The following is a 288,358-nucleotide window of genomic DNA, read 5'->3' on the forward strand; positions in this document are numbered from 1 at the left end:
GCAAAGAATGAGCTGCACAGTTCAAACTTAAGGTAAATCTCACTTCTCTTCACTGAAGAAAGTCAAATGGCAAATTTAGGAGAATATCTACAACGTGAGATCCTAAATGAATTATGGTTTAGACATATCTAAAAAAAGGATTGTAGGATGCATATAGTATGCTCCCTTTTTTGTAAAAAACAAAACAAAAAATTAAAAGCCTATATATCAGGCTTCTCTGGTGGTACAGTAGTTGGGAATCCGCCTGCCAAGGCAGGGGACACAGGTTTGAGCCCTGGTCTGGGACGATCCCACATGCCGCGGAGCAACTAAGCCCGTGCACCACAGCTACTGAGCCTGTGCTCTAGAGCCTGCGAGCCACAACTACTGAGCCCACGTGCCACAACTACTGAGCCCATGTGCCACAACTACTGAAGCCCACACACCTAGAGGCCGTGCTCCACAACAAGAGAAGCCACCACAGTGAGAAGCCTGCATACCACAAGGAAGACCCAACACAGCCAAAAATAAATAAATTTATTTTTAAAAAAGCCTACATATCTATGTGTATAAGCACATATATGCTTTGAAAAGGTTTATAAGGATATATGCCAAATTATTAACAGTTATTACCCCTGAGGAACAGAATGAAAAAGTGGAAAACTAACTTTTTCCTTTTATATTTCTGTATCATTTGATATTTTAAATGCTACTTTTGTAATTAAAAACAATGTGTAAAAAAAAAAGTCATAATTTTCAAACTTTTTGTGGTCATAGAAAAAGTCTTCAAATATTTTTCTATAAGGAGATTTTAACTTCAACTTCAAGGCAGTTTTGACAAACATGTGGCTTCCCATCTGTTTAGGTGGTTAAATACAGTCTTACCTGGATACGGGCATAGACCTCATAATTCTTCAAGGCCACTTCAATCTCTGGATTTCCTATAAAGTGTAGGTAAGCAATTAATCAGAAAAGCAGGGCTTTTTCCTGATACAGCAGGCTGATGGTGATGTTGGATAAATTCCCCCAAATGAGGTGGCCAGCCCCTTAGAAAATGGCTTCCTAGTACTCCTTGACTATTGTTTTCTTTACTGAAAGACACACACACACACACACACACACACACACACACACTTTTTCTCTCTTTCTTTCTCAATCTGTGCAGCCAACCTGAACCCTGGCAGCTCATCTTCAGCCAAAGAGCTAGGGGAAGCCCTGAGGCAGCTAAGTGTTCTGCACCACTGCCACTTACAGCCTGGGCTTCAGCCTTGAGAGAACAAATGCTGGGGAAGAAAAAGCTCTGCTGTTATTAAATCATAGAGGCTGGGGTGGGTGTGGCGCTCTGGCACCAGCACCGCCTGCTACAAGCAGGAACCCCGTTACATTGTGATATCCACTACTCCTGTGAAGGGACAGGCAGTGGAAGACAGGGGTGTGGACAGAACCTTTGGTTGCCTGGGTGAGCTGTTGGCAGCTGTGGGTTTTCTGAACTGGTAGGCTCTCCTTCAGAAAGTCACCATTCCCTCTCCTACAGACCTCTTCCCAAGAGGAACCGCTGCATCTGCTCATCCTGGCTTTTACATTTCATTTGGTTCTGAAGGTAAGCAGGGGACAAATGACTTAGGAATTGGACACCCTCATTTAAGCCCCGAACAAGCTGTTCGAGTGACTTCTACCCCATGAGGCCCAAAGAAAAAGAGGTAATGAAATGAAGTCACTTCCTGCTGTGAGACAAACGTGGGACCGTTTATGCAGTTGTTTTTATTTATTCAACTCTAAAGATTGACAGAGGCAATTTTTTGATGGTTAACACCTTAGATTAACACAAATTATATTGCTATAAATTTGGTTCAGGGTCAGAATAGGAATCAGGAAAGAGGGAGAACAACAACAAAAATCTTCAAACACTGAAACGAAGAAAGACTTTTTTTTTCCTTTAATTAAATGCTACTTTCCCATAGACTTCCCTAGACTGGTTTGCAGTCTAAGGTAATAGGAAACAAGGCTGGGGCATTTGGAAGAAACTGCAGGCTAAGCTATGGTGCCAAGCAAGAGGCTGAAACCCCGATCTGAGTGTCAATCTCAGGCACGTTCTGGGAGCACAGGCAGATTCTCAAATGTTTCCTAGTGTTCTTTCCTTTTCACCAGTTCAGTTTCCCCTTCTCTGGCTAATCCAGGACAGTACACAACCCCCTCATTGCCTCCCTTGGTCACGTTGTTGTTTACAGGGAACCTGACTGGCAAGTGTGGCTTCTGCTTAGACTGGAAAGGCAGCAAGACCAGCTGCCTGACCCATCTCCTCCTGAAAGGCTGGACAGTAGGGGTTGCTGAGGAAGGCCTCTTCAGGCCCCTGAAAGGCCTGCGGTACTGGGAAGAACACTGCGTACCCTTGGGAAACCTGGCAACAGGTGCCGGTGATTCCTGGGGGAGATGAACAGTCAGAATCAATCCATATCAGTGGGAAAGGTCAAGGGAAAAAACAGCTTCCCTTCCAAAAAAAAATGGTAAAGCGGAAATGAGGAGAGAAGAACCAAAATATTTAGAATGGCATCAAAAGTGAAGGCGCAAACTTCTTTCTGTCATTAAATCTAACTACAAGTTTCCTAAAGTCCAGTTACCAAGTTGAATTGTGTGGGATAGAAGAGACAGGCCAGCTGGAATCTCCCTCAAGAGTTCACGGCCTCAGGCTGAGAGGTCCTGGGTTTGCGCTGGGGGAGCCCCTTTTTGAATGCGGGCTTGGGTGGGCCGGGCTCCATGCTGGCTCCAATTCCATTGGTCCCTGCAGAGTGAGGCTGGCCCCGTTCACTAGTGTTTCCTGGCGCCTGGGATGGAGCGCTCTGGTACCTGGAACCAGATGAATACCACGAGCTGTTTCTGTAACGACCCCCACTGTCATGTCGTCCTTGGTTCGTGGGGTCATTGGACTTTGGGCCTTGTGGCCTGTAGCCTTGTCCTCCGCGTCTGTTCCCCGGCAATACCTAAGGATAAAAGAAGACAATGTTCAGAGCACTGTGGCGTTAGGGCACCCCGTTTGCTCCAGTTCAGTTTATTGAGGAGTATTCTGAAAGCCTAATAGCGGTATCCCAGGCTTGGGACTCAGTTCTCTCTGAGTTTGATCAGCCAATCCAATCTAGACACTAATCAGAATTAATAAATCATTCACTATTTTACCCCCTGCCTTTCAGCCCTATGCTCTTCTCCACTGAAGAGCTTTTCTTTAGCTGGGCAGAAAAGGAGGAAAGAGCATCCTCTGAGGTTGTTACAAGCCCTCAGTTGGGCAAGTATCTTATCACACGTCTGAATTTTGTAGATCATAAGCCATTTGTAAAGATAATGAACATCTGGAATAATAAAATAAACATCACTATGATCTACTCTGCTATATATCGTGAACCACAGATTAAATCACGCTGCTGTGACATTTAACATACCTTTCACATTACAACCCAGAAAGCTTATGGCATAGCATTTTATTTTTGTCCTCCAATTCCAATGTAATACCAGTCTGAAGAATTACGGACAGCACTGCCTTGGACTGCTCTTACGTATCTCCTTCAAACCAAGGAAAAGGGGCTTCCCGGGTGGCGCAGTGGTTTAGAGTCTGCCTGCCGATGCAGGGGACGCGGGTTCGTGCCCCGGTCCGGGAAGATCCCACATGCCGCGGAGCAGCTGGGCCCGTGAGCCATGGCCGCTGAGCCTGCATGTCTGGAGCCTGTGCTCCGCGACGGGAGAGGCCACAACAGTGAGAGGCCTGCGTAACGCAAAAAAACACAAAAAACAAAAAACAACCCAAGGAAAAGAAACTATGGATTATACTTCAACTTTCTAGTGGTGCTTTTCTACCTCAAGATGGGTACATGACTCCCAGTGTGCCCAATTACCAGGCAATATACTACTACCTACAAAGCTAGGATCACTGCCAACATCAGAAAGTCAGCAGTCTCGGCGACAGGAAATCTAAACTGGCTGGTGATTTGGAACATACATACCAAATGCTTTCTCTGGAAATAACTGAGGCTGGAGGGATTCAAAATAGGTGTGGAATGGGCATAAAGAGAGGAAGGTAATGTACTGGGCTGTCAGTGTTGAAGCTGTGACAACCTGGCAGCATTTCTTCGTAAGTTGCTCAGTGTGGAAGCTAGGTTACCTCTCGATGAGGCTGGTAGGGCCGGCCACTGGAGTTTGCCGTGGTTGCAAGAGTCTCCCCCGGTGCCGAGTTTTTCTTGTTAGCACTTGTATGGCTGGGAGCAGAGGCACAGGTGGAAGAGGAAGCAGCAGAGGCATCACACGGGCTACTCAAAGACACAGATGTCACCGAGCTACATCGAGATCTGGTTGAATAGCTGTTCTTTGGATGGGACACTGAGACAGAAATGTGAGCGATATGTGGTCAGACGATAGAAGAGCATGGTGGGTAACGTATTCCCTATTTCTCCATCTCACAATGAGCAATTTAGGATAAAGGACTGTCTATCTGAGTATTTGTAAAGATAAGCTTAGAAATAGGTAACGGGAAGGAAAATCTCCCTTCTGCCCTCTTCCTCCACTCCTGCCAAATCCCCACCGCTTTGTAAGTGGTCCATCCCCCCACCAACTAATGACTTCTTGGCGTTTCCTACCACCTAAACTCCTGGCTTTGGCTCCAGCGGCTGACTAAGCCTAGGAACAATAGTACGGGCCATATGTTCGCTTTCCTATGCAAAGAACATTCTAAAGTACAGACTTCAAAAAGAAAGAAAAAGTTAAATAAAAAGCCAAATTCCTTTTTAAAAATTTGAATGAGGCAAGATGAGTTACATAGGAACAGAACTAGTCTTTACAACAAATATCTATCTTCCCAAGGCTCTTTCTGCAAAAATAACTCCAAATTCAAAATATCAATCTAGCTGAAAAATACTAATATTTTCAATTCAAGTTTTGTCAGAATTCAACGGTCTAAAAGTACCCCATAGATGTTTTTCCTTGGCTTTAAGCCTGGGCTAATGTTGAACTCACAATCACTGCCCTAGGTCCAACATTTATTTCACTTTCACACCGAGACAGAAAGAACGTAGGAGCCAAGCTCGGGGTCTGGGTTTGACTGATGTGTCGCTACAGGCTCTCACCACAGAGGCACCACCGTGCCCCGCCTCCACACACACCTATTATGCGCTAGGCAAAGCAGGTACTGCTATCTCCACCGAGGAGTAAAATGAGCGGCCCAGTGTAGAGTGCAGAGGCAAGGATTCAAACTTGGTCTGACTCCAGGGCCACGTGCTCTTTATACTATATACCAAACACCTCTCAGCTCAGCAGGAAATGATGAAAAAATATGACTGCAAATCTAGGGAGCTGGAAAATGCCTATCCTCAGAGCTCAAAGCATCTGTGTCCACTGACTTATTAAGTATCTCAGAGTTCCTTTTCATAAAAACAAGAAAACAAACCAAAACCCAAGAGGCGGGCTTCCCTGGTGGTGCAGTGGTTGAGAGTCCGCCTGCCGATGCAGGGGACGCGGGTTCGTGCCCCGGTCCGGGAAGATCCCACATGCCGCGGAGCGGCTGGGCCCGTGAGCCATGGCCGCTGAGCCTGCGCGTCCGGAGCCTGTGCTCCGCAACAGGAGAGGCCACAACAGTGAGAGGCCTGCGTACCGCAAAAAAAAAAAAAAAAAAAAAAAAAAAACCCAAGAGGGACTGAGGAAGAATCAGGGGAGAAGCCAATCGGCACTTCAGTTTCTAGTTAGTAGAGGGTGGTCTTCTCATCACCATCTCCGGCGCCCTGAATCTCTCAGCACCTCACCTTGTCCAAATGAATCTATGTTCTTCTTTAGGGTCTCTACATCACAGGTGAATCGGGCCACTCGTCCCAGATCCTCGTCATATTTACGTTCACTAACAAAGTGCTGGAGAAAAGACAAAGAAAAGCCTCCAGGTGAGACAAACAACATATGTGGGATTTATAGCTTGCTATAAACAGACGAAACAATTACTTTCAATTGTTTTCTTTCTGTGCTTCAAAGTTCATTACATACATGGCCATAGTATTACCAATGCTGGGTGATGGACAAAATTCAGTCATTTTCCTTAAGGGCCCGAAGGTAAGTCCATTTGGGAGCTTTATGAAATGCTAATGGTCATTAGGTGTAAATCAAGAGAAACTCTGGAGGAAGAAGGAACTCATGATGGAGGACCACCTTTCTCTCCACTGTTAGCTACTCTCCCCATTGTTCCATTTTATACACAGGCAGAGGCGGCGGAAATGCTCATAAGTTACAACAATGATTCCTTAATTTAAATAGATGATTTGGTGTTCTCTAATATAAACTTCCTTAGTAAACCCACTTCACCACTTTATACAGTAGGATTTTTTAGTCCTGGTAATAGGAACAATTTCTTGAGATGGAAAATCATTCATGTGAAAAGTCAGCTTTGCAAATGAGAAGAGTTTGTGCTGCAAGTAATTTAATCCTTTTAAGCAGACTGAGCTGAGAAGTAACCATCCCCTTGGGTCAAAAACTAACTATACTATAGAAATAGCGGGGCTAGAAACATGTCAGGAATAAAGTGCTTCTGGGGGTCTATTTCAATAAACAATTTCTAAGGTAGTCTGGAATCATTTTTTCAGACGTACAAGAGAGTAAGAAAGAAAAGTTAAAGGCCTAGATATAATTTAGAAGAACTGAACTCAGAGCAGTCCTCTAACCAGGGGTGGCCTAATTCCACTTTGGATTTTCAAGGGGTGGAATCAAGTGCATCAGAATCCTCGGGCTGCACCGAGAAGCAATAAACGGGAGAGGAGAAATGAAAATTACCTCTGGGACTTGAAGTCCTAAAGCTGCAGAGTATACTGTGACTTAGGAAAGCACAAGAATCTCTATAACAAAGCCTTCAGACATGTAATATCAGTCTGAGATTAATTCTGAAACACATTCTAGGGTTTCCTGAGCCAAAGACATAACAGGAATGACGGAAATAAAATGATCTGGAAATAAGACATTTAAATTGCACAGCACCCACTTCAGTACACTGAAAACGTGGAGAGAAACAGATCCTTAGTCAGCCTGCAGAAATATTTCTAGCAGCTCTTCAACCACGTGGGAAGGGGAACAGATGAAGCCTGTGAGAGCCAGAATTCTTATCTAATTCCAAAGGGGTTTCTGGCTTCTCCCAGATAGTTGAATGAGACTGACTGGCATCAGTGCGAGGAAGACTTTCTATAAAATTTAGCAATATAGTCTTAGTTAATCAGAAAACGGTAATTTAAAACTTGCATTGTTGATTTCATTATTTCTCCCCAATATAGACTAAGGGGAAGGAGTGAGAGAATAATAACGCGACATAGGTTTGTGTGAAAGACTGGGTCAGGATGGTAACAGGGATGCCTGTAAGGTCTCAGATGATCTTCCATCTATGCTTTTATTTTACAAAGGCTGTTATATAGCCTCCCCAGCATGTATTCCTCTTAAATATGGCAATAAATCTCACACGTTCAGAAAGAGCAGAGTTAGGGCACAGGAGCAGAGAAGGCCATACAGTTCACGGTTTAGAAACAATTAATTAGAATGTCAGTGTCCACAACTACCCATGAATAACCCAGCCTCTCTCACGTTCCCATCTTAGTCTCAGAAACACTGTTCTTTATATAAGAATTTAAGACATCTGAGTGTGGAATCCAAGTAATCTTTATAAACAGTTTACAATATAATCAACACCTCAAACTGCTCATTTTTCTCTTATAAAATCAGAACTGACCAACCAACTATTTAACTATCTACTGAACACCTACTGTGTGCCAAGGCATTGTGCCAGGGCACTGGAGACACAGCAGTTCCTGTCACTGTAAAGTTCACTATCGAGTGGGAAAGGCAGATTAATCAAATGCACATACAATTATAAGTGTGCTAGGAAGGCACAAACAGGGGGGACACGTCAGGAAAGTCAGGAAGGATGAGGTCAGGAGTGACATGTGTGCTGGGAGTGGCAGGGGGAGGGAAAAGAATGTTCTGGACAGATGGAAAAGCATGTGCAGCAGCCCTCACAGGAGGGAACAGGGTATGCCTGTGGAAAGGAGAGCGAATATGGCTGGAGCAGAGGGGACAAGGGGGATGCTGTGCAAAGCACGGCAGAAGGGCCAGACCATACAGAGCCCTACAGGCCGTTAAGGGTTATAGCCTATCCTGAAAGCAACGGGAAGTTTGAAGTAGGTTCTGTAATGCGAGGGACAGATATGAAGGGTTGGGGAGGCCAGGGCAGTGGCAAAGAGGAGGAGTGGAATCGGTTAGGAGGCTACCACAAAGTGCAAGCAAGAGATCACTGTAGCTTGGTCATGATGGTGGTGGTGGAGACAAAGGGCAAAGGTCAGATCCGAGATTGCGCTGAAGGTCAAAGGGACAGGGTCTGCTGATAGACTGAACTGTGGGAAAAGGAGAGATTCCCTAAGGTTTCCAGCTTGGACACTGGATAGATGACAGTACCATTTACAGAGAAAGGGAAAGGGCCAGGAAAAGGGCCAGGTTTGGGAAGAGGAGATCATGAGTTAAATATATTAGATACAGCCATGAATTATGGAGATTTGCTACTTTAGTCCCTGAGGGTAAGAAGAAAGGCAGAAAGGAGAAGGAGGTTCTACCTTGATATCAGCTCTGAGCTCAACCAGCTGCTCCTCTGACATCCGAACAGCCACATCAGTCATCTTCTTTAGAAGTTCGGCTTTCTTCTGACGGCTGAGCAAAATTTCCACTGTAGAGGAAAGGGAGCATGACTCTTACGGTCTGCTAAATAGGACAAAGAAGAACTAGAAGTATAGGCCTTGCAGTATGTACTTGGACAGCCAAAGGCTTAGCTGCCCACCCATCCAGAAAGTGAAAATACCAAAGGTCCAGTTTCCACCTTCTTGAGGGACTCTGAAGGCAGTTTACATGGTAAATGCTTTTTATGAATCATAAAGACTCATACATCACTTGTCATTTCTCTTTCTCCTCTTCCCACTTAAAAAAATTTTATCAAGACGCATACAAATTAAAACAAAAATATGCACAAGGTAAAGAATACATCTAGAATAAATGGGTATAAAATGAAAAATAAAACCGTCCCTCCTACTTCTGACTTCCAGAGGAAACCACTGGTAACAATTTCTTATATATACTTTCCATTATACTCTCTGCATATACAATCTCTCTCTCTCTTTTTTCCCCTCACAATGGTCCCTCCTTTACCTTCGCTAGTTTTACTTACTATGTCTTGAAGTTCATTCCTTAGTAATACATTCGATTCCCCTCACTCTGTTTAATAGCCACCTAGTATTCTACTATGTGGATATACAACAATTATTTACCAAGTTCCCTAATGATGGACATTAGATTATTTACAGCCTTTCAAGAAGCATCTTCTCTGGCTTGCTCCCAGATGTGTAACTCAGGTATGGCCATGAAGAATGACAGACAATAAACATTCTCTCAGAGGAGGAAGCCAGGGGTTACAGAGGACAAAGGGCAAAAGAAATTCTCTCAGGAAGCAGATCTAGGGGCTGCCAAATGAACCAAGGAACTTTCTCTACCACTGGGGCAGGGACTCTACTATTCCTGTCCAGTAAGCTTTGATCATTGCATGTCCAAGTGGGAATTTTTACTATAATTATCCTCTTCTCTCCCTATCTATGTAATAATGTTTCTTTCAGTTTATGGGATGCCAGACCACAATATACCATAACCAGAGCTGTTGGAAGATCTGAAACTACCCAGAAGCCCTGGACTTTCAGCTGAATACGTGAACTAGAGGAGACTGTGGAGGTGTTGCCATCAAGAAGGAGGTGAGTGTGTTCTCATTTTGGAAAAAAGAGGACTGCAGGGTAGCTGAGGGGTAGACTGTAGCAAAGACTGTTAGTGACTGAATATCCATTCTCCTCTATCAGAAGTCTAATGTTGTTGGGTACCAATGTGCTTAGGTAAAAAAAAATCTACATTTCCTGGCTTTGCTACACATAACTGTATCATGTGGTATAGTTTGGCCGTTGAGATCTAAGCAGAATTCAGAGGCGAGGCTTACTAGAAAGCTCTCTAAAGGAGTCTTAGCCTGCATGTAACATTTTGCCCTTCCCTGACTAGAGCCGTAGGATGTATATTTTGACCATAAGCACAATGTAAGGATGGCTGGGGAGAAGGATAGAGAAGCCTGGGTCCCTCATATCATTTTTTTTTTTTTTTTTTTTGCGGTACGCGGGCCTCTCACTGTTGCGGCCTCTCCCGTTGCGGAGCACAGGCTCCGGACGTGCAGGCTCAGCGGCCATGGCTCACGGGCCCAGCTGCTCCGCGGCATGTGGGATCTTCCCGGACTGGGGCACGAACCCGTGTCCCCTGCATCGGCAGGCGGACTCTCAACCACTGAGCCACCAGGGAAGCCCAGGACTTGGTTTTTATTCTGATTTAACTTTAGTAGCTGTAATTGCACGAAACCTAGTTCTTATTTATTTAAATAGTAGTATCAAGGATATCTAGACACCACTGTGCGTTTAAATGCCATTTTTCGTTTTGTAGACTTAACTGATAATTGGCCTTATTTGTGTGTTTCATCTGAAAACTCAAGAGTTTTCCCTGAGTTCTTATATTTTGAAAGCATTAAAAGGTTTACACTAACAGAGATGGATAAATGCTAATATTTAATCTAAGGAAGGTTAAAATTTGCTTTGTTACCCAGAGCATTTTTTTTTTTTGAAGGAGGAATTTTCATTTGTTTATTTATTTTATTTTTTTGGCTGCGTTGGGTCTTTGTTTCTGTGTGCGGGCTTTCTCTAGTTGCGGTGAGCGGGAGCTACTCTTCGTTGCAGTGCGTGGGCTTCTCATTGTGGTAGCTTCTCTTGTTGCAGAGCATGGGCTCTAGGTGCTCGGGCTTCAGGAATTGTGGCTCGCGGGCTCTGGACCACAGGCTCAGTAGTTGTGGCGCGTGGGCTTAGTTGCTCCGCGGCATGTGGGATCTTCCCAGACCAGGGCTCGAACCCATGTCCCCTGCATCGGCAGGCGGACTCTCAACCACTGTGCCACCAGGGAAGTCCCCTCATATCATTTTGGAGATGCCCTACAGCCCTGGACTGCTTACCTCTGGACCTTTCATTTCATGAGACAAAAAGAAGCTCACATTTCTTTAGGCCATTCTGTGGCATGCAGTCAAACTCAATTCCTAACTTATACACAGAATCCTGTAACCTACTGAGAAACTAGCCAAATTTACGTGAGAAAAAAATAGAATTTTTAAAGAGCTACATCAGGTGTAGAGCTGAATGTGTTTAGCAAGTTTACTTAGTCCAATTTGCCACATATATGCCACCCATGGGCTGCTCATGCCCATGTCTGGTTAACCGATAAGGGCACACTTTCCCAATAAGTTAGGAACACGCATACAAAAGTTTCTCAATACAAAGGCCCAACAAATACAAATGATCTGTTGGTCTGGCTCCCAAGATAAAACCTATTTGCCATTTGTATCAAATTCACTTTCTCTCAGCTCCAGCATCCTAGGATTCTAAGATAAAATTACAGATCTCAAGATGTGTCAAGTAAAGATTTCTACACATATCATATAACTCAGAGGGCCTAATTATATGACCTTGGACAACTCACATTTTTCCAAGGAACTTGTTTCTTCGTTTATGAAATGAAAAAAATAAAACAAAATAAAATCCAAAAACCTAACTCTCCCATAAGGTTGATATTAACATAACATATGAATGAGTGTGAAAAAATTCTCAACTGTGAAGTACTATGAACATATAATTAATAAACTATAATGTGTAAAGAAAAGAAACATCTTTTTGATATTATTGGTAAATGAGTAATTACATTAGTGTCATTGAGAACTAGGATTTTTAGCATGAGAGGGGTGGACTGTATTTGATAATTGATTGACCATGAATTGATAACTGGTTGAGGCTGGGTGCTGGGGGTTAATTATATTAGCCTCTCTATTTGAAATATGTTCAAAATTTTCTATAAAAGATGTATTTTAAAAAGCACCTTCAGACTTCCCTGATGGTGCAGTGGTTAAGAATCCGCCTGCCAGTGCAGGGGACATGGGTTCAAGCCCTGGTCCGGGAAGATCTCACATGCTGTGGAGCAACTAAGCCCGTGCGCTACAACTACTGAGCCTGCCCTCTAGAGCCTGCGAGCCACAACAACTGAGCCCACGCGCCCTGGAGCCCAAGCACCGCAACTAATGAGCCCACGCACTCTAGGGTCCACCTGCTGCAACTACTGAAGCCCGTGCGCCTAGAGCCCGTGCTCCGCAACAAGAGAAGCCACCGCAATGAGAAGCCCGCACACGGCAATGAAAAGTAGCCCCTGCTCACCACAACTAGAGAAAGCCCGCGCTCAGCAACAAAGACCCAATGTAGCAAAAAAAAAAAAAAAAAAAGCACCTTCTTCTCAACAGTAAGGACTATGTCTTTTTTTTTTTTTTTAGGGGCTATGTCTTCTTACTAATTTTATTTTCTCTGAAACTTCAATTTCAAAAAGAGAACACACAGGTACAAGAATGGACTGAAACTGTCACCGGAAATTTCAGGATATACCACTCAATTTAAATGAAATCTCACCTCTGAAAAACAATGGATAGCATCTCTGTTATACACTTAAAATTTCATTAAAATGGATCAAAACTGAACTCAGCTCAGTGCTTCAAAGCTGCCTCCTCTGGCCCATGACCACAGACACAAATGATTTAATTGTGAGTCATCATCTCAACCTATTTCCATTCTCACCAGTTTGAGAGTCGGTTAAAAGAAACAACCTTCCTAATTACAAATCTGGCATTCAATGCACGAAGGAAAAACTGTTGAAAAGTCCCAAATCAATGCCATTGTACAAGGTGCAGTTGGCATTCCTTTCTTTTCATATAACTGTGTATCTTTAACCTAACCCTTAATAGAAATGACAGAAAACAGATATCTCGTTCTTCTGTATAAAACCCCACAAATTATCCAAGTTAGACTATTCCTCCAGACTCCATTTTAGTAAGCTTTCAAAGAACCCTCGTCATGGGTATCCTGAACCTTCAATTAATTGACTTTTTCCCTACCCAATGATAACAGACACTGAGTGAGGTTTCTACACCCTGAGAAAACAAAGGAAGTTCTGAGAGAGGTAACAACAGGAATGTATACACTAACTGTAGGCAACCTGGTGACGTCTCCTCTGATTATGCCAAAGGTTTTTTTCCAAGTAGAAAAAAATCCAATGGAATTGTTCAATCACTGGAGGAAAAAACAAAGTAAAACCCAGGCACCTGCAAGATACTTTATTTTCCTTAATTCCCTTAATTGGTGCTGTGGTGGCAGACACCATGAAGTAGTCTCTGAACTCTGTATTCAAAATATTAAAATTTGGCAATATTGAAAAACAGGCTCTTGTCAAGCTGTTTCACCTGAAAGGATTCCTATGCCAGCATGGTACAACTGCTCAAGACTGTTTAACCAAATATATAAACTCTTATTGTGGCATCTATATTGAGCTTTCGTTATGGGGGTTGAGAGGCAGGTAACAGCTTTAATAAAGATCAGTCTTACTTGCTTCAGCTTTCACTTTGTCCATTTCAGCAAGCAATGCCACTTCTCGATCCATTAAACTAGGAAGGGATGACAAAGGGAAAAAAGGTTTGATCAGAAACTCAAACAGGAACACAGCACATTGTTAATAGTGGAGAAAGACTTATGAGTTTGTTCCCTAAAAGCATACTACAAAATAAACACTGTATATACCACATGAAAATCCTATCTCACCCTCAGCAAAGACTGTTTGAAAGATTCCAATAAAGAAACCTAATTCCCTTTTATTTCTCTATATTACAGTAAACCAGTAGCTACTCATCTAAGAGTTGAGAACCAGTAGATGGCAGTAGCAAGCTACAAAACATTTCTTGGTAAGTTGTGCTAAAGCGGAAGTCCTCATGGAAATTACATATTTCTACATATGTGCATACTTTTTATTTTATATTTTGGTCTATAAAATTGGACAGCTTTGCTTCTAATGAATTTTTACCAGGCAATACTCCTGCTAGGGCAGGATAAATTTACCCACGATTAGGATTTATAGATCTTCAACATTTTAGCACAGTTGCACCAAATCCACTGGTGCTTTAGTCTTAAGAATGCAGAGTAGTTAAAAGACATACATATACTGTGCCGGTTTCAGGTAAACGTTTAATAGTAATCCAGAAAAGACGGAATCAAAGGTTTCTGGAAGGCTTTTTACAGAAAAAGAACATTAAACGGTCAATTAGAATTTTCTCCACTGCAAATGTAAATGGTTTGTATGGGAAAGCTTTTCTATGTTCTTAGGTAAGAGCCCACCACCTTCAGCGAACATATAAAGAAATAATAGGCTGCCCTAGGATTAAACCTCTGGATGAAAATAATTTTCCTTACCATATCAGTTTTGCTTAGCGGTGGCAAACCAACAAAACCCCAAAAACAAAAACACCAAACTAAAACTTTAATACCTGCACACACAGGAAATGTTCCAAATCTCTTCATATTTGAAATTCATTCTAATTTCTCCTTTTGATGGGAATATAACTACAGCATTAATAAAAGTTCTCCTCTTGTTTCTGGTTGTAAAACTAATCACACACATATGCATATATATATATATATACACACACACACACACACACACATATAGACACACACAGTCTAATTCAATTTAGCTCAATATGTTGTTATGCTGGCACAAAGTAGTTAATATGGAGACTATAGTGAGATATACAAAAAAGTATAAGGCAGGGACATTTCCTCAAGGAGCAAAATCTGTTACAGTGAAGTGCTGGAGAACACAGGTTTGATAATCATTATGCATGATGTTAATACACAGACTTGTAAAGAAACAAATTTGGTTGGCATTATTAATCCCAAAGCACCAGACTAGAGAGAAGATACAACTATTGTGATAGGGTAGCAATACTTTTGCTAAGAAAGCATTCCCCAAACCTTGGCAAATATTTTGCTCCAAGAACTCTAGCAGCATTTGGAATACCTAAAAGGCAAAACAGAAGCACATCTGAGACAGGAGCTACCAGGCTTCGAGTCTATCATTACCTCTTCTGTCGTTGAATCACCTTAAGATGCACACACTGTGTCCATCAGATGACAAATTTGTCTCTGACAAAGCTTGTAAAATGTTTATTAAAAGAGCTCAGCAAACAAGTAAGACTTTTGCAGCTTAACAACCCTTATTATGAAAAAGTAGAATGTCACATGATACGTTTTCAGCAAGGAAAAAAGTTCTGCACTGTCACAATAAGACTTTTTTGTGTCAGTATGAGCTACTACATCGCGATGGTACTTTTTTTTCCCTGCAAGAATGATTAGCACCATTTACATAACCTTTGTCTCTTGAATAACTCATTTCTTAAGAAATTCACAGGGCAGTGTGTGAGCAACCATATGACCACATCAATTAAAAACGAAACAAAAGCTTACCCTTTCATGCCAAAAAAAAACACTGAAAAGCAGTAAGCACTTCTATTTCTTTTTGTTTGTCATGTTACCATCTATTGATAACACCTACTGAAAGGTCCTGTGATGTCAGCCAAGCTGTAAACAGAGGAATCTATTGGCTAACTGTTGGGATATTTTCTCAGAGAAAAGCCTGATGAATCTTGGCAATTTTTCATTAAATTTTTTACAAGTCTTTAAAATGGAAAAATGAATAAATGTTAAATCATATGTAGTGTAAGTGCCCGACGATTAGCTTTTTTGGTTATAATGTAAGTGCCCAACATTAAGCTTTCGGTTGCCGACATTCATAAAGAGCCAGGCTACCCCACCTATGAGGTTCCCCGTTTAGAAGGCCCTGGGAGACCCAGATAACTGACCCACTGGAGTGATCCTACTTTTCCTTCCCATGCTTTCTTGCTCTTATGTTTTAAATTTACTAATAAAGAACCCGCAAAACCCTAGGCACCCCACCCTCAACCCCAATAAAGGCATGACCCCAGGTCTGTACTCTCCTTAGGCACACTTTGCTGTGTGGTTCCAGGCATGCCATGTAGCCTCCACGACTTGTGAGTAATAAACCTTGTTTTTTTCTTTAAAATGCCCTGAGAGTTGTTGCTGAGGTGCATGTGGCAATCGTAAGAACCACAAGGGTCAGTCCGCCACAACACTGGCTCATAGGGGCCCAGGTGAGTGCCCCCAGGCATTCCTAGCTGAGAGCGTCACTAAAGATAGGCTGACACCAACACAAAACACTATTAAGAACTTTCTTAAAAGTACATCACATAATGTATTACAGTTGTGTAGAAGAGTAACTGTATTTTAGGTAATTAATGCTAAAGCATTTAGGGATGGCCATGTTATGTCTGCAACTTCCAAATGGTTCCACCAAAACACACACACACACACACACACACACACACACACACACACACACACACACAGCAAATACACCGATCACTGTACTATCCCTTCAACTTTTCTGTATATTGAAAGTTTACGTGCGGAAACATGCACATCACAAAATAAACAGAGAAGGTGAGAAGAGTGCAAAGGTGGAAAGTAGGCTAAGCATAAGATAAATAGCAGAGGCATTTTTCACAATTAAAAATAGTAATTTACTGTAATACAACTTTCTGACAATGAGGAAACTTAAGCTAAAGTTTCCACCTGTTCTAAGCTGTATGGCGGTCCCAGTATGGATCTGTGGCCAAGAGATTCAAAAGTACCTGTGGTTTGAGGTAACAGTTTTCAGATGCCATAGCTACAAGCAATGAGTCCTCTCAGAGAGTGATGAAAGGCTCATTCAGACTGCCAGACTTTCTGTTACCTTTCTTACTCAGTACTTGAGGGTACTAAGCTTGCAACTGTTCTGTCAAGGCTTTCCTGAATGGAAATACATGATGATGAGCATCTGAGAACACTGGACTCAGAAACTGATAATGAAAATCCACTAAATATTGCTGGGACTCTGTTTAGAAAGACACTAGGTCTTATTAAGCCTGGGCCTCATACAGCATAGAGAATTTCCATATCCTTTCTTTGACCATGAAAGATGGTTTTGGATGTCTTGTCACTGTTAAGGAAAAAGACTGGTAAATGTCTGAATGTTCTCTATTTCCTTCTCTCCTTACCAAGACTTTTTACCATCTTCACATTTCCTCAACTTACTCTAAAGCTTTTGCGTAATTTAGTTGGTCAGAGTAGTTGTTCCCGTAGCATCACCATTAATATCTCTAAGATACATTATATATCCATCATTTGAAACAAGCCCTTTAATTAATATACTTAACATGTAGCTTATTGATTAAAGCTATTGTCTTCAGTAATTCCTTGGTACCAAAAAACTGTGAACTGCCATTTGTTTATGGTTGTTGCATTAGAAAACAATGTTATAATAGAAACGACTCCGGCAATTCCTGAGCCAACTAATTATTTCAAGCGTTTATACTCCAAACCACTCAATAATGTTCTTACAAAACATTTGAACTTGATTTTATTTGCTGAAAACCTAAAACCTATTTATTCTAATTCCACTAAAGCAGAAATCCAAGCAAAGCCAAGCCAATGCAAACACCTTTATTTCTCTGAAGACACTTCTCCCTTCTCAGATAAAACCACCAAAAAAGAGAATTTTCAGTAGTTTTTGTGAGCAGAGAATTAATGATGCTTCAAGTGTTTCATAAAACGCCGTATTCCCAGCACTGGTTTTATGAGTATGGTACACACATCTGGGCTCAAAATAGAAACAAAAAACACCAGTTAGGCAGCCAGGTCATTTTGTTGAGCTGAACAATTGGGGTAAAATGAATGGAAAGAATCAGCTTATTAAATCAAATTTGAATCTTATGAAAACTCGGTTCCTCTTTGTTAGGAGGCCTTTACAAAGCATGTAATGTAATTTTCATATTTCAAGAATCTCAAGTAGCTTTTAAGACGTTAGAATGTGGATATAAGCTGTTCTTTTGGGACAGGCCCTTAATGGAAAACCTTTCTTTCTGTTCTTCTCCAGTGGTCAAAGCATCTCGATTCTACAGTAATACTAGAGACCATATGATTTGATGATATTTTACAATATGTTTTGGGAAAAAGAAACAGTAGCAATCTAGATTACCAAGGAGCTCATTGTTCAAGTTTCTAGTTGGTAAGGAAAAATAGTTGGAGTGTTAAGACACATAACGAGTGGCTGACTTGATCCTAAACCAGGACTTGTTTTTTTGAACCTTCTCTCTGGATATGATAGCAACGTCTAAAGGGAGACATATATGGACTAGGAAGGCAAAGACTGAAAAAATAAAGGCAAACAGAGATACCTGGTAAGACACAAAAAAGGAAGCATGATATAGTGGAAAAGTATCACTTAATAACAAGTATGACTTTTGGCAAATTATTTTTTTTCTGTGCCCATTTTTTCATCTATAAAATGAGTATAATATTACAAATGATATTGTTATATATAGATATTGTGCATAAAAGTTTCTGACATACAATAATACCTCAATAAATGGCAATAGCAATTATTCTTATTTCTGTACTCATGTTGATTTCTCAGTTTCAGCAGAATATGTTTAGTAAAATGCCCTCATATTACTCTGGTAAATCATTATACGTTCCAGATCCACTGTCTAGAAATTCTTTTTTTTTGCCACGCCTCACAGCATGCAGGATGCTAGTTCTTGGACCAGGGATTGAACCTGTGCCCCCTGCAGTGGAAGCGCAGAGTCCTAACTACTGGACCGCCAGGGAAGTCCCTTTTTTTCTTCTTTTTTTTTTTCCAATGTGGACCATTTTTAAAGTCTTTATTGAATTTGTTCTTCTGTTTTATGTCTTGGCGTTTTGGCCGTGAGGCACGTGGGATCTTAGCTCCCTGCCAGGGATCGAACCTGCACCCCCTGCATTGGAAGGTGAAGCCTTAACCACTGGACCACCGGGGAAGTCCCTAGAAATTCTTAAATAAACACATACACATACTAACACAGTGCAGGCAGTTATAAAGAGGTGAATCAAAGATAATTTAAGTGAAAAGAATACACTACAAAACTACAATCTCACTATGATTATATCTATTAAGATTACGCATGCTTATAGATAAGGGAACACAAAAAATAAAAAATTAATTATGTGTTAAGGTGGTAGAGTTATATGACTTCTATTTTTTAAAAACAATTGTTATAATTATGGGAAATATAGTAAAAATAAGAGGGAATAAAGGAAACTTTAAAAAAAAGAAAAACAAAATTCAGATTCCTTCATCAAACGCTCTCCTTCTACTTTAGCCTCTGACTTATCTCTCACTACTTTCAACTATTGCCCCTTAGCTCTAGCTACACTGTGAAGTCCTTACATGTCCCTTCTATGCCTTCGCTTATATCATATCTCTTAAAGGATCCCCGCCCTTTCTGCCAGTGTAAATTCCATGCGTTTTCAAGGCTTGATAATGATTCATTTCCTCCCAGAAATCTTTTCTAATTGACCCCCTCCACAGTAACCTTTCTCTTAAAATCTTCATGCCTTTCCCACAACTAAGATCTGACCTGAAGAATAACTGAATTGCAAGTCACTCCAAATTGTGACTTAAGAAGAGTGATTTAGGCCCTTATGAATTACAACATAAAAAGAACATTAAATATTTTGGATGGAATGGTCCTTCTTATAGTTTTGTTTTATTGAACTAAAAAAATCCTTTAAAGATGTTCATAGGCTCAGTCAAAATCCTGGTCCTCTTCATTCTAACCCTATTCTATAACAACTGAATTCCTTAGTCCCTAAATTCCCTGCAGTGGGGTGTCTCTGTTACACAGCCTTTAAGCTGAGGAGGAGATAACATATGAGATATGCACCAAGAGTCTCTAGCCTTCTTCTCAAGCTTTAGTGGGGAAGTGAGCCATCAGTGATGGGTGGGATGAAGAGCATAGGTTACTGGGAGTCAGAACACACAGATTCAAATACTGAGTCTGCAACTTACGATGTCATGTTAGGCAAATAGCTTAACCTAAGACTCAAATTCCTTTTAATAGTAGTAGTAAAATATAAAGTTCCCTCTGCACAGGACAGAAATCTGGATGAATAAATCAGATAGTATGATTGAACATGTTTGGTACTGTCAAGTAATCTTCGTATGTTATTTAGTTATTTTCACAGATGGTTAAAAGGGTTAGAATTTTAAATCAAAGAACATTGAGAACCATGGAGGCAACTAGTAGAAATAAGATATCAATGTACTAAACATGTGAAAACTGAAGAATAATTTAAAACTAAAGAGTGCTAGGTACCTTTCTGATAACACATTATAACAGTAGCCCATTCCTTTATTTCTATGGTTTTTAGACATTTTTGAAAGTGCTTTCATTCATAAAATTATTTTCTAAATTTTCAGCATCTCTATAGATGGGCTTTACATTTAAGGATCTAAAAGCCTTTGTTAAGTTTATTATAAGAAGAAAAGAGAAGCTCAAATAAAAGGAAATAACTTTTCTAAGGTGAATGAGGAATCAGCCAGGAAAAACTTCAGTCTTAAGCACAGGCGTACATTGACTTTATGTGCTGTAGAATCCCAAATTTATTACCCATTTTCTCCTTTTAGTAAGTACCTTTTGACTTTCAATAAAACAGAAATTTTATTTAAAAGGCAGGCTGAGTGTGTATTTTGTTGGCACCTTTCACCGACACATATTATGACAACTGTCCGAAGTAGTTTACACACTCCAGCCTCATGTTCTACTTCATACCCTACTCCTTAACAGCCTTAAACTTGTCAGCTAGGAGCTCCAATGTGTCAGACAAATTTTATTAATTAACAAGAAAAGTAAACCTGGGTCTAGAGATGATTATTACTGGATCACCAGTAAGAACAGATCTGACGTTTTACATCCTGGGACGCCTCTGCTTTTACCTTCCCACAGGTAAATGTCAGCTTTCATTTGGCCTCGATGTGAAAGCAGTTATCGGCATAATTCCCCTAATGCCCCGTCAGGTGTAATGTAATCTTACCGTTGCAAATTTGTTAGAACGCTTTTCTTTTCTTTTATACTGTAACCAACGCAAAAAATGGCTTCTTAAGTGACATTAACTCCAAGCTCTGGTTCAGTGCCAAAGGGAGTTAGCTCACCTGCCAATTATATCTTGACGTAGAAATTACAGGGGCATTGAAATAAGCCAGTTTAAAAACCCAATCATCCAGAGAGAAGGCTTTACACCAGCAGGAAAGGGCAGGTAATGTCTTTCCTCAAGTTAAATTGACCTGGTTTCTACGCCTGCTAATCAATCCTAAATACACAGTTTCTAGGCAGGAAACCATTTCATTTGTCATTTATTAAAGGAGGCTCCCCCTGACTGGGTTCCAAGTCAACAAGGACTCACAAATCTCTCTCCCGGAACTGTACTTCCTGGTTCAGGCTGGTTCTGAATGGAATCAGATCCTGTGGCTAAGTAATCAGTACACTAAATAATCATGGAGACCGGAGGTTTGTCAAGGCAAAGTTGTGATGCTCTACTCTTAGCTCTTTATTCTTTTCTTGAGCCAACAATATTTGATACGATAATAATCCAGAGCAAAGGGCACGGGGCTTTCTCCCAGAGGGTCAGGAAGAGGAGAAATCAGCTACCTAGAAAAATTTCCAGGGGAAGTTAGTTTATTAAAGGTGAATTTTGGAGAATTGGTTGGATTTAGATAAGCAGAAAATATAGGAGAGCATTATTAGGCTGGAAAAATGGCCTTAACTAGTATATGGAAGAGGAAATGTGTACGTTAAGTTTTGAGACGAGTAATCTGGCTAGAGCAAAAATGTATAGAAGAAAAACTGAAGATATGACATTGAATTTCTAGCTATAAAACCTGAAAGGGGAAACTTGGGATTCAGGACAAAGCATGGGTAGACTAGCAGATGAATTATCTATCCTAAAAGTACTTTTTGGTTCGTGGACCACTCTACACTTTGCAAATGATAAAAGCAGTGGTCAGCAACTTTCTGGAGGCTTTATTCTACATCTTTGTTAATTCACTCCCTTCTTCAATTCCACAAAACAGGAGGACTGAGGCTACCCACACTCCCTCTATCTTTTGTCTGCTGTGGCATGAAGTGACCAGACTAAGTTTGTGAACAGAGACATGGCTGAATATGACCTCAGGAAACAGCCCATAGACAGGCAAGAAAACGGATGGATGGTTGGGAGGAAGAGTGGTGCAGGTCCTCCCTATTCATGAAAACTTCCTCTCACATTTCAGGTCCACGCAAGTTTTACAAGTAAGCAGGATGGACAGTCTTAAATCCCCAAATATCAACCTAGCTGCTTGTCTTCCTATCATTTTACTTAATTTGGTCCTTAGGTCTTTTCCATTTTCAAAGAAGTCCCTTATAAAATGCAAATACCCCCCCAAAAGGAGTTATGGTTTAAAAATTAGTTACCACTTTACTATCTAATAGTTAAAACAGCTTCAGTGTTCTAGAAAAAAATTAGAATATATTTCTCCTCCCAAAGATTCTCTAATCTATAATCAAATATATTCGATAAATAGCTCCCTCTTGTAAATTCACAATGCAGATTAGCACTGAAAAGGCATTAAGAAGTCCAGTAGTAAAAAAAAATTTAAGTATTTTCAAACCTCTTTAACTACTAAACCCTATTTCCCCTACAGAACACATATATTTTAAGATAGAATTTTTAAAAACAAGCTTAAAAAACATAAAATTAAAATAAATCAATGATTAATAATAGGGCACAGAAGAGACCATTAGGGTGGGATGCATTAGGAAAACAAAGACATCTTTTCTACTTTATAACTTTGTTCAAAAACATCATGTCATTGGTTACAGATTCCTCGTTTAAAAGACAGACCCTAATGTAAGGATGCATGACCTACTCTTTAATTATCTGTCCCTTTCCGAACAATGTTAATATTAATTTAGGCCCATTCCTAAAGCATTATGTGTTCTCTCCACCACTCATTCCCACACTGTGACCACAAGTAGAATGAAGCAGAAAGCTAAACATAGCATAGGATTTTTAAGTCTTTCTCCACTATGTAGAGTAGTTAAGAGTTTGGAATTAAAGAATTTGGTGAATGACTAACCATCTTTTTTAAACGATCATTTTTGTGCTACTGATATCAAAAGCAACTTAACTTACCAGCTCTGCAATTCAGCAAAAGCTTGTTTCATTTTCTTAATGGAAGCATCCATCTCTTCTTTAACTACAACTCGATATCGTGCAAGAGACACTGTGCAGCGCTGGAGGTCTTTCACAGATTTTTCAATATTAGAACCTTGAAAAAACCCCAATAAAAAAAGGAGCACAGGTGACTTGAAAGCTGGATCTGAACACCTAAGCATGTAACGTAACAAATGTCACATGGACTAAGAATACTTCCTAAATGGCCACACTCCTCAACAAAAAACTAATGTTTTCATAGATTTTTTTTTTAAGTAAGTATTGTAGACAAGATGGAGTAATAGGAATCGGATTTACCCTCCTGTCTTAAAAAACTTCAGACACACACAAAATATATGAAACTGGTTTTCAGACAATGAACAATAGGCAGAGTACTTCTCACCCACTACCCCCCACCCCCCTGCGAAGAAAACAGACACAAAAGAAGTGAGGACTGTGACTGCCCCAACTTACTGCCATAAGAGAGTTTCCAGGCTGCAATGCAAGGAGGAGAAATCCGAAACTGAGCCTGGAAGTCTCCCTGAATTGAGGGGACAGAGTTGAGAATTCAGTGAGGCCAAGGTGGCTAGAATTCTCAGGGCAGAATACTGGAGAGGAGAAAGCTACACAAAAATGAAAAAATTGTACAAAGACCTACAGAGGATTCTGAGTGCATGGGTGTGCAGAAACTACCCGATGTTTCGGGTAAAAGAACCACTGGAAAGCAGCAGGGGGAATAATCCTCAGAGCTTACCCAGACCAGGAATAGTTCATGTTCATACCAGCCAGAGTGGGGTACCAGGTAGAGTACTTAGAAGGGTACTGCCTCAGTAATTAGCTCTAGACTAAAGGTTACTCTATTTCCATCTAACAAAGCTTAAAAAAGCAAGCTTCAGATTGTTTCCAAGTAACAGTCCCAGAATAAATCACAAGAATATTTAAAGAAATACAAAAATATCTAGCAATCAACAAAGAGAAATTCACAATGTCTGGCATGCAATAAAAAATTACTAGAGGCAGAAAAATATGACTGATCCATAATGAAGAGAAAAATCAATGAATAGAAGCAGGTGCAGAAATGACACAGATGTAGAATCAAGTAGGTAAGGACATCAAAAGAGCTAATATAATCAGATACCATGTGTTCAAGAAGGTAGAGGAAAAGCATAAGCACGTTAAGGAGAGACATGGAAGATATTTAAAAAGACCCCAACTGAACCTCTAGAGATGAAAAAAAAAACCAAAACACACAATGTCTGAGATGAAAACTACACTGGATTGGATTAATAGCAGATTAAAAACTATTAAAGAAAAAAAGATTAATAAATTTGAAGACGTCAATTTTAGAAACTATCCAAAATGAAATGAAACACAGAGAGAAAAAAACTAAAAGAAAACCTATGTCAGTAGGTACCAAATTTTCAAAACTCTCTAAATAACAGGATTTAGTGGAATACAATTCACCACGTAGACATTACAAAATTGATAAAGTTCTTTCTCGGTAGTACAGTTTGAAGCATTGTATGTGGGTAAGCCAACACTGGAGATAAAGATGAAATACATTTACCTGCCCAACACATTTTAACCAGTTTCTGAGAGTTCTGTTAACCTTTTTATATTCACCAATGTCAAAATTATTACAACTGGTAGTTGGAATAACTGATCTAACAAATGTATAATGTGCCAAGATACAGATTTTCAATTTTTTATTTAAATCCTTCCTCATCTCAACTTGATTTCTTTAACATCTACCTAAAAGCTTTCAAGCCCTGTGCCTTCAGTTTTGCTTGACTAAACAGTCTCAGACTTGCCTTTCTGCACCAAGTTGAGGACTATATTAGAAAGATGAAAAAGGAGAGCCTCGCTAATTAAGTTTGGCTCATGTGGAATAAATAATTCAATAAAGAGCTACAGGTTACAAGTGTCTTTTACATTTCTCTGTTTCATTTGTTCAGGTGAGTGGACTGCCATGCTTAGATGTATGGCAGAAGGGCTATTATCTCAATCTGTTTAATTATTGGCTGATTATTTAAATAACTATTATAGTTTAAAAGAAAAGCAAATGGCTACCATCAGTCAATGCTAAGTAAATGCTTAAGAGAAAATGACCTTGTTTAAAGCTATAGTCTTACAGGTATCAGTAAGAGCATGAAGTTGTGAAGAGAAATTAAAATATTTCTTCAAAGTGTCATTTCAGAGATGGCAGAGCTTTCTACTGTTGAGTCAACCAGGACATAAAAGTGAAGGAAATAGCACAGAAATGTTGCAGTAAAGCAAATGAAACAAACAGGTTAATGTTAGCAGAAAAGTCATCCTGGCATCCTTGACTTTCGCTCACAAAAACGATCCCCATTATTGTAGCAAGACTGTACAGCATCTAAACTACTATCAGACTCCAACTGTGTACACAAAACGGGGAAAGGGTGGGTAGACACTGCCTGGAAAACAGAAAAAGTATTACCTGCTGCCCATTCTGAAACCTTACCTATGAGAACAAAGATAATTTGCCCTCTTGAGCTAAAAACACAGATTTTCTTGTTTTCTCTCAAAGGAAGGCCTCTGACTTACCTAGCTTTTTGTTGGTGGAAGAGAGTGGAACACCTTCCATTCCTAGATTTGAAAGCTGAGGTCCTGTGGCAGGTCTTGAGAGAGATTTGGCAGCATTTCTATTCTGTTGAGAATTCTGAGCAGAGTGCACAGTCAAAGACCTGGACTCAAAATCAGAGACACCATTCTCCAGCATGGATCCTGTCAAAGGAAGCGGCCAGTATATTAGAGCACAATTTAGGGGTCAATCAAGCAGTCTAAAATATACACAAAGAAAAAAGGTAAAAATGCGCCAAAACGATGCCTCTTTAAAGGCTGTGAACAGAATCAACTGACAAAATAGAACAAAGAGCAGAGTCAGTGAGGCTATGAGTATTATCTGGCTTAGCCCTAAAAGGCATCCTAACTGAAGAGGAGGGTGCTTTGTGAACCCATCTCCAGACAGGCTAGCTCATTCCCTGTGCCTTGGTAACTTCCTTGTAGTTCTGGGCACAAGGAAGTGAAGAGAGTCAATATCACCACCTTCTGACAAGCTTCTGTAAGTTATGTCAAGGAAAAGATTTTTACACTGTCCCAGGGAAAGGAGAGTTTTAAAAGCTTTAGGGAATAGAAAGGGCAAAGCGTTAGGAAATGAGAGGAAAGCTAGTTCAGAAAAAAATGAAAGCCATTGACTACCTTTGGTTTGTTTGAGGTGCTATGTTTTTCTCTAAGTCTTTGTGTGTGTGTGTGTGCATGTGAACTAATCAATAAAAGAACATCTGAAAAGTACAGCATAATTTTAAAATTGGCATTACATTTATAAAGCCAGCAGCAACAGAGCAAGTAGAACTGGATTAACAAACAAGTAATTAAAAAGCCTATCTTAAAAAATATATTCCCAATATCTTCCCAGCACTCATCAAAATGGTTAATGAAACAAAATGTACAAGATATCTGAATTTACAAATAAAACTAACCTTAATTCTTTACTAAAAAACAAATGTGGGACTAAAAAAACCAACAGTCTACTTCTAATGAAAGCCATGGGATTACAGTTATGCTTATATATTCCTCATTGCGTTGGGTTTTAGAATAATGATATCAACATCAACTCATCATCATCATTTTCCTTAATAAGTGTGAAATTAAAAAAACACCTTAAGGTCATGTTCTGTAATCTCTAAGTACTACAGGACTATTAAATTAGAAGATTTCCATAAGGCTGATTTAGACTAAAATTAAAATATGAGACAATGGAAGAACTATATTTTTCTAGGCCTTTGATAATTACAAAATGTGACTTTCACATGAGAGGTAACAAAACTAAAAAGTAAAAGACTAACTAGATTTAATTTATTGATTGGTTTCTCAACCAGGAAGCCCCTGTATTTTTCAATAGAATGGAACTTTTCAAAGACCTGTTGTTAATATACTCACCTGTTCTATCCAGCATATCTTGTGTGGCAGACTCAGGATCCTCCAATTCTCTGGCATCTATTGAAAGTGCCTCCATACCTTCACTGAGTGAGTCCACAGATTCAGTATCATTGATGGCACCGTTGACATGGTAACCATTAATACCACCTTTCTCTGAGGAAGGCGCAGACTGTTCCTCTTGAATGGAAACCAGTTTATTGGAATCTGGGATACTGTTACTTGCTTCGGCTGCAGGTTTTGGTTTGCTTTTCTTCTTTTTATTCTAATGGTTATTAAAGATTTGAAAAAAAGAAAAGAAAAAGAACATCCCCCACAATCCAGAGAGGTAACTCCAGCTACCCAAAGGCAACCAATGTTACCAACTTCTCATTTGCTCTTCCAGAAACTGAACACATTTTTGTATATGTTCAAGTACTGACTAACATAACTATGTAAGATACTTTGGATAAACTCAGACACATAAAAATAAAATATTAAAGCATGGCAAAACCCACCATAAGAAAGATCAAAAGATAAATTAAAAAATGTGGAAAAAAATGTGTAATATATACAAAGAGCTAAATATAAAGAGAGAGCTCTAACAAAAAACAAACAAAACAATAACCCGACAGAAAAAGTGGTGTAGGATATAAACATGTGGAATGAAGGGAAACTTCAGTCTAAAAAAGACAAATTAAATCTGCACTGCAGAGGATGCTGCCTCAGAAATCTGTCTCCCCACCTAGACAACAATTACACTGGCAGAATCTGTCTAACTATTTTGGAACTCTGGAGTCTATTGAAGGCTTATAATTTCCAGGAGAAGACTTGGATGGTAAATTGTGGTTAATTTCAGGCAATTTCAGTTCTGAGCTCAGTAGCAGATACTCACCCTCCCACCCCCAGCTAGGGAACAGGCAGCTGTGTATCTGTTCTTGGAACAGCTGGCATGTAGCTTGCTGAAGCGAGGGTAGTCAAAAAGGAACCTGTCCTTCAAATATCTGGATCTGTGTTGTGATCACTGACTGCTGCTTTTGATTACAAAGGTAGAGACAAAGAGGTAGGCAACCACTGTTGTTGTACCTCCTCCCACTGTTGCAAGCCCCTCCCCCTCTGGCTGAAGTGACCTTCAGGGGAATTAAAGGGGTGGTCCCCTTCCTCCCCACTTCATTTTTCTTTATTCCCTTTTGGGAGCCGGGCATCAAAGACTAGGACGTTCAAAAACAACTTCATATATAGAAAAAATTTCAAAGTAACCAATGCATGCCCAGGGAAAGGCTTAGAAAAGACCTGAGAAGACCTTAAGTTTACACCTTAGGCTGACCCTTGGTTCAGAGACAGCTTACAACAATTTAAAAATATAATAATAACAAAACCCAGCAAATCTGGAGAAAGGGGGAGAATCTGATTTCCAGAGTGATCAAATTATTAGATTCAAACGTCTAGTTTTCAACAAAAAAATCACAAGGCACACAAAGAAACAAGCAAGTGTGGCCAATACAAAGGAAAAAAATAAATCAACAGGGCTTCCCTGGTGGCGCAGTGGTTAAGAGTCTGCCTGCCGATGCAGGGGACAGGGGTTCGTGCCCCAGTCTGGGAAGATCCCACATGCCGCAGAGCGGCTGGGCCCGTGAGCCATGACCGCTGAGCCTGCGCATCTGGAGCCTGTGCTCCGCAACGGGAGACGCCACAACAGTGAGAGGCCCCTGTACCGCAAAAAAAATAAATAAATAAAATTAAAAAATAAATCAACAGAAACTTGCTTTAAAAAAGACCTGTTGGGAGATATATTAAAGAATTTATTTATTTTTTCATCCAAAGATTCACTTTAATTATGTAAACTTGGATTCATAATATGTTCCTAAGCTAGCAGTTTCTGTAATGAGAATTTTTTTTCCTCAAATGCCTAGCGCATTTTTTGTTTTGTTTTTGTTTTTAAAGACTTTAAAACAACAATCTTAAAGATGCTCAGAGAAATAAAGGAAGATGTGGGAAAAGTCAAGAAAACAAAGTATGAACAAAATGGAAATATCAGAAAACCTAAAAAGAAATCAAAAGAGAAATTCTGGAGCTGAAGAGTATGATAACTTCAATTTTTAAAAAATCACTAAAGGGATTATTCAAAGGCAGAAGAAAGAATCAGGGAATTTGAAGATAGCACAATTGAAATTATTGAGTCTGAGGATGAGAAAGAAAAGACTGAAGAAAAGTGAACAGAGCCTAAGGGACCTGTGGGGCTCTATCAAGCAAACCAACATAGCATCGTGTAAACTGGAGAAGGGGAGGAGGGAAAGGGAAGAATGTTTGAAGAAATAATGGCTGAAAACTTCCCATATCTGGTGAAAGACATGACTGTAAACATCCAAGAAGCTTAATGAACTCCAAGAGACAGTGAGACACATTGTAATCAAACTTTCAAAAGACAGAGAATCTTGGGCTTCCCTGGTGGCGCAGTGGTTGGGAGTCCGCCCGCCGATGCAGGGGACGCGGGTTCGTGCCCCGGTCTGGGAGGATCCCGCATGCCGCGGAGCGGCTGGGCCCGTGGGCCGTGGCCGCTGGGCCTGCGTGTCCGGAGCCTGTGCTCCGCGACGGGAAAGGCCGCAGCGGTGGGGGGCCCACGTACCGCAAAAAAAAAAAAAAAAAAAGATAGAGAATCTTGAAAGCAATAGAGAAGCTACTTGTCACACACAAGAGATCATCAGTGAGATTATGAGCAGATTTCTCATCAGAAACTTTGGAGGCAAGAAGGCAGATATAAGCAAAGCACTAAAAAAAAAAAAAAAACACCTGTCAACCCAGAATCCTATATGTGGCAAAACCGTCTTTCAAAACTGAGGGGTAAATTAAGACATTCCCAGATAAACAAAAGCTGAGGGAGTTCATAACCACCAGACCTGCCCTGCTGGAAATGCTCAAGGGAGTCCTGTAACATGAAATGAAAGAACACTAGATGGTAATTTGAAGGCATATGGAGAAATAAAGAACTTGATAAAGGTAAAATACATGAGCAATTACAAAAGCTAGTATTATTGTAACAATGTTTTGTAACTGTACTTTTTGTTTTCTACATGATTTAAAAGACTAGTACATTAAAAAAAAAACAACCAACTATCAGTTTAAAACCTAATATTACTGCAACTTTGGTTTGTAACTCCAGATCTTGTTCTCTACATAATTTAAGAGACTAATGCATTTAAAAGAATTATTAGTTTATATTTTTGGGCACACAATGTATAAAGATGTAATTTTGTGACATCAACAACCAAAAAGGGTGGGGATGGAGCTGTAAAGGAGCAAAAATTTTGTATGTTATTGAAGTTAAGTTGGTATAAATTCAATTAGAGTGTTATAACTTTAGGATGTTAAATGGAGTCCCCATGGTAACCATAAAGAAAATAGCTACAGCTTATACACAAAAGGAAACGAGACAGGAATTTAACCATTTCCCTACAAAAAATTGATTAAACACACAAAAATACAGTAATGTAGAAAATGAGGGACAAAAAATCTAAAGTCATTGAAATCAAATAGCACAATGAAAGAAGTCCCTCCTTATCAGTCATTACTTTAAATGCAAATGGATTAAACTCTATAATTGAAAGACTGAGAATGGCAGAATGGATAAAAACACACTATCTAACTATAGGCTGCCTACAAGAGACTCACTTTATATTCAAAATCACAAATAGATTGAAAGTGAAAGAATGGAAAAATATATTCCATGCAAATAGCAACCAAAAGAGAGCAGGGATGGCTGGACTAATATCAGACAAAAACAGACTTTAAATAAAAAAAGCTTACAAGAGACAAAGAAGGACATTACACATTAATAAAAAGTTCAATACAGAAAGAAGATTTAATAATTAGAAACATTTATGCACCTGACAGACCCAGACCATCAAAATATATGGAGCAGGGACTTCCCTGGTGGTCCAGAATCTGCCTTGCAATGCAGGGGACGCGGGTTCAATCCCTGGTCAGAGAACCAAGATCCCACATGCCAGGGGGCCACTAAGCCCATAAGCCACAAATACTGAGCCTGTGCACCTCAACTAGAGAGCCTGCATGCTGCAAACTACAGAACCCATGTGCTCTGGAACCCGCATGCCACAACTACAGAGCCCACCCACCCAGCCTGCATGCCACAACTAGAGAAGAGAAAACCCGCACGCCACAACTAGAGAGAAGCCTGCGCGCCATAATGAAAGACCCTGCATGCCTCAACAAAGATCCCACGTGCCGCAACTAAGACCTGATGCAGCCAAAAATAAGTAAGCAAATAAATAAATAAATAATAAATCTTAAAAAAATTATATATATGGAGCAAAAACTGACAGAATTGAAGGAAGAAATAGACAGTTCTACAATAATACTTGGAGACTTCAATACCCTACTCACAGTAATGGACAGAATAACTAGACAGAAGATAAGTAAAGAAATAAAGGATTTAAAGAGTGCAACAGACCCAATAGATCTAACAGACATACACAGAACACTCTACCTAACAACAATAGAATACATATTCTTCGCAAGTGCACATGTGACATCTTCCAGGATAGATGATATGCTGGGGCACAAATGAAGTCTCAACAAATTTTAAAAGATAGGTATCATACAAAGTGTCTTCTCTGACCACAATGAGATAAATTTAGAAATCAATAACAGAAGGAAAACTTGAAAATCTACGATATAGTGAAAATTAAACAACACATTTTAAAACAATGACTGGATCAAAGAAGAAATAACAAGGGCAATTAGAAAATACTTAGAGATAAGTGAAAATGAAAATACAATATACCAAAACTTACAAGCGGTGCTAAGGAAGAAATTTACAAATGCTTACATTAAAAACTAAGATCTCAAAAAAATAATAATAATAAAAATAAACAACAACAACAAAAAACTAAGATCTCAAATTAACAACCTAGCTTTACAACTTAAGGAACAAGGAAAAAAATAAATAAAAAGAACAAAGTAAACCCAAAGTAGCAGAAGGAAGAAAATAATAAAGATTAGAGCAGAGATAAATGAAATAGAGAACAGAAAAGTAGAGAAAATCAATAAAAGCAAAAGCTGGTTCTTCGAAAAGATCAACAAAATTGACAAACATTTAGCTAGATGGACTAAGAAAAAAAGAGGAAGATTCAAATTATTAAAATAAGAAATGGAAGTGGGTACATTACTACCAATTCTATAGAAATAAAAAGGATTACAAGAAAATACTATGAACAACTGTACACCAACAAATTGTGTAACCTAGATGAAATGTTTAAATTCCTAGAAACACAAAACCTACCAATACTAAATAATGAAGAAATAGAAAATCTAACTAGTAAGGAGATTGAATCAGTAATCAAAAATTTCCTGACAAAGAAAAGCGCTGGACCCAATGGCTTCACTAGTGAATTCTACCAAACACTTACGCCTGTCAAACTTTAAAACACAAAAACAAAACAAAACAAAAAACGGTTGAAGAGAAGGGAACATTATCTAGCTCTTTCTATGAGGCCAGCATTACCCTGAGACTTAGCCAGACAAAGACACTACAAAGCCTGGGCTTCCCTGGTGGCGCCGTGGTTGAGAGTCCGCCTGCCGATGTAGGGCACACGGGTTCGTGCCCCGGTCCGGGAAGATCCCACATGCCGCGGAGCAGCTAGGCCCGTGAGCCATGGCCGCTGAGCCTGCACGTCTGGAGCCTGTGCTCCGCAACGGGAGAGGCCACAACAGTGAGAGGCCTGCGTACCGCAAAAAAAAAAAAAAAAAAAAGCAATATCCCTTATGAACATTGATGCAAAAATTCTCAACAAAACAGTACCAAACCAAATTCAGCAGCATACTAAAAGGATTATACACCATGACCAAGTAGGATTTATTCCTTGAACACAAGAATGGTTCAACTTAAGGAAATCGATCAATGTAATACACCATATTAACAGAATAAAGGGAAAAAAACCCCACATGATCATCTTAATTGATACAGAAAAAATATGTGACAAAATTCAATACCTTCTCATGATAAAAACACTAAAAAATGGAGATTAGAAGAAAACTACTTCAACATAATAAAAGCCATATATGAAAACCCACAGTGAACAATGGTCCAAGACTAGAGCTTTTCCTCAAAGATCAGGAACAAGGTAAGAATGCCCACTTTTGCCACTTCTATTCCACACAGTACTGAAAGTTATAGCCAGGGCAATTAGGAAAGAAAAAGAAATAAAAGACATCTAAGAGGGAAAGGAAAAAGTAAAATATGTTTGCAGATGATATGATCTTATACGCAGAAAACGCTAAAGATTACACACACACACACAGACACACCTACACAGTTAGAACAAATAGATAAATTCAGCAAAGCAGCAGGATACAAAGTCAACACACAAAAATCAGTTGTACTTCTGGGGACTTCCCTCATGGTCCAGTGGTTAAGAATCTGCCTTCCAATGCAGGGGACGTGGGTTCAACCCCTGGTCAAGAAACTAAGATCCTACATGCTGTGAGGCAACTAAGCCTGCGCACTGCAAGTACTGAGCCCACGTGCTCTGGAGCCCATGCACCACAACTAGAGAGAAGCCCGCACACCACAACGAAGAGCCTGCGCTCCGCGGTGAAAGATCCCATGTGCTGCAACGAAGATCCCGCATGCCACAACTAAGACCCAATGCAGCCTAATAAATAAATGAATAAATAAATAAATAAATATTTAAAAATTAAAAAATTTAAAAAATAAAAATAAGAAGTGGGGGCGGGACCAAAGAATAAAAAAAAAAATGAGTTGTACTTTGATACATGAACTAACAATCTAAAAAGTAAATTACAAAATAAATCAATTTACAATAGCATCAAAATGAATAAAATACTTAGGAATTAAGTTAACCCAAGGAAGTGAAAGACTTGTACAATGAAAACTATAAAACACTGCGGACAGAAATTAAAGAAGACATAAATAAATGGAAACACATTACATGTTCATGAACTGGAAGACTTAATATTAAAATGTCAATACTACCCAAAGTGATCTACAGATTCAGTGCAATCCATATCAAAATCCCAATGATATTTTTTGTAGAAATAGAAAAACCCATCTTAAAACTCATATGGAATCTCAAGGGACCAAAACAATCTTGAAAAAGAGGACCTAGAGATTATCATACTAAGTGAAGTCAGACAGAGAAGGACAAATATCATATGATATTTCTTATATGTGGAATCTAAAATAATGATACAAATGAACTTATTTACGAAACAGAAACAGACTCACAGACATAGAAAATAAACTTATGGTCACCAAAGGGGAAAGGTGTGGGGAGCAGGGAGGGATAAATCAGAAGTTTGGGCTTAAAATATATACATGACTATATATAAAATAGATAACCACCAAGGACAGTAAACTACACTCAATATCTTGTAATAACCTACAATTGAAAAGAATCTAAAAAAGTATATGTGTGTGTGTGTATAACTGAATCACTTTGCTATATGCCTGAAATTAACACAACACTGTAAATCAACTACATTTCAATAAAAATTTTTAAGAAAAGAAAAAGAGGAACAAAACAGGAAGACTTACACAACTTGATTTCAAAACTTACTACAAAGCTACAATAATCAAAACAGTGTAGTACTGGCATAAAGACAGACATATAGGGACTTCCCTGGAGGTCCAGTGGTTAAGACTCTGCCCTTTCACTGCAGGGGGAGCGAGTTCGATCCCTGGTCAGAGAACTAAGATGCCACATGCCGCACAGCGTGGCCAAAAAACTTAAAAAAAGAAAAAAAAAAAAAGACAAACATATAGACCAACGGAATAGAATAGACAGTCCAGAAATAAACTCTCACATATATGCCTAAATGATTTTTGACAAGGGTGCCAAAACCACTCAATGGGAAAATGACAGTCTTTTCAACAAATAATGCTGGGAAAACTGGAACGTCCACGTGTAAAAGAACAAAGTTGGACCTTTACCTAAAACATTACACAAAAATTAACTCAAAATGGATCAAACATTTAAATGTAAGACCTAAAACAATAAAACTGTTAGAAGAAAATGATGTAGGACAAAAGCTTCACAATACTGCATTTGGCAATGATTTCTTGGATATGACATCAAAGGCACAGTTAACAAAAGAAAAAAACAGACAAATTGGACTTCATGAGAAAAAAGGCAACATACAGAATGTGAGAAAATATTTGCAAATCATATATCTAAGGGATTAATATCCAGAATATATAGAGAACTCTTAAAACTCAACAACCACAACAACAAAAACCACCTGATTAAAAAATAGGCAAAGGACTTGAATAGACATTTCTCCAAAGAAGATATACAAATGGTCAAACTCATGAAAATGCTCAATGTCACTCATCATAAGGGAAATGAAAATCAAAACTACAATGAGATATCTCCTCATACTCATTAGAATGGCTATTATCAGAAAAACAGAAAACAAGTGTTAGGCTGTTGATAAACTGGGACTCTTGTGTGCAGCTGGTAGGTATATAAAATGGTACAGCTGCTGTGGTTCCTCAAAAAATTAGAATTATCATATGATCCAACAATTCTGTTTTGGGCTATATACCCAAAAGACCTGAAAACAGGGTCTCGAAGACATATTTGTACATCCATTTATTCACAACAGCTAAAACATGGAAGCAACCCAAGTGTCCATTGATGGTTGAATGGATAAACAAAATATGATACATACATACATACAATGGAATATTATTCAGTCTTTAAAAGGAAGGAAATTCTCTAATATGCTACAACATGGATGAAACTTGAGAACATTATGCTAACTGAATAAGCTAGGCACAAAAAGACAATTACTGTATGATTTCACTTATATGAGTTATCTAAAGTAGTCAAAATTATAGAGACAGAAAGTAGAGTGGTGGTTGCTAGGGGCAGAAGGGAGGTGGGAATGAGAGTTACTTTTTAATAAGTATAGAGTTTCAGTTTTATAAAATGAAAGGAGTTCTGGAGATGAATATTTGAAAGATGCTAAGAGTAGATCTTAAGAGTTCTCATCATGACAAAAAAAACCTTTTTGATACCATTATGGTGCTGAATGTTAACTAGACTTATTGTGGTGATCATTTCACAATACATATAAATAGTGAATCATTATACTGTACACCTCAAACTAATATAATGTTATGTGTCAATTATATCTCGCTTTTTTTTTTTTTTTTTTTTTTTGCGGTACGCGGGCCTCTCACTGTTGCGGCCTCTCCTGTTGCGGAGCACAGGCTCCAGATGCGCAGGCTCAGTAGCCATGGCTCACAGGTCCAGCCTCTCTGTGGCATGTGCGGTCTTCCCGGACCGGGGCACGAACCCGTGTGCCCTACATCGGCAGGCGGACTCTCAACCACTGCGCCACCAGGGAAGTCCCCTCAATTTTTCTTAAATTAATTTTTATTGGAGTATAGTTGATTTACAAAGTTGTGTTCGTTTCTGCTGTACAGCAAAGTTAATCAGTTATACATATACATATATCCACTCATTTTTAGATTCTATTGCCATATAGGTCATTACAGAGTATTGAGTAGAGTTCCCTGTGCTATACAGTAGGTTCTTACTAGTTATCTATTTTATATATAGTAGTGTGTATATGTCAATCCGGTATGTTACCTCAATTTTTTTAAAAAAAGAAGTAAAATATAAACCCATCGTTGGCATATTAGTCCAGATATTAACTTAGAATAAAAGCCAAATACAAAAAAGAAAAGGAGAGAGAGAGATCTGGAATGGTTAAGATGGTAAATTTTATGTGTATTTTACCACAGTAAAAAAACATTTGGAAAAAAACTGCACTATAATATCATTTTTCAGCTACTGGATTAGCAAAGTTCAAAATGTTTCATAACACTGTAGGGTTAAGGGAATAAAGAAAGGCATTTTCATATATCACTTGTGGGAGTGCAAAGTGGTACTCTCTCTATAGCAATCTGGTAATACTTATCAAACTTACAAATACATATACACTTTGACCCAGCAATTCCACTTCTAGGAGTTTATCCTAGGTGATACTAACACATGCAGAATGATATATGTACAAGGTTATTCACTGAAGTATTGTTAATAATAGCAAAGGGTTGCAAACAACCCGAATGTTGATCAATAAAGGAACGGTTAAGTAAGTTATGGTACATCTAAACAGTAGGATGAGTATACATTCATAAAAAAACCACGAAAGCTCTTTATATATTGACATGGAATAAGCTCCAAGATATATTACATGAAAAAGGAGCAAGCAAAGAGGAGAATATATATTCATATTTGCTTATATATATGTATAAAATATCCCATAAGATACATAAGAAATTGATAATACAGTTTGCCTCTGGTGTGTGGAACCAAATGGCTGGGAACTATCCCCAGGGATAAAGATGTTTCAGTATTTTCACTTTTATAGCTTTGAATTTTGAGCCACATGAATATATTACCTATGCAAATACTAAAATTAAAACAAAAATCCTTTACCTTTTATTTTGTCAAACCACAGCTCTACTAGAAATACTTAATTCTATTTCTAAGGCTAGACTGACATGACTGAATTAATTTTACCCTAAACTCCTTTCATGGCCCTAACAGGAATACTAATGTAACGCTAGATATAATTTTTTCCTCTCCACAGCTCTCATCTCTCTTTCTCTTAAATACTTTCTCCCATGTGAACTGGCTAAGTTTTCATATCACTGTCCTATATATATAATACCTGTCCCAGTAACTGTTCATGGTCACATCCTATTGAACTAATCCCAGCAGTTAACTGAACTAGATTTGGGCGTTCGGGACTGCCAAACTGAGCCATTTTTCTTTCTCCAAATTTTAAGAAATTTATGTCTCCAACACATACTTTTCCAGCTTCATGCATATCTCACATCACTAATAATCTATTATCCTGGGCCAATAAATTAATAAGCTGCTGTTCTCCAGAACACACACTCACGTTAGGTGAAAGCAATGGGAAGAAGTTAAGCAAATACTCAAAGCTACAGGTATGGAGAGCTTCAGGGGAATCTGTAGTAGTATTAAGTTCTTCTTAGAAAAAATTCTCAAGGGTCATTGGGGTCAGGCCTGGTTTAATCAATACTTAACAGAACTCCTAATGAAGTGATGTGGAGTCATCAAGAAAGTATTCCAGTACTCCAGCACTAACCTAATATAGACCCTAAAGAGATTTCATAGAGATACTTGATTGAAATTCACACTTCAAGCACTTCCTAAAGGAACCAGATTTAGAGTAAAGAGCTACGGGAAGCATTCTGAGGCCAGCTAGTATCCTTTGGGGAAAGCACTTTGGTTTTAAGTAGATAAGGAGAACTAATATGTTAGACACTGTATTAAGTACTTGCATTTGTTCATATTATGTTCCTATTTTAGAGATAAGCAAAATAAGGCACACTAAGGTTAAACAATATTCCCAGGAAATAAAGCCAGTAAGTAGTGAAAAAGGATATAAATCCAGTTTTGACTGACTCCACGGCCCAAGTGCCTTCTACCTCCCTGAATTGGACCATCAGACCCCTCTGCATAGCTAATAGTAGCAAAGCCCCTCTTTAAGCTTTAAGCCAAAGCTCATTAGTATCAGAGATCACAACACAAGTGGTCTGACCTAAGAATCTGAACTATTTTAACTGACCTGTGATATGAATTATGTTGAAAACCGCTGGACTAGATCACTTTCTCTAGAGGACCTCTGCTTTCCTTGACATGCTCTCTAGTTTCACCCCTGCCTAATATTAATAATATTAATACCCTCCGCAATTGCACCATGGCAGAGTCATTCTGCTTCCTGCCCAAAATCACGTGGAGGAGATTGTGTGGTATTCTATGTACATAGCTGTGTTTCAGTGTCATAGAAGAAAACTTTTCTTAACCAGGTAAGCTGAAGATGTATATGTAAATCTTCCAAATATTTTGGCAGAGTTTAATTTTTTTATAATACGAATATTGATATCACACTTCTAAATTTAATTCATTTTTACCTTTTTCTTGCCTGTTACTGTCCATTCTTTGAGTACTTCACTGGCACTACCTGTAAGAGAAATCAATTACATATTTTTTCTCCTACCACATGCATGCTCAAGCAGGAATTAGTGTCCCCGAATTTTGTAACTGCTGGAAAATCTCCAAAGTTCCCAATAGGAAAAGTTAAGGTTCAAGTCTCTAAGCTAATGTAATGAGATAAACATATCATGCTTACCTTTTAGAATACCTGCCCATTTAGATTCCCCTTCTCCATTCAATTTCCTCAGTAAGTTCTTCCAAGAAGAGACTAATGTAGCCTGACCATTTTAAAGATTCTTTTATTTATATATCTTTGACCGAATACAAAGATGACTGGTTTCAGCCCAAGTACGGTATCCTCTCTCCTCCAGAAGATTACACACCACCTTAGCTACACTGTTTCAGAGAGAACTGTATACTACCCTAGACCCAAATACTAACATTATAAAGAAAACAGATGAAGACGAAGAAAAACCTTACAGTATTTGGACATGTTTATTCTATACTGGTAAATTCAGAAAAAGAGAAACAGGGAGACCTATTCTGATGTCGCTGTCACTGTTCCATGATGCGATAGCTTTAGGCAGTTTTTCCCAAACAAGTTATGTGGAAAGAATTTTGTAAAACACTCCTCAACTCTATAAATCAGAAGGCTTGGCTAAGCCTACCATTTTTTGTATGGTAGATAAGGATACTCAAACCCATATATTTGAATCACTTGCCAGAGCCAGACTAAATGGTACTGGAGCCTGAAAAAGAATGTTGAGTCCCTGAATCTGCCATCTGTGGCTGAGCTACTGGACCACTACTTTGTCATTGTTTCTTAAATTCTTATTACACCCAACTCCAATCAAGTCCCTTATACCGCTGGCCACCTAATTTCTTCTTAACTACCATTAGAGAACGTTCTGAATAAAATGATGGAGTCTTCTCAGCTTGTCTCTTATTCCAGGTATTATATAGCTTATGAACGAATTACTTCTAGGGCTGAAATAGGGAGCTTTAAGAGATATCTTTAAAAATGGCATGGTATGTTATGTTATCATGGCGTCTGCTATATCATCTATGAAACACCAGATTGCCGAATGAATGTTATAGAATGCTGAAGCAACTTCTATTTTAACAAATACAAACATAAAAATATTGAGCTAGGATTACCTTCCATGAATGCTTGTACTGTTTTGTCCACACAATTATCAAAGTGCTGCAAAACCAGGATAATTTCATTGTTACTCTTATTGGGAACTATTGCACGTACTGCATTTATCTGGAAAAGAAGACAAGTTCATTTAATTCTAATATCAGTAGGTCAGTTGGAAACTGAGATCTCATACAGAGAATAACAGAAAGGGTACCATTTCATTTTTAACAAGATATATCACTCTTTAGTGTCAGTGTGAGTACATACAACCAACTCACTGGGAATGATTAATAGATGAGTGATAACAGTACATAAAAATTAATTTCAAAACTTAGAAAAGCAGAACATTTCTAGAAACAGATTTGTGCCAGGGGATTTCACTGGTGGCACAGTGGTTAAGACACCACGCTCCCAATGCAGGGGGCACAGGTTCGATCCCTGGTCAGGGAACTAGATCCCACATGCTTGCTGCAACTAAGAGAGACCGCATGCCGCAACTAAGACCCAGTGCAACCTAATTAATTAATTAAAAAAGATTTGTGCCAGATTTTGTTTCAAGAAAGGGTGGTTTAAGTTAGGTATCAGGTATTAATTTAGCATCAACATTTCCTCATTTTTAGCAAACTACAGAGAAAGGTGGGAAGTTTAACGAACCACCAACAATAACAGATTTTTTAATTAATTAATTAATTTATTTATTTATTTTTTTGTGGTACGCGGGCCTCTCACTGTTGTGGCCTCTCCCGTTGCGGAGCACAGGCTCCGGACGCGCAGGCTCAGCGGCCATGGCTCACGGGCCCAGCTGCTCCGCGGCATGTGGGATCCTCCCGGACCGGGGCACGAACCCGTGTCCCCTGCATAGGCAGGCGGACTCTCAACCACTGCGCCATCAGGGAAGCCCAACAATAACAGATTTTTGTATAGCATTTTTCAAAACGTTTACTTCATATCATTTAATTGTATAATAATGCTTAAAGATAATTTAAATTATTATAAACTGTTTCAGGTAAATAAAACATAATGAACACTCACTATATGACAGCCACTTTAATAAAATAAAATATATGCAACTGAAGTGCCCATGAAGTCTCTCCTAAACCCCATTTCCCTCCTCTCCACAGAGATCTCTACCTTGAACTTGGTGTTATTTTGATACATGTTTTTGTACTTTTATGATGTATGTATGTGGCCACAGGTAATCCATATTACTGTTTTGCATTACATAAATATTATCATATCGTACATGTCTATATTCAATTTGCTTTTTCATGTAACAATTTTTTTAGATTTATTTTTCATGTTGATAAATGCATCTTATTCATTTATTTTAACTGCTACATAGCATTTCCATTGTATGAATATAGCCAATTTATTCATTCTCCTGTTGATGGACATTTACGTTCTTTCCAGTGTTTGGTTACTATGAAAAATGTTATAATAAATATTCCTATGCTTATGCTTACTTGCTGAATACTCAGCGCCTATGACAATGTTTAGCAAATTGTTAGTTAAAAAAAACAAAAGGGTCTTCTGTGAACAGTGAGAGGATGCCTCTATTGTATATAACCACTAGTAGAATTCCTGAACAGTAGGGCATCTACAATTTCATTAGAAATGCCAAATTTCCCTTTAAAACAGGGAATTCCAATTTTGTCAGTTATTCCTAAGGTATTTTAAGGTATTTTATATCTTTTGAGATTAAAAATACTTTATAATAATTGCATATTCTGTTTTCATTTTTGTATATCCATTTTATATCCAGCTATTTTGATGACTTCATTATTCCTAATAATTTGTTGCTTTCTTGGTTCTTCTATGTAGACAACAGTATTGTCTATAAATAACGGCAGTTTTTTTTTCTTCCTTTCTAATCCTTATAATTTTCATGTTTTGTCTTACTGCACAATGTGAAATTGGTTATTTTTTCAAGAAGACCTGATTCTTTTTGGTAGAAAGTGGTAGTTAGAAACCAAGATCTAAGAGCTAGGTGTGTTTATTGCTACCAGGGAGTCATTATTTCTAGGTCCTTTCAGTGGATAGAGCTAGGAAATTTTGTTTCTTACAACATAAGTTCATATATAATAATAAAAGTTCAAATATAGTATTAAAAGGTTTGGGTTTTTTTGTTTTTTTTTGCGTGCCATGTGGCTTGCAGGATCTTAGTTCCCTGACCAGGGATCAAACCCAGGGCCTCTGCAATGAAAGCGCAGAGTCCTAACCACTGGACCGCCAGGGAATTCCCCATCTATGCATTTAAAATGATGTATGTTATTTTTCATTCTGTATTTGTAAGCACTGTATATTAGAAATGTTTTCAGGGTATCTAGTCAGCCATACTGCTTGAAAAGGAAGTCCTTTTATAGACGAAGAGAAGTAAAGTATCTTGTTCAAGTAATTAGCAGAATCTGTATTAGAACCTAAGTCTTTCTTAGTACACTTGAATATCATTCTATACACTTTCATATCATTCTATACTTTTTTTGTTTCAGGCTTAATTGAACAATGATAAGGTTTAAAACCTTAAAACCTATATTAAAATCTATAATACGAAGAGGGCAAATTTGTAATATACATTTTTGAAATGAGCAAAAAACTTAGCACTGATCACTAGAAAATGGGCTTCAGGCAAAAATAACAGATTAATGATAAAGGTAAAATTCTGATAACTTAAAATGTGAAAGTGTTTATATTACTGAACCAATATATATCTATGACTCCATAATCAACAATATACTTTTTAAATAAGACAGAGAACACACATAAAGCTTTTTTTTAAAATGTTTTTCTCAGTATAGCTCATTAAGGGTTATATTACTAAAAACAACCTTTTCTTCCAAAGGTATATTACTTAGAAAATTTCTCTTCTTGCTCTAAAGTCTCCTGGACTTAAAAATCCTCTTCAAGTGAAAGGGTAGATCCTGGGACTTCCCTGGTGGTCCAGTGGTTAAGACACCATGCTCCCAATGCGGGCGGCCCGGGTTCGATCCCTGGGCAGGGAACTAGATCCCACATGCATGCCACAACTAAGAGTCTGCATCCCACAACTAAGAGTCCGCATGCTGCAACTAAAAGACCCCACGTGCCGCAACGAAGATCCCATGTGCTGCAACTAAGACCCGGCATGGCCAAATAAATAAAAATCAAAAAATAAAAATTGGGTTGTCTTAAAAAAAAAAAAGGGAAGATCCTACTCAGATTGTTCTTTAAAGAATGTTGCTAGGGTTTCTCTGGTGGTGCAGTGGTTGAGAGTCCGCCCGCCGATGCAGGGGACACGGGTTCGTGCCCCGGTCTGGGAAGATCCCACATGCCGCAGAGCGGCTGGGCCCGTGAGCCATGGCCGCTGAGCCTGCGCGTCTGGAGCCTGTGAGTCCGGAGCCTGTGCTCCGCAACGGGAGAGGCCACAACAGTGAGAGGCCCGCGTACCGCAAAAAAAAAAAAAAGAATGTTGCTAAATGAGATACACACTTAGCCATATAAATATTGTTATAATATTAATTAATTAATATTAAGATGTCTTCAAGAGAATTTAGAATAAATATATGTATATGTATACATGCAAAGCAAAACCTTCATGGTGGTTACTCTCTGATATACAGTGGCATTCATACAGTTTTGTTCTTAAAATTTCACTTTCTTAATGAGTTTGTATAGCCATTGATTTTATTAGTATCTAAATTTTAACAAAACATTCAAGTTTCTTATCCACAGTAACTAGTCATACCTTCTCTTTCATGTTCTCAAAAACTCCTCCCTGGGCCAGTACAGTATTGGACTGCAAATCAAAAATGAATCCTGATGAATCTGAAACAATGAGAAGGAAAAAATATATTCAACATGGTCCAAAGCTAACATATAGTCCATCCCGTAAAATGGAAGGGCCAATACTAGCTGCTTTTCTCCCATAGACAGCTAACAAGAAGTTAGTTGTTATTTTGCAAATTCTATTATATAGATAACTGATAACTACATTTGCATTAAAATTATAAAATTAATTTTATTTTAATAGAAACTGTCACAGCTTGAGAAAAACACAAAGTACATCACCTATATTAGACTGTCCAGTAATCCTTGGTATCTTTGTTAACTATCTTATGTTAATTTAAAAGACCCTCTAAAGTAAAGTAGCTAGTAAAGTAAATAGCTCCTCAAGGTAAAGTTTAATACTAACAAATATGAAAATGTGAGAATGAGAGCTTCTGTGGCATTAATAACAACACATAAAAGTACTTTCCATCTTCCAGACTGCAACACACACACACCATATTCTTAGACTATGAACTCCATGAACACATTTGTTTGTGTTCCCAATATAATACTTGATAAAGCAATGTACTTGAGTTTACATTACCAGCACAAATGGGAAAACTTAGTTCAATGTAAGTAATTACAGAAAAGAGTTTGGCTTCCCTGCACTTATAAAGAAAAGGCTATCTATGAATTTAATCAGTTTCTTTACCCGTGACTATATGATCAACAAATTACCTCAGCTTTAACACTTGACAACTTTGTTTTAATCTAATGAGATGCGATCCTAGGACATGGTTAGAGTGCTTCTCAAATTCTGATGTGTATATTTAACATCTGGGGAAATCTCCAGTTAAAATGCAGGTTCTGATTCAGGAGTCTGGCGTGTGGCCTGAGGTTTTTACTCCCAAGCGGTATCAACATTGCAGATCCATGCACCATACTTGGGAGTAGCCTGGGGGTTAGAATTTCAACAAAGCAAGTAAAAGGGGAAATTTTGAGAAAAGGGGTTGCTGTGGTCTGAATGTTTGTGTTCTCCCCTCCAAATTCATATATGAAATCCTACAGTGATGGTATTAGTAGGTGAGGCCTTTGGAGAGTGGAGTCCTCGTGAATGGGATTAGTGCTCTTTTTTTTTTTTTAAATTTTATTTACTTATGTGGCTGCGGTGGGCTCTTCCTTGCGGAGTGCGGGCTCCAGAGTGTGAGGGCTCAGTAGTTGTGGCGCGTGGGCTTAGCTGCCCCACGGCATGTGGGATCTTACTTCTCTGACCAGGGTTTGAACCCGTGTCCCCTGCATTGGAAAGCGGATTCTTAACCACTGGACTACCAGGGAAGTCCCAGGATAAGTGCTCTTATAAAAAAGATTCTACAGAGTTCTCTAGCCCCTGCCGCCATGTGAGGACACAATGAGAAGTCTGAAACCCAGAAGAAGGCACTCACCAGACCATGGTGGCACTCTAATCTCAGATTTCCAGCCCCTTGAACTGTGAGAAGTAAATTTCTGTTGTTTATAAGCTACCCAGTCTGTGGTACTTTGTTACAGCAGTCTGAACGGAATAAGATGGGGGTATAAAAAATACAGTAATATACTAGTGCGCTTTCCAAATTCTTTTACTATTATTTCAGATTTTTAAAAAAATTTTTTTAACATCTTTATTGGAGTATAATTGCTTTACAATGGTGTATTAGTTTCTGCTTTATAACAAAGTGAATCATCTATACATATACATATATCCCCATATCCCTTCCCTCTTATGTCTCCCTCCCTCCCTCCCTATCCCACCCCTCTAGGTGTTCAGAAAGCACCGAGCTGATCTCCCTGTGCAGTGGGGCTGCTTCCCACTAGCTATTGGTTCTACATTTGGTAGTGTATATAGGTACATGCCACTCTCTCACTTTGTCCCAGTTAATTAAAGCCTCTTTTACAGCTCAATTGTTATCCTGTGTTTTAAAATACCTCCTAGTTGCTGTGGAAGGCTGATAATTATAAGTTAGAATGATAACAGTATTTTGGTACTAAAAGTGGAAAAGAGGATATGAATAGAGCCAATGTCATTCAAAGAGAAACTATGTTTGCCAATTACCATTGAACTGTGAATTAAGTTAGATTTAACCTCTGTAATATTGGCAGTATCATGATTGTTCCCTGAATGAAAAATCAGGTCACATTTACACAAACTCAGTATTTAAAGCCTGAGTTTTCCAGATGACGACATAATATGGTTAACTCCCAATTATTTTTATTAATTGAAAAGAGACACAGTACAGATAAAAATCTTATATAGCCAAAATACTACTACCCAGCAACCTTCTCAGAATTGCTTTAGGTTATCCAGATGATGTAACCTGACAGTTGTAAGTACAGATGGCCCTTGAACAACATGGGTTTGAACCGCCTGGGGCTACTTATACAGATTTTTTTTCAACAGTAAATACTACAGTACTACACAATCTGCGGCTGGTTGGATCCATAGATGCAGAACTGTGGACACTGAGGCCCAATTGTAAGGATTTTCCACTGCACTCGTGGGTCAGCACCCCTAACCCCCATGTTGTTCAAGGGTCAACTGTACTCTCTCCCAAAGACACATTAATGAGCACTGAGATGATACAAAGGACATCAGTAATCTTACTAAGCAATCAAACCACCAATCTCTTTTAGGGAAAAGAGGGGATACTTAAGGTAAAATAGCATTTTGGAATCTATATTTAAATGAACTATTCGTATTTCTAATTTCTACATCATCTAACACTTTTTATTTTTTTTTCCTTTAACAACATGCTAGATGAAACCAAGTGCAAGGAAAACAAAGGGTAGTTCTGCAAACACCTTCAGTTACTGCCCCCTCAAATTAGCATAAGTATTATTAGGGTTTATTTGGCATACCAGTTAGGATAATGATTAAAAATACATAAAGCATAAGAACCTAGGGGCAGGACAGGAAAAAAGACACAGACGTAGAGAATGGACTTGAGGACATGGGGAGGGGGAATGGTAAGCTGGGGCGAAGTGAGAGTGGCATGGACATATATACGCGACCAAATGTAAAACAGATAGCTAGTGGGAAGCAGCCACATAGCACAGGGAGATCAGCTCGGTGCTTTGTGACCACCTAGAGGGGTAGGATAGGGAGGGAGGGAGGGAGACGCAAGAGGGAGGAGATATGGGGATATATATATATATATATATATATATGTATAGCTGATTCACTTTGTTATAAAGCAGAAACTAACACATCATTGTAAAGCAATTATACTCCAATTAAAGATGTTAAAAAAAAATACATAAAGCAGCTGTTTCAGTCAGGATCCCAGCAGGAAACAAACAGCACACTTAGACTGGGAAATCTGAAGAGAGTTTAATGAAGGGACTATTTTCGAAGGTGCTGGTAGGGAGTAGGGAAACCACAAGATAGAGCACAGTACTCCTTGGCTAATAATAGCAACGTATATTGCTACTGGAAGTTTTAAAGAAGGTAAGGAGGGAGCAATTACTGGAACCCAGAGAGAGCAGGCTCTTTCATCTTTGTTTCATCTGGTGTGGAGACAGCCACAGAATAATAGTCCTTTAGTCAAAGGACACAGTAAGCCCACAGTGACCCCTCAGGGAAAGATTGGGGGAACAGATACTCCTACCTCACTTTGCTCCTTGCCTCTGGTCTCCTGTCTATGCTGCCCAATAGCCAAACTCAACCAGAAGCCCAAGGGCAAGAAACCTGTAGTCTGACCTGTAGTCTGTACAAGTCAGCCTCCCAGGGCACAAATGCCCATTTTGTATTTATATTCTAAATCATGAGTTCGCCAAAAAGGGCAGCAATAATTTAACATCTTAACTTGTCTATTCACCAGCTAATATTGCCTCTTTTTACTTAAACCAACAACTCAAGTAGATTCAAAACCCTGCTTCAATGAACTGGAGCTTAAGTGCCTCTCAACATGACAGGGTAAGTCATTTTCAATTCCCACCAACAACATTTAGTGATTTAACAATTCTCTTATTTTTTCGTGCAAAGAAAGCCTAAGATTTACTTAATTCCATTGGTAGGAAATAAGGCAGGGTCTCATCCTTTTATAACTACTCTATGATAGAAGGTCATGTATATTCTATCAGAAATAAATTTTTAAAGAAAAAAAAATGAAGTTAGGGCTCCCCTGGTGGCGCTGGTTGAGAGTCCGCCTGCCGATGCAGGGGAGACGGGTTCGTGCCCCGGTCCAGGAAGATCCCACACGCCGCGGAGCGCCTAGGCCCGTGAGGTATGGCCGCTGAGCCTGCGCGTCCAGAGCCTGTGCTCCGCAACGGGAGAGGCCCCAGCAGTGAGAGGCCCACGTACAGCAAAAAAAAAAAAAAAAAAAAAATGAAGTTAAATACTATACTCTGGCAAGATTCATAAAGGATATGAGGAACCCTTGACACTGAGCTTTCTTATTATCATTTATCTCATTCTATCAGGAACCATCTCACAGGTTTCTTGGAATTATTTCAAATAGCACAGATTTAGGAACATTTTGGGAAAAGTATGCTATTTATAGGATCACTGACGTAATTTGTAAATATTGCAGGCTTTGTTATTGTTTTCACTGGCTTCAAAAATCAGGCAAAAGTTATGTCAATGAGGATAACATAGAAATATCTGACTATCACATATATCAAACCAGACTTGAGCAAGTTTTTTTTTAAATTGAGGTATAATTGACATATATGTAACTTTATATTATGTAGTTTCAGGTGTATAGCATAATGATTTGATATTTGTATATATTGTGAAATGATCACCACAATAAGTCTAGTTAACATCCATCACCATACATAGTTAGAATTTTTTTCTTATGGTAAGAACTTTTAAGATACACTCTCTCAGCAACTTTCAAACAAGCAATACGGTATTATTAACTATAGTCACCATGCTGTACGTTACAGTCCCAGGACTTATTTATTTTATAACTGGAAGTTTGTACCTTTTGACCCCCTTTACCCATTTGGTCCTCCCCCCACCCCCCATCTTTGGTAACCACCAATCTGTTCTCTGTATCTATGAGCTCTTTTATTTTCAAATTTTAGATCCCACATTTATGTGAGATCATACGGTTTGTCTTTCACTGACTTATTTCACTTAGCATAATGTCCTCAAGGTCCATCCATGTTGTCACAAATGGCAAGATTTTCTTTTTTATGGCTGAATAATATTCCACTGTAATATATACACCACATTTTCTTTATCCATTCATCCATCAATAGACACTTAGGTTGTTTCCATATCTCAACTACTGTAAATCATGCCACAATGAACATGGGGGTACATGTGTCTTTTCGAGTTAATGTTTTTGCTTTCTTTGGATAAATATCCAGAAGTGGAATTGCTGGATCATATGGTAGTTCTATATTTAACATTTTGAGGAACCTCCATACTGTTTTCCATAGTGGCTGCACCAATTTACATTCCCACCAACAGTGCACAGAGTTCCCTTTTCTCCACATCCTGGCCAACACTTGTTATTTCTTGTCTTTTTGATAATAACCATTCTAACAGGTGGGAGGTGATATCACATTATGGTTCTGATTGCATTTTCCTGATTAGTGATGTTAAGCACCTTTTCATGTACCTGTTGGCCATCTATCTGTATGTCTTCTTTGTAATTGAACACATATCTCAACAAACTTTGAAACATAGTCTAATTCTGTTTTTAATTTATAATTTAACCTGAAGACCATATTGTATTCAATGTTTCATAATTAATTTGGTTAAAACGTCTGATTATTCACAACTCTCAGGATGGAAGGAAGAAAGGCAGGCAGGCAGGCAGGCAGGAAGGAAGGGAAGGAGGGAGGAAAGGAACAAAGGAAGAGAGAAAACAGTATTCGTGAGCATGTGGAGAAACTGGAACCGTCATACCTTGCTGGTGGGAATGTAAGATGGTATAGCTGCTGTGGAAAGCTATATGGTGACTCCTTAAATGCATAATTAAAGATAGAATTATCATATGATACAGCAATTCCACGTCTGGGTATACACACAGAAAACTGAAAGCAGCAACTTGAACAAATATTGGGTTGGCCAAAAAGTTCATTCGGCTAGTGAATACATTGTTCAATAAAATTCTTGGTGAAGACGAAAAATGTGTCTTTTAGTTTTACTTAAAACCGAACAAACTTTTTGGCCAACCCAATATTTGTATACCCATGTTCATACGAGCATTATTCACAACAGCCAAAAGGTAGAAGAAACAAAATGTCCATCATCAGATGAATGGATAAAGAAAATGTGGTGTGGGGCTTCCCTGGTGGCGCAGTGGTTGGGAGTCCGCCTGCCGATGCAGGGGACACAGGTTCGTGCCCCGGTCTGGGAAGATCCAACATGCCGCGGAGCGGCTGGGCCCGTGAGCCATGGCCGCTGAGCCTGTGCGTCCGGAGCCTGTGCTCCGCAACGGGAGAGGCCACAACAGTGAGAGGCCCGCGTACTGCAAAAAAAAAAAAAGAAAATGTGGTGTGTATATATATACACAATGGAATATTATTCAGCATTAAAAAGGAACGAAATTCTGACACATGCTACAACATGGATGAAGCTTGAAGATATTATGCTAAGTGAATTAAGCCAGTTACAAAAGGACAAATACTGTATGATTCCACTCATATGAGGTGACTGGAGAGTCAAATTAAAAGAAGGGAAAGTAGAATGGTGGTTGCTATGAGCTGGGGAGGAAGGGGGAAAGCAAGATCTTGTTGAACAGATAACAGAGTTTCAGTTTTGCAAGTTGGAAAAGTGTGGAGATGGACAGTGGTGATGGTTGCACAGCAGTGTGAAAATATGCCACTGAACTGCACACTTAAACATGGTTAAAATAGTAAATTTTATGTCATGTAAATTTTGTCACAATTTTAAAAAATTTAAGTTCTAATTACAAAGAATGTTAAGAAAAGAAAATAGCATTGTTTTCTAATGTAAAATTTTAAATGTAAGGATCCTTTACTGAGATTCCAAATTAATCTCTGCGAAAACTATTTGGTAAGCACCTACCATGAGCCAAGCTAGGCATTGAGGATACATTGACAAACAAGACGTCTATGGTTCCTGCTCTGAGTTTTATAGTCTAGTGCAAGAGACCAGTAAAAATAAACAATCTCTCTAATAATGACAGCAACTATGCATAGCTTATTAAATTGCACAGTACTAAATACATATACTAGATGCCCACCATAACACTATTTTGAGGCAGAGTTTTTTTTTTTTTTTTTGGCTGCGTTGTGTCTTCGTTGCTGCATGTGGGCTTTCTCTAGTTGTGGTGAGCGGGGCTACTCTTTGTTGTGCCGCATGGGCTTTTCATTGCGGTAGCTTCTCTTGTTGCGGAGCACAGGCTCTAGCCAAACGGGCTTCAGTAGTTGTGGCATGTGGGCTCAGTAGTTTTGGCTTGCAGGTTCTAGAGAGCAGGCTCAGTAGTTGTGGCCCACGGGCTTAGTTGCTCCACGGCATGTGGGATCTTCCCAGACCAGGGCTCGAACCCCTGTCCCCTGCATTGGCAGGCAGATTCTTAACCACTGAGCCACCAGGGAAGCCCAAGGTGGAGATTGTTGAAAGCTTTACTATTTAGGGTCCTACCTAAAAAGATTTAGCAGAGCTAATATTATTAAGGCGCGGTAAGGCTCTTTGAAAGTGAATTCAATCTGATTATCAATGAGAAGATTGTTTCCTTCATGGAAAAGTCTGTTCCCCCAAATTCCAGGCCGCTTACAGTAGAGAGAAGCATAGAGGGGGCTCAACCCAGACATGGAGTAAGTCTAAGGATTCTTACAGGGGCTAATGCATTTGTGTCTTTGAATTTAACAACTAAACACTCATGGTTTTAGCTTCTTTATGTATTTTTTTTCATTGACATGATGGCAAATTATTATATTATCCAATCTGACAAGTGAGGAGAAAGGTGGAAATATAATCCCTTCCAGAATACCTTCTCTTCACTTTACAATGATGAGAAAAGTCAGTCATGGTACTATTCTTTACCCAAACTCATACAGTAAGAAACCTACTGCAGAACCAAGGACAGAGTCCAAGTTTTATGCTACACACAAAGTGCCATAACTCATCAAATATACTAGTTCTCAAGTTGCCATTATTTTAACTAAAAGGTGGTATATCACCTTTCTTCTAAGGATCTCAGATTTTTGTTATTACTCACTGATGTTCCTCCTACATACATGAAACAAGTTGGATTACAAAATTATTCACATTTCACCATGGCCAAAGACAGGCCATAGAGTTAAGAGCCAATTAAGTGCAGGTAAGCCCAGAGGTGAAGAACCCTAGACATACAGATAACCTAACAAGTGTGATGATCACTTGTCATATTTTCCCAAACTGTATCAACTTCCTTTTAAAAATTAAAAAGCAAACTCAAAAGCAGAGGCTAAGTGCCAGAAGTGGTATCTCATGAACAATTAAACAATCTGAAGTTCTCCTTTAGACTGAACACAGCCAGTACTCAACCACCTAAAAGAAGATAACTAGTCTCTTGCAATTGCTTTTTTTGAAAAATTTGCCAATTTTGAGAATAATCCACATATAAATCACCCTTAAAATTACAAGTGGAGTTCAGTTTCTTCATGGGCACTAATGGCAAACATAGGGACAGGGGTTATGTTGCACAAATGTGAGTGCAAGGAAAAGAAAGTTATTGTCACAGGCACTACTAGCTAAAGCCTAGAGTGTATTCACAACTTCAAAACTGAAGATGCCGGGGCTTCCCCGGTGGCGCAGTGGTTGGGAGTCCGCCTGCCAATGCAGGGGACACGGGTTCGTGCCCCGGTCCGGGAAGATCCCACATGCCGCGGAGCGGCTGGACCCGTGAGCCGTGGTCGCCGGGCCTGCGCGTCCGGAGCCTGTGCTCCGCGACGGGAGAGGCCACAGCAGTGAGAGGCTCGCGTACCGCAAAAAAAATAAATAAATAAAAACAAAAACAAAACAAAACCAAAAAAACACAAACACTGAAGATGCCACCAACTTCAGTTTCCTGGGTGGTAATTCTCTCTTCGGTCAATTTACCTTCTAAGCTTAGAAGAATTATGACTGTTTTGGTAAGAAATAAGATACTTATTTAAAAAAGGGGGATATGTGTAAATAAAGGGGATGCAGGCTTAAAAGGGAAGCAAATCAGAGATGAGAAATTTAGAAAGGCAACTATGTCAAAATGCCATTTTGTAAGATCTCCAGTTTGCTTTAAGTCATTCTACTATAGTACACTATTGTAGCTTTCTGAAATGCTAGCACTTTTATGTTTAGTTGTTTAAAAGTTATTTAAGAAAGCTCCATCCTAGTTGCCAGTCCTCTTAGTAGGTTGTAAGGAGTCTCAGCGATTGGTCTTCCTAGCCATTTCGGATGACTAATGTGGCTTCAGTGTCCAGAAAAATCCACACTTCAACTACCAATCAATCTGCTAAGTGGGTCTTCAATGAAAGAAAGCAGCCTTTTATCTTCCTGTTGCTTCTGCTTTCACTTGTCATCTAGTGTTTTTTCTTTTTCTGGCCGCACTGCGCAGCTTGTGGGATCTTAGTTCCCCAACCAGGGACTGAATCTGTGCCCTCGACAGTGAAAGCGCGGAGTCCTAACCACTGGACCACCAGGGAATTCCCTTGCCATCTAGTCTTAAGAGCTGATTAAATTTTTTCTTTACTTTGCTCCTTTGAGTGCTTCTTCAGCTACATTCTGAAGTACGTTGTGCCTCTTTTTATAGACAAAGCGCTTACACTGGGACATTTCCTAACATCTAGAATAAGTTCTGATTTTTCAAGGCAGAGCTTGATGGGAAGTCACGGGTTTTATTATGCAAGCAATTAAATCCTACTTTACTCTCACCAATAGATTTTCCCAGGTTTCACGCAGATGCAACAGAATAAGCTTCTATTTTTTAAGTTCCAAAAGTTCTTGAGTGTCTCATTATTTAAAAGGTTCGATGGTTGAATGGTAGATAGGAAATTCAGGCCACGTTTCAAAACTGTCTTAGTAACGTATTCTAGAGAATAGCCAGGAGACAATGATATTGATTTTAATGCCAAACTTCTTCTGTCTCAATGCCATCTCTCATTAGTCTGAAATTAGTTCTCCCACATGTGAAATAAAATGCATAATTAAAAAAAATTATTTCCTACTCCATACTGTCCTTCAGATTCTCAGAATTCTGCCAGCTGTTTCAAAAAAGAAACACAATTTCACAAGTCAAAAAAAATTTAAAGCACTTAAAAACTGTGATTTTTTTTTAAAATAAAGAACTCAAATCTTTAATTACTAAGATCAGTACATGTTATTTGCTGATTCTAGATTATCTCCGAGTTAATGTTTTATATGCAGAACTTTGTATGTAGTTCCAGGGATTACATGAATTCAAATAGTTACTCAGAAAATTATGAAGCCATGTGATGATTATTTTGATATCTGTTTACAGCCAACTTTCAAGGCTTTTTTTAAGGAAAGCGGCACTAAAATAGAATAAAAAGTAAAATATCTAGTTAAGACCTTCTTTATTTCCAAGCAGTGAGAAGGACTGGCTGAGTTTTACCTTTCTACTTGTTAATCTCTCCCAGCCTTTTGTGAAAGGAAGAAATAAATTGTGATGTGGCTAAAAGATGAACAGCCAGTAAAAACGGGGGTGGCGGGGGGAGAATCAAGGAAACTAGATAATCTAAAAAGCAGAAAGTCAGTCTGCGAATAAATCAAGTCTTCTAATATGCCTCTGTGTGAGCTGAGTCTGAAGAAAGACATTAAGTCTGAAGGAAAACATACTTTCCACTGCTAAGGGCCTATATTCAGTCTCTTACAAGTCAAACCCTCTTTTTAGGTTTCACTAATATTTCTCTGTTTAATGGATCTTCTATGTTATGGGATCATTACTCTTGGATGTCCTTACAATATATACCATAGTTCTGGGCTTATTTCAGGCACTGGGTGAGTTGAATGCATAGGTTTTTATTTTTGTTTTTTAAATTCTTTCCTATTCCTCATGGTCTTTCAGATTCTCAAGAATTCTGCCAGCTAATCCAGGAAAGAAACTCAATTTCATAAGTCAAAAAAATTAAAACACTTATGAACTGTGATATTTAAAAGTAAAACAAACCTTCAAATACTAAATCAGTGCACACTAGCTGGCAGAATTCCTGAGAATCTGAAGGAGAGTAAGGAGGAGCGATTTTTTTTTTAATTGCATTTCATTTCATATGTAGTAGAACTAATTTCAGTTTAGATCTGAGAGATATTCTGTTTGTCATTATAAAAGACTTTGCTTTGCATGTTCCTTCTAGTACTGTAAAACAGTGACTGTCTTCCCTCTCCACCCCATCTCATCCCCCTTGCTTCAAAGTACAGAAATGAACAAGGCAATCCTAATTGCATGCTTCTGTCTCCAACGAAACGATGACTTTTCTCATAATACACAGCACCACAAAATCTGTTACTCTTCATTCATTAACCTTCATGCAAATAAGAATTAAATCTGTCAGCTTTTCTTTCCTAAACTGACTAATGGATCAATAATCTACTTTGCTTATAAATATTTCTATTTCTAAATAGTTGTTACAATTATCACAAAGTGGACACTAGCTTTTAAGCATTATACTTGTGAATGTAAGAAACATGCTACCTAAATAGCACACTTGTTTAAACCCATTCTGCCTTAATGAAATGTCTTTAAAAAAATTTTATTGTGAAATATATGGAATTATTATATATGAAATTACAATTATAGAATGGAATACTTATGTGTATGTGCATTTACAGTGCACACACACATAAAAGTATTACAGCTTGATCATTTACCACAAAATAAACACCCAAATACTATTACCCCAGTTAAGAAATAAAACGCTAGTACCCGAGAAGTCCTCCTTATGACCCCCTTCATCATTATCTCCTCCCATCTGCCAAAGGTAACCACGCTCCAAACTTCTTTTCTTTATAGTTGACACCCCCTAAGCACATCTGACTAAATATTAGGGTATAGTTTTACTTTTAAAAGGAATAATTCCGTACATATTTTATTTTTGGTGCATGACTTGTTTTGCTCAACACTGTAAGATCATGCGTGTTCTTGCAAGTAAATGTAGTTTGTTCATTTTCTTTGTTAAAAGTATTTCATTTATGAGTATGCCATGGTCTGTTTATCTATCCTGCTAGTGATGGACAAGTGGGTCGCTTCCAGTTTTGGGACAATACAATCAACACTGTTTTGAATATTCTTGTACAAGTCTCTTGGTGTACCTGGAAATGCATTTCTCTTGAGTATACCCAGCAACAGAAGTTAAGTCATAGGGTATGCATATCTTCAGTTTTAATACATAATATCAAAAAGTTTTTCAAAGTAGCTGCACAAATTTAATCTTCCACTAGCAGTTTTTAAAAACTTCTACTGCTCCACATACTCACACTCTTGGCACTGTTATTCTTTTTAATTTTAGCCTTACTAGTGCAAGAGTAGTAGTATCTCACTACTACTGGTTTCAATTTGCATTTCATTCATTTCTAAAGAGACTCGGTGCCTTATATATGTTATTAGCCATTTTAATACTCTCTTTCCTGACATGCCTACTTTTGCCCAGTTTTTGGAGGGAGAATTGTCTTTTTCTTATTTATCTGTAGTAGTTTTCTATCATTGAAACATGATGCAAATTTCTTCTCTGTGACTTGCCTTTTTACTCTCTTGACTGTGCCTTTTGATAAATAGAAGTTTTAAATTTTAATGTAATAATACATTGACATTAATTCTTTTCTCTTTTGGTTAGTGATTTTTATATCTATTTAAAAAGTCCTTCCCTGAGATGATGTCAAAAACTTGCTTTGAGGGACTTCCCTGGTGGCACAGTGGTTAAGAATCCGCCTGCCAATGCAGGGGACACAGGTTCAGTCCCTGGTCTGGGAAGATCCCACATGCCTCAGAGCAACTAAGCCCATGTGTCACAGCTACTGAGCCGGCACTCTAGGGCCAGTGTGCCACAACTACTGAGCTTGCGTGCTGCAACTACTGAAGCCCGCGCGCCTGGAGCCCGTGCTCTGCAACAAGAGAAGCCACCGCAATGAGAAGCCCATGCACCACAACAAAGAGTAGCCCCCACTCACCGCAACTAGAGAAAGTGTGCGTGCAGCAACGAAGACCCAACACAGCCAAAAAATAAATTAAAAAAAAAAAAAACTTGCTTGGAAATAATTCACTGGGGGTGGACACGTGTTGTTAATTACGGACCTGAGTTATGGGTTTATGGGAGTTCATTGTACTATTCTCTCTACCTTTTATACAAAAAATTTTTAATTTCTATAATAAAAATTTTAAAATGTTATTAAAAACTCCTGGAATAAGTGATTATAGCAAGGTCGCAGGAAACAAGGTTAATATATAACTGCAATGAACAAGTGAAATTTGAAATTAAAAATACAATACCATTTACATTAGTATACCAAAAAATATTTAGGTATAAATCTAACAAAGTATGTGTAAGATATATACGAGGAAAACTACACACTACAAACCTCTGAGGAAAGAAATGAAAGAACTAAATAAATGGAGAGATATTCTATGTTCATGGATAGGAAGACTCAATATTGTCAAGATTTCAGTTCTTCCCAATTTGGTCTAGGTCTACAGATTAAATGCAAACCCAATCAAAATCCCAGCAATTTATCTTGTGAATATTGACAAACTGATTCTAAAGTTTCTGTGGAGAAGCAAAAGACACAGAATAGCCAACACAATAATATGAAAGAGAACAATGCTCAAAAACTGATACTAACCAACTCCAAGACACACAATAAAGCTACAGCAATCAAGACTGTAGTACTGGTGAAAAAAATAGACAAAATGATCAGTGGAACAGAATAGAGAGTCCAGAAATAGACCCATATATATGAATTATAGTCAACTCATCTTTGATAAAGGAACAAAGGCATACAATGGACCAAATACAGTCTTTTCAACAAATGGTGCTGGAACCACTGGACATCCACATGCCAAAAAATGAATCTAAACACAGACCTTATACCCTTCACAAAACTTAGCTTAGAATGGATCACAGACCCAACTGTAATGCAAAACTGTAAAACTTCTAGACAATAACTTAGGAGAAAATTTAGATGACCTTGGGTTTGGCAATGACTTTTTAAATATAACACCAAAGGTACAATCCATGAAAGAAGAATTGATAAGCTGGACTTCATTAAAATTAAAAACTGCTCTGCAAAAGACACTGTCAAGAGAATGAAAGACAAGCCACAGCCTGGGAGAAAATATTTGCAAAAGACTCAAAATTACAAAGAACTCTTAAAACTCAACAATAAGAAACAACACAATTAAAAAAGTGGGCCAATGACCTTAATAAACACCTCACCAAAGGAGATATATAGATGGCAAATAAGCATATGAAAAGATGTGCCACATCATGTGTCATTAGGGAAATTAAAATTAAATTAAAATTAAAATCAGAACCACTACACACCTCTTAGACTAGCCAAAAATCCAGAATACTGACAACACCAGAGCTGGCAAGGATGTGGAGCAACAGGAACCCTCATTCATCGCTGGTGGGAATGCAAAATGGTACAGTCACCTTTGGAAGACAATTTGGCACTTTCTTATAAAACTAAGGATCCTCTCACCCTATGATTCCACAATTGCACTCCTTAGTATTTACCCAAAGAAGCTGAAAACTTATTCCCACAGAAAAACCTGCACGTGGATGTTTAGAGCAGCTTTACTTATGACTACCAAAAATTGGAAGCAACCAAGATGTATTTCAGTAGGTAAACGGATAAACTGTGACACATTCAGGCAATGGAATATTAGCCAATGCTAAAAAGGAATGAGCTAATGAGCCATGAAAAGACACAGAGGAATCTTAAACACATATTACTAAGTGAAAGAAGGCAATCTGAAAAGGTTACATACTGTATGATTCCAGTTATATGACACTCTGGATAAGGCAAAACTATGGAGACAGTAAAAAGATAAGTGGTTGCCAGAGGTGAGGGGAATGAAAGATGAATAAGCAGAACACAGAAGATTTTTAGGACAGTTAAAGTACTCTGAATGATACAATAATAGTAGATACATGTGATTGTACATTTGTCCAAACCCAAAGAATGTGCAACACCAAGAGTGAATACTAACGTAAACTATGGAATTTTGGTGATAATGATGTGTTGGTATAGGTTCATCAATTGTAACAAATGTGTTACTCTGGTGAAGGATGTTGATAATGGGGGAGGCTATATATGTGTAGGGGCAGGAGGCATATGAGAAATCTCTACCTTCTGCTCAATTTTGCTGTAAATCTACAACTGCTCTAAAAAATAGTCTATTAAAACACTTTAAAAATGCTATTAAGGAAAAAAGTAACAACAACAAAAAAAGTCTTTCTTATTCTTAGGTCTTGAAGATATTCTTCTTTTTAATAAATTTATTTATTTATTTATTTATTTATTTATGGTTGCATTGGGTCTTCATTGCCGCACGTGGGTTTCTCCAGTTGTGGTGAGTTGGGGTTACTCTTCGTTGCAGTGCATGGACTTCTCATTGCAGTGGCCTCTCTTGCTGCAGAGCACGGGCTCTAGGCACACGGGCTTCAGTAGTTGTCGCACGTGGGCTCAGTAGTTGTGGCCCGCGGGCTCTAGAGCACAGGCTCAGTAGTTGTGGTGCACGGGCTTAGGTGCTCCACGGCATGTGGGATCCACCCGGACCAAGGCTCGAACCCATGTCCCCTGCACTGGCAGGCGGATTCCTAACCACTGCACCACCAGGGAAGCCCGAAGATATTCTTCTAAATTATCATTTATGAGCTTTGTTATCTTGCCATTCACATTTGGGTCTATAATCTAAACCTTGGAATTGATTTATAGGTACGCAGTAAAGTAAGGAAAAAGAGTTATATATTTTTTCCACATGGATTTCTAAATGTCTCAGAACTAACAGAAAAAAGACCATCCTTTCCTCAATGCTCTTCAGTATTACCTTTTAAATGAACAAAACTCCATATATGAATAGATCTGTTTCTAGGCTCTGTGTTTCATTTGTCTATGATTCTATTTTAAGGCTATCCCACATGGTCTTTTTAAAATTATCTATCTATCTGTCTATCTATCTATCTATCTATCCATCTGGGCTGTGCCAGGTCTTCATTGCGGCATGTGGGATCTTTAGTTGCGGCATGTGGGATCTTTAGTTTCAGCATGCAGACTTCTTAGTTGTGGCATGCATGTGGGATCTAGTTCCCTGACCAGGGATCAAACCCAGGCCCCCTGCATTGGGAGCACGGAGTCTTACCCATTGGACCACCAGGTAAGTCCCTATCCCATATAGTCCTAATTACTGTAGCTTTATGATGTCTTAACATCTGACACAGCAAATTCTCTGACCATCAAGAATTCTTTGGCTATTCTTGGCACTCTGCGTTGTTATATACATTTAGAATCACTCTGTCAAGCTACAGAGAAATAATGTTTTTTTTTTTTAATGGGAATTGCATTAAATCTATAAATCCATTTTGGAGGACTGTTTTCTTCAAGATGTTGAGTCTTCCAATCCATGAATATGGTATATCCTTCTATCTAAATGCTCTTTCATTTCTTTCAATAATGTTTTATCATTTTCTGATAGTGTTCTTACACATTTTTAATTAAATTTCTTTCTATTTTATACTTTTGGTACAGTTGTAAGTGGCATCTGTTTTTATATTTCATTTTCTAACTACTTATTGCTGATATAAATAGGTGTGACTGCTTTTTGTAAAATGATCTTATCTTCAGCAACACTGTTAAAATCACTAATTTTAGTAGTTTAGATTCTTTTGGACTTTCCATGTATGGTATCTACAAAAATTCCACAGCAAACATCAACACAGGGTGAAATGCTGAGGGAGCTTTTCCTTTGAGACCAGAAAACAAGACAAGATGCTTGCTTCATTACTTCTTTATTCTTCCCAACTTTATTGAGGAATAACTGACAAATATAACTGTATATATTTAAAGTGTACAGTGTGATGACCTGATATGCTTATACACTGTGGAATGATTACCAAGATCAAGATAATTAACACATGCATCCTCTCACATAGTTAACTTTCTTGCTTCACTACTCCTAGTCAACTGGCGGTCCTAGCAACTACAATAAAGCAAGAAAAAGAACTATCATAAATATTAGAACTCTATTATTCATGGATCATCTTATTTCCTTTCATTTACATTTTTGATGATTTGTTTTTCTTTTCCTAACTTCCTAAGATGGACACTTAGCTCACTGATTTGCAGACTGTTTTCAGGCATACCTCAGAGATATTGCGGGCTCAGTTCCAGATCACTGCAATAAAGTGAATATTGCAATAAAGTGAGTCACACAAATTTTTTGGTTTCTCAATGCATATAAAAGTTATGTTTACACTATGCTGTAGTCTGTTAAGTGTGCAGTAGTCTATGCACATTTATGTCTAATTATGTCTAAAAAAATCAATGTACATACCTTAATTTAAAAAATACTTTATTAACCATCATCTGACAATACAGGGTTGACATAAACCTTCAATTTATAAAAAACGTAGTACCTGTGAAATGCAATAAAGCAAAGTACAGTAAAACGAGATATGCCTGGACACTTAAAGCTAAAAAAAAATTTTCTCTAAGCATGGTTTTAGTTGTACCCTACAAGCTTTTATATATAAATTTCTGTTATTTTTCTGTTTAAAATACTAATTTCTATTTTGATTTCTTTTTTTGATCCAACTGTTATTTAGAAATATTTCTTAATACTCAAACATTTGGAGACTTTCTAATTATTTTTTGGATAACTAGCTTAAATGTATTGTGTGCATAACAACCTGTATGATTTTAACTATCTAAAAATTGTGGCAGCTTGCTTTATGACCCAGTATATGGTTAATTTTTAAAATGTTCTAGATGCACTGGAAAAGAAAGTAATAAACAGTTGTTGGAGGTACTGTTCTAAATATGGCGATTAAATATTAGCAAATTACATTTGCTAATCATATGATTCAAATATTTTATATCCTTATTAATCCCTCATTTGCTTCTTTTATCAGTTACTAAGGGATCTGTGTTAAGAATGTACTATGACTGGAACTCCCCTGGTGGCACAGTGGTCAAGAATCTGCCTGCCAATACAGGGGACATGGGTTCGATCCCTGGTCCAGGAAGATCCCACATGCCGCGCAACAAATAAGCCCATGCACCACAACTACTGAGTCTGTGCTCTAGAGCCCGCGAACCAGAACTACTGAGCCCACGCACCACAACTACTGAAGCCCGCGGGCCCTAGAACCCGCGAGCCACAACTACCGAACCCGTGTGCTGCAACTACTGAAGCCTGCGCACCTAGAGCCCGTGCTCCACAACAAGAGAAGCCACCACAATGAGAAGCCCACGCACCACAACGAAGAGCAGCCCTCACTCACCACAACTAGAGAAAAGCCCACGCTCAGCAACAAAGAGCCAATGCAGCCAAAAAATAAATTTTTGAAAATTTATTTTATTTTTTTACTTTAAAAAATATTTTATGTATCCTTATAATTGTCTAATATGAGGAACAGTCATTTTAGGATAGAGTTGCAAAATTCAGAGGAAAAATTATTTTTTAAAAAAGAATGTACTATGACTGTGAATTTGTGTAGTTCTTTAAATTCTGTCAATTTTTGTTTTAAAGCTGTTATTAGAATTAATTTTTCTGTTAAATTAAATCCTTTATCATTATGAACTGCTCCTCCTTTATCCCTAATCATGCTTTTCTGCCTTAAAGTCTACTTTGGCTGATATTAATACATCCATATCCAGAACAGTTTTCTTTTGCTTAGTCACTATTTTTTTCTTATTGTGGTAAAAAAAAAAAAAAGCCATTTACCATCTTAACCATTTCTAAATGTATGGTTCAGTAGTGTTAAGTGCATTCACATTGCTGTGCAACCAATCTCCAGAATTTTTTCATCTTGCAAAGTTAAAACTCTGTTATCTATTCAACAACACCCCACGTCCCCCAGCCCCTGGCAACCATCATTCTTCTTTCTGTTTTTCTGAATTTTACTAATCTAGATACCTCATACAGGTGGAATCAGACAGTATTTATATTTTTGTGATGGGCTTATTTCACTTAGCGTAATATCTTTAAAGTATATCTGTGTTGTAGCATGTAGTAACTATGCTTTCAATTTAATAGTTTCCCTGGAGATTATAACATCTATTATTGACTTGAAAATTCTAATATTAGTTGGTAGCTTTACCATCTTCATTGACAAAGCAAGAAAGCTTATGCCTCTCCAAACTTATGGGCCATCGATTTTGTATTATTCTTTATATATTTTTAAAACTTAATAAAACATTCTTATTGTTTTATACAATCAATATTCATTTAGATTTGCCCACAAATTTGTGGTTTTCATTGCTGTTCGTGCCTTCTTGCATCTCCAACTTTCCAACTGGGTAGTCTTTCTTCTGTATTCAATACCTTTAGTACTTTTTCAATGGGGTTCTGGTAGTGATGATTTCTATTTTGGTTCATTTTTGGTGTTCTGTTGTTGTTCAAACCATTTATTTGCTCTTTATTCCAGAAGCATATTTTTACTGTAGATGATGTGTATAGAACTGTAGACTGGCAGCTATTTTTACTCAGCCCTTTAAAGATATCATTCCACTGTCTTCTGGCTTCTATCGTTTCTGTTGAGAACTTAGCTCATGTGATCCTTGCAAGATTGTTGGATTTTCAAGATTTCCAGTTCTCTGCTGAATTTCTCCAAGTTGTCTTTATTTCCTTGAACCTTCTAAGAATAGCTGTTTTAAGTCTGTTTTGGATAATTCCAATATTTGGGTCTCCTGTGTATCATTTCTATTTCTATCGTTTCTTGTTCCATATTGTTGTTATTTCATTGCCTCATGTTTCTAATTATGTTTTATTGTATACTAAACACTCTATTTTTAAAATTTATGGTAAAAGTAATTTGTGAGGTTACCTTCTTCCAGAGAGAATTTGTTTGCTTGTACCAAGGCACCTACATTACCTCAAACCTATCCCAGAGCATAGGGGATCACAAGTGCCCCCTCACACCCCAGAAGGCCTTCTATATCAACTGCAGTCCACTTGGCTCCAGGATTTGTCAGCATTCAGCTTCTCAGCTGCTCTATTCTCTTTGCTTCACCCAAGGGACTGCCACTTACATGAGTTATCAACAGCAGTCAAATTCACAGAGACAGAAAGTAGGATGGTGGCTCTCAGGGGCTGGGGGAAGGGAGAATAGGGAGTTACAGTTCAGTGAGTACAGAATTTCAGTTTTACAAGGTAAAAAAAGTTGAGGAGAGGAGGGGAGGAGAGAAACATATAGGTACCTCCGTATAAGACGAAAAGTACCACAGGATAAAGAAATGGTCATTCATGATCAACTACGAAATTTGAGTGAGCTGTTTTAGTGTTTCGGAGGTTTAAATATCAAATGTGGAGGTATTTTATAGCTGAATAGTTTTACAAAGGAGAAAAGAGGAAGAGAGAGAACCAAATTTAAATGCAAGATGAAGTCGACAAAAAAACTACATATGAATTTGCTCTTATCATTGTAACTTGATATAGTTAGACACTGATAGGCAAACAGTTTTTACGTCTAGAACAATATTAGCAAACCTGACTGTTAAAAAGAGTCTAATATACCACCCCCAGAGATAGTGATTCAGAATTTTTTTTTTTCCATATCCAGGATGATTCTGATACATGGTTAAGTTTGAGAGACAAAATTATCTGACAAAATCAGTACTCTTAAAATATTTAAAAAATTACAACGTTTGGTCTCACCCTTCTCTAGTTTCTAAAGGCCAATTAGGAATAATATAAGATACACTAGTAACCTGTGGGAATCACAACTAAGCCTATATTCCCAACCTTGGGTTTCCCCTAGAGTTGGTTTTCTATAATCCAGTGCTGGGTTCAGAGATCAGTCAGAAAAATGTAAAAAGTTATGTATATCTATTCCACTATAAATTCATATTATAAGCCTGATAGGTTCTCAAATATTTGCCTTAGGTTCTACTCACAGGTTCTTTTGTTTATCTCGTGATTTTCGGCATTTAGGTGTCCAACAAACAGTATACATAAACCAAGGGTAAGGCCCACAGGAGATTTCTGGCAGAAACATTTCTTACCTAGTTAACTAGTAAGCCACATGAACCAGTAGACCATTTAAGGTCTAAAGACCCACCCTCTGTTGCCACTACTTAACTCAGTGCCACTACTTAACTCAGTGCTAGCCAAACAATCTATGATAAAGAACTAGTTGTTGTTTTAATTTCTAATCCTTTTGAGGACCAATGCTTTTATAAAATACAATAAAACCGGGCTGAAGGGCTAGGATGGCATGAGGGGTTCAGCAAGTCCTCTCCTTAAAACACAAGTATTAAACTGAACAAAACTGCCAAAAACAACCATTTCAGGGCTATGGAAATCAACCAAAGGCACACAACAAATTACTAAGAACCTGCCAGGGCCTTATGTCAAAACAGTGGAGTCTGTACCCTTCTTGCCTAGGACTGCTCCCATTCTCCTATTTCCAGCTCCCTGGGGAACAACAGCTTTATCAGGGCAGGGCAAACCATGAAAATCAGCAGCTTTACTGCCAAAGAAAGCTACCTTGATCTGGAGAGGAGGGCAAAGCCTCACAGCTCCATCAGCTCAAGTGCAGAACTCAGTAGGAAATGAATAGAAAAACTTGCTGCTTTGCTACTCTGAAGCTGGAGTCTTGGTTGGCTGAGTGGTAAACAAATAGGAAATTATTTATTTATTTATTTTTTAGCGGTACGCAGGCCTCTCACTGTTGTGGCCTCTCCCGTTGCAGAGCACAGGCTCTGGACGCGCAGGTTCAGCGGCCATGGCTCACGGGCCCAGCCGCTCCGCGGCATGTGGGATCCTCCCGGACCAGGGCACAAACCCGTGTCCCCTGCATTGGCAGAAGGACTCTCAACCACTGCGCCACCAGGGAAGCCCCAAATAGGAAATTTAACAGGGAAATCCTGGAAATGAAAGAGCCATAGAAAAGCTAGATAGGGAATTGCCTGGCGGTCCAGTGGTTAGGACTCCATGCTTTCACTGCAGAGGGCCCAGGTTCCATCCCCGGTTGGGGACCTGATATCCTGCAAGCCACATGGTGCAGCCAAAAAAAAAAAAAAAAAAACAGAAAAATGAAAAGCTAGATAAACTTTCTACACATCCCTAACTAAATGAGAAACTCTGTACATGTACAGGGGAGACCAGTGCAAAGTCAAAGTCAAAGCAAAATTGAGAACTGTCTGAATTTTGAATGTGCTTTCCAACCCACATAGATCAATCAGCAGAGGATAAGAGTCTATAGGTTTGAGATGTTTGAGCACAACCTTGGTCCAAATCATTGGCTGAGCACTGAACACTGCAGACACAGGGACAATCCATAAAAAAACAAAGCTAAAAAATAAAAATTACAGGGGCTTCCCTAGTGGCACAGCGGTTGAGGGTCCGCCTGCCAATGCAGGGGACGCAGGTTCGTGCCCCGGTCCGGGAGGATCCCACGTGCCGCAGAGCGGCTAGGCCTGTGAGCCATGGCTGCTGGGCCTGCGCGTCCGGAGCCTGTGCTCCGCAACGGGAGAGGCCGCAGCGTACCGCAAAAAATAAATAAATAAATAATAAAAATTAGAATTTAAAAATGTGCAGATATATTAGTGGCTGAACACATGGAGGAGGTAGATTCTTCAGTTTTAAGTCCAGACTAGTTCTTTAAATACCCTCCGAAAATTAATACCAATCCAGAGTTAACACAATATATTATCTAAACTATCCACTTTTTAAAAAAGCTTTAAGAAAAGAAAGATTCACTCATATACAGGAAAAAACCCAAACACCTGTCAATAGAAACTTATTCTGAGAGGGTTCAGCTGGTGCACTTAACAAAGACTTCAAAACAGTTAATATAAGTATATTCAAAGAATTAAAGGAAAATATGGTCATACCAACTCAGCAAATAGAGAATCTCAATAGAGAAATAGAAACTATGAAAAGGAGCTAAAAAGAAAGTCTAACTGAAAATACAATACCCAAATGAAAAGCTTACTACATAGACCTAATAGCAGATCTGAGATGGCAGAAGAATCAGTGAAGTTTAAAAGAAATCAACAGATGGGCTTCCCTGGCGGCGCAGTGGTTGGGAGTCCACCTGCCGATGCAGGGGACGTGGGTTCGTGCCACGGTCCGGGAGGATCCCACATGCCGCGGGGTGGCTGGGCCCATGAGCCATGGCCCCTGGGCCTGTACATCCGGAGCCTGTGCTCCGCAACGGGAGAGGCCCACGTACCGCCAAAAAAAAAAAAAAAAAAAAAAAGAAAGAAATCAACAGAAATTAAACAATCTGAAAAGTAGGAAAAAAACAAGAGAAATGAACAGAGCCTCAATCACCTGTGGGATAACACCAAGCTTACCACTATACATATAACAGGATTCCTAGCAGGAGAGGAGAGAATGAAAGAAGCAGAAAAAAGAATTTTTTTGATGAAATTATGGCCAACATTTGATGAAATTCCCAAAAGGGCCATACCAAGCTGTATCACAGTCAAACTGTTAAAGACAAGGAGAAAATCTTAACAGCAACAGTAGAAAAATGACTCATCACAAACAAAGAATAATATGACATATTCAGTGGAATGGCATATTCTAAGTGCTAAAAGAAAAAAAAATGTCAAAGAAGAAGTCTATATGCAGCAAAACTATCCTTCAAAGATGAAGGTTAAAATACAAACATTCCAGACTTCTAAAAAGGCTAAAAGAATCCATTCCTGTCAGATCTGCCCTACAAGAACAACTAAAGGAAATTCTTCGGGCTGAAAGGAAATAAAACCAGACAGGAACTCAAGTCCAGAGGAAGGAATTAAGGGTACTCAAAATGGTAAATATTTGGGTAAATATAAGAGACTATGGGGAATTCCCTGGTGGCGCAGTGGTCAAGAATCCGCCTGCCAATGCAGGGGACATGGGTCCGAGCCCTGGTCCGGGAAGATTCCACATGCCGCGGAGAAACTAAGCCTGTGCGCTGCAACTACTGAGCCTGCGCTCTAGAGCCCGCAAGCCACAACCACTGAACCCGTGTGCCTCAACTACTGAAGCCCCCGCGCCTAGAGCCCGTGCTCCACAACAAGAGAAGCCACCACAATGAGAAGTCTGTGCACTGCAACGAAGAGTAGCCCCCGCTCGCCACAACTAGAGAAAGCCCGCACGCAGCAGCGAAGACCCAATACAGGCAAAAATAAATTAATTAATTAATTTAAAAAAAAAAGAGACTATGTATATATTTTTTTCTCTTTTCTTCTCCAAATTTCTCCCAAAGGTATAAGATTGTTTAAAACAATAAATAACATGATATTGTCATAATTATCATATATAGTTATATCATACATAGATATATGTGAAAATAATAGTACAAAACAGAAGGAGAAACTGCAGTTTGCTAAGCTGGTTATGAAGCTATTATTGTAAGCCTGGCAAGTGAAGCAATATAGCAGACTGTTTAAGGATACCAAATCCCAGTCTGGCACCAAATTCCAGATTTGGTCCTTAGTAGCTCTGAGGCGTTGGGGAAATAATTTAATATCCCTGTGCCTCAGCTTCTTCATTTGCAGAACAGAGATAAGAAAAGCAACTACGTTAGAGGGTATTTTTGTGAGGAATTAAACAAGGTAATATACATAAACCCTTAGAACTGTGTCTCCAAATATTTTGTGTTAAATAGTATTATTCATGAGATGATATCTAAACAAATGACATATGCATATCTTATTTCTGTACACTGTCATCTCTTGAACTTCAAACACTGCTATGAAATAGAAACTATTACACATGCCGCAACTAAAGGAGCCAGCGAGCTGCAACTAAGAAGCCCTGGAACCACAACTAAGGAGCATGCCTGCCACAACTAAGGAGCCTGCCTGCCGCAATTAAGACCCGGTGCAACCAAATTAATTAATTAATTAATTTAAAAACAGGAAACTATTATTATTTCCCATTGAGAGGGAAATGGGTCCCCAATTCAGGTCTTTCTGACTGAAAATACTCTGTTCATTCTCAACGTATCTACATCTTCACTCAGGCCAAGGTGGAAGTCACAAATGACAAGCCTGGCTTGGGTTCCAGCCCTCTGAGGATGAGTCTTGCCTCAGCTTTTGTTTCAATGTCTGCAACAACTGATTATAAATGTTGCTGTGATTCTTGCACGGCTTTCCATGTGTTTTGAAGCCAGTTCCCCAGGCTTGTTTATCATATTTATTTTACTGCATTTTAAAAAAAATAAGAAACAAACAAATGTTTGGACAACAAACTAGGGCTTATATATTATTCAGCAGAATAGGGAAGGATTCCCTACCTCATCTGGTAGGGAAGGATTAATTTTTTAAAAAGCCTCTTTTCAGGATCATGGAAAGCTTCCACTCTTCTGATGTAACCAATTCACACTCTAGCCAGTAAAAACAAGACAGTCTGTTTCTTCACATCATCTCAAATTCTGGGTTATATCATTTAACATTTGCAAAGCCCATGGGCTAAGCAGTTTCTTATTGTGAGTATAAAAGAGGTCGACTAGCTTGTTATATGTTTATTTATGATTTGCTTTTCATCTTCTGAGAACTGCTTTTTAAAATATATTATCCATGTTTTTAATAGATGATTCGTGTACTTCTTACTGGTCTTGAAGTACTATTTTCAGATTAAGAGTAACATCTCTTAAAAAAAAAAGAGTGTATATGTATATGTATAACTGATTCACTTTGCTGTATACCTGAAACTAACATTGTAAATCAACTATACTCCAATAAAAAGTTAAAACAAAATAAAATAAAATTACCCTGTAAAAAGAAGAATAAAACAAAACAAAACAAAACAGGAGAGGCAATGAGGCTATACTAGAACAAAGTTACTGTATTTTACCAGAATTAAGTCAGTATTAGCCTGAAGTAGCTTGTGGTAAGTTAAAGGTGCATATTGCAACCTAGAGCAATCACTAATAAAATAACTATTTTTAAAATAGCTTAAAAAAATCAGAGGAGGGACTTCCCTGGTAGTACAGTGGTTAAGAACCTGCCTGCCAATGCAAGGGACACGGGTTCAATCCCTGCTCCGGGAAGAACCCACACGCCGCAGAGCAACTAAGCCCATGCGCCACAACTACTGAGCCTGTTCACAACTACTGAAACCCGCGCAGCTACAGCCCATGCTCCGCAACAAGAGAAGCCTCTGCAATGAGAAGCCTGTGCACCACAACGAAGAGTAGCCCCTTCTTGCCGCAACTAGAGAAAGCCTGCGTGCAGCAACGAAGACCCAACGCAGCCAAAAAAAAAAAAAAAAAAAAAACACTAAAAAATATGTTTAACACAAAAGAAGGAAATAAAGGAGTAACAAAGGAATAAAAATGAGACATATAGAAAACAACAGATGGCAGGCATAAACCCAATCATACTGATAAATACTTTCAATGTGAAGGACTAAATAATCAAAATGTAGAGTTGTTAGACTAGATAAAAAGCAAGATCTAACTATATGGTGCCTACAAGAGACACCCCTTAGACTCCAAGACACAAACAGATTTAAAGTAAAAGGATGAAAAATATATTCCCTGAAAACAGTAACTGTAAGAGAGCTGGAACGGCTATATTACTAGCAGAAAAACTAAAACTTTAAATATTACTAGAGATAAAAAGAACATTTTGTAATGATAAGAAAATCAATACATCAGCAGAATATAACAATTATTAATCTATATACACTTAATAACAGAGTCCTAAAATATGTGAATTAAAAACTGACAGAATAGGGTTTCCCTGGTGGCGCAGTGGTTGAGAGTCTGCCTGCTGATGCAGGGGATACGGACGGGTTCGTGCCCCGGTATGGGAAGATCCCACATGCCGCGGAGCAGCTAGGCCCGTGAGCCAGGGCCGCTGAGCCTGCGCGTCCGGAGCCTGTACTCCGCAACGGGAGAGGCCACAACAGTGAGAGGCCCGCGTACTGCAAAAAACAAAAACAAACAAACAAAAAAACTGACAGAGTAGAAAGGAACAATACACACACAATTCAACAATTACAGCTGAAGATTTCTATACTTTTCTCTTAGTAAATGACAGAACAAGTAAACAGAAAATTAGTAAGGATATAGATGACTTGAACATCATGATCACCCAACCTAACTGACATAGATAGAACACTCCACCCAACAACAAATCAATACACATTCTTTTAAAGCACACATGGCATATTTTCCAGAACGAATCATATACTAGACAAACACATCACAAGAATGGAAAACTACAGACCAATATCTCTCATGAATACAGGTGTAGAAATCTATGACAAACAGAAACCAGTAACATAAAAAAAGATACATACTATGACCAAGTGGGATTCATACCAGGAATGCAGAATTGGTTTAACATATGAAAATTAATTAATATAATGCTCTATATAAATAAAGGACAAAAACACATGATCATAACAATAGATCAGAGTTTCTCAACTTCAGCAGTATTGACACTTTAAATAAAGCCAAGCACATCTTTGTTGTGTGGAGCTGTCCTGTGTAGTGCAGAATGTTTACAGCATCCTGGACCTAAATCCACTAGATGCCAATAGAACCCTAGCCCCAAGCTGTGACCACTAAAAATGTCTCCAGACATTGCCATGTATCCCCTAGGCAGCAAAATCATCCCTGTTTGAGAACCACTGAAATAGATGCATAAAAAACATCTGACAAAATCCCAATACCCATTCATGTAAAAACTCAGCAAGGTGCAAGATAAGAAGAGAGAGGAACTTCTTCAAACTGATAAAGGGCATCTAGGAAAAACCTACAGGTAACATCATACTTAATGGTAAAAGACTAAATGCTTCTTCTCCTCAAGAGTGAGAACAAGGCAAAGATGCCTGCCCTCACACTTCTTTGCAACAATATACTGGAAGTTCAAGCCCATGCAAAAGGCAAGAAAAAAGAAATTACAGTCATCTAGAATGGAAGAGAGGAGGAAAACGAACTTTATTCACAGAGGACACAGCATTATATACTGAAAATCTAAGTTATCAACTAAAAACTACTTGAACTAATAAGTGAGTTTAACAACAACAAAAATCAAATGTCTCACTCACAACAGCATCAAAAAGAATAAATTACTGGGACTTCCCTGGTGGCGCAGTGGTTAAGAATCCGACTTCCAATTCAGGGGACGCGGGTTCAAGCCCTGGTCAGGGAACTAGATCCCATATGCATGCCTCAACTAAGAGTTCATGTGCCACAACTAAGGAGCCAGCAAGCTGCAACTAAGGAGCCTACCTGCTGCAACTAAGACCTGGTGCAACCAAAATTAAAAAAAGAATAAATTACTTAGGAATAAACTCAACAAAGGAAGTGCAAGGTCTATTCGCTTAAATCTATAAAACATTACGGAGAGAAAGTAAGATCTAAATAAATGTAGAGATATGCTATGTTCATGAATTGAAAGACTCACTATTGTTAAGATAACAATTCTCCACAAATTGATCTATTGATTAATGCAACCTCTATCACATTCCAAGCAGATATTTTTGTATGAATTGACAAGTTGATTCTAAATTTCTAAGGAAACATAAAGAAACCAGGATAGCCAATAAAGCTTTGGGGGAAAAAAGGTTGGAGGATTTACTCTACACCTTACTTATTATACTATACTTTAAGAAAAGATAAACTGGGTTTTATCAAAATTAAAAACTTTCACTTTTAAAAAGACACCATTGGGAATTCCCTGGCGGTCCAGTAGTTAGAACTCTGCGCTTTCACTGCCAAGGGACCAGGTTCGATCCCTCGTCGGCGAACTAAGATCCCACAAGCCACATGGTGCGGGGGTGGGGTGGGGGGTGGAGCGGTGGGAAGACACCATTAAGAAAATGAAAAAACAAATCACAGACTGGGAAAATATATAAATATATTTGCAAATCATGTACCTGATAATGGACTTGTATTCAGAATAAAAAATTCTTACAACTATAAATGGAGTATAACCTTTAAAAATCGTGAATCACAAAAAAAAAAAATTGTGAATCACTATGTTGTACACCTGAAATTTATATAATATTATAAATCAACTATACCTCAATTAAAAAAAATTGTGGGGGGGAAGAAGACCTACAACCCAATTTGTAAAAATGAATAAAGAATTTAAATAGACATTTCACCCAAAAAGATATACAAATGGCTAATAATCACATGAAGAAATAGTCAACATTATCAGTCATTAAGGAAGTACAAATCAAAACCACAATGAAATATCAGTACACACCTAGTAAAAGAGCTATAATAAAAAAGCCACCATACCAAGTGTTGGCAAGGATATGAAGCATCCAAAACCAACATTTATTGCCAGTGGCATTATAAAATGGTCAGCCACTTCGGAAAACAGTCTGGCATGGCAATTTCTTTGAAAATTAACCAATTCTGCTCCTAGGTATTTCTCCAAGAGAAACAAAAACGTATGTCCACACAAAGACTTGTAAGCAAATATTCATAATTTATAATTGTTCATAATAGTCAAGACTGGAAATAATCCAAATGAATAATCAACTGGTAAATGGATAAACAAAATGTGATACAACCTGTGATATTGTAGTATAATAAGAAATAAATATTTTGGTCTTCATCCCCAGTTCCTGGCTAAGTACTCGTAAAACCTTTGTAACTCCCTAAGCTGTAAAGGAGCTAGGAGCATCTTCTGTTCTAATATTTGGTATTTGACTCCAGTTCCTAAGAGATCACAAATGCCTTGAAATTTCCTGGGTGATAGGAGCATCTTTAGTTCTAAGGAAGCAACTTGGTGGGTTCCTGGACAGCTTCAGGATGGAGGCATGGTCACCAGAAAGATCAAGCCATAATTAAGGCTTGGAACTTTCAGCCCCACACCCATCCGTTGGGTAAGGGAAAAGAGAGGAGTTAGAGATGAGTTGTTAATACTCAATCACATTTATGTGATAAAACCTTGAAAAAAATCTCTGAAGTATGGGGTTCAGAGAGCTTCCAGGTTAGTGAACCCATCCATGTGCTAGGAGGGTAGTACACCTCAACTTCATGGAGACAGAAGCTCCTGCACTGGGCACCCTTCCAGACCTCACCCTATATACCTCTTCATCTGGCTGTTCATCTGTATTCTTTATCACATTCTCTTCTATGTATATAAACCAGTAAAAGTAGTAAGTGTTTCCCTGAGTTCTGTGAGCATTATAGCAAATCACTGAACCTGAGGAGGGGGTCGTGGAAACCACCCGTTTGTAGCCAAGTTGGACAGAGGGGTGGATAACTTGGGAATCCACTACTCACGATTGGTGTCTGAAGTGGGAGCAGTCTTGAGGGACTGAGCCCTTAACCTGTGGGATGTAACGCTAACTCCAAGTAGACAGTGTCAGAATTGAATTGGATTGTAGGGACACCCAGCTGGTATCAGAGAATTGGTCAATGTGGGAAGAACATCCACACTTCTGGTCACACAAACATCATGTGTAGTAGAGTGTAAAAAGAAACAGGGTTTTTCCTTTTTATACCTTAACGCTACTCAGCAGTAAAAAGGGGCAAGCTACTGATACATTAAAAAACATTAAGGAACCTCAGAAACATTGCGCTAAGTGAAAGAAACCAGACACAAAACCATATTGTATTAATCTGTTTATATGAAATCTCTAGAAAAGGCAAAACTAAAGACACAGAAAGTAGATCAGTGTTTGCCTGGGGTTGAAAGCAGGAATTGATTGTAAACAGGTAAGAGTAAATTTGGGGGGTGAGGAAGGTGTTTTAAAATAGGATTGTGGTGATGGTTGCACAACTGCATAAATTTACTAAAAACAGGATATTCCCTGGCAGTCCAGTGGTTAGGACTCAGTGCTTTCACTGCCGAGGGCCTGGGTTCAATCCCTGGTCAGGGAACTAAGATCCTGTAAGCCTCACGGCGAGGCCAAAAATTTTTTTTACTAAAAATAATAACATTGTCCATTTATAATTGATGAATTTTATAGTATTTAAATTATACCTCAATAAAACTGTTTTGAAAGGGTCTGGATGTCACAGCACTGTCAAATCACTATAAAAGAGTTTCTAGGGACTTCCCTGGGGGGGGGGGGGTCCAGTGGTTGGGACTTCACCTTCCAATACAGGGGGTGCTGGTTCAATCCCTGGTCGGGGAGCTAAGATTCCACATGCCTCGCGGCCAAAAAAACAAAACATAAAACAGAAGCAATATTGTAATAAATTCAATAAAGACTTTAAAAATGGTCAACATCAAAAAAATAAAAGTTTCTAAACAGTCTCCATTTAAAAATATTTCTCTAGTTCACAGATCAGACTTTGAGAAGCACTGATCTGACTTCTGCTAGGTGTTGGCTAAAAGGCTTGGAGCAATCAATGGCTGCAGCTGAAATTGACCTTAATTTAAGCCATACAAGTTTAACTCCACTAAATATTGCATTAAATAAGAAATTTACCAGTATTACTGATATAGGAAAATATGGAAACATGGTCTACTGTGGAATAAAAACATAACTCATTACATGACACTTAGTAAATGAGTTGTCACTAGAGAACAGAAACTACCATAGTATCTATCTTTTTAATGTATTTTAACTAAGCTGATAAAGTAAGTATAATTATTTGGACTAATAAAACCCAAAACTATGAAATTTAAAATATATAAATGAATTAAATGAGATAGAATTTTATAAGTATTTTGTATTTTGGGGGGTTCAAATATCAGTTATATATATGTATATATTTGTTTCAGAGAAAGTCCTAACAACATATAAGCTTTCTTTTGTTTCAACTAAGCGTAAATCTAGGCTACGTTCAATCGAAATTTGTTAGCACTTAATGCCTATGATGTGGTCTAAAATTTATATTCATTTTACAGCAGCTGGATAGCAGTTATAGAAAGCAATGATACTCTTTTACAGCTCTGGAACAACACAGGCATGAAATAAACAAAGACTCTATAGTTTTTAAAAGGTCAAAGCAATCTGAAGTCAACTTTTTAAGGAAAAATTAAATATTAAACTTTTTAGATGAAATTTTAAAAACTTTTCAGTTGATAAGTTTCACTCCACAGAAGAGTTCAGCTTCTTTAGTAATCTAACCATTCCTTAGATCTCAGATTTTCTTTATACAGGTTTTCTATACAATGAAACTACAGCTTTCAAAACCGCAAGCAGCTGTGGTATATTGTTTTCGTATAATGAGATTTTTGATTTGGCCAGTCAAAATTAAGTTTAAAAGCATTTCCTTCAACCTAAATGTCCATCAACAGACGAATGGATAAAAAAGATGTGATACACACACACACACACACACACACACACACACACACACAATGGAATACTACTCAGCCATAAAAAAAAGAATGAAATAATGTCATTTGCAGCAACATGGATGGACCTAGAGATTATCATACTAAGTGAAGTAAGTCAGAGAAAGACAAATAGCGTATGATATCACTCATATGTAGACTCTAAAAAAATGATACAATGAACTTATTTACAAAACAGAAATAGACTCACATACGTAGAAAACTAACTTATGGTTCCCAAAGGGGATAGTGGTGGGGAGAGATAAATTAGGAGTTTGGGATTAACAGATACACACTACTGTACCTATAAAACAGGTAAACAACAGGACCTAATTATAGCACAGGGAACTATACTCAATATCTTATAATGACCTAATGGAAAAGAATAGTAGGTATGCATGTGTGTGTGTGTGTCTGTATATACCTGAATCACTTTGCTGTACACTTGACACCAACACAACATTGTAAATAAGCTATACTCCATTAAAAAAATTTTTTTTAAGCATTTCCTTCATATTTAACATGTGAGACCTGGGTCTACAGCTTTGTTTTGAATTAAAGAACATTAACTTTAAATTGAAAATTAAATTGAGGGGGAAAAAATCCAGGATAGCTATGGTCATTCTTTTAACAAACATATTCCAGTTATGTGTGACAGTTCTAGTGCTATTTGTCCCTTTACATTTTCGCAGCTATTCTTGGAAAGCTGAAAAAGTGACTTCATCGTCTTTGTTGTCCCTTCCTCCTTATAAGTACTCTTGATACTTCTTGACTCTTTGCAACTTATATTTTACTTTATACAAAAAGCTAGAGTCATAATCCCAGAAAGAAAGCTAAAGAAGGAATCAATGACTAGAAGCATTTACTCTTGCTTCATTTCCTGCCTCCGAAGAAACATCAACTCACAGTATATAGAATATCCTGTAGTAAGTTATCTCCTACCCCTTATAACATATGTTCACTCTCCAAAAAGTGCACTTTCAAGATGCATTTGGCTTTCCTAAAAGTATATTAATAAGTTTATAAGAGTAGAAAAGCAATTGTTATATGAATTAATTCAGAAACTAGTAACACAAAAAGCTATAATCTAATATCCACAAATCCTTAGGTAGTTAAAGGCACAACAGATAAAGCTGTGAATGTTCCATACTCTTCTAAAATTAATTGTGCAGTCATGACAGAAAGATAAGTTATAACTATCAGTAGTATTGCACTAGGTGAGGAAAAGCATGACATCACTCAAAACACTCAAAACTATGTACAGATAGAAATGGTGATCATTACTCCACAACTATGCTTTTAACAATTTATGCCCACATGGAATCTTACCCTTCTGGTTTTGTTTCCTAGACATTTCAGGTTTTTTTAATCTCAAAAAATACAGAAGAAAAGTATCCTTTTGCCTTGTCTTGGTTCTGATTGTAGTGATCTCTGATTTAAAAACAGGCAACAGAAGGCTGTAGTTGGAGGTGATAAATATAAAAATCCTGGTTATTCAAAATTCTGTTCACTAGCTGTCGATCTCCTTTTCTTCTCTCGTATCAACTTCTTGTCAGGAAATATCATTGCAGACATTCATGTCTCTTTTTCCAGGGAGATTCTGCGGGGAAAACACACACACACATATTCACTATTAGAGTAACAGTTGTACAAAATTTCTAAGAGATATCCACAGGCTTTATTTTATACTTTTTCTAAATGAAACTAGTTATTAAAAGAAAGTACTCTAGAAAGAATATAGTTATAAAAAGCAATATTTTAATTAACACAACATTTTAAATCAACTATACTTCAATTTTAAAAAAAAGTTTCTCAAAAAATAAGAAATCACTGTAAACCTTAAAAACGAGCAATATTTTGCTCTTTAAGAAACATTAATCTTAGAATCAAACCATCTTCTTAGTTCAGAAAGCATGTTTTCTTATTCTTCTTAGCTTGTATCTAACTCAAAATCTTATCCCCAACCTAAGTGTCCATAAAAAGGAACGTAACAGGTGGATGGACCTAGAGTCTGTCATACAGAGTGAAGTAAGTCAGTAAGAGAAAAACAAATACCGTATGCTAATACACATATACTGAGTCTAAAAAAATGGTACTGATGAACCTAGTGGCAGGGCAGGAATAACGACACAGATGTAGAGAATGGACTTGAGGACGTGGAGGGGGGAAGGGGAAGCTGGGACAAAGTGTGAGAGTAGCACTGACATATGTACACTACCAAATGTAAAATAGACAGCTAGTGGGAAGCTGCTGCATAGCACAGGGAGATCAGCTCGATGCTCTGTGACCACCTAGAGGGGTGGGATAGGGAGGGTGGGAGGGAGACGCAAGAGGGAGGGGACATGGGGATATATGTATACTTATAGCTGATTCACTTCGTTGTACAGCAGAAACTAACACAACATTGTAAAGCAATTATACTCCAATAAAGATATAAAAAAAATCTTATCCCCATCTCTGCCTCACAGACTAAAATAATTACTTCTTATCATTCCCTAAGATCTCTCTTACCACCTGCTCTTCCTGTCCAAATCAAGGGTCTTTTCTCTTCTTCTAGAATTTCCTTTATCTAACCGCTCCTCAAGTTTCCCAGCTCACATATAGTTGCAAGACACTTGGGGTGGGGAGGGGGTGAGTGGGAAGGGGAGAGGATAAGGGGAACTTAATTTGATAAGGAAAACTCAAACATCAAAATTTGGATTAGTCAATACTACAGAAAGCTTTTATAAGTTGCAAAGAAACAAATGCTTTCTTTTCCATATTACTGAACATTTAAAAAATACATGTCCAGGGACTTCCCTGGTGGCGCAGTGGTTAAGAATCTGCCTGCCAATGAAGGGGACACGGGTTCGAGCCCTGGTCTGGGAAGATCCCACATGCCGCGGAGCAACTAAGTCCACGCGCCACAACTACGGAGCCTGCGCTCTAGAGCCCACGAACCACAACTACTGAGCCCGTGTGCCCCAACTACTTAAGCCCATGTGCCTAGAGCCCATGCTCCGCAACAAGAGAAGCCACCACATTGAGAAGCCCACGCACCACAACTAAGAGTAGCCCCCGCTTGCTGCAACTAGAGAAAGCCTGTGTGCAGCAACGAAGACCCAATGCAGCCAAATAATAAATAAATAAATAAATAAATAAAAATACATGTCCAAGATTTCTGGGTAAAGAAAGCATGAGGAGGATCATAGAACTCTTATACCTGGACACCTGATAGGATAAACATTTTAAAAAATGCAACCCAAGAAGGAAACGAGAGTGATCTTATATGAAATACTTTTCAATGTGGAAGGAGGAGAATGAAAGGGATAGTCATGGGTAAGTTAAAAAAAAAAATCCATCAAGAGTAAGAGCCTCTTAGGGAATTCCCTGGTGGTCCAGTGGTTAGGACTCCACGCTTTCACTGCCATGGGCCCGGGTTCAATCATTGATCGGGGAACTGAGATCCCACAAGCCACAAAGTGTGGAAAAAGAAAACAAAACTCTATAAACCACTATGGGACCTCAGGAAAAGGAGGCTGAACCTCTGGGGCTTGCCATCTTCCAGGGCATTAAGCCACATTGGGAGAATCTGCCAAAGCTTATGTTAATACATGGAATTTACCACTGGATAAAGTAGGCCTGATAGAAAACATTTTATGAGACTCTAGAAAAAAGAACAGAATTCAAATCACCAAAAATGATTAAACTCTTCTGTACCTTCATGCCCTTAGCTTGAAAAGAGGATGAAAGCAACAATCAACCACTAACCATAGTTGATAAGCAAGATTGGGTGGGGATAGGTCTCAAATTAGGTGGGAAACATATCAAGGATATTTCAACGATCTCTCTCAAATAAAAGGTATAAACGGAACTGTTCCACATAAAATATAAAGAAGATCAATAAAAATGACACAGCAACTATCAAATATCCAATAACAAAAGAGAAAGACAATGAGAGAGAAGAAATTACCACGCAGCAGATGAAGAACCCAACCTGGAAAACAATCTAATCCCGCAAAACCAAAAGCAGATTCTCCCTTGAATACTTATTTGAATACTTCAAATAAGAATGTAGAGGGCTTTGGGCTTCCCTGGTGGTGCAGTGGTTGAGAGTCCGCCTGCCGATGCAAGGGATGCGGGTTCGTGCCCCAGTCTGGAAAGATCCCACATGCCGCAGAGCGGCTAGGCCCGTGAGCCATGGCCACTGAGCCTGTGCTCCGCAACGGGAGAGGCCACAGCGGTGAGAGGCCTGTGTACCGCAAAAAAAAAAAAAAAGAAAAAGAATTTAGATACAGGGCTTCCTTGGTGGTGCAGTGGTTAAGAATCTGCCTGGCAATGCTGGGGACATGGGTTTGAGCCCTGGTCCGGGAAGATCCCACATGCCACGGAGCAACTAAGTTCATATGTCACAACTACTGAGCCTGCACTCTAGAGCCCGTGAGCCACAACTACTGAGCCCTCACGCCACAACTGCTGAAGCCCGCACACCTACAGCCCGTGCTCCACAACAAGAGAAGCCACCGCAATGAGAAGCCCTCACACCGCAAGGAAGAGTAGTCCCCACTCACCGCAACTAGAGAAAGCCCATGTACAGCAATGAAGACCCAACGCAGCCAAAAAAAATAAATAAAACTAATTTAAAAAAAGAATTTAGATACAATAAAATAAGAGCTAAGAAATAAATTAAAGAATGAATAAGAATAAATAGAATGAAAAGAAAGATGTCTGCAAAGCTGAAGAAAACCTGAAAAACAAAACACCACAATTAAAGGTTCAATAAGATGTCAGAAACAGCAAGAAACAGAAGAGATACAGAGAAAACAGAATGAACGGAGTGGAGAAAGGCTTTCAGAATTAAAAAAAAACAAACAAACAGATATTAAAGCAATTAGAAGATAATATTAGAACATAAAAATGATCCAATCTATGGATAATTAGAATAAATATAATAAACTCAAAAAACATAGGACTCAATAAAGGGAACAGAAAAAACATTCACAGATAATATACAGGAAAAGCCCCTTAAAATAAGGGACCAGTATCATTCACTCCCCACTGCCAATCCATCAGAAGAAATCCTATCTGTTCTACCTTATGCATACACCAGAACTGGACCGCTTCTCACCATCTCCACTTGTTACCACCCTTATCTAAGCCACAATCATTTCTTACCTGCATTGCTATGATCAAGACTGTAATAGTCTCCTAACTGGCATCCTGAGCCTTCTATTCTGCCACTCTCTGGCTTCTATTTCACATAGCTGCTTTTAAAATTATAAGACATTGTGTCCCAACTCCACTGTTCAAAGCCCTCTAGCAGCTCCCCATTTCATTCAAGGCAAAAGCCAGAGCCCTTAGAGTGGCCTAAAAGGTCTTACCTGCTCTAACACCCTGTCCCCATCCTCGCTTTATCTCTCTGACCTCACGTCCTACTACTCTTCCTCTCAGGTACTCCACACCAGCCACACTGGCCTCCTTACTGTCCCTTTTATAACTTAGATATGTTCTCACCTTAAGGCCCTTAAGGTGTTGCCTCTGCCAGGAATGTTCTTCCCCTAGCTATCTACATGGATACTTCCTCACCTCCTTCAGGTCTTTTCTCAAATGTTACCTTCTCTGTGGTTATTCATGAGAAACTACTGAACTTGGGGTAAGGAAAGAGAGAGTCTGTGGCATTATTGCCTAAAGCTACTCCCATCCCCAGAGGTCAGTGGGAAAGGTAGTTCTACCAAGGTGGCGAAAGCCATGAAAACCAGCAGCTTCACTGACAGAGAGGGCTGACTTGATTTAAAGCAAAGCACAGAAAAAACCCACGGCTATCCGCATTGTCAGTAAGAGTTTGCATTCTTGGTGGCAAATGAAAAAGCAAGACCAAGGGCTCAGCGAGCCTGAGGTTGCTGTCAGTGCAAGCAATGGACCAGCAGACTAGACAGAAATTAAAAAAGGAAATCTGGAAACGAAACTTAAGGGACCTTGATAAATGCTCTACACATCTGCACTGGAGAGATTGGAAAGGGTCCACCAGGAGCCTGCATAAACAGGCAGAAAAGACACAAAAGGGCCCAGTAGAAAGTAAAAGTTAGGGCAGACTTTTAAACTGTCTGAACTTTGAAGGAGCTTCCCCAACACACACAATGATCAGCAGAGAGAGGAAGCCTTACTGGCTCAAGGTGTTTAGCACAATCTTTGACCAATCATTAACTGACCACTAAGCAATGCAGATACAGGTGTCACTCCAGGAAGCCAAACTTAAAAATTAAAACAGAAATTAAAAAAACAGAAACAAAACTGAGCAGATATCAGCAGTCACACACCAAGGAGAAAGATTCTACAGATTCAGTCCAGGCAAGTTACTTAAAAAACAACAATAATAACAAAGCAACAAGAACCCTCAAAAGGGAAAAAAATCAGAATCCAAAATTGCTACAACATATTATGTAAAATGTCCACAGTTTCAACAAAAATTTATGGGATGTAAAGACGCAAGAAAGTGTGACCCAAACTGAGAAGGGGAAAATGACCCCATGTGATTGCAAACATCCCTGTGTAGGCTCAATGCCAGACTTAGCAAACACAGACGTCAAAGTGCTTTAAAAGACTAAAGAAAATTATATGAACAATGCCTTAAACAGATAGAAAATCTCAACAAAAAGACAGAAATCATAAAAAAGAGCCAAATGGAACTCTAGAGTTGAATACTACAGCAGAATAAAAAATAAACCTGAAGAAAGAGCAATAGAAATTATCTAATCTGAAGAGAGAGAAAAGAATAAAGAAAAACAAACAGAGCCTTAAAGACCTGTGGAACAAGTGTACCAACATACACAAATTAGGGGTTCCAGAAGAAGTGGAGAGAAAGGATAGAAAGTGACCAAAAACAATACAAACTGATTTTTAAAATTAATCTACACATTAAGAAGCTCAATGAACCACAACTACAAAAACACAGAAGTCCGTACCTAGACATGTAGTAAAACTGATGAAAGCCCCAAACTGAAAATCTTGGGAGTAGTAAGAAAAAAACAACCCATCATTTACAGGGAAGCAAAGATATAACTAGTGGCTAACTTCTCATCAGAAACAAGGGAGGCTAGAAGGCAGCGAGATGAAATATTCAAAATGCTGAAAGGAAATATTGTCAAGCAAGAATTCTGTATCCAGATAGCTAAACTGTCTTTCAGAAATGAAGGTGAAATAAAGACATCCCCAATAACTCAGAGAATCCACTGACACCAGCTGGTAGCTTAAATCTACACAGAGAAATGAAGAGCACTGGAAAAAGTAAATATATGGGTAAATATAAAAGAATGCGTTTTAAAAATTTTATTCTCTCATACAGAGTGAAGTCAGAAAGAGAAAAATATCTTATATTAACACATATATGTGGAAACTGAAAAAAACTGGTATAGATGATCTTAACTACAAAGCAGAAATAGAGACCCAGACGTAGAGAACAAACATGGATACCAAGGGGCAAGTGGGGGTGGGGGGTTGGATGAATTGGGAAATTGAGGCTGACTATTGATAGTATGTATGAAATAGATAAGTCATGAGAACGTACTGTATAGCACAGGGAACTCTACTCGATGCTCTGCGGTGACCTAAATGAGAAGGAAATCCAAAAGAGAGGGCATATATATATATACACACATGCATAGCTGATTCACTTCGCTGTACAGTATAAACTAACACAATACTGTAAAGCAACTATACTCCAATACAAAAAGAATAAAAAAATTATTCTCTTAAATTATTTAAAAGACAAGATTGTATAAAGCAGTAATAACAACACTGTACTGTTGGGTTTATAACAAATATAGACGATATATATGACAATAACCGCACAAAGGAGGGGGAAAGACAAGCTATCTTATAGAATTAAACTAGTACTAATCTAAAGTAGACTTTGGGGACTTAACCTGGTGGCGCAGTGGTTAAGAATCCGCCTGACAATGCAGGGGACACGGATTCGACCCCCAGTCCGGGAAGATCCCACATGCCTCAGAGCAACTAAGCTTGCAGGCCACAACTACTGAAGCCCGCGCGCCTAGAGCCCGTGTTCCACAGCAAGAGAAGCCACCACAATGAGAAGCCTGGGCGCCGCAACAAAGAGTAGCCCCCACTCGCCGCAACTAGAGAAAGTCCACATGCAGCAAATGAAGATCCAACGCGGCCAAAAACAAAAAACAAAACAAAACAGTATGGTATTGGCATAAAGACTAAATTTAGATGAATGGAATAGAATACAGAGCCCAGAAATAAACTGTCACATGTATGGTCAAATAATTTTTAACAAAGGCACCAAGACCACTCAATGGGGAAAGAATAGTCTCTCCAACAAATGATGTTTGGAAAACTGGATATCTACATGCAAAAGGATAAAGCTGGACCCATCACTTACACCATATACAAAAGCCAACTCAAAATGGATTAAAGACCTAAACGTAAGATCTAAAACTCCTAGAAGAAAACACAGAGGAAAAGCTTCATGACATTGAATTTGGCAATGATTTCTTGAATATGACACCAAAAGCACAGTTAAAAAAGCAAAAATAGACAAACAGGACCATGTGAAAATTAAAAACTTCTGTACGTCAACAGAAATAATCAAGAGTGAAAAGGCAATCTATGGAATGGGAGAAAATATTTGTAAATCATTTAACTGATAAGAGGTTAATATCCAGTAGATATAAAGAACCCCTACAACTTAACAACAGAAAAATAAATGACCAACTTAAAAATGGGCAAAGAACTTGAACAGACATTCCCCAAAGGAGATATGCAAATGGCCAAAAAACACATGAAAAGATGCTTAACATCACTCATCATTAGAGAAACACAAATCAAAACCACAATGAGATATCATCTCATACCCATTAGGATGGCTGCTACCAAAACCAACAACAACACAAAAACACACATACACAAAAAAAAACAAAACAGAAAATAAGTGTTGCTGAGGATGTGGAGAAATTGGAACTCTTGTGCACTATTGGTGGGAATATAAAATGGTGCAGCCACTATAGAAAATAATATGAAGCTTCCTCAAAACTTAAAAATAGAACTACCGTAAGATGCAGCAATCCCACCTCTGGGTATATATCCAAAAGAAATGAAAGCAGGATGTCGAAGAAATATTTGCACATCCATGTTCACCGTAGCACTATTTATCAATGTAATAGACAAGAGGTGGAAACAACCCAAATGTCCATTGATGGATGACTGGATAAACAATATGTGGCATATACATACAATGGAATATTATTTGGCCTTTAAAAAGAAGGAAATCTTGATACATGCCACGATGTAAATGAACTCTGAGGACATTATGCTAAATGAGGTTTCAGTCATAAAAAAGAAAAATATTGTAAGATTCCACTTATATGAGGTATCTAAAGTAGTGAAATTCATAGAAACAGAAAGTAGAATGGTGGATGCCAGGGGCTGTAGGGAGAGGGAAATGCGATATTGTGATTTCACAGGTACAGGCATACCTTGGAGATACTCCAGGTTCAGTTCCAGACCACCGCAGTAAAGTGAACATCGCAATAAAGCAAGTCACAGAAATTTTTTTGGTTTCCCAGTGCCTATACAAGTTATGTTTACACTATACTGTAGTCTATTAAGTGTGCAATAGCATTACGTCTAAAAAAATGTACATACCTTAATTTAAAAATACTTTATTGCTAAAAGAATGTTAACCATCATCTGATAATGCAAGATTGCCACAAACCTTCAATTTGTAAAAAAAAAAAAAATGCAATTATCTGCGAAGTGTAATAAAGTAGAACACAATAAAACAAAATATGCCTATAATTTCAGTACTGTTGCGTCTCAGGGAATAGGGAGGCCTGAGGAGAGGGAGAGAGACAGGGGAATGGCCAGTTGGTGGAGCAGTCAGAACACACACAACATTTATGCATTAAATCTGCCTCCCATATGGGCGTGGTTTGTGGCGCTCCAAAACAATTACAGTCGTAACATCAAAAATCACTGATCACAGATCACCATAACAAATACAGTAGGGTGAGCGCCCTCGCCAGACTGGTTAAAGGCGCGGCCGGTCGTGTGCGCCGCTGGAGGGGCGCGGGCTCGGAGGGCACCATCAGACCTGAGGTGGCAGCCGCAGCCCGTGGCGCGGGGACGCGTCTGTCACTGCCCCGGGGGACGGTCCCCAGGGACCACCGCCACCTTGAGGGCCAAGAGCCAAACACCATGGAGACCTTGGATCCTGAACCCCCAGGATGCTGAGCCCAGCAGAACTGGAAGCGAGATTTAAAATGCATGAACTGGGGGACTGTGTCCGACTCATCTTTCCATCTTGGGCTCCCTCACAGTGCTTGGGACATCATGACAACAGTAAGAGGAAGAGGAGCTTAGCAAATACTGTTAAGCTTGAGCCTGGAGGTGACCAACAAACCTTTGGATCGAAGGGGGAGCCTTTGGGTCTCAGCATCCTGTAAGACTTTATTTACCTCTTTCTAAGCATCAAGAGTATCTGCAGAGTTCCGGGGTGAAGGTGCTGGCTAGTTTCCCTATGCAAGCCACCATTCACCTCTACAGTGACAAGTCAGATTCAGAGGAGGAGCACGAAGAAAAACCCAGCCCTCTGACCTTCAGTGCCAGGAGGCGGAAGACAGCCCAGGAGGAAAGGGCAGAGATCGGCTGACAAACCCAGGACAGCAACCCGGAGTCCGCGGTGGCCTTGGTGGTAAGGGTCTGCTCCCCAACCCTGACTCTCCAGACGATGCTGGGTGCCCTTCATCCCAATAAGTCTGTCTCTCCTACACCAGACCCACCTCACATGTGCCCTGCGGGACAGCCCTTGGGGACAGCCTCGCCAGGACACTTTGCCTTTCAACTGGGTATACAAGGACCTGACTTTCTCTTGCCAGCACCCCACTCTGGCAAGACTCAGCTTTTACTCATCCTTCTACTAGTGATTCTTTGTGCCTCACTTATACCTTTGAGAAAGGATTCTAGGACCGAGAGGTTTGTGTCCACATGGGGTGTTATCAGGTGGGGCCAACTTTCAAAGCACGTTCAGCAATGTCACTGTGCTGATCAAAGGACAGATTAGTCCATATCGATTAATAACTCACCCATGCCTCTCACTTAACCTGAGACCCTTTATTTGGCTATTTCCACTTTTGTAAAAATGATTCAGATATTGTCCAAGGTTGATGTGGTGGCTTTACTGGCATTCTGAAAAAAAAATTTATTTATGAAAAACACACTGAATAATTTCCATAAAAGTAACAAAAATAAAAAGACAAGGATTTGGGTGGAGGGACCATTCTGGATAAAAACATATATGATTCTTGTCTAAGGGCTGTGTGTATGAATAGAGAGACAAGCTTTAACTCTTAGTTGGGGACCGCTTTGGGCTTATTACTTGAATAGAATAACACTGTTTTCAATCAAGGTACCTAATGTAATACTATTTTCAGCTTTTTATATTTTGATGACCAAATGAGTGTATTCGTCAAGGTTTTTTACTTAACTATTTTACATTTGGTTGTCTTCCCAATTTCTACTTGAAATATTTTGAGAGACCAAAAAAAAACCAAATACAGTAAAAATGAAAATGTTTGAAATATTGGGAGAATTCTCACAATGTGACACAGAGACAACAAAGTGAGAATGCTGCTGGAAAAATGGCACTGAGAGATTTGCTTAATGCAGGGTTGCCACAAAGCTTCAATTTGTAAAAAATGCAATATCTGCAAAGTAAAATAAAGCAAAGTGCAATAAAATGAAGAGATGCCTGCAGAAATTTTCCATTTTACAAGACAAAAAATTTCTAGAGATCTGTTCAACAACTATGTAAATATACTTAACACTACTGACCTGTACCTTTAAAAATGGCTAAGATGGTAAATTTTATATTACATATTTTAATTTTTTTCTTAATTTTCAAGAATATACTGATTTGGAAAAAAAAGAAAAAGAGATGAAAAATGTTAGATGTGGATGGATTAGCATAAATCCATCACTACTCATGGAAATCCAAGCCAAAGCACATGCTTCACTGAGGTTGAATATATAGCCTTAGTATAGATGCAGTATAGCAAGTGGATAAGTGAGGGCTTAAAAGCCAGACTGCCTGGGTTCCCATCCCAGCTCCACCGTCTCCTAGCTAAATGACTACAAGCAAGCTACTTACCTTCTCTGTGTCTCCATTTCTTTATCTGTAAGATGCAAATAATGCTAGCATCTTCCTCACAGGACTGTTATATGGTTTAAATGAGTTCATACAGATGTAGCACTTAAAAGAATGCCTGACACTTATTGACAACCAGTCAATAAACACTGGCTGATATTAACTGCAATGAAAGATGTGTCTCCTAAAACTAAAAGGTGTTAAGAATCATAGATTATACAAGTTACTTAACAAAAACTAATGGGAACTTTACCAAGACTATGGGTTACTAGCAGTAGGTCATAATTTCAGGTATTGTTAGAACTTTAGAATGGCAACTCCATCAAATTTAGATGATGTACAGTTAGGAAATCAGAATGATCCAAAGTCCTCTAAAGATACAGCGGGTATAATTTTCAAGTCTTGGGGTATATAACTTTTCACACTGGCATGCATTATAAGGACCTGACAACACTAGCAAATAAAAGGTAAATTGGGCTATACACAAAGGTACTTGTAGTTATTTTAAATTGAACATGGAGATTGTTACAAAATGTACCTATGAATAGAACCAGGGAAAAAGGAAGGACAGATGAGGAAGGAAGGAAACATAAGAAAACTAAATGCTCATCTTCCATAATAGGATTGCCCCTAAAAAGATTAAAAAGTCAGTACAGCCATGCTATGAAGAAATATGGAGTTTAATACCAGAATAAATGGTCGTAATTACCCATGGACAGCCAGAATAGGGAATCGTGGGGGAGAGGACAGAGAAAGCAAGACTTTTTTTTAAAATTATTATAAGCTTTGTGATATTATTTGACTTCTTTTTTTAAAAAAATTAATTTATTTTATTTATTTATTTATTTTTGCGGTACGCAGGCCTCTCACCGTTGTGGCCTCTCCCGTTGCAGAACACAGGCTCCGGACGTGCAGGCTCAGTGTCCATGGCTCACGGGCCCAGCTGCTCCGCGGCATGTGGGATCTTCCTGGACTGGGGCACAAACCCGCGTCCCCTGCATTGGCAGGCGGACCCTCAACCACTGCACCACCAGGGAAGCCCCTATATATTTTTATTTTTGGCTGTGTTGGGTCTTCGTTGCTGCGCGCAGGCTTTCTCTAGTTGCAGTGAGCGGGGGCTACTCTTCGTTGTGGTGCATGGGCTTCTCATTGCGGTGGCTTCTCTTGTTGTGGAGTACGGGCTCTAGGCGTGCGGGCTTCAGTAGTTGCAGCACTTGGGCTCAGTAGTTGTGACTCACAAGCTCTAGAGCGCAGGCTCAGTTGCTCCGTGGCATGTGGGATCTTCCCGGACCAGCGCTCCAACCTGTGTCCCCTGCATTGACAGGCGGATTCTTAACCACTGCGCCACGAGGGAAGCCCACTATTTGACTTCTTATACCATGTACAGTCCAGTCCTCCATATCTGCAGTTTCTGCATTCTCGGATTCAACCAACCGAAATCAAAAATATTCAAGGGAAAAAAAATCCAAAAAGTTCCAAAAAGAAAAATTTGGTTTTGCCACACGCCAGCAACTATTTACATAACATTTACATTGTATTGGGTATTATAAGTAATCTAGAGATGATTTAAAATATACAGGAGGAAATGTTTAGGTTATATGCAAATACTATGCCATTTTATATAAAGGGACTTGAGCATCTGCAGATTTTGGTATCTGTGGGGGGTCTTGGAACCAATCCTCAGCAGATACTGAGGGAGGACTACACATTTATACTTAGATTAAAAAGTACTTAGCCTATTTTATGTACTTTGAAACTACTAAAACACTGTTTTTTACCCTGACAAATGTCCAAAATGATTACACACACTGGTAGTAAGACTATGGAGAAAACAGGCTACCTCACATCTAAGTGAGAATGTCAATTTGTACAATACCTATGAAAAACAACTAGACAGTAGTTATCAAAATTTTAAATACAGGCACTTCCCTGGTGGCGCAGTGGTTGAGAATCCGCCTGCCAATGCAGGGGACACGGGTTTGATCCCTGGTCCGGGAAGATCCCACATACCATGGAACAACTAAGCCTGTGTGCCACAACTGCTGAGCCTGCACTCTAGAGCCCACGAGCCACAACTACTGAGCCCTCGTAGCCACAACTACTGAAGCCCATGCTCCACAACAAGAGAAGCCACCACAATGAGAAGCCCGCGCATCACAACGAAGCGTAGACCCCACTCGCCACAACTAGAGAAAGCCCAGGTGTAGCAACGAAGACCCAACACAGCCAAAAATAAATAAATAAATTTATACCCCCCAAAATTTTTAATACATATACTATTTGACCCAGCAAAAGAATTTCTAGGAATTTACCCTACAAGCATATCTGCAAATGTGTGGAAAGGTATGTTCAAGGTTATCAAATGAAACAATATTTATTAGAGCAAAAGATTGGAAACAACTTAATTGTCCATCAATGGAACGCTAGTTTAATGAATTATGGTTTATTCATACAATGAGATACTATGCAAATGTTTTTGAGGAAAGAGAACGTTCTCTTACGTATTGATATGATATATTGTTAAATGAATATGATGGGGAGAATATATTTATACTATCATATATACATAAATATTGTATATCTGGAAGGATAAACAAGAAACTAGCAACAGTGATGATCCGTTGAGGAATGGAAACTGAAAAAATAGGAAACTCGGGTAAGAAAGACTTTTCAATTGGCCTTTTTCTATTTTGGCATTGGAACCATACAAGCATCTTATCTATTCAAAAAAATTGTAATACTTTTTTTAAAAAAGATCCCTTCCTAGTAAATTAAACCAAAGCTGAAAACCCTCAGTTTAACCTAAATAACATTTGTTTCAACTTAGAAATCCAATCAACGGGTTCAAGAAATGTGTCAGTAAGGACCTACAAACACTAACTTCTAGACCTGCAGAATAACAACCAAAAACAAGAAAATGGGGAGTTCCAAATAAAAATATTTTTCCTGACTTTTAAAGGTTTGGGTTATGAGAAAGTAACCAAGAGTTCTTATTCCACAATATCATTTTTGCCAATAATTATTCTCATTAGCTTTATAAAGGAATATGAAAGAGAAGAAAAAAAAGAGAAAGGAGAGAGACCCAAAGTAATGCAATGATATATTCTAAAAAATAATTAGGAACAAAGGAGATGATTTCCTTAGGTCAAAAAGGTGAATGTGAGACATTTCCATAAGTCTGTTTTCTCAACAAAGTCTTTATTCATTGGCACTAACTTTCCAATCCATGTGTCATTCTAACCCCAAAACTCCCATAATTATAAGGTCTGATCACCACAAATTTTATTTTGGAAAATGGAATTTTCATTTAGAAAAACCAATAAATTCCTTTTTTTAAAATATAAACCTTGAATTGGAACAACACAGAATTGGAAATTGGAATAAAATAGAATTTCTGGAAATTTAAAATACATTCTAGGTGGAAAATCAGAAACCATGTGATAGCACAACTCCTCTTACTACTATTAAAAGACACAGGACCCTCCAAGTTGCTTAACATTAGTCATCAGTGGCAGCTGTAAGTGTGGGAGTAGAGGGGGCTCAAAAGGAGCAGAGCAGGAATACATACAAGTTTGTCTTTTCCTGTTTCACTGCTAGCTGCGTGGTGAGTTGTCTGTACCCTCCTCCTCAGGCGGGTGGCTGTAACCCAAGCCCAATCAAGCCAAATTATCCTCAGCTGTATAAATTCTTCAATAATGGTTTTAAACAATACTGATCATTTAATCCTCACCCCCTCCACACACATATAAACTCCATTCCTCCCATCTCCCCAAAGCACAGATGCACAAACAGCACAAGGGAATGGAGGCAGCTATTAGGCAAAAACAAAATAAGGCAATTAAGAGCTATATTCACTGATTCTAATCCATAAAGGGAAATTTCACGCAAATAGAAAAAGTGATTTCTAATACACCTTCTAACTTGAAAAAATTATTAACTGATCAATTAATAAGTATTTAAGATAAATTACTATGTGCCAATACTTGACACATACTAAAATATGGATAAACCTTGAGGACATTATGCTTAGTGAAATAAGCCCGTCACAAAAAAGACAAATACTATATGATTCTACCTATATGAGGTACTTAGAGTAGTCAGATTCATAGAGACGAAGTTGCCAGGTGCTGTGGGGTAGGAGAATGAGGAATTATTGTTTAATGGTACAGAGTTTCAATTTGGGGAGATGAAAAAGTTCTGGAGATGAACGGTAGTGACAGTTGTACAACAATGTGAATGTACTTAACATCACTGAACTGTACACTTTAAAATGGTTTAAATGGTCAATTTTACGTTACGTGTATTTTACCATGATTTTTTTAAATTTTAATGCAATAAGAAAAAAAATTATGAAAGAAAAAATTGACTGCTTGACCCAGCAAGAAACTCCTAAAAGAAGAAGGGAAAAAGAAAAAAAAGCACGAAAGCACAAATATCAATATTATCAATATCAGGAATTTTTTTTATAAAGTATAGATCTTACAGACATTAAATACAAGACAAAAATAGAGACAACCTTATGTCAATACATTTGAAAACGTAGGTAACAAATTTCTTAAAAAACACGTTACCAAACACAGGCAAAAAATAGAAAATGTAAATAGTAACTATCTCTAAAAGTAACTGAGGTTATAATTTTAAATTCTCTCATAATGAAAAGGCTCTCATCTCTGATCTATTGATGATAGAGTATAAATTGGTATAACTTCTTTGGAATATAGGCATTATTTTGTAAACTAGAACATTTATCAATCCTATGACCCAGAGATTACATTCCTAAGTACCAAGAGAAATTCTTGCTCATGGCACACCAGAAAACATGTAGAATTCATAACAGTAAGAAATGGAAACAACCCAAATGTCATCAACAGGAAATGAATAAACTGTGATGAATCCACTAAATGAAGTATTATATGGCAGAGAAAAATGAGTCAACTGTTACAACTGTACACAACAATATAGATAAATCTTAGCAACATAATGTAAAGCATTAAAAAAGAAAGAAAAGAAAATCAATTCCCAGATTGCGCACACATATTCTTTAAAAAAAAATAAATACAACTAACACTAGACAATATATTATTTAGACACACACATACACCTGATAAAACTATTTTTTGAAAAGGCAATGGAAAGAGTAAAAAAAAAAAAATTAGAGTATTTACCTTGAAAGGCGAGAGGAGAACATGTAAGACTGTCAATATTCAATATTAAACTTCTCAGGTTAAATGGTGGGTTCATGAATATTCTATATCATATTTTTTAAAACCAAATACACGACATAAACAAAATGATAAAAATACATGGTAAAGTTTTTTTTTAAAGGGCCATCGAGGGATGTGGAATAACTGATTCTCACACACTGCTAGTGGGAGTGTAAAAATCTATTTAGTAAAATCTACTAAGGCTGAACATAAGCATATCCTACAACCAGATGTTCTACTCCTAAGTATATGCTCAACAAAATGCATGTATATGTGCACCAGAGACATGTACGAGAATGTTTATAGCAGCACTGTTTTTAAGAGTCCAAAACTAGAAACAAATGTAGACATCTATCAATGACAGAATGGATAAATAAATTGTGGTATATTTACAGAACAGAATACTATATACCGCAATACAGAAAAAGAACGAGCTACTGACATAACATGGATCAGTTTCAAAACCAATGCTAATAGACATATATACACTACCATATGTAAAATAGATAGCTAGTAGGAAGCAGCCGCATAGCATAGGGAGATCAGCTCCATGCTTTGTGACCACCTAGAGGGGTAGGATTGGGAGGGTGGGAGGGAGACGCAAGAGGGAGGAGATATGGGGATATATGTATATGTATAGCTGATTCACTTTGTTATAAAGCAGAAACTAACACACCATTGTAAAGCAATTATACTCCAATAAAGATGTTAAAAAAAAAACCAATGCTAAGAGAAAAATGTCAGATGCAAAAGAGTGTATGTTGTATGATTCCATTTATATGAAGTTCATACATAAGCCAAACTAATCGATAGTGATAGAGGTCACAATAGTAGTGGGAAAGAAACTGGGTCAGGGTACAGGAAGGCTTCTAGGATCCTGGTACTATTCTATTATCATGATCTGAGTATTTATTATACAGGTCTGTTCACTGTGAAAAAATTCATCTAGTTGTACCCTTAAGCATTTTGCATTTTACTTTATGTATATTACATAAAACTTTAACAAAAAAGAAAATAAACTAAAGACATCCTTTTGCCTCTTAACGGCACAGTTTAACTGATACTCTTCATTCCCTCTGCCAGGCACTGACCAATATCCCTGGCTGAACACTGGCAGCTAACAGGTAACACTGACATTGGGGCATTCTGCTCCCCCTATACTATACTGAACCTGATGTATTTGTTCTCAAACCTACTTAATTCCAGTTGTGCCCATAATTACAATTACATGATTGTAATGAAATACTAAATACATTAATGAACTACGAATGTAAGAAAAGTTGCTATTTCTTTGAGAACTAAGTTGAAGGCTCTGGAAGACTGAATATAAATCATTTGAAACACCGTCTTCGGGACTTCCCTGGTGGCGCAGTGGATAAGACTCCGCGCTCACAATGCAGGGGGCCTGGGTTCGATCCCTGGTCAGGGAACTAGATCGCACATGCATGCTGCAACTAAGAGTTCGCATGCCACAACTAAGGAGCCCACGTGCCGCAACTAAGACCCTGTGCAACCAAATATTAAAAAAAAAAGAAATCCTCAACTTAAGTGTGGGTGAGACACATAAATAACCTTGGGGAAAAATTAGAAATCTAGGAGGAGTCTATACTCATTGCTTCAAGTCTTTAAGAGTTCTCACTCCACTTACAAAAACTGTAATTGGAAGTTGTAAGCAATGCATCATGGGCTGCAATTAATGCCAAATAGATGAAGAACTCTCATCAGCAGACACATAACATAATATATCAAAAGGTTGGTGAAGGGCTTCCCAGGTGGCGCAGTGGTTGAGAGTCCGCCTGCCAATGCAGGGGACACGGGTTCGTGCCCCGGTCCGGGAAGATCCCACATGCCGCAGAGCGGCTGGGCCCATGAGCCATGGCCGCTGAGCCTGCGCGTCCGGAGCCTCTTGCTCCGCAGCGGGAGAGGCCACAGCGGTGAGAGGCCCGCGTACCGCAAAAAAAAAAAAAAAAAAAAAAAGGTTGGTGAACAAATGTACATTTATTTGTTTTAAGCAAAAATAAAATGCTTATGATATGTATGTATCATTTTTATATCTTGCTTTAACCAATTTTTTCAGTTAATAGTAAACTGTGTAAGATTGGATGGTACTGAATAAGAAGACTTCTATAATCCAAGAAAGCTTGCTCTAATTACTTTTGGCAAACTAATACTATCTACTAGATAGATAAAGCTAAAATTTTAACTGTAGGGAATTCCCTGGAGGTCCAGTGGTTAGGACTCCGCACTTTCACTGCAGGGGGTATGGGTTCCATCCCTAGTTGGGGAACTAAGATGCCACCAGATGCGTGGCCAAAAAAAAAAAAATTAACTGTAAACGAGTCTACTTATTAAAACGGCAAAAGAGAAATCAACTTCACCAAAGCTGAGATGCTATATTTAAAAGAATATGCCAGGACTTCCCTGGTGGTCCAGTGGTAAAGAATCCACCTACCAATGCAGGGGACGGGGGTTCGATCCCTGGTCCGGGAACTAAGATCCCACATGCCATGTGCCGCAAACTACAGAGCCCACGTGCTCTGGAGTCCATGCACCGCAACTAGAGAGAGAAAACCCACACGCCACAACTAGAGAGAAGCCCGCGCGCCGCAACAAAAGATCCCTCATGCCACAACTAAGACCCAACACAGCCAAAAATGAATTAAATAAATAAAATAAAGAATACGCCTCTGGTGCCATATTAGCTATTATTGTTAACAAAATGGCAGCATTATCTCAGCATAGTCTGGTTTATACAATAAAGGTCTCAGAAGAAGACAGTTGCTGAAAGGACTACCTGGGGCTCAAGGACCAAGGTCTGAGTATCACTGAACTGGAAAAACAATGGTCTGAGTGCTCTTGATAGAAGAAAACAGAAAAGATATTTTGCTAATAAATTTGCCTTGAGAGTTAAACTTTCTCTAAAACACAGTAAGTAAAATTTCTTCCTGGAATCTGATACAAACCATGGGTTTCTGAAAAAAAAAAATTCTTGTTATACATTAGCATCCAGTTAGACTGAATTCCGGCATAATGGTTTCTTACCAGAATTCTTTAAAAGCACTGATCGAAAGCATTAGAGAGCCCTCAGTGATAGTACTCTAAAGCTTCTCATTTCATTCATTATTCAACTAATATTCACTGAATGCCTACTACATTCTAAGCCTTGTGTGAGTCTGACTGGGAGGGTGCTGTTTCAGATTCAGGGGAAAATTATGGTATATCAGAATGCAGGGGTTTAATGAGAGCAGGTGGTGGAAAAGTGGCAGCCAAACCCCTTACCTATTCAACTGAGCAGTCTGACAATAAAGGAATGAACGAAATAGAGTATTAGCCAGAGTTCTGGCAAGGCCAAGCAAAAGGGGTTTTCCCCTCAAGGGTTTACCCCTTAAAAAGGAATGCTTTTTGAAAGAGGAGAAGGAAGGAACCCTCCTCCACTGTTGGTGGGAATGTAAATTGGTACAACCATCATGGAGAACAGTATGGAGGCTCCTTTAAAAACTAAAAATTGAGCTACCATATGATCCTGCAATCCCACTCCTGGGCACATACCCGGAGAAAACCATAATTTGAAAACATACATGCACCCCAATGTTCACTGCAGCACTATTTACAGTAGCCAGGACATGGAAGCAACCTAAATGTCCATCAACAGAGGAATGGATAAAGAAGATGTGGTACATATACACAACAGAACATTACTCAGCCATAAAAAAGAATGAAATAATGTCATTTGCAGCAACATGGATGGACCTAGAGACTGTCATACTGAGTGAAGTAAGTCAGACAGAGAAAAACAAATATCATATGATATCACTTATACCTATATGTGGAATCTAAAAAAAAGGTACAAATGAACTTATTTACAAAACAGAAATAGAGTCACAGATGCAGAAAACAAACTTATGGTTACCAGGGGGGAAGTGGGGGGAGATTGGGATTGACATATACCCACTACTATATATAATACAGATAACTAATAAGGACCTACTGTATAGCACAGGGAACTCTTCTCAATACTCTGTAATGACCTTTATGGGAAAATAATTTTAAAAAGAGTGGATGTATGTATATGTAAAAAAAAAAAAAGAGGAGAAGGAAAAATCAAACATATTAATACTACAAAGGAGGGCTTCCTTGGTGGCTCAGTGGATAAGAATCTGCCTGCCAATGCAGGGGACAATGGTTCGAGCCCTGGTCCGGGAAGATCCCACATGCCATAGAGCAACTAAGCTCATGTGCCACAACTGCTGAGCCTGTGCTCTAGAACCCGTGAGCCACAACTACTGAGCCCAAGTGCCACAACTACTGAAGCCCACATGCCTAGCGCCCGTGCTCCACAACAAGAGAAGCCACCGCAATGAGAAGCCCATGCACCACGACGAAGAGTAGCCCTCGCTCACCGCAAATAGAGAAAGCCCACGCGCAACAAAAAAGACCCAACGCAGTCAAAATAAATAAATAAATAAATAAAATTTAAAAAAATAAAAAATACTACAAAGAAGAGTAATACTTACAGAAGTAGAAAATAACCTAAAGGAGAGGTAATATCAAAGATAAAATTAACCTTACATTCAGATCCAATTAATCTTCCTTTGATGCCTAATATGTGCTAGGAAATGTACTAAGCAATTTCATACACATTATCTTATTTAATCCTCACAAAAACCTTGTGAGGTAAAAGAAACATACTTCTGAAACAAAAAACACAGAAAGATATACATCTCTGTATAGAGACAGAAGAGGGGAAGATGAGGAAGTTCATACCAAATGACTCCAATTATTTCAGTAATAGAAACAAGAGGTGAGAAAGCAGGGAAGCTTGAAGGCCTGAGAAGAACAGAGAAGAAAACAAATACTTACTGCCTACCATGTGCTATTACATCATTTATATACAAATTTCATGTAATCCTGTTTAGTATTTATGACTCATTTAATTCAAGAACTTGAGACTGTGAGAATTCCCCAAGATCTAACAGCTGGTAAGTGGTAGGGTGGTGATTCAAACCCAGGTCTATACGACTACAAATTCTATCTCTTTCTACGATACCACACTGCTGCTTCAAAATCAGGAAAGTGCAAGAGAATACATATGAGAGGAATAAAAAGGTCATGAAGCAGCAAAGGTCCAGTTAGAAGCAGACAGCATGAATTTGGAGTAGATAATGCCAACTTTGTGCCCTCTCCCCCGGGTTTAACTGCCCAGGTAAAAAGTATTTAACATTGGGAAGTTGCTAAAGGTGTAATAATATACACTTTAAAGAATTAAAATTGGGCAGGAGACTTCCACTTTCCTTCAAATTATTACTATTGTTCTTTAGTAACTGAATATCTACAAAATATTATGCACTTGGTAGTCTCATTGAACTTGCTACCTAACCATTTGGAGCTACAGTTTAAGTATCTGCCAATGGTCCAAAATTCAACACTAACCTGAGTGTTCTAATGTTGATCAAAATACCAGAAAATATCCATCTAAGAATAACTTCATTTTCTTTCATTTTGAAAACTGACTTTATTTACAAGGAATGAGAGTTAAGTCCCTAAGACTAACAGACATGGGATGGTTGTCAAAAACCAGAATGTAGACCCATTTATTTTGTTCTTTTATGAAAGACTGTGAGAGGCTTTGAAATGAACCAAGAAGATCACTTGGCATCTTCAGTGGAAAACTAGGCACTGTGTAATGTGCACCTTCCCTAGTTACCTGATTCTACAAGGTCTGCATTCTTCATGACATTTGAGCTGTTTTATAATTGTAAGTTATAGTTAAATGATAGCAATTTAAAGGATTCTTGTCCATACACTTACAAACAAATTCTGTCCAGTGAGAGAGGAATGATTTTCCCCACGTCCCTATGGAAAAAGACAGTTTTGCATAGATTTGTAAATTCATTTCAGCATACCTGATGCTATACACGTGCAGTACTTTGAATTCTCCTTTGAACTACTTTTAACACCTTACAGGTCCTCCCATTAATTAATGAGTTAAATAACATCTTTTACATGTGTTCATTTTACATTTATATGAAAATCATTATTCTAACTTTTTAACAATGAATTTTATACAACATGTAGTATATACCATGGAAGATGAAAACTTTAATGCAAAAGCTCAAGGGAAGGAATCATCCTTTTCCACTCACACACATATTTAAGGAAGGCCAGACAAAACTTAGGCCCTGTCTCTTCCCAGTTCTGAAATTTAAGACTCTAAAAAGCACAGTCATTGTTGATCATTCTTGAAAGAGCCCATAATTCACAAAAGAATTCTTTGAAAATTATATTTCCAGCTGCTTTTTTCCCCTAATGCATAGTGTAAACAAAGCACTGTCTCAAGAACAGTTTCATCATTTCAGAAATGCTCAGAATCTTTTGTTTGAACTACTTTTGTTAATTATAGTCACTTAAAAAAATAGATGGTTACTCACTATTCTGTAATAACCTATATGGGAAAAGAATATGAAAAAGAGTGTATATATGTATATGTATAACTGAATCACTTTGCTGTACACCTGAAACTAACACAACATTGTAAATCAACTATACTCTAATATAAAATAAAAATTTAATTAAAAAAATAAATAAATAAAATTTACATTCAATTTTAAAAAAAAGATGGTACATCTTCATATTAAGCTAAAAATCTACATTTGACTAATGCTTTTTCTGCTCCAAAAGATTTTTTTGCCAGTCAACAACTGTACAATCATAAAAATATTAAATACATTTATTTGTTGTTTTCAAAATAATGGTTGTCTTCGATTGGCGTATGTCACATGAAAAATTAAATATTTTTTAACTAACTTGATTCAAATATACATAAACAGCTTAAAGAAGCCAAAGCCAGAAATCAATACACAAACCAAACATTAAATCAACAACATATTTTAAATTCATTAATGCAGCGGGAAGCTCAGATCTTCTGGCTTCCAAGTCCCAAATTTAAAATAGCTCTGAAACCAGTAGTCTCTATGGAAGCAGCTTTTATCCTCACTCAGGATCAAACTAAGCCCCAGACACTCTGAGGAAAGAAAGAGTAAAATCAAGTTGCACCAAAAATCTTTACACTCAGCATTCATTGACATCTTCCAAACCACTTTCACGGCTTGTAACATGCCAGAAAAATATTACTCTAGCAAGTAATTATTTTGCCCAAAAATGAACAGAGCAATTTAAATTGGAAATACTTTGCTGTCATGCCATTCATAAATCCATGCTACTATAATTTTTTTTTTTTTTTTGCGGTACGCGGGCCTCTCACTGTTGTGGCCTCTCCCGTTGTGGAGCACAGGCTCCGGACGCGCAGGCTCAGCGGCCATGGCCCATGGGCCCAGCCGCTCCGCGGCACGTGGGACCCTCCCAGACTGGGGCATGAACCCGTGTCCCCTGCATCGGCAGGCAGACTCCCAACCACTGCGCCACCAGGGAAGCCCTATAATTCTTAATATGAATGGATAATGCATGTAGCATATCATGCATTAAATATTCTAAAAGATAAGTTTTCATCCAGTTGAAATTAGTTAAGTAAATACTGGCCGATTAAAACGCATGAAAACTTAACTCTTCCTTCTCCCTCCCCACCTCTACTCCCTCCAAACCAACAGGAACATTTCAGATGGTAATGTGTGTCAATTAGAAGTAAAGAAAATGCGGATTAAAAAAACAACTGGAAAAGGTACAAAATGCCAGGCCCCAAAAGAGATGTCACCACTTCCAAGTTGCAACTGAAGTTAAAGAACTATAGTGGGAAGTCTTCACCATTTTCAGTAATTCAAAATAAGGTACGTATTGTCCTCCTCCTTGGGAATGTAACTCTTTCCAAAACTTCTGACGCTTCTCGAGGCTCTTAAACCTCGAGCATGTGTTGTAGGATTCTATTAAAGCTTTGTAAGAGTATTGTTCAAATACCAAGTAAAGAAAATAACCAAATCGTTTAAGATAAAAGTTAATAGGCTTTTCTCTCTACCCCCAATTCAACAATGTATAGATCTGGATACCAAGGGGGAAAAAAAGGTAGATGATTAAATACAGGCATTTCTTCTTCCCAGAGTAGGAAGAGCAATATGGCAGGCAGCTATTTCTTTAACAACTTCCTATTCACTAAGCCATCTTCTTTTTTCAGATCGTCAGAGAATTTGGGTAAATTTCTAATGATGAAAAAAAAAAGGAAAAAAAAAATTCTCATGATGTACAAATCCAGAGAGCAAGGGAAAAAAAGAAACACCGGAAGAAAAAGAAAACAGTGGGAAGAACACAAAAATGCAGTATTCACATTGCCTGGTTGACCATAAACAATAAAGCAAAATATATTCACTGCCACCTTCTTTTCATCTAGAGAGAAAGGAAAAAATAACACAATAGCCTCTACAAATATATATCATAAGATACCCCAACTTTTCCAAATATTTTACCTCCGGAGCCAGATGACTGTGCTAAGGTGAGCAAAGTCTCTTCAGATGGGGTCAGGCAGTAGAGTGCTTCTAAAGACCATTCCCTAATGCTATTCAAAGTTTCTTATAACCTGCTTTACCACCTGCTCTAGAGTCCCCAAATTTAAAATTACTTCTATCACCTACCCCCTTTTCAAAATCTCCCTTAAAGGTATCTCTTAAGAAAGCTAGCTAAATTCAGCTGAAAGTATAAATGACAAACAGGTACACATACTCTTTAACCCTTGGAAAAATGTTATTCATCGATTCAAACAAATCTCTGTGGCAGACTTTTTAATAGTTTGAGAGTTTTTCTTCTTTCTTTATTTGTTCCTTTTATTTTCTCTTTTTGGGATGGAGGCACTGTTATACCTACTCTCACAAAGAAGAAAGAAGAGAAAGAGAAAAAAATGCCAAGTCCAAAGTTCCCATGTCCTATCTCTACTGAAGAAAAGATGTATTTGTTACTGTGAAGTCTCCTTCCACAGCTCTTGACAAATCCATTCTTCAACATTAAATCATGGGAGGTGATCTCCTACTTCCACCATCCCCATGAACAGGAAAGAGAAAGCCTGCCCTAACAAAGTGTGACCCACCATATGCTAGCTTCCAAAATTTTTTGATAGGTGTATGTGTGGGGCATTTTGTGTTTTAAAACATCTTTGCAAATTCTTTGATTTTACTCCCATCAAAAAAACAGAGTCTGGGAATTCCCAGGCGGTCCAGTGGTTAGGACTCCACACTTCCACTGCTGAGGGCCTGGTTTTGATCCCTGGTTGGGGAACTAAGATCCCGCAAGCCGCGTGGCGCAGCCAAAAAAAAAAAAATTAAGTAGGGTCCAATCCTCCTCCCCACAAAGAGAATGAAGCTGAAGTGACACTGAGCAACCTCGGAAATTAGGTCATAAAAGGTGATAAAACCTCTGCCTAGTGCCTTCCCAGTTCAGGCAAGTTTGCAGTCCTGAATTACCATATAAGATATCCAGCCACCCTATATCCCTGATTCTGGAGAAACCATGGGACAAGGCCTCAGAGGGTTAGAGACGTCCGAGGGGTGCCAGCTGTTTCAGTCCTCCGAGCTCTGCCACCAGACTTGTGAATGAGGAATCCTTGGAGATGACCCCATCTGCCTCTAACTGCGTAAGAGATTTCGGTGAGGAAGCCTTTTAGATGATTCCAGCCCCAGCTGTCATCTGATTGCATCCTCATGAGAAACCGTGAGAAAGAACTGCTAGCTGAGCCCAAACATCAGAATCATGAAAGATAAAAGGAGTGTTGTTTTACATCACTCAATTTTGGCATGGTGTGTTACAAAGCAAAAGATAACCAAAACAGACTTTGGTATAGGGAGTAGGTTACTTCCATAACAAAAAGTTAAAATGTTAAGCTTTGGGACTGGATGGCAGGAGAAAGCAAGAAGGGCCTTGAAAGTGTTAGTGAAAGCCTGAAGGGTCTTCAGGACACTGGTAGGAAGCTGTCAACAAAGACTTAAAACAGGGATTACCAAACTACAATCTACTGGCAAAATTCAACCTGCTGCCTGTTTTTGTAAATAAAATTTTATTGGAACACAGTAACACCCATTTGCTTACATACTGTCTACGTCTATGGCTGCTTTCTCACTATGACAGCAGAGATCATAAGGTCCTAAAAGCCTAAAATATTTATGATCTGGCCCTTGACAGAAAAAGGTTGCTAATCCTTGGCTTAAAAGAAAGTGAGGAGGGACTTCCCCGGTGGCGCAGTGGTTAAAAATCCACCTGCCAATGCAGGGGACACGGGTTTGAGCCCTGGTCCAGGAAGATCCCATATGCCGTGGAGCAACTAAGCCTGTGCGCCACAACTACTGAGCCTGCACTCTAGAGCCCACGCGCCACAACTACTGAGCCCACGCGCGTAGAGCCCATGCTCTGCAACAAGAGAAGCCACTGCAATAAGCCCGCACACTGCAACGAAGAGTAGCCCATGCTAGCCACAACTAGAGAAAGCCCACTCGCAGCAACAAAGACCCAAGGCAGCCAAACATAAATAAATAAATTTAATAATCATTAAAAAAACATTAAAAAAAAAGGAAGTGAGGAAAGCCTTATTGGAAGCTATAGAAAAGGAGAATCTTATTAGATAATGGTGGAAGGTTTAGCAAAGCTGTCACCTGCAGTAATGTGAAAAATAGAAAATATAACTAATGAACTGATGGATCTGGGTAGAGATTTCCAGGCAGAATGTCAAAAGTATCAACTGCTTTTTTTTTTAAGCTGTGTGCCACAAAGTACAGGTAGAGAGAGATAAGAAAAGAAGGAATTATATAATTTTCAAGCAGAATATAGAGGACATACAAAGGAGTCAGGACTTGCTAGGTCCAAAAATAAATGTTTCTTATTCCCAGGCTCCCCATATAGCAAACGTTTCTCAAATTAAGAAATGCCCTCTGGGCAAAGGTCAAATCCAAGGCAGTGTCAGGGAAACATGGCCTAAAGATTAAATTTTTGTTTAGGCCAAGGGTTGGCAAACTTTTCCCATAAAGGGCCAGATAAATATTTTAGGCTTTGAGGGCCATACACAGTCTCTGTTGAACATTCTTCTTTTTTTTTTTTTTGTGGTACGCGGGCCTCTCACTGTTGTGGCCTCTCCCGCCGCGGAGCACAGGCTCCGGACGCGCAGGCTCAGCGGCCATGGCTCTCGGGCCCAGACGCTCCGCGGCACGTGGGATCTTCCCAGACCGGGGCACGAACCCGCGTCCCCTGCATCGGCAGGCAGACTCTCAACCACTGCGCCACTAGGGAAGCCCTCTTCTTTTATTTTTTAACAGCCCTTTAAAAATGTAAAAACAGGGGCTTCCCTGGTGGCGCAGTGATTGGGAATCTGCCTGCCAATGCAGGGGACACGGGTTCAAGCCCTGGTCCGGGAAGATCCCACATGCTGCGGAGCAACTAAGCCTGTGTGCCACAACTGCTGAGCCTGCGCTCTGGAGCCCACGAGCTGCAACTACTGAAGCCCTTGAGCCTGGAGTCTGTGCTCCGCTACAAGAGAAGCCACCGTAGGGAGAAGCCTGTGCGCTGCAGTGAAAAGTGGCCCCCGCTCACCGCAACTGGAGAAAGCCCGCGCACAGCAGCGAAGACCCAACGCAGCCAAAAATAAATAAAATAAAAATTAAAAAAAAATAAAATCTAAAAACAGAGAATTCCCTGGTTGTCCAGTGGTTAGGGCTCCGCACTTCCACTGCAGAGGGGATGGGTTCGATCCCTGGTCAGGGAATCAGATCCTGCGAGATGTGCGGCGTGGCTCAAAAAAAAGTAAAAACAAATCTTAGATCACTGGCCATAGTCTGCCTACCCCTAGTTAGGACTCCAAAGAGATTTTAAGGTGGAGTCTCACAGATGCTTTCAAACATAAGGCCTTCTGAGAATATTAAAGGTGTTGTCCCACAAAAGGCTTAAAGGAAGCTGACAGGGTTCAGGACATGCTACCCCAAAATATGGCACCCTAGCATACTGAATATTTTAAGCTGAAGAATCTTGAGAAAAGATCAGAAAGAGGAAGGTCACTCTGTGGGGGTCTCCCCCCACCTTCTCCCCTGAAACAAGTCATAAAACCCTCATGTAAGAGGTACCCTCCCTATACCTGGAAGGAGGGAGCATCTGTATCTCCAAAGACAAAGGGACAAGGAAAGGAATCCTAACAAACAGGCCTTGCTATATTTCCTCCAGTTCACTACACTTACTTCATACTCGTTGATCTATCATTTCTCCACACTGTCCACTCTTCATTAAACCTGGCATAAAAATACTCAGGTTCAAACATTTCTTTGAGTCTTCGTTTACATCTCCCATTTCACATAAAATTTACATCAGATAAATTTTAGTATACTAAAAAGTGTACTTTTCTCCTCTTAATCAGTCTTTGCCAGTTTAATTTTCAAATCCAGCCAGGGACCCTAAGAGGGTCAAGGAAAACTTTTTTCTCCTCTACAAAGCCTAAGGGAGAGAAGGGGGTTATATCAATGTGTAAATGTGGCTTTTGTCTAATAGAGTGAACCCTTCAGTAAGAGTCACAGAGAATTATATGTGCAGAAACATTGTCATCTTGAACTAAAAAGGACCGAGACGGTACAAAATGAAAAAAGACTTTTGGGACCCCCACCCCACCCTGCCCAAAGCTCTGTGGGCAGGAAACAGGCTGGGAAAATTACTTACCTGCAAACAGAGAATACATTTTATGGAAAAGGAATGATAATTCAAAGGGCAAAACCAAGAGCCGTAGAGGAATGGTTCCTAGGCAGTCGGGGCTGAACCCTAATCACACAACTACCAATATGTTGGCTGGATTTCAGAACTGGTATGGACCGGTGACTATTGTGTTCCTTACATTTTTTCTTTATTTTTGAACATGAGTGTCTAAAGTTGTTATCTTAGGCCCATCCATTATTGCATATTGGGTGGGCTGGGTATGGAGAAAGATAAGGTGATTCTTTAGTCCACAGGTCTTCAAAGTGAAGGCAAGGGTACTCAAGGAGCTATACCCAAGGAACTAATATATCCAAATAGCCTTATCTGCACCTGGATCTGATTTAGATTACAAGATCCTGGATCTCTAGCCTGAGCCTGATGCTGTACTAGATAAAACTTTGGAGGCTTTGAGAAGGAGTGCTTGTGTTTTGCATGTGGAGGAAGATAAACACTGTAATTTGTAGCCAGAGAGAAGACTAAAGTGGCTTTGAAATAAGTCTGCACATTCTTGACACTCCTCCCAGCAAGAGGTAGACTCTAATTCCCTTCCCTTTGAATGTGGATTGGCCTTAGTGACTTGCTTCTTTTTCTTTTTCTTTTCTTATAAATTTATTTATTTAACTTATTTATTTTTGGCTGTGTTGGGTCTTCCACTGCTGCGTGCGGGCTTTCTCTAGTTGCAACGAGCGGGGGCTACTCTTTGTTGCAGTGTGCGGGCTTCTCATTGCGGTGGCTTCTCACTACGGAGCACGGGCTCTAGGTGCGCGGGCTTCAGTAGCTGTGGCGCGCGGGCTTCAGTAGCTGCGGCGCGGGGGCTCAGTAGCTGTGGCTCACGGGCTCTAAAGCACAGGCTCAGTAGTTGTGGCGCATGGGCTTAGTTGCTCGGTGGCATGTGGGATCCTCCCAGACCAGGGATCAAACCCGTGTCCCCTGCATTGGCAGGCAGATTCTCAACCACTGCACCACCAGGGAAGCCCCAGTGACTTGCTTCTAATGAATAAAATGCAGTGGAAATTGACACTGATTCTGAACTATATTGTCATAAAAGACAATATAGTTCCCTTCTGGCTCTCTTACTCGGAACAAGTACTTTTAGAGCCCTAAGCCTCCAGGTAAGAAGTCTGGCTACCATGAAGCCCCTATGCTGGAAAGACTATACAGAAATAGGGAGAGATATCAAGGATCCCCAACTATTCCAGCTTCTACCTATTTGGACTTCCCTGCTCAAGTGCCATGCTTGTGAGTCTGGTAGGAAGCCTCCGAAATAACCCCAGGCCCATCTAACTACCAGTACATAAGAGGACTCATGCAAGAATCACTTAGCTGAGCCCAGTCAACACCCAGAACCATAAGTTTTATGCCAAATTTGGAGTGGTTTTGTTCTTTAGCAATAGATAACTGCAACAACATGCCTGGAGACCCTAGCCTGAAATGTTAGGAGGTGAAACTTAGCCTGCCTTTCTATATTACCAACCAAATAACATAAAACAGCATCTTTATGCTGCCCCCAACTCCTTCTTCCCACAGTAGAAATATTTGATTTGACCACGGTAAAAAATATTTTCATGGCTGATTTAAATGTATACAATTACAATGTGACAAGTATTATGTTTCAAACTGTATGTCAGTCTAACTTTACACGTTACTTGAAAGCACCTACATTTACACACACACACACACACACACACACACACACAAATGGTTTGCTCCTTCCTAGCATATTATTTCACTTATTTTACAAATGTTTTTTAATAATTACGTAATTTGAGACTGGTAGTCATACTACCTCCTCTGCAACATAACACTAATGTGTAGTGTTTTAAAAAGTGGTTATACCTGCAGCAAAACTAGAATAATCGTCACTAATATATAATAACTACAATTTCTAAGGTCTCTTCATTGCTAAATGCCATGATCTAAGTTCAGAGAAAATAAATCTTTTGCATTTGAAGATATACAATTCAATATGTTTTAGATCACTGGCAGGGAATTTAACGTTTTAGCTCTTAAAAGAAATAATGGAATATGATGTTCACAGATTATAAACATGGTTAAGCTCAACTTCTGTAGTGAAACTAAAACAGCTGAGCCAAGAACTAATTGGACCTAGCAGAATGGCAGAAGGGACTCTGGAACAGGAAGAGTAAAGAGGCCTGAGGTCAAGATAACTTACTCTGAAAATGTAACCACTTTCTCCATTGTATAAACACTTCCAACTAGACATTTTAAGGAAAAAAGCCTTAATCCTCTATGAAAACAAATAACTAAAACATCCTAAATTATTTAGCAGCAGTTTAATTCACCTTTTTTCACTCTTTCCTAGACTGTCACAGGTTTGTTTTTTTTTTTTTTTTAGCAAGCAAGCATTGAGAAGAAAAAATCAAATATAATCACTTTGAGAAGAAATTTTAAAGAATAAAATATATGTTCTGCTTCAGATACGATTCTTTGAACACTGAGTAATACGTATACCCCCAAGTATATACATATCCAGCATATACATTACATATACCCAAGTTCGGGTAACTAAAAGGAAAGAGAAGGTCACTGTGCAGAAGTCTATTTAACCCATAATATGGCTGATTTTAAATATCAGTCTGGGTTCTGGGTCCTGATAGCAGAAAGTCATCTAATACAAAGGGAGAAGAAAGACTCTCTCTTGCTCACAGGGCAGAAGTTTAGGCTCTATACAAATTGTGGAATAAGTAAAGGTCATTCTTCCACAGAGAGTCCACAACTACCTAATGCTTCCTCTCTCATTCAAAAGTCCCTCAATAAAACTGACTTCAGGTGTCAGAAAAACACTAAACGCATTCAACTAAGTCACACTGAAGAATGAATTTTTGAGAGCCCCTAACCTTTCCATGAGATAAAAGACTGTAAACAGTATAATGCAATATAATGGGAAAAATTCTTGTTTCCCCAAAAAATTTCCTTTAAGCTCTACATCAAAGAGATGGGGCCATTATATTTACCACTGGATCCCTCAGCACCTAGTACAGGGATAAGCACATTAGTAAGCACTCGAAACTCTGCATAAATGAATATTTTGCTTTTATTCCCCATATAAGAAATATGCATTCTATTTCCATTCTATCAGTAATGAGCTACATAACCTTTGGCAAGGTCCTGGATCTCTCAAGCTTTAGTTTCCATCACACAACATAAAATGAGGTGAGGTGCGGACTGGGGATGAGGATTAGATAATAAGTCTCATGAGGCCAGTGACTGTCTTATTCACCTCTGTATCTGTGTCTAACGAAGTGGCTAGGGCACATTCAAATATTTACTGGACGAAGTTTCTTCCAGCTCTAGGACTTCCCTGGTGGTCCAGTGGTTAAGAATCCGCCTTCCAATGCAGGGGACGCGGGTTCAATCCCTGGTCAGGGAACTAGGATCCCACATGCCGCAGGGAAACCAAGGCCATGCGCTGCAACTACTGAGCCTGCGGGCTCTAGAGCCCACGCACCACAACTAGAGAGAAGCTCACGTGCCACAACTAAGACCTGACACAGCCAAATAAATAAATAAATAATTTTAAAAAAAGGTTCTTCCAGCCCTGACCCTGTAATTCTCCGTTTTTAACAAAAAAGGTTCTTCCAGCCCTGACCCTATAATTCTTCATCATTTTTAACTTAGCTTTTTCAGCATACAGTATTATAGTCCACTAAGCAGGAGATTTAAGACTCCTCCTCTACACTGAGATCAGTTCCAGTAAAGGCCTTTTAAAACAAAACACTTCTAAAATCTTCTCCACCTCTCCACACAGGTGCTTTGTGTGATTGATATTATTTATCCACTGGATGCAGCTTTTAGAAAGATAAGATTTGGACAAAGACAGGATGCCAGAAGCAATACAATTTTCCAGATTCTTCTGAATTGGTTTTATTCCAGTTTGATTTTATTATGCTACTTAAAACACTATTAGAAGTACCTGGAATAATCAGGTTAATCCATTTGCAATCCAAAAATGTATTCCAAAGTCAAATATTATTATCTATTCCATATGCCCATCCTTTAGCATAAATGACTGAGAGCTATATCCATTTATTTAAGTTCATGTTTTTCACAGCATGCAACCAACACCACCACCTACTCATTATTTACAGTCCTTTCTGTAGCACTATTATAAAAGGTTACATTTAAGAGGACCTTGGGGAAATCCCTGGAGGTCCAGTGGTTAGGACTCCCAGCTTTCACTGCCGAGGGCCCAGGTCCAATCCCTGGTCGAGGAAATAAGATCCCACAAGCCGAGTGGCGTGGCAAAAAAAATTAAAACTTTAAAAATAAAGGACCTTGTGCCTCTGGAACACTATCGCTCCAAATTAGGTGTAGCCTTCAAAAAGTCGGCACATCTCTGCTATCAGGTAGTAATGAGCATAATAAATTCAAGGACTTCAGCTAGAACAAATTATTGATTGACATATTCCCCAATTATTAAAGTCTAATAACAACTTTTGAAATATTAATCTATATCCTCAGTAGCAATGTACAGTCTGTACCCTGACAATGAGCACTTACATTATGTCCATTCAATCACCCACTAGGTACCAGACACTGTTCTAGCCCAGGGGTCAGCAATCTTTTTCTGTAAAGGGCCAGACAGCAAATATTTTAGGCTTTACAGGCCTTACAGTCTCTGTTGCAACACTCAACTCCACTGTTGTAGTGTGAAAGCAGCCACAGACAATACTATAATGAATGTGCATGACTATGTTCTGATTAAACTTTACTTACAAAAACAGGCAGCAGGCCATTTTTAGCTTGCCAGCCCCTGTTCTATGCCTATGGGGAGACAGCAGTGAAACAAATTTTTTTAAGTAAAGTTAAAATTTTTTAATTAATTAATTAATTAAAATACACCTGCACACACACAGCCTGTCAGATGCTAATAAGTGCTATGGAGAAAAGTAAAGCAGGATCAAGGCGGTAAGGACACTCAGGACTTCACTGATAAGATGACATCTGAGCCCAACACCTAAAGAAAGAGGAAAAGCCATGCTACCTCCATAGAAAAAGCATTTCAGGAAGAGGTAATGGCAAGTATAAAGGCTCTGAAGAAGAAACAAGCTGGCATCTTAAAAAAAACAGCAAGGATGTCACTGTGGCTACAGGGACGTGAGCAGAGGAAAGAGTCATAGGAAATTAGGCCAGAAGAGGCAAACTGAGGCCAGGTTCTTTACAATCTTTTAAGGCCACTGTCAGAACTTTGTTTTTTACTCTGAGATGGAAAGCCCCTGGAAGGCTTTGAGCAAAGGAGTGACAACCCGACTTGACTTACTTTTTAGGGGATTGTTCTGGATGTCTGCTGAGAACAGACTGTACAGAGATAAGGGCAGAAGTAGAGAAATCAGTCAGAAGGCTAATGCAATAATCCAGGAAAGAGAGAACAGCAGTTTGAATTTTGGTGGTAGCAGTAGAAACGGTGATCAGCTTCAGCATGTATCCTAAAGGTAAAACTAGATTAGATGTGAAATGTTACAGACAGAAAAGCATCAACTAGGTTTAAGGCTCGAGTAACCAGGAGAGTCTCTATTTCCTGTTATGGGGACGACTGTGGGAAAAATCTTGGGGGAAGCATATAAAGTTCGAGATGTATAACAGACACCACATAGAGATGTTAGGTGGGCAATGAGATATACAAATTTGGAGTTAATATACTTTTACATTATGATTATTCCCAGTATGTTTGATCTCTCCAACTGGGTTATAAAATCCTTAAGAATAAAACCCCTGGACTTCCCTGGTGGCGCAGTGGTTAAGAATCTGCCTACCAATTCAGCAGAAACAGGTTCAATCCTTGGTCCAGGAAGATCCCACGTGCTGCAGAGCAACTAAGCCCGTGAGCCACAACTACTGAGCCTGCCCACAAGCCACAATACTGAAGCCTGTGCGCCTAGAGCCCGCGCTCCGCAACAAGAGAAGACACTGCAATGAGAAGCCCATGCACCGCAACGAAGAGTAGCCCTGCTCGCCGCAACTAGTGAAAGCCTGAGTGCAGCAACAAGGACCCAGTGCAGCCATAAATAAATAAACAAACAAATAAATAAATTTTTTTAAAAAGTGAAACCTCATTTTCACTTTACTCACAGGTATTATCCCCAAGACTATTTACTTACTTTATACACAGTTTTAATAAGATTAGATTTCTAGTTTCTGAATTCATAAATGATAGAAGCAGCAAATTTAAAATGGTGGTGCCAGGGGGTGGAAGACAGCAGCTAAAACTGACAGCTGACAAAGGAATACATAGAAATTATAAAATGCTGACAAAAACTAGAAATATCCAGCATTCCAAGATTACAGTCGTCCCTCAGTATCCACTCAGGGGATTGGTTCCAGGACCCCTGCAGATACCAAAATCCTCGGATACTCAAGTCCCTTATATAAATCATCACAGTATTTGCACATAACCTATGCACATCCTCCTGGATATTTTAAATCATCTCTAGATTATTTTTATATCTAATACAATGAAAATGTTATGTAAATTAATTGTAAACAGAGTGTAAATGCTATGTAAACAGTTGCCAGCCCGTGGCAAATTCAAGTTATGCTTTTGGGAACTTTCTGGAATTTTTTTAATATTTTCAACCTACAGTTGGTTGAATCCATCCATGCAGAACCCACAGATACGGAAGCCTGCGTACATTTACTGTAAGAACAAACAGCTGTACATATATGTCATTAAGTCAGCAATTCCTGAAAGTGTTTGTTATAGCACAAAATACTTCTAATTATCTTTAGCGACATTTAATGTTATTAACGTTTTAAATGACATTTTTTTTTTTTGCATTACGCGGGCCTCTCACTGTTGTGGCCTCTCCTGTTGCGGAGCACAGGCTCCGGACGCACAGGCTCAGCGGCCATGGCTCACGGGCCCAGCCGCTCCACGGCATGTGGGATCTTCCCAGACCGGGGCATGAACCCGTGTCCCCTGCATCGGCAGGCGGACTCTCAACCACTGCGCCACCAGGGAGCCCTTAAATGACATATTTTTTAAATATTGCTAATAAAAATGGAAGAAATGGTATTTAAAAGAGTAAACATAATTTATTTGAAAATTTTATGTATGTGTTATTCTCACAGGATTTGTTAGGGAGCAGATAAAATTATACACGTGAAAGTCATTTAATAAACATTACTTGGGACTCGCCCTGTGCTAGAAATGGTAGATATAAGAAAAAGCAAGCCATTGTTCAAGCTCAAGTCTCTTCTTGAGAGATAAAAACATAAACAACTAATTATAATACAATGTGATCAGTGGAATGAAAACAGACTTGGGACTAAGACATCTGGGTTTGAATTTTGCCACCATTCTTGGCTTACGGTTTGAGCTGCTAACTACGTATGCTTAGCTTGCCGACCATTCAAAAACAGGCAGCAGGCCAGGCCTATGAGCAGCAGTTTGCCAACCTCTGTTGTACAGGAATATTGGGGATAAAGACAGTGATCAGAACAGCTTATTCTGTGCCCTGTTCCCCTGGCTAAGATAAGGTTTGGGAGTTGCAGAGGCAAACGTGTAACTGGACATGTAACTTTCCTCCCTATTCTCTTTGCCTGGCTAATTCCCACTCATCTTTCAGGTCTCTGATCAGATGTCACTAACTCAAGAACCTGCACTCTTCCCCTCCTTACCCCCGAGACTGATCCAGTGCTTTTTCTACAGGCTTCCAAAAAGCCCTCACTACTTCTATCAGAGCCTTCACATTAAACTGTAATGTCTGTTTAACTGTCTTTCCCGCTAGACTGTAAATCCAGGTAAGGAGGAACCTGTCTACTTGTTTCACATGATCTCCCAAGCATCTAATTCAGTGCCTGGCACATAGTAGATGCTAGGAAATGTCCACTGAAATGAGTGAATCCAGCAATAGTTGAGTCTCCCATCCAGCAACAGCTCTTTCAGGAACCTGTCAGGACACAGATCCTTGGGTACTGACAGGATCTGTTCTCTCCTTCCAAACAGTACTTTCCTCTCCCCTCCCAGGACACAGGTCAAACTCTTTCCCTCTTCTAACTCCTCTGTTTCCTTGGCCCGATTGAAGGAATTGAAAGCTAATTCTGCCTGAAACCTCTTCCCTCCCTTCCCTTTCCAACTCTAAAGCTACACCTCCCCACTTCCTTACTGTAATCATGCTGTCATTTCCCCAGCAAGCTAGTAACAGTGTCATTTCCCAGTTTCCAGGATATGTAGGATATTGAAGAATAGGGTACTAAAAACATCCAAATATTCTACTTTTCAGTAAGAAAGGGGAGAAAATAGAAGCAGGGAAGGTAAACAACAGGAAATAGAACAGGGAATTCTAGTTTTTGAAGAGATGGATTAACAGCTTTTTACTGCAGATCACTTTGGCCCCAGGAGTAGAAAGCAAGTAACAGAGCTCCAGTTCTGCATTCCCCCAGCCTCTACACCAGCACCAGTAGTCAAGGAACCCTTTTACCCTGCAGCTTCTTCCCATATCTCTATCCTGCATCTACTTATACTACAATTTGCCTTGAAACATCAAGACTAATCTCATTATGATCTCTAACCCTACTTATATCACTCACTACAAGAAACCCAGGACTCTGGAGTCATTCCAAATCCTCCAACTCTCATCCCCATATGGCTAAGTACATCATCTTTCATGAACCAGCCCCCTCTCCCACTCGTCCCTCAATTCCTGAAATCCTTCCATCATATCCTCTGGAACTCATCAGCAAAATCCCCTATATCTTCAACCTCTTGTCTGAATGGTCCCTTCACCTTTTTGCTCTAATTGAAATCTAACAGCTGAGGCCACTGCTCTCTCTACAGTCCTATCTGTGGTTGTTTTCTCTCCCACACCCGTTATACTACTGGGCCTGGGGGTAGAAGAAGGAGGTACTCACCTTGTACCTTCTCTCTGCTTCCAGGTTATTCCCCTTTCTTCCTTCCCAAAAAAAGCCCCTGTCAGACCATACCTCCACCTCCCCACCCCTCTGCTACATTTATCTGGATAAGCTGGGTCACTTCTTCTCAAGCCTCAAAGCTTTTGGTTCCTACCTCACTGGTCTGTCATAATTCCAGGTGATTTCAAATGCTCACCTAGATGACTCTTGTGATACTCTGACCTCTCAGTTCCTTGACCTCCTCACATGCAATGATCTTGTCCTCTACCCTACTTTAGCCACTCACTCCCTTAGTCAATATCCTAGAACTTGTCAATATGATAACTCCTGTCCTTCCATGATCTCCACTTCATCTGCATCCCACTCTCCAATCACCACTTCCCATCTTTTGCAGACTGCTCCTTCTAGCACCCCAACTCCAAGAACACTTTGACCTCAACAGAACTTACAAGCAATTGATCCCACCCCCTCTCCTGTCACTTCCTACCTTAGCTTAGAGCTCAAGGTCCATCATTACAATCACTCCCTTTCCTGCATCTCAGACTTTTGCACCCTCCCACACTTTATCATACTTGCCTGGCAGAACACCTACCCTTGCTAAATATAATTCCCTGTCAAACAACTAAACCCTTTAGGACATTAAAGAGACAGTGACGTCATATCTGACTTTTGAACTCACAATAGCTTTCTTTTTCCTCTTCCAGGGATGGTATCTAGAGGCGTTCAGAGTGGTCCGGCATTTGACATACCGTTGTAGACTATCCTACAATACAGCCTCTAACAAAACTAGGCTGCCCCAAACCCCTGGAAATAGAATTGTTTACCTTCAAACCAAAAAGGTTGGGAAAGCACCAAAATCCACATGTGGCGTGTACCCAGGCCAACTTCTAGGAGTTTGTGCTGTGAGACCTAAAGTTCTTATGAGGTTGTCTAAAATGAAAAAACATGTCAGCAGGGCCTACTGTGGTTCCATGTGTACTAAATGTGTCCATGGCAGGATCAAGCGTATTTTTCTTATTGAGGAGCAGAAAATCGTTCTGAAAGTCTTAAAGGCAGAAACACAGAGTCAGAAAACTAAATTTTTAAAATGAAGCTTTTTTGAGTTAATAATTAAAAAAATCAAAAGCCAAAAGAGAGTGAGAGAGATAGACAATTGAAAATTTGAAAATTGATAGGATATTTGATATTAAGGAATTATAAATTTTTTTGGTGCGGTAATGGTATTTTTTTTGCAGGTGTCCGTATTTTTTAGAGATACAATATGAAATATTTATGCATAAAATATGATGTCTGGGACTGCTTCAAAATAATAAGAAAGGATGGAAGTGGGTAAGACAACAGATAAAACAAGATTGGGGGACTTCCCTGGCGGTCTTGTGGTTAAGACTTCCCCTTCCAATGCAGGGGGTGAGGGTTCGATCCCTGGTCGGGGAGCTAAGATCCCACATACCTCGCAGCTAAAAAACTAAAACGTAAAAAAACAACCGAAGCAGTACTGTAACAAATTCAATAAAGACTTTAAAAAATAAAAACAAAAAAGATTGACCATGAGTTAATATGTGTTGAAGCTGTGTGATGAGTACATGAGGGCTCTATTTCTTTTGTGTATTTAAATTTTTCCCTAATAACATGGTAAAAAATACAACTGTCTCTCTACGCTACGCCTGCAACAAGCAACCAAACATGGCTTTGAAAAGAAAAAGATGAAAACAAACACACCTATACCAAACAGTCTCACTTAAAATTCACAATTGCTGACTTTAAATGGTCTCATAGCTCAGCATGACAATCCTACAACTTTTGCCTTATCCATTCGTTCTCCCACACCCCCCTATAGGGCCATTTCATGTCATTTCCTTCCTCCTCAAGCCATCAACACCTCTCCATCTTCACTCCCAGCTGCTGCCCTTCATTCCATTTTCTCAGTGAAACAGGAAGCAATCTCCACCACTACCACCACCGGTTCCCATTTGCCTTTTCTTCCCTCCTGTTATTTACTGTGAATGAACTGACTGCTCCTGTCTAAAGCCAATGCCTCCGCTTGGATACCAGATCCCAAACCCCACTGCCCAGTCATTCCTCATTCTCACTCTGCATCAACACTGTTTCCCTCTCTACTGGATCATCTCTATTGGCATTGTATTAACACATTCTTACTTCTCCCATTTTATTTTTAGTTTTTTCTTGAGGTACAATTGACAGATAACATTATATTAGTTTCAGGTGTATAATGATTGCTCCCATTTTAAAAAGACAACTCTTAACTCCAGTTTCCCCTCCAGCTATGTATCCATTTCTCTGCTCTCCAGGACAGCAAAACTCCTAGAAAAAGAAAGAACAGTGTCTGGCACATGGAACCATATTTCACCGATTCTAAGATGCCTTTTTTTTTCTTCATATCTTAACATCTCTGAAATCCAGACACAACTGATGACAACTGTTATTTGTTTCTTCTAAGTGCCTAAGACACTACCAACCTCAAACAATCTCTAATTAAAAATCTCTGCTTGAGTTTTTGGTACAACATAGGTAGTGTGAATTCAAACTGAAAACCAGTTCAAATTCCAAAGAAAGTTTTTACCCCTCCTACACAATGCCAGGGTTGAGACATGTGAGCTGCCTTGCTGTCCCTTTCTGTGTGGTGGGCTTCTTCTCATTTACATTCTCATGTAGTTTCCCAGCTTTAAGCAGGGCCTCTTACAGATTACCCATCTTGGGCCTACTTCTCTTTTTTAGTAGTACATAAAATTATGGTGTATCTTACAACTGACGGTACCGAAATAGCAATATAAGCATATTATTTAGAGAAATGGAGATAAATACCAAAAAGTATGAACTAAAAAAAGCTCTAAAAGTGCCTCTGAAGGGAAATAAAGGGGAAAAGGTATTTTATGTTTTAACAAACTTTACAGAACTATTCGATTCCACAAACTATGTATACATATAACTGATAAAAATGAACCCTAGGGCTTCCATGGTGGTGCAGTGGTTAAAAATCTGCCTGCCAACGCAGGGGACAAGGCTTCGAGCCCTGGTCCGGGAAGATGCCACATGCCGCGGAGCAACTAAGCCCGCGCCACAACTACTGAGCCTTAGCTCTAGAGCCCACAAGCCACAACTACCGAGCCCACGTGCCACAACTACTGAAGAACAACAAGAGAAGCCACTGCAATGACAAGCCCACGCACCACAACGAAGAGTAGCCCCCGCTCGCCGCAACTAGAGAAAGCCTGCACACAGCAACGAAGACCCAACGCAGCCAAAAATAAATAAATTTAAAAGAAAAAAAAGAAAAGAACCCTAAAAGGAAAAAAATTAAATGATCTTTGAGAAAAAGAGAGGAGAGAGGAAAATGTATGTGGACATGGGAAAAATGCAGGAGTCAGAAGTCAGCAATCCCTTAAGTTTACCTGGCAAAGGGCCAAACAAGGACAGAAACAAAGGGAAGAAAAATCTACTACAGCTTTGCAAAGACGGGAGACAAAGCATGCTGAAACTGCCTAAGACAGAAAAAGTAGGGAATTTCCTGGCAGTCCAGTGGTTAGGACTCTGTGCCCCCACTGCAAGGGGCACAGGTTTGATCCCTGATCCCTGGTCAGGGAACTAAGATCCCACATGCCTTGCGGCCAAAAAAAAAAAAACTATAAAAAAAAAAAGTCAAAATCATCAGGTTGGTTTTGTTGTTTTTTTATAATAATAATAATGTTTTTTGTTTTGTTTTTGTTTTTTTAATAATAAATAAATAAAAATAATTAAATTGGCATAGTTAAGACCAAAAAGATAAAGTGGACATTGTCATTGTATCTTCAGCCCTTGCTTTAACAGGCAAATGAACACAGCTTGAAACACAGGTGACTCTTGCTGTTCTATGAGACAGTGAAGGGAGCTTCTCAATATTTAAATATATTAATATAATCAGTTATAGAAATCTAAATATAAAACCAATCTCCTATAGGGTTTGAGAAGGCTTCACCATATCCCTGAAAAGTTTAACATTCCTTATTCAAGTTTAATCATCTCTTTAGAAAGGGAAAGCAGTGATAGTACTTGTTGAACTGCAATTACTATCAAAATTCAAAAAGCTGACCATATTCGTTTAGCCACAAGCCAATGTTATTTAAATCAGGACAAAAATATTACTTCAGCCATTCATGATCTGAATTCTGGTGTATGAGATCAATTTAAATATGGTACATATAAAAAATCATGAGACGTCTGTTTCATAATAAATAAGGCAGTGGCCAACGATTACGCATTAGCTTTTTTGAGATAAGCTATCAAGTCTGCCCTATCTCCCTTCTTCTTAATGCCAGCGAAGATTATTTTTGTTCCAGGGATGTACTTCTTGGGATTCTCCAAACACTCCATCAGCGCCTCCTCTCCCCCGGTGATGCCTTTGTTCTTGTTGGCATCAGTATAAGAGAATCCAACAGGCTGACCTGTCTTTCGCCCCAACAGACCATGGAGATTTGGCCCAGTCTTGTGCTTGCCTCCCTTTTCCACAGTATGGCACTGGGCACACTTCTGAACAAAAATCTTCTTGCCCTTCTCAACATCACCCACTTTTAAATCGTTCTTTCTCCATACACGACTAAGAGGTTCCCTCTCGCAAGCCGAACCTCCCGCTCTCTAAGCCCAAGGACACGCCGGTTCGCGCCTATGTATGGGTGTTGGTGCCCATCAGGTTGTTTTAACTGAAATTATAAGGAATAGTACAGAAACAGACCTTCTCAACTGAGCTCCATATTACCTATGTACATCTCCACCTGGATATCCCACAGGAAACTCAAATGGAACATGTCCCTAGTAAAAGAACTGCTTAACTCAAATCAGTTTCTTAAAAAACAAGGGGTGGTAGGTTTTGTATATTTATACATAAAGGATTAAGTATGTGTGAGGGAGAAAAAAAAGAATATCCATAATCCAGCTAAATCTACCAAAAATCAATAAAATTATCCAGATTTCCCATGCTAAAAAAAAATTAACGTCTCAATTAAATTCATTCACTCCCAAACCTGCCCTTCTTCTTAGAGTGCCTACTCTAGGTGGTCTCCCAAATAAGAAACTCAGGGAGTGATGCTAGATTCTTCCCCTTCTTCCCCTACCTTAATCCAGTCATTATCTTAATCTAACATACAGCATTTCTAAATTTCCTTGAATTTGTCTTCTCTATTCCAACTACCTTATATCAGGACTTGATCTCTTTCCTATATTACAGCAATAACTTTATAATGTTCCAACTATCCTCCACATAATTGCTGAAGGGATCCTTCTAGATTGAATGTAAGCCTGCACATGTCACTCTCCTGCCTAAAATTCCCCAAGGAGTCTAAAATTTAAGCTTCTCAGCATTGCAAATAAAATTCTTTATTAAATGACCTTACTCTGGCCTCCATTCTTATTTAAAACTACTTTTCTCACTCATTCATTCAATTCATCAGTCACCAAATGTTTATTGAGCACCTATAATATCCCAGGTTCTGTAGGCACTGAGAAATACTCTAGTGAACAAAATAAAATGTCCTACCCTCTTGAAGCTTACAGTCTAATGGAGAAAATTACTCAGTGAATATATTCATCCACTTAACAATCTTTTTTGTGTATCTACCTGTATAAGCACTCTTGTCAGTGCTGGAAATACAGTGATGAGCAAGACAAAGTCCTTACCCTCAGACAGTTTATATCTGAGAGAAACTGTGATAAATGCCATTAAAATAAAGCTATGATGGAGCTTCCCTGGTGGCGCAGTGGTTGAGAGTCCACCTGCCGATGCAGGGGGCACGGGTTCGTGCCCCGGTCCGGGAAGATCCCACATGCTGCGGAGCGGCTGGGCCCGTGAGCCATGGCCACTGAGCCTGTGCATCCGGAGCCTGTGCTCGCGGCGGGAGAGGCCACAACAGTGAGAGGCCCATGTACCAAAAAAAAAAAAACAAATAAATAAAAATAAATAAAGCTATGAGATACACAAGGACAGGAAAACCTGAGCCAATCTGAGGGGTCAGGAAAGACTTCTGAAATCAAGAGTGATATCTGAGATACGAACCAAAGATGAAGAGGCAATGGCAAGGAAAAGAGTTGTGGTGGTGAACAGTATTCCAGGCAGAGGGAACAGCCTTTGTACAAGGCCCTGACATGAGTGGGAGACCAGGGCATTAGGGAAAATAAAAAGCCAGAGTAACCAGAGAGTAGGAATGGTGCCCAAGGAAGGTGACAACACAGGCACTAAAATTTAAATCAAATAAACGATCACTGTGTCGGGAATGGATATTAGGCATCTAAGAGTGGAATCTGGGGGGCCCATTTAAAAGGCTATTGCAGGGGACTTCGCTGGCAGCCCAGTGGTTAAGACACTGCGCTTCCAATGCAGGGGGCACAGGTTCGATCCCTGGTTGGGGAACAAGATTCCACATGTCGTGCGGCCCAGCCAAAAAAAACAAGGCTATTACAGTAGTCCAGAGCTGAAGCCAAATGATACACAGGAATATCTAAACCAGACAGATGCCTTAATGCCTACGAACTGCAAAGGAATCTAGGCCATAGTCCCTGTGCCAAGCCAACAAGTTGAACTGGCTATAAATTCAAGAAACATAAAGGTCTACTCCATCCATGAAACAGGAAATAGGAACACTCGGCTCACTGAGAGAACAGCAAGCACTGCACCTGCGCCTAGAGATGGAAAAGGTTACCTGGAAGAAAATGGATCCCAGGCCTGCATCATTCACAGATGTGAAGTCTAAATTCACACTACACGTATGGTACAAGGACCTCAATCTGACACTTCATCATAAATAAGGTTCAGAACTAAAGAATGAAATAGGACCACAAGAGAGCAAATGAAAAGCTGTACAGTAGAGATGATTCCACAATCTGAGACACACAGGACTTAAGTTCAGTTTTTTTGTTTTTTGTGTTTTTTTTGTTTTTTGGCTGCTCCATGTGGCCTGTGGGATCCTAGTTCCCCAACCAGGGATCAAACCTGGGCTCCCAGCAGTGAAAGCATGGAGCCCCAACCACTGGATCACCAGGGAATTCCCAAGTTCAGTGTTTAAAGAAAAAAAAAAGAAAAAAGAAAAAACAAACACAGAGAAACAAACCTCCCACAGGGAAATCAGCTGATACAGCCATCAGAGACTGCACCCCAAGAATAAGAAATAATATAACAACCTGAAAAAGACATTTTAAAAGAAGGTTTAAAAATAAGATAGGGTTCCCCCTAAGATCAGGAACAAGACAAGGATATCTATTCTTACTACTTCTCTTTACTACTGTACTAGAGGTTCCAACCAACACAATCAGGCAAGAAAAAGAATTAAAAGGCATCCAGACTGAAAAGAAATAAGTAAAACTGTCTTTACTCATAGACGACATAATTATTTGTATAAAAAAGTCTGATGAAATCTACAAAAAAACTATACTAGATTAAGTGAATTTAGGAAGGTTGCAGAATACAAAATCAGTACACAAAAATCAATTGTATTTCTATAACTAGCAATAAACAATCAGAAACTGAAACTAAAAACACAACAGTACAGGAAATTCCCTAGCGGTCCGGTGGTTAGGACTCCACGCTTTCACTGCTGTGGGCCTGGGTTTGATCCCTGGTTGGGGAACTAAGATCCCACAAGTTTCGTGGTGCAGCCAAAAAACAAAAAAAAACAAAAAAACAAAACACAATAGTATAAAAAAAAATACCCGTAAGAATAAATCTGTCATTGCAGCACTATTTACAATAGCCAAGACATGGAAGCAACCATGTCCATCGACAGAGGAGTGGATAAAGAAGATGTGGTACATATATACAATGGAATATTACTCAGCCATAAAAAAGAACGAAATAATGCCATTTGCAGCAACATGGATGAACCTAAAGATTGTCATACTGAGTGAAGTAAGTCAGACAAAGACAAATATCATAAGATATCGCTTATACTTAGAATCTAAAAAAATGGTACAAATGAACTTATTTACAAAACAGAAACAGAGTCACAGATGTAGAAAACTTATGGTTACCTGGGGGGAAAGGGGGGGAGGATAAATTGGGAGATGGGGATTCACATATACACACTACTATCTATAAAATAGATAACTAAATAAGGACCTACTTTATAGCACAGGGAGCTATACCCAATCCTCTGCAATGATCTATATGAGAAAGAATCTAAAAAAGAGTGGATATATGTATATATATAACTGATTCACTTTGATGTACACCTGACACAACACTGTAAATCAACTATACTCCAACAAAATTTTTTTTAAAAGACTCAATAATTAAAAAAAAGAATAAATCTGACAAAAGATGTGAAAGATCTGTACAGTGAAAACTACACAGCATTGTGGAAAGAAATTAAAGACCTAAATAAATGGATATATATACACACATATATTTGTTATTGGGCTGGAAGACTTGATATTGTTAGAATGTCAATTCTCTCCAAGTTGATTGAATAGAGCTAAAGCAATTTCAACCAAGATCCCAGCAGACATTTTTGTAGAAACTGACAAACTAGTTCTAAAATCCATATGAATATGCAGAGGTACTAGAATGGCCAAAACAACTTTGAAAAAGAAGTTGGAGGGTGAACAATACCTGATTTCAAGATGTATTATAAAGTTATAGTAATCAAAGACCATGTGGTACTTGCACAAAGATCAGTGGAACAGAATAGAGGGTCCAGAAACATTCCCACACATACACAGACAATTGATGTTTGACAAAGATAAAAGGCAATTCAGTCTTCCAACAAACGGTACTGAAAAATTAGATATCCATATGCAAAAAATGAACTTTCACCCATAGTTTGGTATTATATAAAAAAATTAATTCAAAATGGACTGCAGATCTAAATGTAAAACCTAAAACTACTAAGTTTTCTAGAAGAAATCAGAAGTGAAAAACTTTTTAACCTTGGGTTGGACAAAGATTTCTTAGACATGACACCAAAAGCACAAAACTTTTGTTCTTTGAAAAGACATTGTTATGAGAAAAGATAATGCACAGAGTGATAGAAAATGTTTGCAAATCATATATCTAACGAAGGACTTGTATCCAGAATAAAGAACTCTCAAAACAACAATTAGCAAATGAACAACTCAATTTTTTAAATGGGTTTATGATTTTAAAACACTTCACCAAAGACGCACATGAAAAGCTGTTCAGCTTCCTTAGTCATTAGGGAAATGCATATTAAAACAATCAGGTACCACTATGCAACTATTAGAAGGACTAAAGTTTTTAAAAATTAAAAAGACTGACCGCATCAAGTACTGGCAAAAATGTGAAGCAACTGGAACTCTCACAGACTGATAGGGGTGTAAAAATGACAAAACCATTTTGGAAAGCACTTTGACAATTCCTTAAAAAATGAAAGGAGTTAAACTATTCGACCCAGCCATGCTACTCCTAGGTATTTATCCAAGAGAAAATAAATGTCCATACAAAGACATGCACACAAATGTTCACCAGCAGTTTTTATTTGTAGTGGTTAAAAACTGCTAACAATCCAAAGTCCATCAGCTGGCTACTGAATGCATAAAAAAAAATTGTAATAGATACACACTATCCATAAACATGGGTTAACCTCAAAATAATTAAGCTGAGTGAAAGAAGCCAGACCCCCATACACAAAAAATTAGTATATGCAGTATGATTCCATTTATATAAAACAGAAAATGCAAACCAATCGAGTGACAGAAAGCAGATTAATGATTGCCTGGGGGAGGGGAGAGGGAAGTAGGGGAGAAAGGGCATGACAAAGGAAACAAGGAAACTTTTGGGGGGTAATGGACAGTTTCACAGGTATATGTCAAAACTTATCAAACTGTCCACTTTAAACACATGTAGTTTATTCTACGTCAATTACACCTCAATGAAGTTGTTTTATTAAAAAAAAACACGGCAGGAAGAGCCACAGATTAGGAGAATAACTGCAATGCATACTGACACAGGATTAGTATCCACATGTATTACTAATACCTATAACTCAATTTAAAACAAAACCGAGACTTCCCTGGTGGTCTAGTGGTAAAGAATCTACCTTCCAATGCAGGGGACGTGGGTTCGATCCTTGGCCAGGGAACTAAACTCCCACATGCTGCAGGGCAACTAAGCCTGCGCGTCACAACTACTGATCTCGAGCGCCTCCACTACAGAGCCCACGCGCCCTGGAGCCCTCGCACCACAACTAGAGAGAGAAAACCCACATGCCACAACTAGAGATCGAAGCCCAAGCGCCGCAATGAAGAGACAGCACGCCGTAACGAAAGAACCCGCATGCCTCAATGAAGACCCCATGTGCCACAACTAAGACCTGATGCAGACAAAAAGTAAGGAAAATAAATAAGTAAAATAAATAGGTATTTAAAAAAACAAACAACTCAATAGGAAAATAAACCATAGAAATGAACAAATAATTTACAACAGAGAAAAAGTAAATGCCAATAAACAAATTAAAATATGCTCAAACTTACTAACAATGGAGAGAATGCAAATTAAAACATAAAATAGGGAAAGTGGTGGGGGTGGGGGTGGTGTGATGAATTGGGAGATTGGGATTGACGTATACACTAATATGTATAAAATGGATAACTAATAAGAACCTGCTGTATAAAAAAATAAAATTCAAAAATTCAAAATAAATAAATAAAATAGTCCCCTCATCCATTAAAAAACAAACCCATAAAATAGTACAACACACATAACATCAGCAAAAGTTGTAAAGATCCAGGACTTCCCTGGTGGTGCAGTGGTTAAGAATCCGCTTGCCAATGCAGGGGACACGGGTTCGAGGCCTCGTCCAGGAAGAGCCCACATACCGTGGATAAACCAGGCCCGTGCACCACAACTACTGAGCCCGCATGCCACAACTACTGAAGCCCAAGCGCCTAGAGTCTGTGCCCCGCAACAAGAGAAGCCACCACAATGAGAAGCCTGCGCACCGCAACAAAGTGTAGCCCCTGCTCGCTGCAACTAGAGGAAGCCCGCTTGCAGCAACGAAGACCCAATGCAGACAAAAATAAAATAAATAAAATAAATTTATATTAAAAAAAAAACAAGACTGGAGTGGAGAGAAGGAATGGGATTTAAAGCATTCTAAGGTTCCTGTATTGTTCAGGAAGGCAGAGATACTAATTTTAGAGTTCAATAGGTATGCATGTTAAAAATGTAAGGGTTAACTCCTAAAAAGAAAAATACATAAACATAAAATGTTCAACTTGAAAATCAGTAAAAGAAAAAAAGAATATATATATGAGAGCAAATAAGCAGCATGGTTTAAAAAAAATAAGGTATAAACTAAAATGGCAGAAATAAGTCTAAAAGTATCAGGAATCACATTAAATATGAAAAGACTAAACTTATCAAAAGACAGACTATCAGACTGATTTTTTTTATTGTATGATTTTTAAAAATTTTTTATGGGAGTAGAGTTGATTTACAATGTTGTCACACTGGTTTTTTTTTAACCCAACTATTCACAGATTACCAAGATACATTTAAAGCAAAGTGAGCCAGAAAGGTAGAAAATTTAAAGGAAAATTAAAAGATATGCTATACAAATAGTAATCAAAAGAAATATTAGTATTATTCATTAATTAATATTAATTTTAGACAATAAGACTTAAAGCAAAAATCATTAATATGCAGTCATCAAGAGAGAGCCAACAGCATTCATCAAAAGAGTACCCATTACTCCTGCAGTGAAACAGTCCTCCCCACCATGGAGAGATATTTAAGAGGGTCCAAGTACTTGGAAGAAAAATGACCTTCCTGAGATCCTGCCATTTGCAACAACATGGATGAACCTGGAGGACATTATGCTAAGTGAAATAAGCCAGACACAGAAAGAAAAACACTGCAGGATCTCATTATATCTGGAATCCTTTTCAAAAACTCAAATACTTAGAAGCAGAGAGTAGAATGGTGGTTATGAGAGGCAGGGAGGTGGGGGAAACGGGGAGATGGTGCAAGGGTACAAAGCTGTAATTATGTAGGATAAGTCTAGAGATCTAACGTACAGCATAGTGATTACAGTTAGTAATACTGTATTGGATACTGGACATTTGTTAAGAGAGTAGATTTCAGGTACTCCCATCACACAAAAAAATGTTAGCTATGTGAGAAAATATGTTAATTAGCTTGACTATAGTAATCACTTTGCTGTGATATACCGTGTATATCAAAATATCATGTTGTACATCTTAAATACACACAATTTTTATTTTAAATTAAATTTTTTTTAATTAAAAATTTAAAAGAATGCCCTTCACCAGGATCCAGGACTCCTTGCCCGTCCCTCCCTCCTAACACTCACACCCTCACCTCCAGTATCTATCTGCCTGCTATCTACCAGGCCTAACCTTTTAATGTTCTTTATCTTTATATTGTCCATCAAAAGAAACCTCAGACTTCCAGATCTCTCATCTCCCATGTTCTAATCCCCACACAGTTAGTCCTACACACTCCCTGCTCTGTCCCCATGTGTCACACACCTCTCTCCAAATTCTGAAACCCTTCCACTGGTGCCCAACATTTCCAGCCTCTACTCTGGACCCTTCAACTTCTTATCCTAATTGAAACCTGGTTCTCTTCTGAGGCCATACTTCCCTTGCAGCCCTCAAGTAGTGAAAGTTATTTTTCCCATACCCCTCATACCACTGGACCTGGGGGTGGGGAGTGCCCTCCTTGCTCCTCACTGATGCTTCCAAATTAGTCTCCTTCTGTCTTCCCTAAAAAACCTCTACTTTGAATATCATGTGAAAACTCTATTACCCATTACCAGGCTGTGATGGTTAATTTTATGTGTCAACTTGACTGGATCACGGGGTACCCAGATATTTGGCTAAACATCATATCCGGATATATCTGAGGGGGTGTTTTCAAATGAGACTAACATTTGAATCAGCAGACTGAGTAAAGCAGGTGATCATCCAATCCACTGACGTACCAAATAAAAGAAAAAGAAAAAGGCAGAGGAAGGGAGAATTCATTCTCATTCTCTCTCTCTCTCTCTCTCTCTCTCTCTCTCTCTCTCTCTGTCTGACTGCTTGAGCTGAGCTATTGGTCTTCCGCTTTTGGACTTGGACTTAAACCATCAGTGTTCCTGGGTCCCAGGCCTTCAGACTCAGACCGGAATTTACACTGCTGGCTTTGCTAGGTCTCCAGCTTACAGCCCCCAGATTCTCAGCCTCCATAATTGCATGAGCCAATTCTTATAATAAACCTTACTCCAGATAGATATAGATACAGATACAGATGTACCTTATTGATTCTTTTTTTTAAATAAATTTATCTATTTATTTATTTTTGGCTGTGTCAGGTCTTCGTTGCTGCGCACGGCGCTTCTCATTGAGGTGGCTTCTCTTGTTGCAGAGCACAGTCTCTAGGCACACGGGCTTCAGTAGTTGTGGCACACAGGCTCAGTAGTTGTGGCTCATGGGCTCTAGAGCACAGGCTCAGTAGTTGTCACGCATGGGCTGAGCTGCCCCATGGCATGTGGGATCTTCTGGACCAGGGTTCGAACCTGTGTCCCCTGCACTGGCAGGCGGATTCGTTTTTATTTTTTTAACATCATTACTGGAGCATAATTACTTTACAATGTTGTGTTACTTTCTGCTGTATAACAAAGTGAATCAGCTATATGTGTGTATGTGTGTGTGTGTGTATATATATATATATATATCCACTCCCTCTTGCATCCCCCTCCCATGCTCCCTATCCCACCCCTCTAGGTGGTCACAAAGCCCCAAGCTGATCTCCCTGTGCTATGCAGCTGCTTCCACTAACTATTTATTTTACATTTAGTAGTGTATGTATGTCCATGCCACTCTCTCACTTCGTCCCAGCTATCCCTTCCCCCTCCCCGTGTCCTCAAGTCCATTCTCTACATCTGCGTCTTTATTCTTGTCCTGGTAGGTGGATTCTTAACCACTGCGTCACCAGGGAAGTCCCCCTACGGATTCTTTCCCTCTGGAAAACCCTACATTGTGACTCTCCACAACACTGTTCCTGTCCTAACTCTCAGTGATTTCAATTTCACATAGATAATCTTTCTAACACTCATCTCCTTGAATTCCTATCTCACTTCTTTGAATTCCTTGCTTCCAATGATCTTGTCCTTCACCTACACAGCCCACAATGATGCCTCCATAACCATGCTCCGTCTCTCACCTACTCAGATTCCAACATCTTTTGATCCCACCACAACATTCAATTAACTGATTATACCAACTTTTCACCATCTCTTGGCAACTTCACGTCCTCCCTTCCGTCCTGACCTGGTTTAAATTCCACAGTGTATTATCACAATCACTCTCTTACACATATTCTCCATTGCCTTGACCCTGCATGTTTTGTTCTACGATCTGAGTAAAACCTTTCTCTGGTTAAATCCACTCCAAACATACACCCCTGCAGCTGAATGTGGCTGGAGGAAAAAAACATGTTGACTAATCTCACTTTAAATTCATGTCCACAAACCTGGAGGGATCCTTAATGCCACCTGGCAATCATACAGCATTTCCCTGCTGCAGCCACTCTTACACTCTCCCGATCAAGTTCACACCTTCTCCACTCTCCAAACCTCCATCACCTCCTCCCCACCCTCACTCTCAGCTGAGCATTTTGATTCCTTACTCACTGAGAATATTAAAACGGAAGAAAACTTTCACAAACTCCTACTGCCAAAGCAATCCACCTACTTGATGGTGGGTTTGAGATACATTTTGAAGATGAAATCAACAAGAATTGGAGATGGATCTGATGCGAGGTATGGGGAAGAGAAAGGAATCAAAGATGACTTTCAAGTCTTTGCTCAAATATTATTTTCTCAACAAGACTTTCCCTTACCGCCTTTCAGTCTCTGTCTTTCCCGTGCTCTCTCTCTCTCTCTCTCTCTCTCACACACACACACACACACAAACACAGTCACACAGTCACATGTTCACACATTGTCTCTGTCTCCTTTCCTGTTTTTTGTTTTGAGTTTTTTCTTTTCAATACCAGTTATCACCAACTGAAATACTAAACATTTTACTCCTTTGCTTAACATCTGCCTTCCTCTACTAGAGTATAACTGCGTGCAGGCAAGGATTTTTATGCTTAGTTCACTCCTGCAGATCAGAAAAATAGCAGGCACTCAGTAATATTGATACTTTGTTAAAGAAATGAACTGTTCCTGGCATGAGCAAATGGTTGGATGGCGGTGCCATTTACATAGAAGAAGAATACCTTAATGGGGGAAGAATCATAGTCTCTATACAAAGGAGCTTATAATCTAGTGAGAGAAAGACACTGAAACATACATTTACAACATATTAGGATTCTATGATTTGTTAAATCTACGATAAAAGCAGAATTGAAGAACTAATATTCTATGATCTGATTTTTATCAAAACTGTATGCTTTTATATATATATATATACACACTTGTACACACAACACATACACATACATATATGTGTACATACACACAACACATACATATATGTTTCCGCAACTATACAGAAAAAGTTCTGGAAGGAAAGTTACCAAACTGTTAGCCTGTGGGGCAAGAACAGTACTATGCTATGTATGGGGAATGAGACTGGAGAGAGGGTGAGGAGACTTTCACTTTTCACCTTATACATGTTTTACAATAAGCATATTGCTCTTATAATTTAAAAATGAGACATGGAAAAATTTCCTTCCTAAAGGGAAAAAAACATATTTAACAGAAGCTTAACACCCAGACTATAAAAAACTTCTATAAAACAAACAAAAAAAAAATTTAAAAATGGGCAAAGTACATAAAAAGATATTTTACAAAGAAATATAGTCAATAAACATACAAAACACACTCAACCTCATGTTTAATCAAGAAAAACAAAACACTTTCTTTTTTTTTTTTTTTTTTGCTGTACGCGGGCCTCTCACTGTTGTGGCCTCTCCCGTTGCGGAGCACAAGCTCCGGACGCGCAGGCTCAGCGGCCATGGCTCACGGGCCTAGCCACTCCGCGGCATGTGGGATCTTCCCGGACCGGGGCACGAACCCGTGTCCCCTGCATCGGCAGGCGGACTGTCAACCACTGCACCACCAGGGAAGCCCACAAAACACTTTTAATTCACCAGATAATAGCAAATGTTTTAAGTGTATAAGTTCGTTACCTACAACTACTGGTAGGACTGCAAATTGGTATTTTTTTTAAAGTAATTTAGTGAGCAGCAAAGTAAACAGTGTTATAATCCAAAGAATAATAAATATCCATGAGCCCATAATGTGTAAATAAATTATTAAATAAATAAATGGGGGACAAAGTACAAGTCTCTTTACAAAAAAATTCTAATTAATAAATGTAGAAGTAATGAGAGAAACAGAAAATAACAATTAGGATACCATAGTAATAACTGCTGCAGGCAAGATCTGATGAATGCTCAAATTAACAGGTGAGCTTTTAAGAGAAACAGTATATTTGCATACTCAAAATATCGCCCTAAAATATTTACTGTGGAGGTTTAAACCTGTGTCCAAATTCTGAGACTTCACCCTCCAGAAGGTGGAACTTTTTTTTCTTTTAATAAACTTATTTATTTATATTTTATTTTTGTCTGCATTGGGTTTTCGTTGCGGCGAGCGGAGGCTACTCTTCGTTGCGGTTTGGGGCTTCTCATTGCGGTGCCTTCTCTTGTTGCAGAGCACGGGCTCTAGAGCGCAGGCTCAGTAGTTGTGGCGCACGGGCTTACTTGCTCTGAGGCATGTGGGATCTTCCCAGACCAGGGCTCGAACCCGTGTCCCCTGCATTGGCAGGCAGATTCTTAACCATTGCGCCACCAGGGAAGCCCTCAAATAACTTTTAAAAGACCTCCAGGGAATTCCCTGGCGGTCCAGTGGTTAGGACTCAGCACTTTCACTGCTGGAGCCCGAGTTCAATCCCTGACTGGGGAACTAAGATCCTGCAAGCCTCACAGCACAGCCAAAAAAAAAAAAGACCTCCATAAAATACAACGTTTGAATCGAGACAGAGGTGAAAAAGATTACCCAACTAAGCTTTGTTTAAAGTACTGTCAACTTAACAAGGAATTAGATAACCATCTCAAGAAACCTAGTGTGTGTGTCCTGACTAGTAAGATGTAACAAAACATCAAGTTTGCATCTGAGTTAAATGGCTGCCTTAGTCTGTGGTGGTTCTGTGCCACCTACTATTCAGGTCCTGCAACACCTTTATTTCCTGTCATTCATCATAGTTATAAACGAGTTTCACTGTTCTCATCAAATGTGACGGAGCTTCTAATGATGAGATCCTTGTCCTGAGCACTTGTGCAGCATATGAAGGTAGGCTATGATGGCAATTTACTACAAAGATATAAGAGGATAACCAAAGTGAGCAGAGGAGTCACTTCCACCACACACTACCGTACATTCTGAATCAACCTAACAGTAGAAGATAGCCAGGAAGAGCCAGCAGTGGGCTGACCACACTGACATGTTGTAATCAGAGACTAAGTAGATAATTTAAAGAAAAGTATTGCTCTACTACTGATGGTAGCCTTCAAACAGCAGCAGATCATTTACTACTGGACAGATCACATGTACTCAAGAGAGGAAAGACTGTAGGTTTTACAAACAGGTCTTTGCAGTTCTATACACGTCAACAGGAAGTAACCTCACTGGCAGCATCTTCAGGTACAAAAGATATCTTCACTTACTAACATGACCCATCTATAATCATATAATGGCCTCATCACAAACCTACTTCTCAGTCCCAACACCCTTTAGCCAACTCTAAAAATGAACACCGACACACACACACACACACACACACTCCACAACTAGTAATCATGTCATCTTGTTAATTAAGTAATATAAAAATCCTTACCAACGATCCAAGGTTGTCATTTAAGGTCTGAACTAGTAAGAATCCCTGTGTAACCCTAACCACAAATTAGTCATAGGACAATGACTGCAGAAGCTGCCTTTAAGCTGATGGTTATGTTCTCAGACCCTACAGAATATTTTAAGGGTCTGGGGCTGCTGCTGCAGAATCTGTGTAGAAGATGGATGTATATTTCAGGAACCCACCACAACCAGCTGCTATGGTGGATTTGAACATAAACAGTAAATGCTGGCTTCTGGCCAATCCTTAATATCAGCAACCTAAAGTGTATATAAATTTTAATTCTTCTGGAAAAATATTTCAGAACCAACAGACCACCTCCAAGGTAAGTGTGAGCTCACTAAGACTCCTATGAGGCTCCCAGAAAACGGCATGTGAGCCTGAAGTCCCTTTGTAACCCAGTAACTCAAGGAGCAAGACGCAGGTGTAAAATTAACCTCCTGCGACAATTAGAAAAAATGAAATTGGAGGTTAGACCCATCCTAAGGGACAGTTCACTGTCAGCCTGCAGATATTTCAATCTATTATATCTGGTACTATGTGACAACTCTCTCTCTCTCAAATATATACAGGGAAGGAGAAAAAAATGGACTCAAACAGTACTTCCTGTATTACAGCTACCTTCTTGAAATATTTAAAGTATATAGTAGGCACTCAAACTTTTTTCAATGAATAAAGAAGGGATATAAGCAATATATCCCTTCTGTTGGTAAGCAATAACCAACAGCTCATACATGTAAAACATTTTAAAATGAAAAAAAGCACCCTAAATTTCAATCAAAGGCAGCAAAGTGAACTGAAGATACTCTACACTATTGACACATTTTTCAAATATACATACAAATAACATTCTTAAAATGATCATCCACATTTATAGGTATGACTGGAAAGATCTGTATATAACAAATGGTTCCTTCCACACTGGATACATTTCATACTTTAGAACAGAAACTCCCACTTTCTTCATCAACTGAACTGTCTACACGATTTTCAAAAGTACTTTTATTGCTAAGTTGAAATGTATTTTCATGTGCTTGCCAGATGTCTTGACACATAAATATAATTAGACAGAAGCTAAGAGAGAGCCATGAATACTGGATAAATCATTTCCTTTTGAATCATTTCCAGTGCAAGTGTCCGGCAAACTGTGCAGAAAGTCAGCAGAGGAAACAGCAGCTCTCGAACATAAGGTGAAGTACTACCTTCAGGTGAACACACTACAACCACCGTTTAAAAGTCACCAAACTTCCACAAAAAATTAAACATAGGATTACCATATGAACAGATATCAAACATATATTTGTATACCAATGTTCACAGCAGCATTATTCACAATAGCCAAAGGTGGAAACAACCTGTGTCCATTTACAGATAAATGGATAAACAAAATGTGGTATATGCTTACAATGGAATATTACTCAGTCCTAAAAAGGAATTAAATTCTGACACAGGCTAAAACACTGATGAACCTTGAAGACACTGTGCTAAGTGAAATAAGCCAGAGACAAATAGACAAATACTATATGATTCCACTTATGTAAGGTGCCTAGAATTATAGTATTCCTAGAGATGGAAAGTGGAATAGTGGTTGCCAGGGGCTGGGGGAAAAGAGGAATGGGGAGTTATTGTTTAACAGCAGTTTCAGTTTGGGAATATAAAAATGTTCTGGAGTTGGACGGTGGTGATGGTTACACAGCAATATGAATGTACTCAATGCCACTGAAGTGTAGACTTAAAAAATGGTTTAAATGGCAAATTTTATGTTATGTGTATTTTACCACAACTTTTTTTTAAGTAACCAAGGAAGAATGATGGTCAAACCTTTGTGGCAAAAACATATCAAGAAAAGTGGTAAGAGTCTGCAACAAGCATGCTTCACTGTCATCCTCCAGAGCCTAGATGACTTGCCTGAATGTCCAGACCTCAGAATAGGAGGGATGGACATGCCATTTTCATGTTGTTACAGATATATATATCAATATCATATATTGGTATATATGAATGAGAAGATATATTAGAAGGTGAATTATATTCTGTAGGAGGTTGTTTGCTAAATAATGAATGGGCTCCCCTTCCCAACAATTAAATCAGAAAAATATAAGCTTTACCTTCCAGGCTCCAATGTAAGCAGCAAGACTGAAATAATCAGTTTAACTTCTAACAAAGAAGCACAGTGGATCCTAAAGAGTGACGTTAAGTTCCCAGTTTTAATATGGTGGCTCTACAGTGGAAAGTGCAAGTAGCAATACAATAATAATAATAATAAAAATACAAACTTCTTTCACCACCATTATGAAGTTACTTAACCTTTCTAAGCCTCATCTGAAATACGAGAAAAATGCTTACAACTACCTTATAAGGATTGTTTGAAGATCTAATAAAGTAATATATATAAAACACAGTGAGTTCAGTCCCTAGAATACCTAAATGCTCAACAACAACAAAATTCCCTCCCCTCCTGCAATTCACTAGTATCTGTAGCTTTTGCTGCTCCTGGATCAGCCTCCACAGGCTATGCTGATGTTGTGGCCATTAAGCTCTGGCTCCTCCCTCAGGCCCCAGCTGTTTCTCTCGGTTCTAGTTGTTTTACTCCTGGTTTCTAAGAGGATCCCGTCTATATTTAGACATAATGCCAGTACCAACTGTGGACTCAACAGGTGCTTGGAGGGCACTTGAGCACTCAGCAGTTTTCGACTGTTTTCCAGAGTTAATTGGTTTTGGCTCCACAACTGGCTGTCTTGACTTCTACAAGGAAGAGTGCCACGTATGCACAGTACTTCAGCAGTACACCAGACTGAACAGAAAATTAAGTGTGCTCACAGGACAAACCCTTAGCAAGAAGATGTTTTTGCCTATTATCTGGGCCCCCAAAGATTTGTTGAATCACAGGGGCAATAAACCTTCCATGAACTCTACAGATGTAGCCCATCAACCCAATCTTTGCCTAAATCACTGTATCAAACCCAGGTTTCAACCAATTCATGCTGCTTGTACTTCAACCAAGATCAGGAGGAGAAAGCAGGCAGAACAACAGGAAAGATTTAAAGAAGGCATCAAACAGCTGGGTCTGAATTCAGCTTTATTTACTACTAGTTTTGTGACCTTAGTAAGTTATTTAATCTCTTAATTTATAAAATAGGAAATGATAGTGAGGATTAAATTAAATGAGATAATACACACAAAACAATCTTAGCACCTTGCCTAGCCTACTGTAAGAGGTCAATAAAGAGCCTCATTATCACTAATGAGGAAACTGCACTCACTTCTTGCTTTGTTCAGTTTTTATAACAGAAGAAAAGTGACATTTAGATCATTATTTTTGGACTTTTATAAAACAGTATAATGCCACTATCCAAGACCTAGCTGAGAAATGTAAACCGAAAACTTCGCAGAAATCTTAGATGAGTCAGCAAAACGTTAATGCTCCCCAAAATAAAAAGCTTAATGTGTACTATTTATGAACACATAATGGTAACTACAATTTCAAAATCAGCAATCTTGTACCTAGTACCATTCAAAATTTGGTCTGGAAATCCAAGTATCAAGGAAATGCAAAGATCATAACCCCAAATATACTTTCCCACAATATTTTCAAATCACCTTAATTCAAACTGGAAGGTACAAGGCAGCCTGATAATTTGAAATCAGCATCAAGAATTTCTTGAGGCAGAACCCAAACTCTCCCCCACAAGCATAAAACCAGTAGCAGATGGTACATGCTCATTTCTCAGTGAGAAACTGTAATTCTAACAAAGTACAGATAACTTAGATTTTATCAAGTCTGCTCATCACCTTTTAGTCTAAATGAAAACAAACTCTTGGTTCTCCTCCAAACACTCTAACCTCTGCATTATCAATGACCAAACACCCTAAACTCTGCAATATCAATGACCAAACTCAAAGCAAGATGCCTATTTTTAGTGATCTGTCCTCTCCTGCTTCATTAACCGCAGGTAAATTACATAGAGAGGGAAAATAAATATTACAAGCATGCTTTATCAATGAAATGAACTATAAATGATAACCAATTATTAAAAGAACGGCTTGTACTCGTTGGCAGAGGGACATGCCAGAGAAAGATCCACCTTCTAAAAGAACCCAGTCATCCTGGATGAATTAGGAGAAAAATGCCACTCCAGTCCACCTAACTTATACTCTCTAACTGGATTTATCCTTCTGCTTTAATTCAAGCCCAAACCACATATATTTTATGTCTCTGCCCCACTTTGCTTTATTTTCCGTTCCGTTTCCCGCTCCCCCATTCCAAGAATGCCCCCCTATCTCTTATTTTTAAATCCTACTTTGCCCCCAAATCCTAAATACGTCGGACACCCACGCAGATGACCTTACGCATCCCCGTTGAATTCCCAGTTCATCGTACTTCTCATACCAAATGATCCATTCTTTCATTCCTTTCGATCTCTCGTTGGTTCTTAAAATCCAGTACCCCACACACGCTCACATCAGAGTCCCCCCTCACTCCATTGTTTCCCTGGCCTATGCCTCCGGAAACCCCCCAACTCGGACCCGTGTGCTTCGGCCCGCCCCACTGACCACAGAAACCTTTCACCATCTGGGCACTCCAGGTTCCAAAGGGTTCACGTCCCCCTCCTCTCGGTACCCCAACCCCCACCAACTGCCCCCTCCCCCTGTGCCTTCCCTCAAGCCCGCTCTCTGCACCTCTGTGCCCCGCTTCATCCCCCACCAACTCCTCCACCCAGCACCCTCAGCCTCACCTACCCCAGGCCCCCGCAGTCGCCGTGTCCCCCAGTTCCGGCTCTGCGTCCGGGACGCTCCCGGGTCTGAGAAGAGGAAAGGAGCTCCTCCGCCGCCTCCTCCTCCTCTTCTAGAGCCGCCGCCGTAGCCGCCGCGCTCCTCCCCCAGCTCTCCCGGAGCCGGACGCCGCCCCGCCCCAACCGCCCCTTTCCTCTCTTCCCTCCTCAGCCGGGCGGCGGGCTGGGAATCGCAGCCACGGCTCAGGCCCGGAGGGCCAGCCGATCCACACCGACCTCGCCGGAGCTCGAGCTCTTCGCCCCGCCCTGCAGCCCACTCGGGCGCGTGCGCGCCAGCCAGCCAGCGCACAGGGCGCGTGCTCGCGCCGGCGCGACCCCGGCGCGCCGAGCTCGAGGCCATTGCAGCCAACGGGCGCGCGAGCGAGGCCTGGGCGCGACGCGGCCCGCGAGCCAGGGATCTGCGCGCGGAGAGGTGCGGGGTCGGAGGCCACCTCCAGTCCGTCGGGTTGCCGCTCCTATCGTGACCGGGTCCCTTGCAACTCGCACCGCCCGCCAGATCGCGCGCCCGAGTTCAGGGAGCGCAGGCGTCGCCGGGGATTGGGAAGAACGACAAAGGGAAGGGGCTGGAAGAGTGGGTCGGGAACCAACTAGATGGAAGTGGGGACGGGTGGGACACGAGCTCGCGCCCGCGTGCAGAATGGCCAGTGCCCAGAAGGAGCTGGGCGGCGTGGGGTGGGGAGACAGCGCGCGCTAGGAGTGGAGGGCCCGAGCTGGAACTGCCGGAAAGAGCCGAAACTCCCCCGGAGGTTGCCGAAGGCAGACGCCTGGAGGGGAACCTTGCTGAGGGGCTTTTCTCACTAGGTCCCGGTCGGGATTCTGTCTCCCAGGCTGCTGTGCATTTCGGCACTACGACTCCGCCCCGACGACTTAACACCATTTTCCACTTTGCCTCCTTCCCGACCCAAGTTTTACTCCAAAAGTCCATTTCAGAGCCACCAGCTGCGGAAAACGCCCGGACGTCCGGACTTCGCGACCGCTTAGCCTCCTGGGAATCCATAGAGGCAGATGCGGAGTGGTGGCGGGAGGATGCGCCTCCCAGGCCCGGCACAAGATAAATTCGGGAGTAACTTGAGGGTTCTCAGCCTAGTCCGCCAGGCACACTGCCCAAGTCCATTTCTGCGTCGGTTTTCTGGCATACTAAGTTGTCTGCATCCCCCTACGCGGCTGTGGTCACATTGCCCGAATCTTTCTGTTAAATACTCTTCTGTCTTCGTGGTTAGATTCCCAAGCACCCCGGGCGGGGCCAGAACCATCTCTAATATTTGCGCGCCTTTCCAGCCAGTGTCCTCCATGTATGAAGCACTCACCCCACTGCCAACTGGTCAGCGATCTGTTGGGAGTGGCTAGAGGCTGGGCATTTAGACAATCAGCAGTGAAAAGGTTAATCAGAATCTGTCCCCATGTTCTTATCTTTTGAAGCCAAAGCATAAGGGGCTCTGGACAGGCACCAACAACAAGCCAGAGAGCATATATGAGTGTGTACAGACACCACAGTCACAATGTAGTTTTGGTTTCCACAGGTTTGTTGTTGGAGTTGCAGTACTAGTACATCTCTACGAAGTCATCTGGTCCTTTGGTTTTTAACCTTGCATGGAGTGGAAGGGTCAAAAATCCTCTGGAGCCCACTGGCCCCTGGTTAATAATGCCTAACCTAATACAACCATATATCATTTACAGATCTAAAGAAACAGAAGACTAGGTCATCCAACTAGTTAGGGCACTACACCATGTGTTGCTTACTATTGAATCTTCTTTCAAAGATTCAAATAGAAGCAAACCATCCAAATACCTGCTCTCTCTTCATTTACTAAATTGACCACCCAGTGAGTGGGAGGCATTGTTCTAGGTGTGGGTCACTTACAAAGAATAAAAGTAGATCATTGGGCTTCCCTGGTGGTACAGTGGTTCAGAATCTGCCTGCCAAGGTAGGGAACACGGGTTCGAGCCCTGGTCCGGGAAGATCCCACATGCTGTGGAGCAACTAAGCCCGTGTGCCACAACTACTGAAGCCCTTGTGCCTAGAGCCCGTGCTCCCCAACAAGAGAAGCCACCACAATGAGAAGCCTGCACACCGCAACGAAGAGTAGCCCCCGCAACTAGAGAAAGCCCATGTGCAGCAACGAAGACCCAATACAGCCAAAAATAAATAAATAAAATTAAGAAAAAACACAAAACTAGATCATTATCCTCAAGGAGAGTATCCAGTTGTAATGGAGGATAAAAGCTAGTAAATAATTAACTATAACATGTGATAAGTGCTGAAAGAGAAAAGTGCAAGGTAGTATAGGAACATACAGTGTAGGAATGGGATAATATTACCCTGGTTAATAGAAAACTTCATACTAAAGAATGGGGCCTGAACCAATAGGATCCAAGATCTTATTCCATAACTGGTTTCACCTACCAAAAGTCACTTGGGAAACGCCTTCATTAGAGGGTCTGATGCTGCTTGCCAAGCCAATAGTTTCTTCTTTGGGAGGAAAATTAAATTCCCACTTTTGGAAACCTTACAGTCTATTAGGAAAGACATAACGCCTTTCCTAAGAGAGTCCCTGATCTAATGGGAGAGAATTTTTGTATGTGGATATGCCACTCAAAGAGAAGGGAGGTGGATAAAGGAACATGCCTAGGTCAGATCTATAAGAGCTGTCAAAACATCACTGGAAATCGAATGAGATGGAATCATATCTCCTCTAAGAGAGAGTTCTGAGTGTTGTTGAGAGAAACAGTTTGCTAAGTCCCTGGGCTGACAGTAAGGGTAGACTCTTCACAAGGATTTTACTCAAGAAATAGTGGCCCTCCAAGAAGGGTGGGTCACACAGAGCATATGTTTTGTTGAATGGAATTTGCAAGAGGGGTACTGCAATCATGGTCCACCTTCGCCCTTTCTCCACGCAGCACTCAACCTCTCTAAAAGGACATTGAGCAAATGTTTCAAAAATGCCTTTTTGACCTGAGCTATAAAGATTATTTTTATCATTGTTCTTTATACTACATACACATTTTCCATTTTATATGCTATACTTCACAATAAAACAAAGTAAGCATTTACAATAGTGGCAAATTGGGGGCTTCCCTGGTGGCGCAGTGGTTGAGAGTCCGCCTGCCGATGCAGGGGACGCGGGTTCGTGCCCTGGTCCGGGAGGATCCCACATGCCGCGGAGCGGCTGGGTCCGTGGGCCATGGCCGCTGGGCCTGCTCGTCCGGAGCCTGTGCTCCGCAACGGGAGAGGCCGCGGCAGTGAGAGGCCCGCGTACTGCAAAAAAAAAAAAAAAATAGTGGCAAATTGTTTTAAAGCTGCCTATAAATTATATTGGAGGAAAAGAAATGCTGTAATAAACTCAACATATAATACTGTGACCTACTCTGAAGAAAACACAAAAACAACCAAATTTTTGAAATGATTAGAGTAACTGCTATGGATTACAACAGAAGACTATTTAGAAATAACATCCATGTGTCTTAGTTTGGCTTAAGGGCATTGATTTATCCCAGGTTACCTAATGACTGAGGCAAAATTAGAACTAAAGGTAAGTCATGACACAGTCATCACCTTGGCAGATATATTCTGCAGAAATTAACACGACCTAATTTAAAATATTTTCAAATAGATTCTGGAGATCAGAACTTTTATCATGTTTTTCTTTGAGTTGATATTTTGTATCTTGAGTGATGGATTGTCAGATTCCATGTTTTTATTAGGGGAAAAAAAAGAGGCTGAAGTTAAAGCCTCTGTTGACTAAAGGTGAAGCTGCAAACCACAACAAGCATGAAGACCAGCAGAGAATATCTCATAAGGGTGTACTTTTCCCTTTGCTTGGACTACCTCTGATACCTAAGAATATTGATGTTGGCAGTCCACACTGTGTGTCTTAGAAATTTAGTTTCATGGGATGCTGAATAGATGTTATCTGAAAAAACTATTCCAGGTCCAAGTAAGTTTGGGAAATACTGGGTAAAATAAAAATAAATTGGTTTACTTCCCAGAGCATTTAACATGATAATGTGCATTGTTAATATTGAAGGGAGGGACTTCCCTGGTGGCGCAGTGGTTAAGAATCCGCCTGCCAATTCAGTGGACACAGGTTCGATCCCTGGTCCAGGAAGATTCCACATGCCACAGAGCACCTAAGCCTGTGCGCCACAGCTACTGAGCCTGCGCTCTAGAGCCCAGAGCCACAACTACTGAGCCCATGTGCCGCAACTACTGAAGCCTGTGGGCCTAGGGCCCGTGCTCTGCAACAAGAGAAGCCACCTCAATGAGAAGCCCACACACCGCAACAAAGAGTAGCCCCTGCTCTCTGCAACTAGAGAAAGTCCGCGTGCAGCAACGAAGACCCAACGCAGCAAAAAATAATAATAATTAATTTTAAATTAATTTTAAAAAATATTGAAGGGAATGTAGTATATAGTGTGCAGCTTTCCCCCAAGGAAACTTTTTGTGCAGGATTAATGTTTCTTTGAACAGCCACTTTATAAAGTTTTATTAAAGGGGTTTGATGGGGCTTCCCTGGGGCTTCCCTGGTGGCTCAGTGGTTGAGAGTCCGCCTGCCGATGCAGGGGACACAGGTTCGTGCCCCGGTCTGGGAAGATCCCACATGCCGCAGAGCGGCTGGGCCCGTGAGCCATGGCCGCTGAGCCTGTGCGTCCAGAGCCTGTGCTCCACAGCGGGAGAGGCCCCAACAGTGAGAGGCCCACGTACCGCAAAAAAAAAAAAAAAAAAAAAAGGGGGGTTTGATTAGGTTGTAATTTCCCATTTTATAGATAACAAAACTGAGGTTCAAAGACATGGGTAACATACCCAAATTCAGTTGTGCATCAGATGTTTAGAGCTGCAAAAGGCCTTAAATTGTCAAAGATTGAATTGTTAAATCATGAAATTAGTGGCAATGTCAGAACCAAAACTCAGATTTGAAACACTCAGTTCAGTGAAAGTGCCTTGCAGGTTCATTAAAAACTTGAAATTGAATTTGTTTCTATGTGTGAGATTTATAACTAATACTGCTTTACTGAAAGTTCATGCATGGAATTTCAGCATGCTCTTTCACTTATACAGTCTGTCACCACTTTTTAAAGTGATAATGCCACCCTCTGTAAAATGTTTTATGGTTTAGAAGTGCCCTCAACACATCTCATTTGAATGTCTCAACAACCCTGTGATGCAAGCATCATTGTCCTCATTTAACAAATGAGGAAACCGAGGCTCTAAATTGTTAAATAGCAGGGGGGTTTTGTTTGTTTGGTTTTTGGAGGAAAGGTTTATTGCAAGGCCAAGCAAAGAAACGGGTGGCTCATGCTCAAAAAACCTGGATTCCCTTAAGTAGCAATTTACCATATTTAGTAAATGTCCTGTTATTTGCATTGAGAGAAGACAGTCCTGCTGTCAAGGGCCTTTGGTATAGTCAAGGAGACAAGACTTAAAAACGTGAGATAGAGAATGATTATATGGCAACATGTAAGAAAATGCTTGATAGAATGGTACAAACTGGACAAGACTGCTGAAGGAATTCAAGGAGGAAAGATTACTGGGGATGGACTTAATCAGCAAAGGCATCACTTAGGGATAAACCTTAAGCTGGATCATAAAAGAAGTGTAAAGATTTGGATTAGCAGAGGGGAAAAAGGATTATAGAAAAGAAGAGTGACATCAGCAAAGACATAAACATGAGAACAAAAAACATACTGCTGGAAAAGAATTAAGAGTTTGAAGGAAGATGGGTCTGAAATGATCAGTCTCTTAGCTGTACAAGAAAAATCACCTGCTAAGAGGCAAAGTTCCCAGTCACTTAATATAAAATGAGCGAGTGCTTTCCAACCCAAATTACACAGAAAAGCAGTAAACTTACACTCTCTGTTGTGGACCCCAGGAATGAAAACGAGAAAGTAGCAACAGAAGCCAAGTCCAAACTGGTGGTTATGGGTAGGAAGGAGAGGTGGGGGAGTAACATGAGCCTCACTGGCCCTCAGATCTGTGATTGGGAAATACATGAATAGAAGACATCTATATTTCCTCTATACCCTCCCCATTCCTTTCCTGATACTAAATCATTTGAAAGGTGCCTGACCTCCTGATGGTAAGGAAAATGCCCCTTTAAGTGATGCTTGGAAGCCAGGCTCTCATGCTAATTTAGTCACTGCGCAGCAGAGAATGTTCCCCACAACCTTTCTTAGCCCAAAAATGGACCTAAGGTCTGGCCAGAATGGGTTAAAATCATTCCCTTCCAACTTTCCCACATAGGGCACTTCTCTATTCTATTGAAACTTATCACTGAGGTTTAAATCTAGAAAATCCAAGGTCTTGCTGAAAGTTATAATAGTTTGCAAGTAAGCAGATGGATGAGAGGTGGAGAGAAAGAAGAGAATTGGGAAGAAAAGGAAAAGGAAAATGAAGAAAGCAACAAACTATTGAAATGAAACCTCGGGACTTCCCTGGTGGTCCAGTGGTAAAGAATCCACCTTCCAATGCAGGGGACGCGGGTTCAATCACTGGTCAGGGAACTAAGATCGCACATGCCCCGGGGCAACTAAGCTCTCGTGCCTCAACGAGAGAGCCTGCGTGCCGCAAACTACAGAGCTCACGCAACCTGAAGCCTGCGTGCCACGAGAGAAAATCCACATGCCACAACTAGAGAAAAGCCTGAGCACCACAACGAAGAGACCACGTGCCGTAAGGAAAAATCCTGCATGCCTCAAGGAAGATCCCGCGTGCTGCAACTAAGACCCGATGCAGCCAAAAAAGTAAGGAAAATAAATAAATAAATATTAACCAAAAAAATTGACCTTGACTAAAGTCATTAAAAAAAAAAAAAAGGGGACCTCCCTGGTGGTCCAGTGGTTAAGAATCTGCCTACCAATGCAGGGGATGCAGATTCTATCCCTGGTCTGGGAACTAAGATCCCACACGCCGTGGGGCAACTAAGCCTGTAACGCTCTAGAGCCTGCGTGCCACAACTAGAGAGAAGCCTGTGCGCAGCAACGAAGATCCCACGTGCTGCACCTAAGACCGACACAGCCAAAGAAGGAAAGAAATGAAACCGCATTTAGCTGGAACCCTATGTAAATATTCTGCGTTTGTTGTTCAAAACCCATCTTAGCAAAACAAACAAACAAAACCAGTTAGTTGAACAAGTTTTAATCCCTTGGAATGACTAAGAGAAAAAGATGGCAAGGAACATGAAGAGAAACCAAAAAAGCAGCTTCTCAGGGTGTGAACTGGCATGAAATTTGTGTTCAAGCAAAGCTCTAACATGAGATTTCACCAGAGTTTCTGGGGAGATCAAATGACATCTAGAAAACATACTTCATTTGGAGTTTGACCTGAATAACACCCAAAGACAACTTCACAGTTTCTCTCACCTTCCCAACAAAAGGAAGGGACTGAACTCTGGTAATGAACCAACTAAGGAGGTACCACTACCAGATTCTAAAAAAAGTGGACATATTTTACCCTTGTGACAGCCTTCAGGCGCCACCTGCAGTTCTCAGCTAAGACTGCAGTAAACCTAGACCTCCTGCTAGCTTGTTAGGACCACCCACTGCTAAAGAAAAAAGAAAACAAAGAAAGAAAGAAAGAAATTCCATCCAGGGAGTCCTCAAAAGCCTCCTAGGTCCTAGAGTAGGTGCAAACGCAGCTTGAAGACACAGAGCCTAGGAAAAGACCTAAGCTTATAGTTGGCTATAAGCTCCATGAGCAAACCACCCGCTCAAAAAACAAGCTAAGAAATTCTTAGACTGCTTGATTTAAAGGATGATATATTGTCCAGACCTTGAGAACTTAATAGCTCCACAGTACCCTGTTCTGTCTGAACACATCTGAGAATTGCATTTAGTTCTGGGCACCACAATTTAAGAGCAATATTGACAACAGTCATAAAAATGTTCATACCCTTTGACCCAGTAATCCCACGCATGGGAATTTATTCTGAAATAATTCAAGAGACTGGATGAATTAGAAGCATGAAAATATCGATGCAGCATTCTTTATAACAACAAATATATATATGTGGGTGTGTGTGTATATTTGTGTGTATATATAGCTTAAATGTCTCCCAAGAAGGTAATATTATACAGCATTTCAGTATAATTATGTTATTTGAAAAAAATTAAAAATATTTAATAATAATGCATACTACAACATGGATGAATCCTGAAAATATTATGCTAAGTGAAAGAAGCCAGACAGAAAAGCAGACATTTATGATTCCATTTATATAAAATGTCTAGAATAGACAAATCTATAGAGACAGAAAGTAGATTAATAGTTGCCAGGGGACGGGGGCAAGGAGAGAATGGAGAAGGATTGTCCCTATGTATGGGGTTTCTTTTTGGGGTGGTAAAAATATTCTGCAGTTAAGGTTGATGGTTGTACAACCTCATGAATATACTAAAAACCACTTAACTTTTTACTTTCAAAGGGTAAATTTTACGTGATGTGAATTATATCTCAGTAAAATATATATATATGTATATATATATGAAGTCTTCCTAGTAATATATATAAATGCTTATGATGCTTAGGATTCAGGGAGGAGAAAAAACTATAAAATTATATTCCTGATATGTACATTTATGGATAAGGACTAAAAGACATCATGAATAAATGAAAACTGAAAGTTTGATACAGGTGAATTTTTGATAGGGGGGTGGCCATTATATTGTTCTTTGAGCAATTAAATATTTTATTTTCTTCCCAAGACAGTGTCCACAAGAGGGCAGAGAGATGAAAAACCAAACCATTTCTCACACGCTTCAGCCGAACAGTTAGAAACCCAGAATCCAGTGTGGAAAGCAATCTTAAAGGTCATCTAAGTCCAATTTCCTCACCTTACAAGGAAAAAACTGAGGCCCAGAGTGGTAAAGTGGCTCATCTGAAGTCAGCAGGCTGTTCACGCAAGAGGCAGAAGCAAACCCCCCCCCCATTGTCACTTCTCCACCCATCCTCTTTCTACCAAATTACAGTGCTTCCTTAAACAAGGCAATGTTTAATCTAGAAAAGGAAAGCTTTAGAAGGATATGAGGTGAAGGGCAGGTTCTTATCAAGAATGGGTTTTTTGTTGGTTTTTGTTCTTTGCAGCAAGACGTGGCAGATCTAGGGAATTCCCTGCCGGTCCAGTGGTTAGGACTCGGCACTTTCACTGCCATGGGCCCTGGTTCGATCCCTTGTCGGGGAACTAAGATTCAGTAAGCGGCGTGACGCAGCCAAAATAATAATAATAAGAGAGAGAGAGAGAGAGATGGCAGATCTAGAAAGAAATTCCAGGGAAGCAAATTTCAGTCTAATAAAAGAACAACAGTTAAGGATGTCCAAAAGGTGGGACAGGTAGGGGATTTCCAATTAAATCAAAAGCCAGAATGGGTCATCTCTGAGGCAGGCTATTCTCAAGATCCTGCTATGGATAGGTACTTGGGGTAGAGGGCTTCTTAGTTCCCTTCCAACTCTTTAAAGGGTCTATACACTTTTTATTCGTGGGAGTGGGAGAGTACAGCATCATTGGATTTCATTACATCAACCCAGGTAGAGAATAAGGAAGACCTCTCACTTGCTAATATCTTAGTTCGTTTTTTAAAAATAATTATATTATAGTGAATTTCTGCTTTCAGCTGATTTTCACTATGTCAGGTCCTTTAGGAAGCACATTCCCAGAAAAGTCTTAGTGATTATAATATTCTAGGGCTGGTAGCAAAGCAGAATTTCCTTCCAGAAGTTCTAAATTCATATGATTTGTGCCATTTCTTTGTTTTCAAAAAATGGCTGGGCTACACCACTGGCTATTAGATACACGAACATCTAGATGTCCTCTGGGGGTGGGTAGGTAGCCTAATCCTGGGAAGCACTCAATTTCAGTACCTGCTCACAGGCCAGGACAAGAGGGAAGATGAAATCCAAAGATGGTTTAATCAAACAGTCTTTCCTACTAAGAGGTAAACATTCTTTAACCTCTTTCTCACTTCTTACGTAGTAACCCAGCCCACACCCACAAACTCTCTCCTATGGAAAGCTTCATACCAATCCACACTGAAGTGACCAATGGGGGTAAGAGCTGGGCAGCAGACCTATGCTGCAGCGTTTCATAAACTATAAATACCCCTGCTTTTCGGCATAGAAGGACTGAGACTCCAGATGTCAGGGAACAGCCTCCCTAATTGAAATGAATCTGTCAAAGGATGACAAGAATTCTGCAAGGAGAATCTGCAGGTAAAAAGGGCCATCTTACAAGTAGTTCCCCATCTCCTTCCCATTAAATTCATCTTACCCTCAGAGTTGTTGCATTCTGAGGCCTTCTGCTATAATCACTGGCCCAGAGGAGCTCCGCCCCATTTTAAAATGATAGTCCGAGAATGACCAAACCCAAACCACTTCCCTGGTTCCCCATAAACAGTTAAGAAAGACTGGAAATTTCTTTTTTTTTTTTTGCTGCACCGTGAGGCATTTGGGATCTTAGCTCCCTGACCAGGATCGAACCGTGCCCCCTGCAGTGGAAGCGCAGAGTCTTAACCACTGGACCACCATGGAAGTCCTGGAATTTTCTTAATTATAAAACGAGAGTCTAGAGAAGGGGAGGGGAACACTTGTAACCCTACCATCACAATACAATCCATCATTCCTATTTATTTCTTTCTAACCATTATTTGCAAGCATTCATACACAGATTTACAGGAAGCCAAGAGGACCTTTTTTTAATACAAAATAAACTAATACACTCTAGGAAAATTCATCCTTACAGGTAGAACCTTCATTCTATACCAGTAACTCACTAGACACTCAAGCACTATTTCCTTACATAGGCTGAAAAGAGTTTGAAAGGGAACTACTAGTTATATTTGCTTACTCTACATGTGCTAGCTTCTATATTACAGCAACTCTTTAAAAGTACGTACTATTATCTCAATTTTAGAGGAAACTAAGGCTCTAAGAGGCTAAAGAAACCCAAGATCACAGAGCTAAAAAATCATGGAACCAGATTCAAATCCTAATCCTAATCCTCCTGACTCTAAAACCCAAGCTTAAAGTCAAAAGACCATCCATAAACTAGGGGAAAATATCTCCAACACATACGATGAAGGGCTAAGGTTCCTAACAAGCAAGGATACCAAGAAAATAGATTTCACAGAGACAAACAGGAACACAATTAAAAAAAAAAAAAGGTAGATGAAATTATCAAGCAATTCACTGAAGAGGAAATGCAAGGGCCCAATAAACATTTGGAAAGATGCTGAACTTTACTTGGAGTCAGGGAAAGGCAAACTGAAGTCATCAGATACTATTTCTCACCCATCAATGGGGTGAGATGGACTGTAAACAATGCCAATTTTTTGTTGGCAAAAAATTAAAAGAAAGATAACAGTCCATACCGGTTACAAAGAAAGGGCCACTTGTACTGCTGGTGGAAGTGTAGATTGTTTACAGTCTTTTCCAAAAGTAACCTGATACAGTATCAATCAGAATTTAAAGCATACATTCTGTTTGACCCTGCATTATCACTTATTGGAATCTAGCCTTAGAAAAACAAAAAGCACCAATACACATATTTAAAGATATTTATTGTAGCGTTGCTCATGTTGGAAAAATAGAAACTGCTCATCAACAGTTCCTGTTTGAATAAATTAAAATATATTTTTATAACAAAAACTCATAAGAAAATTTGAGAACAGTAAAATAATTTTCCAAATCAAGTAAAACCTCAATCACTCTTCTGTTTCTTTTTCCTTATAGACTGTTTTTAATATATTTACATTTTGCAGATGTAGTACTACATAACATGTTAATAAATTACTAATTAATAGCCTATGAAAATGCCACATGATAATTTGACAAATTATGTTCTTCAAAGGAAATGTATATCAATTTCTGACTTTAAAAAGGTGTGACATTGTAAATTAACTATACTTCAATTTAAAAATACTGACAGGGTTTCCCTGGTGGCGCAGTGGTTGAGAGTCCGCCTGCCGAGGCAGGGGACGCGGGTTCGTGCCCTGGTCCGGGAAGATCCCACATGCCGCGGAGTGGCTAGGCCCGTGAGCCATGGCCGCTGAGACTGCGTGTCCGGAGCCTGTGCTCCGCAACGGGAGAGGCCACAACAGTGAGAGGCCCGCGTACCGCAAAAAAAAAAAAAAAAAAAAAACTGACAAAAAAACAAAAATAACTTGATATGATGAAACATTTGAGTAAATTAATAGTAAAAAAAAAAGTGTGAAAGTTAATTTTTTTTTTTTTTTTTTTTTTTGGCTGCACCGGGATTGCGGCATGCAGGATCTAGCTCCCGGACCAGGGATCAAACCAGGGCCCCCTCCATCGGGAGCGTGGAGTCTTAATCACTGGACCTCCAGGGAAGTCCCTAATTTGGTCTTAAAATCATGGTATATAAATTCATTGGCAAATTTTTTTTATATATGGATGCAAAAAAAAACACATCTACAAATTTCATTCCTCTCAATTGATCTGACCATTTTTTTTTAATCAGTAGGGAAAACTAGCCAAAATAATTTTACTTTTTAAGAATACATATACCGGGGCTTCCCTGGTGGTGCAGTGGTTCAGAATCTGCCTGCCAAGGTAGGGGACACGGGTTCGAGCCCTGGTCCGGGAAGATCCCACATGCTGCGGAGCAACTAAGCCCGTGCGCCACAGCTACTGAGCCTGAGCTCTAGAACCTGTGAGCCACAACTACTGAGCCGCGTGCCACAACTACTGAAGCCCGCGCACCTAGAGTGCGTGCTCCCGAACAAGAGAAGCCACCGCAATGAGAAGCCTGCGCACCACAACGAAGAGTAGACCCGCTCGCCACAACTAGAGAAAGCCCACGTGCAGCAACAAAGACCCAACGCAGCCAATAAATAAACAAATAAAATAAATTTTAAAAAGAATACATATACCACTCAGAGTTAACTTCCAGAAAAAAGAAAAGGACTGAGTGTTGTACACACAAATAAAGAAAAGCAAGAAAGCTGGAGTAAGTGTACATAATTTTAACATCGCATTCCTGGTCTCCAGTCTTCCTCTGCAAACTGAGGCATCCTGGGCTGTTCCTTTCACATTTGGGAATTAAATAAGGCCCCCTTGAGATTCTCAAGTTGTTGGTTCCCTAGGGTTTCCCCAAAGTCCCCATAAAGCCATATGAGATATAAAATCATGAATTTTCCCATGAGTCCCCATAAAACAGTGTCATCTGTTCCTTCTGCAATTTTCTAATGCATTCTATTTACACCTCTTAGGACACAGTTCAGAACACTGAATGGGGCAGACTTTGATATCTGTGTACCTGTGTTATTATCGCCCAATGGACTGTAAACAATGAGGGAGCAAGGTGTGTAGCTCAGAATCAAATCCCAAGTTTCAGGAAGACTGACAATTCAGCCAGTCGAACCACCTGTGTAAAGTTTGAGGGCTCTCCACAATACACCAAGCAGAAGAGTCTGTGATAGGGGGATTACACCCTACCCCCCTACCCTATAGCAGCTTGTTCCTTCTTGGGAAAAGTATAGCTCCTAGAAAGTTCTCCTATAAATGGAATTAAAATATTTTTCTGAAATTTTGAAACTTAACCCCAGTCTTACCCCTTGGTAGCCCACAGAATAGATCAAATCCCTCTTGTCACAGGACACCTTGTGAAATATTAGAACCCTTATATTTTTCTTCAATCACCTAATTCAGTGCTTTGCACATTAAAAAAAAAATTGTTAAGTAAACTTCCTCCATCATCCATCAATGTGCCAGGGGTGAAATAATGTGGTATAGACTCTAAAAGATATTTTATTGGTTTTATAATATGTCTATCATTGCATTATCTCATTTTAAGAAAAAATAATCAGGAATACGATAGCCAAGAATTCAGAAATTCAAAACATAAATACATTCTTCTACCACAAAAGCTTTCTCACCCCTTTAAGGTTTTCTCATCTCCACTGCAAGTGACAGCTTCTTAAACACTGTTGGGATGCCTCATGTGGGCAAAGCTGGGCTGGGACAAGCTGCTCAGCTGTGCCAGGAAGAGTCCATCCTCAAAGGGAAGTTTCTTCTCACCTGCAGGATCCTGTTGGCTTCCTGGGCTGACTCAGGACTTCATACACAGCCTGGATCTCCAGAAAGTGCCTCTGGGCTTCCTCCACCTGGTGCCAATTGTGGTCTTCACGAGCTCCAGGTAGCTGCAATGTATTTCTTCATTTGTTGCCCCCTCTGAGAGACCCAAAACCTTAGGGAGACACAAGCTAACAAATTAGAACCTCGTAAGTTGTCAGGGCTCCTGAGCCTCTCCTTGTTCCCTTCCTAAATCAGGCCGGAATTGGCTTCCACTTGCTGGTGGGAAAGGCACAGAACCTCAGATTAGAATTCCAGCCTTTTGAAACATGGACAACCTCTGGATCTCATGGCAAGAACCAGGATTCGCTTTTAATCACAGATGCTCATTTTCCAACCTGGAACTTGGCATCCCTGACAAGATCTCCTCCTTGCAAGAGAAATAAGCATATATGTCCACCAAAGACATGTACAAGAATGTTTATAACAGCTTTATTCAGAATAGTCCCAAACTGGAAACCACCCAAATGTTCACTGACAAAAGTGGATAGATAAACTGTGGTATATTCATACAATGGGATACTATACAACAATGAAAACAAACAGTTTATAATCCCATGCAACAGTATGAATAAATCTCACAAACATAATGTTGAATGAAAGAACTCAGACACAAAAGAGTACACACTGAGTGATTCCATTTATATGAAGCCCAAGAATAGGCAAAACTAATCTATGGTAACAGAAGTCAGAATAGAGGTTTTTTCCCAGGAAAGGAGGAAAGATTGGGAAGGGGTATGAGCGAACTTTCTTAGTGCTAGAAATATTCCATACCTTCATTGGAGTGGTGGTTACATAGGTATCTATATAAAATTATCATACTCTATATATGTTATACCTCAATAAAAAGTAAATAATATACATTTATCTTTCCCCACTCCCTGTTAGAGCCTCTGAACCTTCACCCATTGCACACAGAAGCCCAAAGAAGCCAGGACACCCTTCCAGGGGCTGACCCAGCAGACATGAAAACAGTACTTCCACATTACAGTACCTGCTCCAATAAGGCTTAGCCTAGAGCTTCCCTGGTGGTACAGTGGTTAAGAATCCATCTGCCAATACAGGGGACCCAGGTTCGAGCACTGGTCTGGGAAGATCCCACATGCCGCGGAGCAACTAAGCCCGGGCGCCACAACTACTGAGCCTGCACTCTAGAGCCAATGAGCCACAACTACTGAGCCTACAAGCCTAGAGCCCATGCTCCGCAGCAAGAGAAGCCACTGCAATGAGGAGCCCGCGCACCGCAACGAAGCGTAGCCCCCGCTCACCGCAACTAAAGAAAGCCCGCGCACAGCAACGAAGACCCAAGGCAGCCAAAAGTAAATAAATAAATTTATATTTTCAAAAAAGGCTTAGCCTCACTTCCGGAGCCATTCCAGACAGGAATGAGAGGGAAGAAAACTTACCTGGTAAGCCAACTGACACTTCTAATCCTGAAAACTGTGAACAAACTCATAGAGCTTTCACCACTCTTGGAAGTAGCCGCTGCTGAAGCCATGATCTCCCACCAGCAGCTTCTAGACCCAGTAAGGCAGAAGGAGGACAGACTCCATCAGGTGCCCACGGAGGGGGAAGAAGCTGAACCAACTGAAGAAGGAGCCAAGGGTCTCTGCCACATAGCTAAGGGCGGCAGCCGTGTTGCAGAGGGCACTGTATGCTAGCGGGCATGTGAAAGCAAGGTAAGCCAGGCCCAGGCAGTAGAGCCGCACACTGAGCATCTCTGAGCCAACTGAAGCTTTGTAGAGGCGATGCTTCTGGGCTGTGATGCCAGCAGCCAAGCTGGTGGGCAGGATGGCTATGGGGTGGCCATAGAAAATAGGGGAAGTACGAAACGCTGCTCCTAGAGTGTTCTTAAAGTCTGAGGTCTGGTTACCAACAGCAGCCATCAGCAAAACCCCTAAGCCAGCTGCCAGTGGGAGGCCCACAATATAGAAGCTGCCCATGAAGGAGAGGCTAATGAGAGCCACAAGGCCAAAATAAATGCCCACTATCATCTGGGCAGCAAAGTGAATGGGACTCAAAGGGTGTGTCCCCCCTCCTGAACTCTGCCTCTGCCGCTGGGGTCTGTTGGCCTGAGCAACAAAGCTCGGGAGCTTCCAGAATTCCCAGAGCCAGCCTAGGCCATCCCTCCCCGCCCCGCCCCCCAGGGGCATCCAGAGCTGTGCGTGGCTGTCCCACCCAAGGTACAGGTGATGGAGCCCAGCAAGGCCCCCTACAGCCCAGAGGGCATAGGTCCTCAGGAGCCCCTTGGCCATCCTCTAGGAGAAGGGTCTCAGAACAAGTCCAGTGGTACCTGCCATTGCTCAGAATGCCAAAATCTGGGATCATCTGTGAGAATCATGGCAGTCACGGGTCCAGAGTTATCCTTAGACCCTAAGGCATGGAAAAAAGCAGTCATAAGATTATATCCAGGTCCCCACACAGTAACCATCTCTCCTTCCAATATTAGTCAAGTCCAGATCTTCCTGAGTGTCCCTGAAATTGTGGTTCTCCCATACCCTTAGGTCTAGCACCTCATCTCTGTGTTTTACAACCACAGTGACTCCAAATTTAGGGGAGAAGAATGTTTGAAATGCTTTCAGTTGAGTAACTGAGAACTCAGCACACGGACAATAAAAAGCAGAAGCTTAAATTTCAGACCTTCCCTCAGACCACTGACCTCCTGGTCAGTGGGGTGCGGGGGCCGAGGTGGAATGAATCGGAGTGAGTACAATGTCCCTGAAAGTTCCTACACATTTTAAAAGTCCCCTGCCACACAGCCCTCTCCACCCGGCCCCAGCTCCGACTGTGGCTGCCCTCAGACACTTGGCGGAGATTTTAGCCCCTCTCCAGCCTCCCATCTCTCCAGACCAGGACATCATCCCACAAGTCAACCTTGAAAGAAGTCCTGAGTTCCCTCCAGCTCTGAAAAACTACATTTTGACCTAGACCCTGGCACCCCGCAATTCAACCACCTCCTTCCAGGGCAAACTTGTAAAGTCTCTCCACAGCGGCCCGATGAATCCCCAGGATATCAAACCAGACGTAAAGTGCCCCTGCTAGTCTCTCCCCTCTACACAGAGCGGGCCTCCTGACCACCAGCCAGCACCCGCTAGTCCCAGAGTGAGCAGCAGTACCTGGGCACCTCGGCTCCCAGACCCCATCAGATCAGTCATCTCCTTTGACCACAGAGTCAAAATGGCCCCTCTCTTTCCGCTCCCACTTCCATCCAAATGGACTTTGTCTTTCTGTGTTTGCTGTGTCACGGAAGTCGGGCCGTCCTGGCCAGGCCCCTCCCCAAGGCCCTCCCTGGCCCCTAAGGGATCACCTTTCAGGCTGAGGCTCCTCTCGCCCGCCCGCTCGGGTAAACTCGGTTTAAGGTGTTCCCGGCGTATTCCGCCTTCCCAGGCTCAACCCGACTGGCGCAGGCCCCACTCCAGGCCGAGAGCGCCTACACAGCGACACCACGACCGCCAGGTGGCGCTGCCGCTCGCGGACGGGAGGTGCCGGGCGGGTCCCCAGACTCACCTTGTCCAGATGCCCGGGCAAAGCAGCCCAGGGCGGTCCCCTATAAAAGCAAAAACAAGCCCTTGATCTCCCCTTTCCACCCCCGCAAATGGGAGGGTGGCTCCTCCCTCGCCGCAGGCTGCAGTCCTCTCTCCCTGTTCCACTGCCGTTCAAGGCTGTCTTGGATGGCTCCACTTCCAATTCCCCTAAGGCAGACACACCAGTGGACAGGCTGCAGAGAGGGGCTCTCCCCCTGAGTTCGCCTCACTGCCCCGCCTCCAGGCCTGCCAGTCAGGGGCACTACGTCTAGATCTGAGCCTGAGACCTGAGGAGCCTCCCGTTCCCCCAGGAACCCCAAATCAACTGTATGTCGCTAACTTTGGCGAGAGGGAGAACCAGGAGCAAAAAGGGATGGGAGTGAGGGCCTCCCCGCGAGGAGAATAGTCTGCGTCCTCACGCCTCGATGCTGGAATAGAACTGGGATTCAAGATGCCTTCATTTTAATGTCGTGGGCTCCAACCCTGCTACGTGACCTCGGTCAAGTCTGGCCGCTTCTTTGGGCCTGTTTCCTCCTCTGTAAAGGAAAAGCGTGGATCTCCAAGGTCCCCCAGCTTTGACTTGGGGTTGCGGTGGGCCTCACCCATGTTGCCTCCCCGCAGTCGGCCGAATGCTTCTGTCCCCTCCTACGTTCCCAGCCCCTTCAGTCCTTATCCCCGCCCGGCGAGGGAACGCGGCTCCCCATGTTGCCCCCTAGGGCTCACTGAGGGGCCAGGGCTGGGAGGGGCCTCAAAGCGACACTGGAGCCGCCAGCTGGGGGGCGGAGGCGGACGGGGGCGCTGAATAATGAATGAGACTTAATTGGGCAGGCACTGCGCAGCAGCGCGCTAAGCTCGGCAAATAGCTCCAGCGTCGGCAGCCGCCGCTGGACAAACAAACTGACTCCGGGCGCGGGGAGAGGGGTGGGAGAGGCAGCGGCGGGAGGGGGAGAGAAAACGCAGGCCGCCTGGGCCCCCGGGCCGCCGCGCGCCCCTGGCTGTGAGGCAGGAGGACCCCCCGTGTGCCCGGCTGAGCTGGCCTCCCAGAAAGTGAGGACCGGGGAGGAGGCTCAGGGCTTGACATCAGGAAGCCGGAACTGGGGCGGGAGAGAAGCGGATTGTGCGGTGGGAGCCAGGGCCCCAAGGGCTACTGAGCACGAGGAGAGGATGGAGAAACAAGTGAAGGGCGGAGGAGAGAGGGAGAAGTGAGAGAGGAAAAAGCGCACCGGGGGAGGGGCTGCGGCGGGGCGGGGGCGGGAGAAAAGCCGTTACCGAGAGGAAAGGGAAGAGCGATGGAGGAACAAGCGAAGGGAGGCGAGGGGAGCCGAGAGAAAAAGAACTGGAGAAGAGTCAAGGAGAGGGATGGGAGATGACCGGAATGAGAACGAGGGGGCGGCAGGGCGAGCTGGCGGCGCCCCTACCTCCGCCTCGCCCCGCTGCGCTCCCGCCCTAGCGCTCTCTCCAGCCGCCCGCACTCACTTTGTCACAATTACGGGGCCGTCACTCGGCCCGGATTGTTTTCCCCAAATTGTTGTTCTATAAACCGGCGAAGGATCTGACAAGCTGAAACGGGAAGGAAGGGTCTGAGCTGCGGTGGGGACGTGGTGGTGTATTTACCCAGGGCGGACCCGGGGCGGGCAGGTGAATCCAGAGACCCACGCGGGAATTCTGGTTGCTGCCCCAGCCTCGTCGCTGACATCGCTTTTAACCTTCCTGGCCCTTCTCAGCCTCTGCTGCCTCGGTTTCCCCAAGAGAGAACTGAGAGGCTTGGAGGGCAGGAGCGGCGGAGGCAGCTGTAGGTGGGGCCCGAACTTGCCTTCTCACCCCATTCTCTTTTGTTCTCTGCTACCCCGGTCACATGGAGAGGGGGTCTATCCAGCTTGGCCTCCCCAGAGCGCCCTCGGGTGCCTGCTCATCCCCGCTGGATGGCCAGACTCTCAGCTCCGACAGGTCTGGGCCGCCCCCCGCCCCGCCCGCGCCTGCAGCCCCGGCTCCGCGCCGCTCGGTGCCCACGCCACCTTGCTGTCCCTCAATTCCGCAAACATCTGTTGCGCGCCCACTGTGAGCCAGATCCGCGCCAGCCTTCCCCCCACCTCTCCCCCGCCACCCTCCCCTTCCCGGTCGGCCTGGCCTGTCAGCTTCGTGACAGCCGCCGCTGAAGCCCAGGCCCCGCGGGAGCGGCCGGAGAGGAGCCGCCGCATGGCTGGCTCCGACACCGGCCTCCCCGGCGGCTCCAGGAGCAACGGAGGGTGGCGGCCGCTGAAGCGAGACCAGAGCCGCCCCGCAGAGTTAGAGCTGCGCTGGAGAGTGGGGAGCCCAAGGGCGGGCTTGTCTCTCGGTCTCTAAGGTCTATCGGTCTCCTCATTCCATTGCCCTGGGGTTGGGCCGGGCCGGGACCTCGCCTAGCTCCGAAAGCCTGGGAAGCTATTGGCTCCCGCGCCCCCTCCCCCAGTTCGGGTGATTTACACTCCGGCTCCGCTCAGCGGCCGCTTCCCAATCAGGAATATCGACCCCGGGCGGGGCCCCCGGGCCGCATCGATCCCTCTAAGGCTCGGGATTTAAAAATGTCAAATTTGCCTTTTCCAGGCGGGTGGAGGGGGCGGGGGCTTGGAGGAGGGCGGCTTGGGAATTGGGGGGGGGCGGGCGGATAGCAGGACATCGACCAGGTGCCTGTGCCCTGAATGAGAAGCTACCAGGCCCAGGCCGTGGCCGGACCCTGTCATTACCTAGCCATCCTTAGGTTGCAGTCCCCTCTGGATGGGGGCAGGAAGGAAGCCCTACGGGGCCTTCCCCATCCCCATGGGCCTCGCTGTTGTGCTGGGGTATTCCCAGAGGGAGAAGCCCCAGAGGAACAAAGAGAGATCTCTAAAGTAGGGAGACACATTTGGAAGAGACTCCTAAACGCAGAGACATAGAGACACAAGGAGGGGTGCAGAGACAAAGATATAGAGGCTCCAAGAGATACCCTATGTTTAAAGAAGAGCAAGGCAAAGGGAAGGCGGCTCAAAGACACACTGAACAAAACAGGGGACCAGAGACCCAGAATCGCCTCAACTCCCTGCCCTATAGACCCAGGAGATTCAGGACTGGGAAGGTCCCCCTTTGGTGTGTTTGAGAGTGGGGAAGGAGAGTGGAGACAAAGCCAGGTGGAGAAAGAGAGTTATTAGGGGAAGGAATTAGAATATAATTAGCATTATCCTCCCAAGGTGTCCACTAGGAACTGGACCTGAAATCCAAAAGGTAAGGGTCCTAGAAGCAATAGCCCAGGCCCCAAAGAGATGGGCTCTTTGAGAGGTCTAATGGTGTGCCCTTTCCTGTCCTGAGATCTACCTCTTCCTCTCTGTCCACCACCAGCCTGGGGAAGCCAGATGGGTTGTGGCTCACATCTTATATTGGAGACTGTATATGTGATGGCGACTGTGTATATGTGGGTATGTATGTGGACTGTAGAAAACTCTGGTGGTAAACACTTCCTTCCCCGGGACTTAGCAACTGGGTCTCCAGACTTTGGAAAAAACCATCCACTACTTTCAGGAAGCTTGGGAAAGGGATGATGTTGGGGTGGAGGTGGTGGAAGGGAGCAGTTGTCCAAACCAGCACCCTCACGGTTAACATCTATCCCCCCTGCCCCACCCCCGGCAGCACACCTCAGCTGTCACCGTGCACATTACTGTTTCCTACAGAACTGGAGACAGAGCTGACAGCAAATGTGTGTGGGGGGCACAGTCACGCGGGGAGAGGTGGTAGCTCATCCTCAGACACACGCAGCACACACCTCCACTGACAAAATCAGGCCGACACGTCCCTAACACTGACACACACAATCACTGACCCCCACACGCGACCCACACCCATCAATCCCTGTCACAACACACCACCTCTGCGTGCGCAATTATGCACGGTTCCTCCTAGGTCAGGTACAAGCGCCTAGTCTTAAAGCCTGTCTACACCCTGTCTTGACATCTTAGATCTTCAATCGCCTAACCTAAGCAGAGGGCTTAGGTCCCCGTCCTCGCTCCCCAAATTCTTCAACCATGGCCAGCTCCAACAGGTTAAAGGCTGAGCTTAAGGAAGTCAAGTAAGTACCAGGGTCGAGGTGAAGAACCGGGAGCTGACGGGGCAGTGGGGCTGCTATACGCCTCCCTTATTCTCCTTCCTGCCACTGCCTCTTTCCCGGCACGTCCACTCGCGGCCCGGCCGGCCCGCCGCCCGCCTGTCAGTCGAGTAATGAATGCGCGCTCGGGGCCCTGCCCCCCCCCAAGTCGTTCATCACTGCCAGTACCGCCCACCTCTCTGCCGCCCTCAGGGAGGGCTAAGCGGCCCAGGCGGCGAAAGCCCGTCTCCCCCCACCTCGACTAATAATTGTCAGATTGAGATGTTGATTTGTCAGCTGGGAGCTAGCGCCAAAGAACCCGCAGTAAAAACCGGACTCCTTGAACTTCCTCTGGCTCCATTCGGACTCGCCCAGCCTTGCAGCTTTTCTGGATTTGATGTGCATGGGTTGGATTTCACGTAAGAGATCCGGGTATAGAAGCGCAGTATCATTTTATTCCAATAGGAGGCGCACCAGGCTACAGACCCTAAGGGGGCTCGTCCTGGGCTAGGTTCCACTTCAGACCCGAGGCCCTAGGGCTTCGTCCCGCAGCCTCCTAGCAGGGGGCGCGTTGGCCACCATCTTCCTCTCTCCCGCAGCTGAAGTCCCCGCTTCTGTACAGGAAGCCCCCAGGCAGCAGTCCCACAGTCCGCCTTCAGGGATCTGGGGGGGCCATGTCCTGCCCTCTCTCTCCTCCAGGTACCTCCGGCCTCCCGCAGTCCTCCACTCTCCAGCAGGAGGCGCCCCTGTTGCAGGTCCGCCTTCGCCAAGCCCTAGGCACCTAGGCTGCAGTCCCGCCCTCGCCCTCCCCCAGCCCGGGACCCGGAGCTCCCCGGGAGGCCGGCTGAGTGACGGGCGGCCGGTGATTATGCGGAGGGGGAGCGGGGTGCGCCGCGGGCGGCAGCGCTGACCCTTCACATTTCCGATCCGCCGGGACCCTCATCCATCCGAAGCTGCTCTTTGTCTGGCCGCCTAATTGCCAGCGGACAGGATGGATGGCGGGACCGACAGCCGCGGAATCCCTAATAAAGGCCGCGGCCGCCGGGGAGGAAGCTCGGGAAGGAGGGGGAGAAAGAAGGAAGAGATGGAAGGAGGTGGGAGGAAGCACCGGGCCGCGGCCGCCGGCTCAGAGACGCTATGCGCAGCGCACAAGGGGGGGGCAGATCTTCTAGGGTGCGGGACCAGGAGTCCCGGGTCGACGAGGGTCAGGGCGCCGTGGCTGTGGGGTGTGTGAAGTCTCCTGCTTGATGGAGAAAAGGAAAGAGCTAGGGGCCCCGGGCAGAAAGCATGCTACGGCCGACCTCGTTTCGCAGAGCCTTCGAAGATTTCAGCTTGGCGCTGCCCCCTGCGTTCCGGGCTCCCACCAGCCGGAGCCCAGCCCTCCGTTCCCCGCATCACCTCTCCTCTGCTCGCCTGTCTGTCTCCCAGGGCGGGATCCAATATCCCGGAGGAGAAATGAGGGGTCTGACAGCTGTCTGTGCGGCCGCTCGCCACATTTCATTAACTGCAGGCTGGAGTTGGTGGACGGCGCGGGGAGAGGGGAGCAAAATGGGGTGGAGAGAGAGGCTATGGCGGGGAGCTGCACCTGGCCAGGGGTCAAGGGCTGGCCTGACAGATACCTTGGAAGCAATCTCTAGCCCCTCCTTGTGGAGCCAGGAGCCTGTTCTCAGCCCCGTGGGCTCTGGCGGCGGCCCTTAGAACCTCAGGCTGCACTGAGCTGCGGTGCCAGGGGAGCCGTGCGGCGGATGAGTAGAAGCTCTAGGCCCGACAGCATACTTGCTCTCTCGCCGCTCGCTGGGGCCTGTCGACCCTCTGCGCCAGAGGGCAAAGTGTGCGCGGGCTCTTGGGCCGCTACTGTTTTCCCTCCGGTGGTGAGTGGAGAGCTGTCCTCTGCCCTCTGGCCAGCTTTCCTGCCTTTGGCCTCTCGAGCACATTTTTCTGCAGTTCGCTTCGTTTCCCTCTCCCTCCCCTTTCTCTTCCCTCTCCTCTTCGGACTGAACAGCTCTTCTCCGCAGCTGACTTTGGCCGACATCCTTTAGCTAACAGCCGAGCACCTGTTGTGTGTCAGCGCTGGGGGTGGGGGATGGGGGACACCCTGAGCCAAGGCCCTGCCCCGTTGGCCTCACACACATAGGTCTCCCCTGAGACCAATTCAAATCTCTCTCCCCACTCCAGTCCTGCTTCTCTCACCCTTCCACTGCCTTGGGTGTCATTTCTCTTCTCCAGGGCAGTGAGAAGGAAGCCGGGAGATCGGAACTCCAGTTCTAGGGCTGCCACTTACGAGGTGATACAGGACAAGGCATTTCTCATTTCCAGGCCTCAGTTTCCTCATCTGTAAAATGGAGACAATACATCCTCTCAGGGATGCATCGAGGATGCAGTAACTCTCAAGTAAAAGCTCTAAAATGCTGTAAGCACGCAATAACGTTATTTCCCTATCCATGTTATTCCCTATCCTCTCAGGTGGGCATTTTTCCTTTCTCTTCTTACCAGGGGTCTGGTACCAGGCAACCCAGGTGCTTCCAGTTCTGTGTGATCTTACATGTAGGAGCTGAGAGCCAGAGTGTGTGTATGGGTGGGGTGGAGGGAAGTGGAGAAGAACCACACTATGGACAGCCCTGAAGGGTGAGGAAGGAGAGAGGGCGGGGTGCGGCGGGTGGTGGAGTGCATTTCCTTAGATCTTAATGTAACATCAGCCAGCTGGTTCCTCTGCTCTTATGGATGAGGAAACTGAGGCTTGTGGAGGTTATACTGCAAGTGACAGGGGTAGATCACACTACCAGGATCTTTCCTCCCATGAATTTTCTACTGCTCATTTCCTCACCCCCTTTCTTCCCTTGAAGGGGTCTGGGTCAGTGACAAGGAGTGTGGGAGAAGGAACAAAAAGAGAAAAACTTCAAGGAGCCAGGACCTTTCCGCTAGACTTCATAAAATTTTAACAAGAAAACTTCCTCAGAGTAGAAGGCACATATCACATGCAAATAATATGCTAATCACATGCTAATCTAAAGTCTGGCCCTCAGAACTCTGACACACACCTGGCCCTAAGCCCTGGGGGAAATTCTTGGGAGACCCCTAGGTTCCAGGACAGGACAGGTCGGGATGGGTTCTATTTAGAGTCAGGTTATGGAGTTAGGATTCATTTTAGGATTGGAGAGGAGTCAAGTGTATACTTTGGGATTAGGGTCAGGGTTAGTGCAGAGTCAAGGGCAGAGGGTAAGGCAGGATTCAGTCTGGGCTGTGCTTTTAAATAGGGAAGCCTGGGGAACTCAGTCTTCCTCTCCTCTCCCCTCCTCCACTGCCCATTCTATGTCCTGCAGCACACGTCTCTCTCTGCCTACATCCCATTCCCAACCACACAACCTCCCTGGGGCCTCCCAGTCTGGCTGCCCAAGGAGCTCTGGGTAAATTGTCCCAGACCCCAGCCTGGGCCCCAGTATTTCCTCTTGAGCCCAGACACTTGGCTTCTGGCCCCAGGAGCTGGCCTAGCTGACCCTAGCTGGCCTTGACCCTACCCAGGTCCCTTCTCGGCCGAATGCTGACAGCTGCAGAGGAAGCAGTAAGGACCTGGTGAGCTGGCAGCTTCATTCCAGAGCGTGGGGAAAGAGCAACAGAACATGAATAAATTCATGGAGCTGGCCCCTCAGCTCCCTGTGAGCTAAGCCTGCTTCCCCCACCATACACACCCGCTGCCGCCTGCAGCCCTGCTGGTCACCGAAGCTCACAGCCTGGGCTGGGGATGGGAGGAGAAGGGAAGCTCCGAGAGAAGAGGGCTAGGACCTGACAGGGGCTGAGGTGAGGGGCTCAAAAAGAGGGCCTTGGTTAGTAGGAGAGAGGGGTGGGGAGCGGGGCTGAGCAGAGAGGGCCTTTAGTGAGTGGGTGGCAGGAGAGGGGGGAGGAGGAGGGAGAGGGGTGGCAGGACCTGGGGCCGATGAGGCTTGAGGATTGGGTGGTGAGGTCAGTGTGAGCCCTGGCCTGCTCTCTCCTCTCTGATCCATCCATCATCCAGCCTAGGGGAGCAGATTCGGAATTAGACATGCACGGGCCGACATGGCCCTCAGCCCCCCGAGGAAGACAAATGGCAACAAAGACCTTGAATAAAATTTGTATTTATGGTTGGAGGAGGCCCCACCCCACTGACTGCCAATCCTTTCTCTCCCAACCCTTTCAAGCATGTAGGGGCCTCCCTCCACACAGGCCCGTCCTCAGCAACCTCCTTCTTCCTGCACCGTTACGGGCTGAGAGGGGCAGGGAAGGAGTACAGGAAACAAGAGATGAGGAAATCATCTTCCACCCAATAATTATGCCCTGATGTGCCCTGTGCTCTCCATTTTACATAATGTACTCATACATTACAGTACTGGCTTACCCTAGTCTCTAATAGATCCTTTGCAGTTGTCCACCTCCAGGGCCTCCAAATACCCCACTTTTGCCAGTCCTGGAACCTCTTCTCCAGGCCTCTGGCCCTGGAGTCCCTGTGAGCAAGAAATTTCTCCCAGAGGGGCGAGACCCTGAGGAAGGATGCAGACCCCTCACAGAGAGGGACCTATCAAAGCTTGTGTTTCCTCTTGGTCACCCGAATGACAGACACAGTCACCCCTCACAGGTGGGTGCCTAGCACTGAAACTGCGTTTTAGTTATATTACTTTGCATAACCAATTTCAAATTTCAAATCCCTCCCCCAAACATTTATTATGTGGGGTCCAACTTCTCTGAGTTTCCATCTAACCACAGCCCTTTGTGGAAGGGTGAAGGGGCAGAAATCCTGGGGCTGGACAAGGTCTGGGACCCGGGCAGGGGTAGGACTGGGCTGGGCTGCCAGGGCAAGAGCTGCCTTCTGACTCTTTCTCCCCAGTAAACTCTCTACCCTTCAGTCCTGAGATAAGAAAGATGACATTCATGGGGTTCCACATTTAGGGACTAAGAGGAAGACAAATATAAAACCTCCCTTCAAACAGCCCTCACACATACACACACAAAGGCAATCCACAATCCACAATCCCACTCACTCAGGGACACACAAGGCCAGGGTCCCATGGACACGTCCACACTTGCCAGCACACTGTCACAATGCACAGGCCCAGAGCCTACCACACTGCTCCAAGAAGCGCCCCGCCTCCGCGTCGTCCCCACAGTTGATATGTCACATTGGAGTCCGAACACGGACCTGGGTGTCTCTCTGCAGCGCGCCATTTACATTTCTCTCTCGATCTGTCAACCTGTCTTGGCTCCTGTCTCTCTCTCTCCGTCTCTGTCTCTCCTTCTCCCCCTCTGGGGCTGTCATTTAGTCTCTTTTTCAAGCTTTGTCTCTGTCTCTGCGTCTCTATCTGGCTTTGCATCCCTTTGATTTCTCTGTAGCTCCTCTGCTTTCCTGTCGGTTTCCTGCTCGCTTTCCCAGGCTGGTCTGTTTTCTCACTCTCTCTGTTCCCTCACTCTCTCGATTGCTCTGCGGCCCCCTCCGCCAACACTGGGGGTCGAGGGTAGAGGTGCCTGGAGATTTGCCTTTTCCAGTTCAGGCCAACCCGTACCCGTTGAACCCTTTACCATATGTTATTCGGTCACGGGCACTGAGTGGCGAATTTCTATTTTTTTCTAGTCCTTGTTGTTTGCTCGTGGGCTTTTTTCTTTTTTTCTTTTTTCTTTTTTTGAGGGGGGGAGCCGGGGAGGGCTCTTTTTAGCTCTGGAATCCATGTCTGTCTTCTGTGTGTGTGCATCTCCACCGCTTTTTATCCCATCCCCGTTTCTGGCCTCCTCCGGGCTCTGAGAATACCAAACTCAGGGTAGAGGGTGAAAGTAAGGATAGGGTGAGGGCAGTGAATCCCTGCAGAATTGGTTTAGAGCCGGTCAGGAACCGAAAGGCTGGGGGGACGCGGGTGGGGGCCGTGGCCTGCCCCGCCTCCACGCTTCCCTCTCTGGGCGCCAGGGGTCGCTCCGCCCCCGCCCCCCCCCCCCCCCCCCGCCGCGGCCTCTTAGAGCGGCTCCCGCCGCGTCGCGGCTCACACCACCCGCACTGCCGCTCCGGGAGGGAGGGAAGGAAGGTTAGGGACGCAGAGAGGGAGAGCGCTAGCTGGAGAGAGACGCGGGGCCAGGGCTTCAGCAGGGGCTGGGGCCGCGGCTAGGGTAGAAAGGTGGGTCAAGGCTCGCCAAGAGCCAGAGCGCAAACCTGCGAGGAGGTCGCGTCCGGTGGGCGCCACCCGCAGCGCAGAGCCCCGGACGTCCAGAGCGCGGAGAGTAGTCCCAGCTCCGGCCGGGAGCTATCCGTCTGGGTAGCCTGGGACCTAGACGCCGCCATCCTCGAGAAAGGAGCTGTCCGGAGGGCAGGCATCCTAGATCTGTAAGAAACCAGCCGTCCGAGAAGCCACCGATTTCAGGCGCCTGGGAACGTTAGACTGAACGAGAGGGTAATAGAGGACCACGGACTCTGAACTGTCGGGAGCTGTCCCTGGTCCAAACAACGGGGGGACCTCCGCCTTGACGGAAGGTTTGGGGAACGGCACCACTGAGGCGGGAGCCCACAGGGGCGGGGGGGCCGGGCGCAGCCGTCGGGGGGATCCCGACCCAGGCCCGAGCCCGGTCACCGCCTCTGGCGCCCGCGGAAAGCCCCGGGCCTCCGCCACCATTGCACCCAAGAGTGAGGAGGATCTGCTGGCCCTGGCCGCGTCGCGGCTGAGCCGCCGCAAGAGGGTGGCGGGCGCGGCCGTCGGGGTGGCCATGGTGCTGCTGCTGCTGGTGGCCATTCCGCTGCTAGTGCACAGCTCCCGCGGGCCGGCGCACTACGAGATGCTGGGTCGCTGCCGCATGGTGTGCGACCCCCACGGGCCGCGACGCCCAGGACCCGACGGCGCGCCCGCCTCCGTACCCCCCTTCCCTCAGGGCGCCAAGGGAGAGGTGGGCCGGCGCGGGAAGGCAGGTCTGCGAGGGCCCCCGGGACCACCAGGTCCCAGAGGACCTCCAGGAGAGCCGGGCAGGCCAGGTCCCCCTGGCCCTCCAGGCCCAGGCCCCGGCGGGGTAGCGCCCCCTGCCGGCTACGTGCCTCGAATTGCCTTCTATGCTGGCCTGCGGCGGCCACACGAAGGTTACGAAGTGCTGCGCTTCGACGACGTGGTGACCAACGTGGGCAACGCTTACGAGGCAGCCAGTGGCAAGTTCACCTGCCCCATGCCAGGTGTCTACTTCTTCGCTTACCATGTGCTTATGCGCGGCGGTGACGGCACCAGCATGTGGGCGGACTTGATGAAGAATGGACAGGTGAGCTGCCCCTCTCTCACCCAGCCCCAGACAAGGTAGCTTTCTAATTCTCCCTGCATTCATTACGCAACCCGAACCTCTTCCCCAAGCACCGTCACTAAATCCAAGAAGGCCACATTGCCAAGAACTTAGAAATCGCTTCATTTAGTCCAAAAGGAATTGGGGGGCCAGAGAAAGAAAACGACCTGCCAGGGTCTTATGCAGCATTAGGAATGGTGTCAGAATGAAAACTCAGAGCCTCACACTCCAACTATAGGCAACTATACAGCAAACCTCTTTGGTATCTCACCCTGCCTCTTAGCCTCTTTTCACCTGTCTTGGGCAGCCCTCCTGGCGTTTGGGTTACGCAGCCACTTGATGGGCAATTTACCGGAGTCTGGCTCCTTCGACTTAGAATGGAGTCCGGGTATCACGCCGTGGGCAGTTGGTATCTGTTCCCGTATGGGGGTCATTAAGCTTGGATTTTCAAAGAGAAGGTAAAAAAAGAAAGAAAACACTGTCTCATTTTCCAGGCAACTCTATTACTAGTCCCAGGGCCTGAGGTCAATTCTAGAGTGGGCCTTACCCTCAGCTAATACTGAGTCCATAGGCAGAGGTGGAAAATGAGGCAGCACTGGGGCCAGCCAGGCGGCTTGCAGGAACGAATTTGGGAGAAGGGAAGAGGCAAGAACAGATAAAGCAGAAGCCTTGGACCCCGGCCTGGTCCCTGCTCCTGTGGTCAGAGTCGGAGTCACTGCTGCCTTAGCTTGGAAGAAAAGTCCCAAAGACTCAGCTCAAGGTCCAGGACACGCTTAGGGGGAGCCAGAGGCCACAGGGGTGGGGCTGGGGAAATGTGCCTGGGCCACGCAAGCCGCAGGGTGTAAGGTTAGGACTGAGCTGTGACCTCCGAATGCCCCGTGCGCGATGGGGTGATTTGACCGTGGCGCATCAGGCCTCCTTATCCCACCTGTCCAAACCCCAGGTCCTGCTACCGCTGCAGCACCCTTCCGCTCCAAGAACCGAAGGCACTACGTTGAGGTCTCTCCCAAGCAGGGCCGACCCAGGATCCCAGGGAAAGGGAGTGAGAGTGTATGTGTGTAAGACTGTAGCGTGTGTGTGCGTGATTCAAGTGTGTCTGTGGGTGCGGGGTGCGAAGGTGTGAGAGTAGAGCGGTGGCTGCTTGCCTGTGGCACTGAGTAGGTGTGTGTGGTCTGTGCGGCGTGTCTGTGAGGGGCGGAGGAGGGGAGTATGTATCTAGAGTGCGTCGCTTCCCGAGGGGGCGGGGGCCGCGCGGCTCCCACACTGTATTCCGCGGTGCGGGCGCTGCGGCTTTGGGGACGGTAAATAGTGATTAGAATAATGATGAATAATTAATCAGTTAATAACCAGCCCCCTCGGGACAGGAAGAGGGGGGCTGGGGAGGGGGCTGGCTGCGACGCTGAGGCGTCGGTGAGGCGAGCTACAGCAGCGAGGCCAGAGGGGAAGAGGCACTACCTGTTTGGGCGGAAGGCGACCCCCACGTCGGGGCGCCCGCGGGTACTAGGAGGGACAATCGAGGAGGATTACATCATGGCATCTTCCCACAGCCTGCACCCTTGCTTACACACGCACAGACACACCTGTGCCCTATCTCTGGGGGAAGGGAGCACAAGTTTAGAAGGTCCGAGTGGGTTCAGAATCTTAAAAATTATCCTACAGTCTAATTTTATTTTTTAAATAATAATAATAGCAAAACCTATATAGCATTTTCTTTGTGCAAAGCGCTGTTTTGTAACACACTTCGCACGTAGTAACTCATTTAATCCTAACAACCTGAGGAGGTAGGTTCTATTACTACCTCCTACCTTATAGCTCAAATTAAGGACCACAGAAAGCGTGAAACTTGCCCAGTCCCAGCAGCTAGTGAATGGCAGTGCCTGCGAAGCACCTTGTCCTTCCCAAACCCTGCAGCCTGCTACCCTCGCGTCACCTTCACAGGCCCAGCTGCATCTCCTCGGCCGACCCCTCATCACCCCAGCTCCGCACAGGGCATGAGTGGGTTGTTCTGTTCCCCCTCTCTAGGTCCGGGCCAGCGCCATTGCTCAGGACGCGGACCAGAACTACGACTACGCCAGCAACAGCGTCATCCTGCACCTGGATGTGGGAGATGAAGTCTTCATCAAGCTGGACGGCGGGAAGGTGCACGGCGGTAACACCAACAAGTATAGCACCTTCTCTGGCTTCATCATCTACCCGGACTGAGTCGGGCCCCATCCCCCGCCCCCCCCTCCGCTCCCCCTCACCCACCTTCAGCTTGCCCCACCCAAGGCGCCACCCCATCCTTTGAGAGACTGGGGGTGGGACGGACCCTCCCGCTCCCGGAGGTGGCCTTTAATGGGCGGACTCTTGGTGCTCCGGGGTATAACTGAGTGGCTGGGGAGCTGAGGAAACCGGCCGGAGGAGCAGAGCGGCTTGGGAAGGGACCACCAGCATCCGCGCACATGCCTGTGAAAGCCGGGCCAGGAGGGGGGCGCAGGTCGTGGCCCTCTCTTCTCTCGGGAGCTAGGAAACAGGTTCACTAACTGCAGCACAGAGGCACGGAAAGCAGAAAACAGAAGGGAAGCCCTGGCTTTTGGGGAGGGAGAGAACAGAAACAGAAGGAGCCCTTCTAGGCGGGAGGAGACATCAGGGCGGGTAGGCGCTGGTCCTCTGTCATGACAACTTCTCTGCCATCCCCTCCTCCCCTCATCTCCATTTTCAGGCTTCAGGCTCTAGCCTCGGCAGCCTCCCTGTGAACTGGAGGAACCAGGAAATTCTTTCCTACCATTTAAAACTCATCCTGCAGTCCCCATTTCACCCCCATCGGGGGTTAGGCCCTGGGGCTACAGCTGCTGTTGCCTCTTCCAATAAAGTGAAGTGGGAGAATGTGTGTGCCTCTTAACTCGGTGCACAGAGTGGGGGAGAGTGGCTGACCCTTTCCTCACTCCTCTCAAGGACCCCTACCCTATCACTCTCTGCCAGAGGCAAAGGTTTCATTATTCCTGGCAAGGCCTGCCTCTGGGGAAGCCGAGGAGGGGAGTAGCCCAGGGTTTCTACTCTGATACGGGGAAGGGTATCAGCTTCAGGAGAGCTTTGAGGCCTTACACTGTAGGGAGACGCCAACCAGAGGAACACTAGCAAGGGAGGATTCCAGAGGTATGGGTCTGGTGCTTCTGCTGATGCAGGGGGAGAGTCCTAGGGAACTCTAGGCGATGCAGGAGTTGCTGACGGCTCCTGGGAGCGGCCAAGATCTCAGGGAGCAAGGAGAAAAGCAGCTCCCCAAAGGCCCACGTTCGCGCCCCCCCCCAAAAAAAAACACTCACTCATAGTGCTTGCTGGGAGGGTGGGGTGTGCAGGAGTGGGATGACCTGGACAGCTTCTGGGCGAGGGAGCCTGGGGAAGACTGAGAACCCAGGGCTGGCCTCTAAGCTGGAGGACACTGCCACCATGTGGACAATTGAGGAGAAACAGCAGTAGCTGGCCTAAGTAGGACCGGAGACATTTGGACATTTTAGAAACTTTATTGAAGGACAAAAGGGTGTCAGCCCCCAGTATATGGTGTGGAAAATAAATAAGGGTTAAAAGGAAGGTGCAAGGCAGGGCAGGAGTGGGTGGAGGCGTATGCCTCACGACGGAGAGTCCTGTGGGGCAGCAGAACCGACTGGAATAAAACACTAGGGAGAGAGAAGACCTCGTCACAGCCCAGCCGTCCTTGAACTGTAACCAGCTCTTCCCCCTGACCTCATCACAGCTCAGCTGTCCTTGAACTGTAACCAGCTCTTTCCCCTGACCTCGTCACAGCCCAGCTGTCCTTGAACTGTAATCAGCTCTTCCCCCTGACCTCGTCACAGCCCAGCTGTCCTTGAACTGTAACCAGCTCTTCCCCCTGACCTCGTCACATCCCAGCTGTCCTTGAACTGTAACCAGCTCTTCCCCCTGGCCTCGTCACAGCCCAGCCGTCCTTGAACTGTAACCAGCTCTTCCCCCGGACCTCGTCACATCCCAGCCGTCCTTGAACTGTAACCAGCTCTTCGCCCTGACCTCTGTAAAGGAGCCGAGGATGGCCCCCTGCCCTACTTCCTACTTCCCACAGGCACAGCTGGCTGTGGACCGGAGGCTCACCAGGGCATCCTGCCGTTCGAGCAATGTGGCCACAGGGTTGGTGCAGACCCGGGTGAGGCCTGAGGGAGGGGCTCGGCTGGTGTAGAAGGCACACTCGTCGTCCAGGCGGGCCTCGTGGAAGCGGTGGATGGCGGTCAGACATGCTTTGAGGCGCTGCCTCAGGGCCAGGGTTCGAGGGGCCAGATTGCTGGGGCCTGAGGGCCAAAGGCCACAGAGAGATCAGGGCAGACTCTGGAGTCCCAGACTCCCACCATATACTGCCCTTTCCCACTCCGCGACCAAGGGCCAAGCCAATTAGGAGCACAGGGCTGAAGGTGCAGCCCCCCACTTCTTCCTGTGGGAGAGCCAGACTGGGGCAAGGGAGGTAGGGGAAAGAAAGCGTAGGATCACCTGGTGCAGGGCAGGCCCTGCTCCCAGCGAGAGATGAGGACCTCCTTTGTTCACAACCCCTTCCAACCAACTCCTTACCTGCCTGGCCTGTTGGGGGCTTCAGAGACTGGAGTGAGTGGATAGGGGGGCTGGCACAAAGTGGGCGTTGGGAGGAGAAGGTCAGGCTGGTGGTCGCTGGAGCCCACTGACTGCAGCAGGACCATGGGCTGGACTCTGGACTTCTGGGTTCCAGGGAGCAGGCCTCTGATACCCCAGGCTCTACCCTAGGGGAGGGCTCTGGGAGTCCTGTCTGCCCCTGGGGGCAGGCCTGAAGGGGTCCAGGCTCTCCCAGAGGGCAGGGCTCTGAAGCCTCCTGGGTGGAGGGCTCTGATATCTCAGGCCCCCTCCTATGGTAGGACTCTGGGGGCCCTGGTTCTGCTGGAGGGCAGGGCAGAGCTACCTCGGGCTCTGCTCCAGGGCAGGGCTCTGGTTCCCCACACCCCTCTGGAAGGTAGGGTTTGGGCAACCCAGAGTGCTGTAACATTCCAGGAAGATGAAAAGCCCCAGATTTATTCTCTGGGGCATTCAGAGTTCTAGAAATCTCAGCCAGCAGGGGCTGAAGTTCAACCACATCCAGAGAGGAGCCTCCATGAAGGGGGGCACACTTGCCGTCCGCCAGCCCCTCTACCTCCTGTCGCAAAAGCTGTTGCAGGATACTGATGCGCTGTGGGTGGGACAGAGTGTGATGTCAAGAAGTGGGTGCAAGTCTTGTACCCACACTGTCCTATTTCCATGCCCACCCCCACCCCCGCCATTTCTCGCTTTCCCAGCCCCGTCACTGCCCATCGGGCATCAAAGCTGCTGCCCACACCAGCCCACCTGCAGCTTCAGCTCCTGGAGGTTGGGGGTTCTACTGGGGTGGGGTCCATAAGGAGTTGACACGGGTGGCTTCCCAGGACCCTCCTGCAACCTTATGCCACTCTCCTGGTCAAATAACCGGACTGCAATCTGCTCCTGCCACATGGGAGGAGAGGGGCCACGTGAGGAAGCCAGGCTGGAGTAGGAAGAAGACTAGTTTGAGTCTTCAAACTAGCGAGGAAGGGATCAGGGCCTTAACTGAGTGGCCCTAGACCTGGATTAGGAGGGGCAGCAGAGAAGCAGGGAGAGTTGGAGAGTTAGGCAGCTTTTCCAGAGAGCCCACTTGCTTCAAAACTGCTGGGCCTCAGGCCAACGGGACAGAGCGAGGAAGCTCAGCATGGGAAGGTTTCAGATACTTACCCAGGGCAGGGCAGGCTCTTCGGGGCAAGGCTGAGGGGAGAGGCCACTCAACCACTGGGCCTGGGACAGAAGTGAGATGCCATGACTTTCCCTGTACCCATCCATCCCCTTCCTCCTCCAGCCCTGGCCTAAGCCAGCTACCTCCCCTGCCCTCTCTCACCTGCCGAGCTCTGGGGGCCGATGGAAGGGGTGTGAACTGGGTTTTGGGGCGGATGGCGAGACGCCGCAACACTGAATATGAGGTCTGGGGAGAGATGGGTGTGGTTGGGCAGGGACAAAACCGAGACCTCGCAGTGATCCCAGCCCCCAGGAGTTGTGGATACAAACTGGAGCTGAGGGGCCAGGGGAAGGCACACGCTGAGCCCGTCCAAAGGGTGATGGCCGGGTGATGGCAGGTGGTATCACTTGGCCAGGGGAGGGCATCAGGCAGGAGTCACGGCCGTCCTGTGGAGAACAAGGTGGTTGAGTGATCCCTCCCGCTTGGCATTGCTCTTTCTTGTCCTCACTTGAGCAGCCAGTGTGATTCTTTTGAGATCTAATCAAGTCATGTCCCTCCCTTGTTCATCCCCCCTCCCCATGGCTTTGCACTCATTCCAAGTAATAGTCAAGATCTTACGCTGTTTTATAAATCCTTACCCAACCTAACTCTGTCATTGCTCTAACCTCTCACTTCCTTTCCTTCTTACTCTGCTTCAGCCTCGCTTTTTTGCTGATCCTTAAACACACCAGGTACACGCCATCTTTGCATCTGCAGTTCTTGTGGCCTGGAACGTTCTTCCCCCAGATTATCTACATGGCTCACTCCCTCAACTCTTTCTGCTCTTCACTTAGCCGCACCTCAGTGAGATTCCCCTGACCGATCTACCTGAAACTACAGTACCAATCACCCCCTTCCACTTCTCCTTCCCTTTCAGTGCCTTACTTTCTTTTTTTAAAACAGATAACTTAGCACCATCTGACCTACTATATATTTTACGCGTGTGTTTATTTTTTGTCTCCCCCTTCTAGAATGTGAACTTATTTCCTACTGTATATGCAGAACCTAGAACATTGCTTGGCACACAGTAGCTGTTCAATAAACCCTTGTGGAGTGAAAGAATGAACTCTCAGATCTGTCTTACTCTCAGCACTGATCTGATGGTGATACAAATGTATACCAGACTGTGACCTCTCACTCGCAGGCCCCGGACACCTGGTAAACAGAGGCCAGTACCACTCTGGAGAGGGCCTTGGGTCCATCTAGGGCAAACCAGGACCCAGTTAACATGCTGAGATCCAGACTGGGACTGCCTGGCTCTACCCACAATCCTCAGTGCCGCTGCTGCTGGGGAATCCCCCCCTGCATCTCCTCTGTGCCCTTCCCCCAGCACAGAGGAGGAAGGTCCCAGCTCACCTTGGTGTGTGTTATCTCTCGGGTTTCTTTTAATGGTACTCGCTGAGCCAGACCGAGGGGGCCCCCTCCTCTTTCATCTGAGTGAGTGACAACTTCATATTCTCCCTCAGGGAGAGAGGAAGCTAGGAGGAGACAGGAAATTTGCTGCAGTGTCTGGAACACACATCAAAGTCTGGCACCGGGCCCTGCAACCCTAGTCAGAGGTTGCAACCTCCGACTAGGGTATGCCAGTTTGACAGCCCCCACTGCACCATCAGGGGTGGGGACCCATCCAGCATCCCTTTGCAGGCCAGCACTATTTCAGTAGTAAATCATTAATCTGAATACCCTGAGTGGGCTAGGGGTGTGGTGATGGCTCTCAGGGGCTGAGGACAGAACAATGAGTGGAAGGTAAACCCTACAGGAAGAGGCAGAGAGAGGGTAGAGACGGGGACCACCTCCTCCGACACAAGTGCAACTGGGCCAACCTCTGGCCTATCAAGAAGATCTCTTCCTCTCTGTCTCCTTCTGATCTGGGCTTCCCGCCACAGCCTGCTGAGCTTTCTCTTGTTTTGCTCGCTACAAGCAGCTCCCCTGCCCCTGTTGTCTCCCCATGGCCAGACACACTCACCAGGCTTGACAAGGGTCTCCAGAAGCAATCCTGAGGCCTGGCTCACTGAAGTCCTGATGGCGATAAGGACAGCAGCTAGCAGTCACTGAGTACCAAGTACGAGCTGGGCCCTGTGCTAAGTGCTTTACAAACATCATCTCATTTAATTCTCACGATAACCTCAAATGGTAATACAAACATTATCCTCATTTGACAGATTAGAGAAACTGAAGTGGGAATTCCCTGGCAGTCCAGTGGTTAGGACTCTGCGCTTTCACTGCCAAGCGCCCGGGTTCAATCCCTGGTTGGGGAACTAAGATCCCATAATCCACGCAGTGGCGCAGCCAGAAAAAAAAAAAAAGAAAAGAAACGAAACTGGAGCTCGGAGGGTAAGGCAAGCTTGCACAAATCATAAGTACTAAGAGTCAGGAATCAAACCCAAATCCCATGTACTGCCACGGTCTGTGCTCTGGCCACGAAACAAAAGAGATGGTACCTCTCAGTTCTGTCCCCTCCTTGTCCCACAGCCTGATGAAACTGATGTCATATTGAGGCCTGGCTGTGAAGGCCTGACCCCTATTGCAAGGGCTCACCCTGAGCACTCACAGATTTCCCCCTTCCGCCCTGGGGTGCTGGGAAGTCCTAAAGCTACCGGAAGGCCCCAGCTCTGAGGGACCCCTGTATCAGACATTGAATCATTCTTTTCCAGATGACCCTCTCCTCACTTGCTGTTGCCACCTGTCTCTCTTCTTAGCTCCTGGAAACCGGGAGGAGCAGAGGGGTGAGAGGAAGGTCCTGAAGGTGGAATCTGAGCCATAGGAGCAAGAGAAAAAACAGAGTCAGAGGTAGGCCTCAAACCTTCAGGCTTCACCAACAGCCCCATCGGCCTCCATACCAACCCTCTGGCTCATCATGAGGGTATCTTCCCTCCTAAGGCCCAGCTCTGTCCTTGGAAGGAGTTCCCAGAAGCACTGAGTATCAGCCCCTCAAGGGCACTCACCAGAGCCTCTAGCCTCTGGGGACACAAGGTCCGGCCTCGAGGTCCTGGTCCCTCCAGCCTGGAGAAGCAGGAAGCCCTGGCAGGGTCCAGTCGGCGGGTGGGGGTTCTGGGAGCCAAGTATGCAGAGGCCCGGGCATCCTAGGACCCCAAGAGAGGCTATCAGTACAGGCTCAGGATTCCCTCATCAGCCTACTCCAGCCTGATCTCCTCCTATCCTGGCTCATTACCTGGCGCCTCCGGATGGTGCCTCCCTGGTTCCCTCGAACCAGTACTCTCTGAGCCAGACTGGGCTGGCGCCCCAGGCGACAGCTCTTCACCCCCTCACCTGACAGGATGGTGGCCAGGGCTGCAGGGTCAGCCACAAACTCTATGGTCCCTGGAGCCTCTGCAAGGGAAGAGGAGAAGGAAAGGTGAGAAGGAACAGGAAGCGGGGAGGCTGAGGGGTCAGGGAGCCCAGCAGAGTCACCTTGAGGTGTAAGAGTGAGCCGAAGAGACTCATATAACTGAACTCAGCTCACCAAACATTCATAGGACTTTGCTCTGTGTAAGACACTATTCTAGGCACTGACACCCTGAGACAAATAAGACAAAGCCCCCATACTCAGGAAAGCTATCATCAAACTATAGAGAGGTAACAGACTCAAGTCCAAGTATGGACATGTTATAAAAGAAGTACAGCAAAGCATGCGAACACAGAGCAATTGATTACGACTGGGAGAGGCGGAAAAGGCTTTAGAAGAGATGACACTTTGCTGAAGAAAGCAAAGGGCTTCTAAGAGCAAAGAGCTTTCTAGGAGGAGGGACTAGGAATTATAGTAAGCAGGAGACCCGGGAATGCAAAGCCCCCAAACCCCACTGCCACCAGCCAATTCTCCTACCCAGCCAAAGAAACTGTCTTCAAGCCTCCAACAGGTACCTGTCTGGGGAGGGGGCCTAGGTCCCACATTTTGTCTCCCAGGGCTAGGCCTGAGCTCCTCCAAGGGGTTCCGAAGCTGAGTACTCCCCACCAATCTCTCCAATTGCTCTGTTTGATGTGTGGCTTTCGGCCTGGGGCCTGCTGAGTCAACGAGGGGGCGCTGACTACTGAGCTTCTGCACCAATCTCTGAGGGAAGGGAGAACAAAAAGCTGGGGCTCAGCGTTGGGGTGCGTTGCTGGCGTGTGCTGCGTCCTTGTAGCTACTGTCTTCACCCCCCACGCCCCTCTTACCCTTGGATCTTGGTTCTCCTGGTCCAGGGCGCTGGGTTTGACTGTGGGGAGAGGCGGGCGTCTCTGAGAGCGAACGGGAATCTTGCTGGGGGTAGGAGATACACCCCGCAGGAGAGGATCCTTCGTGGCTTGGAGGGTAGTCATGACGACTACAACTGAGACGGAGAAGAAGGCAGGATCAGGAATCAAAGGTCAGCCAGCTCGGGGCTTCGGTCCTGACATCCCTGATACTCCCACCTCCACCCAAATCCATGCGCCCAGAGGACCCGGCGCCTGCAAGGCCTCTTTTCTGGGTGTCTCCTCCTAACCCTCTGAGCCTATTCTTTAGCCCCAGGACCCCAAACTGCTTCTCCTCCCTACGAGCCCCCGAAGCCCTCATTCCCTCCAAGATCCCGGTGCCGCACCTCCCCCGGAACCCCTCAGCGTCGCCCTCACTTTCTTCGCTTTTTCCCCGGACTCTCTCGGTTTCTGCTGCAGATACTTCCCCAGTTTGTAAAATACGCCAAGCTCCTGATTGGCTTGTCTGCGCTCCTGCGGAGGCGTGTGTCACAGGATTCAGCTGTCCAATCCGCAGGCTCCGGAGGCGAGGCCAAAAGAAGGACTAGTTGTCGAGCCGCTTTCTGGCCAGGAAAAAAACTGACCCGACTCAACCAGCCAATCCGAGAGCGGAGCGCGGGGTGGAAGAAGAAGGAGGAGACCTTTCTGAGGCCGGCGAAGGCGTGGGCTCGGAGTCTGAGAGACAACGGGCGCTGGGTACTCTCGCGAGGTCTCGGGACTGCTGCGGGACCGTGCAGTCTCGCGGCATTGTGGGAAGGACTGGTGTCCTGAATGAGGCTAACTGACGGTGTTGGAGGCTGGCCCGAACCGCTCACCCGACTCTGATCAGAGTTCGGCGTCAAGCTGTGGGGACTCCGCTCCAGACACATTGTAGGAAACGTCTGTACGTTGTGCCTAGGCCGAGGAACTGCCTCCAAACGGGCGGAGAGGGCTGGAAAAAATTGAACTGAGGCTAACAATAAAAATAAAAAGAAACAATCATTTTTTTCACTCCACCTTTACGAATGGTGAGGTGTGGTCTCCATTTCACAGATAAGAAAACAAGGCTCAAAACAGTGTCTTTGGAACTCAACACAACAGGCCTGGAGGACTGTTGGCAGGCAGGGGTGTGAAAATGAGGGAACCTAGAACACTGGTTAGAATGGAAGGGGTTAACCTCTAATGGGAAATGGGCGATGGTTTCAAGCGTACAGGACTCTGGTAGATTCTCTCCCTGACTTGTGCTTCCTATTATACAAGCCCTCCCCTTCCAATTTCTCCTTCACACCTTTTCATTACCTTTGGATTTCATTTAGCTTCTTCCTCTTCATTATCTCCACCCTAATCTCACCTAGAGGATTGCAAAAGCCTCCCACCCTCCAGTCCCTCTTGCTCTCCACAATAATCCATTCACCATATAGCAGCTAGAGTAATCTTTCCAAAATGCAAATCTGGTCATGTTACCACTGTGCCTTGACCTCTCCCCACTCATACTCCCCATCTTGTACCACTTTCCGCCTTGTTCTCTGCTTTTCAACTCCATTGCCATTTCCAATCCCTGAAAGTTGTCATGTTCCTTCTAGTCTCTCTGTCTGCAATACCTTCCACTTTGCCTATTCATGCCTCCAAATGGATGTTCGCTGTTACTTTCTTGTAGAGGGCTTCCTTGAACCCCTCCACTCACAACCCACCCTAATCTAAAAAAGTTTCCTTAGTTGTGTGCTCTCAAAGAACAGTGCTTCCTCAAAGCATGTATCTCAGTTGGTAATTGTATATTCACCAATGTGAACCTAATGTATCGTGTTTATTAAACCTGATCTCTCCTGCTAGACCTCCATGAAGGCGGTGACCTTTTATTTTTGGCTTACATTATATTTTCAATGTCTTGCATTGTGCCTGCCTGTAAGGGTGTTCACTATTTGTTGAATGAGTCAATGGATGAATGAATAATTGATCAAATGAATACCTGGAGAGATAGGGAAGACCTCCAAAAAGAAGTAATATTTGAACTTCCTGTAAAAGAGAGAAGGCTCTTCTAGTCAGTCGGAACAGCACTTGCAAAGGCAAGGAAACTTGGAGTGTTCAGATGAGGGTAAGTCCTTAGGGATAGATGGAACGTAGGATAGTAGGAAATAAAACTAGAAAGATGGTCTGACTGGAAGGAAGGGGACAGTCCCCTCATTCCACTCACAGGTACTGTGAATGTGCTAGATCTTGACTCCTAGATTAGCAGGGATGGCTACTGACAAACATTGGGCACCTACTGTGTGTAAGGCCCTTTATCACACATTTGGGATACGTGGAGGAATAAGGCTGAAGTTTGAAGGATGGAGGTTGGCTGCACAGTGGCTTTACATGCTTTTAAGGTAGTCAGCACAGTCCAGGGCCAAGTTCACAAACCTGGAAACTTGAGTTTGTCAGGCTACCCAGAGTAGATCTTGGAGTCACACTCATCGAATTTGTAAGAGAAACTGAGTGATTTACCATGAGCGATATGCCTTCTGGTGAACAAAATATTTATGCCTGCTCCTCAGGGCACCACCTTCACAGAATCGAGGTACAAGGAGATTGATTTTATATCATAAAAGTCTTTCAAACGGCCAATGCTCAGAATATCTGCTATGCCTGTCATAGCGTCCAACCTGTTTTCTATACAGCAGTCAGAGCGACCTGCTTCTGTTTGTCTTTGCTGGACCTCGAATATGGGGAGGTGCAAGCCACCTCTCTTGTTTTATTCTATCAATCCCCCTTTACTCCCTGTCTGCTCTCCCCCATAGACACCACTGTAATGTGATTGATATAAGTTCTTACCTATGCATGTGTGCTTATAAAATATGTCGGGTTGTATACTTGTTTCCTATTGCTGCTGTAACAAATCGCCACGAATTTAGTGGCTTAAAACAATACAAATTTATTCTCTTACAGGTCTGGGGGTCTGAATTCTAAAATTTGGTCTGGTTCCATTCCTTCTGAGGCTTCAGAGGAGAATCTGTTTGCTTGCCTTTTTCAGCTCCGAGAGGCTGCCAGCATTCCTTAGCTTGTGACCCCTTCTTCCATCACTCTAACTGGAAGAGGGAAGAACCTTTTGTATTCTATGACAAGTTAATCACTAAAGGGATGTTGCCTATAAGCTTAAATGATACATAATGGCCCATCTCTGGGAACCCTGCTCCCCAGGTAATGAGCATTAAGCTAAAATACCTTTGTTTAGCTCACAGGAAAACATCTTGACCAGGTCCACCTGTGAATGACTGCAGGGAGGAAGAAATGAACACATCCCCTCATGAGGCAGATGGGAACCAGGAAGCATTTGACTTTATTCCCTCCCCTTTTAGTATAAAAGGAGCCTGAATTCTAACTCAGGCGAGATGGTTCTTTGGGGGCACAAACCCACCATCTTCTCAGCTTGCGCAATTGCTATCTGGTCATGGAAACCGTAGGACAATTGAAGCCACGAGTAAGAAGAAACTGTGAGTCAGCAAGAGCCAGGGCAGAGGGTGAGGTCATTTGCTTATTGTGACAGGAGCAGTCGAAGCAGTAGGAGCACTGGTCAGGGAGCCTTGTGCTCCTGCCGTGGATGGGGCTTCCTGTCACCTGTCATGCTCCGTGAAGCCTGACGGGGCTGCAGAGCCCGTGTCACACAGGTGTTTCTGGGTTCCTGTGAAATGACTCCCACTCCACCCCAGGCAGCTGTAATTCTTGTCCCCCTTATTTCTACGTGTAACTTCACAATGAGCTCCCGTTTGCTTGGGATATTCATTTAGTCTCTCTTCTTCACAACTCAGATAACTGAACCCCCTTTTCCACGCACGGCAGATGGCCCCTAAGGAATTATTCCACTACAACGGTGGGCACCTCCCTGGGGTCCAGGATACCCACCACAACTGGTTCGCTCTAGGAACTGCTAAGTAAATGTGGTCACGTCCTCACTTTTGAGGTGACCTTCTTACAGATGACATGAAAACGACTTCCCCTCTTCCAACAAGCAGAATACAATAAAGTCAATACGGTATAGGTCTTCTTAATCACAATCAAATCCCAGCCCTGTCTTCTTGAGGTTAACATCAGATCGCTTTTTTAGAATTGGATTTTGAGTTTTCCTAAAACTCTTTAATCACAGCCAAGTCTGAGGTTGTATAATTTCAATAGGTGGCTGGATCCACGCGTGACAAATTGATTCTTTCAATTCTCCCCAGCACTTAAACTCGTTCAAGTCTGGTCTTTTTCAATTTTTCCCCCCTGCGATCCAAGATAAAAAAATGTATTTTACATGAAAACCCAGAACACACATACATACACTGAAAATAACAGTTTCACCATACCCTAAAGTTTTCTGTTCTTTTTATTTTAAAATGTTTGTCTTGACCCAATAATTTTTATTACAATGTTTCATGACCCGCAGCTTGAAAACGATTGGTGCAGTCTCTCCTTTCTTCAAAATTTCGCTTCTCCAACACAGATCTTTCTTGCTCTGGTTCTTTCTTTTCTTTTAACAATCAAACGTCTCATGAGAGTAGTCTGCTCTCCACTTCCCCATCTCTCATTCGCTCTTCAGTTGACCGTGTTTTGTCTCTGACCCTACCCTGCCCTGAAGCTGCCCTCACTGAGGTCTAACATCTTCCTTGCTGATAAATCCCACATTTCCCACCTGTTACTTAACCTGGGTTCCCAGCATCCTCTGACGCAGCTAGCCACTCCCTCTGGAAAGCTCTCTCTTGCCCTGGCTTCCTGAGGCCTCCTACCTCTCTGCCAGTTAATTCTCAGGATTCACTTCCTCTGCTCCTCTACGAGTCTCCCCAAGGCACTTCTCTTTTCTTACTTAATACACCGTTCTTGAGTGGTTTCATTTTTTTCTCATGTGGGACACCTGAGAAACCCAGCTCAAACTCTTCCTTCTATCCAGTACAAGTCATAGGCCACAGACTCTGATGTGAAAGTTTCCAAACTGGAAATTTTGCTCACTTGAAAATCTAAATCGTTGAAACTCCAAAGCTTTTGTCTGCTTTTCTTCAGTGACATTTCTCCTCTGAGATAAGAAATGCTATTGAATGAAAAGGAGAGAAGGCAAGGGGTGGAGGGTGAAAATGGTGGGAAGCTTGAGTAATATTTGCAGTGGACATTGTGGTTGATCCCCAATGTCCATTCCATACCAGACAATTAGCCCAAGTCAGTGATGACTGTTACTGCTCCAGGAGCGGACACACCAATGATCCTTGCCAGACGGTCTGAAGGAAAGGACTTATATCTCATCCTTGGGAGGAGGGGTTTCTCTTTCTTCCACTGAATATGAAGACAGAAGCATCACGCAGTAGCTACTGGCACCCACCTTCAGACAATGAGGAGAACCATCCCGAGGATGAAACTTCCCTCCAAGGAGGAAGGCTGAACAGAACCATGGACAGAGCCTGGGTCCGTGATATTATTGAGCTGCTGAATCAACCAACTTCAGAGCCCACCTACCTCTGGCTCCTTGTTACATGAAGTAGTTTACTTTCTTTTTTTAAAAAAAAAATGAGGTTGTATGTTACTTGTAGCAGAAAGCATCCTGATAGATTCAGCATCTCAAAATATTCCATCACACCTGAACTCCAGACCTGTGGACACAAATGCCTGCCAGCCCTTCCCCTTGGCTGTTCCGTGGCATCTCACACTCAGTAAGTCTAAAACTGACGTTGTCGTCTTGGGCCCCCTTGTCTCCCTATACCAATCTTCCCTGTTTCTGTGAAAAGTCCCACCATCTGCCTGGGTGTTCAACTCAAAACCTTGGGTAATGTTTGCTATTTCCCTTTTCCTCACACTGACAATCCCCACTTAGGAACTGCAGATTCTACCCCCCGAATAGTTCTCAAATCCATCCACTTCTTTGCCCACCACCATCTCTTGCATGTTTCACTGCACAGTCTCTGAACTGGTTCTCCTTCCAACCGTGTCTGAACACCACAGCCAGAATGACCTTTTTAAGATGCAGATCTGAATACTTCACCCATTAAACCCTTTTCTTTCCCTTTTCCTTAGAATAAATTCTAAGTGCCTTCATATGTCCTATAAGGCCCTCGGTGACCTGGCCCTCATTGCATCTTTCCAACCTCAATGCAATTCCTTCCTTTCTAGCCTTCATTCCAGCAACGTAGAACTACTTTCACTTTCCAGACAGGCTCCCTCTTGTCTTCTGGCTGATGTATCTACCTAGAAAGTTCTCTTCCTCTCCCTGCTTCACCTGAATAACTGCTGTTCATTCTCCAGCGCTCACTGTGATGGTGCCTCCTTTGGGAAGCCATCTCTACCCTAAGGCTGGGTTAGGTGTTCTTCTTCATGTTCCCACAACACCATCTCCTTATCCCAATCACATCACTCGTCGTGAGGTTGGAATTGTATGCTTATTTATCTATGTCCCCCACCCAGACTGTGAGCTCCTTGAGAGCAGGGACTCGGGCTTACTCCCTACACCTAGCACTATAATTGAGTGAAAAGGATCATTCTAAATTCAGAAGTAAATTTTGACTTCAAGGCAAGGGTAGGATGGAATGGAGTTGGAGGACAGCATGGAAATAGACATGTTCAAGCAAGGGGTGGGGTGGTGGCAGCAGAATTGATCTGCTGGCTAAGTGTGCTGAATAGGTTTAGGCGGGTGGCAGGGCCAGGCCAGGGGAAAAGACCACTGAGGCAGACAATGTAACCCAGGCAAGAGATGACAGTGGCGGGACTTCCCTGGTGGCGCAGTGGTTAACAATCCACCTGCCAATGCAGGGGACATGGGTTCGAGCCCTGGTCCGGGAAGATCCCACATGCCGGGGAGCAACTAAGCCTGTGCACCACAACTACTGAGCCTGCAGTCTAGAGCCCACAAGCCACAACTACTGAGCCCGTGTGCCACAACAAGAGAAGCCACCGCAATGAGAAGCCCGCGCACCGCAACGAAGAGTAGCCCCCGCTCGCCGCAACTAGAGAAAGCCTGCACGCAACAACGAAGACCCAACGCAGCCAAAAATAAATAAATTTTTTTTAAAAAAAAGAGATGATGGTGGCCTGGACTAGGGTGGTGGCAGTGGAGACGGGGAGAACCAGACAGCCTTGAAAGAGTTATAAAGTAGAATTAACAGAATTGGGGGTAGGTGAAGAAAAGAAAGGAGTATAAGATGAGGTGAGTTCTAATTGGGGCCACGGAAGTCCTAGTGGTGACTTCATCTTAGGGCGGGGAATCCAGAAGGAAGAACGTGACTGCAGAAGGTGGAAAGCGAGGTAAGGGGCTCTGCTTCGGACATCTGGGGCTGCAGATGGGGCACAGAAGTTGAGAAGGAATGGACAGAGAGGTAGGAGGAAAACCAGAGGGGCAGACAGGAGTCATAGATGCCGAGATAGTGGGAGTCAGAGGAGAAATGACCTGAGGCAGGGGGAAAATACTGCTGAGCCTCCTTTGCATTGACGCTCCCCTGACACAGACACAAGTGCACTAGGGAGGGTCCCCCCTGCCCCGCCCCCATTACTATTTTATGATGTTTTAAAAATCGAAGTATAATTCACTTACAATATTATATTAGTTTCAGGTGTATAACATAGTCATTCCATATTTTTATACATTACAAAATGATCACCACTGGAGAGGGTTCCCTTGATAGCAGTTTTATTTGATTTAAAAGTGAAACTCAGACCCTGACCCACCCACTAATCTTGGGGTCGTGGCAGGAGTAGACTCATCCTGGGGATGGTTGGCCTCTTACCAGGACAAGAAATGGGGGAACATATAGATTCTTACCAGGACAAGAAATGGGGGAACATATAGACTCTTACCAAGATAAGAAATGAGAAACATATGGATCATGTCTCTGTGGGCATGGAGAGGCCCAGCTGTGGTGCTGGGTAGGGTTTGGCCACGGCCAGGGAAGGGGTGACTGGAGCCATCTGGTGGACACATGCAGAGGGGGAGGAGACTAATTCGGGACGGGTGTTAGGATTGGGGCTTAGAGGTCTAGGGCAGGGTCAGGGAGCTCTGGACCAACAAGTTCAGTAGCTGTGAGTAGAAGACTTGTCCAGCTCACTGCGCTGCTCCTTGTGAGACTCTGTCACCACCTGCTGGGGACCGAGGCACGTGAGGCGCACAAACCGTTCAGCACCACCCTCCTTCCAGCTCCTTTGTGGCACGGTGTCCCCCCTCCCTGGCATAACCAGTTGAGGCTCCAGTCTGACCATCCACTTCCATCTCCCTGTCTCACTCCCACCCCAAGAATCACTAACCCACAAACACCCTAAGATTACCTGCAGCCAGGCTGGGGCTCAGAAATACTACGAGAAATGATGGGGTCCTACGCTCAAGTGACCCATCTTACCTCCCCATCCCGGGTCTCAATGGTCTTGATCAGAACCATCTTCCGGCTGTGGCTCTCCTGGGGAGGCTCCACCTCAGGCACTGGAAAAAGCAAGATGAGAGGTGGAAGGGAGGAGGCTTGGGATTTCTCTTGTTTTAAGCCCTCACTCCGTCTGGGAGGTGAGGGAGGGGCGAGGAGGGGCAGAGCCTGAGGAGCGAAGGCGAGTGTAGACCAGGACTCAGAGTTCACGGAGAGAATCAATCCCTGAGCAGAGCCAGAGTAAGAGTCCAGTCAGGGCAGAAATAGACAAGGGGACAGACAGTTGGAAGTCAGACGTGAAAGACTCACCAGTCGTCTTTATACTTAAGGATGCAAAGGAATGCACTGGCACGGAGATCCTGGGGGCGAAGCACTCGGTCAGCTACTCCTGTGAGCCGCTGGCCTCCCCCCCACTCCTCCCCCACAAGCCCTGACCAAACCCTATCCGACCCGCTGCCTCTCACCGGCTCTCCTCGCCCTCAAGTAGCTTCCGGTAGGTGGCGATCTCGATGTCCAGGGCCATCTTGACGTTGAGGAGCTCCTGGTACTCTCGCAGGTGTCGCGCCATCTCCTCCTTTAGCTGCCGCAGCTCCTCCTCGAGCCGTGCGGTGCCCGCCTGGTACCCGCCGGCTTCCAGGGCAAACTGCTCCTCCAGCTCCCGCAGCTGTCTGAGCAGCGCCTCGTTCTGGGGGTTGGGGGTGAAGAGGGGGCGTCAATGGGGGGAGCAGCCTTCATCCTCCACCCCCTGGGCGGGGGCGCGCAGCCTGGTACTCACCGTGCCGCGAAGCCCATCCACCTCGCACGTCAGGCTCTGGATCTGGCGTCGCGACTCGTTCATCTCCTGCTTGGCCTGGCGCAGGGCCTCGTGGTTCCGGTTGGCGGCATCAGACAGGTCCGCGTACTGCGGCCAGGGGGGCAACCCGGACGTGAGTGGACCAGATGCGCCCTCCCCCCAGCTCTCCACGCTTCCAGGTCCTCCCAAACCCTCCCGTGCCCTGGCACCTTGGACTTGTACCACTCTTCTGCTTCTTGCAGGTTCTTCGCTGCGATGCTCTCGTACTGGGCACGGATGTCCCTCAGCGCCGCCGTCAGCTCGGGCTTCACGGTCGCCTCCACCTCGACCTGCTGCACCTGCTGGCTCTCCACGCTCATCTGCAGGTCTCTCAGCTCCTGCCGCCCAGGGCGAGAGGCCGAGTTCATCGCGCAGATCCCACGCGGGCCGCGCGGTTGGCGCACAGAAAAGAGAAGAAACACTTGAATGAACAGAAGGGGGCGCTAGGGAGTGCAGCGTGCTTGGTACTGCACGGCCCGCGCCACGCCCGTACTAAGCCTCTGGCCAGGTTACGGGGGTGCAGCTCCGCTGCTCGCCACCAGGCGGCGCAGGGGTGTGAGTCAAACCACCTGTAGAGGGGGTTGAGAGCCTGCGTCTACCCTACGAATCTCACTTCCCTTCCTCAGGTCCACTCGCCAGTCTCTTCCAGAGCTTATACTCCAGCTCCAACGAGACCACCCCCAACCTCCTGACACCCGGGTCCACCCACCTCCTCGTGCAGCTTCTTGAGGAACTCAATCTCATCCATCAGAGACTCAATCTTGCGCTCTAGCTCCAGGCGGGACAGGGTGGCGTCGTCCACGTCCTTCACGGGGTGGCAGTAGGGGTTCGAGAGCAGGGAGGGGTTGCTTAGGTCGACGAAGAGCCTGGCCCTCCCTGTCTGCCTCTGGAGGCTTCTGGTCGCCTCCCTTTGCCCACAGATGCCACCCTGGATACGCAGGCCGGGGGTAGGAATGGGGAGACCGAGCTCACCTTACGGAAAAGCACGAGGCTGTGCTCCGCATCCTCGCGCTTGCGAGTCTCCTCCTCCAGCCTGGTGGGAGGGGTGTGCAGAAGCTGAGCTCCGGGGTCACTGCCCAGCCGTAAGGCCGCGACCCCCAGGATCTGGGTCAGAGGCTGCTACTGCCCAGGACTCTGAGGAGGGGCCTTCAGGCTGCCTGATGGACTTGCCCCATATTTCCCTTTAACCTGCTGGGAGCTGAGACGTGGCCCCTTTATACACAGGGGAGACATAGTAACTCCCCCTTCCTCCCCTCCCCAGAGACTCAGCAAAGTGGTAGACGGGGGTTGGGGGTGTTGCCCGCCGGCGAGGATGCTGCCTGCACACGCCCAGGTGGATAAGGCGGGCCACTCCCTCTGGCGGCCGCCTCGACGGCCGCCGCCCAGCCCCGGCCCTGTCCCCTGACCTCTGCTTGAGCGCCGCCAGGTCCTCCGCCAGCCCGTCGCGCTCCACCTGCACCCGGTCTCGCTCGCGGCCCAGCAGCTCTAGCTCCCTCCGCAGCTCGCGCAGCTCCTGCTGGCACAGCTGGTCGGCGCGCGCCGGCTCCTGGCCCCGGGCCTGGCTCAGCTCCCCGCGCAAGGCCGCGTTCTGCTGCTCCAGGAAGCGCACCTTCTCGATGAAGTTGGCGAAGCGGTCGTTGAGCTCCTGCAGCTCCTGCTTCTCGTTGCTGCGCGTGGCCAGGAACTCCTGGTTGAGGGCCTCGGCCATGGAGAAGTCGAGGCGCTCCGAGGGCAGGCGCAGGAGGGCGCCCGCGGCCGCCCGGGGACTGCGGAAACTGCCTAGGCGCACGGAGGAGCCGGGGGACGCCGAGCCCAGCAGGCGGCTGCTCGAGAAGCGGGAGCTGGAAGAGTAGGAGAGGGCCCCCGGGGACAGCGAGGGCGGTGGCCCGAAGGTGCGGCGGTAGTAGGTGGAACTGACGCCGGACCGGAGGCCCGACGGGTGGCTCATGGCGGCCGAGGATGGGGAGTCACCGCTGACAGAGCTTGTCCGGGCGCTGGGAAGGAGCCGCAAACCGCTGCGAGGCGGCTTTATAGCCCTGCGGGCTCAGGGGGGGCATGGGCTGCTCCTCCCACTGGCCTGACGGTGGGGCTATGTGGGGAGGGGGACGCCCCACCCCTGCGGAGCTGCAGGAGCGCCGCACCCTCCCTCCCTGGTTGCCGGCGCCCTACCTACTTGATTCCCCCAGTTCGTGGTGGGGAAGGAGACAGGGATGGCCACCACAGGCCACAGGGAGGCGGGGGGGGGGGGGTTCGGGTGTTGGGGGGGGTCAGTGCCTTCCAGCAAATATCCGGAGCTGGAGCCTAGGGTGGGAGGGCCTCACTGGAACTGGGGTCCCTGCCTGAAAGAGCTGGTAAAAACTGGGGGCTAGGTGGACTGTATGTTAAAGGGCAGGCTTCTGGTACGTGGGCAGGGAGGACGCAGCCCAGGTGCAGGGAGGACGCAGCCCAGGTGCAGGGAGGACGCAGCCCAGGTGCAGGGAGAATTGGCCTGGCTTAGGCCCCAGAGGCTGTACCTCCACATGGCCCCTGAAGGCTAGGCTCTGCTTTCAAATGCTGTCAGCTGCCCCCTCTGTCACCACACCCAGGGAGATCTGGGGGACGGGAGTGCAGAGGCAGCTGAGGTGGGTGAGGAAGGGCTGCTCTCCCTGAAATCCCCAGGGCTCTGTGAAGGGTTGCTGCCTGGCGCCAGCTCTGCTGCTAATGGACTTGCTTCTTCCCCTCCCCCTCCCCTGGACACTTGGCCAGGAGGTTGCCTGCTGATGTCTCAGCCTTAAAGACACAGATCCCAAATCTACCCCAGGCCCCAGCAAGGTGGGCACATCAGAGGGGGCTCAGGGTGACTAGGCCCAGCTCTGGGTCCCACTTGGGAGGGTCTGTGCCATGCCGGAGGCTGAACTGAGTGAGCTAGCGTGTGCTGTCTGGCTTTACTGGATACTCCCTTCCCCCAACCCACCGCTGCTCAGTCAGGGCCTTACAGGAACCGGGGCGATTCCTGAAGTAGGAAGGGGAGGGGGCTGAAGGGTAGCAGCTGCTGCCAAGGCTGAGAGATAGACACACGGGCAGGAGCCGGTTTCCAGTGCTGAGGAGCTGCAGGTACCCAGAGAGAGGAGGGCTGGATTGGGAGAGAAGGGGAAAGAGAAAGTGCCCATCCCTGTAGGCTCAGGGACTGAAAGAGGAGAAAAAGGCCCAGAACAGAGCCACAGATGCATATGCGTAATAGCACCGTGCACCTATGTGCACACACATTAGACACACCCAACCACAGGGCCCTTCATACCCTCCCCCACCCCAGAGTTAGCAGGGAGGCTGATGTCTGGCCTTTGCATGTCAAACGGCTTCCAGAACGCAGGCACGGCCTGCCCAGGAGTGGACAGAGGCAGCTTGGATGGTCTGCAGGAGTCGAGGTGCTGAGGCCTGTTGGGCTTGCCAGGAGCTAAGGGGCTGCTGCTGCTGGGGACTCCGGGGCTCTCCAGTAAGGACAGGTCCGCGTAGGATCGGCCCTGAGGACAAGAGCTGGGCTTCTGGGGAAACAGGTCTGGGACTCCGGGCTGCACCTCTGGCTGAGGGGATGAGGAGGGCGGCTCCCTGGCTGGCCATCCCCTCAGCACTGCAGGGCAGAGGGGCCTCCCCGCCTTTGTGTGTCCTCTGAGATGGGCCAACGCCCTTAGGCTCACATCCCTACCGCCTTTGCCTTCCTCTCCTCTCCAGGCCCCTCCTTCCTTCTGGGCTATTAGTCTCTCCCTGAACAGCTGCCAGGTCCTTCTTGATGAATCTGGTTTGGTTGCCAGGGGAATGGGAAGAGGGAGGATGGGAGAGAGGGGTGGGATGGATAAACCAGGCCGGGTTGCCACTAACTCTTGGAAGTGGGGAGGGGTAGGGTCCTGCCTGGGTTAGGGGGAGGGGGCTTGATAGGTGTGAGGAGGGGAGTGGGGAAGCTAAGTGCTTTCTGCTGCAGCCCTGGGCTCTGAGCCCCAGCTGCCACTGAAGCCCCATCCACTCCAGCCTAGGCCCTGCCCTGCCCTGCCTGCTGTCCTCCGGGTACAAACTGGGAGTCTGAGCTGGTACTTCACGCAAAGGGACAGGTAAGGCCTGGGGAGGACGAGCTCAGGCTTTATTTTTACAGGGAACTGCTGGCAGACCTGGGCCTTTCAGAGTAGAGGCCTCTTGGGCTGGCCCTGGGGAATTACCAGTGGGGTTCCCATCCTCTCCCCTGCTTAAGCTCCCAGCTCACCACCCAGAAGCCTCAGAGTAGAGGGAACCAGGACCACCTCGGTAGGGCTCTGGGAGTTGTAAGGCCAGGGTCTGGCCTGGGTTTGGGAACCAGGCCTGCTGGCAATGCAGAGAAGACTCCTCCCCCGTCCTCAGAAAGAGCTGGGCCTGGGAGGTCTTGTGGCCGGAAGAAAAGTAGGAAAGGCTCCCGGTTAAGAGCCAGGGCTCTGGCATCCAGCTACCAAGCTTCCCACCTGATTCCAACACTCTGTTGTACAAATGTAGTCTCATTACTATGTCCTCTCATGTGCTCCAGCAAAAGGGGGAAAATTGTAGTTTCCACCTCATAGTGTTGTTGAGAGGGTTAAATAAATACATGTAAAATACTTAGGACACACGTAATAAAAGCTGAAAACTTAATTTATTACTACTACTATTACTACTATTACAAATTGTCAGCCCCCAAGTACAGTGAAGGAGGATCTGGACTTCCTGTGGACTGTCCCCACTAAGAGCAGTGCTGGACCGGGGTAGCAGGAACCCAGTACTTCCTGGCTGATGGAAGGAGGGAAGGGTGGCCTCAGTGCACTGGGCAAATAGTATACTGATCAAAACACGGACTCTGGACAGACTGCATGGGTTTGATCATGGCTCCTCAACTTAATTAGCTGTATGCTTTGAGTCTGGTTGAGTGATTTAACCTCTATTCTCTCCATGTTCTTTGCCCGTCAGTGGGGATGATAATAATAGTACCTAGCCCATAGTGCTGGAGGAGGAATTGAGTTCCAGTATGTGAAGCACTTAGTGCTTGGCACATAACACGTGCCATGTAAGTATTAGCCAGCGTTATTATTACCCCTCCTCCTTCTGCTGTCCTTGGCTGCCCTGGCGAAAGCTCAAAGAGAAATAACCACTGTATTCAGAGGTTTGCAAGGCAGGTAAGCAATGAAGTTTAGGTTACTGGCAAGAGAGCTGCTAAATGACAGGCCATGGACTCAAAGCTGGATGAGGAGGGGTGTGTAGACAAGAGAGGGTGGGGTATTGGCAGAGTAAAGAGGTCCATAGCTGGACTTCCAGGCAAGGCCAAAGACCAGTCACAGTACAAGGAACTGAAAAAGGCACTGAGAGGGTAGGAAGTTGTTTTCGGAGAACAGGGTGCATGAATTCGTGATTCTGGAGCTGGGGTATTTATGGATAAGATTCCCAGGGTGGGGCTTCCCTGGTGGCGCAGTGGTTAAGAATCCTCCTGCCAATGCAGGGGACGCGGGTTCGAGCCCTGGTCCAGGAAGGTCCCACATGCCGTGGAGCAACTAAGCCCGTGCTCCACAACTACTGAGCCTGCGCTCTAGAGCCCGTGCTCCGCAACAAGAGAAGCCACCGAAATGAGAAGCCTGAGCACGGCAACGAAGAGTAGCCCCCGCTCGCCGCCACTAGAGAAAGCCCATGTGCAGCAACGAAGATCCAACACAGCCAAAAATAATAAATTAAAAAAAAAAAAAGATTCCCAGGGTGTTTCTAAGGAGTGAGCGGCTAAGGTGGAATGCTGGGAAAGGTCATGGGAGAAGAGATCAGGCCATCAGACTGGGCACTTACTAGCTGTGTGACCCTGGGCAAGTTACATATCCTCTCTGAGCTTCAGTTTCTTCATCTGTAAAATAGGAATGATGATACCTTCCTTCCAGAGGTGTCATGAGATCTAAATGAGGTATTATGCATAAAGCAATTAGCATGTTGTGAGGCTCACAGTAGGTGCTCAACACTGTTGATTGCCTTCTTCCCCTCCCATGTGACAGAGAGGAAACAGACACACAGAATCAATGACATAACCCTAATTACATGTACCTAAGGGTTAGCTGGCATCTCCCTGCCCCTTGAGGTCTAGGATTGGCTCAACCTCCACTCCACATCCTGGGGAAATTCCAATGTCCTCCCCAAGATCTCTTTGCCTTCCTGTTGCTTCCTCTTTGCATCCCTAGCTCCAGGTCCCTGCTGCCCCTGAACTGGCTGACTTTACAGCTAACTCTCCACAGTGTCTCAGATGTGGAACTTGGCACCGTCCCTCGGGTCCTGTGATCCCCTTTCCCATCACTTGGGTAGGAACTGAGGCTCAGAGGGACAAAGTTGCCTGTCTGAGGTTGCACAGTGAACAAATTACGGCTACCTCTCCAGGAAGACACGTCCTGGTTGGTCAGGGCCTGCTGGTGTTCTGTGTTCTGGGCCTGCAAGAGCCCAGATGAGCCCCAGCCAGAAGGAGTCCAGCTCCATTCGAGGTGGGCTCTCCCAGGCTGGTCTGGTTGCAGGGTCCCTATTGACAGACTGGCTCCACCGGTGTGGAATCCTTTCCCCATTATCTCCATTTGGGGGCTCCACTCCTCCCTGTTAGGGAGCACCCTGGGTATCTTCTCCATCTCATCAGTTCTCTCACTGTATAATATAGCAATAGCTAACATTTCCTATGTGCCAAGCACTATGCTAAGCATTTTAAACGTGTTATCATTTTTAATCCTCACAATAACCCTGTGACATAGGTACTACTACTATTCCCATTTTACAGTTGGAGAAACTGAGGCACGGAGAGGTTAGGCAACTTGCCCAACGTCACACAGCTAGTAAACTAGTAATCTGTTTATATGTCTGACTCTCCTGCTCCCTGACAATATGATATTTGAGGGCAGCCATCAGATCTTATTCACTTTTGTGTCTGTGGTGTCTAGCACAGGACCTACGTCAAACAGCTGTTGGTTAAACTGAAGGGAACCCAGAGGCACCTGAAAAAAATTTTTCCCGTGATTGTCGAGTCAGGAAAATAGAGAGGTGTGTTGCTGCCACCTTCTGGCCAGATGCTAGAATGACATGTCTGCAGTCGGAATCCGTCCACGTTTATTGAGTTTTAACACTCAAGGCTCAGGAACATTGGAATTTGGGGGATGCTCCAAAACTATTTATTATGACCTCCTTTTTAAAGATGAGGGGACTTCCCTGGTGGTCCAGTGGTTAAGACTCCACGCTCCTGATGCAGGGAGCCCAGGTTCGACCCCTGGTCAGGGAAATAGATCCCGCATGCCTCAACTAAGAGTCCGCATGGCGCAACTAAGAGTCCGCATGCCGCAACTAAAGATCCTGGATGCTGGAACGAAGACCCGACACAGCCAAATAAATAAATAGTTTTAAAAAAAAAAGAAGCCCTTCCCTATTCTTTAAAATAAATAAATCAATTAAATAAAGAGGAGAATTATCCAAGAGTGTGTAAAATAGGATAGCAGCACTGGTACTAGGACCTCTGAGCCCTGATCTCATTCTTCCCCTCGGCTCTAGGAACCTCCTCTGCACCCCCAGAAGCCCAAAGCCAGGGAAGGAGGCAAAGTCTGTCCTCAACTCCCCCCTTATCCTCTACTCTGTCCACAATCTCCTGTCCTGCCCTCACTGTAAAATTGCATCTCCATCCATCTGCCTGCCTGACCCTTCCAACCAGCTACCGGTCAAATGGAGAACAGGAGAGCAGCTTATGGCCACAGGATGCTAAGTGAACCTTCCTCCTCATGGTGTGGCCTAGAGACCCGACTCAGAATCACCTGGGGGCCCATTAAAAAGCAGATTTCAGTGCTCCACCTAGATCTTCTGAATCCCTAGAATTCTGCATTTTAACAAACTTCCTAGGTGATTTTTAATGCACATGAAAATTTGAGCAGGGACGTCCCTGGCGGTGGTTAAGACTTTGCCTTCTGATGCAGGGGGGTACTCGTTTGATCCCTGGTCGGGGAGCTAAGATCCCACATGCCTCGCTGCCAAAAAACCAAAACATAAAACAGAAGCAATATTGTAACAAATTCAATAAAGACTTTAAAAATGGTCCACATCAAAAAAAAATCTTAAAAAAAAAATCCGAGCATACCTGGATTAAGATTTTTTCTTTAAATTGTCCATTTCCCCCTCCCCCCTGCCATTTTATTTTGATTTTCAAACCCAGAGAAAAGTCAAGAGAATATTGGGACTTCCCCGGTGGCACAGTGGCTAAGAATCCGCCTGCCAATGTAAGGGACACGGGTTCGAGCCCTGGTCTGGGAAGATCCCACATGCCACGGAACAACAAAGCCCGTGTGCCACAACTCCTGAGCCTCAGTGATGCAACTACTGAAGCCGGTGCGCCTAGAGCCCGTGCTCCACAACAAGAGAAGCCACTGCAATGAGAAGCCCACGCACCGCAACGAAGAGGGGCCGCCGCTCGTTGCAACTAGAGAAAGCCCGCGCACAGCAACGAAGACCCAACGCAGCCGAAAATAAATAATAAATAAATTTATTTTTAAAAAAGAGAGTATTGCTATCAACACCAATATATCTTTTCCCAGGGTATAATAATTACCAGTTGTTAATATTTTGCCACAGTTCCTTTGAAAGTAATTTCCAGACATTATGTCTCACCCCTAAGTACTTCAGCATGCATCTCCTAAGAATAAGGACATTTTCCTATACAACCACAGTACTATTAACCCCCCAAGAAACTTAACATTGATACAACAGTATTATCTAATATATAGTTTATATTCATTTTCCCTACCCCTACAATGATCCCAATAATGTCCTTCATAGCTGTTTTCCCCTGATCCAGTACTCAAAGATAAAGAATTGTATTTGGTTGTCACCTGGGCAGGGATAAGTCTGGGATGAGTTTGGCATGTTTGCGGGACTGTAGAAAGGTGAGGCTGGAGTGAGATGGGTGGGAGGAGAGAAGGGAAGGTGACATGAGGAGTGGGGAGGAGTCAGACCACAGGTTTTCTAAATCAGAGGAAAGGGTTTATAGCTTATTTTTTTAATTTATTTTTAAAATAAATTTATTTCTTTATTTTTAATATTTATTTATTTATTTGTCTAGGCTGTACCGGGTCTTAGCTGTGGTACTCGGGATCTTCGTTGTGGCATGTGGACTCTTAGTTGCGGCACGCGTGCAGGATCTAGTTGCCCGACCAGGGATCGAACCCAGACCCCCTGCACTGGGAGCATGGACCACCAAGGAAGTCCCTATAGCTGATTATAAATGCAATGAAAAGCCACTGAAGGGTTTTATTTTTATTTATTTATTTTTAATAAATTTATTTTATTTATTTTTGGCTGTGTTGAGTTCATTTCTGTGCATGGACTTTCTCTAGTTGCGGTGAGTGGGGATTACTGTTCATTGCAATGCACAGGCTTCTCATTGCAGTGGCTTCTCTTGTTGCAGAGCACGGGCTCTAGGCATGCAGGCCTCAGTAGCTGTGGCTCACAGGCTCTAGAGCACAGGCTCAGTAGTTGTGGCGCATGGGCTTGGTTGCTCTGCGGCATGTGGGATCTTCCCGGACCAGGGCTCGAACCTGTGTCCCCCGCATTGGCAGGCGGATTCTTAACCACTGTGCCACTAAGGAAGCCCCCACTGGAGGGTTTTAAGCAGAGGAATGACTTGATCAGGTTTATGACTTTAAAAGGTCAATGTGAAGACAATTTCAGATTTGGGACATTCTGTCAGATGATTCCTAGGCTCTAAGAAGTCAAAGCCATTTTTTAAAAAAGTGAGTGTATTAGTTTTCTAGGGATGTCATAAGAAATTACCACAAACGTGGTGGCTTAAAACAACAGAAATTTATTCTTTCACAGTTCTGGAGACTGGAAGTCCAACACCAAGATGTTGGTAAGGCATATTCCCAAAGCCTCTAGGGGAGAACCCTTCCTTGCCTCTTCCAGCTTCTGGATGCTCCCGGAGACCCTTGGCTGCAGCTGTATTGTTCTAATCTCTGCCTCTGCCTTCACATGGCCTTCTCCTCTTCTGTGTCTATGTCTTCTCTTTCCTTCCTATAAAGACACTTGTCACTGGATTTGGGGACCCAGGTAACCCAGGACGATCTCAAGGTCCTTAACTACATCTTGCAAAGACCCTTTTTCCAAATAAGGTTATATTCACTGGTTCTGGAATATGGACATATCTTTTGGGGGGGGGCTCCATTCAACCCACTACAGTGGGAGATTGTTCTAGACAAGAGACTAAGAGATATAACATCTAAATTCAATGTTCAAACTTAAATTGGATCCTAGATTTGAAGAAGAAAAAGGCTACTGGAGAAATTTGTGTATGATATGCTATGGAATGATTATTACCGCTTTTAGGTGTGAAGATGGGAATGCGGTTGTATAAGAGAAGATTCTTGTTCTTAGGAGGTGCCTGCAGGAGCATTTAGGGGTGAAGTGTCATAATGTCCACAACCTTCCTTCTAGTGGGTTAGTTCCATTGTCCTAGATATCGTTATGGTGCAAGGCAGTGGTTCTGGCTACTGGGTAAGCGTGACAGAGAAGGAGAAGAGTTAGTCACACCGCTTATTAGAATAGAACCCGGGCGTCTCATCCTGGTCTCCACTTGATTCTGCAGGTCTCTTATAAGAGACTGTCCCTGATACGAATTTCTTGAGTGCATGCTCATACCTGAGATGAGACAGGACAGGGCTCCTGCCCCTCAGGCCAGCCACCAGGAAACTCCTTTTTGCAGTCATAACACTCTGCCATCTACGTTCCCCCCACCTCCTGCAGGGAGAGGCCAGGTGGCAGCTGAATGGACAAGTTCAAAGCGTCTGATGCCCTACAAACGGCCCTGTCTGCCCTCTGCCTGCAGGCCGCACAGGTACTCATCTGGGTCTGGCTGGGCCTGAACTTTCAGAGCGAGCCTGTTGGATCTCACAGCCATTGAGGGCCAATTGTCAGCATCTGTTAGATGTTGTCTCACTCTCCAGGTGAATTCTCTCCGCCACACACTGTTGTGTTGGCACCTGGCCAGAGGGAAAGGAGGTGATGGAGGAAATGAGGATGGGGAAGGAGGAGATGAGTGAGAGAGGGAAGGGAGAAATGGAAGTGGAGGGAGAAGTTGAGGGTGGGGAGAGAGGGGAGCAGTGGGGGAGAGTAAAAGAAACCAAATGGGCCAGAGAAGGAGAAAAAGCCTCTCAGGCTTTTTCCTCTCAAGGATCCAAGGGCCCCACACACAAGAGAATAACTGGTCAAATGACCCCTGTTCATACCCTGGAGCCCCCAGAACCTGGCCTGGTTCCTGTCCCAAGAGTCCCCCAGTACCACCCGCTTGTCTACAAGGGCAGCTCAAAGCTCCTTAGGCTCTGCAAGATTTGGGACTGCCCTGGGGTTGAGCTCCTTCTGGCTGGGCTTCCTAGGAGGAGCTGGTTCTTCCAGAGCGGGCCTCCTTGGTCTTCTGTATCAGAAGGTATCTATATCTTCTGATCCACAGATCAGGCTATGGCTCCATTCACCGTTGCATGTCAAAGGGAAGAAGGTTTTTCAGGCCTGCAGATGTCTTCTGGGTGCTTTTAATCTGTGGCTTAAATCCATCCAAGGCTCCTGGAAAGACTGAAAGGAAGCAGCAGATCAGTTTGGTTGACCAGGCACTGCAGGCAGAGGAAGGTCAAAAACCAAAGAAAGGAAGGGAGGCCTGGAATCTTTACTCTCCCAGGCCAGTGTCTGCACTGGAAAGGGGATTATACAATTTTAAAAGCGTCTTAATATTTTTATTATTATTTCACTAAACTCTTCTATGAACTATTGCATGAGGCTTTTATATTAGTTAGAATACTTTTGGCAGGAAGCAATAGAAGACCCAACTCAAAATGACCCAACAATAAAAGGATTATAATCTCACATAATGAAAAATCCAGAGGGAGAGAAGTTTCAGGACTAGTTATTGAGGGGCTCAACATCCTATCCAGGACCCAGGTTCTTTGTATCTTTCTGTTCTGTTAGGCTGGGAATGTTAGCTTTTGTCATCATATCTGTGCAGTTGTGGTCACAAGATAACTGTGGCAACTTCAAGTATTATGTGCTCACAAAATAATGTCAAAGGTTCAAAAGAGAAAATCCTTTCCCTGTGTTCCTTTTTTTTAAATATAAGCAGGCTATATTATTATTTTTTTTAATTCTAAAATATTTATTTATGTATTTATTTAGGCTGCACTTGGTCTTAGTTGCTGCACACGGGATCTTTTAGTTGAGGCATGCATGCAGGATCTAGTTCCCTGACCAGGGATCAAAGCCAGGCCCCCTGCATTGGGAGCGAGAAGTCTTACCCACTGGACTACCAGGGAAGTGCCCCCTGTGTTCCCTTTTTTTTAAAATAAATAAATTTATTTATTTATTTTTGGCTGCATTGGGTCCTCATTGCTGCGCGCGGGCCTTCTCTAGCTGCCCCGAGCCGGGGCTACTCTTCATTGCGGTGCGCGGGCTTCTCATTGCGGTGGCTTCTCTTGTTTCGGAGCACGGGCTCTAGGCACACGGGCTTCAGTAGTTGTGGCACGTGGACTCAGTAGTTGTGGCTCACGGGCTCTAGAGCTCAGGCTCAGTATTTGTGGCACACAAGCTCAGTTGCTCTGCGGCATGTGGGATCTTCCCGGACCAGGGCTCTAACCAGTGAACCCTACATTGGCAGGTGGATTCTTAACCACTGTGCCATCAGGGAAGCCCCGCTGTGTTCCTTTTGAAGAGCAAGGAAATTCTTCCAAGAATATCTTCCCATCAACCCCCATCCAGAAGACTTTACCTCCCCTCTCATTTGCATAATTGCATCACCTGCTGCTTCCTTAACCAGTCCCAGGCAAGAGAACTGGAATTACCTTGATGAGCTTAGACTAAGATTTGCCCTGGTGGTGGAGAGGCCCAGAGGGTGTGTTGGCAAATAAAACCACCAGCCGGGAATGGCTTTGGGGGTAGATATGCGATAGTGGCTGCCACAGTTGCCCACCTCTTCTGACATGCGGCATATACTGCCTTGAATTAGGATTGTGCCTATGCGATCTGTCTCTAAAAACTGATGGGGACAAAAAAGCTAAATATATTCCCTATAGAACCCAGCACAGTGACTTGCACCAAACAGGTTCTTCAAAAATAATGAATGAATTAAACTTAAAAACTGCAATAATTGTTATAATAGTATAATTGGCCATGATTACCTTTGTCAAAGACACTTCAGTATTAGTTTACTGTTGGGCTAGACATCTCCAGTGAGCCAAATGAAATATTTAATAAGAACAGAGTGGAGCGGGGGAAGGGGATGAAGTGTGACAGCAATGAGATTGTACTTATACCCACCTCCCCAATGAATTAAACTAATTTGTGAATGTAGACAAAATTCTCATGTAATTAGCAATGATTTATATTCTGTTCTCTTCTTTGTAAGAGAGAGAAAAAGAAGTCTTCTGGTGGGGAGACCAGTGTTCAAAAGCATTTCCTGTATTATGACTAAAGAAGACATGTCTCTAGTTCTGTAAGACTCTGCTCCTGAATAGTTTTCTCCTGCTGCAGAATCAGAGGGACCCTCAGAGGAGGAAAGAACAGTTTTTCCAGAACCTGATCAGGGCTGACAAACTCAGAGACACCAGTCTCTTGCAATGAATGGGGCAGTGACAGGCTAATAAGATGTCAGCAAAGGGGACTTTCTTTCTTCACGGGGCTGAAGATGGGAACCTTCCCCACCCTAACACACTGGGTGTATTTTCCCTTCACCTTCTGCTGCCCTGTGACTATTGCTACTCAAAATGATGGGCCATGGCAGTGGGCTGCAGGACCCATCTGCCTGGGTCATCTCTGCCAGCTTCACCTTGTGGCCTTGGTGCACAGAAGCTGACCATCCTGGCCCCAGCGCTTAGGGGAGCAACGCTCCAGGTGAGAGCTGTCCTGTCTGCACGAGTCCAGCCAGGTGGTAGCAGCTACCCCCCAAGGAGAGACTCCGTATCTCTACGATCTGAGAATTGACTCCCTGAGATCAGAAGGAGGCCTGAAATGAAGGCCCCCTCACTAGGAAGCTGCCGCCTGGACAGTGGCGACCAGCTGACTTTGCCCCTCTGGATCAGTGTGCTGCCACCTGGTCCCAGGAATGGGGCTCCTGGGAGGCGATCTGACAATAGCAGAACGAGATCTCCTTTCTCCAACGGTGGTTCCACCTAGAGCTCCACCCAAGGGCTGGCCTCCGTGTCCCTTCTCCCTGAGAACTGGAAAGGCTGCCGGGCACGGTGATGGCTTCCCCTCGGGGTGCTCGGAGGCTGCCCAGCAGAGTGGGGTGCTGCTTTGGAGTCAGAGCTCTGGGCCCAGATTTCAGTTCGGCCACTCGCTCTGTAGCTTTAAGCTAGATGCTTCATCGCTCCAAGGTTTGATTTCCTCAGCTGTGGAGAGGGGCGTGATGACATCACCTCACAGGTGCTGTGAAGATCATGAAACACCCAAGACGTGAAAGGGTCTTCCTGCCACCCTGACAGAGCCTCCTCCCCTCCGTCCCACAACCCCAGGCAGGGCTGCCACGCACCTTCCAGAAGTTAGAGGCCTGAAGACAGGCTCTCTCTAAGCTCTACCCCACCTGGCCACCTCTGGCCTGATAGCGGGCTGTTTGACAGATTCCCGTGGGAGCAGAGACATCTGCCGGCTGCCTCCCAAACACCTGGGATGACAGGTAGACAAGCCAGCACACTGGTCCTCGCAGCCATTCTCTCCTCCTCACCCCAACTTGAACCACAGCTCTGCTGGGGTGCCCACTGGCCTCTCCCAGGGTGGGCAGCCTCCGTGGGGCGGAAGCAGATTGCTCCACGGATCAGGTCAGGTGAGGGCAGCGTATAAGCACAGCCAGAATCTGGGGCCCTGGCCAGTCTGGGAGCTGCACCCTCTTAGGCTTTCTCCATTTATCCCCATCAAGCCTCAGCAATGGCTGCAGTTCTGAGCCCAGACTTTCCATTTGTGCTCAAGGGCAGATCAGATGATTGTCATCCACAAAGCAGTGACCTAGACCTTGGGGTATGTTTGTTCTTGCTGCAGGCTAACTTCTATTCACTCTCTCACCAGCACAGGAGGGAGAGAAATCCTCACTGCAGGGACAGATCCCTCCTCAACCTCTGGCCCTTTGCTCCTTCAATTCTCCAGGCTCTGTTCTACCGGAATATTTTTTCTCAGCTAAACTCTTCTTTCACCTTCTTTCCCCTCCACACCGTAGAGGCTGCTTAAAGGTTTCCAACCCTTTTCACATCCTGGCAGAAGATAATTCACCTGTAAGGTTTACAGAGGTCATTGGAGGGGCTCGCTACTGGCCACGGGGGACTGGCCCAGGGGCGTCAGGCTCTTTAGTTTCCACCAACCTGTTCTGAAGGCTGAGGGATGATAACTGGCAAGGCCTGAATCCCATTTCGGGGCACCCAGCTTGGTACATGCGGGCTCAGAGAACGGACCTTTCAGGTATTGTGGGGTATCATGCCCAGCTGAAGCTGGATGACTTATCTGTTCCTTCTCACACCTGAATGTCCTCTTCCCTCCAGAGCTCGCACTGTGGCAATCAGCAGATACCCCGGGTTGGGAAGGTCTCTGAGTACAGCTGGGGTGACCAGCCACTCCAAGGTTCATTTTCACCCCAGAACTCCCATGCTCAGGCTGTAGAAGGAATGTGGCCCATCATTTTGAGTAGCAATAGCTGACTCTGTACTCAAGGATGGGGCTGGGCTGGGCCTCGCCCTGCGGGGCACAAGACCACCGTTGCTCTCATGATGAATGCTGCGAGACCCTTCCAAGCACAAAGCTGAAACAGTGCAGGCTGGAAGCTGTGCTATGCTCCAAGACAGAATTTTTTTTTTTTTTTTGGTGTGCTACATGGCTTCCTGGATCTTTGTTCCCCAACCAGGGATTGAACCCTGGCCCTTGGCAGTGAAAGCGCCAAGTCCTAACCACTGGACTGCCAGGGAATTCCCAGAATGTGCATTTTATTTATTTATTTGTTTATTTTTGGCTGCGTTGGGTCTTCGTTGCTGTGCGCAGGCTTTCCTTAGTTGTGGAGAGCGGGGGCTACTCCTCATTGCGGTGCGCGGGTTTCTCATTCCAGTGGCTTCTCTTGTTGCGGAGCATGGGCTCTAGAGCGCAGGCCCAGTAGTTGTGGTGCACGGGCTTAGTTGCTCCACAGCATGTGGGATCTTTCCGGACCAGGGATCGAACCCGTGTCCCCTCCATTGGCAGGCGGATTCTTAACCACTGCGCCACCAGGGAAGCCCCAGAATGTTCATTTTTAAAATGCTCTCCTTGGCACAGTGGATAGGACACCACGCTCCCAATGCAGGGGGCCTGGATTTGACCCCTGGTCAGGGAGCTAGATCCCACATGCATGCCGCAACTAAGAGTTCGCATGCCACAGCTAAGGAGCCCACCTGCCCCAACTAAGACCTAGTGCAACCGAATAAATAAATATTTAAAAAAATAAAATGCTCTCCTTAAAGGATGCAGAGGTGAGCAATGGGTAAGGGGTGAAAACACCAGGAGGAAAAGAAAGATGGTAACAGAGCACCATTGGAATAAGCTCAGGTGAACGGATCTGCACCCACCCCCAGCTCCTGCCACTTGTTTGGCCTCCCCTCTCAGGCCAGCACCTAAGCACCAAAGCTGGCTCCTCCCTTCGGCATGACCTGGCCCTCTGATCATCCTTGTCATTTTTCATTGCTTGGTTCAACCTTATAGGCCACACCACTAGTCCCTGAGCACGTCACCAAGCTCTCCAGCCACCCACCCACACTTTCATGTGCATTCTTCCCCCACCCTCATCTTCTCATAGTTGCCTCCTGCCCCTGCTCAAGAACCACACTGCTTCCAACAGGTTCTCAGAAGAGGGTCCGAATTAGGGAGCTCTCCTCTCCAACCTTCCTCACACACACATTCCTTCAGTTTTCCTTGTTATTCCCCTACTTCAAATATTTCCAATGACACACACTGGGTCAAGGACCAACACCATAACAACCTGAGACTATTGTAATTTTGTGTCTCAGCCTGCTCCACTTTCTCCAAGCAGTAACTTCTACTTATTTATTTAGCTGTGCCAGGTCTTCATTGCAGCACTTGGGATCTTAAATTGTGGCATTCGAACTCTTAGTTGTGGCATGTGGGATCTAGTTCCCTGACCAGGGATCGAACCCAAGCCCCCTGTGTTGGGAGCACGGAGTCTTAGCCACTGGACCACCAGGTAAGTCCCCAAGCAGTAACTTCTTAAAGCACAATCTTATCTGCCATTGTAGGTTTTGGCTAAGTATGGGATAAATCAGCACAATTCCAAGCCCTTCCCATATGACTCCAATATTTTATGAATAATGACGGCAATAGTTCTGGCAGCCTGGCTGGTGACTTGAATTTTGGCTCCACCATTTATTAGCTATGTTACCTACCCCCTTGATACTCCACATATGGTCTCAGCCGACCAAGAACACCTGGGAGCTTTAAAAAAAAAAAAAAACACAGAAAAAAGGCAGTATCTGAAGCTTCACCTCAGACCTACAGATTCAGATCTGCAGGAGATTCACATCCACATTGAAGTTTGAAAAACACTGGCCCAACGTGAGCCCGCTGCCTCACAAAATGATTTTATAACCAGTCATCAATTCAGGTCTGAGTGAAATAGACAAACCCCTTGGCACAGTACACAGAAGCCACTTGAAACACTGAGCAAATGATAAGATGGAAACTGCCAGCCTCCTGCATCCCACACTGGCCTTGAATAAGCAGAGCAAATATTTACTATGATACAGCTTGACTCTGAAAACAGAAATATCACTTTTATTGACAAGATAGGGCCATAATGGGCAGCTCCACAGAACACAAATAAGACAGTCCCAAGACAAGAGTGTAAAATTACAGCAGACAGGTTAATATTCTTCATCCTCCTCTTCTCCCTCAACACTATCAGCTCCAACCTCCTCATAATCCTTCTCAAGGGCAGCCATGTCCTCACGGGCCTCAGAAAACTCTCCTTCCTCCATGCCCTCACCCACGTACCAGTGAACAAAGGCACGCTTGGCATACATCAGGTCAAACTTGTGGTCCAGGCGAGCCCAGGCCTCAGCGATGGCTGTGGTGTTGCTCAGCATGCACACAGCTCGCTGTACTTTGGCCAGGTCTCCACCAGGTACCACAGTGGGAGGCTGGTAATTAATGCCAACCTTGAAGCCAGTGGGGCACCAGTCCACAAACTGGATGCTGCGCTTGGTCTTGATGGTGGCAATGGCAGCATTGACATCTTTGGGAACCACATCGCCACGGTACAACAGGCAGCAAGCCATGTATTTACCATGGCGAGGGTCGCATTTCACCATCTGGTTGGCTGGCTCAAAGCAAGAATTGGTGATCTCTGCTACAGTAAGCTGTTCATGGTAGGCTTTCTCAGCAGAGATGACAGGGGCATATGTGGCCAGAGGGAAGTGGATGCGGGGATAGGGCACCAGGTTGGTCTGGAATTCTGTCAGATCAACATTCAGGGCTCCATCAAATCGCAGGGAAGCGGTGATGGAGGACACAATCTGGCTCATAAGGCGGTTAAGATTCGTGTATGATGGGCGCTCAATGTCGAGGTTTCTACGACAGATGTCATAGATGGCCTCGTTGTCTACCATGAAGGCACAATCAGAGTGCTCCAGGGTGGTGTGGGTGGTGAGGATGGAGTTGTAGGGCTCAACTACAGCTGTGGAAATCTGAGGGGCTGGGTAAACGGAGAACTCCAGCTTGGACTTCTTGCCATAATCGACAGAGAGACGTTCCATCAGCAGGGAGGTGAACCCAGAACCAGTTCCCCCACCAAAGCTGCGGAAAACCAAGAAGCCCTGAAGGCCTGTGCACCGGTCAGCCTAAGAAAGAAAGGAGTTTTAATTTTAGCCTTGGTGAAAGGTGCAATGACTTCTTTGAATTCCATAATCACATTGACTGAGATCTTTAAAAAAATCTTCTGAACAATACTGCTAAGAAAGCAGTCCTAAAGAGCTTCTAAGTGCTAAGTGATTCAGAGAAACTTTTCACAATCAACTCTTGGGAGCTGGAGGGAGGGGATCTGTTAAAAGGCTATTTTAAATGAACTGTTTTCACTTCTGCAGGCAGAGGAATCATGAGGTCTGGAATGGATGCAGGGCTCAAGTTTTGGTGACTGGGAGGGCAACCTCTGGTGCCCTTGCTGTGACCGCAGAACAAAGGCAACCTCTTATCAGTTGCAGAGCTACCAACAGCAGGCCTGGGACCACCAGCCCCGTACAATGGATGTCTGACAGATTTCAGCAGCTGCCTTCTGAGCTGGAACACAACAGAATAGCCAAGATCCAATGCCCTGGTGCTGGAGTAAGGCCGGGTCTGGATCTGGCTCTACCCGTTCCTTGCCATGTGACTTTGACCAAATTCATTTCTTAATCTCAGTTTTCTCATTTATTAAATGAGGAGAATAGTAACCTACTTCGGGTTGTTGAGAATTAAATGAGTATCCGGAACAGTGCTCAGCACAGCAAGCACTCGTTATCAGAAAGTCTATTCATTCTGGGAAAGGCCATTTACTGTCACAATTCCATGTTCCTGTGTCATTGGGGCTTTCTGCCACTTAACTGAGCTATTCTGACTATTGTATGAAAGGATGATTTTGTCATTTCAAACAAAGTATTCTGTTGACAATCTTCACTTCTCAAGGTGCCCAGAGATTTGTGGACATTCTCTACTGAGCCCCCAGTTCACTTCTCCTGTGGGTCCATACTCTGAATGAGATCAATGCCAGGGCAGGCCCTAGTCTACCAATTTCACCCATTAAGCCTCATGTGGACACAGTAATAACACCAAGGACAAATGCAATTGTTTTGGTAGTTAATGAACTTCACTCCAGAACCCTCAATGGCTTTTACTACGTTTACCTGTCCCTAAAGGCAGGTCCTGATTTCCAAGTCAGTACTTGTAGCTGAAGCTTGATTTGCAAACATAGGAACCATTAGCCCAGTTCTGCTGGGAAGACGATGATAAACATCTGAAAAAGTATGAAGCCATGAATGATGTAAGGCCATTCTTTTCAAAATAGACCAGTTGTTGCTGGGCTTAGCATAATGTGACTTTCCCGACAAGCTATTCCACCCAGGCCTTCATTCTTGATTTTTAATTACTTACAAGCTGCCCACATGCCTAAGGAGCAGAGTCATCTGATTGCCAGACTCTTAATTAAAATGATGCGAACAGAACACTTAGCAACTTTACCGATGTGAATAGTTGCCTTAGATTTTTCTGCCACAGGGCCAGTCCACACTGCCCTGATCTCTAGTAGAAAAACGAGGGTACTGCTTTTTTGTGATTATTATCTTAATACTTTCAAAGTTCCAATGACTCATACTTGCTTCTGTAACAAGGGAGCTCCACTGACTCCACTTTCAGTGTTGATGGAATTTTCCAGTGTCAGCTATTTCTAGTCAGTGTTACACTGGCTTCTTTTGCTGTGAACTTTCTGTAATGACATGTCAGCAGTCCAATTTTTATGAATTTGATCAACGAGTTACATGTCAGTCAGCCACCTACTCACTGTGACTAGGATGACCTAAAAAGGGATGTCTCGGCCTGAAGCTGGGAAGCTGCCTGATTAATATGAACAAGGATATTTAATGGTCTTAAATGTCAGTAAAACGGTTAAGGTGTCCTGGTACTCACCTTGACTTCAGGTAAACGGCCCTCACTGAATGAGCAATTGCCCAAATCTGCCTTGTAAGACACAGAAAGAGGCAAAAGAAGACTATCCCCACTCCACATAGTTGTCCCATGGCTCAGGACCATCTGGGTTAGAAGTCCAGTTATTTAGTGGGCAGTGTAAAGTTCATTTTAGTGTGCAAAGAGTGATTCTTGCAGTTTGGTCTCTCAAAACTGTAAGAGAAAACTCTCATCTACTTTAAATAAAGTACTGTGTTTACCAGTTTCCGAACTCGGTCCAAGACGAGGTCAATGACCTCCTTGCCAATGGTGTAGTGACCTCGGGCATAGTTATTGGCAGCATCTTCCTTGCCTGTGATGAGCTGCTCGGGGTGGAAGAGCTGGCGGTAGGTGCCAGTGCGAACTTCATCTGGAAAAGGAAAACGAAGCAGCCACCCATCACTAACAACCTGCACAAGTCTGCTCGACCCCAGGGCATCAGTGGAGCCCCCAGGACACACCTCCTGTTCCGGACCCCCGGGATCTCACTGGGGTTACTGAGGTCAACTCACCAATGACCGTGGGTTCCAGGTCTACAAACACTGCCCTGGGCACATGTTTGCCAGCGCCTGTCTCACTGAAGAAGGTGTTGAAGGAGTCATCTCCTCCCCCAATAGTCTTGTCACTTGGCATCTGGCCATTAGGCTGGATGCCGTGTTCCAGGCAGTAGAGCTCCCAGCAGGCATTGCCGATCTGGACACCAGCCTGGCCAACGTGGATGGAGATGCACTCACGCTGTGAGAGGAAGAAAGGAAATGTCAAAACATGACACATCAGATGGGACATTTAGTAATGATTCACTGTAAATGACTATTAACCTTCAGAAGAGATCAGCACCTTTCTGGAGGCCACTCCTGCCCAGGGACTATTTCACAAGCAACAGCCTAACTCAGAGAAAATGCTTTGGAAAACCACAGATATGTTAATGAACTACTAGGCAAGACCAGAGACCAGACCTTCGCTTTGTGGCCACATTAGATGTTCAAGGTCAGGTTTCTACCTTCAGAATGATACAAGCTGCTCTAGCAATAGATTTTCCCCAACTCCTGGGAAATATGCCTTCTGATTCCTTAAAGGCATGCAAAATTCCTCCTTCCAGCTGATTCATTCTCTGTATGACTGTGTAACTAGAGCTCATTCTGGTCCCTCTTTAATCCTATTCTTTAAAGAGAAGAGCTTCCGCCTCTCCCTTTAAAACCAGCTTAAACCAGCAAACTACAGCCATATGACTCGTGGAGAAAACACCAGATAAGCAGCAGTTACCTGTATTTTAAAAACTGTGGTTAGAGGCAGCCTTTTAACCCTGTGGAAGAATTTAATCTTTAGGAAAAACATTTTCCTTCACTATCAATGCATCTTGAGGGGAGAGTGGTGGGGAAGGTGGGAGGGGGACGGAGACACATGGTAATAAAAGCTAGAAGTGTCACCAAGACTTTATTAATAGTTTAAGAAATTAGCTGTCTTCTAGTAGAATGTACATATATCTCTGGCAACGTGGGGGAAAAGTCTTATAATTTCACAATTGTAACGATGTTAGGATGTTACCAAACTCATTTCTGCTTAGTAAAATAAGGCAGTGAACACAGAATCTACACCCACAGACTTAAGAGAAAAAACAAAAAAAGGATTTTTCTTGTATTTCCATCATAAATCAGATTAGCGGTTTTGGAGACAGAGGTCTTTCACATATCAACACCAAATATCTCCCATTACATCCTCTCCAAATAAGAGGGTTTCAAGTTTTTAAAAACTGCTAATAGGAATCTAGTTAAAGAAAATTCAACACCACCTAAGATCTCAAAGGGCCTAGCTTCATAACCCAAGATAAAACCCCCAATCACTCACAATCTTTGATTTATGGTCCCCTCCTTCTCACGTACACTCCCCATAAAACAATCATGGTCTGCTGGCCTCATCAGCAAGTTCACTGTTACCTGCCTCTACTTGCCCAGCTCTAGGGCCGTGGGAGAAAGGGGAGTTGTTTGTTCTAATGAACCCATGACTATTTAAAACTGCATCATGTTTACCTTTAACTGGACTTTGGACATTCCACAGCCCTAGAAAGGAGAGAACCAGAGATCTGTCCATGACAGCCCCAGGCCCCAGAGAGGTAAAGTATCTGAGATGATCCTGTCATTCTAATGAAGCACTTCTACTGAAGCCTTCTGAGTTTCTTTCATTGTGCAACGGTATGGTTTAGACTGTGGCCACTGCTTGCCCTCCACTCTCCCCTGGCCACTCGGGAGATGAAGTGAAACACCGGTGATGGAATCATTTAGTCTAGCCTTAACTGGATAAGCAGCCCCTGTCCCTTGTTTAAAAACAAAAAAACTATTAATCTAACCAGTATATGCCTAAATAGGTCTGCTGCTACCGCTGCTCTCCTGCCCTTTAAACAGTCCCACTTCTTACGTTCTTTTCTTTTTTTCTTCTTCTTTTTTATTGGGGTATAGTTGTTTTACCCCACTACTTTCTGAAACATGTTTTTACCAGTATCTTTTTGGTCTTGCCTGGTAAAAAGCACTCAAGCAAGTTGTTACAGTCATACATACGTTTGATAACTGTGGTAATCCCTAAAGAGGTAACTATTTATTCACTGCATTGCTTTTTAAAAAGATATTATTTTGAAACATCTGATACACACGGCCTACTTTAGGTAGACTTCCAACAGATATTTCCTCAGATACTTGTTTCCAATACCTCTGGAAGCTATATAGAAAATACTCAAGTTGTGTGTAATTTGAAGTTTCTTTAAAACTGAGAATACTTTGTCAGTACTAGTTTACTCTGTGACTTTATAAGAAAATCTCTTTATGGACTTTTTTTTTTTAAACCTGTAAGTAGAAAGCCTCAGCTATAAACACCCCACTAAATTAACACGAGAAATGCAGGATTAAACAACGTGACAGTAATTCCCTTCAAAGGAGGAGCCTGCCTACATCCCTCCAGGTGGATTGGTGCGAACGGAAGCGCTGCCCCCACCGCACCCCACCCCGGCCCGGCCACAGGTGAGGATGGGTGCGAACGGAAGCGCTCCCCAGAGCCCGACAACAGGTGAGGATGGTGCAATTGAAAGCTCTCGCCAGAGTATGGCCACAGATGACTCAGCAGCGAGTCATAGGGCGCTGGAAAGGCAACGCCTACCATGCGGGAGCACACGAGATGCTCCAGCACACAAGATGCTCCAGTGCGAAAGTGAGATCATTGGAGGAAATGGGAGGGATTTTCAGGTTTCATAAGTCATTGGGAGCCAGTGTGAAGGCTCCCTGGCCTTCCTGGGGCGGTAGCGGGCCCTGGGGGGGATGGGTGCCCTCTATCTAGGATCAAATAAATGCGCTTTCCACTTCCACCGAGGGCAGTGCCCAGGCCGCGTCTTCGAGCCGGTAGAGGGGTCTCCCGGGTGAACTCGGCTTTCCGCAAGGCCACCAGAAGCCAGTTTGCCTGGAGGCGTCCGGAACGTGGCCCCACGTGGACTGGGGTCCCGACGCCCCTTCGGACTCCGCACTCTCCCCCCAACGCCACCACCCGGGGACCCCACTCACCATGACTGAGACTTGTAGGGTTCTGCGGGGCTGAAGGAGGCGAGGGAACGTCCACGAAGCTCTCCCACTGACAGACTACCAAGGAGTCCGGGGGAGAAATAGTGAGAGGGAAGGCGGCCCCGAGGGATCCTATATACCACGATCCTGGCCACGTGTCGGAAGGGCGGGCACCGGACCCGCCCTGGCCTCCGCGGCCCCGCCTCCGAGCCCAAGGTCCCCGGCCGGATGCCCGATTTTACCCTGCCCGCGGAGAGAGGAGGGGCGCGTGGCGCTCATTGGTAGGTTCAAAAGTTCGAAACGAACTCTACGGAACAAGCCAGAAGAACCCGGAAGGGGAGGGGGCATCCTGGGGCCGGAGAACGGGCCGGTGGGGTGGGAAGGAGGGTGGACACGGTGACTGGAAGGAGAAGGGAGGCGAAGCGTCTGCACAGTCCTCAGTAGGTGCGGGAGGCGTCAGGGGGCAACGCCTAAGCGAAAAAAGGCACCGAGTTAAAGGGAGCCCCGGCGGGAGCCCCAGGAGCGTGGCTCCTCCCGCTGCCTGCTCCGACCCCGGGGCCCCAGACCCCGGACCCTGGAGGGGCGGCCCGGCAAAACAGCTCCCCAGCGGGCCCGGCCTACGCGGAGCTCCGGCGCCCGCTCCCCTCGCAGCTGAGGGACTTCCAAGAGAAGGGCTGGCTCCCCATTCCAGGTCCTAATTACCATGAACCGGCCCGAAGCCCTTTTTCTCACCATTTTTTTAAAAAATTTTTCTTGTTATAAAAATATGGAACGCTTCACGAATTTGCGTGTCATCCTTGCGCAGGGGCCATGCTAATCTTCTCTGTATCGTTCCAATTTTAGTATATGTGCTGCCGAAGCGAGCACTAATCACCTTTTTTTGTTGCTTTTCTTTATTCATTTTCCTACCTTTTTATTTATTTATTCATTTATTTATTTACCTACCTTCTTTTAAATGAACCTTGTGGTTCCTAACAGCAACCTCCTTCCACTTGGTGCAAAAGCAGGTTTATTGTTGTTTTGTTTTTCAGTTCATTATAATATTAGCTTTTATTCTTCGATTGCGTACTATTCAGAGTTGCTTGTTTTTCAGACTATATTAATCACATTTCATCCATTGGACAAACCCTGTGAGTTATCCCCATTTTACAGATGAGGAAACTAGGGCTTAGAGGAATTAAACTAGTTGAAGATCACACAGCTGGAGTGGTGGGGCTGCCCTTGGGCCCTCACTACCTTGTACTACCTCATCCTAAATATACCACTCTTGTTATGGAACCCAAGTTCCTGTGTCCCAGGCACACTGAGGCCAAACAAACTAGAACATGGGAGTTTGGAGCACAGGTAGATTTATTACAAGGGCTAAGCAACAACAGATGGCTGGTGCTCGAAAGACCAGAACTACCCAATTGCTTCCAGGCAAGGGCGTTTACAGACTGTTGGAGGGAATTCCCTGGTAAGGGAAAAGAATCTGAAAAAAAAAAATTAGATGTATATGTATGTATAACTGAATCACTTTGCTGTACACCTGAAACACAACATTGTAAATCAACTATACTTCAATTAAAAAGAAAGAAAGAAAAGAGAGGAAGATAACAAAAGTGACTGAATAGTAGAATATGTTACAGGGCTTTTTCCTGAAGAAGAAAAAGGCAAAATAGGTTTTGGATACTGAATAGGCAGAAGTCAAGATACACTCCAACTCATCCACACAAAACGGAGGCTGTGGAAATATGTGCAGAGATTCCTTTTCAAATTACAGTACATAGTTCATTCATCAAGTGCTCACTGAGCACCTATTGTGAGGCAGGATATTCTGAAATCTGGAATAACTAGCATCTTAGTCTGTTGCTAGATATTTTAGTCTAATTAGTGCTTTCCAACTTTTTAATTCATTCCACAAATATATATTTAGCACAGTTTCTAGGTGCTTGGAAAAAAGTTTGTGAACAAAACTGACAGATCTCTGCCTCATGGAGTGAATGTTCTAGAGGAGGATAGGGAAGAAAGATAAACAATGAACATAATAAGTAAACTATATAATTTGTTAGAAGGTGACGAGTGCTATAGAAAAACAGCGGGAAGTAAAGTGGAATGAGAGTGTTGGGAAGGGAGAATGTGGGAGGAGGTTGCTATGTAAACAAGATGGTCAAGGTTAGCCTTAATGATAAGTGAGATTTGAACAAAGACTTGAAGGTCCTGAGGGGCTAGCCAAAGTAGCTACCTGGGAGAAGAGTGGTCCCAGAACATGGAGCAGCTGCACCAAAGGCCCCCAGGCAAGAGTGTTCCTGGAAGGAAGAGCAGGGATGCCAGCTTGGCTGGAAGAGATGAATAGTAGGAGATGAGGGTTGGAGAGGCAATGGGAGCCAGATCTTGTAGCTTCATGTAAACCACTACAAAGTCCTGTGGTTTTAACCCTGACACGGGGAGCCTATGTAGGGTTCAAAACATTGTAGGGACATGACCTGACTACCTTTTTTTTTTTTTTAATATCCCTCTGGTGTTGTGTTGAGAATAGATTATAGAGGGCACAGGTAGAAGCAGGATAACTCACTGCAGTAATCCTTCTGAGAGATGATGGAGACTCAGACCAGAGTGGTAGCAGAGGAAGTGGCGAAGAGTGGTTAGAGCTGGCTACATTCTGAAGATAGGGCCAGAAAGATTTCCTGAAGGCTCACATGTGAGGGAAAGAGAAGCCAAGGATTACTCCAGGATTTTAGCCTGGTTGAGTAAGATGGTTTTGCCATCAACAGATGCAAAATGTTGGGAATGGGGTAGGCTTGGAGGGGGATGACATGAGTGGTTTGTCTTTGGTCATGTTAAGTCCAGATGTTGATGTCCACGTAGAGGTGGAGACGCCCAGGATATAGCTAGATATGAAAGTCTGGATCTCAAGGGAGAGAGATCTGGGTAGAGATATACTTCTAAGTTCCATCCTAAAGTTATGACATGGGGCGAGATCACTAAGGGAATGACTATAGAAATAGGAGAGAAGAGGACCAAGGATTGAGTTCTGGGAGAGGAAGCAGACACCATGAAGGACACTGAGAAGGAACAGCCAATGAGTTAGGAGGAAACCTGAGAGTGTGAGGTACTGGAAAGCAAGCAAGGAGTGATCAGCAGTGTCATATGCTACCAATAGGCCAAGCAAGAGAACTCAGAAATGACCACTGGATTGAGGCACATAGAAGTCACTAGTAATTTACAGACAGTTCTGGGTGTACTCTGATGCTTTTGCAAAAATGTTCCTATAAAAGGGTTTCATCTTCAAGGAATTCATGGAAAAGACTCTGACAAGTACAGGTTTCTGGAAACTGACTATACTAATGAACTGAATGAATAAGCATTTTCAGAACTCTAATGGAAAACTGATGAATTCATAAAAGTGCTAAATTGAAAAAAAAATTAATTACATGGGATTGAGTGAACTGATGATGATGATTATAACTTTTGTGACCTTCTGTTTGAAAAAAAATCCCACAAGGACTCAGAGGCAAAAATACACAAATCAATTTTCACTGCAAAGTAAAGGAGCTGTTACAGTGGAGGATTACTGGACTGAATATCAATATTATGACATAGTATGAGTGTGTTTCGTGTTTGGTAATTGCAATCCTTGTTGCTTTTGTTGTGGTCATCCATTTACAATGCTTGGTGTCAGTTTATTTATCTCTTGTGAAAATAAAATACAGTGTGTGTGTGAAAAAAAAAAAAGAAAAAGAAGTCACTAGTAACCTGGATGGGAATAGTTCAGTGTGGTAATTTTCAAATAATAGGCATTTTATTTTATTTATTTATTTATTATTTAGTTATTTATTTTTTGCGGTATGCGGGCCTCTCACTGTTGTGGCCTCTCCCGTTGCGGAGTACAGGCTCCGGCCGCGCAGGCTCAGCGGCCATGGCTCACGGGCCTAGCCACTCCGTGGCATGTGGGATCTTCCCAGACCGGGGCATAAACCCGCGTCACCTGCATCGGCAGGCGGACTCTCAACCACTGTGCCACCAGGGAAGGCCGGCATTTTAGTTTTAGATTCTGTTTTCATATGACTCATTAACGAAGTACCTTTATTTTTCTTCCTCTAACTCCCTACTTCCTCATATTCAAGCAAATTGCCCCTGAGGAAACACACTATGTTTAAGGGCTTTGCAGTCCTGATTACTTCAGTTTGGATTCTGGCTTTTTTTGGTTTTGTTTTCTAGCTGTGGGTCCTTGAGCAAATTTCTTAATGTCTCTAAATCTCCTCCCTTATAAAATGGGGATAATATATAATTCATAGGTGGATACACTGTTGTGAGGGCTAAATGAGATACATAATACGGAATACATACACGTAGTAAAGGACTAAGTGGTACTAAGGTGGTGGTGGTAGACAAAATTAGAGATGAATATTCAACCTCTTGCATTTTAAAATCATTTTAAGGACTTCCCTGGTGGTGCAGTGGTCAAGAATCCACCTGCCAATGCAGAGGACACGGGTTCGAGCCCTGGTCCGGGAAGATCCCACATGCCGCGGAGCAACCAAGCCCATGCGCCACAACTACTGAGCCTGCACTCTAGAGCCCGCCAGCCACAACTACTGAGCCCTCGTGCCACAACTACTGAAGCCCACGCACATAGAGCCTGTGCTCTGCAACAAGGGAAGCCACCGCAATGAGAAGCCCACGCACCCCAACGAAGAGCAGCCCGCGCTCACCACAACTAGAGAAAGCCCACGTACAGCAACGAAGACCCAACGCAGCCATAAATTAATTAATTAATTAATTTAAAAATCATTTTAAACATTGGGATCCATATTTAAGTTTTCTTCCCCCTGCTAGGTTTTTTTTTGGGGGGGGTGGGGAATCTTTTTCCTGGGTGGACAGTTAAAACTTTAACCTCTACGTAAACAGGTCTTTATGGGTCTAAAAATTACTAAGTGAGGAGAGGCTTACTTTCTAGTTGACAGTTTTCAGAGTTCACCACAAATATGTTGAGTTATTAACAGAGCCAGTGCTCTGCCATTTTTGGCAATATAACTTTGGACAGGCATTTCTCCTCCTTGGACCCCAGGCTTTGTGTGTGCAATATGAGGGGAATGGACAGGGTCATCTCTAAGGCCTCTTCCAGCCCTAATATTCTGTAATACTGTGACTTGAGACTACTGCTGTACATGTGAGCTGTACAAAAATGAGCAAAGTCAAAAACATGCTTCATTCAGTCCGGGTCTTCTAAGAATTACCAGTACATTAGATACATACTTATACATGGGGCTTTTGTTGGAGTCTTACAATGCTTTAGGGAAAGAAGTGTTGCATATCTACTCTGGCCCAGGGGAGCTTGGGCTTTAAAATTTATTTATTTATTTTATTTATTTATTTTTGGCTGCGTTGGGTCTTCCTTGCTGCGTGCGTGCTTTCTCCAGTTGCGGCGAGCGGGGGCTACTCTTCGTTGCGGTGTGTGGGCTTCTCATTGAGTTGGCTTCTCTTGTTGCGGAGCACGGGCTCTAGGCACGCAGAGCTTGGGCTTTAAATCACTGCATATAGGATGTCCACAACATTAGTAAAGAGAAAAGAATTCAGGTATAACCAAACCTTAGGTTTTTTTCAGTCTAACTCCTGATTGCTATGCTAGGATTCCAGTAATACTGAAGAATTTATCTTGGTCCAGTTACAAATTACATGTTACAAATAATAATGGCATGGGGATATTTTGTGCTCATATAGCAATTTAGAACAAAATATTTTCTATTCCAATAGTGCCTTGAAAGAGTTTTCAAAAATAAGTTTTTAACAAGTGTATTTATTTGGAACTGTGGGAAATAACGTCCTGAGACTTGAAATAATTTACCTTGAACCACAAGAGGTGGAACCCAGAACAAACGGCTACAATGGCAGTTGCCTCTTTTACTTCTTGGCCCTACGTTAGCCTGCTACTGGCTCTAGTTCACAAGGAAAGGATGTCCTAGAAAAGCCACTTGTTGAATTTTTCTTAAGGCAGGCTAACATGACAAGAAAAAAGGGAATTTGTCCTACTTTCAAGACTGCCAAAGGGCAGCTAGGACTCCTTATTGCAGTTAGAGTCAGCCACCGTCTTTATGACAAGCATTTAAAAACATGTGTATATTTTGAAGCAGTTTTCTTCTTCTTCTTCTTCTTCTTCTTCTTCTTCTTCTTCTTCTTCTTCTTCTTCTTCCTCTTCTTCCTCTTCTTTTTCTTCTTCCTCTTCCTCTTCCTCTTCTTCTTTGTCTTGTAAATACAGAAGATCAGGACATTATCTTCTAGGTAATATGTTATTTTCTCTTATGGGAAAAATCCTTAGATCCTTTAACTTTCATTTATTGCTCTTTTTCTGCAAATATTTGCAACCTTTATAACTTGCTTACACACTCTTTCGAAGTTCTCCTCCCCCATGACTGGAGCAGTATTTTGGCCTTCTCTTCCATCAAGACTCTTTAGGTGAAATGTGAGTTCCATTCTAGGAGATTACCAGCGAGGACCGGCTTTCATCTCTGAAATTTCACATCTTTTTTCCACTGAGATATCACTTGGTTTGTTCTCATCTGCCTTATAGTCCCTAAAAATACAATATTTGGGGATCGTTTCCTCACAGTGACCAAATGAAGCAACTGAGTAGGTTGTGTTTCCCCTGTATTCCCTCTTTATATTCTACAGCCAATCCTTCTTACCCTAAGCTCTTTCTAATCTCTCCTGTAATTAATAACCATTCCCTTGATTCTCCTCCCCTATCCCTTTAGGATAGACAGGTAAAATACTCTTGAAGAAAATTAAAAAGAGCTACTCACATTCCTCAATCATCTACATTATTATTCCAGTAAGTAGACCATATCCTGGAGTCCGGAAATCTTTTCTATTTATAGCTTATTTAATACTTTTATTTATCATGTACCTAAAAAGCACCCAGGCAGACCAAAGTGGAAGGGCCTGAGAGTCGTCTTTCCCTGTGACTATAACTTCTTGCCAGCAGCTGAGATGGTGGGGGGTTTACTTAGAGACTGTGAATCTCAGGATAATCTTTCCCATTTCACTTTTCCTGGTACGTCTTTAACTGCCCCTCCCCCTCCTCCCAGGACACAGAGCCAGCCATTTTCAAGTACACTAAGTATTTGTTTTTTCCTACCTAATTAGTCCAATAGTACCTCAATACGAGGGAATATCACTGCATAAATTATATACAGTTAGGAAATTTAGAGATGAAAACAGTCTCGTTTTACTCAGGAAGTTAGTTTAATTTGGCTGAAAGCATTTTCCGGTGTCTGTTTCTCCCGCTACAAGTCAGTGGGCTGCTTCCTAATCTGAACCCTTTATGATTCTTTTATTCTAGTCCTCCTACTCATTGGCATGTTAGAGCCTGCTAGAGCCAACTGTTAGATTTTTATGAATTTTGTGAGCCAGCTGGATATCACGTTGGTAGCTTGAAATCAACAATGATGGATGTATTTCCACCATGGAAATTGGTGAATAGTACACATTAGGCTCTTACCTCCACTCTCAGCTGGTTGTTAAACATTTACCATTGCCCCTACTTCCACACTGATCTAAGTCAGGACATTTCTCTTAGTTCTTTAGTTCTGGCATAAAAAGGACTTTTTTTTTTTTTTTTTAATCTCAGAGCTTGATTCATTCCCTGGCTTCTGGATCAATCCTCTCCTCACAGCCAACCAAAGCCCGAAAGCCCAGCTTGGCTTCTTCTCCCAGTTCAGGCTTTCAGGGCTATAAAAGGGTTACCTCCTAGCCCCTCCACTCCCAATCAATGCCTTCTTTTCCAGTCCTTTTATTTCTTGGATTATAAAAGCCCCCAACTCCTTTACTACCCACCCTTCCACCCCAGCATCTCCACCTCTAGTACCAGTGTAACCACTCTGGGATTTCACCCCCAGACAGAAGAGTTTACATGCTTTCACTTGTTTACTCTCCACAATAACTCTATGAGGTAGAAACTACTGTTACCTCCATTTTACAGAAGAGGAAATTGAGGTTTGTGGGGTTAAGTAACTTATCTAAAGGCACATGCCAGCCCATGCTGCCTGTAGTCCAGCCTTCCTCTCTGGGATCCTCACCCCTTTCCTCAGGAGTCTGGTTTTAAGGCTCCTATTTCTTAACCACTGTCTTCTCTCCAAAAACATTAATATGAAACCACTATTATGTCTACAACGTTAATTACATGTTTATTTCCCCAAATCATTCAAACCTGTAATGATCACATTCAGTTATAAGACACAGTGAAGGAAAGAGGCTGGCGCAGAGTTCTAACAGACATGGGCTGTACTCATAGAACTCTATTTTTGTAGCACTTTAATATTTTGATCCTCTAGTCTGTGTTCTTTTTTCCTTACTCTCCAGCATATTTTGTTCACAATATAGTCAGGAATATAAACCATTTAGAAACCCTGGAAGGTCTTTGCTTGTTTCTGATCGATCAAGATTTCCTCATTTAAAATTACATACTTCTTTGTTTTGGTAAGCTGTGGTCCCTACTGACCTTGTAAATGGGTTATGTGGAACAGCCTGTAACTACAAAAATCAACTTGCTTACACTGTTCCCTCAGCAGCTCCATTTATTTGTACTGAACCCAAGGGAAAGAGCCAGGTTCACATACTGTGGGAAAAAGAAAAGGAGAAGGAGGGAATTCTTTGTCTTCAAAACAAAGAAACAAATTTTACATTCAGGCTGCTCTTCTCCTTTATTGTGCCTGAAATGACTGATAGTAAAACAAAGTTGTTTCAAAGAGGAAAAAAACCCTGGAATGTAGGTCACCTAACAAGTTATGAAACCTGTTTCCTTGATGCAGGTTTGCTTGATTGAATTGAGGGGTTTCATGGCCTCTGGTCAGGGCCCAGGGAGCCTGCAATGGACTGAATGTATCCTCCCAAATTCATAAGTTGAAATCATAACCTTCACTGTGATTGTATTTGGAAGTGGGGCTTTGGGGGAGTAACTTGGTCATGAGGTGGAGCTCTCATAAATGGAATTAGTGCCCTTATAAGAGGGACCCCAGAGAGCTCTCTTGCCATTTGAGGATATAACAATAAAATGGCAGTCTGCAACCCAGAAGAAGGTCCTCGCTGGAATTTGACCATGCTGGCACCCTGAACTTGGATTTCCAGCTTCCAGAACTGTGAGAAATAAATTTCTGTTGTTAATAAGCCACTCTGTTTATGGGATTTTGTTATAGCAGCCTGAATGGAGACACAGCCTAACCCCAAGCATGTTGTTATGGAAGCTGAAGAAGACAAAGTCCAGATATCAGAAAAAGTAGTGAGGGGTTTCCCTGGTGGCGCAGTGGTTGAGAGTCCGCCTGCCGATGCAGGGGACGCGGGTTCGTGCCCCGGTCCGGGAGGATCCCACGTGCCGCGGAGCGGCTAGGCCCGTGAGCCATGGCCGCTGGGGCTGCGCGTCCGGAGCCTGTGCTCCACAGCGGGAGAGGCCACAACAGTGACAGGCCCGCGTACCGCAAAAAAAAAAAAAAAAAAGTAGTGGTTACTTACTTAGCAAGCATAATCATTCTGATCTCTAGAGACAAGGATGGAATAAAACACAAAGGGAAAGACAATTGTGGGTAGGGGAAGCAAAGATTAGGATAACAAAATATTGAAGTAATGACTTTATGAATGCCTCAGTGACAAGAATGTAAACTCTCAGAGCCTTTATAACTACTAGGAACTGGGAATTCTGGTTTCTAGTGTGAGTAGATAATATGAGCTTTGGCAAGGTTTCCAGCTGTATTGCATCAGAGTTTCCCCATCTACAGGATAATACCTGCTTTAAAACAGCCTCGGAAGTAGATCCTTAGACTGGGATTTGTGAGGTCTGGATTCTAGTTCTAGCACAACTGACTGAGTGGATTTTAGTTTCATCATTTGTAAAATAAAATATAGCTTCTAAGCTTCCTTATACAATTTAGTTACTTCATATAGTGCCCTGAAAACGTTAAGATTGTCTAGAAATGCAAGATTACATTATTCTTTGTTTTATTCAACAAATATTTATCTGGCCCTTAGTGTGTACTGGGCACTGTACAAGGAACTAAGGACAAGACAAAGCTTCTCGAGGAGTTCATACTGCATTTGGGGAAGAGAAACGATGTAGGAAGAAATATAAAACCGAGTGAGAAAGCTGGAGAATAATGAGTGCTGTTTTACCTAATGTGGCAAAGAAGGCGTCTCTGATCTGAAGGAAGAGCTGAGCCATGTGAGTGTCTGGGGGAAGAGCATTCCAGGCAGAGGGAATGGCTGGAGAGTGTGAGTGAGGGAAAAAGCAGTAGAAGACAAGGTTAGAGAGAGTGGGGTCCAGACTGCGTAGGTCCTTAGAGGCCACCATAAGGAATTTGGCTTTTTCTCAGAATGAGATTGGAAGTCATTGGAGTAAAGTCATGACAAAAATTAGACTTTTGTTTTAACAGAGTCACTCTGGCCTCTATGCTTAGGATAGACCGTAGGGAGGTAAGAATGGAAGCAAGCAACCAGTTAAGTAGCTACTGTAATAATCTGAGCAGGAACCCAGGGTAGTTACAGAGGAGATGATGAGAAGTGGCCAGATTCTGGATAGGAGTTTTTGATGGATTGGATTTGGGTAGTGAGAAAAAGACCAATCAAGAATGACTCCAAGGGGGGACTTCCCTGGTGGCGCAGTGGTTAAGAATCCGACTGCCAATGCAGGGACACGGGTTCGAGCCCTGGTCCAGGAAGATCCCACATGCCGCGGAGCAGCTAAGCCTGTGAGCCACAACTACTGAGCCTGAGCTCTAGAGCCCGTGAGCCACAGCTACTGAGTGCCACAACTGAAGCTGCACGCCTAGAGCCTGTGCTCCGCAACAAAGAGAAGCCACCACAGAAGAGTAGTGCCGGCTCGCCGCCACTAGAGAAAGCCCCCATACAGCAACGAAGACCCAACACAGCCAAAAATAAATAAATAAATAAATTTATAAAAAAACAAAAGAATGACTCCAAGGGTTTGGGCCTGAACAACTGGAAAAATGGAGTTGATACTAAGATGAGGAAAGCTTTGGAAGGAGCAGGTTTAAGGGTTGTAAGGAGCAGGGCCATCAGGGTTTGCTTTGGACATGTTAAGGATGAGATGCCCATTAGGCATCCAAGTGGAGAAGTGAAGTAGGAAATGAACCAATAGGCATAAGGATCCTAGGGTGGGAAGGGACCAGAACTTCCAACCCAGATCCTCAAATGTCTACATGAGGGAATCCAGTCTGGGTAGAGCTAGGAGTGCTTGACAATAACCCAGTGGCAGAAAAGGACACTGAGACCCAAAATGAAATCATCTTGAGGAAAGAAGTCTAGGCTAAAGATGCATTTGAAGACAAGGCCCCAAGTATTGATATGATACCACAGATTGTGCTCCTGTGCAAATCGGAACTGGAGACTATAAGCCCATTAGAGCCTAGCGATCCAAGAGTGTGTGAGAATTTGACCTGGGAGAGCTAGTTCCCACTATGCCTGGAATTAGAACACAACCAATCTGCCTCACTCCCTTATGCCCCAATTTGGAATATGTAAACCTCCTAAGATTTTGGACAATGTCGATGAAAAATTAATCAGCTGATCTAAGAAAGAAATGGAAAATTTTATTCAAGCCAAATCTGAGGATTATAACCCAGGAAGAGCATTTCAGAAAGCTCTGAGAACTCTTCTGCCCATTAGAAGTCAAGGCACAGTTATATAAGTTTTTTGAGACAGAGGGCTATGCATCAAATGAAGTATTATTGACAGTTTACATAATCTATATCTAGGTGTCATTGTGGTGGGTCATGTGACCCCTTGCAAGATCAAGAAGGAATGTTATCTTTTTTTTTTTTTTTTTTTTTTGCGGTACGCGGGCCTCTCAACGCTGTGGCCTCTCCCGCCGCGGAGCACAGTCTCCGCACGCGCAGGCTCAGTGGCCATGGCTCACGGGCCCAGCCGCTCCGTGGCATGTGGGATCTTCCCAGACCGGGGCACGAACCCGTGTCCCCTGCATCGGCAGGCGGACTCTCAACCACTGCGCCACCAGGGAAGCCCAGGAATGTTATATTTTATGGAGTTGTCTTGCTGATGCTAGGAGAATGTTTCTCTTTATGGTTGAGCAGGTATTCCTGCCTGATGGGGGAGGTTTAGTCAACACATGATGCAGATACACAATGCACAGTGGGGAGAGGGGAGGCCAAAGGGCAGGGAAGAACTTTTTTGTTTAAATTTTTCTTGTCTTGTCATAAAATATGAATTTTATTTCACAACAGTCTGTGAGCAATCCTAATAGGAGGGTCAAGATTTGAGAGGTGTGTACAATGTAGAAATCTGTAGAAATTGGTGTCTAATTGGATTGGAGAGTGAGGGACATGACAAGACTCTGAATTTTCTACCTCTGGCGCCTGGGCTGGTAATCATGATAGGAAATACCAGAGGAGGTGAGGTCGGGGGTTACTTCTGTTTATTTATTTATTTTTTGATGTGAGGCTGAAGTGAGATTGTGTTTGGCCTTCCAGTAGAGAGTTTTGGACACCACCAGTACACACAAGTAGGTCTAGTAAGTAAGGGGATCTGGATCTGGAGCTCAAGAAGGATTTAAAGTACCCATTGTTGTGATGCTTATCACGACAAACATGACAAACATGTAACCTGTGTAAATTATATTAATTAACCCACATAAGTAGCTCATTGTGTTTTCCACTTTTACAGAGAGACACAGGAAGTTAAACTAATCTATCACCTTCCTCAAAGACTTGAACTTCTCATAATTTTCTTCACCCCACACTACTGTATGACTCTTTCATCCATCTCTTTTACTCATTTCCCAAGAAATGAAATGCTCAATTGCTTCTCTATCCTTCAAGCTCCTAATCTACATTTACCTGTTCACTCTGAGCAGATAACCTAGATTCCTAATTTAGTGACAGGATTAAAGGATTTAACCTGAGCTCCAATAGCTTTCATCCTATCCTCCACAAAATGTTTTTCTTTCTTGTACCTGATATTATCCTCCCTCTTATCTCATTAGGGTCCCCTCCAATTTTATTAATACTAATCCCATCCACTTGTGCCCTAGTTTTTATTCCTGCTCACAGCCTCTGAAAACTTGCTTTATTAATTAACCCCTTTGCTTGACCCTTAATTCTCTTTGTCTACACAAATTACTACTAAACCACCATAGTGTCATTTCCTGCCTGAGTTACTATCCTGTATCTCTCCCCTTTTATTCACACTTATGGCTTTTCTTTTCATACTCCCATTTACTTCTTAGCTCTAATAAGTATCCCCACCCCACTGACCCCATCACTTCAAGTTTTCAGTTTTAAGCATCCCACTATCCAACCACCACCTCCACCTTTCCAGTAAGAGAAAAGCAATCCAACAACCCTTCTGCTTAATAAGACTGACAGCCATTGATCCTACCACCTTTTTACTGTCCTTTACCCCCTTATGTCCTCACATCTCTCCTTCCATAGTCCATCACTATAATTACACTCTTGCTTACACCTGCAACTCCCTAGTTCCATTTTCCTTGTTGTGCTCACTTAGCAAAACTTCAAACCTGATTAAATCTAACCCTACCCACCCCATGCCTGCAGGCATGGCTGTGGCATGCTTACAGATCCACTTAAAATTCATGACCACTAACCTCCAGTGGGCCTTCCATTGCTCAGCAGTAATACTATATTTCCCTTAATCGCTTCACTTTCCTACTCTCCTAACATTTTTTTATATCTTCTTCAGGACCCTCAAACCCTCCAAATTTCCTCCATTCTCACTCAGTTCATAACTTTGCATCTTCATTCACTGAGAAAACAGAAGCAATCAGAAGAGACTGTCCACAGCTCCAACTAGTACTGTGCCTTCCTTGTTAGAATATAATTTTCAAAAAGTTAAAATCGGGCTTCCCTGGTGCCTCAGTGGTTAACAATCTGCCTGCCAGTGCAGGGGACACGGCTTCGAGCTCTGGTCCAGAAAGATCCCACGTGCCGCGGAGCAGCTAAGCCCGTGTGCCACAACTACTGAACCTGTGTGCTGCAGCTGATGCAGCCTGCATACCTAGAGCCCGTGCTCTGCAACAAGAGAAGCCACCGCAATGTGAAGCCCGCGCACCGCAACGAACAGTAACCCCCGCTCGCCGCAACGAGAGCAAGCCCCCGAGCAGTAACGAAGATCCAACGCAGCCATAAATAAATAAATTTATATTTTTTAAAAAAGTTAAAATTATGACTCATGTAAATATAGAAAAAAACATGTGCCCAAGATTTATTGACTAAGGAACCAGTAAAATGATAAAGCTGGTGCAAAGAGCATTTGAGGGGGCTTCCCTGGTGGTGCAGTGGTTGAGAGTCCGCCTGCCGATGCAGGGGACACGGGTTCGTGCCCCGGTCCGGGAAGACTCCACATGCCGCGGAGCGGCTGGGCCCGTGAGCCATGGCCGCTGAGCCTGCGCGTCCGGAGCCTGTGCTCCGCAACGGGAGAGGCCATAACAGTGAGAGGCCCGCGTACCGCAAAAAAAAAAAAAAAAAAAAAGAGCATTTGAGGAATAGGAGTTGATATATTTCATCAGGAAAGGTGCTTTAAAAATATTAGAATAAGATTGCTAGGAAGAGGGACTTCCCTGGTGGTCCAGTGGTAAAGAATTTGCCTTCCAATGCAGGGGATGTGAGTTCCGTCCCTGGTTGGGGAACTAAGATCCCACATGCCGTGAGGCAACTAAGCCTGTACACCACAACTACTGAGCTCGCGTGCCTCAACGAGAGAGCCCATGTGCCGCAAACTACAGAGCCCACGTGCCCTGGAGCCCGCGCACCACAACTGGAGAAGAGAAAACCCACACACCACAACTAGAGAAGTCCGCGCACTGCAACGAAGAATTGACGCAGTCAAAAAAAAAAAAAAAAAAAGATTGCTAGGTAGAAACAAAACTGGTTAATGCCCTACAAGAGAAAACAAAAAAAATCTTAACCTGTGAGGTTATCTTTTCCATAGGATAGAAATCATTTGTATTTCTCTCAGACAAGAACCATTTGCTTTGCTATAAGAAACGGAATTGTTGGACCTCCCTGGTGGCGCAGTGGTTAAGAATCCGCCTGATTGGCAGGGGACAGGGGTTTGAGCCCTGGTCCAGGAAGATCCCACATGTCGCAGAACACTTAAGCCCGTGCGCCACAACTACTGAAGTCCGTACGCCTAGAGCCCGCGAGCCACAACTACTGAGCCCTGGCCCCACAACTACTGAAGCCCACACGCCTAGAGCCCGTGCTCCGCAACAAGAGAAGCCACCGCAGTGAGGAGCCCACGCATCACAACAGTAGCCCCCGCTCTCCGCAACTAGAGAAAGCCCATGTGCAGCAACAAAGACCCAACGCAAACAAAATTAAATAAATAAATAAGTTTATTAAAGAAAAGAAACAGAATTGTTAAATATCCTAATCAATAATAAGTAGAAAGTCAAGCAAAGGTAGTGGCCCTTAGAAAATGAGATAATCTCCAGAGGGCCTGCTGGATGGAGCACAGCTCTTCACTAAAAAGATACCCAGTAATCCTGTTAGCCTATTTCCAAATTTGGGGTGATTTTTCTTAACACTCTACCTATTTGTGACTGTCCCCATGCACTTCTGCCTGTCTTCTAGCTACTGACAATAAACTGCCCATGCCCTTATTCAAGGCCAACCTTTCCACTTGTATATTATATCCCATCCACTTTTGCCTACTCGAGGATATTACTCTAGTGATTCTCTTTTCTGTCTCCTGCATCAATTTCCCCCTCTATTCTACGTTTACTTTTAGCATTAAGATATGCTCTTCCATCTCCAAAACAACCTCTCTTGATTTCACTTCTGCCTGTGGCTACTATCCCATTTCTCTCCTCATCTTTATAGCAAAGAATTATCTACCACCAATACCTCCAGTTTCCTCCTACTACTCTTTGAACCCGCTGGAATCAGACTTTAACCCTCACCACTTCTCCAAAAGTCACCCATGACGTCCACATTACCAAATCCAATGGTCACTCCCAGTTCTCATTTTATTTAATCTATCAACATCATTTGACACTGTGAAACACTTCACTTAGCACTTTCTTCACTAGGTTTCCGGGACCCTTCTGGTTTTCCTCCTGGCTGCTCTTTCTCAGTTGCCATTGTTGTTTCCTCCTTGGTCTCCTAAACTCTTATAACAATCTATTTTTATTATTATTATTTTGGCTGCACCACGTGGCATGTGGAATTTTAGTTCCCTGACCAAGGATCGAACCTGTGCCCCTTGCAGTGGAAGCATGGAATCTTAACCGCTGAACCACCAGGGAAGTCCCTCCTAGACTCTTTTTAAAATTTTTAAATTTGGCTGCATCGGGTCTTAGTTGCTGTATGCGGGACCTTCAACGCAGTGCGAGGGCTTATCTCTTAGTTGTGGCGTGGAGGCTCAGTAGTAGTTGCGGTGCGCAGGCTTAGTTGCTCCGCGGCGTGTGGGATCTTCCTGGACCAGGAATCAAACCCATGTTCCCTGCATTGGCAGGCAGATTCTTAACCACTGGACCACCAGGAAGTCCCAATATTTTAATTCTTGTAGGGTAAACATTGATGTCTCCTTTTTATTTCCAAATATTGGTATTTTATTTTTAAGCCAACTATTTTATTTATTTTATTTTATTTTATTTTTGACTGCATTGGGTCTTCGTTGTTGCTTGTGGGCTTTTCTCTAGTTGCGGCGAGCAGGGGCTACTCTTTGTTGTGGAGCACAGGCCCTGGGCGCGCAGGCTTCAGTAGTTGTGGCTCGTGGGCTCAGTAGTTGTGGCTTGCAGGCTCCAGAGTGCAGGCTCAGTAGTTGTGGCACACGGGCTTAGTTGCTCCGCGGCATGTTGGGATCTTCCTGGACCAAGGCTCGAACTCATGTCCCCTGCACTGGCAGGCAGATTCTTAACCACTGCGCCACCAGGGAAGTCCCTACCATATATTTCAAAATTATTTTCTTAATGGTTACTATAGGGATAATATACATCTTAATTCACTACTATCTATTGCAGATTAATACTAACTTAATTTCAGTAAAATATAGAAACTTTGCTCCAATATAACTCTATCCCAGACCCTCCTTTGTGCTATAATATATATCTCAAATATATCCTTGTATTAACACTTAATATTATCATATAGTTATATCTGTATTACATAATAATACATTGTTATTATATATCTCACATGTACATGTTATAACCCATCAATATAGAGTTTTTTTTAAGCTCTTTTTAAAATGTATTTATTTATTTGTTTATTTTTGGCTGCATCGGGTCTTCGTTGCGCTGCGCGGGCTTCTCATTGCAGCGGCTTCTCTTGATGCGGAACACGGGCTCTAGGTGCATGGGCTTCAGTAGTTGCGGATCGCAGGCTCTAGAGCACAGGCTCTAGAGCGCAGGCTCAGTAGTTGAGGTGCACGGGCTTAGTTGCTCTGCGACATGTGGGATCTTCCCGGACCAGGGATCAAACCTGTGTCCCCTACATTGGCAGGCAGATTCTTAACCACTGTGCCACAAGGGAAGTCCCATCATGGTGGTTTTCTTTTGATGCTTTAAAGATTTTCTTTCCATTGTTGGTTTTTAACAATTTGTATGCTGTGTTTAGGTGTGGATCTCTTTGTAGTTATCCTAGTTGGGTTGGTTGAGCTACTTGGATGTGTAGATTAATGTTTTTAATCAAATTTGTGAAGTTTTCAGACATTATTTTTTTTTCTGACCTCTTCTTCCCTCTCCCATTACACATATGTTGGTCTGTTGTCCCACAAGTCTCTGAGGCTCTCTTCACTTTTCTTCCATTTTCATTCTTTCTATTCTTCAGTAGATAATTTCGGTTGATCTCTTCGGTTCAAGTTCACTGATTCTTTTTCTCTGCTAACTTGAATCTTCCTTTCAGCCCCTCTAGTGAATTTTTTGTTTCAAGTATTGCTTATTTCCACCTCTAGAAATTACATTTTTAAAATTTTAAGTTATGTGTTTCCTTATTGAGCATCTTTATTTGTTGATATATTATTGCCCTAATTTCTTTTGATTCTTTAAACATTGATTTCTTTTAGTTCTTTGAACATATTTATAATAACTGCTTTGATGTCTTTGCCTGATAAATCCAACTTCTCGGAGACAGAGTCTATTGATTTTTTCTTTCCCTCAGAATGAGTCATACTTTCCTATCTCTTTGCATATTTTATTTGAAAGCTAGATTTTTAAATACTATATTGTAGCAACTCTGGATTCTGAGTTCTCCCTTAAGGCTGTCTTTTGTGTTTGTGTGTTTAGTAACATGCCTTGGTTAAATCTACGAAATCTGTCTCCTCTGAAGGGTGTGGCTGTCGATATCTCTGCTCAGTTGATTTTTTCTTGTTTTTATTTTTAAGTCTGGCTTCCTAGGGGTCACTCCTGTGTCTAAGTAGCCTAAAGGTTAGCCAGTGTTGGGACAGAAACTGGCTTCTGTCCTCTAGTAATGGGTGTGTGGGCAGGGGAACAAATTTAAAATTCAGGCTGTTTTCAATTCTACTTGGGCTTTTACTTTTACTTTTCACTGGGCCCTTTCACAGCTCCTCCATGCTCAAATCCTCAAAGTCAGACAGGAGTATGTGGCTGTCTTAGATCCTCCGTTCTCAGCTGCAAATGTACACAACCTCAGCCAGGAATACTCTTCCCCCAGCCACAACTGCAACCTCAGGTTGGTGGTACCATTGGCCCTCTCCTGCTCCAATTCAAGTGAGCCCTCTTTGACTGTGCCAGTCCTCACAGCATCCCCCCATCCTGGCAAAATCTCCATGCTGACCGGGCTGGGGAGAGGGTTGGAAAATGGAAGCATCCTCAAGCAAGGATGCCACAGAGTCCCACTGTTATTACTGAATTTCAGCAGTTGTTCAAGCACAAACACTTCTCAGATTATTCTATGCCTTTGGTCGATTTTCAAGGTGCTAAAATGGTGGTTCTCACCAATTTTTTCCAGGTTTGTAAGTTGCTTTTGGGGGGGAGTTGATTTGCCCACCTCTTCACTCTGCCACACCTGGAAGTCCCACCCTCGTCAATAAATATTTGATGAATAATAAGTGACTAAACCCTGTGTTATCTGTCTTCTACCTCTACCACATTTTTGAGACTGTCCCATCAAAAATTATCAGTTGCCTCCCAGGAAGTAAAACAGGCTTTGAATAAAGCAGACATTGGTTGAATTCCAGCTCTGCCACTTAGCAATTGTGTATTCGGCAAGTATACTTATCTTCTCCAAGTCTTGTTTTTTTTTTTTTTATTCTGTTAAATGGCTAAAACAATGCCTATGGAGTTATTGTGAGGAGGGTGGGGTCTGAGTAAGCACCTGGATGGACACCTCAGGGTTCTTTTCCAACACAGTTTTTGTCAGGAGGCCTGAGCTTCTGTTCAGACTGAGTCTGGGATGCCTCTTGACCTCTTTTATCACCCTTACACTCAACAGAGACATAAATGGTGGGAATGCAAGGATAAGATCATGAAACTCCTTTGAGAGTGGATCTACTATACACAACTATAATGTATCATTATGCCTTATGATGTTCTTTGGGAACTTAAAAATCCCTCTCCCTGGGAAATTTTGATCATAGCAGAATTTCTAAAAATAGGGAAGCTACTGAAATTACTCCCCTAACTTCCTTTTTCCCTGGACATTTTAACCATTATGTTGATATCTTCTGAAAGACCAGGACTATGGATAAATCCTTTTTAATCTCACATTTTTAGGTATTTCTTCTTCTAAGAACTGAAAGGCACGGCCCCCTGACTCAGAAATAAAACATCAATTTGGTGGTTAAAGATGGAGAAATAGAAACATGACCAAATAGAATGCTTGGAATTTGAAATGAAAATAGTGTGGCAAGTCTATCACCATTTTAGGGCCTTACTGAAAATTCAGCTCTTTCTGCAGGAAATGCATGTTTAAAAACAGAATAAAAAACAATTGCTCTTTCCACATTCTTTTAAATTTTTTCCCTTTTATCCTCCCTTTAGTTAGCCAAGCATTCACTATTGTTACTTGCTTTTTCATGTGTCAGCTAGGCTGCCAGCTCTCTGAAGGCAGGGAATACCTCTTTGTATCTTCCCTGATGCCTGGCACTATTCCTTGCTCTCACCTGCAGTCAACAATTATGCTCATTTTATATAAATTGTAAACATCTACCAACATAGAAAGTTTAAGAGGATGATATTTAAAAAGTATAAACAGAATTTGTAATATTTCCTTTCTGTACCTCGTGTATATTCCACTCTGGAGACCACTGTCCTGTAGGATAAAATGCAGGTTTCAGTTTTTTGGTTTTTTTTTTTTTTGGCTTCGTCGGGTCTTCGTTGCTGCACGCAGGCTTTCTTGTTACGGCGAGCGGGGGCTACTCTTCGTTGCGGTGCGCGGGCTTCTCATTGCGGTGGCTTCTCTTGCTGCGGAGCATAGGCTCTAGGCACGTGGGCTTCAGTAGTTGCAGCATGCGAGCTCAGTAGTTGTGGCACATGGGCCCTAGAGAGCGTGGGCTTCAGTAGTTGTGGCGCGCGGGCTCTGGAGTGTGGGTTCAGTCGTTGTGACACGCGGGCTTAGTTGCTCCGCGGCATGTGGGATCTTCCCACACCAGGAATCGAACCCGTGTCTCCTGTATTGGCAGGCGGATTCTTAACCACTGCGCCACCAGGGAAGTGCAAGATCCAGGCTTTTTAAAACCACAGTCTTCAAACTGGGATCTAGGTAACTTAAGGGTACATAGCATAGATAGCATTAAGAGGTTCAATTTCCAGATTCTGAAGTACCAAATGTTTCCTTTCCTGAAAGTGATCTGCCAAGAAATGGCTGACGTTGAGCTGATTTCTCTTTTCCAGCCTCCCCTTTCCAATTGCTCCGACCCTTCACAACAGAAACTCCTCAGCCATCCTGAACTGTGTTTTGTCCCCAAAGCAAGGGATGATTTGAGAATGCATTATGCCTGAGGGAGAGTCTCGAGAGCCAAGTAAGAAACACTGACAGAGCAGCAGCTTCTTCATCCCCTGAACAAATTCCTGGTAAGCCTCTGTGCCTTGCACAGTGACTACCTTAGAATTAGAAGTCACAAGTGAGGTGGTGGAAGACCTTGAAGTAATACACTGGGTTCTTTTTTTTTTTTAATTTTTAAAATATTTATTTATTTATTTGGCTGTGTCGGGTCTTAGCTGCGGCACGTGGGATCTTCGTTGAGGCATGCGGAATCTTTCGTTGCAGCGCACAGGCTTCTCTCTAGTTGTGGCGCTCGGGCTCTAGAGCATGCAACCTCAGTAGTTGCGGCACATGGGCTCAGTAGTTGTGGCTTGCAGGCTTAGTTGCCCCGCGGCATGTGGGATCTTAGTTCCCCAACCAGGGATTGAACCCATGTCCCCTGCATTGGTAGGCGGATTCTTAACCACTGGACCACCAGGGAAGTCCCGTTACATGGTGCTTTTAATTTAAAAATGGAGCTAACCTTTTTCTGATAGAAAATAATTCTATTTAACTGCCCAGTTTGACCATGTACACCAGTTTTGCCAATTCAGTGATATTTTCCTTAAGTGAAATGGGCTAGATCTGTGCCTCTGCCTTGTTAATGAAAATATATGCAAAGTACTCATCCGATATACAACACACCAAAAATGTCACCATTTGCAACTATTTCAACTTCTGATGACCACTGCCTTAAACTAACATTCACAATATTCATAACCACCCCAGACTCTTTCCCATCTTATCTCCTGTCAGTCCCTTTCAGGCTTCAGCCAAACCATACTCATGCTCCTGGGCATTCTTCCAAGTCTATACCTGTGTGTGTGCTCATGTCAGTTCCTCCATCAGAAATACCCTTTCTTCCCATCTCTGTATGTTGAAAGCTTAATATCTGCTTGGACTGAAGCACTAATTAGGCACTGAGGATGCTAAATGAACATAATAATAGCCTTAGCATGTCTTCACAGGATTTAAGAGTCTAGTATGGGAGACAGATAAGCAATGGAATATGGTAAGACAGAGCTATGATGGGGAACCACAACGTGTTGGGAACTCAGCAGAGACACCCTCCCTTCACCTGGAAAGGTCAAGGAAGTCTTGGAGGAAGTGTCCAGAAAGCCAAGACCCACTGAGGAGCAAGAGTTAGCTTGACATTTTGCAGGGAGTGAGGAGAAGAGGACTGACTGGTGCTGAGAGAACAAAAGTGAGTTGAATTGACATTGTTAAGGCGAGTCCTCTGTGAAGTCACGATTTTGACCATGAGAGACACACTTACCTAATTCTAGGGTCCAGACAGAAACGTCTACCAAGTTCAATCTGTTTCATGTTTTTGAAAGAATGGTCACATTTCTCTCTAAAGCCCAATTTAGAACAGGCTGAAAGTCAAGGGAGAGGTCATCTCTAGAAAAAATTTCCCTTGCGTTTTGCCAAACACAAAATATTTGAACCCCAAGCTCAACTGCTGGGGGAATGTGTAGACTTTTTATATTGGGTTCACCAGAAATAGTGCTCAGTGAATACTCTTGAGACATCTGTAAAGAAAGTCACAGGAAGTTTGTACATGGGGCTCTGTTCTGAGGGTGCAGGCACCCTCTAAACAAATAAGCTAATGAAACAATAAGAACCATAGAAGAGAAAAATTCAGTTTCTGAATTTTGAAGAGATCACGAGGGCTTAAGTTATCTGGCTCTCACTGCTCCACCTCTGATCCCCTCCTGCACTGTCCTAAACCAGAGACCCTGAAAGTCCCTTCACCAAGGGATGCTCAATTCCACTGCATGCCACCACTCACACTGCTGATTTGTTATCAAGCTATTTATTTCTATGAAAGACACTCCTCACAAATACATTGGTAGAAGAGAGGTAAGACAGATGTGGCATCAGCCATCAAATATTTCCTCTACTTGGGCTACCCTGGTGGCGCAGTGGTTAAGAATCTGCCTGCCAACGCAGGGTTCCATCCCTGGTCCGGGAAGATCCCACATGCCACGGAACAACTAAGCCCATGCACCACAACTACTGTGCCTGCATGCCACAACTACTGAGCCTGTGTGTCACAACTACCGAAGCCTGCACGCCTAGAGCCTGTGCTCTGCAACAAAAGAAGCCACTGCAATGAGAAGCCCACACACCGCAATGAAGAGAAAGCCTGTACAGCAACGAAGACCCAATGCAGCCAAAAATAAATAAATTAATTAAAAAATATTTTCTCTACTGGTAACAATTTGGTACCCAATAACTCTTTGCTCATTCAAAATAGAAAATATACTCAATCTTCTAGTTCTCTGATACAGTCCATCCATGCATCATCACAATGGATTCTTATTTCTCATCCTGTTTTCCTAGTTTATTTTCTTCAAGCATCCATATGGAGGGTTAACATTTTCTCTATAAAAGTATTCACTGTGGCAGTAGAATCAGGTAGGTCTCATCCATGAGGGCTTAATTATCGAAGCACCAAAGGATGTCTTTATAAAACACTGACTGTATATGGAAGTCACATGACATGGACTCGAAGAACTATAGAACCAGTTAGGTTCCAAAAGGTTATATTGTTGGTAAAGCTACTTCATCTTTTTCAGGAAAACCATTATAAGCTCATCCCAGAAAACAAAAACTCATTTTTGTTAGAATGTTATTATCAAGCTCTGGAGGGTCAGTTTGATAACATTTTTCCATTACAAATGTTTCCTATTGTGATACCATATTTTTCCAGATGGGTGGGCCAACTGTAATTCTGCTCTAAATCTTGCTTTCTTCCAGTTCCCCGTGAGTTTTCTAATTATGGCCTTTAACAAAGTTTCCAGCAATGGTGAATTGAGATTTGTTTTGAAGTATGAATATAAATGCGTTTGCAAATGGGTTTAGACCCTTGTGTGGAAAGAGCCTGAAGCCTCCTAAACAGAAAAATCATCAAGTAAATCAGAACTGACTTAAGAGTCTGGAAAATGGTAGCAGGGTTTAGTGACCTTATATCAAACCACGGCCAAGGCCACATTTTAACACCTCCCCACTCCCAGATTAATTTTATTTCTGTCACCCTCTTCAGCTTTTAAATTTCCTTCCATTCAGCAAAATCGGTTCCATTCAAGAGAACAAATACATTGTGACTTCTATGCCTGATACTTCTCTGTGTGCACTGGTGGAAAACAGAGTTTTAGTTTTCAGCTTTGCACCTGAGAATCGTGCGGGAGTAACGAAATGAGTTAAGCCTCCTTTTCTCCTAAAGCCCCAGGTTTTCCTGAGAACACCCATATAACATATGTCAGTTCATTTAGGCCGGAAGGCTCCTCAAAACCGAGGCCATTTTCTTGTAGGGTCATTTTAGTCTCTTTTTAGATAAGGGGACTGCATGTAAATGCTACCTTGGTGGCAGAGGCCTTCCTGGGCAAAAGTCCACACCTTCACCTGCAACCCGTTTTCTCCTTCCCCGGCACGGTCTTGCAGGGTCGCGGCGCTTCCAGCAGATGGCGCCGCAGCTGAATTTTCGCGACCCTCTCTCTAAACCTGCAGAAGAGTCTGGAATAAACAGGAAGAGGAATTTGTTTTTTTAACCACTCCAATTTCCAACATATATTGCTTTCTTTGTCGGGTCAGAAGCTCTTTTTACTTAGCCAAGTTGAAATGTATTTGAGACGTTTAAAAAAAAAATCAGTGATTACGCAATCCCAAATACATGTTTTTTTAAAGAATTTCCACTGTCTCAAAGGACTCAAGAAGCAAGTTTTCAAGTAGCATAAACTGTCACAAGAGCACAGTGGTTCAGAAACATCAGTAGGCAGCGCTGGGTGAAGAAAGACTGGCTCGAAAAAGACCAACAAGGCGTAGCTCGGTATAGCCTCGCGGGGCCGCAGCGGAAGTGACCTTAGAGGCGGGCGGGGCGGCGGAAAACAGCGCTGCCTGCTGGTCAAAAGGGAGAAAGCACGGATCTCGTCGGAGGCTGCGGCATGGCTCCCCCGACACTTGGTCCCGACAGACATTTCAAACACGTTTGCACTCAAGATGCTGCACGTTATGCCCTTTACCCAACAAAACCGAAAGTAATGGGCACAACCAGAGTAGTCTTTCTGTCGAGAAGAGACACCTTAGAGGCCCGTCGTGGTTTGGGGATACAGTGTTTCAAAGGGCTTAGCTGTTGTTAATACCTTCCTAAAGCTAAAAAGGGTGGATTTGATTTTTATGGTATAATTGTTATTTAAAGCAATCATAAAGGAGAGTGAAAAATAGAACCTGATAGGGGCTCTCTTTCATTTTCCCCATCCTGCTTTAAGTTATTTACAAAATAGTAAAAGAGGTTATCAGAAGCAAGTTGGGAAAAAAAGGGCAGAGGGTTGAGTTTCAAGGTGATTGTGCTTATCATTTCTTATTATGGCCCCTCATTTTTATTCCAGGGTTGTTGCAGTTCCATTTCTAGAGTCCCTCCTCCTCTCCCCACTTCCTTTTTCTCTTCACTCATTTGACAGGAGCCTCCGCAATCATCTGCCTAGAAAACGTCATCATCATCCACTGGGAGAGAATTGTGGTACCACCTTTCTCCACCTATGGCTGAATCCCACAGAAAGAAGATGACGGTTGTGCTTCTGCTCTTGAGCCAGCGTGATTGCTGGGAACTGAAACCTGCAAGATGATGCCAAAGCGCAGCTTCCCCCTTTTTATGCGGTGTAGAGCTTTATGTTGCCCTTCATTAAGCTGATGCTTTCTCCTACAGAGCCCTGTCCTTCACGTTCCCCAGAATGATGCGCTCATAACCTTCTTGTTCCTTCCACTTGCAGAGATTCAGTGCCTTAAGCAGAAGAATTGTACATTTCCATTTTTCTTCTTGTAAGGTAGTGAAGGCCCAAGGATGGACGGTTTCATTTGGACTAGTCATGCTGTTTATCAGGTCCCTGTTCTCTGACATGAAAATTCCAGTCTCCCATCAAGGCATAGCTGTAGGCATTAATTATAGGCTCTAGTTCAAAGCATGCCGTCTCTTTTGAGCAGCAGCACCAGAAATTAGGAACCCAACTGGAAGAGAAGCTTCTTGAGGGTCCTGGAGAAGGAAAGTTGGGCCCCCAAGTCCTGTTCACGACTACTCTAGCCTTCACAATCTGGACCCAATCAGATGAACACTGAGAGCTCAGTGTTTGGAGGACAAAGAGTAATGGATACATAGTAACTTGACTGAGTTAGGGACAGGATCCAAGACATACCTGACATTTGTTTATCTGCAGAGAAACAGAAGTAAAGGAGGGGAATGTCTCCCTAAGTGTTACTGTGTTATAAAAGTGTCCTCCCGGGAGAGGACACATGAACAGGGCAGCTGATAACATTAATGCTGTGCAGGCAAGCACACATCTCCCCACATCCCCAGGACTGCTGAACCAAGTGTTATTAAACTAATCGGCAGGGACGCAGCTCTGAACCTCCCCTGCTGCAGTCCTCAGAGGGAGTCGGCTCAGACAAAGCAAAGTGGCTTTTCCGAGGGGGAGGGGTGCCCGCTTTCTCTTTGTTCTTCCTTGGAAAATGGGCTCTCTCTCAAGTCTAATACAACAGCTGCTTACATCTCTCAGAGGAGGGCAAAAGAAGTTAATTCCCAATAAAGATGTGGACAGCATATTTTGGAGCCCTGAACTCTGTGAAATGCACAAACTGTTTTTAGAATTCTAACATGCTCTAAGTTTTATTCTGGGTTTCTAGGCAAAAATTTCAGAAAGGTGCCTCTCTTTATCAAATAAAAATAAAAAGATCACCTTCAGAAAGGGGTGGTAGAGACAGTGTTTTGAATCCTTCTTAACCTAATAATAGATGTCCTGCACCTTTACTCTTAAGAATCTCTTCCTCGCAGAGGTATATGATTTAATGAGCATACTCTTTTGTCTGCTAGGAAATCCCTTCAGCAGTAAAACGGCTCTCTGAGAAACCACACTTTTTTACACTACAAGTGATTTTTTCCTCGTAAGAATGATTTACTCTAGCTCCTTTAAAGGTAAACACATTCAAAATTTCTATCCCTGACTTACATGTGGAGTCAAGACAAAGGGTATTTGTTCTTGTGTCAGGAATAGGCCTGCCGCTCCCCAAGCACTCAGAGCATCTGCTTCCCGGACTGATTCTTAAACCAAAAGCCACACGTGGCTTCTGTGCTTGACAGCTGGGGTGACCTTTTATATCCAGTTGGAATTTCAATTTGGGCCGGCTGGAATGGGTTTGCACACACAACAGAAAATGGGCTCTGTTGGTCAGAGAAAGCTTCCTGGGCTAAAGACTAGGCTGACATTTTGGAAATACTGTAGGTTCATTTCCTGGGAATTCACCCCCCAAAATAAAGTCCCTTCAGTCCCTTCAAGTGGCATCCTCAGGCTCTTTAAGACAATTCTGACTCTTCGGGGATTTTATCTGCCCACTTAATATCAGCTATGTTGTCCAGAGTAACACAATATCTGCACATTTGTACTCAGCCTAGCCTTGGGTCCTGTGGAGAGCAGCTCTTCTCTACCAGCTCCTGGGGACCTCATTCTTTCCAGCACTTTCAAGAGGAAGTGAGAGCAACCCCCAGCCAGGAAACCACCCAGCACAAGTGTATGATCTGATGGCTCACGTCCTACAGGTAAGCTTCTAAAATGATTCTGAGGCTAGACAAGAAACGAATAAGCAGGTGGTAAAGGCTATATATACCTTTGTCATTAACAGAAAATTTTGACAAAATAGCACTGGGCGTGTATAGTCATAATACTACCCTGTGTTTATGTTATTATCTGTTACCCGGAGAGCATATTACGGAATGCCTTTCATCTGACAGGTTCAAAGTTCTTTCCAGTGTTAACCTCATACATTAAGGTACTTCGGTTTAATAACTAACAAGAACTTTGAGGGCAAGAGCCCTGTCTTGCACTTCCCTTATGCTTCACACCATACCCAGCAGGGTATTAGACATGCAGTAGGTGCTCAGGGAATACTTGCTTAAAAAATATATATACATATATACATATACGTACACACATATACATATATACATATATATATATGGAACAATGGCTGTGCTTTAATCCTGAGATCAGGCCTGTCTTTATTGTCACATCTGAAGAAAATGGATAGTGATACTCTGTAGACAGAAAATGGAAGTGGGGATATTGCAACTTCTCTGATAATGATGACAGCAGCTGACTTCCCTGTATGCCAGAAACTGTATACTTTATACACATTATCTCATTTAGACCTCACCACAATCTCACAGGCTAAGTTTATTATGATTACTACTCTTATTTTACATATGACAAGATATTACCCAAGTCACACAACTAATAAATAACCACATCAGGACTTGAATCCAGAGATCGGTCTCCAAGGTGCATGCTTTTAGGTACATCCCTGCTCCAGAATAGCTAATAATGACATTCATGGTTCCATTTACTAACTGCCCTTCTTTGAGGGATCGCCTCAACATAATGTTGTGAAGTGGGAGGGAAAGAGGGAAGATGGTAAGAAAACACAGTTCATAACGTACACATTTCAGTTTGCATGGTTTTGATGTTCTTTCCTATATGTTATCTCATTTAATCCTCACAGCATGCTGTCAAGTATGTTACTGTTATCTCTTATATATAAGGAATAGATTTCTGGAGAATGGGTGGGTCTTTTAAAAAAGTAAATGCTAAAATTCAGAAGCTGAGAGGAAACAAATCTTCTAACACTGTGCCTACCCTAGGCCTCTTAGCTCAGTGTTGGTACGCACTTCCTATGTTTCCTTCCTTTCTTACTTATTAACACTCCAGTGAGTCATAAAGCTTATGCTTGTCTCTACATACAAATATGATTAAATGTTGACTTGCCATGCCACTAAGCCATTTCAAAAGCAGAGGCGGACTTCCCTGGTGGCGCAGTGGTTGGGAGTCCGCCTGCTGATGCAGGCGACGCGGGTTCGTGCCCCGGTCCGGGAGGATCCCGCGTGCCACGGAGCGCCTGGGCCCGTGAGCCATGGCTGCTGGGCCTGTGCGTCCGGAGCCTGTGCTCCACAACGGGAGAGGCCACAACAGTGAGAGGCCCGCGTACCGCAAAAAAAAACAAACCAAAAGCAGAGGCAAGGTAGAGAGGAAACAGTAAAAGTGAGAGTGCATGGAATGCTAAGTGATGCAACAATTAAAAAGAATGAATTAGATTTCAATGTACTGCCATGAAAATATCTCCACAAGGCATAGTAAGTTAAAAAAAGAAAGAAAGAGAAGCAAGTTGCAGAGTAAAAAGTACAACAATGGTACCATTTATGTTTTGGAAAGATACAAACCAGTATAATACAAACACACACATCTATGCAAACATACATATAAACAGTTGGTTACACCCCAAATTGATAACCAATTTCTCTGGGGAGAGGATTGGGGCCGGGGTGAGGTACATAGCATTGGCAGACTTTGTCTTTCTACGAGATAATTTATTCAAATAACGTGTATGTAAGAAAAAAAAAAAAGGACAGGAAAGAAACAAGTGATGGTGTTAGAACATAAAAGGTTAGCAATATGCAGTAAAACAAGTGGTACAAATACACAAACTAAAATCCACTGCCACATTCATGTTCATAAGAGACCGATAGATTAGAAGAGAGTCCTCATGTTGGCATTATTATTATCGATTGGATGATTTTTAACATGTAATGTCTGACTCTACCAGAAATACAGAGCTGTGAAGTACATTAGGCTTCGAGCCAGATAACCTGGGTTCAGGGCATGACTCTGCATTTCTCTGTAACCTTGGGCTAATCTCTCAGGGTTCCTTAACTATCAAGATAATAGTTACATACTTCAGAGGGTGCTTTGAGCATTAAACGAAATAATGCTCAGGAAAGAACAGCAAAATCATGCAGACTGAGACTTATGAATTGTGTTTGTGTTTCCTCTCTTCCCATTCTCTCTCCTCCACTTCAGAGAATTATTCATTTACACACCTTTAAGATGTCTGAATGTCCCACAATGAGGCAGAGTTAAATTAACAAGCCATTAGTCTTCAGTACAATATTTGCTGATAATAGATGGGCCTCCATTATTTGAAGCTTTAGATTATGCACATGCATAGTTTTAGGCTTCAATAACCTGTATTCATGTATTTATTTTAAGGAATATATCTATTTGATTCTATTTATAAAATATACTCTTTTCTTGTAAAACCTACTTTTGATGCAAGAACTAAAATATACAAATCAGAGGGGCCATTTAAAGTATAAGCCAAAAATGCATTAAATACTTTTGCACCTTAAAATGTGTTTATTTGTGGTCCTACTAAAATTTCAGGCTGTTCTGAAATTTGAGAATCTAATTATAAACCTTACAATAAAAAGGGTTGCAAAAATAATAAGAGAAATACTATCACCAATATAATTAAACACAAAAGAGAAATAGGAACAAATTAAAAAAATATATCAGTTGCCTACACACAGCACCGTGTCCACACTGCATGACGTAACTATTTCCAATTACAGCCTCACCTTTGAAACAGAGCTGGGTTCTCATCTGCTTTTGCTGGATGTGCCTGTGTTAAAAGGCGCAGGGACCTGAAGATTTCTGGTCAACTAAATAAGAATCCAGTTTAAGTTGTTTTGCAGTTTGAGTTCAAAAAGGATTCATTTAAAGGAACCAATTCCAAGCACACAAAGCACACATCCCTCCCAGGCTCCTCCACACCATTAAACTGGGCTGTCATTTTAGAGCTGGGGGCCCATTGTTCACTTTCTTCTATGCTAATTAGACCTGACAGATTGCTCTTTCTAGCTAGACGGGCCCTTGCCAAGAACAGAGAGAAGAGATGAGGCTGATCTTGTCTTTATGCCTTTGGGATTAGTGCCCCATCCCCCATCCTAGTCCACAAACACAGAAAGGTATCCCCAGCAGCTCAAATCTGTTCCCCTTCTCCTCCAGTCTCCTTCTTACTTAACCCCTGGCAGTCTCAGCACCACTGACTTTTCTTACTTTCAATACCGTGAGATTCAAACCCTAGTAGGCTGTGGGAGTGGAATAAGCGTATGGTAAAATTTTTCATAGTAATATTCTGACCTTTTTTTTTTTTTTCTGCAGGCCCGGGGGGAAAAACAGATCACCTTTTCTAAAGGGAAAGATACTGCAGTTCCACCCAGGAGCAGGAAATATCGATTGCTTCATAAAACAGAGCTCAGGAAGGATTCAGGCCCTGGCACTGCCTGCACGTTTCTGAAGCAGATCCCTCGCCCCGCTGCCCTCAGTTTCCGTCTGTGAAATTCCATCAATAATTCTTGAACCTTTATCATATCAAAAACATGTTATACTGGTATTATGTAAGAATTAGATAATAAAATTATAGAGCTGGAAAAGATCTTAGAGATCACCTAGTCCAGTATCTTTGTTTGGAAGACTGAAAAACACAGGCCAAAAGAAGGAAGTGACATGCAGTGTTATGAAATTAGTTCATAGACTTTAAACACACGATGCTGAACAACAGCTTGCTAATCAGCTTTGTCACTAATGTGCCTTTTCCTAGTTTATCCTATGCTTGATAATAAGCCTTATTGGCCAGGAAAGCAACTTTCTTTCTCCAAGGAAGGAATTCCCCTCACCCAAGAACTGTGTTTTCAGAAATGTTTCCCTTTACTAAGAATCCAATGGTCTTGTAATAGAACCTGAGTCACCCAATGCCACGTGCCTCTCGTAGGGACACAGGATGAAATTCAACAGGCTGAAGGTCTGGGGCCCTGCTCTCAAATGCGAGTGGGCCTGTCTTTGACTTAAGCCTGGCTGTGCGCACACAGCCTCAAGAGCTGTGAGCAGTAGAGATTTTTAGGAATTTCTTCTTTGAACAAATCTAGTGTTTCCCAGGTTGGAATGTAAACCCATTCATTTGTCATTCATTCACTTACTCACAAGCACTTAATAAAAGCCCATTTTTTGCTAAGCCCCTGAGAGCTGATAAGACTGCTACAACGAGTAGGACCCAGCATCAAGGAGCCTCAGAAGGAACCAGCAGTGTAAACACTTATGTGCAGTAGAGCACTGTGGGGACTAGGATGGAAGGAGGAGATGGTCAATTTGCCTGGGTTGGGATTTAAGGAATCAGGAAAATGTCATAGAGGAGGTGATACTTGAGCTGAGCTTTGGGAAATGAAGGTTATTTTCCAGGTGGAAGTGAGGCAAGTACATGGCATTCAGACAGAGAGTGAGCCTGGCGTTTGGGGGGAATAAAAAGAAAATTTTGGCCTGCATCGTATGAGGAAGCATCATACTAAATTGGAAAGTTAGTATGATGTGAAACATTATATGACAAAGGAAGAAGTTTAGATTTTATTGTGGCAGCTCATGGGAACCTTTGAAGAGTTTCAAGCAGGGAAGTAACGTGATCCAAACTGCAGTTTTGAAAGATGGCTCCAATGGCAGTGTAGAAGATAGAATGGGGAAGAGGTAGGAAGAAGCAAGACCCAAGGCAAGTAGACAATACAAAAATTTAGGTGAGACAAGACAGCTGACTCAGTCTCTTCAAAAAGTCAGTGGAGGGAATTCCCTGGTGGTCCAGTGGTTAAGACTGCACTTCCACTACAGGGGGTCTGGGTTCAATCCCTGGTCGAGGAACTAAGATCCTGCAAGCTGCACAGTGTGGCCAAATAATTAATTAAATTTTAAAAATTTCAATGGGAAGGATCAAAGAGAGGGAACGGTTTTACTTTCCAAGAGGATTCAACTACATGAAATGTGTGGACCTTGTTTGGATCCTGATTCAAACAGGCCAGCTGTAAAGAGAAAATTTGGAAGAAAAACAGAGTATTAGATAATATTAAGGCATTCTTGCTAATATTGTTAGGTGTGAAAATGCTACTGTGGTAACATAATAAAACAGCATACTGAAGTGTTTATGGGTGAGTTGTCATGATGTCTGGATTTGCTCTAAAACATTGTAGAAATAATAGATGAGGTAGCTATGGCAAAAAGTTAATAGTTATTCAATCCAGATGATGGATATGTAGGAGTTTGTTATACTCTATGTATATTTGAAAATCTTCAAAATAAAAAGCTAACATTTTAGGCAAAGGATAATGAGATCCTAAATTAAAGAAGTTATACTGAAAACGGGGACTTCCTGGTGGTCCAGTGGTAAAGAATCCTCCTTCCAATGCAGGGGACTCGGGTTCAATCCCTGTTCAGGGAACTAAGATCCCACATGCAGGTGGGGTAACTATGCCTGCAGAACATAACTGCTGAGCTTGCACGCCTCAACTAGAGAAGCCCGTGTGCTGCAACTAGAGTGAGGCCCGTATGCCACAATGAAGAACCCGCATGCCTTAACGAAGATCCCGCGTGCCACAACTAAACCCTGATGCAGCCAATAAACAAACAAATAAGAAGTTATACTGAAAACGGAGAGAAGAGAGCTATGAGAGACAGTAAAAAGGCAGAATTAACAATACTCAGTGACTGATTATAAGTGATTAGTGAAATTGGAGAGTTGAAGTGACTTCTAGGTTTTGCTTGGGTGCCTGGGGAGACGGGAAAGAGTTTACTCTTTCAGGCATGTGGAATTGGACTTTCAGTGAAACATTGACTTAGTGCTGCTTAGTAGGCAGTTGGACACGTAAATTTTTAAAGCTCAGGAGAGAGCCTGGGGCTGGTGGTGTGGATTTGTGAGCTGTCAGCTCACCAACACTTGGGTGGAGATTCAAACCGTTAGAGGAGCATGGCAGGTGAGAAGGGAAGATGGCTGAGGAAGAAGCCCAAGGCGCACTTACACTTAAGAAGTGGGGATAGAGGGGGCTTCCCTGGTGGTGCAGTGGTTGAGAATCTGCCTGCCAATGCAGGGTACACGGGTTCAAGCCCTGGTCTGGGAAGATCCCACATGCTGCGGAGCAACTAGGCCCGTGAGCCACAATTACTGAGCCTGCGCCTCTGGATCCTGTGCTCCGCAACAAGAGAGGCCACGATAGTGAGAGGCCTGCGCACCGCGATGAAGAGTGGCCCCCACTTGCCATAACTAGAGAAAGCCCTCGCACAGAAACGAAGACCCAACACAGCCATAAATAAATAAATAAAATTTAAGAAGTGGGGATAGGAAGAACTTGCAAAAGAGATTAAGAAGAATGGCCAGTCGGGTATGAGGAGAAACAGGAAAAAATAATTTCTAGAGAATCTGTCAAGAAACAATAGTCAATAGAATCAAATACCCCAAGTTAAAATATGAAACCCATTGGATTTAGCATCTAAATGACAATTGCCAAAGAACTTTCAGTAGAGTATAACGTAAGAGGGGAGAGTAAGTGAAGCCTGGAAGATGAGGGAGGGCTGGATGGTCCTCACAGAAGGAGCGAGGTGGCTAGAAATGGTTTGCAAATGGGCAAGCTCTGGTCCAATGGGATGATCAATTACCTCTGCTCAAGGGGGCTCAGTAGAAGTGAATTCCTGAGAGAAAAAAAAAAAGTTTCAGTTAGGGCAAGGAGGAGAAGGGTATACTCTTAATCTCTATAGAGATTAAGAATATAAGGTTGGTCTAATGAAGCAAAGATTCCAGAGGGCATTGTGGAGAGAGTTTACAAGAAGGTCAGCAGTGTCTGAGAGTCAGGAGGGTAGAAAGGGACTCTTGTCCTCTGGCTGGAATATTTTAGCAACCTCTTCAATAGTCTTCCAAATACAATTTTCTCCATTCTCTCCCATCTTGCAGGTATCAAATCTGGAAAATATTTATAAAGTACAGCCTTGATCATGTCAAACCCTTGCCCTAAAACTTTCATTAGCTCCTACTACCTACTGAGTTAGGTATAATGTAGATATTGAAAGCCCTTCCATAATCTGATTCCAACCTGCTTTTATCAGCCTGATCTTTCTGGGTTTATTTGTTTGTTTTTGTTATGTTTTGTTTTATTTTGTTTTCCTTTTCATGAACCTTCCTTCCAGGATGCCAGGTATTCACTCTTCTCTGAACATATTAATTATATGAAACATCAATATTATAGGAAAAGGGCATATAGTAGTGTCTAGCATATAGTAGCATTCAACAGATGTTAGTTTTTGGATACTGAACTATTTTTAATTCCCCTCCAACCATTTCATGAAGTTCTCTTTACCTTGAAGTCTCTTTCTACCTTTCTTCATGTCACACGGTAAGATTCAGCTCAGGTGTCATCTGTTCCAGGAAGCCTTTCCTGTGTTCTCAGGCTGGACTGTGGGTGCCCTTGTCTGGGCTTCTGCGGCACCCCCATCTCTCCTGACACTCAGCCTATTAGATCTGTTTATATGTCTGTTTCCTCATTAGAGTATAAATTTCCTGAAGGCCATGGCTGAATTTTTTTAACATATTTATAGCATCAGTACCTAGTACAGTACATGGCACTATATATGCCTAAAAAAAAAAAAAGATATATTGAACAAAACTTCACTTCCTCTCTTCGTTAACTGCATTTTTATAGATGTGTGATATGGTTTCTTATACGATACCCTCACTCTACTCCTGAATGGAAGTGGACATTGTTTTTGTCACCAGTGTCCCTTCCTGTTCTTCTGGCAACATGCCTGATTTTCTCTGTGAATTCTCTGCTCTTGGTCTTTGTGATCTGGATGCGGCTTCCCCCAACACCTTGCCCCAGGGTGGAGGACAAGACACAGGCCTAAATCAGCCAGTTATTGTTCCATTTCCTGTGGCCTCACTGGTTTAGGTGAGCCACGTGCTCTAAGCCTTTCCAATCATAGTAAATCTCAGGACTGTCTTCAGTTACTGGAAGAGGGATTCTTCTCTCTCTCTCTCTTTCTTCCGCACATGGTCATTAGGCGCAGGGCTATTTTCATACCAGAAGAGACAAATATATTTGAAAATGAAGGCAATAGTTGGAGAGAACACAACCAGGAGAGAGAGAGAGAGAAACAGAGTCCTGGTGATGGAAAAAGAACTGAATTCAGCCATACTTGGAAAGAAAATTATTGCTTGTCAGTTTGTGTTGGATTTTCTGTCATTTGCAACAAAACCATCTTAACTAATATAATATTTATGGGTATCTAGTACATTGCTCGACACATGAGACTATTCAACAAATGTAGTTAATAGATAAATAAGTTGTTGTGAGGAACAGCAGTTATTTACTTCTACAGGGCAATTTGGCAATATATAGCCTTAAAGAAGATCATCCTTCTGGAGATGGGTGATGGTGATATTTGCACAACAATGTGAATATAATTAATGTCACTGAACTGTATACTTAAAGATAGTTAAAATGGTAAACTTTATGTTATATGTTTTACTACACTAAAAAAATGAATAAGAGAAAGGAAATGATCATCATTAGACCAGAAATAAAGGTTTATAGCCCAGTTAACACATGAAAACATAGTGTCAGGAAAGCTTGCTGCACTCGTATTACTATTAATACTAGTAGTAATTCTCTACTTTTAGAAATGTATCTTAGGGAAATAATTAGGTAAGTATACAAAGTATGTTTATCTGAACATTATTTATAATATCAGTAGGGACTGGCTAATAAAATTATGATATATTCAAATAATGGAATATCATATAGTCATTAAAATAAGGTAGACTTATGTGCCACTTCTTATGAATATATACATCAGAGTGCTATTGGAATTATATTAATATCAAATCATTTCACAAAAATAAGGCAAGACTTTTACACAATTTATGAATTAGAACCAAATGGTTGTAAGGAAGAACATCATTCAGTGGCTGGTAGGAGGTAGAAAAGCTCACTCAGAAAGAACTTACGATATTTCACTGAATTTCAGATACCATTGGTTGTGAGATGCTTCCTGATTTCAGAGATATCAAAATGTGAAAAACGGGCTTCCCTGGTGGCGCAGTGGTTGAGAGGCCGCCTGCCGATGCAGGGGACGCGGGTTCGTGCCTCGGTCCGGGAGGATCCCACATGCTGCGGAGTGGCTGGGCCCGTGAGCCATGGCCGCTGGGCCTGTGCGTCCGGAGCCTGTGCTCCGCAACGGGAGAGGCCACGGCAGTGAGAGGCCCGCGTACCGCAAAAAAAAAAAAATGTGAAAAACTATACAGCAGAAAATTGTGCATAGAGATAAATGGGATGAAGGGAAATAGGACATGAAAATCATCAGACATAGTAAACTCAAAAGGAAAAGTGTTATAAGGTTTATAGAATAAAACTATTTTATACCTAGTGAAAGGAAGCTTTGAGGAGGGATGTAAGATGGCCACAAAAACATGCACTGAAGGTTGATTTTGTAGCTAATCTAAATTAGGAAGCAAGTAACTCCCTGCTAATTTGAACACTGCATATTAGGTAATAGTGAGTGTTAATTCATTTACATTTGTGAGGTTTCTTTCTCTACTTTTTAAGTGGAGGCCAAGCTTGTAATTTTAGCTTCCCCTTCTGCTTTAGAAGGTGTTTGGCAGCTGAAGAGAGATAAAAAAGAACGGGAGCAACAAATTGCTAATACTCAAGGAGAAGGTCAAATGTCTACATTTTTCATGTAAACAGAATATAGGGAACTCAAGACTTCCCCTTAAGAGTGTTCAGGGGCTTCCCTGGTGGCGCAGTGGTTGAGAGTCCGCCTGCCTATGCAGGGGGCACGGATTCGTGCCCCGGTCCGGGAAGATCCCACATGCCGCGGAGCGACTGGGCCCGTGAGCCATGGCCGCTGAGCCTGCGCGTCCGGAGCCTGTGCTCCACAACGGGAGAGGCCACAACAGTGAGAGGCCCGCGTAAAACAAACGAAAAAAAAAGAGTGTTCAGTATCTCTTCCCAGCCTCACCGGTTAGGAATTTGACCAGCTGTCTATCGGGAAATGGGCTTTTAAAATGTCAAGCATTCTCTCTCTCTCTTTCCCCTCCCCCCGCCTCTGCCTCTCTCTCTCTCTCTCTCTCTCTCTCTCTCTCTCTCTCTCTCTCTCTCTCTCTCTCTCTCTCTCTCACACACACACACACACACACACACATTCACATTCACAGATTTCAGTTCTTAGCAATACACTATACGTATGCTATTTACTCACATAGCTTGTTCCTTATTTTCAGTTATTTCTGTCCGTGGTAAAGTGGGAAGCATTCGGAAAGGCAAACTGCTCTTAGTTTTACTATGACTCACAATGAGCTCAAGTCAGGCGCCCAGGACCACTGCCACCAGCAACTGCTGCATCCAGAGCATCATCATAAGCACCTTCCATTTGATGTAATTACTGACCACAGACAGAGGGACTTGACCAAAAGCCACAGGTATGGGTCTAGGCAAAATGCTTTGGTAAATAAATTTAACCTCACAGGTAAACAAATTTTCAGATCTAGAAGGAAACCTAAAGAACATGTAAGCCCTGAAATTCTTAACTTTTGTCAAGCAACAAACTTACCTCAGGACTCTTGAAACATCTTGGGATGAGGTCCCAGGGTTGTATATTTTTCAAAAAGCTTCACATGTAATTCTGCTGTACATTAAAGGCTAAGAATCACTGTTCTAATCCCATTCCTCTTATTTTACAGATGGTGACCTGGGGCCCAGAGAGGTGCTGCCTTGCCCAAGATCACACACCTGGTTAAAAGCAGAAACAAGTCTAGAACTCAAAGCTCCTGATTCCTGGCCCAGGGTCTTTATTCTTACACTACCATCCTGCCCCACTGACTGTTTTCCGAATATTTACTATTATTCCTTCCTAATACAATTGAAAATGTATAACCATTGGTTATTTAATGACAAATCATAGAATTGCAAAATCTAGCATTTATGAAAGGAGCCAGTCACAAAAGACCACATATCATATGATTCCGTTTATATGAAATGTCCCGAATAGGCAACTCCATAGAGATAGAAGTAGATTAGTAAATTACCAGGAGCTGGGGCAAAGGGTGGAAATGCGTATGGGTTTCTTTTGGGGGGTGATGAAATGTTCTAAAATTAATTGTGGTAATGGTTGCACAACTCTGTGAATATTTAAAAACCACTGAGGGGACTTCCCTGGTGGTGCAGTGGTTAAGAATCCACCTGCCAGTGAAGGGGACATGGGTTCGAGCCCTGGTCTGGGAAGATCCCACATTCCGAGGAGCAACTAAGCCCATGTGCCACAATTACTGAGCCTCCATGCCTAGAGCTGGTGCTCTGCAACAAGAAAAGCTGCCGCAATGAGAAGACCGCGCACCACAACGAAGAGCAGCCCCCGTTCGCTGCAACTAAAGAAAGCCCGCGCACACCAATGAGGACCCAACGCAGCCAAAATAAATAAATAAATGTATAAAAAAATAAAAACCATTGAATTGTACACTTTCAAAAGATGAATTGTATGGTATATGAATTATATCCCAATAAGATTGTTTAAAAAAGTCTAGGACTAACTTCTCACTGGACTCTGAAAGATAATTTAAAAGTTTTACTTACTTCATTCTTCAACATATCTCTAAAATAATAGTTTCCAAATGGGTCTTATCCTTAAATGTAGTTTATCCCTACTTAGGCGCATTTCCCAGTGCCCTATACCCCCCAAACAGATTGACCTTCCCAGAGCTTAGTCTGACATTTAGGAGTTTTGTCCTTCATGCCACCAGACTTTGTGCCTTTGCCAAGACTGTTCCCTCCACTGAGGAGGCCAAATTGTGTTTTCAAGGCCTGGCTCATATGTCATCTCTTCAAAGGCCTTTTGTCTCCACCACACTGGAGGTGGTCTGCCTTCCAGGGTATAAGAGGTGACATTTTTTTTTTTTAGAAACAGACTTTATTAAAAATTTTAATTTATTTTTGGCTGTGTTGGGTCTTCGTTGCTGCGCGTGGGCTTTCTCTAGTTGTGGCGAGCGGGGGCTACTCTTTGCTGCAGTGCGTGGGCTTCTCATTGTGGTGGCTTCTCCTGTTGCGGAGCACATGCTCTAGGCATGCGGGCTTCAGCAGTTGCAGCACGCGGGCTCAGTAGTTGCGGCTCGCGGGCTCTAGAGTGCGGGCTCAGTAGTTGTGGTGCACGGGCTTAGCTGCTCCACGGCATGTGGAATCTTCCTGGACCAGGGCTCGAACCCGTGTCCCCTGCATTGGCAGGCGGATTCCTAACCACTGCACCACCAGGAAAGTTTCTGTTTTTAATGTATTTATTTTTGACTAATACATAAAAAATAAACAAATAAAATAAATAAATCTATTAAAAGAAAAGAAAAAAAAGTCTGTTTCTAAAAAAAAAATGTCACCTCTTATACCCTGGAAGGCAGACCACCTCCAGCGTGGTGGAGACAAAAGGCCCTTAGATGATATATGAGCCAGGGCTTGAACACACAATTTGGCCTCCTCAGTGGAGGGAACAGTCTTGGCAAAGGCACAATACACATGTGGTATACATTTTTGGTGTATTAGTCATGTTTCTCCCAACTAGACTATAAATTTACTTAGGGTAGGAACGATGATTTATAGTTCCTTAAGATCATAAGTTCTGGAATCAAAATATGCTCAAATCCTGGCTCTCCTACTTGCTAGCTGTATGACATTGGGCAAATGGCTAACTCCTCTGTGCCTTAGTTCCTAATATTTAAGACGGACATAGTAAAAGTACCCATCTCATAGGAGTGGCTATAAGGCTAAATAAGGCAGCTCATGTACAATGTTCAGCAGATGGCTGGCACGTTGTAAGAACTCAATAAACATTAGCTATTCCTATTACCCTCCACATTGCTCAGCATATCAGTGAACACTGAGTAGATGCCTAAAAATTAATTGTTGCTGATCTATTAGGTTACATATAAATTTCTTTTAGATGCCTAAAAGAATCAGAAACTCTTGTATTAAGACAAAAAGGGTGTATTTGTACAGACACTAATTATTTTTAAACATTTATCTGGAAAATTTTACTTCCCCATTTTTGAGGAGCATCTCACCATTGCCCCCATATATGCTCTCACCTGGGTCCTGGAGACCAGGTGAGGAAAGCAAGAGGATTATCTCCCTCACTTCATAAGGAAATAGGGAATGAGCATTAGATGACAAGATAAAACTCAGATGCTTGGAGTATTCTGGGTGCCAAGTATCAGCCACCTGCTAAGAATTCATACTAAAGAGTCCATATTTGTGTAGTTTTTTTGTTTTTGATTGTGTGTACCTCAAAGAAATAAACATAAATTACTGTATTGGCCTGTTGGTAGTTGAGGGGACAGTATGTCTAGTAGAGTACAAGACAATAATAAAGGTGAGAAGAAGGTAATGAAAGACCCAAGGCTGAGCTCTAGACACACACTATTATTATATTTTATATTATACCAATTACCATGCATGCCCCTCCCCCCAATATTCTACAAGCTAAATGGCTTCAATCAGCTTATCTGGAAGAGCCAACACCTTAAGTCCCATGTCGTCCCTGGACTGCATCCTGGTAAAATCCTTGGAACTCAGGTGGCTACAGAGAAAAAAATTATTGTTGGAGGGGGAGGGGATATGAGACTGCAGCAGATGATACTACCTAGACAGTTGTGGGATGTGTGTGTGATCCATACCATTAAAAAAGATCATAGAATGTGAATTGCTTTGTAAAAAAATTCTTTGGGGCTATTCCTCTTCTTTTACACTTAAGTGTCACATTTTCCAAATGAAAGATTAAAAAAATAAGAGCTGGTTGAAAATCAGAATTGATTTATTTATTTTAGGATGTGATGATACAAGACAAGGCTAGAAGGCAATTGCACTGAATCACAATCCCATCTGCTGACTGTTCCCTTTGTCCAAAACTTCTGATGGCTGAGGGGCCAGAGCTGTCAGGCAAGGTGGGAATCAAATGCAGATGTGATGGGAGGTCAGGATGCCAGGAGAAGAGTGAGCACACCTGGCTTTCAGCTCAGTTCTGCCACCACTTGGCTCTGCCTCTTTGGACAGGTCACTCCACTTTTCCTCATCAGTAAGATGACCAGTGAGGGACAGGAAAATCATCGCTAAAACTCTTTCCAGCCCTGACATTTTATGATTCTGTTGAGTCTGAGAAAATCTATGCATTATCCTGCATTGTAAATTACTATTTACCTAAAAAGTTGATCTTTCTCTCTCCCCTCCTCCTCCCTCTCCCTTCTCCCCCAAACCTCCCAGCATGCACACACTGTCCCTTTCCCCCTCTGACTTTCACTTCAGAATCTGAAAAATATTCCCAAACCTAAAATTATTGGTTACAACAATGTTTTCCCCTGGATGTGTCTACGAGGCATTTGCTGAAAGCTTGAATTTAAATTTGTAGTTTCAAAGGAGCAGGAAGGATGATGATACTGAATGCTTGGCCATGTAGAGCTGTCTCAAGGCAGTTTCCCTACACAAGCCGAACAGTAGTTCCACATAAAGCTAATGATTATATTCCTTCTCTATTTCCCTTCAAATGGTTCCTTAGAATTAGGATTGCTCTAAAGTCTCCATAATTATTTTAAATGACTGGGTCTTCCAATACTGTTCTCTAATATAATTTCTGGGTAGGCAGTCAGCATAAAAAAGGACTAGGTCAGCTCTCTCTGTGTCAGTGCTTGGCAGCACAGCTCCTCTGGGATGTGTCTCCTGGCATCCACCCAGCCTAGCTATCAACAATAAAAGCTTCTGTTTGTGCTTCCAGTAAGTCATAAATAAATCTCCTCAATCCCACCTGTTTTCTGAGAAGAGCTTCAACAGTGTCCTCTACCTTGGGTTAAAAAAAAAGAGACATGATTGTTGCTTTAGGAAAATAGGTTTTAAATGTCCACTAAGCAATTGTTGCTTTTCATTGTTCCCTACTCCCAACATTTAGATGTGTAATTTGAGTTGCAGTCCCTCTGGTTGCCAAGTTTCTGAGACTGGACTGCTTTCCCACTTTATGTTAATTGCCTTTTTGAAGCTGCTCAGCCCTAAGCAATCCTCCTGGGTATGAAAAGTGTTAGTTGTGGAAGAAGGGCTCTTCACCTGAGCAGCAGGGAAGGCATACCCTCCAGTAATGCAACCACACAAGGGGCAGAGGCAGTGACCTACCTGGCTACGGCTTCAGGAACCCTAATTATCATCCTCAAAAGGTGAGAGGTCCAGGACTGTTGGCCTCTGGGGGAATACCAGGCACCCAGGCTGGTACTAAAGGAAGAACAAAATAGGGTTCCTGTTTAGCTAAACAAGAAAACAGGCAAACGCAGTTGCAGCCCAAACAGGTTGGATATCTTAAACACTACTCGTCACAAACCTCCTCTGAAACATTAAGCCTCATATTACTGTTCTGAGGTAAACATTAATCTTATTTTCCGGTAAGATGTAGAATGAGGTCAAGCACATTGTTTCCTACTGCAGTCAACATTAGAATTAAAGAAATCTGAATCTCTTCTCAAAACTACATAAATGAGTCATTTCAGGTGATTCACCATTGAGTTCATATGAGCAACATGTTTCCTGAAGCATTAAAAATGGAAGCAGGGATTTTTTTCCCCTCTGTCACATTCCATTGGCCATGAAACAAACCCAGAAGGACCAGAAGTGAATGTTACCGAAGAAAGTCTCCTATCTGTACTTTGGTCCTTATGAAGGGACATAGATTTCTGTGCTTGTGCATACTTCCTTCTCTTGTTATTATCCTTTTTTTTTTTTCTTTCCCCCGCGCTGTGTGACATGCGGGATTTTAGTTCCCCAGTTCCCGGACCAGGGATTGAACTTGCGCCCTCAGCAGTGAAAGCACAGAGTCTTAATCGCTGGACTGCCAGGGAAGTCCTCCATACTTCCCTCACTTGTAATGCCAAACTCTGCAAGAGAACTTTGCACATGTTCCCACAATTCAGATATGTCCAAGTTTCCCTTTTTATAAAAACACCAGGGGATTAGGCCCCACCCTAATGACCTCACCTTAACTCGATTACCTCCTTAGAGACTCTATCTCTAAATAAGATCACCTTCTGAGGTACTGGAGGTTAGAACTTCAACATATGAATTTTAGGGGGGGATACAGTTCAACCCATTAGACTGTCACAAGTAGGATTCCCAGGGAAGCAGACTCTGAGACGGAATTTAGCACGCACAGTGTTTTTTCTGTTTTTTAATTTTAAATTTATTTTATTGAAGTATAGTTGATTTACAATGTTGTGTTAGTTTCTGCTGTACAGCAAAGTGATTCAGTTATACACACACACACACACACACACACACACACACACACATTCTTTTTCATATTCTTTTCCATTACGCTTTATTACAGGATATTGAATATAGTTCCCTGTACTATATACAGTAGGACCTTGTTTATCCATTCTATATATAATAGTTTGCAACTGCTAACCCCAAACTCCCAGTCCATCCCTCCTCCACTCTTCCTCCCCTTTGACAACCACAAGTCTGTTTTCTATGTCTGTGAGTCTGTTTCTGTTTCATGGATAAGTTCATTTGGGTCGTATTTTAGATTCCACATATAAATGATATCATATCGTATTTGTCTTTCTCTGTCTTACTTCACTTAGTGTGATAATCTCTAAGTCCATCCATGTTGCTGCAAACGGCATTATTTCATTCTTTTTTATGGCTGAGTAGTATTCCATTGTATATACATATACCACATCTTTTTTATCCATTCATCTGTCAACGGACATTTAGGTTGCTTCCATGTCTTGACTATTGTAAATAGTGCATGCACAGTGTTTATTGAGGCTTGTCCTTGGGATCAACATCTGGGGAAGTGGGGGAAAGGAAGCAGGCAGGATTAAACAGAGGGATGTCAAGTTGTCATGCAGGCCCCACAGCTGCCTTAGCCAACCCCACAGAGCTCTCTGGAGCAAGAATGGCCCTTCAGAGTTGTACTAAGTTGGGCTGAGATGGTCAGGGCTTTATACTGCCATATCAGTCAGTCATTGGACCTAGCCACCTCAGGAAGTGGCATGACTTTGGGCGAGGCAGTTCTCTATAGCTGAGGCAGTCTCTGAAGCGGCTGACAGCTGAGGGCATCTGCCAACAGCACACCCAGCAGCTGGGGCAACAAGCCCTCAGTAAAGGGAGATCTGGGCAGTGTATCATAGAGCCCACCACACTGGCTACAAAAATGGAATATGGTGTAGGTCTTCTGCAACTTGCTTTTCAAAAATGTTAATGATTATTTTCAAACAATTCCAAAGTAGAGAGAATAGTATAATTAACTGCTATATACCCATCATCTAGATACTTCAATTATCAAGATTTTGCAACACTTGCTTCACCTATCCCTTTCTCATTTTTGATTTATTACTTTAAAGTTGACTTCATGTCATTTCACCCCTGCATACTTCAATATCCATCTCTAACAAATATGAACATTTTCTTATATAACCTCAATGCCATTTTCATACCTAATAAATTTATAACAATTCCTTGGTCCATTTTTAGATTCCCTAATTATCTAAAAAAATTCATTTTTATAATCAGCATGTTTCAACTAGAATCCAAATAAGGGGAACACATTATTTTGGTTATGTCTCATTTCTTTTCATCTAAAGCCATTTCTTTTCCCCTTTATCTCCATGCCATTGTCCTGTTGAATAATTAAAAGAATGTGGGCCATTCTTGTTTATTTGCTTCTTAATGGTTCTTTTAACTTGTCCCTCTATCCTCCATGTTTCCTGTAAATCTTAAGCCAGTGCTAATGCTTGCTTAGATCACAGGTAGTGCTGTGTGCTTCATACCGCACCACATCAGAAAGCACACAATTTCTGGTTACTCAACTGTTAGTGACACTAAGACTCATCAGTAGGTTCAGGCTGTGACTATCTGAGCCCTCCATTGTAAAATTCCCCATCAGTCTTTCTTGTAATTGTATCATCCTTTGGTGATCTTTGCCTGAAGCAATGATGTGACAGTGAGTTGCAAGAGTGATTTTCTAATCCTGGACTTTCCCCTACATTTATCAGCTAAAATTATTTTGTAAAGAAGTGCTATTTGGTTGCCTGAAACATAGTTTATATGGAAAAGATAGAATAAAGCTTAATTCTTTACCTTTATATTGCCAATTTTCAGAATATAGCGATGAATGTTTCTCACTTTCTCTCTGTAAAATCTCTTCATGAAATCGTGATTTTAAAAATATGACCAGTGTGTTTCCATCAATTGCAGTAATTGTTCTTTTGAATGCTTATGGTGTCCGATTTTTTACCAAGAAGAGTCTCTTCGTGTTAGCTCCTGTGTCCTTTTGACACAATCCAACTAATTTTTTGAGAACTTACTTGCTTTCTGGAATAACAAGATATCTCAGGCTCATACTGTACATTTTATTCCCCAGATAAGGAATTAGCCATTTCTCCAAAAAGCTCTGCTTCTTTTTAGTAGGAAATTGTATTTTTTTAAAATAAACTTTTTTGTTATGGAATAGTTTTAGATTACAGAAAAAATTGTAGAGATAGTATAAAGAAAAATCTCATATACACCATACAGTTTCCCCTATTATTAGCATCTTACATTAGTATGATATATTTGTTACAATTAATGAACCAATATTGCTGCATTATTATTAACTGAAGTCCATACATTACTCAGACTTTCTTAGCTTTTATGTAATGTCTCTTTCTGTTCCAGGATCCCATCCATGATACCACATTACATTTAGTCAACATGTCTCCTCAGACTTTTCTTGGCTATGACAGTTTCTCAGACTTTCTTTGTGATGACCTTGACAGTTTTGAGGAGTTATGGTCGGATATTTATAGACTGTGCAACAATTGGGATTTGTCTGATGTTTTTCTCATGATTACCCTGGGACTGTGGGGCTTGAAGAGGAAGACCACAGTGGTAAAATGCAGTTCTCATCACATTGTAACAGAGGTTCATGCTATCAACATGACTTATCACCGATGATGTTAACGTTGATCACTAGGCTGAGGTAATGTTTGTCAGGTTTTTCCACTGTAAAGGTACTCCTCTCCTCCCTCTTCATACTGTACTCTTTGGAAGGAAGTTGTTATGCACAACCCACACTTAAGGAGTGGTAAGGTATATTCCATCTCCTTAAGGGAGGAGTATCTACATAAATTCTTTGGAATTCTTCTGCATAGGAATTTTGTCTATTCTCCTTCATTCAATTATCAGATATTGATTTTATATCCTGGGTTTTAATCCAATATTACTTTATTTATTTGTGCTCAGATTGCTCCAGCTTTGGCCATTGGGCTCTTTCGGTCCACTCCTGTGTCCCTTTGACATAACCCCATCATTGTGGGGTTTCTTGAGCACTTTATTACTTTCTGGCACTACAAGATGCTCCAGGATCATCTTGTATATTTCTTGCCCTAGTCTTTTTTTTTGGCTGTGTTGGGTCTTCGTTGCTGTGCATGGGCTTTCTCTGGTTGCGGCGAGCGGGGGCTACTCTTCCTTGCGGTGCGCAGGCTTCTCATTGCAGAGGCTTCTCTTGTTGCAGCGGAGCATGGGCTCTAGGTGCGTGGGCTTCAGTAGCTGTGGCACACGGCCTTAGCTGCTCTGCGGCATGTGGGATCTTCCTGGACCAGGGCTTGAACCCGTGTCCCCTGCATTGGCAGGCGGATTCTTAACCACTGCACCACCAGGGAAGCCCTACCATCCTAGTCTTAGAATCAGCCATTTCTCCATGGAGCTCTGGTTCCTTTTACAAGAGAATGTTATTAGAAATACAAGATAGGTGTGCTTGTTCATATTGGGGTGTGTCATTGCCTCTAGGCACTCTCAGCTGACAGAGAAAGGAAATATATGTATGTATACTAATCTGTATATATACACACATATTTATTAATATTTCTATATGTAACAATTGTATCTATATCAAGCTAAAAATGGGTTCACACTGATGTTTTGAATTCTAATCCATTATCACATGGATCATTTTAGTTTTCTCCTCTTGCTTGTCTGTAACCTCCAACTCCAGCACTAAGGAAGAAATCTGGCTCTCACCATTCCCCATCCATTTACCTGATTGTTCAGTTCCAGTATGGATGTATACTGGTTTCGGAATTGTTAACCTGTACCTTTGTGGGAAACAACTTTATTGACTAGAGTATAGTACTTATGTATGACTCCGTTCACTTTTAGTCATACAGGCTCCACTCATTTCCAAAGTTACTTAGATCAGCACCTTTTCTCCCCATGCTTTTCAGAGAGGTTGGCTCATACATTTGTCATACAGCTAGATCCCTTTATCACATTCTATTCTAGGATTCTCTGACCTCCTAAATGTTCTGAAATAGTTTTTCCAACTTACAATCTTGGTGCTAAGGGAGCTCTTTGCTACTAGCATGTAATTATTTCTAGACCTATTCAGTGAGAACCAGGAAATAATTTTTTTCATGGCTATCATCTTTCTTTTTAAAAAAGCTTTATTTAGATATAATCAACCCATTCAATTATATCTAACCCATAAAATTCACCCACTTAAAGTGCACAATTTAATGGTTTTAAGTATATTCACAGAGTTGTGCAACCACTGTCACATCAATTTTAGATTATTTTCATCACCCTGCAAAGAAATTCTGTATTCATTAGAAGTCACTCTCCATTTCCCCTAACCACTTCCCATACCCCCTCTCCCTACCAGTCCCAGGCAACCATCAATCTGCTTTATGTATGTATGGATTTGTCCATTCTGGACATTTTATACAAATGAAATCACACAATATGTGGCTCTTTATGTCTGGTTTCTTTCACTTAGCATAATGTATTCAAAGTGCATCTATGTTGTAGCATGTATAAGTACTTCATTCCTTTTTATTGTTGAATAATACTCCATGGTAAGGATATACTGCAATTTATTTGTTCATTCATCAGTTGATTAACATTTGGGTTGTTTCACTATTTCACTATTTCAAATAATGCTGCTATGAACATTTGTGAACTAGCTTTTGCGTGGCCATTTGTTTTCTTTTCTCTTGGGTATATAGCTAGGAGTGGAACTGCTGGGTTATATGGTAACTCTGTGTTTAACATTTTGAGGAACTGCAAAACTGTTTTCCAAAGTGGCTGCACCATTTTACAATCCCACCAGCAATGTATGAGGTTCCAATTTCTCCACATCCTCAATAGCACTTGTTATTATCTGCATTTTTTATTATAGCCATCCTAATATGTGTGATATGGTATCAGACATTTGTTTTTAATCATAGAATCTTCTAGCAACTATGCTCTTTTCCCAACACATATTCTATGGTAGGAAAGTTTATCAGGTAAATTTCATTTAACGGTTACAGTTTATTGTTGATAAATAGCTCTGAATTAGTAGAAAGAGAATGAAACCTAAATTTAGATATACTTAAGCTCAAGACCTAAGTTTCTGCCTTCTTATGTATATAAAATGAAGATAATGAGAATATCTATCTCACAAGGTTGTTGAATGGATTAAATAAGATAAATTGTGAAAGCTCTCTGTAAACTATAAGGCACTACACAAATTCATTATTCCTAGCATTGTGGGATGGTAAAAAAGTAGAAGTTTTTCCTTAATGATGCTCCTTTATAAGATGCTGCACTAGACTTTGAGCTCCTAAAGGAGTAAAACCATGTATTAATCTTTGAGTCCCGGACAGTGTCCAGCACATCTTGAGCCTACCACCTTCTCCTTTACTTAAACTCTCAGGGAACACTCAGACCCATAGATAGGAATCATCTGCTTGCTTTTTCCTCAGTATTCACTTTTCTGTTGTCTTGTCAGATCATTAGAATTTCTGCAGGCAGAGGTTCTTCTGGGTTTCCATCTTGTTTGTTTCAGGTCTTGCCTCCCCTCTTGTTTCACCCATTTGGATTTAGCAATTCAGCTTTAGAATGTAGTAACCTAAGCTCTACTTGCCTGGAAACTTGATGGGTCACTGCATCTGGCTATTGCCCCATGACTCCACACCCTATATCTCACCTCCCTGCCCCACCTCGACACTTAGGACATTATGAGTTGTACCATCTGGGGAGGGACAATAGACACTCAAGTCCTATCAGTTACCAAATCCTGAAAAATCTGCTTCTAAATCTCTCACGTTGGATTCTTCCTCTCCATTTTCACTGCCATCAGCCTCATTTAGGTTTCATTACCTCTTAGATCTTTCAGATCATATGTCCATCTTCAAGGGACTTTGCTACTAGACCATAGGGTAACTGGAAAGGAAATAAGAGTACTGGAAATTCTGTTTTAAAATAAGATACCAGGTATTCCCTGGTGGCGCAGTGGTTGAGAGTCCACCTGCCAATGCAGGGGACATGGGTTCGTGCCCTGGTCCGGGAAGATCCCACATGCCGTGGAGCGGCTGGGCCCGTGAGCCATGGCCGCTGAGCCTGCGCGTCCGGAGCCTGTGCTCCGCAACAGGAGAGGCCACAACAGTGAGAGGCCCACGTACCGCCAAAAATAAAAAAATAAATTAAATAAGATACTAGTAGTAAACTGAGCCATGGCATGAAGCCACATATACAAAAATCTGGTACAGTGAATTTCAAACAGAAGGTTTACTACTCATTAGTAGGTCAAGAAATCAATTTAGTGAATTGTGGCCAGCATTTAAAAGGTGAAATAGAATAGAATTTTAGGTAGAAAATACCAGATGACATTATGCATAGTAAGAGTATTATTCTGTTTCGGATATATAATATGAATGCAAAATGTATTTTTTACAAGGGGTCGATGGTCAAAGGTTGAAAACACTGAACTAGTGGTATTCTATATATTATGTTAAACCTAAATGTTAATCTTGATCTACATTTAACATAAAAAAATATACCAGAAGGCCTATAAAGGATTAGAACTTGGACTTCTTGGGTTTGAACTCTGGCTCTAATATATACTTGGTATCTTTCAGAAACTTACTTATAAACATTTTGTGCCTCAATTTTGTCATCTGTAAAATGTGCATATTTGGCACATAGTAATAAATTAAGAAATAAATATTCTCACATCATTTAGCAATAGAAAATTCCATTTTTCTAACAGTTACCATTCTAAGTTGGGTCATAGGCTTCTCACACATAGGCCCATCATCTATAGACTAGGCCTATTATCTATAGATTTCAATAAAGACTCTTTGGGCTATCATCTCAGAATCCAAAAACTACCTACAGATGGTGTTATGAGAAATTATGCTGTCCCTACAACCTGCTTTTACTTTCACTCTTAGACATTCCCAGATATACACAACATTCTGACAAGATGTGTATCGTACCATAGCCTGCCCTATGTCAAATATCGAACATAATTTCTACCAAGTCTTATGCTTGAAGGGTATAAGCTGTATGCCCTCATTTAATACTTGTACTAGTACACATCACTGAGCTGAGGACTTCATTTACACAATATAGGAGAAGTTCAGCAACATTATGCCAGTAACACAACGATTGACTATGTTTCACTGAAGTTAAACAGCTGATGTATTGCTTTTTGAGAACTCCTCTCTTAGTGGTTCTCTAGTAAATGTTTAACAACTAGCTCTCAGAGAGGGAAAAAAGCCCCAATTTGTAGCACTGGCCAATTTCCATGGTGTAAATTCTTCCCTCATGACCAATTTCAAGCTACCAATGTGATTCTGATCACTAAATACAGAACTGGGAAGAGGTACATACAATCAATTCTCATGAGCCCTTACAAGCAGACCACCGCACACCACCTGCATGTAACTATTTCAAGCTTTTTGCCCAGTGCGTATGGAAGAATGAAAGCTTTTTTAAATAAAATATTTTTTAATCATCAAATATTTCTTTGCTTTGAAATATCAATTCAATGGAGTTGGTTATGCAAAGAGAAAGGCAAGATTTATTCTGGAATGAAGATTTTAAAAAATATTTTCCTTTTATTTTTATTTAAAAAATTTTTGGCCACACCTTGCGGCATGTGGGATCTTAGTTCCCTGACCAGGGATTGAACCCATGCCCCCTGCATTGGGAGCACAGAGTCTTAACCACTAGACTGCCAGGGAGGTCCCTGGAATGAAGATTTTGAGACAATGTGGCTCCAAGGCACTAAACCACTCTGTATAATGTAAAATGTTACAGCTATCCAGATTGTTCTTTTAAAAGGCTTTCTTTTCTAAATTAGAATTCAGACTAAACAGCCCCTAAAAATGATCTCCTGTTCTTATTAGATAAGGAAATGAGAAGAAGAGATCAGGTGAGTACAGGAAGGCTCTAGAGGCAAGCCTTCCTCACACTGAAAAAGAACTGCCAGGTTGACTGGACTGGGACTGCAGAGCCCAATCTGAACCATCCATCTAAAGACTCCACTAGGTGTTATTACATATGGAATAACCTATATTTGGGGAAATGCAAGGATGGGGAATTGCAGGGTTCTGGAGGACTGTCCTGGTAGAGCCACTGTGGCAAAGCCAACCACAGAGAGAGCAGACGTTCTGAGTTTCAACTACCCTACAAGGGGACAGAGGAACATCAGAGCCTATACTCTTCACCTTGACACAATGATGTACTACACAATTTATTCCCACATGAAAAGCATTCTCTATTAAATGGAATACATAGAATAGTAGTTCAGAGTCAAAAGCTGGAGCAGGATAGGTCCAGGTTTAAATTATCATTTTGCCACTTATTAGCTGTGAGAGACCTTGGGAATATTATTTAACTTCTCTGAACCTCAGTTTCCTCAACTGAGGAAAAATGTGAATATAACTGTACCTACCTCCTAGAATTATTTTAAGGATTAAGTTAGATAATACATACAAACTCCTTAGCCTTGATTAGGTGCTCAAAAATTAGTAATAATGACAATAATAAGTAACTCTCAGTCCTACTTTTGGAGGCTAGATACCTGGTTTTAAGTAGATATTATGTCTTAGCTTTATAATAAATCTCACCCCAGATTTATAATTGTTTCCAGGTAAATTCAGGGCTAAAACTGTCTATGACTGGGCAGGTGTTACACAGGAAACAAAATCTAAAGCCTGCATCTGTACAGGATGGCTTAAGTAAGTGGGCTGTATTGATTGTGAGTTTCATCTAAGAACTGATGTTTAATCTCAAGAGACAATGTCCATTATTCTGGGGATGATGCTGACATGGATCTTTTTTTTTTAATTGAAGTATAGTTGACTTACAATGTTTCAGCTGTACAGCAAAGTGATTCAGATCGATATATATATATATTCTTACAAGATACTGAATATGGCTGGCATGGATCTTTATCAGAATCTTCTGGATTCCTATTTGAAATGGTGCTATCATTTGCACCATGGCTTCTGTGGTCACTACAGTGTCATGCTGTCAGCAAACATTAAGGGGGCCACCCTACCTCAGAATAGGAAGTCATCTAAATCTAACGAAATCTTTCTTGTCTGTGCTCCCTGTCTCAGGCTCTTTACTGTGTATTTACTCAAAGCTGGTGACACCAGAATATAAACCTTATTTTATTAAAGCATCCCCCCAGGGTCCTCTTAGTGCTCTGCACTGAGAGCACTGGCGTTCGTGAAGAGGAAGCTGAGGATGAACTCTTTGTGTGAAGTCTCCATTTTACACTGATTTTCACTGAACACAAGATGGACTGTTTGCAGCAGGACCATTGGGGACAACAGGCTCTGGATTTTGCGCAACGATTTCTATCTCTGGTCTTTCTGGCATTGATTAAGGTTTCAGGCAAACAGAGGCCCTGAGGACCTAGCAACAATCGCTAGGGAGCTTCCTGGTTGCCAGCAACAGTAAATACCACAGAGACACAAAGACTCAACCTTTCACATGCACACAATGAAACCTAGAGCCTGGTTTCTTATTTCAGATACAAGAGTCCTCTAGGTAGAGCACAATAGCTTCTTCTTTCCCTTCTTTATTTAGATTTGTTAAATTTTGTACAGAAATACATACTGGCCAGGAGCCTATATAACCACCTTTTTTCTAAATTTGTCCAAGAACATTTATATTATAACCTCCCTCTTAGAACTATCTTTTTTTACTATTTTCAGGGAGAAATGGAAGGAAATAGTGTTGTATATCTGACTTTGGAATTTTAAATAATGTATGACTTGTTTAATGTGTTTGTAATTGGCAGTCTTCTGTGAGAGTTACAATTGATTTCCACCCTTATGAAAATATTCAGGAATATTATCTGAAAGCTCTTCTCCAAGTTTACTGTCTAATATGCTTTTAGAAAAGATAGAAGCATACAGAATATGAAATAGAGCACTGGCAACTTAAGGTTTTTTCATGACTCATTTAAGGAAATTGCATAATAGCCTTCCTCATCCAACCTCACACACTCTTCTCAAATACCTTGCTGTTTTCCTTATTCTATTCCCTCATCCTGGTCTCTTTTTCCATCCTTTCTATGGGCCATTAACTTTTCTCTCTTTTCTCTAAGGCTGTAAAACTCTCTAGGGTACAGTCATGTGGTATGCAAAGTGATGAGGGAAAACTGAACTACCCCCAAGCTTGCTAGTCTGTCTCCTGGCAACTGTATGATACGTTGCTTAGTAACACGAAGGGTGAGAGTGAAGTCTCTCTTACATACCTAAAAATACTGAAATCATTTAAAAATATTAATACTGAGCATATTTAGTAAAGTATGCTAAATCCAGAGACAATCTTACCATGAGGAGGGACTTATTTCAGGGCATGCTACCTTGAGTAAACCTCTGCATCTCTTATAATCTGTATACTAAATAACAGGTTGCTGTTCTTATAAGCAGATGAAGAAAAAAAACCGCAGCCTTTTCTAATCCTTTCTCTTCAATACATGCACAATCAATGTTTAAGGGGAATAGAGAAATGATCTTTAGGCTGAGCAGCCTTTCCTTTCTTCTGCACATGCATAATTGATTTTTAAATCTAAAGGAAAATGGAGAAATGTTTCCCAAAACCTTTTGCAGCTGGACATCACTGGGAGTTGCGTCTTTCAGAATTATGACTCTCTGGAGAGTAATTCTCTGTCAATTTATCCGGGGGTTATCAGAATTTAGAAGTAACTGAATCACACTACTCCAAAGCATTAAAACTCTTCAGTTCCAAGCAGTAAATTATTAATTCTAAGAGAATACTATTTACTGAATTAGACCTACTGCATCAGACTCTTCAATGCAGGAACTGGAATCAGTCTTTTTAACTAGCACCCTAGTTACTTCAGCACATTTAGGAAACACTGGTGTAGTGGATGATTCCAATATGTTACAAAGGGTTATCTTCTACTATTTTGGCTCATGGATTTATACATGTAATGCTTAAAGAGGAAGCTCAAAGAGCAATTCCTAAATATTCTGCCACATCCTCCCCTTGAGCTAAGTAAGCCCTTTGGCTAAGAAAATTGGTCAAGCTTTAGATGATTAGTCATTTGTTCATCCTGCAAATATTTATTACGACAATTTTGAAATATAATTGACAGAATTTAGTGATTAATTGGGATTAACTTAAATCAGTTAATAACATATATAAAAGTGCTAAGAATAGCGCCTGACACATAGTAAATATTATATGAAGTTATTATTATTTTAATCTAGCTTGATAGACTAGAAAGATGGTGACAATGAACTGATATTGAGAATAGAATAATTGAGAGTATAGAATACTCAGGAGGGTAATGGAGAAAAATAACTAATTTCTCTTAGATATATTGAATTTGAGATGCCGGCAGGTCATCCAGGGGAATAAAAACCAGTAAGAAATATAAGTCTCAAAGATGGGGGGCATGTTGTATAAGACTTTTAAAAAATAAATTCTTACTTTTTGTGTGGCTAGCTCTACATAAAAACGGACAAGTTATAATTCATCAGTATTTTACTTCTAACAATATCAATGCATCTATAAACAATTTTGGAGGCAGTAAAAATTTTTTCTCACTAGTAAATCAATCTCACCCTGATTTCTCTATAACATGGAATTAATTAAGACAAGGACTTGAGAGAAAAAAAGAGAAACACACATTTGGATGGTTGGGGGAAGGGACTCTGGAGCCTTTTTTTGATTGCTACTAAATCCCTGTAGCCAGTACACCATGGCAACCTTCCCAGTCTGCCACCTAATTTCCATCTGCTTTGAGGTAAAGGAGGGGCAGGACTGAAGCAGTTCAATGTGCATTCTTGTGAGTGTATGTAATTTGGGTTAATGAAATGCAACTAAATTATAAATTGTGTTTCATGGAAAACTGAGATTACCTACTGTCTTTTACACTTCTTTCTCTTTCTTCTCTTCTCAGGATGCCTTTGAGCCTCTTCAAGTTTTGTCCCCTTTTTCCAAATGTCAGATTCCATCAGTAGACTTGGGTAAAGCACCTCCTCAATGTACCAGAGCAAAATTACAAATTAAAATGTGTATCTCAGTACATAAATATTTTGTTAGAAACAGTGTTTCAGTAAATGACTGAACATCAATGAGTGACCTCAAAACATTGCACTACAATACCAGAGATATATTTTTCATATTACAGAGTACATGTGTTTAATGTGTTATTTTATAAGTCTTACTTCTGGAACAGAAATTCATTAATATTTGTCTCTGCTATACTACATATAAACATCCTTCCCAAAATAGATGAAACTCAGGTACCAGAATCACCACAGATAATTCTTAACCACCATTATCCAGAAAAAAACTATTATTTAGTAAGAGTGCATTTGTTGACCAGAGGTTGAAAAAGTGAATGTTAAGCTTTAAATAAAACTCTGAATTCAGGTGTGGGGTCATATTCTTACCTAGACCTTACCATTGAAATTTTGCCAAGGGGAATGCAGCAGATAGTCTTTAAAGGCCATACTTAGTGAAAGCCAGCCAGTTCACTCAATACCTTGATCAGTGCTGAACCCTAAAATAAAGATAAATGTAGAAAAAAAAAAGAGAAATGTAAATTCAGCATGTCAGCATAATCATATTCATCTCCTTGCTTAAATTTAGAATTTGAGGTGTGTTTTTGTTGTGGAATTCAAGGGAAACTTAGTTGTTTGAATTTATCCATTTATAATCAAACCTACATGAGGAGGGCAGCATGAGGTGGACAGGTATGGTCATTTCAAAAGGATGCAGAGGCAGTGTACACCATAGTGGGATGAAGTGGGAAATGTGATGCAGTTCTTTGTGTCTGAAAGCTCCTGCACTGACCTCTCTCTCACAGCACTCAACACAGTTTCCATTCTTGGGACCTTGAACTCCTCTGGGCCAGAAAACATGTTTTATGTCTTTTGGCCAAGCCCTTGCTGTATACTTATTTCCTTGTAGCTAAATCCAACGAACACTCTACTGTCCTTATTAACAACCCCTCTACAGTATTTGATGTTACTCAGCACTCTATCCTGACACTGTCCTTCCTTTGTTTCTACAACATCAATGTCTTCTGCTTTTTCTCCTTCTTGGCCAGTGCATCTGTGTGCCCTTTTCTGACACTGCTTCCTCTTGAAGTCCTTTACTGTTATTTATTTATTTAAATTTTTTGGCTGCGTTGGGTCTTCGTTGCTGTGTGCAGGCTTTCTCTAGTTGCGGCGAGCGGGGGCTACTCTTCGTTGCGGCGTGGGGGCTTCTCATTGTGGTGGCTTCTCATGTTGCGGAGCACGGGCTCTAGGCGCTCAGGCTCAGTAGTTGTGGCTTGCGGGCTCAGTAGTTGTGGCGCACAGACTTAGTTACTTAGCTGCTCCACAGCATGTAGGATCTTCCCAGACCAGGGTTCAAACCCGTGTCCCCTGCACTGGCAGGCGGATTCCTAACTACTGCGTCACCAGGAAAGTTTCTGTTTTTAATTTACTAAGTCTATTCCCAAATCAGGTAAGTCAAACTCCCAAATATCCCCCAAATCCATCACTTTCCTTCCAACCACTCTCTTTCCCTCTATCCCCATGACTTTCATCATAAAGCCTGGATGATTGCAATAACCTCCTAATTAGTCTCCTTGTCTTCCATCTCAAACGCTTCCAATCCATTCTTTAAATCCATAATGGTCTTTCTAATCTGGTCTAAATTATGACAAAAAGGAGAATTAAGCCCAAGGCTGCCTGGCTCTGGAGGCAGCAGCCCCATCCTTCATTCCTTGCTGCTCCTCATTCCTACATATCAGCAGCTCCTCTAGATTCAACCTTCCATATATTTCCCAAATATATCCACTGTTTTCCATTGCCACTACCCCTTCCTTAAATCAGTGTTATCATCAACTAACCAGCCATCTTCTAACCAGTCTCCCTGCTTCGTGTTCCTCCATCCCCAACTTTGTTCTATCTATTCTCTCTCCACAGAGCAGTCAGGATCTTGCTGAAATGCAAAGTTCATTATTCCTCTTTCCTTTAATGGCTCTCACTGAGTTTGGAATAAGGTCCTTTCATAATCAATTCTTTGCATAATCCTCCAGACTAGTACTCCCCAATCCCCTTATACTTTATGTAACAAACCATAACAAACCACTTCCAGTTTCTGAAACTCACCCAGTTGTCTGTGTATTTGCATGTGGACTCTCCTCCGCATTTGTACCTACTACTCCTATTCATTTTTCAAGACAGCCCCAAGTATCACCTCTTCCAGGAAGCCTTCCTGCATCCTCTACACCACACCACCCCCCAAAGATCTGGAGATTATAAGTAATACATATCTCTTTGCACAGGATCATGCCAAGCCTCTTCCTTGGGACTTATCAGAATGCATTATGTCCAGTTAAATCTTAGCCAAACAAGCACCTATTAATACCCTAGACTATGCCTGGCCCAATATGAGCACCTTAGAAGGCAATCAGTATGTTGTCAGGAAGAAAACAAATGAATCAACATATGAAGCCTATACGGTTGTTCATCCATATGAGTTAATCACTTGGGTTAAAAAAAGATTTTAATAATTTAGAAAATGATTAAGTTGGAATATGTATAAGCTAGAAAGAAAGGAGGCTTTCCATATATATATGGTACCTTGATTTATGACAAAGGTGTCACTGCAGTCCAGTGGGAAAAGGATGGTCTCCTACATAAATAGTGCTGGGTCAACCGTATATCCGTATGGAGAAAAAAATAATCTTAATCCCTACATTGCACCATACACACAAAAATATCAATTTCCCTGTGTATTGTGGAACTATACAAAAGGTTGAACAATAAATCCTTCAGGAGAGTATGTTAATGACCTTGTGGGTAGGCAAAGATTTCTTAATTATAACTCAAAAATTGCTAACAATAAAGAAAAAATGGTAAATTGAACTACATTAAAATTAAGAACGTCTGCTCATCACATGACATCATTAAGAGAGTGAAAAGACAAGGTACAGAGTGGGAAAAGATTTTCTTTTTCCATCTGTAAATCCAACAAAGGACTCTTATTCATAATATATAATGTATTCCTACCAATGCTTAAGATTGGTAAAAACAGGTAACCCATGAGAAAATATGAGAAAGACTTGAACAGGCATTTCAGCAAAGAGGATATCCAGATAAACAAATAAATAAACAAATGAAAAGGTGTCAACCTCATTAGTTAAAAATTAAAGTTACGGGGGGCTTCCCTGGTGGCGCAGTGGTTGAGAGTCCGCCTGCCGATGCAGGGGACACGGGTTCGTGCCCCGCTCCGGGAGGATCCCACGTGCCGCGGAGCGGCTGGGCCCGTGAGCCATGGCCGCTGAGCCTGCGCGTGCGGAGCCTGTGCCCCGCAACGGGAGAGGCCACAGCAGTGAGAGGCCCGCGTACCGCAAAAAAAAAAAAAAAAAAAAATTAAAGTTACGGGACTTCCCTGGTGGTCCAGTGGTTGAGAATACATCTTGCAATGCAGGGGATGCCAGTTCGATCCCTGGTTGGGGAACTAAGATACCACATGCCGTGGGACAACTAAGCCCACGCACCACAACTAGAGAGAAGCCCATGCACCGTGACGAAGAGCCCGTGTGCCGCAACTAAGACCCAACACAGCCAAAAAAATAATAAATAAGTACTAAAAAAAATTTAAGTCACAATGTGATAGATATACTATAAACTCTCCTAATGGCTACAGTGAAGGAGGATGAGGAATGACCAGAACTCTCGCATACTACTAGTGGGAGTGTACATAACCACAACCACTCTGGAAAAATTAACATTTTTTTCTACTAAACTGAACATATACATGCCTTATTACCCTACAGTTCCACTCCTAGGAATTGAAATTCCTAGCAGCAGAAATGCAAACAGCAGAAATTTGTAAATATATTCACCCAAACACATGTACAAGAATGCTAATAGCAATGCCATTTGTAATAGCAAAAAACAATGCAGATATCCATTAACATTGGGAAATAGATAAATAAATTATAGTATATTCATACCATGGGGTACTACATAGAAATAAGAACAATTTACAATTGCATTCAGTGGTATGAGTAAATTTCACAAACATAACATTGAATAAAAGAATCCACATATAAAAGAGTATATTCCACTTATATAAACTTCAAAAACAGGCAAAACAAATCCATTGTGCTAAAAGTCAGTGGGGATTACTGAGAGTAGATAGTGACAGGGTAGGGGAACCAGAGGGAGGCCTCTCAGATAGTTCTGTTACTTGATCTGTATACTGGTTACACTAGTAATCATAAGTTTGCAAAACTGTACATTTATGATTGGTGAAAATTTATGTACGTATGTTATCCTTCAATAAAAAGTTTTCAAAATAAAGAATAAAAAAGAAAGAAAGCCTTTTCACTTGGTGAACATAGCTGTACCTGTGTTGCCCATTCAACAGCATAACTTGAAATTCTGGGTTACACTTGGAGAACTCTATTCTTATACCACACCACTGGCACATAATGTTGTTGTCATTAGGTTCCAAATATACATTGTCACACCTCTGATGCTGACCTCTCTCTGAGCAGTGCCAATCTCAGATTCCCAGTGGCCTCTACGACTTCTCCACTCAATCCACCTATCACCTCAAACAGTATAACATTCAACTTGCAAGATCACATTGACTGATGGGTCCTGCCCTTAACACCCTCCCCAAAACACACACACAAACGCATGTATCCTGCTTAGACGTGTATCCCTTCTCAACTTCCCTATTTCTGTAAAAAGCAGCACTACCATTTCATTCTCTTAGTTCTCCAGGCTCAAAACTTTAAGGGTTAATTTTGACTCTTTCCTTTTTACCTCATGTCCAGCCAATCACCAGTGGGATTCTTCCTTTGGATGGTCTCTTCTATTATTACCTTCTACCCATTCCTACTGTAATTACAATGGTTTGACACCTTCTGCTTAGATTATTACCATAACCTCCTTATTGATCCACTTATCCCCAGTCTCTTTCCCTACTCCACTTACCTGTCAGATTAATTTTACAAAAATGCTGTTCCTTTCCCTCCACTCTCTTCTATAAGAATATAAAGGCTTCACACTGTCTGTGTGTGTGAACTCAGCCCAAACTCCTTCTTCAGACTGGGGTTCAAAATGCTCCACTCTCCTCATATAACACATCACCCACAATTCTCTTGCATGCGCTAATCAAGTCAATTTCTTTGCCCTCCCTTATAGAGGCACCATATCATCATCATACTATGTCTTTGCTAATATTATTTTCCCTATTTAAAGTACTCACTCTGGGCTTCCCTAGTGGTGCAGTGGTTAAGAATCCACCTGCCAATGCAGGGGACACGGGTTTGAGCCCTGGGCCGGGAAGATCCCACATGCCGTGGAGCAACTAAGCCCGTGTGCCACAACTACTGAGCCTGTGCTCTAGAGCCCACGAGCCACAACTGCTGAGTCTGCATGCCACAACTACTGAAGCCCGCATACCTAGAGTCCGTGCTCCGCAGCAAGAGAAGCCACCGCAATGAGAAGCCCACACACCACAACGAAGAGTAGCCCCCACTCACCACAACTAGAGAAAGCCCGTGCGCAGCAACGAAGACCCAACGCAGCCAAAAATAAATAAAGTTTTAAAATAAAATAAAATAATAAAGTACTCACTCTACTCCCAACCCATTCAGTTAAAAGCCACCATTCCCAATAAAGGTTTTCACGATAAACCATAGATTATAATATAAAGACTTTTTCCTCCCTCTTAAATTTCTATAACTCTTCACTTAAGGCAGTACAGAATAAATTGTGAAGTAGATAAAATTTGTCTTCAGCATTCACAATTTCTTTTTTTATATCCTTTAAAATTTTATTAAGAAATTTTCAGGGGCTTCCCTGGTGGCGCAGTGGTTGGGAGTCCGCCTGCCGATGCAGGGCACACGGGTTCGTGCCCCCGTCCAGGAAGATCCCACATGCCGCGGAGCGGCTGGGCCCATGAGCCATGGCCGCTGAGCCTGCACGTCCGGAGCCTGTGCTCCGCAACGGGAGAGGCCCGCGTACCACAAAAAAAAAAAAAAAAAAGAAAAGAAATTTTCAACCATACTCAGAAATAGAGAAAAAAGTATAATGAACTCCATATACTCATTATTAAAACTCAACAACTATCAAGATTTTTGCCACAATCTGTTATCTACCATCGTTTCCCTTTTTCTTTGCTGAAGTATTTTTATTTATTTATTTTTTTGCGGTACGTGGGCCTCTCACTGCTGTGGCCTCTCCCGTTGCGGAGCACAGGCTCTGGACCTGCAGGCTCAGCGGCCATGGCTCACGGGCCCAGCCACTCCGCGGCATGTGGGATCTTCCCGGACCGGGGCATGAACCCGTGTCCCCTGCCTCGGCAGGCGGACTCCCAACCACTGCACCACCAGGGAAGCCCTGCTGAAGTATTTTAAAGCAAATCTTAGACCTTATTTCATTTAACCTACCACTTCTGCATGCATCTCTAAAAATTATGGAAATTTTCTTACATAACCACACTACCATTATCACACTTAATAAAATTAATAATAATTTATTGGTATTATCTAATAACTAGTCCATATTCAAATTTCCCTGGTTATCTTCAAAATGTTTTACATTGGTTTGTTTGAATCAGGATCCAAACAACATCTGCTGTTATATTTAGTAGTTAGTCTCCAAAATCTCTTCTAACCTACAGCTGTCCCACTTTCCCACATTTTCCACCCATCCCACCATTGACTTGTTGCAGAAACAAGAAAATTTGTGCTGTAGAATGTCCTACACTCTGCAGTTGTCTGTTTTCCTCCTCGTGATGTCATCTTACTTCACAGAAGTTGAAGTTGTCAGACTAAACGGAAGTTGGCTCTAAAGGCTTAATTAGATTCAGCACAACTGTTTCTGCTAGATCACTTCATAGGTGATGCTGTGTACTTCTTACTGGATCACATCTTAGGTTCACAGGGTGTGATTGTCCCGCTTTTAGTGATGCTATGATTGACTAGTGAGTTCAGATGGCAACAGCCTATCCTTCCATTAAAACATTCCCAATCAATATTTTATCTGAGTTTTCATCCACTGATAATCCTTGCCTTAATAAATTATTTCATTAGAGGATATAAAGGGTGATTTTTCTGACTCTATTATTACTTCCACATTTACAAGCTGGCATTACTCTGTAAAGAATGATTTTCTCTGGTTAACTAGGGCCATTTGGTCACCTTGAAATACAATTTGTACAGGAAATGCAGGACAAATGCTCAATTCTTTATTTGACTATATGATTGCCAGGGTATAGACTATGCAGTTGGTGCCCCAGTTATTTCCAATGGTGCAATGGTATCAGATGATTATTTTTAATTCACTTTTATCTTTTTTTAAATTTTCTTTTGCTTTTTGGGGATAACTTTATGAACTCATGAGTTTATACTGTTAAAATTAACATATTATAACTATATTATGACATGATCAGTGATATGTATTACAATAAGATCACTCCAGCTGTTGTATGGAGACTGAACTGGAGAGGGGTAAGAGTGAGTGAATGTAGAGGAAATCTAGAAGGGCACTGAGGTTTTCCAGGCAAGGGATGATGTACTTATTAGAGTGGAGGCAATAGAGGTGAAGAGAAAAGAATAATATTTGAGAGATATTTAGGAGGTAGACTTGGCAGGACTTAATAATTAATTCTATGGTGTTCAGAAAAGGAGATGGAGATGTCAAGAGTAATTCTTGTTTCTGATTTGAGAAACCAGATGTGTGCTGCTCTATTTACTGAGCAAGAGAAACTTGTAGGAGGTGCATATTTTTGAGACGATAACTAGTTCAATTTGGGATACATGTGAGAAACCCAGCCAGAGACTAGAAGTTTACTATAAGATCTGGATCTAAAAGATGTCAAGCAAGACAGGAATAAAGACGCAGACGTAGAGAATGGACTTGAGGACATGGGAGGGGGAAGGGTAAGTTGGGACGAAGTGAGAGAGTGGCATTGACATACATACACTACCAAATGTAAAATAGATAGCTAGTGGGAAGCAGCTGCATAGCACAGGGAGATCAGCTCAGTGCTTTGTGACCACCTAGAGGGGTGGGATAGGGAGGGTGGGAGGGAGACGCAAGAGGGAGGGGATATGGGGATATATGTATATGTATAGCTGATTCAATTTGTTATACAGCAGAAACTAACACACCATTGTAAAGCAATTATACTCCAATGAAGATGTTTTAAAAAATTTAAAAAAAGAAGAAGATGTCAAGGAGCCATCGGCATATAGAAAGGATCTGCAGCGTTGGGAATGAACACACTTACCAGACACTAGGGCAAGATCCATAGAATAAAATTAGGAAAAAGTCTAGGACCGAACCTTGAGGAACTCCAACATTTAAAGATTAGGAGAAGAGGAAGAACCAGCAGAAACTGAGAAGAAACAAAAAAAGTAGGAGGGAAACAAGAAAACAGAGAATTTTTGAAGCCAAGGGCACAAAGCGTCTCCATAAAGAGATAACAGGGCTTCCCTGGTGGCGCAGTGGTTGAGAGTCCGCCTGCCGATGCAGGGGACACGGGTTCGTGCCCTGGTCCAGGAAGATCCCACATGCCGCGTAGCAGCTGGGCCCATGAGCCATGGCCACTGGGCCTGCACTTCCGGAGCCTGTGCTCCGCAACGGGAGAGGCCACAGCAGTGAGAGGCCCGCGTACCGCAAAAAAAAAAAAGAAAGAAAGAAAGAGATAACAGTCAACTGTGACAAAGCTTATCACAGGTCAACAAGAACCAGAAAGTGTCCAATGGATTTAGCAACAAATGGAGAGGGCATTTGGTTTCAAGAAGTGGTAGGAGCAGAATCCAGACTGAAATGCATTTAGGGATAAATAGGAGGTGAAGAAGTAGAAAAATTGTTAGACAACGCCCTTGTTTCCTACATAAGTTAGATACATGGGGTCATGCAATGGATTCTACAAGGCTCCTCCCCATACACACACAGAAACACATGCCATTCTCAAAACTATATACTTGTACTTGTTTTATTACTTTGATTGGACCAGAAGATTCTAGAGAAAAGAGACCATGTTACTACCTCTGAATTCTCCATGCTACACTGGATGGTCCAGGGCTTATTGCAGACAGCAAGTAAATGCTTATTGAATAAGTAAGGTAAAATACTTTATTAAATACCTTTAAATTATTAACCATGATAATAGTTATGAAAATATGCACAGACAGAAATCATTCATTTAATTCAACAAACATCTATATGATGTTTACCATATGCTAGGCAATCTGTGACTAGGATTCACATTTTTTTTTGTTTTTGTTTTTGGTTTTGGTTTTGGTTTTTTTTTTTTGCGGTACGCGGGCCTCTCACTGTTGTGGCCTCTCCCGTTGCAGAGCACAGGCTCCGGACGCGCAGGCTCAGCGGCCATGGCTCACGGGCCCAGCCACTCCGCGGCATGTGGGATCTTCCCGGACCGGGGCACGAACCCGTGTCCCCTGCATCGGCAGGCGGACTCTCAACCACTGCGCCACCAGGATTCACATTTTAATGAAGAGGAGATGTAGACACCCAAATAAATAATTTAAATTCCACAAATATTATGAAAGAAAAAATGTTTTATCCTAATTTTACTGTGGACAAGAAAGAATACATTAGTAGAATATTTATACATGTATACTGATGTAAGTTAAAGAATTTGGCAGTAAATATAAAAAAATGATCTAGTAGGACTTCCCTGGTGGTGCAGTGGTTAAGAATCCGCCTGCCAATACAGGGGACACAGGTTCAATCCCTGGTCCGGGAAGATCCCACAGGCCACAGAGCAACTAAGCCCGTGTGCCACAACTACTGAGCCTGCACTCTAGAGCCCACGAGCCACAACTACTGAAGCTCACCCGCCTATAGCCCATGCTCTGCAACAAGAGAAGCCACTGCAATGAGAATCCTTTGCACCTCAACGAAAAGTAACCCCTCCTCGCTGCAACTAGAGAAAGCCTGCACACAGCAACGAAGACCCAACGCAGCCAAAATTAAATAAAGTTTTTAAAAAAATGATCTATTAAAAAAATTTTTTTTTGCTTCCCATAGCTTGTATGCTATTAAGTCAGATAATCAGGAACAAAAAGAATAGATTATTATTTCCCCTCCTCTCCCATTTATATATTTAAGATTAACAGTGCTCACATAGTCTATTTCTGACCTAGATCTTATTGTTACTTATGTCCGAGGGGAGGGAAAAAAATCCCTATTTTCATGAATGCTTCTGAGATAGAATTACAAAGTATCAATTGCATGAGCCCTCCTCTCTTTTATTTAATCCTCTGTAAATTGCAGTAAAGAACTGAGACTATTGGGGAAATGACATATTGCTTTCATATTGTAAAGAAAATAAAATTCAAGACTGTGCCTCTTATTCCAAAAAAGGAGATGTGTACACTTTACCATGGTCCAGTTGTGTGCAATTTATTTCTTTATTAAACTTTTGAAAGAAGTATTTTCAATGAGCTACTTATTAATCCTTATACTTCCCTATGCCATTTAATTCTTACTTTTGTTAAGTGTATTTTCTGGTTCAGTAAAAAGTATTCAAGTCATCCTTAACCCTTCTGTCTCTTTACTGAAATATACTTTTATTTGCTAAAGGTATAGAGACAAGATAATGAAAATTATTTTTCCTGTAAAATATGAAAGAAGTAGATAAAATTATTTGTATGTCGGGTCTCATTTTTTTCTAGGGATGACTACCGCAGCAAATTTGAACAAGTAAAGCAAGAGCTGTGGCTCTCAGGCTAGAAAAATCCATGGTCGCCACTGTCACACCACAACCTGCAGCAGCTGTCTCAAGTCCCTCCCTCCCACGCCCAAGCACTGACTGCCAGCCCAGCAGGAATGAATGGGCTCTGCAGAGCACTATAAATGCTGCTGCAGACGCTGAAAATCTGTTGCTAAAAACCAAAAGGAAAAATTATCCACCAAAATACAAATTTTCAACTTCGGTGGCAATAACAACCTTCTTTACCTATGAAATTTCATTAGCAACGTCAAATGGTACCCAGTCAGAGTCATATTCCGCATACCACATCCTTGTTGGTAATGGAACCTTTCTAAATAGCAAAAGAATGTTACTGCAATCCATTTCCTAGGGCTGAAAGCAAAGCCTTTTGTCCCAAGAGGCAATTGAGCAACCACCAGAGTCTCTAGTTGAATAGCAACAGTATGAGGCTGGCTACAATTCCCACAGTTAAAAGCCTAATCTTAGAGAAGGAGAATTTACTGAATTCGCATAAGAGCTACATAAAAAAGAAATGCAGTTATTGAGCTGACATCTACACGGTCGTCTGTGGAAGGAGACAATATTACAAAATGGTTTTCTTTTTTACACTATACAGCGCTCCTCCTTTTTAATTTTTTCTTTCCGGAAGAGAGAACAATGAAGAATATAACTGCATGCACAGGTAGTACTAGCTTCTGAACTCAGTTCTTTCTCTTTGTATTTTCTCAATTCTATATTAGGCAATATGATTCATTTTAAGGAACAATACACTACATAAAATATATTACATAGACTTCTGGTAAAGGAATATTTCTAGCAGACTAAGTATGGTATGTTCATTAGATCTTAATTATCTTCATGTTAGAACTACTTGTGTGCTTCCGTATTTAGTATGATTATGCTTTCCATCTTCTGTTTTTGTTTAACTATTAGGGAGAGGGTTGCAAAAGAAGATCTGAAAATAAATTACTTGAACCTGAGAAACCATTTTGGATGGTCCTATTATTGAATTTTTTTAAATTAAAAAAAATTACATTTACCCAAGCCATTTTAAGCAACATTCCCATCTTCTCTTCTATTTTATTTTTAAAGCAATTAGAGATGTTGAATCCTCACCGAATGCAGTTTAGTATACTTTGAGGGAGGGGCTGGGAATAATTTTCCATTAAATATCTCATCTCAAATTCTGCGATTACATGTTGGGGAAAAAACCTCTTACATTGGTAATTTTAACTGTAGTTTGAGGTTTAAACAACATAAAACCATCCAACTCTAGTTCTCTTTCTTCCCTCCCCTCACCCCTTCCCAACCCCACCCCATAATGGATGTTCGGCTGACTGTTTTTGCACGGTCTCTTTGTCTGAAGGATGCAAACAGTCTATGGATGCTAGGGAAAAAGGGGTGGGTGAGAGATTACCTCATCCCATGTCGCTTGCACCAATCACCACTCTTTTGTCGTGGCTTCTCTGGGCAGATTGAGGGGTCTGGACCAACAGGAAAAGGCCCCAGCCCATCCCCATGGTGACCGAATTGTATATAGGGAGCCGCATTCGCCCATGTGCCGCAGGTTCTCTTACATCGACCGCCTAAGAGTCGCGCTGTAAGAAGCAACAACCTCTCCTCCTCCTCTCCGCCATCTGCTCGGCAGCCACAAAACAGCAACTATGGTAAGAATGTTTTCTCCGGCTCTTTGTGACCGTTGGGTGGGGCCAGCCTCTCAGGGTCTACTTGGAAAATCTTCTTCCTTTACAACTCGTTTGGATCAGTGTAGCTTTACGCTTTATTTGCGAGGTTGAGATTTGCCCCAAATCCTTGAGCCCGGCCGCCGCCGCAGTGCGGGGTGCAGGAGCCCAGCCAGAACCGCGTCCAGGGCGCAGCGGAACAGTGAGGGAGAACAAAGGCGGCGCGGAGGGAGTTTTTGTTATCCGAGCCCTTCGTTGCAGCAAGCAGCTCACGGGGCAGGGAAGGCGGTATTGGCGTCGCCTGCTCGGCCCCTATGTGTGCGCACGGTATTCGTGCGACTCGAAGAGCCCTTCCTCGCGTTGTTCCCCAGGGACAGGGAGAGGAGGAGTCGACCAAAAAGTCGGGGGTCGGTGGGTGTTGCTGGGAAGAAGAGGGGGAGAGAAGGAAAGGGACAAAGCGGAGCTTCGGGTTAATATAAAAAGATCCCTCGCCAGTTCGTTGACGTTTTAGAAAGATACCCATGTATTAACGGGGAAAATGGTTAGTTTCTGTTGGAACCCGTGGCGGCCGGCGTCAAGGCGGCGCAGGGGCGGAGTTGTTTGTTTCTTGCTTCTCTGGCCTTGGAACCACAGGGCGGGGTTCGCCCTCACTAAGCCTCCTCTGTCAGGAGAAGACTTTTAATAAGCCTTTCATCTTTGCAGAACCGTAGGCGTTAAAAGGTTTTTCATTCACTGTTAAAACTTAGGTGAAATTTTTTTTTCTTGAGGAGCAAAATCACAATTCACTTGACAAGCCCTTTAATGTCTGGTGTGGGGCCGCCCAGCCCTGACTGACTCGTGTGTGTCCGTCTTGGCCGCACGTTCAGCGAGAGAGAAAGCCGATTTTGTGAGCCAGGGTGCTGTATTGCGGAGGACCCAGGGAAACGCCCTTCCCTCCGCCCCCCCGCCCCCATTTGTCAGTGAATAGACAACGGATAGACAAAAGAAGCTGTAGCCATAGAAGCCATAGAGAAGACACTCTCTGTTGAATGTAATGAGTACGAATGTTCTGTATTCTGTGACGGTTACAGAATCTCAGAATGAAAATACTATTTTGTTGTTTTAAATAACATTTCATTATCCTTTCACTGGGGTTTTTTTCCTTGTTTGGTAGCTTCTCATGTGCTATTTATTTGTAATTTAGGAACCGTTGTTTTAAAGATACTAATAATTTTTCAGTTTTTTTGCAGTGGAGAAGATTCTGGGAAAACTTTTTTTTTTTTTTTTTAAGAAATGAAAATGCTGCAGACAAAGAAGACATACTCTTGTGCAGCTGTCTTTTGTTCTAGTGCATCTTCATTAATTCATTTCAATGTAGGCATATGGTCCCAGGCTGGGTCAGAGGAGGAAAACTGGCAGAATAGCACAATGAGATCATGTAGGCACAGTTGCTGGAAATAGAGCTTGCTCTGTTAAATAATGTAGCAGACAGTACAGGCTGGCACCAGGCCACAGCAGCAATGCAGCAATGCAGAAGGCATTCCTTGTTTAGCATCTAATCCGCTAGTACTGATGGATTCTGCAGAAAGACTGCAAAAGGGTGTGGCTTCCAGCCTCAGCTGCAGTACAGATGTCCATGTTGGAATACCAAGTCCTATTTAGCAGAAATGCTCATCTTTATTTAAAGGGAATGGAGGCAGTAATATTGATTACAGTTAATTACTGATTGAATTTACTTCATTTTACAAATTCTGTGCTTTGAATATTTTTTAAATATGAGAAATCTTCTATTCAAGCATGGCTTTTGGAACAATGGGCTTGCACCATGTGCTAAATAGTGCAACATTATTATTCAGATCACACGCATCTGCAGCAGTTACAGCAGGTGGTTTTCCTTAACTGTTTCTATTTTGTTATGAATATGACCTCAAATAAATTTGAAGAATACTTCTATATTTCTTAGTTTTAGAAATTTACTGAAAACTGAAAATGCTAATATAACTAATTTTACAGTTTTTCTCTGTTCCTTCCCACAGCGTGAGTGCATCTCCATCCACGTTGGCCAGGCTGGTGTCCAGATCGGCAATGCCTGCTGGGAGCTCTACTGCCTGGAACACGGCATCCAGCCTGATGGCCAAATGCCAAGTGACAAGACTATTGGGGGAGGAGATGACTCCTTCAACACCTTCTTCAGTGAGACAGGCGCTGGCAAACATGTGCCCAGGGCAGTGTTTGTAGACCTGGAACCCACGGTCATTGGTGAGTTGACCTCAGTAACCCCGATGAGATCCCGGGGGTCCGGAACAGGAGGTGTGTCCTGGGGGCTCCACTGATGCCCTGCGGTCGAGCAGACTTGTGCAGGTTGTTACTGATGGGTGGCTGCTTCGTTTTCCTTTTCCAGATGAAGTTCGCACTGGCACCTACCGCCAGCTCTTCCACCCCGAGCAGCTCATCACAGGCAAGGAAGATGCTGCCAATAACTATGCCCGAGGTCACTACACCATTGGCAAGGAGATCATTGACCTCGTCTTGGACCGAATTCGGAAACTGGTATGTTTATTCTCAAGAATAAAGTAAATTAATGAACCTAAGGGAGATATTTGGAATATGCTCTTTTTTTCACACAGAATTGAAATGTAATAGTAAGGTTAATTATTCCTTTAAAGATTTTTTAAAGTTCAATTAAAATATGAACTATTGATGTCATTTTATAAATATTAATGGAGATATTTTTAATAAAGTAATGCTGAGTAATTTAAGGAAGGTCTACATTTTTTAAAAAGTGTTTCTTGTCAGAATACAACCTAAGTCTTTGGAGTTAATATGAAAAGTGAAAATACTTATTATGTTTACTGTAAGGGTATCACAAAGAGCAATAACTATGTTTTTTCTATTCTTCTTTTGTAACAGGCTGACCAGTGCACAGGTCTTCAGGGCTTCTTGGTTTTCCACAGCTTTGGCGGGGGAACTGGTTCCGGGTTCACCTCCCTGCTGATGGAACGTCTCTCTGTCGATTATGGCAAGAAGTCCAAGCTGGAGTTCTCCATTTACCCAGCCCCTCAGGTTTCCACAGCTGTAGTTGAGCCCTACAACTCCATTCTCACCACCCACACCACCCTGGAGCACTCTGATTGTGCCTTCATGGTAGACAATGAGGCCATCTATGACATCTGTCGTAGAAACCTCGACATTGAGCGCCCAACATATACTAACCTGAATAGGTTGATAGGTCAAATTGTGTCCTCCATCACCGCTTCCCTGCGATTTGATGGAGCCCTGAATGTTGATCTGACAGAATTCCAGACCAACCTGGTGCCCTATCCTCGCATCCACTTCCCTCTGGCCACATATGCCCCTGTCATCTCTGCTGAGAAAGCCTACCATGAACAGCTTTCTGTAGCAGAGATCACCAATGCTTGCTTTGAGCCAGCCAACCAGATGGTGAAATGCGACCCTCGCCATGGTAAATACATGGCTTGCTGCCTGTTGTACCGTGGCGATGTGGTTCCCAAAGATGTCAATGCTGCCATTGCCACCATCAAGACCAAGCGTACCATCCAGTTTGTGGACTGGTGCCCCACTGGCTTCAAAGTTGGCATTAATTACCAGCCTCCCACTGTGGTACCTGGTGGAGACCTGGCCAAAGTACAGCGAGCTGTGTGCATGCTGAGCAACACCACAGCCATCGCTGAGGCCTGGGCTCGCCTGGACCACAAGTTTGACCTGATGTATGCCAAGCGTGCCTTTGTTCACTGGTACGTGGGTGAGGGCATGGAGGAAGGAGAGTTTTCTGAGGCCCGTGAGGACATGGCTGCCCTTGAGAAGGATTATGAGGAGGTTGGTGTGGATTCTGTTGAAGGAGAGGGAGAGGAAGAAGGAGAGGAGTACTAAAGTTAAAATGTCACAAAGGTGCTGCTTTTACAGGGAAGCTTATTCTGTTTTAAACATTGAAAAGTTGTGGTCTGATCAGTTAATTTGTATGTAGCAGTGTATACTCTCATGTACAATTACTGACCTATGCTTTAAAACACGACGCTTTGTTATAGATCCAAGCTATCCATTTCTCTGATGGGTTTGAATAAAGTATTCCCTGTCTTAAATGAGCTCAGTCTTGTGCTTTCTATTTGGGTGTCTGAAAATTTTCATCTCTTCAGTAGATTGAGAAGAAAGAATAACTAACTATTGACTGTGGTTTATACATATTCTATGCAATGATTTATTTTTTAATTTTAAATTGTCTTAGTATATTATAAAACTTATTTATAAAATATAACATGCATATCTAAAGATTACTATTAGATGTAAATCAACCGTACTTCAATTTTAAAAATCGATTAAAAAAAAGGCGGTAGGGCTTCCCTGGTGGCGCAGTGGTTGAGAGACCGCCTGCCGATGCAGGGGACGCGGGTTCGTGCCCTGGTCCGGGAGGATACCACGTGCCGCGGAGCGGCTGGGCCCGTGGGCCATGGCTGCTGAGCCTGTGCGTCCGAAGCCTGTGCTCCGCAACTGGAGAGGCCTCAGCAGTGAGAGGTCCACGTACCACGAAAAAAAAAAAAAAAAAAAAGGCGGTAAAGATTACCATTAGATAACATCCATGCTACTCTTAAGTACTTTGAGAATTGATATTTGCTAATGCACAACCAAAATCTGGTTGACTGCTGAGTCTCATACAACTAACATAAAATGGTGAATATTCCAAATGCATCATCAGGTCTTATAAGCTTATTTTCATGCCCCTCATCTCCTTGGCAAGTGTCTAGTGCCATCATGCTTCCTCTGCCTTGGGTTCTCAAAAGTAGTCTGTTCTCTCCAAGCAATTTCCTACTATGCTAGACCTAGTTTTTTACTTTCTTCTCTCCAAAGTTATTTTCAGCTGAATATCACACTGGAAAAGCCTGATACACTTATTCACTCTAATGTGTTAGTTATATGTCTGAACTTTAACTCTCCAAGGATATTCTTATTTTAATATGGGCCAATAACTTCAAAGAACAAAACTCTAACAGTGTAATAGTAGGCATCAACAACCAACAGAGTGAATGAAACAGTTTTGGACCAACGGGTTTTGTCAACAATAGAGTTCAGCTGCCAGTCCAAATGACCAAAAGGCTAAGAACCCAAGGACTGCAAGTTGTTTTGTGCCATCACATTACCTTGTTCTGGGATAATATCCAGTGATGATGAAAAGATTTTTTTGGTATTAACTGCCTATTTAATTTTTTTTTCCTTGGCACTGCCAACTAAGGGGTGTAATAGAATTGTAGTACTGGAATCTGAGTTTAATGTAAATTAATGGAGATAATGAAGAAGAAGAAATAAGCCAAGATCAGCTAATTTGAGGAACTTGCCTGGTGGTGCAGTGGATGAGACTCCACGCTCCTAATGCAGGAACCTGGGTTTGATCCCTGGTCAGGGAACTAGATTCCCACATGCATGCTGCAACTAAGAGTTCACATGCCACAACTAAGGAGCTGGCGAACCGCAACTAAGGAGCCCACCTGCCGCAACTAAGACCAGGTGCAACCAAATAAATAAATATTTTTTAAAGAAAAAGATCAACTAATTTGAAAGCCAATTCAGAATTGCTCAGTAGTTTTAACTAAAGCTAATGCAAACAGATCTGATGCACAAAAGTAAAAGGTCTTGCTCATTCAGATAAAAAACAATGTGGAGGGACTTCCCTGGTGGTCCAGTGGGTAAGACTCCATGCTTGCACTGCAGAGGGCACGGGTTCAATCCCTGGTTGGGGAACTAAGATTCCACATGCTGCACGGCACGGCCCCCCCCAAAATTTGGCAACTAGATAAAATGTCAGTTTTTTAATGTACATTCCCAGCACACAGCAAAATATAAGGGATACGGTAGATGTACAATGGTTATTGGTTGAATGAGTAAAACGTAGGATAAAAGAAATACAAATATAAAAACCAGAAGTTAAATAAAAGTCCTATGATCCTAATCTCAATTGTAAATATCAGTGTGAATTTGTTATATATTCTCTATTATGAAAGAAAAAAAAAACATTTTATAGTTTTGTCCACTGAAAATGCCTAGAACCAATGTAACAGTAGTATCCCCAGCACTCAGATGGTGGTCACTAAATATCATTTCTCACTGAAAGGAAGCAGGACATTTTAGAGAAATGACTAATTCCAAGCCTGGAGCAGGAAATATACAAGTTCAGCCCAAGTATTTTCTCATTCCAGAAAGCAAGGAGGATATAAAAGACTAAAGTCAAATCAAAGGGACACAGGAGTCAGGTTGAAGGGGCTCTCATTGATGGTACAATATAAGTATTGAAAACAATACTGGCTGCAATATATTGAACCATACAAAATTTGTTAAAATCCATGAGATCATAATGGCTTTGTTTAGTTTAAAAAAGAATGTAGGGCTTCCCTGGTGGTGCAGTGGTTGACAGTCCGCCTGCCGATGCAGAGGACACGGGTTCGTGCCCTGGTCCGGGAAGATCCCACATGCCGCGGAGCGGCTGGGCCCGTGAGCCATGGCCGCTGAGCCTGCGCATCCGGAGCCTGTGCTCCGCAACGGGAGAGGTCACAACAGTGAGAGGCCCGCGTACCGCAAAAAAAAAAGAATGTAAAAATTACTAAAAACATTAAATAGAATGACCATATGATCCAGAAATTCCATTTCTGGGTAAATACCCAAAAGAACTGAAAGTAGGGACTCAGATATTTGTACACCTATGCTCATAGCAGCATTATTCACAATAGCCAAAAGGTGGAAGCAACCCTAATGTCCATCAATTGAATGAATAAACAAAATGTAATACATACAATGGAATATTATTCAGCCTTAAAGAAGGAAATTTTGACACATGCTATAACATGGATGAACTTTGAGGACATCATTCATAAGCCAGACACAAAAGGACAAATAGTGTCTCATTCCGATTATGAGGTAACTAGAATAGTCAAATTCATAGAGACAGAAAATAGAATAGGAGTTCCCAGGGGCTGGGAGGAAGCATATAATGGGAAGTTATTGTTTACTGGATACAGTGTTTCATCTGTTTGGAATGATGAATAGTGGTGATGGTTGCACAGTGATGTGAATGTACTTAATGCTACTGAATTGAACCTAGGGGCAGGACAGGAATAAAGACGCAGAATGTAGAGAATGGACCTGAGGACACGGGGAGGGCGAAGGATTAGTTGGGATGAAGTGAGAGAGTGGCACTGACATATATACACTACCAAATGTAAAATAGATAGCTAGTGGGAAGCAGCCGCATAGCACAGGGAGATCAGCTCGGTGCTTTGTGACCACCTAGAGGGGTGGGATAGGGAGTGTGGGAGGGAGACACAAGAGGGAGGGGATATGGGGATATATGTATATGTATAGCTGATTCAATTTGTTATACAGCAGAAACTAACACAACAATGTAAAGCAATTATACTCCAATAAAGATGTTAAATAAATAAATAAAATGATGATAATAATAATAATAAATGGGTTAAAATGGAAGCAACAGGGATATATTTTACAGCACAGGGAAATATAGCCATTATTTTGTAATAACTTTTTTTTTTAATTATTTATTTATTTTTATTTTTGGCTGCGTTGGGTCTTCACTGCAGTGCGCAGGCTCATTGTGGTGGCTTCTCCTGTTGCCGAGCACGGGCTCTAGGCACACGGGCTTCAGTAGTTGTGGCTTGCGGGCTCTAGAGCACAGGCTCAGTAGCTGTGGCGCACGGGCCTAGCTGCTCTGCGGCATGTTGGATCTTCCCAGACCAGGGCTCGAACCCGTGTTTCCTGCATTGGCAGGTGGATTCTTAATCATTGTGCCACCGGGGAAGCCCTGTAATAACTTTTTAATTTTTATTTTTTAAGTATAATTAATTTACAATATATTTTGTAATAACTTTAAATGAATTATAATCTATAAAAATATTGAATCACTATGTTGTACACCTGAAACTTGTATAATATTGTAAATTCAACTATACTTCAGTTTTTTAAAAAGGTTAAAATGGTAAATTTTATGTTTGCATATCTTACTACAATTAAACAAATAAACAATGGAAGCATAAATCAAAAAAAATTTTTTTTAATTACCTGTAGGTAGGGACTTCCCTGGTGGCGCAGTGGTTGAGAGTCCGCCTGCCGATGCAGGGGACACGGGTTCGTGCCCCGGTCCGTGAAAGATCCCACATGCCGCGGAGCGGTTGGGCCCGTGAGCCATGGCCGCTGAGCCTGTGCATCCGGAGCCTGTGCTCCGCAACGGGAGAGGTCACAACAGTGAGAGGCCCGCATACAGCAAAAAAAAAACCAATTACCTGTAGGGGAAGGGAATATGGTCTAACCAGACTTCTTTGGTATTTGTTGTATCATTTGACTGTAGAAACATGTGACTGTATTATGTATCATACAAAAGAATTAAATCACGGTGGAAAAAATATCTAATAATTAAAAGCAAAATGAAACCAGTGAATCTAACCAAATATGAAGTTGGTGGCTTAATTACAAACTGGAAAATTATTTCAAGTGACTTAAAAACATAGTAATTTGGGAATTCCCTGGAGGTTCAGTGGTTGGAACTCTGTGCTTTCACTGCTGAGGGCCCAGGTTCGATCCCCAGTCGGTGACCTGAAATCCCACAAGCTGCGGGAGGTGGGGGTGGGGGGGCAGCCAAAAAAAAAAGAAAGTAATTTGGTTATATATCCATAGTAAGTATATAGCCTAAGGAAGAAAAGGAACTCCAAAAAACCAAGCTGTTTTCAGTAATCATATAGTTATTAATAATACTGATATTGTTATTTTGAAACTATTACATATTAGAATAAATGAAATAATTCATTAATGTTATTAGTAAACAAAAAAACCTTAAAAGTTATTATAATTATATGATATATGTTCAAGAAAGATAGAGATATGAGGAACAATCCAAATCAAAATTCTAGAGATGAAAAATATATCTGAGGTTTAAAAAAAAAATACTCAATGGGATGAACAGGGGACTTCCTTGGCAGTCCAATGGTTAAGACTCCATGCTTCCACTGCAGGGGGCACAGATTTGATCCCTGGTCAGGGAGTCGGGGAACTAAGATCCCGCATGCCACACAGTGAGGCAAGAAAAAAAAAGGGATGAACAGTAGATTAGACCACAGAAGAAAAGATTAATGAATTGAAGACATAACAAAAAAAGTATCCAAAATGAAACACAGAACAACAAAAACTGAGGAAAAAATGAACAAATATATGGATACTAAATAGAACGTAAGCAGGAGCACATTGATGATGACACAGCATTTTTTTTTTTTTTTTTTTTTTTTTTGCGGTACGCGGGCCTCTCACTGTTGTGGCCTCACCCGTTGCGGAGCACAGGCTCCGGACGCGCAGGCTCAGCGGCCATGGCTCACGGGCCCAGCCGCTCTGCGGCATGTGGGATCTTCCCGAACCGGGGCACAAACCAGCGTCGCCTGCATTGGCAGGCGGACTCTCAATCACTGCGCCACCAGGGAAGCCCAGATTTTAAACTTTTGGCTTTTATATTTTCTCAGTTACAAATTACTTTCAACATAAAATACACTGCTACAAATAAATTTAAAATAAATTTTATAAATTTATAAGGAAATATTTTTAGGATTAGAATTTAAATAACTGTAAAACACTTTTTAATATATCATTTATTTTACTTTATTTTTTAAATTTTAATTTAATTTTATTTTTTGCCACACAGCTTGTGGGATCTTACTTCCCCAACCAGGATTGAACCACCAGGGAATTCCCTGTTTTACTTTATTTTTAATTGTGGTAAAATACGCATAGAATAAAATTTACTATCTTAACCATTATTTAAGTGTACAGTTCAG

The 288,358-nt window shown here is 42.8% G+C and overlaps 8 protein-coding genes, 2 long non-coding RNA genes, 1 other non-coding gene and 1 pseudogene across 17 annotated transcripts; 5 read left to right on the plus strand and 7 right to left on the minus strand.

Annotated features, from left to right (window-relative positions):
• Nucleotides 1–1,720: 1,720 nt before the first annotated feature.
• On the minus strand, nt 1,721–137,923 carry SPATS2 (spermatogenesis associated serine rich 2). Of its 2 annotated transcripts, none has more exons than XM_060166322.1 (13): nt 137,758–137,923; nt 77,605–77,875; nt 43,900–43,979; nt 40,196–40,304; nt 39,016–39,065; nt 27,045–27,306; nt 25,650–25,829; nt 23,061–23,196; nt 13,509–13,567; nt 8,586–8,695; nt 5,757–5,859; nt 4,127–4,341; nt 1,721–2,957 (listed from the first exon to the last, which is right to left on the minus strand). In XM_060166322.1, the coding sequence occupies exons 2-13, from the start codon at nt 77,627–77,629 to the stop codon at nt 2,646–2,648; spliced, it is 1,641 nt and encodes a 546-aa protein (XP_060022305.1). In that variant the 5' UTR covers nt 77,630–77,875; nt 137,758–137,923; the 3' UTR covers nt 1,721–2,645. The 2 variants fall into 2 exon arrangements, with proteins under 2 accessions (XP_060022305.1, XP_060022306.1); XM_060166323.1 differs by having other exon boundaries at nt 137,754–137,923.
• On the plus strand, nt 79,590–87,030 carry LOC132529968 (protein ripply3-like; annotated as a pseudogene).
• Nucleotides 101,307–116,240, plus strand: LOC132529969 (large ribosomal subunit protein eL34-like). The gene is made up of 2 exons (XM_060167051.1): nt 101,307–101,405; nt 115,785–116,240. The coding sequence occupies exons 1-2, from the start codon at nt 101,307–101,309 to the stop codon at nt 116,238–116,240; spliced, it is 555 nt and encodes a 184-aa protein (XP_060023034.1).
• A 13,903-nt stretch (nt 137,924–151,826) lies between the features above and the next one.
• Nucleotides 151,827–154,139, minus strand: DNAJC22 (DnaJ heat shock protein family (Hsp40) member C22). Its single transcript, XM_060164533.1, is given in 3 exon segments — nt 151,827–151,936; nt 151,939–151,999; nt 153,291–154,139. Coding segments are annotated over 3 exon segments (1,020 nt in total).
• A 12,070-nt stretch (nt 154,140–166,209) lies between these two features.
• On the plus strand, nt 166,210–168,966 carry C1QL4 (complement C1q like 4). The gene is made up of 2 exons (XM_060165443.1): nt 166,210–166,746; nt 168,787–168,966. The coding sequence occupies exons 1-2, from the start codon at nt 166,210–166,212 to the stop codon at nt 168,964–168,966; spliced, it is 717 nt and encodes a 238-aa protein (XP_060021426.1).
• Nucleotides 168,967–170,278: 1,312 nt separating this feature from the next.
• Nucleotides 170,279–177,620, minus strand: TROAP (trophinin associated protein). The gene is made up of 15 exons (XM_060164960.1): nt 177,137–177,620; nt 176,702–176,856; nt 176,411–176,597; nt 175,722–175,879; nt 175,495–175,632; nt 175,220–175,302; nt 174,516–174,568; nt 173,906–174,027; nt 172,840–172,956; nt 172,673–172,756; nt 172,513–172,572; nt 172,114–172,248; nt 171,334–171,958; nt 170,866–171,059; nt 170,279–170,417 (listed from the first exon to the last, which is right to left on the minus strand). Exons 2-15 carry the CDS (start codon nt 176,843–176,845, stop codon nt 170,370–170,372), a joined length of 2,148 nt encoding a protein of 715 aa, XP_060020943.1. The 5' UTR covers nt 176,846–176,856; nt 177,137–177,620; the 3' UTR covers nt 170,279–170,369.
• A 6,731-nt stretch (nt 177,621–184,351) lies between these two features.
• PRPH (peripherin) lies at nt 184,352–188,321 on the minus strand. Of its 3 annotated transcripts, none has more exons than XM_060164962.1 (9): nt 187,318–188,321; nt 186,884–186,944; nt 186,621–186,716; nt 186,082–186,249; nt 185,855–185,980; nt 185,544–185,764; nt 185,389–185,438; nt 185,062–185,141; nt 184,352–184,804 (listed from the first exon to the last, which is right to left on the minus strand). In XM_060164962.1, exons 1-9 carry the CDS (start codon nt 187,857–187,859, stop codon nt 184,739–184,741), a joined length of 1,410 nt encoding a protein of 469 aa, XP_060020945.1. In that variant the 5' UTR covers nt 187,860–188,321; the 3' UTR covers nt 184,352–184,738. The 3 variants fall into 3 exon arrangements, 2 of the variants coding, with proteins under 2 accessions (XP_060020945.1, XP_060020944.1); XM_060164961.1 differs by having other exon boundaries at nt 184,352–184,807; XR_009543314.1 differs by lacking the exon at nt 185,389–185,438 and having other exon boundaries at nt 184,768–184,804.
• Nucleotides 188,322–203,671: 15,350 nt separating this feature from the next.
• On the minus strand, nt 203,672–210,313 carry LOC132529606 (tubulin alpha-1C chain-like). The gene is made up of 4 exons (XM_060166327.1): nt 210,157–210,313; nt 207,127–207,349; nt 206,836–206,984; nt 203,672–204,762 (listed from the first exon to the last, which is right to left on the minus strand). The coding sequence occupies exons 1-4, from the start codon at nt 210,157–210,159 to the stop codon at nt 203,788–203,790; spliced, it is 1,350 nt and encodes a 449-aa protein (XP_060022310.1). The 5' UTR covers nt 210,160–210,313; the 3' UTR covers nt 203,672–203,787.
• Nucleotides 210,040–241,392, plus strand: LOC132529609 (uncharacterized). The gene is made up of 3 exons (XR_009543517.1): nt 210,040–210,434; nt 237,539–237,687; nt 241,142–241,392. It is a non-coding gene; the product is annotated as an uncharacterized LOC132529609 (long non-coding RNA).
• LOC132530106 (U6 spliceosomal RNA) lies at nt 210,914–211,020 on the minus strand. The gene has a single exon (XR_009543664.1). It is a non-coding gene; the product is annotated as a U6 spliceosomal RNA (small nuclear RNA).
• On the minus strand, nt 230,199–278,882 carry LOC132529608 (uncharacterized). Of its 4 annotated transcripts, none has more exons than XR_009543515.1 (5): nt 278,279–278,882; nt 266,561–266,659; nt 266,013–266,132; nt 234,464–234,617; nt 230,199–230,841 (listed from the first exon to the last, which is right to left on the minus strand). It is a non-coding gene; the product is annotated as an uncharacterized LOC132529608 (long non-coding RNA). The 4 variants fall into 4 exon arrangements; XR_009543514.1 differs by lacking the exons at nt 230,199–230,841; nt 234,464–234,617 and adding exons at nt 252,082–252,648; nt 252,972–253,071; XR_009543513.1 differs by having other exon boundaries at nt 230,199–234,617.
• Nucleotides 278,372–282,625, plus strand: LOC132529604 (tubulin alpha-1A chain). The gene is made up of 4 exons (XM_060166325.1): nt 278,372–278,528; nt 280,559–280,781; nt 280,924–281,072; nt 281,433–282,625. Exons 1-4 carry the CDS (start codon nt 278,526–278,528, stop codon nt 282,411–282,413), a joined length of 1,356 nt encoding a protein of 451 aa, XP_060022308.1. The 5' UTR covers nt 278,372–278,525; the 3' UTR covers nt 282,414–282,625.
• Nucleotides 282,626–288,358: the final 5,733 nt, after the last annotated feature.

Source organism: Lagenorhynchus albirostris, chromosome 11 (genome assembly GCF_949774975.1).
Source record: "Lagenorhynchus albirostris chromosome 11, mLagAlb1.1, whole genome shotgun sequence".
NCBI lineage: Eukaryota > Metazoa > Chordata > Mammalia > Artiodactyla > Delphinidae > Lagenorhynchus > Lagenorhynchus albirostris.

Coding starts and splice junctions, on each gene's coding strand:
- LOC132529969 (XM_060167051.1), top strand. CDS start 101,307: ATGCCAGGCCCCAAAAGAGATGTCACCACTTCCAAGTTGCAACTGAAG. Junction 101,406..115,784: donor TTTCAGTAATTCAAAATAAG/GTACGTATTGTC, acceptor TAAACCCTTTAG/GACATTAAAGAGACAGTGAC.
- C1QL4 (XM_060165443.1), top strand. CDS start 166,210: ATGGTGCTGCTGCTGCTGGTGGCCATTCCGCTGCTAGTGCACAGCTCC. Junction 166,747..168,786: donor ACTTGATGAAGAATGGACAG/GTGAGCTGCCCC, acceptor CCCCCTCTCTAG/GTCCGGGCCAGCGCCATTGC.
- TROAP (XM_060164960.1), bottom strand. CDS start 176,845: ATGACTACCCTCCAAGCCACGAAGGATCCTCTCCTGCGGGGTGTATCT. Junction 172,957..173,905: donor GAGAGATAACACACACCAAG/GTGAGCTGGGAC, acceptor TGTTCTCCACAG/GACGGCCGTGACTCCTGCCT. Junction 171,959..172,113: donor TCCAGGAGCTGAAGCTGCAG/GTGGGCTGGTGT, acceptor TCCCACCCACAG/CGCATCAGTATCCTGCAACA.
- LOC132529606 (XM_060166327.1), bottom strand. Junction 206,985..207,126: donor CCTGGAACCCACGGTCATTG/GTGAGTTGACCT, acceptor TTCCTTTTCCAG/ATGAAGTTCGCACTGGCACC. Junction 204,763..206,835: donor TGGACCGAGTTCGGAAACTG/GTAAACACAGTA, acceptor TTTCTTTCTTAG/GCTGACCGGTGCACAGGCCT.
- LOC132529604 (XM_060166325.1), top strand. Junction 280,782..280,923: donor CCTGGAACCCACGGTCATTG/GTGAGTTGACCT, acceptor TTCCTTTTCCAG/ATGAAGTTCGCACTGGCACC. Junction 281,073..281,432: donor TGGACCGAATTCGGAAACTG/GTATGTTTATTC, acceptor CTTTTGTAACAG/GCTGACCAGTGCACAGGTCT.
- SPATS2 (XM_060166322.1), bottom strand. CDS start 77,629: ATGTCTAGGAAACAAAACCAGAAGG. Junction 40,305..43,899: donor TTGAGAACATGAAAGAGAAG/GTATGACTAGTT, acceptor CTTCTTTTCCAG/ATAAATGCAGTACGTGCAAT. Junction 8,696..13,508: donor CAAAGTGAAAGCTGAAGCAA/GTAAGACTGATC, acceptor TTTCCTCTACAG/TGGAAATTTTGCTCAGCCGT.
- PRPH (XM_060164961.1), bottom strand. CDS start 187,859: ATGAGCCACCCGTCGGGCCTCCGGTCCGGCGTCAGTTCCACCTACTAC. Junction 185,765..185,854: donor TGGATGGGCTTCGCGGCACG/GTGAGTACCAGG, acceptor CCCAACCCCCAG/AACGAGGCGCTGCTCAGACA. Junction 185,439..185,543: donor CTTGAGGGCGAGGAGAGCCG/GTGAGAGGCAGC, acceptor CTTCGCCCCCAG/GATCTCCGTGCCAGTGCATT.